This window comes from Tenrec ecaudatus, chromosome 1 (genome assembly GCF_050624435.1).
Source record: "Tenrec ecaudatus isolate mTenEca1 chromosome 1, mTenEca1.hap1, whole genome shotgun sequence".
Lineage (NCBI taxonomy): Eukaryota > Metazoa > Chordata > Mammalia > Afrosoricida > Tenrecidae > Tenrec > Tenrec ecaudatus.
This window is the reverse complement of record NC_134530.1, coordinates 163814450-164037929: the sequence shown is the minus strand read 5'-3', so window position 1 is coordinate 164037929 and position 223480 is coordinate 163814450. Positions and strand designations below refer to the sequence as shown.

At 48.6% G+C, this 223480-nt stretch overlaps 8 protein-coding genes and 2 pseudogenes across 21 annotated transcripts; 7 read left to right on the top strand and 3 right to left on the bottom strand.

The window, feature by feature from the left end:
- Window positions 1–13729: 13729 nt before the first annotated feature.
- On the top strand, window positions 13730–37018 carry TPM3 (tropomyosin 3). Of its 4 annotated transcripts, none has more exons than XM_075562479.1 (8): window positions 13730–13959; window positions 20998–21131; window positions 22747–22864; window positions 23174–23244; window positions 24522–24597; window positions 25485–25547; window positions 25717–25786; window positions 26814–26911. In XM_075562479.1, exons 1-8 carry the CDS (start codon window positions 13828–13830, stop codon window positions 26894–26896), a joined length of 747 nt encoding a protein of 248 aa, XP_075418594.1. In that variant the 5' UTR covers window positions 13730–13827; the 3' UTR covers window positions 26897–26911. The 4 variants fall into 4 exon arrangements, with proteins under 4 accessions (XP_075418594.1, XP_075418592.1, XP_075418593.1 ...); XM_075562477.1 differs by lacking the exon at window positions 24522–24597 and adding an exon at window positions 23871–23946 and having other exon boundaries at window positions 13732–13959; XM_075562478.1 differs by lacking the exon at window positions 26814–26911 and adding an exon at window positions 35586–37018 and having other exon boundaries at window positions 13733–13959.
- Window positions 37019–38212: 1194 nt separating this feature from the next.
- On the top strand, window positions 38213–149359 carry NUP210L (nucleoporin 210 like). The gene is made up of 40 exons (XM_075540749.1): window positions 38213–38412; window positions 40375–40511; window positions 44518–44649; window positions 45564–45657; window positions 48023–48173; window positions 56032–56164; window positions 57168–57326; window positions 61354–61422; window positions 63435–63541; window positions 64228–64368; window positions 81162–81299; window positions 81794–81949; window positions 89560–89758; window positions 95521–95666; window positions 97188–97409; window positions 98602–98775; window positions 104213–104405; window positions 108084–108172; window positions 108377–108481; window positions 109445–109546; window positions 111085–111213; window positions 112306–112433; window positions 113228–113360; window positions 114274–114336; window positions 114821–115000; window positions 115380–115460; window positions 115551–115682; window positions 122499–122657; window positions 123565–123656; window positions 124679–124853; window positions 126253–126428; window positions 127080–127297; window positions 130463–130599; window positions 136242–136368; window positions 140169–140318; window positions 143420–143670; window positions 144642–144846; window positions 148442–148546; window positions 148977–149048; window positions 149138–149359. The coding sequence occupies exons 1-40, from the start codon at window positions 38213–38215 to the stop codon at window positions 149236–149238; spliced, it is 5661 nt and encodes a 1886-aa protein (XP_075396864.1). The 3' UTR covers window positions 149239–149359.
- LOC142438112 (U4 spliceosomal RNA) lies at window positions 73492–73624 on the bottom strand (annotated as a pseudogene).
- On the top strand, window positions 79347–80176 carry LOC142437091 (large ribosomal subunit protein eL6 pseudogene; annotated as a pseudogene).
- A 559-nt stretch (window positions 149360–149918) lies between the features above and the next one.
- Window positions 149919–151594, bottom strand: RPS27 (ribosomal protein S27). Its single transcript, XM_075562474.1, has 4 exons — window positions 151445–151594; window positions 151040–151148; window positions 150190–150300; window positions 149919–150027 (listed from the first exon to the last, which is right to left on the bottom strand). Exons 1-4 carry the CDS (start codon window positions 151448–151450, stop codon window positions 149999–150001), a joined length of 255 nt encoding a protein of 84 aa, XP_075418589.1. The 5' UTR covers window positions 151451–151594; the 3' UTR covers window positions 149919–149998.
- An 8361-nt stretch (window positions 151595–159955) lies between these two features.
- On the top strand, window positions 159956–164034 carry RAB13 (RAB13, member RAS oncogene family). The gene is made up of 8 exons (XM_075562473.1): window positions 159956–160208; window positions 161676–161736; window positions 162493–162553; window positions 162769–162846; window positions 162963–163052; window positions 163180–163245; window positions 163340–163393; window positions 163540–164034. The coding sequence occupies exons 1-8, from the start codon at window positions 160085–160087 to the stop codon at window positions 163615–163617; spliced, it is 612 nt and encodes a 203-aa protein (XP_075418588.1). The 5' UTR covers window positions 159956–160084; the 3' UTR covers window positions 163618–164034.
- A 7389-nt stretch (window positions 164035–171423) lies between these two features.
- JTB (jumping translocation breakpoint) lies at window positions 171424–173367 on the top strand. The gene is made up of 5 exons (XM_075562463.1): window positions 171424–171700; window positions 171841–171878; window positions 172006–172088; window positions 172569–172648; window positions 173024–173367. Exons 1-5 carry the CDS (start codon window positions 171618–171620, stop codon window positions 173178–173180), a joined length of 441 nt encoding a protein of 146 aa, XP_075418578.1. The 5' UTR covers window positions 171424–171617; the 3' UTR covers window positions 173181–173367.
- Window positions 173368–173507: 140 nt separating this feature from the next.
- On the bottom strand, window positions 173508–179962 carry CREB3L4 (cAMP responsive element binding protein 3 like 4). The gene is made up of 10 exons (XM_075562475.1): window positions 179408–179962; window positions 179068–179249; window positions 178406–178652; window positions 178189–178310; window positions 174995–175087; window positions 174747–174853; window positions 174565–174633; window positions 174359–174443; window positions 174085–174181; window positions 173508–173950 (listed from the first exon to the last, which is right to left on the bottom strand). The coding sequence occupies exons 2-10, from the start codon at window positions 179239–179241 to the stop codon at window positions 173757–173759; spliced, it is 1188 nt and encodes a 395-aa protein (XP_075418590.1). The 5' UTR covers window positions 179242–179249; window positions 179408–179962; the 3' UTR covers window positions 173508–173756.
- A 9801-nt stretch (window positions 179963–189763) lies between these two features.
- LOC142460180 (zinc transporter ZIP1) lies at window positions 189764–205855 on the top strand. 9 transcript variants are annotated; one of them, XM_075562447.1, is made up of 16 exons: window positions 189764–190194; window positions 191205–191423; window positions 191593–191723; window positions 199366–199467; window positions 199550–199668; window positions 200230–200289; window positions 200949–201017; window positions 201119–201222; window positions 201322–201351; window positions 201497–201576; window positions 201687–201739; window positions 201867–202111; window positions 202477–202883; window positions 204141–204410; window positions 204899–205085; window positions 205200–205855. In XM_075562447.1, exons 2-16 carry the CDS (start codon window positions 191237–191239, stop codon window positions 205418–205420), a joined length of 2265 nt encoding a protein of 754 aa, XP_075418562.1. In that variant the 5' UTR covers window positions 189764–190194; window positions 191205–191236; the 3' UTR covers window positions 205421–205855. The 9 variants fall into 9 exon arrangements, with proteins under 9 accessions (XP_075418562.1, XP_075418565.1, XP_075418561.1 ...); XM_075562450.1 differs by lacking the exon at window positions 189764–190194 and adding an exon at window positions 190291–190440 and having other exon boundaries at window positions 201512–201576; XM_075562446.1 differs by lacking the exon at window positions 189764–190194 and adding an exon at window positions 190291–190440.
- A 1175-nt stretch (window positions 205856–207030) lies between these two features.
- On the top strand, window positions 207031–223219 carry DENND4B (DENN domain containing 4B). 3 transcript variants are annotated; one of them, XM_075562445.1, is made up of 28 exons: window positions 207031–207343; window positions 209150–209489; window positions 210158–210410; window positions 210644–210713; window positions 210849–211018; window positions 211091–211335; window positions 211736–211802; window positions 211894–211952; window positions 212110–212254; window positions 212502–212677; window positions 212794–212894; window positions 213184–213399; window positions 213895–214040; window positions 214317–214456; window positions 214568–214694; window positions 215200–215406; window positions 215693–215821; window positions 216523–216688; window positions 216939–217106; window positions 217279–217667; window positions 217828–217950; window positions 218118–218287; window positions 218373–218514; window positions 218705–218941; window positions 219449–219566; window positions 219653–219818; window positions 219910–219974; window positions 220070–223218. In XM_075562445.1, exons 2-28 carry the CDS (start codon window positions 209173–209175, stop codon window positions 220213–220215), a joined length of 4458 nt encoding a protein of 1485 aa, XP_075418560.1. In that variant the 5' UTR covers window positions 207031–207343; window positions 209150–209172; the 3' UTR covers window positions 220216–223218. The 3 variants fall into 3 exon arrangements, with proteins under 3 accessions (XP_075418560.1, XP_075418554.1, XP_075418558.1); XM_075562443.1 differs by lacking the exon at window positions 207031–207343 and adding an exon at window positions 207425–208420; XM_075562439.1 differs by lacking the exon at window positions 207031–207343 and adding an exon at window positions 207419–208420 and having other exon boundaries at window positions 210644–211018; window positions 220070–223219.
- The last annotated feature ends 261 nt before the right edge of the window (window positions 223220–223480 follow it).

Here is a 223480-nt window from a genome sequence, read left to right as displayed (position 1 = left end):
CTAAGAACAGACGGGGGGGGGGGGGGGGGGGGGAGCCACAGTACACTTCTGAAAAATCATGGTGTAGTGATTACACGTTGCTACCCACAGGGGAAGGCAGTTTGAAACCACCAGCAACTCCAAGTGAAAAAGACTGGGCTTTATATTCCCATAAAGAATTACAGTCTCAGACAGCACTGAGTTCACGGCAGTGTTTGGTGGGTTTATAAACCTTATAAACAGCAGCAGAACATTGCCTGATAGAGTGATGGCAGATGAGCCCCTCCAGTGGGAAGGCGCTCAAAATACACCTGTAGAAAAGTTGACTCAGGTCACTTTAATGCCACGCACAGAGCACAGCTTATGGGACTCTCATTAGAAGAGTTGCAAACGCCCATTCAGAACCACAGTGTGTGACATATGAAGTACAGATCTAAGAAAATCAGAAGTCATCAAGAATGAGAAGGAATGCATGGAGATTGATAGCCTCGCTTTTTCACAATGGCTTTGCCACCAGAACACAGGTCAAGTGCTTACAAAATTTTTTTATATCTTAGGCGTTCTCACTCAATGACACTGAGTAGGTGCCAATTCAGAGTTACCCTATAGGACAGGGTAGGACTGCCCTTGTGGGTTTCCTAGGACTTTACATCTTTACAGGAGTAGACAGCCTCCTCTTTCTCTTGTGGAGCAGCTGGTGGGTTCAAACTGCTGACCTTGTGGTTAGCAGCTCAACTGGTAACTCACTACAATGTCAGAGCTACTATCCCCAGCAGTGGCATTAGCGAACTCAAATGAACTGCCCTTGCCATTTAAAATAGAGTAACCGTGGCTTACAACATCGGGAATGATAAGTCCAAGAGGAAAGGCACCACATTCACCATCACAAAGAACATTTCAAAATCTGTCTTGAAGTACAATGCTCCAAATGATAGGGTAATATCTATATGCACCTACAATGAAGACCACTTAATGGAAATATCATATTTTAAAAAATCATTTTATTGGGGGCTTGTACAACTCATCACAATCCACACATCCATCCATCGTGTCAAGCACATTTGTACAATTGTTGCCATCATCATTCTCAAAACATTTGCTTTCTATTTGAGCCCTTGATATTAGCTCCTCATTTCCCCCCCCCTCCGGAAATATCAAATTTACAAGCTTTCCAGTAAAGTCAATGATGAAGAAACTGAAGAATTGTAACTACTAACTTCTTCAGTCTAAAAATGATCAAACATACAAACAAGATGATTGGATTAAAAAGTTGGAAACAGGATCATTAGATGGGAAATAGGTGGTGACAGGAATGTAGCTGAAGATCACATGACAATTTTCAAAAACTTTTTATTGTGAATTAGGTGGGGTTCACATTTCAGATCATTTTTGCATCCAACAACTTACACACAGCTGATCAAACCTCCCAATGGCTAGCTTATTTCCCTCCTCCTTTTGCCCCGTCTCCCTCTTGTATGATATTATCTTCTTTTCCTCCATGGTTTAAATACACTCTATTTTACTTTGTCTCAAAAGAGTTTAACCTTGATGCTACAGACTTATTTCAAAAAACAAATTCTTGCACCAAGGAGAGACAGTGGGAAAAATGTATACATATGAAAGATTTATTTTTTCCCTCCAAAGGCCATTACATACTATCTTATCCTTCAGTCTCTGACCTTTAACTTCCTCTTCCCTTCCTGTTTGTTAGCAACCAAAGACTGTTTCTTTTGGTATGACAACTTTTTCTTGACTTTCTTAAAAATAAGTGACCTCAACTGGACATCCCCTTACAGAAGGGTCATGGGGAGGAGATGAGCCAGTCAGGGTGAAGGGTATCAATGATGAAACATACAACTTTCCTCTAATTCTTAAATGCTTCCTCCCCCCATTATCATGATCCCAATTCTACCTTACAAATCTGGCTAGGCCAGAGTATGTGCATTGGTTCAGATAGGAATAGGAAACGCAGGGAATCCAGGACAGGTGATCCCTTCAGGACCAGTGGTGGGAGTAGAGGTACCTGGAGGGAGGGTGGAGAGAAGGTGGGGTAGAAAGGGGGAATGGATTATAAGGATCTACATTACAATGATCTACATATAACCTCCTCCCTGGAGGATGGACAACAGAAAAGTGGGTGAAGGGAGACATTGGACAGTGTAAGATATGACAAAATAATAATTTATAAATTATCAAGGGTTCATGACGGAGGGGGGAGGGGGAAGCAGGGAGGGAGGGGGAAAATGAGGAGCTGATGCCAAAGGCTTAAATGGAGAACAAATGTTTTGAGAATGATGAGGGCAACGAATGTACAAATGTGCTTGACACAATGGATGTATGTATGGATTATAATAAGAATTGTACAAGCCCCCAATAAAATGATTTTTTTAAAAATAAGTGGCCTCACATCATATGTGTCCTTTCATGATTGTGTATAATGCCCTCCAAATCTGTCTATGCCAAGAAGTGATTCACAAGGTCATTGATGATCTTTGATGACGCAGAGTATGTCCCCGTGTGTTTGTGTATTCATTCTCCCCTTGTGGACAGTAGGCTGTTTCCATCTTCTTGCTGTCGTGAGCAGTGCTGTGATGGACAGGGGTGCAGGTACCCGTGCATGCTATATGCTCCTTATTGCCATCGGGGATATACCAAGTAATGATCACTACTGGTCACGTGGTATTTCTATTCCACTATGTCACTGCCAAAGCATTTTCTCAATCTGAGGGTTTTCACTTAGTTGGTGGAATTTTTTGGATGCATATATGGCATTTTTAGGAGCTCTGTCTTCTTCTGTGTATGTGCTTTCCATTATATTTGGTCTATTCCACGTATAAGCGCTCCCCAGTTTGTCCCATTTTCCCATTTCATCATTGTAGTGCTATGGTTTACATTTAGGTCTCTAATCCACCTTGAATTCATTTGTTTATTTTTTATTAAAAGATAATTTATGGGGGCTCTTCCAACTCTTACAACAATCCATACATCAATTTTATTAAACACATTTGTATATATGTTGCCATCATGATTTCCTAGACATTTATTTTCTATTGAGCCCTTGCTATCAGCTCCTCTTTTTTCCCTCCTTCTTCTTAAGTTGATTTTCGTATGTGGAGTAAAATATGGGCCCCGTTTCACTCTTACAGAATTTTTAAACTTCTTATTGGGAATTGGATAAAGGCTTACAGAGTAGATCATATATTTACATTCAACAATTCATGCACATTTTGATTCAACCTCATCTCTTGCAATCTCCTTAATGTGCCATCACTTATCTTCCTTCCTCCCTGTTTCCTGTTTCCATCCTTCTTTTCTACCCCTCTGAACTTCGGCCTTGGGTAAATGCTGCTCTTTTGATCTTAAATGGTTAATTATTCTAAGCAGAGGTAAGTTCAGTTCTTGGGTAGGGGCTTCAACAGTCTGTCTGTCCAGTCAGCCTGGTCACTTTTAAGATGTCTAGTTCTGTTCCACATTTCTCTCCCATTCTATGCAGGACTTCCTAATGTGATCCTTCGCAGAGCAGTGGGCAGGGACAGCATGCTCCATCTATCTAGTCCTGTGGCCTACGTGGTAGGGTTCTGCAAGACCAACATCTCCGCTGCAAATACCTTTGTAACAGCAGGAGTGATGATGTCTCCGGTTAGGATCGGTTTCCTGGAGAAACAAAAGCAGGGACACACACATATATGTACACAGAAGAAGAGGTTCATATATCAAGAAAGATGGCTCACATTGTTATAGCAGCAGTTAAGTCCAATGTGGTTCAAGTCCATGTTTTAGGTGTAAAGCTAGAGGCTTTTCCAGACTCTCATGGCTGCTAGAGCTGAGAAACCAGGAAGTCAGAAGACAATCACCAGGTCAGGTGTCCTGGCAGGCCACTCATAGCTCCCAGGTCTGACAGGTAACACCATGAGCCACATGCCAAAGTCCCAAAACCCATAGGGCAGGATCCAAGCCAGCAGAGAGGAGGAAGTGTTCTTTACAACGTTTCTTTCCAGCCATCAAATAGGCCACACCCCCAAGCAGACGTCAGCAGCCTTGGAGTGAGAAGTTGCACTCCACCCATATCTTCTTATAGGTGTAGCTAAGTGGACACAAAACCTGTCAGTATGTTGAGCAGATAATCCAAGAAGCTGGACTATATAATGAACAACTCTGCATGAAGACCGCAGAAGAGTTAATAACAAGTTTTGATACACAAATGATACAACCTTGTTTGGCAAGAGGATACAATCTTGCAAGCCAAGAGGATTTGAAGCACTTACTGATAGAGACCAAAGACTTCACCAGAGCCTTCAGTACAGATTACAGCTCAAGGAAAAGAGAACAAAAACCTTCTAATTGGACCAATAGACAACATCACGATAAAGGAAGAAACGATTGAAGTTGTCAAGGATTTCTTTTACTTGGATCTACAATCAATGTTTATGGAAGTAGTAGTCAAGAAACCGACCAATAAAAACAAAAGAAAAAGAAATCTAATAATATATTCCACTGGACACAACTTCAAGACCTGTTTAAAATGTTACAGAGTAAAGATGTCACTTTAAGAATGAAGGTGCGCCTGACCCAAGTCGGGGCATTTCCAATCTCCTCATATGCATGTGATAGCTGAACAGTGATTAAGGAAGATAAAAAAAATACATTTAAATTATAGTGGTAAATTACACACACACACACACACACACACACACACACACACGGAATACTGAAAGTACTATGGGCTGTCAGAAAAGGAACAAATGTATCTTGGAGGAAGTATAGCCAGAATGCTTTTTAGAATCAAGGATGGCCAGACTTTTGTCTCACATACTTTGGACCTATTAACAGCAAAGACCACTCCCTCACCATCAGACCAAAGGACATCGAGCTTGGTAAAGCTGGTCAGTGAAGAAGAGGGAGACGCTCAACGAGATGGATAGGCACAGTGGTTACAACAGTGCTCAGCAAAACAACGATAGGGCCGGGCAGTGTTTGTCCTGTTGTCCACAGCATTTCTATGAACTGGAGCAGACTGTGCTCTCTGCCGTCGGTAACCTCGCTGCTTGATCATCCTGTGTCCTGCTTGAAACCCGCCTCTTCCCAAAGTTCTCAGTCTCCTGCCGAAGCTCCCACTTTCATCTCCTAACCGGCAGACCTTCTCGCCCCTCCTCCTTCACCCTCCATGGAGTCAGGAGCAGGGAAGAGGCAGGAGGGTCAAAATTGCAGTCAGGTTTGGGTTCAATTTCTGATTTCACCTCTTAATTGTTGTTTCACCGTGTGCAAGTTATTTAATCCCCCCCCCCATTTGAAAATGGGGCTAATACCTATTTCATAAGACTACGAGGATTCAGCCGATCATGTGTGTTAGGGAAAATGCGCCATGCTTGATACACAGGAGGTGGCTTCCTCCCTCCCTGTGAGGCTTGCCTCTCCTTTTCCAACTCGAATGTCGTTCTCCATCCCATCTTCCTCTCTCTTTCCTCTGTATAGCCATTCATCCTCCATGCTCTCTTCTGGTCCATAGCCACTCAGGGTTCCACAGGCTGCAGGGAGGGGCAAAGGGGAGGGGGGAGCATCGAACAAATGAGAAGCATGATGTGAGATGGACATGGCCTGAATTTGATCCCAACCACGAGACAGAACTCTCACTCCTGCCGTTTCCCTGCAGGTTCAGCTTGCCTTCAGATCTTTCCTCTTTCTTCCGATCCTTCTCCTGGTTCATTTTCTGCTGCGGGTGAATGGGCAGTAGTCAGAGAAAAGGCTTTAACACTGGGCAGATCTGGGTTAGTAGAATTCTAGCGGGGTCACATCCTGGCTGTGTGGCCTGGTGGAAGCTATTTTTCGGGGTCATGGTTTCTTAGATGTTATATAGAGCTACTTCTTGTCTCATTGGATTGCCCAGAGAATTAAACGATAAAACATGCAGCCCAGAGGTGGCACAGCAGGTACCGTACATGGTAACCAATGGCGAGGTTTCCCTGCCTGTGATGGTTTTTCCCTCTCCATTACTTGATGAGCCACCTCCTCCCTCCCTTACTCACTCCTACTGTGCCTCTATTCTCTTGGACCCACAGAACGCCCTAACCACTCAGCCTTGATCCCTGACCTTGGCCTGTCTCCCCAGGGCTTGTCAGTGCCAGGCTGGCTCTAGTATTGGCAGGTTGCCCCCCTACAGAGCCCATCTCCAATAATCTTGTCTACCCTGTCTGCTCTCATCACATCAGCTGACCAGTTCGCCATCCATACCATCCAGTCCTTCTTCCCCGTCAGCAGTGTCTTCTCAGCCAGCGCCTCGGCCTCAGGACTCGAGACTGCAGAGAGCAAAAGGGCTTTCAAACCCACCTGGCATTTCTTCCTACTTGTGCCATTCAGTCAAAGTCTCCTCTCTCTGAGAAGCACTTCTCCCCTACCTCGATGTGCCCAGGCTCTGTTCCCCGAAGTCCTCCCAACATTGAAGTCTCTGCAACACCTGCTCGTCTCTTTCCCAGACTCTCTTCCTCTGGTCTCTGGCTCTACGTGTGGTCAAGGTTTTCCGAGAAGAACATGGAAATGTGGGGGATGGGGTGAAGGGGAGGAAAGGAGGGCAAGAATGCAAAAAATCACACACACCCCTTCCATGGGGAGTCATAGAGAGGCAAGGGCTTCACACGACAGGTGCCTGGCTTGGGGCCTGTAGACCCAAGTTAATATTCCCATGCAAGGTTAAGAGCCACACGACAGATGGACTGGGGCGTGGGACAAGTGATTGATCTAGTTCAAGGACAGAGTAGAAGTGGGGGATGGAGGGTGTTCAGACTACTGGGAGCAAGGACACAGGGAACAGGCCTGGGGGCTGAAGCGTCTCCTCCCTGAACCCCGTGCTTTCACCCAAGACCCCCGCCCCCCTAGTGCAGCTATAACCCAAGTTCCTTTCTGCCACAGTGGAGAGAAGCGGCAGCTGCCTGCCACTGACAGCAGCAGACCCGAATCTCTTCAGAAGAAAAGTCCCTCCGAAGAGAAGGAAGCTGGGTCCCTGGGAGGTAAGACGCCTGGAGAAGGCAGCCCAAGCACTAGTGTTCTTGGCGTTCAAAGCTCTAGGAGAGTCCTCAGGACTACAGCTTGCTCTCTGGCAGAGGAGTTTTCCACCCTCATCGTTAATCAACTAAAGTCTTGGCTTCAGCTCTACCAGGCAAGGGAGACCTTAAGTCTTCTCCACCAGGGATCAGGCTGAATGAAGCCTGGGAGACTGGGAGAGGACAGGATACACTCAGGCCTGGCTGGTGGAAATGGTCACTCTTCTGCGCAGGACCCCCAAGGGTGACGTTGAGGAGGCTGCCTGGAGGACATGAGAAGGTGAGAAGGAATAAGATGGTGGAAAGAAGCCAAGCGTCTGGAAGTTTCTCGGGGCTACTTGTCCGGAGAGCTCAGAGCAGAGCGGTGTCCACTGAGAGGGCCTCCGAAGTCCTGTGAGGGAAGAGATGTACAGGCGAGGGGTTCAAATGGCAAGAGGAAGCAGGGTGGGCAAGCCACTCTCTACCACCGCACCAAAGAAGGGCAGCCTCGGCAGTTAGAGTGGAGTCTGAAGCAGGTGGCAGGGCTGATGAGAAGCTGCTGACACTGCTGATCCTCCAGGCACTGAGGCTGTGACACCAGGGAAGCAGCTCTGTATGGGCGTGTTTGAGGATAGATGCCCGGATATGGACCCCTGCCAGGTATTCCTCCTGGTGCAGGCCAACGTGATCTAGCAAAGGCCGACGCACTGGTGGGAGAGGAGCTGAGGCAGGAACAGCACGGCATGCAGATGACAAGAGCCTGCTAATCTTGGGAACTGAAGAGCTGGGGCAAATGATCTTCCCTCAAGAGATAGATTTTCATCTAGCCATGACTGGTGCCTGGGTTCTCTGCTGTGCCTCTTCTTTGCAGCGGAAGAAAGATAAATGACCACAAAAGCCCTTAGCCTGCTTCTGTATGATATGTTTGATATTGGGTTGTTTAATTAGGAGTCAACTAAATGTCAAACATATTCTTACAGCGGTCAGCCATTCAGCATCACGCCCTTTCCTACCACAACTTCTGGAGCATCTACCTTTTCTACTGAGAGAGATTGAATCTCTTCTCTCCAAGGCCCCCTCTGGAAGACCAGTGACCATAACCCTTGAAGATTTCAGCCTTAAACTGTGGGCTGTGGTGGGAGCAGGGCGAGAGCTGGAATTTAGGAATTGAAGCCTATAACCTGCCCCCTTATGAAAAGAAATGTATTCTGTCACTCTTGTCTCTCTCTTTTTTAAACCTTTTTATTGGGGGCTCATACACTTCTCACAATCCATACATACATTCATTGTTTCCAGCACATTTGTTGCCATCATCATTCTCAAAACACTTGCTTTCTATCTTTTCTATATATTTTCCTTCTCCTTATTCAGGTCCCCATGCCTTCTTCTCACCCACTATTTCTCCTACCCCCAGGCCCGGGGGAGCTCTTGCTTTCTGCTCCCTTTCCCTGGCTGGTTTCTGCAGCGGGGGCCTAGGTCTCTCAAATTCCCTTCAAGACTCAACTGATGGTTTAGCTGCCTATCTACCTCTAGTGACTGATAGGTCTCAGTTTTCAGGAGTGGACTCCCCCGTTGTCCTCTGCCTCAGCGGCCGTCTCCGTTCCTTCATGGCTGGGGCTTAGCCTTAACACGGCCTGTAGCTCGTTTAGAGTAATGATTAATCCGAGCTGTGCATATTCTCCCGAGAGCTCTGGTCACCTTGAACAGTGCCTCCCCTCGCTTTTGGCATATTCCCAGGTTTTATGTGGGCTCAACTGCCACCTGTCCGCAATGAGGATCCGAGGGGAAGAGCGGGCATGGCTGGGAACTTGGCCAGGAGGAGAGAGTCGCCGAGGAGGATTTTGATGAATGGTAGGGAGGAAGAGGAGAGGGCAGGGGGTGAAGGAGAGAAGAGTGGAGAGCAGCACTGGCATTGGTCTGTCTGTGTGGGGACAACAGTTCTATGTAAAGATAACAACAGTTCTATGTAAAGACAACAGTTCTATGTAAAGATAACTCCGGGAAAGCAAAGATGCCCTGGTGACTGGCACCATGGCTTAGGCACTGGGCTGCCACCCACAAGGCTGGCACCGTTCAAGCCCAGCAGCTACTCCTCTGGAGAAAGAGGAAGCTGTCTGCACCTGGCAAGATGGGCAGTCTCCCAACCCCTATGGAGGAGTGGTTTTATATATATAGTGGTGGTGGTGGTGGTGGTGGTATGGGAAAGCAAAGCATGGTCCTGTGTGGCTCCTTCTCACCCTAGCCTACTCTCTCTCTCCATCCCACTCTAAGCTCTGCGATGGCCTTCCAGAGTCCAGTGACCTTCTTATGGTCATCGCTATGGTTCTTAGCAGAGAGGCATGATGTCCCTCTGTTCATTAGGGGCTCCTAAAATAGTAAAGCCATTTGATCTAGGGGAATTGTTAAGGATTCTGAGTGCCGTCCCTGCCTCACTGTAACCCAAGCTCCCTGGAGACTGGGAATCAAGCTGACAGGCAGCTAAGACCCTTGGGTGAACACCCATGCGGCTCTGTTTACCCAAGTACCCTTCTCTAAATCAACCATATCGCTTTCCCTCCCCCTGCTCACGTGAGACACCAATAGAGCCCCCTAGATTCAGTGGAAAGTTTTAAGGACAGGGAGCGTTTCCCCTCCCCCACTTTCCATTGTCTAAAACCAGCCTCAGCTGTTCCCAAATGTTTCTTCCCCGGTGATGTCAGTTCATTAAATTGTCTGACCCCACGTTCCCTCAGGAGAATAATGATGGGGGTGGAGGGAGCTAGAAGAGCCATATTAGGAAGAAAAGGTGGAGCCATGAACTGAGATAAAGGGTCAAGTTTGGGAAACTTGCAGTCTGTTGAGGCAGCAGCCAGCCCTTCCCTGCTTGGCCGTCTCCAGTTTGCCGGTGCTCACAGGTGAGCCCCACAATCGTTGCTCATGATGGAGGCTATCAAGAAAAAGATGCAGATGCTGAAGCTGGACAAGGAGAACGCTTTGGATCGTGCCGAACAAGCTGAAGCTGAGCAGAAACAGGCAGAGGAGAGAAGTAAACAGGTGGGCGCTGGCGTTGAGCCGTTACCTGCTGGTGGGTAAGACTGGGAAATGGGAGGGTTTGTGTGGGAAAAGCAGTGCCCAATGGTGCTAGCTCCTGCTTTGGGCAGGAAGGACACTTCTTCCCGTCACTGGAGGGGCAGAAGACATGTGGGGTCTCTGCCCCAGACACCTGCGTGACTGTGAGAGTCAGTGACCCTTACAGGCACATGGTCTGCTGGATTATAGTGGGAATGGACCATCTTTTGGAGGAGCCCAGGCACCGGTGGGAGCTTGGCCTATGCCATGTCTTTGCCCTTCAACAGAGCCACAGGTATCTAACCCCTTCAATACTGGAGGCCAGGGCCCTGAAATGAAAGCCCGGCACACCTTGGGCATTTTTAAGTCACACACACAGGGTCATGGGCCAAGACTAAAGCATAAGTTCAGGGAGTGAAGTTGGAAATGGCTGGGGAAAAGTGTGTCTCTTTTGCCACGTGCGATGCCACGTGTCGAGCAGGGCTCAGGAGCCAAGGGTCCCAAGCTGCATTTCTGTGTCTGTGTCTGACTTTTTGGGGCTCCCACAGCTGGAGGATGAGCTGGCAGCCATGCAGAAGAAGCTGAAAGGGACTGAGGATGAGCTGGACAAATATTCTGAGGCTTTGAAGGATGCCCAGGAGAAGCTGGAGCTGGCTGAGAAGAAGGCAGCTGATGTGAGTATTAGAGAAATGGGGGTGGGTTTAATTTCCACCTATAGATCTTGATGTGAATGTATCGCTGACCTCCCAACACACTTTGACAAATTGTGGGGGTCACAGACAGACCTTCACACACACTCTAACTACATGCCGGCACACTCTTGTAATGGCATATATTTTCTTGCTTAGAGACAGTAGATAGCTTACCTTTTTGTCCCGCCCAGGAATTAAACTATCTTTCCCAAGAACTGGAGGAAAAAAGTGGGACTCCAGATCCAGATGCCTATCACTTATCCCAGGGCCCCCTCCCCCATGACACATTCTTAGCCTTTGTGTCCAAGGCTTGGTATGTAGCTCTGTGTATTAATAGGGAATCTCTCATCCCCCAGCTACCCAACAAAGCCAGCTTGGATTTCACAATGGGACCAAGGAGGTCACCCTGACCCTGGCGCTGGCCCTGTATGGGTTTATTTATCTTGGCCCATTTGGGCATCTGATCTCAAGCCATAGAGATGCCATAGGAAGCAGTGTGGGTCTATAATAGGAATGACAATGACAAAGGACTCTTAGATGGTAAAAGCATCTCTACTGGACCCTACTCTATAACCTTGAGTCAATTACTCAGCTTCTCTAGGGCTGAAATTTTCACATTTGAAATCCTCTTTTTCTACTTCATATTATCCCCTAGTCACCAAATCTCTTCCCTTTAAACTTGGAGAAGATAACTGGGAGGCCAGCTAGCAAAGGGGCAGTCGTCAGCAGTGCTGTACCTGTATCTTTGGGAGAGGGTGCTTTATGTAATACAAAGGACGCTCACAGCTCAGCTTTTGTCCTTGAGATCAATAAGTCAGTCAACAGAGCATATTACTTTAATGTAGCTGTATGGGCTGGGAAAGGAGGAAGGGGTTAGTAACTGGAGTTAGTAACGGAAGTTATATGGGAAGCCTTTCTGGGAAAGTGTAGGATTTGCTAGAAACGTTAGAAGAAAGAGCCAAGGGTATGATAAGATTAGACCAAATTTTGGTGGTGTTTTTATTTTTAAACTCCTCAAGTGTAAGGTATTTTAAATCTGAGATGAAATCAGCGACTTTTAGTAAGGAAAACAATGGTTAGGGAATGAAGTCATGGCACCTGTAGGAAAGGGTGAAGGAAGGGTGAGGGATGGGAGAGCACAGACAAGGAGAAATAAAGGTGCTGATGAATTGTTGGTATCGTAGGTAGTAGGACAACAAAAGAACTGGGCTCCTTGATGCCCATCTATCTTACTGTTTCGAAAAGCTTTCAGAAATCAGCCTACCTGTTCCTCTAGACCAGCAGTTCTCAACCTGTGGGTCGCAACCCATTTAGGGGTCGAACGACCCTTTCACAGTGGTTGCCTGATTGATAACAGTAGCAAAATTACAATTATGAAATAGCAACGAAAATAATTTTATGGTTGGGGGTCACCACAACGTGAGGAACTGTATTAAAGGGTCATGGCATTAGGAAGGTTGCGAACCACTGCTCTAGATGAAGAAGAATTTATTCATTCAAATTCACCAGCCCCAGTAATGCAACCACATACTTTCAACTCTTGGTTTATCTAGGACGAGGTCTTCCACTGCTTCTTCAATAAGGCGCAGGGAAGTGCAATAGCGCCCCCTTGCTGGTAACCAAGGCTCACTTTGGCGACTATGATCCCTCCAATCAGACTTCTGAACAAGTTAGAATCATTCTTAAGCCATCGTGGAGAGCTTACTGAGGTCAGAACCGGGCTCTTTCTCTCCACTTCAGGGGGGCAAGGGATACCCAGGTATGCAGTTCACTGAGCAAATTCCTTGCTGTCTACCAGAGACGTTTCCTTTGACTAGTCTTATTAATATTTCCAAAAGGAGATAGAAGACAGAAGCTCGGAAGGCAGTCTCCTCAGAGCGAGGCATTGAGGCCACAACATATTTCAGGGGTTAGGAGTCTCATCTCTAAGTGCAGATCCTCATCCTCCGACTCTAGGGAAAAGAGCTGCACAGAGGAGGGAGTCATCACTGGTTACTGGTAAAGTGGGAGAAATAAAATCAAAGCAGCGGGAAGGTAGTGTAACCCTCCAGTCTCTTTACTATTGGTTTCCTGAAGTCCTGCATCAAGTGCTTGCCGGGGAATTTCTAACTCACAAAGAGCTGCTTGTGAGACAAGAAATCAAAGCGACAGTGAAACTGATGCAAAGGTTCAAAGGAATTGGAGGCTCACTTGCCAGGCTCTTACACCAAAGGCCTCCTCGCTCTTGCATGAAGGATCTGGTCATTGTGAGCCACAATCGAGGATTCCTTCTGGATGAAATGAAGGTCTACGATGCTTCCTCCTCTCCGAAAGATGGCTGATGAATTCGAAAGACCCCAATCCTTTTAGGTTTGGAAGGGCTGGTAGGTCCGTTAATCACCGGTGCATACTGACTCTCAAGAGTAACAGGCAAAAAAATCCCAGAATTCAAAAAGGACTATTTAGTAACTGACAGAATGAGAACTTGACCGACTTGCCCATCTCATCTCTTTCGATCGTTGCCTTCACTGACTTTCAGGCAGGAGAGAGAACCTACCTGAGCCAACTATAAAGGGAGGCTCTTTGGAAGATGAGGCCCAGGAAGTCTCTTAGGCTCTTCTTAGAACCTGGTTTCGAAGCTTGTGGTGGAGTCGGCGGAAGCGGAGGCTTGTAGGAGGTCTACCTTGGGGAGAGGGCACAGGGACCCCCGTGCAGGTAAGTGGGGCCGGCCAGATCAACGGAGGGTGTAAGGACAGGACAGGCCAGCCTGCCGGGTCCGGGAGGCTCACTCTACCACGCGCCTTGCCGGTTGCCATAGTAATCCTCCCTCTTCCCAACCCCGCCCCCCTTTAACAGCGCCGGGGATAAGGGCCGGAGTGGTCGCCTAGGGCGATTGCGGAGCCCCGCCCCTTACTCCAGCCTCGAGCGTCCGTCCAGTGCACTGCCTTCCCGCCCGCTGGGTGGCGAGGGGGCGCGGCGGCCATGACGTCACATCCGGGCGGTGGGTGAGTTCCGGTATTTCAGGGCGGAGCAGGCGGAAGTAGGAGTGAGAAGCCGCTGCTACGCCGAGCGGGGGAGGCAGGAGCCGGAGCGGGAGCAAAAGCTGGGTGGGCACCATGGCCGGGATCACCACCATCGAGGCGGTGAAGCGCAAGATCCAGGTTCTGCAGCAGCAGGCCGACGATGCTGAGGAGCGGGCCGAGCGCCTCCAGCGGGAAGTGGAAGGGGAAAGGCGGGCCCGGGAACAGGTACGGAGAGGGCGAGGCGCCAGGAGGGAAGGGCAGGCGCGGACACCGGGATCTGGAATTAGGTCTCTTGCAGTCGAGCCTGGTTCTCAGGGAGTCCGCAGTGTCGGAGATGAAGTTGGAGCCCTCAGGTTGGGTGGGCTTAGCTGCAGTAGGGGAGCAAATGGGCGAGGGGAGAACTGGGGTGATCGGGGGAGCAGGCTTGACCTTTGAAGGAATCGATCCACTTTGGAGCCTGGGGAGTGGTTTTCCTGCTCCTCCTCCCCGCTCATTCATTCAGTCCCTCGGAGCCGGGCGCGGCCAGGGGAGGGGCTCAGTGGCTTCTTCCTCCCCATTTCCAGATGAAGGGGGAGACTTGCGCTTGAGGTTTCCGGCCCAACGAGTAGGAGTGGGTGGGGTGCTTCTCTGGTCTAGGAGGGGGAGAACTGGGTAGCGGGTGGGAACCGCCGGAAAGCCCCCAACTTGGCCTGCTGGCAGCTTTTCCGCTCCCTCCTTCTGTTCAGGAAATGAGGCAGCAGTCGCTGAGAGGAAGCGCGGTGCCCTGCCTGGAGGAGGTTGAGGCCACAGTACCGCCTCCCATCCTCTGGCCTGGGGCCCTTTCCTCTATGGGGGGGTTGCGGGGGGGGGCAGCGGGAGAGCCCTTGCAACTGTTAGACGCTTTGTATCCCGGCGGCGTGAAGCCAGAGAAGAGGTGGTACTTTACTCCCTCCTAGTGCAAATGTAGGCGCCACCCGAACTTGTCTGGCCCTACCCACGATGACTTGGAAGGCAGGAACTTCTGCCAGATTCAGGCCTTTATTGCTGAAGTGTGATCAGTGCAAGCCGAACCAGTTAAGAACACTTCCTCCAAGCCAAACTGATAAGCGAGTGTATGTGGCAGAGAATCAGATGAAGTATCATTGTCTGCCAAGGTTTCTGGTTGACCTGGCGATGTGGTGGATGGAGACAGAGAAGCAAGGTCCAGTGTACTGTAGTGATGCTACTTACCCAAATACTCAGCAGGGTCTTTAAAAGTAAAAAAAACAAACCCCAAAACAAAAGAACCTCTCAAAGTTGAAACAAAGTTGAAACATAGAATGTTGACGGAATGGATAGATTCTTGGGATTGGTTGGGACCACCTTCTCTTTAGAAGGGGTGGCAAGTTTCAGTAACTCATCAGATTTTGTAAGGGTGAGAATGTGTCTGTGTTGAGGGTCTGGTTTTGGGCAATCTTGGAGAGGGGGGAAGTAACTTGCTAAAGTTTGAGAACCTCATGAAAAAACTCTTGTGGTTTATTAGTGTTCTTGCCCTTGCTAAGTTTTTTTCTTTGTAGTTTCAGAATGTGTGTGTGTGAGAGAGAGAGAGTGAGTGTGTGTGTGTGTGTGTGTGTTGGAGGGTAGTAAGGTTGAGAAAAAGTGAGGGAAACGGGAAAAGCTGTTTACCAAGGACCCAGGATAATGCTCAGTTATTTTTATAACTGGACAAGCACATATTGGAAGAAATGTGTTGTCTTTCCCGGTTAGTTTTTTTGTAGACATTTTTTTCCTCTGCTCAGTATGCCCAGGCAACTTGTAATTATCAATTCAAGTGCAATGGGCTGGCAGGGTGACTCTTTAAGACTAGGGACACTTCTTTCTCATCCCCTTTGTTCTGAAAACCAGATACCCTTAAAGGAAAAGACACAGGATGACCAAAGGAACTAGCGTTTTGAATCGGCTCAGCATTTAAATACGGACACCCAAGGAGCAGTTGTAGAGATTCTAGTAGTGTGGCTACTACTGCGCTCCCATACTCTCCCTTAGGATTTGGTACTTTCTAGGAACATTTGGCTCCTTTATTTTCCACCCTTGTAACTTGGGGGGAGCTGCAACAGTGCATGCAGCCTCGGATGTTTCTTAAGCTCCAACCTCACTGCCAAATTGGCTAATTGAACTGAGGCCCAGTGAGGAAGTACTCAGAATGGGGAAGTAGAATGATAGTTAAATATTGCTGAAACCAGTGTCTATGCTCCCAGTCTGAGGAATCCTAATCTTGCCTCTCTGCTCTAGTGGACTTTGATCGAAACCCTTCTGAGGGAGAGAAACCTTTGGGAAAGGAGCCTGTGCTTGGGCGGTGCTCGGGCTGCCTCTCAGGGCATCCTGGAATGTGGGGTTTCACACGCTCCTCCCTCCCTCCCTCCTTTGGAGCCCAGAGCACCGCACACTCATTCCCCAATGGTATCTCAAGCCTCAGTGAGATTTTCACCCTTTTCTTTTTCTAGCTGCTTTGTGCTCTCTTGTTGGGGAACTAGAGGAGAGCAGTATCTTTCTCTTCTGCTTTTGGCCTGGAGATTGACCTTTTTATAAACATCTGAAATCCACTTTCGATTTTGTTTCCTTTGCACTTTTTGCTAGACTTAAACGGAAGGTGTAACAGTTGGATGGGCATTTTTCTTTATCTGCCCCCTGCAAGTTGTCTTTATTTTGTTATTGAGACTATACAAAACACACAAATCCAACATGTTTCTACTTGTACGACGCAGTGACATTGATTACACTCTTGAGTAGTGCAACCACTCACCCTACATTTCTGAATTGTTCCCCATTAACATGAACTCACTGCCCTCCAACTGTCCTAGCTAATCTCTTACGTTGCTGTTTTAGATTTGATTCCATGTAAATAGGGAATTTCTTCAAAGAATATAATGTTCAAGACAGGCTTTTTTAAAATTGGTTGAACTAAGCTATTGAGTTTTAATATTTTGGGTTTAGCCTTCAGAGTATTGGAAGGCAGCCATTTGATGGGTTCACTTACCGATCATGGCTCCAGAAAGTATAGAATTTATGAGGTTTTGAGGTTCTGTTCACCATTTCCCCCCTTTTATCAAGATTCTTATGGAATCTTTGGACCAGATGTTCAGCGACAGTCGCCAGGCACCAGCCAGTCCTGGTCTCATGGCAAAGGGGAGGCAGTTGTTCTTGGAGGAAACTAGCCGCAGATTCCACATGCATTTCCTGTGCCTTGCTTCTTCCCGCCTTCTGTTGCTCCGGTGAATAGAGATCCATTTGGGGTGGTTGCCTGCAAGCATTCAGAACCAGTCACCGTGCAAACAACTAGGAGATAGACAGAAACACTAAGCATATGTTATCAGGCCAATTCCTGTGTTGCCCCACGAGTTTGTGCCACTAAACTTCCAAACCAAAGAACCCAATTTCATGAAGTGTTTGGTTGTAACCTTAGCATCTGGTCTTTGTATAGATGAATAAAAATATATGCATCACACGGTTTTGGCCAATATAATCGTACAGGTATACAGTTTATTGACAGCAATGACTAATCACCGAGCGGCCTTACCAAATCAATGACTTTCCCATCATGGCTTAACTCTCCATTTTCTCCCTCCCACCACGAATAAACTTTGGTCTCTAAATATTTGTCTTGTCTTTTTATATAAATGAGGACATACCATGTGGGTCCTTTTGTGATTGACTAGTTTAGCTTAATCTAATGTCCAGCCCCATCCACACACTGTAGCATGTCTGAAAACGTCATTTGACGGACTGACTAGATTGGTATGTCCTGCATCGCTCATCTGTCAGTGCACTTTTAGGTCCTGGCCACCTTCTGGCCATTGTGCCTCGGGCTGCCCTGACCATTGCTGTCCTTACCTGTGTTACTGCCCCTTTCCTAATCTCCCTCCTTACGTTTTTTCTTCTGAACTAAAAATTTTCGCAGAACTCTCAGAAGAGCATTTTTATTCTGGCTTTAATCCCAGATACTTAGCCTCTGGGGTGGGAGGTGGGGATTAGAATGGCTGGTGATTTGGGGGGTTCAGTGGACTAAGCAACCGCCTATGTCACCTACCTTTGCTTTAGATTTGCTCTCCTGCTGATTCCCCACCCCCACTGGCACACACATTCAAGAGCACACACTCATGGGAGAGGCAAATAACCCTTTGCTCCAGTGCTTCCACCTTTGTTTACTCTGCGCCTGATAGCTCTGTTCCCTTCCTTCCAACCCACCGCTCCCCCTGGGTGAAATTTAAAGTCCCCAAGGACGCAGTATCCCTAGTGCGCAGTCCTTGGGACGGTGCACACAAGGAGCTGTTACTCACAGGGCTCGAGCCGAACTTTGCTATGAGTTTCTTTTGAACCTCATCTGTGGCTTTTGTCTGGACAGAAACCCTCCTGGAGGATCTGAATGTCAGAATTTGGCTAATCCCCTCCTGCCCATGGCTTGATCCGTCCTCAGAGCACCTGCACTCCGTTGGGTCCGTCAGGTGTGGCGTGGTGCTCTTGGGGCAGGTAGCGAGCGGGTAGACAGAATCTCTTTCGAATGAAAAACAGTAACATTGAAACAAAACTCATTCTGTCATTTCATGACCATAGCTGTTCTCAGCCATCTTCTATTATAACAAAATTTGTCACTGCATTCCCACATTGTTGTCCTCTCCTTCTGCCCCACCGTGGGATCTTTGCCCCCTGGTCAGTGCAGAATCCTAATCCTATTATTCCCTGAAGGGAAGGACCTTAGGGTGTATCCTCCAGGCCTGAAAGGTCACAACCATGAGGGCATGCAGAACCTGGTGGAATTGGAAAAGCTCAACAGCTGAATGTTTCCCCAGGGCCATGGTGGTCTGCTCTGCCCCCACCTGGTGCCCATGGAGCTGAGGGGATGGCAGTTGGGTTTTGAGTTAGGCCCTGGAGGAAGTCAGGTGTCTTCCCTCGGTCCTTTAAACAGTGTTGGGGCTGGAGTCTGCAGGCCCTCATCCTAAAGAGAAATGCTCCCCTAGAAAGAGGAAAAAACAACAGCGAACAGCAGTTCCGCCCTCCCAGCGGGGCTCCCCATCCGGGTTCTGCTTTCTGTACAGGCGGGAGCACATGCTCCACTGAGGGCGCTGCCATGTGGTTTCTCCTCCGCCCTTTTGATTTCAGCCTTGCGAAGAATGCTATTGTCAATGCTGATTTGTGGGAGAAGCTGCCTGCGCCAGCTTGTTGTCATGGAAACCGTACACCCTGCCCCCATAGCCTGTTACCTTTACTCCAGTTTGGTAACTGCTGGTGAGCTGGATGGGGGCTTGCGTCTCCTAAGCTTCCTCCAAATGGGCATTGTCTGGGAGGTTTGTGTTTGTTGGTCTGGTTTGCTCCTGTGTAGTCTCGACTGGTCAGCCTTGCTTGGGCTGGTGAGATGAAAGGTGTTGTCCTATGACACCTCTTTTCCTGGAAGCAACCGGACTCCGGCACACTTGCCTTTTTGTGGTGTGTGGAGCAGTCGTGTTAGCGACAATGGGCCCTTATTCACTGCGGTGTTTCAGTGTGTGTGAGCTTCCTGGCGTCCCTTTTTTGGTAGGCTGGTGGTTAGTTAGATCACACTCCTCCTCCCCCTTAGTCCCTTGACCCTCTCCTGTTTGTATATGAAAGTTTTGTGCCAAATAACCTGATTCCTAACGGGAGTCTTTTGGGCTATGTCTCTCCCCATAGGGGCTGGTGGCCCAGATTATTTCTACAGCTGCTCCCACCCCTGACTGCCAGGAGGAAATCAGGGCAATAGAATTCAGGCACGGTCTGGGCTGTGGAGGCGAGATCATGTTCAGCAGGCACCTGGATAAGCATCTGAACTGGTGGTATGCAGGGCAGATTAAGTTCCTGTGAGGTTGTGGCTGACCTGCCACCAGTAAAGGTGAGGGAAGAGGCGCCAGGTCTCAGAGGTGGCTTTAGGACTTCCCCATATATGGGCCAGCACCTCCTTTCCCCATCCCTTATTTCCGGGCCAGGGAAGAGCATGGGATTCCTTGGGCTTTAGCCGGCGCTTTCTTCCCGGCAGAGACTGGTAGAGGGTGAAGCTACGGCCGAGTAGGGGACTAAACTAAAAAGCCAATCCTCTGCCATTGAGTCAATTCGACCCTTGGGCTTTCAGAGATCGTCAGTCTTTACGAGGTCACACCTTCCTTAGAGCAGCTCGGCAGCCAAATGCTTCTCCCACAGTGCCACCAGGGCTCCGGGACAGGAGGACTCTCACTACTGCCACTGAGTCCATTCTGACTCATAGTGACCCTCGAGGGCAGGGTGAAACTGCCCTGGGGGGTTCCGAGACTGTAACACTCTACGGGAATAGAAAGCCTCATCTTTATCCAGTGGACTGGCTGGTGGTTTTGAACTGCTGGCCTTTCAATTAGCAGCCCACCACACAGACACTCCGCCGCCACCAGGGCTCTTGTTGAAAGTACTAGAAGAGTGCCAAACCCTAAGGAGTGGACCAACAGGGAGCGGCGGTTAGAGGTGTAGAAAGGAGACAGCGCACAAGCTTGGAGGAATGGCCGTGGGCATGAAGGGAACAGTCTCTGGTAACCTCATCAAATAGCTAATTCTATAGCCAAATGAAGCGCCTCAGTGCCAGCTTTTTTAAAAAATATATTTTTTATTTTTTTTCAAATGCAATCTGAAGAGATGGGGAGTAGATCCCCCAACTCTATTCTTTGCTTTCCAGGATGGAAGGCTTATTTTTGGAAGAGCTGTGGAAAGCTGGTGGGGAAATTCCACTGTCTATTAATTTCCTTTTACACAAACTTTTCAAAGCCCCCTCTTCTGCCCTTGTCCAGTTCTGGTCTATTAGATTTTCAGAGGGCTAACAGCTAGGTTAAACAGCATGTAAAATAGATCATGCAAGAGCCTCTCCTTAAGGATCCTTCCACTTAATGAGCTATTTACAAGAAAGCTGCAGAAGAGTAAGACACACCTCCAAACCAGAGCTCAGACAGAATGACTGACTCATCCCTAGCTAGCTACCTTTCCTGACGCTGGGTGTTCAGGAATTTGCACAGGATCCGGAAAAGGGGTGGTGCTCTCTCTGGGCTGGCCAGGGGCACTGAGTTTTAAAAGCCTCTTCCTGTGGAACATGTGGGAATTGGTTGATGGGAAAAGGTGAGAAATGATATAACTGTGTGTACTAAAGCGCCTCTGAGTGAAGTTCCCTCCCACCACGGCTCTGTGGCCAAGTCCTGGTGGCCGACCTTAACCTCCCTGTCTGTTCTGCATTTCACCATGCCTTCTGCTTCCCCTTCTCCATTCTTCATTCAAATCTAGGCTGAGGCTGAGGTGGCCTCCTTGAACCGTCGGATCCAGCTGGTTGAAGAGGAGCTGGACCGTGCTCAGGAGCGCCTGGCCACTGCCCTGCAGAAGCTGGAAGAGGCAGAGAAAGCAGCTGATGAGAGTGAGAGGTATGTGGAGGGCCTTGATGGAGTGTGGATAAAAACAACTCAGAATGGCTCTGTCCAAGAGTTCTCTGTAGACCTATAGTAACTAACCGCCTATAGGCTCTTATTTCCTTCCCCTTGAAGACCGACAGAAAGGGGAGACCTAGACCTTGTGACCCCTTGGTAATGGAAAGTTCCTCTAAATTGACATCACAATCCTTCAGTGGGGTCATTAAGACCGATGTGACTCTAATGGGTCGCATCCTTTTTCTGAGATTCTGACTGCTAGAGACCCTACAGGACCGGGTAGGACTGCCCTGGTGGGTTTTAACACTGTAACTCTTTATGGGCGTAATAAGCCTATTTCTCTCCACCAGCAAGGCTGGTGGTTTTGAACTGCTGATCTCGCAGTTAGCAACCTGCCATATAACCACTTCGCCGCCGCCACTGCCGCCGCCACCTGGGCGCACCTTTTGGAGAGGAAGTTCTCAAAGTGAGGTCCTAGACCAGCAGCATCCGCAACACCTGGGAACTGGATAGAAACAAAGTAACCCACAGGCCTGGGCTTCTGTGTCAGATTTTGGAATTGGGACCCAGCCAACAGTTTTTGCCAGCCCTTGCAATTCTGGCCCTCGACTTGGGATAACTTTTGTGGTGGGCAGTTTTCAAAATATCTGGTTCCCCATGTCAGTTCAAAGAAATTAGAATTTTAAAAAGTTAGAATCCATTCTGATAGGTTCCTGGGCATCGAGGTCTTTAAAGCTGCTTTGTTAATTTTCATGTGTGGCCAGGATTGAGAACCATGTCCTTTAAGCAAATCACATCTCATGTTTGTGGAAATAAGCAGTGGACTCCTTGCCACACGCGAGTTAAACTAGGACATAGGTCTGTAGCTACCGGCACGGAATTGAGAAGTGCCCGTTGGGACCTCATCACCCTGTGTTTCTTTGTATTTCACAGATAGGGAACTTTTTACACCTGTGTCTCTGTCACACTGTAATAATTCTGTAATATTCAAACGTTTCCCCACTGCTAGTGCACACTGAGTAGACGATAACAATGTGGACGTAACTGCATGTACTCCCAGAAGTACATACATCCGTGGTTCTTGCTGTATGGCCGTGTTTGATGCACGACAGCGGTCTGATACAAAACTATAGAAAACGAGGGGGAAGGGTTGTAGAAGGTTATGAGGGGTGAGGGCCTAGGGGATTTTGCATCTGCCCACATAAAACCTTTCTGGGAGGAACAGGAAGAGGTTTGCCTGTCATGAGTAGTGTTTGCAGCAGGGAGGCTTGCCCTTAGGTCAGAGGCACGGGTACTTGCTTCTGTGGCAGCATGCTTTCTGTTTTTATGTACTCAGTCGGAATTGATAGACCTGTTGGAGCCTCTGTCGGACAGAATCTTCTTGCTCTCTGTTCCGCACCGGAAGGGTTACCCTGTCACCCTTTTATCATTGGTGTTCTCTAGAAATTGAGCAACTGAAAGAAGGAAAGGGATTTTGGACAAAGTAAGGCAAGGCCGTGGGGCTGCCTCTGCGTGGCAGGCGGAGGGAATCGGGCTTTGACAGCCCAGCCCTGGGTTTCCTTGGAATGGCGCTGGCGCCAGCCTCCTGAGGTGGTCCTTCTGTTTCTGACAGAGGCATGAAGGTGATTGAGAACCGGGCCTTAAAAGATGAAGAGAAGATGGAGCTGCAGGAAATCCAGCTCAAGGAAGCGAAGCACATCGCAGAAGAGGCCGACCGGAAGTATGAGGAGGTGAGTCCCATCTGCTTGTGACGCTCTCTTCAGTGATGACGAGGCTTCTGCAAGGAGCCCTCGAAAAGGGGGACTCACACCTTGCCCCAGTAGCTTTGGGGTTACTTGTTTGGCTGCTGAACACAGGTCAGCAGTTCAAACCCAGCAACCCCTCCGAGGGGGACAGTTGAAGCTGTATGAGCCTGTAAAGGCTTACAGAGCCTTGGACGCCCCGATTTGGGTTCCTCTGAGCTGTCATCCCATCCTGGCAGTGGGTTTGGGTTTTTTGGGTTTCACTCCCTGCCCTGCAGCCTGGGTCTTTGTCGATAGGTGGCTCGTAAGTTGGTCATTATCGAAGGGGACTTGGAGCGCACAGAGGAGAGAGCTGAGCTGGCGGAATCGTGAGTATCCTGCTTCCCAACTCTCTCATGCCATTTTGTCCCCTTTCCCCTTGGCCTGGGCACTACTGTGACGGAAGCATCATTCCTTCAACCTTGTTAAATAAGGCCCGGAGGCTGGGAGGTGCGGGGGCTTTCTAAGACCCTGCACGTAGCTGAGCTCTGGCTTGCCTGTCCTCTTCACATGTGACTAACGGCAAAGAAAGCTTCCGGATTCTTTTTTTGCAGGGAGGGCTCGCAAACTGAGGGGAAATAGGGACTGATCGGGGGTTCACCAAGAGACCATTATTGGGGCCTTCTGGAGGCGTTGATGTAGCTCTGACTTAAGATCTGCTCTCTGTCCCCCTTGGCCGACCCCCTGGGACACGTCTGTGAACTGCCCCCTGCTGCCACCTCTGGGCCTTGCGTAACAAAGTCAGCGCTGCTGCGCGGGCGGCTGTGCGTCCCTTTCACCCTCGCCCCGACATGACACTTCATCCCCATCGTGGTGTTGGCTTTCCTTTGTTTTTGTTTTGTTTGGGGGGGAAAGCGCTTTTCCATTTGCTGCTTGTTTTCTTGCTGTGTCCCTTTTTGACCTCTCTCCCTCCCCACCACCTGGCTTGTGTCCTCCCCGTGACTATCACTAACAGCCGTTGCCGAGAGATGGACGAGCAGATCAGACTGATGGACCAGAATCTGAAGTGTCTGAATGCTGCTGAGGAAAAGGTACTAACCCTTTAGAGCCACAGGGAGGGTCTGTGTGGTGTGATTCTGTCTGTGTTCTTGCTTCTGTTTTGCAGCCGCCTCCCCTCCACTGGTCGATTTGTTGAGCGCTTTCTCACCTCCTCACGGAATGCTCCATTCTCTTCCACTTCCTTGACATGCTCCATCTTTTTTTCCCCAGTTGCTTCAGCTGCCTCTCCAGGGGCTCGCCTTCCCTCGGGTGCTGGTGGGGCACTGTTTGGGGGCTGGGCGTCCACTCCCACCTCCACTCCACTCCACTCCGGGCTGCAGGTCTACCTGGCAGTAGGGACTTGCTTTCAGATGTTCTTCCTTGGTATCCAGCCGTCCTGAGTCCGAGTCCAGGAGGGTCCAGTTCCTAACGTGCTCTGTAAGGAGGGAGGAGGGTGGGTGCTTGCTCATACCACCTGGGAACTTCTCTTCCCCCAGGATGTCTTTCAACCCTTCTGCATATAGGTTCAATTCACGTCTGTGTGTGTCTCTCTCTCTCTCTCTCTCTCTCTCTCTCTATTCTCTGCCTTTCTCCCTTTCCTCTCCTGTGACACTTAAAACATTCACAGTAAGTGCTCTGAGCTGGAGGAGGAGCTGAAGAATGTCACCAACAACCTCAAGTCTCTTGAGGCTCAGGCGGAGAAGGTAGGGGCTAGTTTGTGACAGTGACAGGCCCGCTGGGGTCTGGGCGCAGGCCTGCCCTTGAGGAAAGGCTGGAGGTGCCCCCCCTCCCTTATGTAATCCAGAGAGTGCTCTCTACCCACGCCACAAGCCTGCCTTCTAACCAGCTTCTGGGCGTGGTGTTCAACGCTGTGACCTTTGATTGCCTCGTTAAAATAACGGCCAGGTCTCAGCTGGCGGGAGCTGTATTCTCCCCAGACTGGCACTGCTAGACTGCAGGCAGCAGTCCTGGGTCCTGCCAGGCTGTCCAGCAGATAGGCGGGAGCAGCAGCTAGAACCAGGGCTTCTGAGACCCGTTTACGCAGCACTCCAGGCGGTTGACTCTTGTTGGCCGTGATGCAACTGTCGCCGCCACGTGGCTTTGAGACATCACTACTGTTCATTAAGCAAGAGACAGAAAAACACCTCCCTTTGTAGTTCTGTCTTAGATCAACATTTAGGGCCATTTAAAAACTAAACACAAAGGATTCTGGTCCGAGATTACTATGGCCCGAGGCACATAGATGAGTGGGTTTTGAAGACCTCTGGTGCTCCTCGGAGTAAGTATTGAGCTGGAATCACAAGGGAGCTTCTTCAAAACTGCCACCTAGTTCTTCTGACAGAGAAAGGGGAGGCTGTCTGCTCCCATGCAGGCCTGCGGTCTTGGGGACCCTGTATAGTACGGCCACTGGCAGGCAGATACAACTTGGTGACTGGGTTTGGGGCTTGTGCAGAAACGGGCCTTGCTCTAGTGGCTCATTCAGTACCTTAAACCAGAGGGTATTTGATGTGACTGAACGTGAGTGTGTGCTGGGGGGAGGTGTCGTCAGTGTGATTTTTACGCTAAGGTTTTTATTCTGGTCCCTTTGCAGTACTCTCAGAAAGAAGACAAATACGAGGAAGAGATAAAGATTCTTACCGATAAACTGAAGGAGGTGAGCTGAGGGGTTACGGGGAAGGAAGGGCTCATGCATTGCCAGCTGGAGACACGGCATTAAGGTGCACTGAGAGCTGGCTGGCGGTGGCTCTGAAAGGGCAAGGCTGAGGGACTTGAGGTCCACCTGTTGTCTTCCTCTGCTTTTGACTGGCTCTGTGTTCCCCCAGGCAGAGACCCGTGCCGAGTTCGCTGAGAGATCCGTAGCCAAGCTGGAAAAGACCATTGATGATTTGGAAGGTACGGAAGCTAGGACATGGATTAAACTAGAGACGTCTGAAAGAAGGCCTTGCCCAGTAACCGTTCCTGTAGCTCATTTCCTGGACACCAAGGGCAGTTGATAGTGGCTGGGCGTCTGTCCTGTACCCTGCCTGCCCTCTATCACAGCGAGGTGACATGGTCACCTAGATTTTGACTTTTTTTCCACTTAATCTAGACTTCACCTCATATCCTAAACATTGCCCCTCTCCCTTTAAGGAGCTTGGTGACCACTCCAATTGGATAGTCTTAAATCTTCCAGCTTGTGGGTTAAATTGGAGGACATGTTTTAAAAGGCAGCAGGGGTGTCTGTCACACCATGACTACTTCCTATCAATCTCGCTCACTGCTAAAGTTGTGGGGACCCCTCCCCAAGACAGGAAGCTGTGCCCTGACTGTCCCAGAGCTGACCAGCACCAGCAGCTGCCTAAGTCCCTCCCGTCCCCACAGCTGGACAACGGCGTGCACCCTGACGAGGGAAAGTCGACTTTGCCTCGGGGGCACTCTTGAGCAAAAACTTGTTCCTTTGGTCACGCTGGGTAGCAGGATAGTCCTACTTCGGAAAATTTTGGAGAAGCGCCTCTCCACAGGCTGGGGAGGCAACCTGTGGAATAGCGGCCAGGGAAAATGGTCGCCCTCTGTAGGCAGAGAAGGTGTGTCTGAATCTTGGTGCGGGCCTTTCTCCCTTCTCTATTTGCACGGAAGTGAGCATGACCACTGCCAAGAAGTGAATTAGCTGAGTGGCCTGGCACCCTCCCGAGTGCATCTGGCAGTGGGACCTGCTGTAGTCGTGACTGTTCCCAGGGTCTCAGCCCTTGCTGTATTCACTTAGCCGTCTGGGCACAGCGGATCTGGAAGTGGCCAGTCTGGCTGCCAGTCTAGACGTCTAACTGGTACAGAGTCACGGTCACTTACTTTCCTTATTTTCTAATGATTCCCTCTCTCCATCTGCTTCTGACACCTTTCACTCTGCCCCTGGTCCCTCCCTGTGGTTCCTGTGCCTGTCCAGATGAACTCTATGCCCAGAAACTGAAGTACAAGGCCATTAGTGAGGAGCTGGACCACGCCCTCAATGACATGACCTCTATGTAACTATCTGACAGCAGAGTGGGGCTGGGCTTTTGGCTTGTGGGTGGAGGGGGGCAGGCTGGGCACTGTGTGCTTTGGTTTCCGTCCTCTGGGAACTGGAATCTCTGTCTTGACCTTCAGGACCTTGGTGCTGGTTACTTGTGTGGCAAACACTGGGGAGCCGTCTTCATGTTGGCTCAGTGGCAGAATCCTGCTCTCCGTATAAATGCTTTCTCCTCAAAGTCCCTTCACCACACCACGCCTTCTCGGTTCATTTCTCACAAGGGACAAAGTCAGTAGTTCCCGGAGAGCCAGGGAATTGGGCTGGCTGAGTGGACCAAACAGGCAGACCTCCTGGGTGTTCTGTGCCCTGATACTAAAGTTTGGGGGCCAACCCCCAAGGTAGGAGAGTCCAAATTGGCCTACGAATCCAGCTGAGTCCCAGAAGGAAGCCCGGGAGTAAGCAGCACCCAAGAGAGTAATTGAGGGTCTTTACCTGTTTGCTGTGGCCCCCTGATCCTGGACGCTAACCTGCCTCTCTCCGTCTCTCCCACTAACCCTGAAAAGAAGCCAAACGTCCCAGGCTGTGGTGTCTGGCTCTTTTTCATCACTCCCGCTGCCGCCTCTTCCTTCCTCCCAGATGTGCTGCCTCCGTGGTGCTAGTCATTTTTACCCAGCATCTCCTCCTTACTCTTTCACACAGATAACCTATCACCGTTCTGCCCTCTTCTGGATCTCTGCCCCCTTTCCTCGGGGGGCCCAACGCCCCACTCTCACTCTGGAGTCCATTTGGGTCAGCCCGGCTGGTCCCCCAAGGCGTTAAAACAGGCTGTAGGGGCGCACAGAGCAACTCACGTGTTTTTCCACCCCTGCCCAAGATTAAAATGTTAAGCTGCCGGACGCCTCGTGCTGCCGCACTGCATTTGTGTCATTGCCAGAGCTGCCAGTATCCCCAAGCAGGACCCCTGGGGTGTGGGGGACCAGCTACCCCCACATTCACCTGTCTTAATGTCATCAAAGCCATTTTTGCGTGTGTCTTGTTATTTCTGGGCATTGAAACCCGGCTGACATGAATCTGCCAAAACGGGCATCAGCGGCCGCCCCTGGGTTGGGGCCCCAGGTGGGAAGGGCCCGCCTGGGCGCTTTACTGGCAGGTCCCTAAGTCGTCCCACTCACGTTTCTGCCGCTTCTTCAGATTTCTCTCTCAACACTTGACTATGCTTTCCCAGTGGTTATTGAGGTGGGTGTCCGCGGGGACTCAGAGATGTCTGCCTAATCAAATGCATTGCTGAACCACACCGCCCCAGTGGAGGGGGCGGGGCGGGGGAGAAGCAGTGGGAATCCATAGAATGACACTTCAGTGTTTTCCTCTCAAGCCTTTCTCACACATTCAGGGCCTGGTACCATTGGTCTGTTGTGTTGGGAAAACAACCAACCAGCCGCGAATGTTTCAAATTATGTGCCCACGGGAAATGCTGCACTGGTATGTACCAGTCAAATTGCTGCTTCACACGGTGGGCTCATGCGGCCGCATTTCAGGAGCCCTCGTTCCCGTGGATGCACCCAGTTGCCCTTACCTAAGCCCCACGCACCACCACGTTCTTAAGCCTCTCAGGAAAGTGTATTTAAAATGTGTTTTTATGCTGATACAGCCCGGCAGAGAAGTTCTTTAGATTTCATATCAAATTCCACCTCCTTCAGTCCATACCCTCTTTCAGCCGCCAGTTGTGGACACCCCACAGGCGCATGGTCTTAAGGCAGTCATTTGGGCATCGTGTCCCATGGCTTTCACCAAGTTCAGGATCCCTGGTGGTATCGTGGGCTATGTGTTGGGCTGCTAAGCACACAGCTAGCAGTCAAACCGCCCCGTGGCTCTGAGGCAGAAGATGAGGCTTTGAACTCCTGGGAAGATCTACAGCCTTAGAAATAGTGTTGGTTCTGGCTGTGAGCCGGCACCAACCCCAGGGCAGTGAGCGGGCTGCTGCTGCTGTTTTCGTTCACCACATTCGTATGCTGCCCAGGTTATTTGTCCTTCAAATGGATGCATTTTAAAATTTGTTTTATTTAGTCGTACTCTTTATTTTTTATTTTTTTTTTAGTCGTACTCTTAAATTATCTCTTGAAATGAGTTTGACAGGGCAGTATTATTTTTTTATTAAAAAAAATAATTTTATTGAGGGCTCGTACAACTCTTAGCACAACCCAGACACATCTATCCATTGTGTGAAGCACATATGTACATTTGTTGCCCTCATCATTCTCAAAACATTTGCTTTCTACTTGAGCCCTTGGTATCAGCTCCTCATTTTCCCCCTCCCTCCCCGCCCCACTTCCCTCATGAACCCTTGATAATTTATAAATTATTCTTATTTTGTCATGTCTTACACTGTCCAACGTCTCCCTTCACCCACTTTTCTGTTGTCCGTCCCCCAGGGAGGAAGTTATATGTAGATTTTTGTGATTGGTTCTCCCTTTCTACCCCACCTTCCCTCCTATTTTTTTTCTTGCACACCAAATTAGTTATGAAACATTTCTTTCCTTCCTGAAGTTGACAGGGTTTATATGTAGACCACCTGAATACTCACAGCCCTGAGTGTGCCACACTGGAGGGCGGGCGGGGATGCTCAGTGAGGGAGTGGTGCTGAGAAGATGACACTCAAGACAGGGTTTCATAGGGCTTGGCAGTAGACACAAGGAGGAAAGTCCAGGTTTCCTGGTTCTTAAGCCGAGGGCTTTGGTGACGTTAGAGACGTAGGGGCTTGAGTGGTTCTGGGCTGGGAAGGGGGAGAGAAGCAATGTAAATCTAGAAGGCCAGCAGAACAAAATACAACTAGCAGGAGTCCAGACTAAAGGGGCGGGAGAGGCAGGCAGCGGGAGCAGCAAGTTGGAAATCTGTGTAGATTTGGTGGGAGAGAGAGAAGAATGAGTCACTTGGTGTTTGTAAGCTAAAGGCGGGATGATTTCTAATGGTTCTCAAAAACAATAGGCGAGCGCAGCAGGAAGATAAGACGGGATGTTCATTGACACTTTAGTTGTTTGAGGGGGTGCACTTTGAGCATGAAAGTGAAGGTGGGGAGATAGGCTTCAGTGGGCGGCAGGAAGAGTTGACGGCAAGAAAATAAGGGCAAGGAGTACAGCCTTCCAGAGAAATGCTGCTGTCCAGTAGACGTTTTGGTGCAACGGCGGGCTGTCTATAGCCAGGCTGTCTAGCATTGGAAGCCAGGAGCCACAGAGCGGGCAAAAAGTACCCAGTCTGGCTCCTAGCTTCATTTAATGATAATTTAAATACCCACATGTAGCTGGCAGCTGCTGTATTGGACAGTGGAGTTCTGGGTAGTTAATATTTAGGTGGAAGGAGTCATCTGTGGTAGAGAAAGGCTTCCTAAGGAGGAAAGACACGGGGGGAAGATGGGAAGAGATTGGGAGGAAGGTAAAGCAGCTGTGTTTCCCCAGGGGCATGATTTGTATGGACAAAGGTAGGGATGAGCAAGCCAGGGAGCCGTGAGATGCTGTGTGTCATGTCTTCAGTCTTTGTAGAAGGTTGTGTGTTACGTGCCAACGAGCTATGGGTATAAGGCCAAGCCTCCGTAATACTCAGGGGAAAGCATGTGACTTCCTAGGGCAAGGCTCACGGGTTGGTTTCTGTTCCTGCCCTTGTTGCTATTACCCTGTAGGAGTGAGGAACACAGAGGTTCGACTCTGCTACCTGATGGTAGGACTGTCCTGATAGATTGAATAGAGTTAGATTAGCCCCAGCCTGATCTTCCTGGGAACGATTGGTTTCACACCCCCAACCTTGATTGGGGGAGTAAAAGAGCCAAACCCAAATCAGTTCATCTTTTCTTCCTTCATTTCGTTGACGTTGAGGCTTCAGAGCTGGCTGGGTTCAATGCTCGCCCTTCCTTGTCCAGAGGCAGAATGAACTGGTCCTGATTCAGACCACTGACGCATTGAGGATCTAACACTCATGGGATTGATTGGTACCCTAACTGGGCAAGACTGAAAAAGAACAGCAGACCAAATGAGTTCTCTGTCTCACCCTCGTGTTTGCTGTGACCTGGGAACCAGACCTTTAGCGAATGGACTGATCCCTGGTCCTGAATTCTCAGTCACTAGGGAATTGGATTGGTGGCAGTGAGTTTGCTTTGGGGTTTAAGGAATGCGTGAGAGGAAAACAACAGCAGAACCACATCTTCCTGACCTGGGACCGATCTCAGAGAACTCTGTCTCTGAGATTTAGTCAGGTCAGGAAATGACCCTGTTTCTTCTCCGTGTCTGTATCTCGTCCCTCAGTGGAAACAAGGCCCTTGTTGGCTGGCCTGCTTCAAGGGTCAGGGCCTTCCTAGTCAGGGTAGGACTGGGAGTCACACAGGCAGCTGGATGTGGACTTGGCGGAAAGCAGGGCTCGAGCAGGGGTCTGGATGAGGCAATACCAGAGGGCCTGAGAAACGAGGGCTTCTGCACAGATTGCACGCCCGTGATGGGCTCAAACATAGTGACAGGTGTGAGGACCTGCGGGACCAGGTGGTCCTGTGTTCTGTCCGGAGGGCCGCTGTGGTCAGAACCCACTCGGGGCAGCACCTGACAGCAGCAGCTTTCTGTTAGGGGAGCATCCATGACTGAGACGGGCCCCCATCCCTGCAGGCCTCCCGGAGCTTGGAGACTGGTTTAGTGCTTCTCAGTTGTGGAGTGTCGTCCTTCGGGGTGGGATGGTCCTTGATTGCACAGAACTGTCCTACAGGCAGCCCCCTGCCCATCAAGTGTCTCTAGACCCTCTGGTCATCGTGATAGGGAAGCCTTGCCCTTAAACTTGGAGGGGCCATACTGCTCTTAACGAGAACCGCCGGCAAGTACAGTTTTTTAGAATCGCCTTAATTCTCCTCCTTACAACTATTATTTTTTAGCTAACACCCTCATCCCCAAGCTATTTCTTTGCCCTGATAAAAAGCTTTCTTTTCCCGTAGTGTGATAGTGTAAATAAGGTGGAAGTATTAGGGGGAACCAACCTGGCCCCGGTTTCTGGGTAGAACCGGAAAAACTCAAGCTAGCAGGCCAGGTGTGAGCAATGGCCACAGTCCGCCCACAGCTGTCAGTTTTTAAGACAGGCACGGACCTTCTCAGGCCTCCCCTTTGACATATTGTGGTCTGGAGAGACCATGCTGAACCAGCCTGTAAAACACAGAGAAGCTGATGTAATCCCGGGATCTCAGAGGCTGGTCCCGGGAGTAGATTAGGAGTCCATCTTCATGTGCCCTGCGCTCGTCGTGTCAGGGTGGGCTCACCACACCTCGATGGGGTGGGCTGCTGTAGACGGGCAGCTAAAGCGGTGGGCCGAAACACTTGCGGACTTGTCTCCAGGAGCACGATTGGCGTAAGAAGCGGCCGAGCAGTAGCTTCAGTGCTGGTGGGGCTTATTTACCTCCCGTAAGAAAGAGTATGCCTGCGGCGCAGTCCTGGCTGAGGAAGTGACACCAGAGGGAACTGAAGTGGTGGCAGGAAGAACGACAGGTCATGCCGTTGCTGTTCGGTGCCCCTGAGTGGGTTCCGACCCATAGCAACCCTGTGCACGGTCCTGCTCCGCTCTCACAGCGGCTCCTCTGGCCGAGCCCGGGGTTGCAGTCCTGATGTCAGTTCCTCTTGGTCGCTGCCCCTCCACTTTACCAAGCATGCTGTCTTTTGGGGATTGGCCCCTCCTAACAACATGCCATTCAAAGGACAGGAAAGAGATCTCTCCTGTGGGTCAAAGTGGCCGTCAGATGAGACTGAAACTTGCAGTTAGTCGGAGAGTTGCTAACGCAAGTGGAGGAAAGGCCGGAGTCCAGGAGAGGGATAGAAAACGCCAGGGCAGCTCGAGAAGTCAGAATCAAATACTACAGTGGATCGTGCAAGGACCTAGGGTAGAAAGCTCAGAAGAACACGCTGGACGTATCAGCCAGGAAGGGCCGAGGGAAAATGCAAGCACAATTGAAAGATTCTATGCAGAATATCACAGGCCATACATAACCCTGCTAAGCACGCACCCCGCTCTCGGGGCAGCACACGTTTGGCGTAGCTATCGCCTGTTCCTGTGCCGCCACATTTCCCTAATAACCCATCTGAACCAGGCTCTTAGACGGGCTCTCATTTTACGCCCCTTCCAAGTCTTCTAGTCTAGGTCTAGTCTGCTGTTCCATAATTTCCTCTGTTCCCATTATAGCGCCAGTTCACCCAAATTTTTAGAAAATCTCTTTACTGGTGTTATTTTTGACTAAACCCCAATCTTTTCTGGTTTACTTGTGGGCCATGACGGAACTGGTTCAAACTAGACAACTGTCTCCTGACAGACAGATTCTGCAATTCCAGTCATCACGTTTGTTACAGACATGCAGGAAAGCAAAACTTTCCCCAGTAACCACCCATTGATTAGGCTTTATATCTCACTGGCTACAGCTTGGTCATATGAAGGCGGCCCCCCTCCCCACTGCAGAAGATGGTAGAAGAACAAAGAACGAGATAGTCTTGATTGACGTAGGCTAGACATTTCCCACCCCCAACCCGATGGCTGAGCATATTGTTGACAACAGGTTGAAAGTTCTCCCAGGGTTCTATTAGCAAAGAAGGTGGAATTGGCTATTTATCGGAACAGTCTCCCACAGCACCTAGAAGGTTTAGGCTGGAGCGGGGGTGGAATATTTATCTCCCCCGCCTTTAATGACACCACATTGAACATTTTTACAGAATATTCACTGTCCACGTGGATTTTCTCCTAAACCCTGAGAATTATAGACAGATTTCGTCTAAGCCCATCTGATTCCTCCTTTTGCTCGTTTTCATTCATCTCAGCTTCGCAGCGCAGGAAATAAACACACCGGGAAGGAGGTGTTTTTCCTCCTTCACAATCTTGCCCTACCCGCTTATCAGTCTGATGATCCGCCCCACCCCGCCCCCTTTTGTTCCTCCGTTGGTGGGGACATCTTTCCACCAGCTGACTGAGGGACCCTTCCTGCCCTCTGTGCAAGGCCTCTCCGCATCTCTCCTGCCTTATAGATGCATGCTCACTGTACCAGCTAGGTAAGAGCCTCGGAACTCTGCTTCAGGTGCCCCACTAACGCCCTTTCTCTCTCTCTCCTCCATTTTCCCTCTCCTCCTTGTTTCCCTTCCTCTCTATTGCTGCCGCAGAGCGTCTCTACAGCCAACTTGAGCGAAACCGGCTGCTTTCTAATGAGCTGAAGCTAACGCTGCATGATCTGTGTGACTGATGGGCAGGGCTCCTTGCTGATGTCCATTAAATCGAGCTCACTGCTCACGCCACTGATCCGGACCCCCAGCACAAAGCCGATTGCCTTTTTAAAAAGATGATTTTGCCCTCAGCAAACCACCGCACTAGGCGCTTGTTAATCGGGGCAGCTAGGCTCTAGTGTGCTTTAAAAACACGTGTGTTTCCTGAAGCATTGTCAATGCGTGTGTTCCTGTCTCTTTTCAAGAAATGATGGGCGATGAAGGGCGGGTCCTGAGAGCGTGGTGGTGGGAGTGTGATCTGTGGCCCCTTCAGTGGCTCTTTCACGGGCACGCTGACTGTAGGATGTGTTCCCCCGCGTAGGTGCTTTCTAACAATAAAAGGACTGACTTGACAAGGTGTTGGAGCTGCTTTATCTGCAGGCCCTCCTGAGCGCACGGAGGGAAGGGGGGAGCGCAGGGAAGGGAAAGACGAGGGGGTGGTATGAACTTGGGTCTGTGTTGCCACTGCCTTCTCCAGGTGGAAGAGCTGTGTTCAAGCCTGTTGGGCAGAGCGGGTTTGGGATTTTCTTGCTGTCCGGCCGATGGTTTCCTGCTGGACATGCCCCAGCCCCCTTTGGTTTCTTCTGCCTGGTTTGTGCTCAGTGACCAGTAACTGTCACAGGCTTGTGGGAGATTAATTTCTGAGGTAATGGTATTTCCCTAGGGTCTTTTGGAAGCCTTTCTAGTTCTGACAGTGAAAGAAAAACCTTACAGTTGCCGTTGATCGCCTGGGTCAGGGCCACCCCATATTAGAACTCCAGAGTCTCCAGGAGCAGCTCACCCTGCTTCCCTGCTAAGGCGTTCCTGGGTGAACTCAAACCACTGCCCTTTTTGGGGGGAGCAGCTAAGTACTTATTGCACTGGGGCACTTAACAGAGACTCATTAACAGCTCTGCAGAAATCACAAAGTTTCACTTGCCAGTTTGTTCAGGGAGTGCACCTGGCTTTGTTTTGTTTTGAAAGACTTTGACTTAGCTGTGAGGGTTATTTTCGTTTCCCCAAAGAATTAGTCCTTGCACCTCCACTTTTGGGAGGATCTGCAGGAGCCTCCTCCTGTACCCGTTTCCAATGCGACGCAGGTGTTTTACCGGTCCTTGTTCTACCCCCAGCGGGCCATTTCCACTAGACACTTACTTCTGGGAGACGCCTAAAAGCTTCAGGCCTACCCTCCTTTTGGTCCCTGAAAACTGGAATGGAAGCCCAGGTTGGGTGTGGGTGGGAGGGAGGGGAAATGATGGGAAGGCCCCAACCCCCTTCCTCAGGAAGTTTTGCCAACATCCACAATCAGAGCCCCCAAGTGTGCAGTTAACAGCTTGCTTCTGTGGCCGAGACAGCTGCTGCTCTGTTAGTCGGCTGCTTCTCCGAGCTGGGACCAGTTCTTAGAGCGGGCAGAACCTGAAGCTTGCTTTTTGTTTTTGTAACGTCTCTCCTTTACACCCCACCCCACCCAAATTAGATAAACTGAAATGCACCAAAGAGGAGCACCTCTGTACACAAAGGATGCTGGACCAGACTCTGCTGGACCTGAACGAGATGTAGAACGCCCAGCCCCGGCCTGCCGCTGCTCCTCCCTGACCCCGACTCCGCCGCAGGCCAGCCTGCCTGAAGCTGACCTTTAAACTGAGGGCTGATCTTTAAGTGGAAGGCTGCTTTCTCCTTGCGCCGGCCACCTTTCCCCATCCCTCAACACCCCCATCCCCCCTCCTCCCAAAAAGGAAAGAAATCACATCTTTCCCCCCCTTCCCTCCCACCCGCCAAAATGTCTCTGCCTCTCCTCAGAGGTTCCGACTGAGCCAGGGGCTGAGCACCTTTGGGAACAATATTTTAAGGGAACATGAGCACAGTGCAGATGTCTTTAAAAAGCATGTTGTGATGTACACATTTGTAATTACCCTTTTTTTAATTGTTATAGCAACCATACATAAAACATTCCAAATAATGCCATAGCTCTGAAGCAGCAACCCAAACCTTTCTTCTTCTTCTTCTATATGTATTTTTGAAGATCACTTTTCACCTTAATGCAGAATGCCCTCTCCGTAGAGGAGGGGAAGAAGTGTGGGCCTGACTTACTGAGAGCCGAACACAGCCAAGGGAAAGACTCTACTGTGGGCACCCTCAGAGCATCAGCCAAGCCAGAAAGGTGCCTCCCGGAGAAGTCCAAAAACAAAACCTTTCTTTTAATCACTTTGTGCTGTTTTGTTTTAAGTGCTGTCCAGGTTCTCAGCTTTAACGGTATATTGGAGTAAGGTGGGATTTGTTGGTGCCATCAGAAGTGACCAGCCTATTAGCATGCTGAACCCTCTGGGATCATGACTCAGTCCTACCCTTCCCCCACTCCCTTCCCAGCGACTCTCAGAATGGATCATGTGCCCTGACATTGGGGTGACCATTTTCTCTCCTGCCTTCTTCTTAAAAAGACAAAGGAAAATTAACATGTTCACTGATAGAGCCACATGAAACTCGTCACCCTCTTCGGAGCCTGAAGCTGCTGTCTCTCAAAGTGCCATCTCCACGTGCTTTGTATCAGTCAGTGCTGGAGAAATCCTGAACACCTATGTGCAAAAACCTCCTTGACATTTTATATTATTCTGAAACATTGCTTCTTTGGGGTTGGGGGGGCACAGGCCACCCCATCTGGCTGTGAGTTCTCTCTCCGGTCTGTAGGCTTGCAGTGTGCTGATCTTTTAAAACTCCTCTCCCCACCCAGTTCCCCCTTCTGGTGAGGTTTCGGTGAGGTATGGTAGGTATGCATCCTGCAGCTTATTAGCTAAAAATGTACTCCTTTGGGGGCCGATGTAAACCAATAAGGAGAGAGAAACCAATAGTCCAACTGTTTTGATACTGAAAATTGACATATGTCTTTTTGAAATAAAGAACCAGTCCCTCCAACCTTTTGGCTGGCTTCTCGTATTTACTGACTCAAACGTGCTTTCTCCACAGGAGCTCTAAGGTTTGGGTGAAAAACTAGGTTTTTGTGGGTGATCCCAATGCAGTGTAGAGCTGCTCCTTGGGAGAATGGTGAGACTCCATTCCCACTGAGATGTACAGCCTCGGAAACCCGAGGTAGCACTGCTGTAAGATGGAATCCACTGGAAGCCCTAGAGCAGCGGTTCTCAACCTGTGGGTCTCCTTCCCTTTGGGGGTCAAATGACCCTCTCACAGGGGTCACCCAATTTGTAACAGTAGCAAAATTGCAGTTATGAAGTAGCAACAAATAATTTTATGGTTGGGGGGGGTCACCACAACATGAACTGTATCAAAGGGTATCAACATTAGGAAGGTTGAGAACACTGATCTAGAGTTTGGGTTTGTGTGCGTTGTGTGTGGGTTCAGTCAACTCCCCTGCCACAGCCTTTGGAATTCCTGTTCTGGATATTGGGGGAGGATAAGGTAATCTAACAAGACCTGCTCCTGCAGTATTTACTTAGAAACCGGCTGTGTGTTGAGAGGGTAAGTTTGAAAGCTTCCTTTGAGACGCCAGGGCCTGGCATTTCCTGCACCCTGGCCCTGAGGCCGGACGTGAGTCGGACTTCCTAGTAGAGTTAGTTTATGTCGGTACTAAGGGACACAGGTTCGTTGATAGAATCCAGCTGTTTATACAAAGGACTGGAACATAGGTACATTAAGGACCAATGTCACTGGAAATTATCGCTGTGAAATAGTTTGTAGGAGCCAAGCACAAAGTTAAAAAGAAATAGGGAAATTGTCATTTTTACCTCTGCTTGTAGTCAGTTAAGAAAGGTCTACAATATTTAGGACAGGAAGCCTTTCAGCAGGTAGTGTGTCTCCTATCATTTGCTGTTTTACACGTCACCTTTGGCCTTCCTATACTAACAATCTAGCTATGCCACCGTGTTTCTTTAAAAACCCGCGCTAAAACATTTTTCTTTTAAACAAGAAACTCGAGCTCACAGGTTATTCCTAAAGTTTTCTTCATGTCAAGTCAATGTTTAACACATTTCCCACAATGCCAGCTGCGACGCCGGCGTCTGACGTGTCTGACGTTGCATGTTGCGGATTGGCTGATGCCGGCTGGGGGCGTGGCCAGGGCTCGGCCGAGAGTCAGGCTCGGTCGTCGTCGCCATGACTGGCCGCTGGACCGCCAGGCCCCGGGGCTTGCGGCTGCCTTTATCCGTCGTCCGTGTGCTTTATCCGGTGCTGCTGGTGGGTTTGCTCGGGACCCTGGCCAACAAACTCAACGTGCCGCAGGTGTTGCTCCCGTTCGGCCGCGAGCCAGGCCGGGTGCCCTTCCGGCTGGAAGCGCAGCGGGGCTGCTATACTTGGTGAGGGACCGCGGGGTCCGGGCCACGGCCCCCCTACGCCATCCAATGCAGGGGGCGGGGGTTTCGCCCTGAAAGACCTCCGCGGGGTGTCGTGAGGTCACTTGAAGCCAGTCTTGTTGTGGGGGAGGGACCAGGCCCACAGGAGGGTTATGCCATTTTCATTCTGTGGCCCATCCTCGGGTTGGGTGGACGTGGGAGAGGAATCCTCAGGACAGACCAACCTGTCCGTCGTCCTGTATTGAGAGAGGTAGTCGCAGGCGGCCCAGCGACCAGGACTCAGCGAAACCTCTTGGTGGGAGGCAGTGGGTATGGATGGCTACCCAGTGCCAAGGATTCCCATGTAAACTTCGGATGAGAGGGCATTCCAAAGTATGAGGACATGTTTATAATAGAGGAAGCCTTAGAGTATGATATCGCCATGACATCAATAGCTAATGTTGGCACGCTTTTTAGCTCACCCAATGTATAGTTTTATGAAGTGTTACTTACACTTGACATATAAGGGAACAAGCCACAGAAACCATGAAGCATAAGCTTGAAATAGGACAAATTCATCTTGAAGATGAACTCTACCCAGAATGTAAGGATTTCCCTCTTTATGTCACTTGAAGTGAGAGCCCAAGGGGAACTCAACTTGGGGTGATGACATTCTGACGAGTGTCACAGTAAACCAGCCGCTGACAACCGAGGCCTGCAGGCGCAAGTGTTCCGTTATAATGTGTAAAGGTCATAGTAATGTCATAGACAAGAGGAGAGAGGAAAACCGAGGAGTCAGACACATTTTACGGTAGCATGCTCACCTGGATGATCGTGATCTCAGCAGCCAGGCCCGCACAGTCTTTACTGTCTTGGGATATTTATAGGTAGCCATAAGACATGCATATTCAGTAGTTACATACGTCACAAGGTGAGTGTTAACCACCGTAAAGTCCCTGAGCTCACAGGTGAGGAAACTTAATGCCTGCACTGGGGGAAGGCATGAGGGCGGATGGGTGCCATGACTGGCCGCTGGACCGCCAGGGAGGACATGACGAAAGAATGCCTGCTCCTTCAGGGAGATAGAATCACCCATGTGCTCACTTGAAGGCAGCATAGCTGTTAGGGGAGGATCTGTGGGAAGGATATCTGAAGCAGCATAGTGTACTGGGGCTTTATCTCTAACTTACCAAAGTGGTGGCTTTCCTACCATGGAATAATACTAGCTTTCCTGATTGCCCTCAGTGTTAGTTCCCCACAACTAAAGCTGGAAAGAGAAAACTTTCTGGCGAGAGAGAACCCAAAGACAGGTGGTGAGCTCACCGAGGGTGCGAGGGAGTGAAGTAAATGAGCAGCAGGATATGGGAGGGTTCGCTCCACCAGCTGCCATAGAGCAGGCTTAGACTCGGGGGCACGCCACAGGGACCAGAGTTCTGAAGGCTAAATTTCCCAATAACACCATCAGTCCTTTCTTCTGTAGAACCTTTGAGGGGAGTCAAACCGCCAATGTTTTGCTAGTTGTGGAGTGCATTGTTTCACGCAGGGATGCCAAGTGCACTGTTAGAGAAGCCATGGTGTGTATTCACAGCATACAAAGTTTCCCTCCCATTACTGAGGGAGGATAAAGGACTCAGGCCTGTATGGTGGGCTTCCTGACTGAGCACGAAGCCCTTCCTTCCAACCAGCTAAAAAAAAAGAACACTTTTTTTTAAAAGTTGGACACACTTTTCATTATTTAGGTGACTCTTCCAACTGAGATACCAGATTCCTAACTTCTATGATGAGAAATTCCAGGCTCATTGAAAATATGGTATTTATCCTATTCTGAGATCCTGAAGGAAGAATATAGCATTCATCTTATTTTAAATATTGAAGCAAAGTATGTTATACTTCGGTGAGGATGCCAAGGTCCCTGAGGAGTATAGGCTTTGAGCTCTCTGATGTGATTAAACCATGTTCCTACTCTGAAGTATTTTGTTCCGACAGGCATTCCACCCACCATGATGTAGTTACTGTTGAACCTTTATATGAAAATGGCACCTTATGTTCCCAAAAAGCTCTCCTTATTGCCGAATCCACCCAACCGATACGCCTCAGCAGTATTATCCTGGCTCGAGAGAGAGGTACGTTGAGAGAAAATGCTGAGGTAGAATAATCTGATATTTTATGTCATTGGAGTATAGAGCTTAAATTCTGAGCACCCTGGTTTGCAGAAGGGTAGGGACAGCAGTGGCAGCTCCAAATCCATTCATGTGCCCCCACAGAGAGTGAGCCCCCATTGAATGCTTTCCGATCTCTAATCAAGGATGTAGATCAGTGGTTCTCAACCTTCCTAATGCCACGTGACCCCCCAAACCATAAAATTATTTTTGTTGCTACTTCATAACTGTAATTTTGCTACTGTTATGAATCAGGTGACCCCTGTGAAAAGGTCATTTAACCCCCAAAGGGGTCGCGACCCCACAGGTTGAGAACTGCTGATGTAGATGACCTTACCTTCACGGAGAATGCTTTGGGAAGTGGATTGCCTCCACCCTTCTCTGGCCACCCCAGGGAGGGCCAGTCTCTCTCAGGGGCTTGCCTGGGTGTGTCCTTGATGGAGGTCACCGTACAGAGGACTGGGGTTGCCCTGTCATCATGAATTGCACCCTGTTAGTTTGGCCCTGGCAGCCTGGGTCAGAAGGTCCCGAACCCGTCTTCTCACCCCTTCTATCTAATCACCGCCCCACTACTGCGTCCGTAGACCCACCTCTTACTGTGATGTGTTGACCTGCCACCAGTCATGTTTTTGTGACTGTTTCCTCCCCACCCCCACCCCATTGATCTCTAGTCTCAATTGTGAGCCCTCAGACAGACGCCACTTCACCCTCGGGTGGGTGCACTCCTTCAGCCGGTTGAGGAATTAATCACCCGAAACTAGATCAGGTGTTCATGTCTGAGATGGATTTTAATTGAGGCAAAAGTCAGTCTCAATGCTGCCAGGTGCCATCGACTTGATTCCAGCTCATGGCAGTCCATGGGGGCCCAGTGAAGCTGTGCTCACAGCGTCTGCAGCGGCTGACCTTCTGAAGTCGGGCCCTCTCCAGGATTTGTTTTCGAGGCCCCTCTAGGAGGACTCACACCTGCTCGCCGCAGCTGAGCTTGTTAATTATGTGCACCACCTTGCAGCTCAGTGTTACAAGTGGCGATTCTCAGGCCTCACCCCAGACCTGCTGTGTCTGAATATGTGGGTTGGACTCAGGGATCTTTATCTGGGCACATCTTACGCAGACTCAAGTCGTCCAGAGCAGCTCTGGAAATTCGGTGTGTATCCAGATAAGGTAAAGACCCTGCATTCCTGGGTGTGCAAAGAGCCCTTCCCATAGGTGCCGGAGCTGTAGCCTGGAGACGTATGAACAGCTTTACGTCTTTTGGTAAGTGATAGCATTGTAATAGGCTGTGAATGACAAGGTCAGGGTGCTTTAAAACAACAACAGCAACAACCAAACATTAGTTTGGAGATGATTCCAACTAATAGAGACTCGAGATTTCCAAGACCGTAGATCTTTATTGAAGCTGACTGCCACATCTCTCGGCCTGGAGTGGAAGAAGCTGCTGGTTCAGCCATTTGGCTGCCAGGTACGTCCTCTTGCATCCCTAGGGATCGTCCTCAGGGTACTCCTCTAAGAAGAGAAACAACGCCCCGCCATCCAATCGGTCCTGACTCACGGTGCGCATACATCTTTGTGGGTGCAGGCCGTCGCCGCTTCCTCCCACAGAGCAGCTGAGGGGTCTGAACCACTGCCATTCTGCCTAGCGCCCCCAGAGCTGGTTTGTGGTTCATGGTTTAGTATAGCATCTTTCAGTTCTAGTTCCTAGAATTGGAGCTTCCATCTGTGTATTGTATGCAGATGTGTCCACAGAACAGCATTGCCTCTGGCAAGATGTGAAATTGCAAACATCTGACCCCCAGGTTCTAGGTAATGGATCATAGTATTAACTCAGAAAGAACGCGAAGCTCACGAGTCTGTTCCTCAACACATCACGGCACTACATGGAAGTGACTTTCACGGATGAAAATGGGTCTGTGTTGTGTGCTGAAAGTCATTTTGCATTTCTACACTCAGCAGAGCAAGATCACACTCTCGGGCTTGACACGTGACCCATTGCCACCGGAGAGACGCGGAAGCTTAGTAAGCCGGTGGGACAGAGTAGGAATGTCCCACAGTTTCCATGAGCTTTTTCTGAAGCCGATTGAGGCAACACACTGCTGTGCTTGAACCGCTGACCTTAAACCAAGCTGCGAGACCAACAGCCTAACCACTGTGCCACTAGCACTCCTGCCTCAGCCCACAGAGGCTCTCAAACACAAAGGGGTTCCTTTTAAGTTGCTCCACAATCTCCACACTGGCCCTGGAACTGGCAGTGATTACTCGGGACTGCTCCTTGGCACCCAGGACACATGCCATGCCAGCCATACCTCAGCTGTGCCTCTGGGTGTACAGCACGCTGAACAAGAAACTCAGCCAGATGTACTTTGCCTGTGTGTTCACTTGGAATTTTTAAAACTACTAACGACTCTCAGACCTCATTAGCCTAATCAAAAGGAAAGTAAAATGCATTGGTTAAGATGTTCTCAAAGCTGCCTTCCCATCTGACTTCTCTGAATCCCCTTTGACCAGGCTTCCTCCACGCTTGTATCCCCACAGCATCATGTTCTGTGCCAGCAAGAGTATCAGTGTCCCCGCAGTTCTTAGAACAATCCGTTTTCGAAAACCACGCAACAGTTACGGGGATTAGACTCTGACATCTGCTTTGCGCTTATATATATCTGATGTGGGCATTTTTTCGTTTGTTTTTGTCTCCAGCTTTAGAAAGATACTTAACACATCTGAGTCACTGCCTTTCCTACCTCCTCCCCTTAACGATGTGGTGCCGAGGGGATTAAAGAATGTTATTATGTATGGAAACCAATGTTACTATCCACTGGCTTTTCTTCCAACCACTAATAGCACCCTAGTGTATATATTGTTTCAGGATGATTAATTCTATTTTAACAGACTCGTGTGTGTGTGTGTGTGTGTGTGTGTGTGTGTGTGTGTGAGAGAGAGAGAGAGAGAGAGAGAGAGAGAGAGAGAGAGAGAGAGAGAGAGAAAAGGAAGTATACCCTTTCCTGAAAAAACAACAACAACCATATTTGACGCACCTTTGGTTAAGTGCATTTACCTATGCTATCTGATGAACATTCTCCTTTGATTTTAAAATTCCATGAAACTAGACCCATGGCTAGGGACAGAGTTTGCCCTTAATGCCACATTAGCAATGTTGGTGTTGTAGCAGCAATAACTTTGCTTTTTGTTACTCATGCATAAAGTAAACCTGAAAGGGGACCCATCTGTAAGCTGTGGCAAATATGGCTGGAGGGAGTGTTTAAAAAGAGCAGTACAAAATAATTTTCATTTCCTCTTGTACTGTTTTAATTAGAGTTTCTGGATTGTGTTATGGGTGTATTAACTAGTACTCTGCTCTCACGTGAGAGGGCTTCAAAAAGTTCGTGAGGCAATCCCATTATTTTGTAGTTAACGTTTTTCTATAAATCCTTTTGAAGCAAAAAAAAAAAATCCTTTTGAAGCCCCTCATACTGGGGTTCCCAGGCTTTTAAAACTTGTGATTCAAGCAAAAGTTGAAAATGAGAGAGAAGGTGATTGCCACTTTCTAACTTTCCTAGAGAAATTTACATCTACTAACATTATGATTTCATAATAGAAAAATATTTGAACATGTGATAGTAGGCCATAGTAGAATAATAAAGTTTAGTCTTCTAAAGTGGCTGTGTATAATTTTATTACTACTTCTGTAATTCCTGGGGCCAGGTGTGTCTTCTGGCAGTTCTGTTGCTCAGGCTATCTGCACATTTTCCATGATAAATGAAAACATCATTACAGGTCCCTGTTTGGGAATCACTGGTCTAGAGTTTCTTAACAGAAAACCCTCTGCTTCGTGCTGTTTTCTCTCACAGGTAAAAACAGTGGTCGCAAGGTTTGCATTCTTTTGCTGCTTAAAATTTAGAATCTGCTTCTAAATATTTGAGGTGTTTAATACCTTCATGATCTATTGATTTAAGTTCTCCGTTTTTTGGGTTCATCCTAGTGACTGACCATGAACTGCGCTGTGATGTTAAGGTTGATGTGATAACCAGCATTGAAATTGTGTCTCGCACCCGGGAACTCTACGTAGATGATTCGCCACTAGAGCTGATGGTGAGGGCATTGGATGCAGAAGGTAATAAATACCTTTAAAGGAATTGCAACAAAGTCACCTAAAATAAAAGCATGCAATACTTCCTTTGTGTATAACACTTGAAAATAGGAATTTAAGTGAGAGAAAAATCGATTGGAAATAATGTTTCTTTTCTCAGATGGAGCTCACACAGATGAGGAATTAGTAATTCTGAGAGTAGTTCAATATGTGGCTATACACACTTTCATAAAATATTTCCTGGGGAAAAAATTCCTGGAATAGCTCTGAGAGGTATCAGAGCTTTTCCTAAATACCCATATTCTGCCACTGAGCTTCTGCTGAGCATTTCTTCTTTAATGTATTGCTTGCTCATCAATTCTCTCAAATTCAATGTACCCCTGTGGAAAAGTGTTAATAATTTTAAGTGACTGCTTCCTGAGACTGCTTTATCACACTATTCTAATGATGCAGCATGCTACTACAATATTTCAACTTATTGCCTCTTTCTGTGTAGGATGTTCAGTACAGAGTTATTTTTTTAATCTGAAAAGTGATTCTATTAGACTATGCAGGAATTCAGTGTTTAAAATGACTTATGTCAGAGGGCCAGGATTAACGCTGCCCATCAGCCATAAAGTGGACTCTAAGGAACAGATGGTGTGGTAGAATTTGTGCCAATCAGAAATTAATTGGCTTTATATAAATTCCAAAATGAAACATATTTAAAGAAAGAAAATATTTAATGGACTGGAGTCTTTTTTCTCCCCAGAATGTTTGTGCATCAGCAGCACTTACATTCTCTACACAGGGACGGCCCTGAAGTACGTGCTCATTTACTAATAGTGCTTTTACTTGCTGTTAATTTTCTGTTAGTTAGGTTTTCCTTTCTTATTAAAGATAGCTGAATATTCTAAAATATATCATCCTGCCTTGTCTGCTTTTGCCTTGCTGTGTAGGAAACACATTTAGCAGTCTGGCAGGGATGACGTTTGAGTGGAACGTTGCCAAGGATAACGAGTCAGCAAGAGGAGAGCTCTCTAGCAAAATTAGGTAACCTTGTGACCAAACATAAACTCTGGTTTTGAGGTGCTGCCTGCCATTGGAGGGGGGGGGGTCTGCTGGACTTTTTTTCCCTAGATCAATAAACCAGGGGAAGCATCTGTGACAGAATGACCATGGCATGGGTGTGAGATTCTTTGTGATGACTTGGGCTATGTGGAGGAGTTCATGAGCCCAGGACTACGCAGTTTACACCAGCTGTATCTTCCGGCAGCTTGGTTGCTGGTGCTATCCATGCACAGAGAAACAGAGTGAGAATGATACTTGTATGCAATTTTGCCTTTAGTATCAAAAACTAGCTGTCTCACAACAAATTTAAACTCTAGAGGCACATTCCTTTTCCTATAGGTCTTTTGGAAAAGAATTTTAAAAACAGCTCTCATTCTGTGGGCACTGAGCAGACTGTGTTTAAAATCTCTTGGGACACAGATGAAAGCAGGGACCCCACACGGGTACCTTTATACCAGTGTGTATCACAGCATTTCTCAGAATAGCTCAAAGGCGTAAACAACTCAAGTGTCCATCAGTGGAGGAATGGGTACACAGAAGATGTTTATCCATAGATACATACAATGCATTGTTGTTTCACCCTGCAGACAAATGAAATTCTGATACATACTATGACATGGATGAGCCTGGAAACATTGTGCTGAGTAAAATAAGATATAAAAAGACAGTAAGCCTACTTACATGAACTATCTAGAATAGACCAAGGCAAATGGAGCAGAGGGGGAAATTGCTGATTAATTGATTAAGAGTTGATGAAAAAAATTTGAAATGCATAGTCGTAATAGATAGGCAATGTTCACGTAATTAATGTCATTGAATTTTATATATATAAATGACTGAAATGGCAAATGTTTTGTTATATACGAGGGGGCTTCAAAAAGTTCATGGAAAATGGAAATTAAAATGGAGTTAAAAGATACATAAAACTGCCAAACTCCTCATGACATGGATGAATTTTGAAGATATTATGCTCAGTCAAGTTAGTTACTCTCCTGAGGCAGATACTGCATGACACCACTGTTATGAAAGAAAAGGACTGGGAAAATGGTTTTCACATGGAGCAGACGCTAAGGCTACAGCCAAGCAGGGGTAGAGGGTAGCCGAAGTGGCGAAGGACAGGGCGGGTGGGCGAGGGAGGGGGAAAGATGAGGTCACCCAGGGAGTGGGGCTGGGGAGCACTTCCTGGGACACGGACACTGGCACTGCTCTGACCAGTTGGGCTGTGCCCCTGTGTTTGCATGCTTTTTCCCTGTGTGTTACACTCCACAGTAGTAAAAAATACATGGTAAAATTTCCAACAAATTCTGATCCCCCTTGTAGATGAGGGGGAAGTCAAAAAGTATTGCTGCAGATTACAGACACTAAACAAAAACGTCAGCACATGAAGCCGTTGTTTCTCAACATTCCCGCCATCTAGGTCTGTGCCCATCTTTGTAGCCCTCCATGCAGAATCTGCCCTCTTCGGTGTTCACCGCATCCAGCGTGGTGCTCCTTGAGGGACTCCGGTCGCGCTCCTTCCAATGCTCTTGGATTTTGGAAACCGAGAGGCGTGAGGGGAGGAGCACAGCTATAGGGTGGGAGTCAGGCTTCCCAGTGAGAGTCCTGTAGCGCCACCGTTGAGCATGAGCAGGTGCATTGCCGTGATGGAGAAGACATTCCTTGGCACAACTTGCCTGGTCTTTTTCTCACCAACACAGTCCTCAATTTTCTTTAAATTTCTTCATAATAAACCTCTATGATTTTCATGTGTCTTTTGAGGAAATTCTATGAAGATCACTAGTTTGAAATTCAAAGGAAACAGTCACTGTAACCTTTGAACTAACCCTCTGTCTTGAACTTCACTGGCCCGGCAGCTCCAGCTTGGACTGCAGGCCCCCTAAGGAGAATAAGACAGGCATGCCACTGAGAAAACGTGTCTGCAGCCAGCCTCCGATTGGAGAGAGGTGTTTCAATATGTTCAGTTTGGAGTAAACCCATGCATACATGGGCTGGGACCCTAGTGCCAATGCTTTCTGACATACCCTTCTATTTATTTATTTATTTAACAATTTATTACGGCTCATACAATTCTTATCACAGTTCATACATATGCATACATCAATTGTATAAAGCACATCCATACATTCCCTGCCCCAATCATTCTCAAGGCATTTGCTCTCCACTTAAGCCCCTTGCATCAGGTCCTCTTTTTTTTTCCCCTCCCTCCCCTGACGTACCCTTTTATTTACTTATTTTGTACCCTTTCATTTTATCATTGTTTTTAAAAAAGCCTTTAAGGGTCTTTTTGAAGAAGACTATTTGTTTGATTATGCCAGAAAAAGAAGCAAACTTTATTTTATTTCTTTAGGGTTCTGAAATACTCTGAAGCAGAATATTCTCCCCCAGGGTACATTGCTGAGATGGAAAGAGAAGACAAACGAGGGGATAGGATTTTGGTGTCTGGTATTAGAACTGGCGCTGCTGTTGTGAAAGTTCGAATTTATGAGTCATTCTATAAGGTAAAAAGTTTGTGTTATAAACGTATCCGATAATCTCGTCTGTGTATACATATGACTTGGCTAAGCATATTGAAAGTGTTGTGGACTGCCGGTAGAACAAGCACACGTGCCTTGTCCGAAGCACAGGCAGAATACTCCTTCGAAGCACAGTGACGATTTCGTCTCACCGAGTCTGGACATGTAATTAATAGTGACATCAAGTGTGGTCAAGGAGAAGGTCCGTGAAAAAGAGAAAGACTTTGAAGGAGATGGACTGACATTGTGGCTGCAACAAAAGGCTCACCGTAACGACAATTGTGAGCATGGCATGGGCGTGGGCAGTGTTGGCTCTGTCGTATGTAAGGTCACTGTGACTTGGAGCCAAGTTGATGGCACCTAAGGCCAACAGCAACATGTATCTGTAGAAGAAATCCTCTCACTTGACATAATTTGGGCCAGTCCTTAGTCATTTCATTCAAAGAGTCATTTGAAATGGATTGAATTGTGTTCCTCCCAGAATATCTCGGCTTGGCTTGGCTAGGATTCTCAGTGGGCTCATAGCTATATAATGATGTGATCATTCCCCATGATGGGATCAGCCAATTTGTTGTAAAGGTGAGTTTCCCTGAGGTGTGGTCTGTATCACTTTCACATTTTATCTTCCAAGAGATAAGAGGAGGGAGAAATTAATACAGATGGAGTCACCTGAGTGTCTGCAAAAAAGAAGAGCTGGGAACAGAGTGTATTCTTTGGGCCTTGGGTCCCTGTGCTGAGAAACTCCTAGACTGGAGCAGATTGCTGCCAAGACACATGTTGATCTCCCTGGAATACTGGGTCCAAAGATGTTGCAAGGAGGCAAGAACATCCACCCAGAACTGATAAAAAGCCCTCCCCTAGAGTTTGAGCTTCTAGCCTCCTAAACTGTTGAGATCATACACTTTCTGTTTATTAAAGCCACCACTCATGGTATATCTAGAACGGGAACACTCGATAACTAAGGCAACATTTTGTGCCGAGTGGTGCGTCCTTTTGGAATTAAGTACCGAGTAGAGTTTGAAGGTACCTAATAGGAAAAGCTTAAGTTGCCTGGAAGAGACGGTTGGAATTATGAACGTCAAAGGCAATTCTAGTGAGTGCTCAGAAGGAATTCTGAGAGTCGTACCAGAGACAGTACAGAGGAGTGGTAGCAGAATCAGGAGAGAGGGGCATGACATCATGGGAGCTGACCCTCAGAGCAAGAGAGCTGCGTGCTCTGAGAGGCGTCCTAGCAGAGTAAGGTGCCTCCATCACTTGATAACACTTGCCCAAGCAGGCCCGAGGCCAGCCAGTCCAAAAGGGCCAAGGGGCCAGAGGCCAAGGAACCAGGAGGCAGAAGTGCCAGTGAGGTAGGGTGATCACTCACTTTAGGACAACAGAGCCCCCAAAGTCAGAGAGCAGAGACTGCCCGGTGGGCCAGAAAGACAGATCTGAAGCCAGGGGCCCAGGGCCTCCACCCGCAATGCAGGGAAAAGGTTTAACACCATCCGCAGGGTAGGGCCAATCTTCCATGGTCTCCGAGAGCAGAGGACTCTCTTCAAGGCTTGAGAGGGAGTGTACGTTCTGTTGTGCGTGACTCCTTCTCTTGAGAGGGAGTGTAAGTTCTGTAGTTGTGTGGCTTGCTTTCCTCAGATTGGTCCCATCAACACAGGAAGCACTACCTTAGCCTGTTGTACCATTGTCCTTTGGAAGCAGATTCTAGATTGTGCATTGTGTTTTAGATGCACAGACGAAGAGAAATCTGTTCATTTTTGCCCCAGGATGGAATATGGACTTGTAATTGGAATTTATTTTAAGACTTTTAGGATGATATAAGGACATGAATGTTGGGGAACCAAAGGGTGGATATGATGGATTGAATTGTGTTCCAAAAAATACACATCAACTTGGATAGACCATGAGTCTTAGTGGCTTGGCAGTTACATGTTGTCAAGTAGGCTTCAACTTATGAGGGGGCACCCCCCCCAAAACCTATGTATTAAAATTTTTTTTACAAAACAACCTTATCACCTTCAAAGTACTCTCCATTACACTTAATAGATTTATCAAATCTGCGATTCCATTCTGGGAAACATTTTTCTAACTCATCTGTTTGGATGGCGGATAGCACCTCTCTTGTTTTTTCTTCACCTTTCCTACAGCATCGAATCGCTGCCCTTTCATGCCCCTCTTCATTCACAAAACCAAAAAGAAGTCACACAAAGCGAGTCAGGTGTGTAGGGCAAGAGAGGCATGCTGGTTTTTGCCCCAAACCAGCGCACTGAGATGGCTGCGTGAGCAGGTGCATTGTTGTGGCAAAACCAGTAACCTGTCTGCCACAAATTAGGCCTTAAAAAAAATCGGGCCTTTTTGGTTGCGCACTGTTATGCGCAATCTTCAGAACCTCTAAATAGAAAGCTTGATTAAGTCTGACCTGGTTGAACGAACTCTAAATGCTGGTTTGGGGAATGTTGGGGAACCAAAGGGTGGGGCTGTTCTTTCAAAACGCAGTGTGTTTCCACTCACAGCTCTTTTCCCGGCCAGTCAAAGCCAAGGCACCAATTTTACAGCACCCCCCCCGCCGCCTTCCCAAATCCTCCATTAAAATCCCCTAAACCGACTTCAAGACAGTCCAAATAACTTTCCCGTCTCTTCAGTGGTCTGTCTTCCCTCTTCAAGCACAAGTTTTGTTCACAGTTTTGTCTGTACGGGAAGTTGAGGGATGTCAGAACGAGGTTTGTCATCAGTCGACATTTCACCTTTTTTGAAAGGAGAAAAACACTCAGACACTTGAGTTTTTCCCCGTAGCGCTGTCCTTGTCAACTGTGTTCAATATCACAACAGTTTCTGCAGCATTTTTTTTCTAAGCCGAAAACAAAATTTCACATCTGCATGCTTCTCTTAAATTGGCCATCACAATAAACAGGGTTCGAGTGAAACTGCTTTCATGACAAAATTCACTGTGACCAGAGAGAACCTTCCCAGGTGATGCCACTGGGTGTACTAACTCAGAGCGAGTTGCTCAGTGCTCACCTAGTGGGGAAAATGCATACCAACAAAGCTCTGTTCTCTGCAGCAGCACAGTTCCCGTTTTTATGTGTCCCCCCTCAAATAGCAACTCTGTACCCCAGAAAGAAACACCACCACAATTGTTGCTACGTGTGAGCCTGTTGTTGCAGCTACTGTCTGTACATCTCACTGAGAACTTGTTACTTTTGTGGTGGCCTTCTGCTTTTTAAAGCATGATGCCCTGGTACCATTCCGACTCTTCTTCCAAGATAGATTTCTCTTTTTTTCCTGGCAGTCTATGGTCTATTCAATAGTCTTTATCAACAACATAATTCAAATGTATCAATTATTCTTCAGTCTTCTCTGTTCATTGTATGGCTTTTGCATACATAGGAGGCAAATGAAAATACGATGGCTTGGGTCAGATGGACCTTAGTCTTCAAAATGACATCTTGCTCTTCAACATTTTAAGAGAGCTTTTGCAGAAGATTTGTTCCATGCAATATGTCATTTGATTTTTTGATTGCTATTTCCATGGGTGTTACTTCTGGATTCAAGCAAAATTAATTTCTTGACCACTTTTTTGCCACTTATCATGATGTTGCTTATTGGTCCAGTTTTGAGGACTTTGGTTTTCTTTGTATTGAGATGAATCTACATTGAAGGCTGTAGTCTCTGATCTTCCTCAGCCAACAGTTCAAGTCCTCTTTCCATTCTGCAAGCAAGGCTGTGTAAAGCACATCTAGAAGGTTGTTAATGAGCCTTCCTCCAACTGGATACCACGTTCGTCTTCCTGTAGTCCAGCACCGTGGGTATTTACTCAGTATACAGCTGGAATAAACATGATGAACGAATACAGACTGGATGGACACCTTTCCTGGTTTTAAACCAGGCAATACTCTCTTGTCCTGTTGGAACAACTGCCTCTTGATTTTATGATCCACACAAGTGCCAGCTATGTAATGATGTAATCTGGTATTCATTGTAATGATGTAATTATCCTCAGGATGGGATTACTGTGAGCATCCTGTCCTTTGTCGGAGGATTAAGGCGAGATGCAGTACACTTGCTTAGGTCATAAACTTACTCATGATGCAGCAAAACACTAGTTTTCTGTAAACATTTTATTGCCTACTAACAATTATAAATATACCTAGTTTTATTTCTTAAAATATGTGACTGTGTTTTATTTACAAATCCTTTGTTGTATGCCAAAGGGCGTTGACTCTAAGCTCCCTGATAGAAATACTCTTTCTTGTATAAACTACAGTTTCTAGTTTCGCTGAAAGTTTGGACAAGTGTGAAGCAGTCTTGAGTGCAGAATTCTGGGCTTTTTAAAGGGGTCCCCTCTCCAAATCTCCAGTTTATTTATTTATTACATTCTTTACCTCTGCCTAATTTGAGGGCACATTTTAGCAGTTTACCTTTTACTTCTTTCCACAACATTCAACATTCTGTAGAAGCCACGGCTATCTTTCCTTTCATCATGGGAATGAATGTTTCCATGTAATTATAATCACCCATCTGAATTACAGAAATAGGTTTGAAGAAAGCATATGTCTTTTGTTAAGCGTTTCATTCGGTGCGGGGAGCAGCGTACGTGTCCATCCTAGAGGGGAGCTTACTCACTGCCTGGAGTTCCACAGGAGCGGGGAGCAGCTGCATTGGGCAACATCCAGCGGCTCACTGGAAGATGGCTGCAAGGAGATCTGTGGCATACTGCCACGCTTTACCTTGTCTTGGTCCAGCGTATTTGCCTTAGAGTCTTAGAAAGTTCATATATTAAAGTTCATGATCACTATTTTTAATCATTTTATTGGGAGCTCTTACAGCAATTACAACAATCCATAATTCAATTAGATCAAGCATAATTGTAGAATTACTGCCACCATCATTTTCAAAACATTTTCTTTCTTCTTGAATTGTTTGATATCATCTCCTCTTTATCCCCTCCCTCCCCCACCCTACCCCCCAGGAACCCTTATGCCTATATGATAGTTATTATTTTTGCTGTCTTACACCATACATTGTATCTGCTCCCCCACAATTCTGTTATTCGAGTCCCTTGAGTGGGGTTATGCAGCCATCTTTGCTGTCCGTTCCCCTTCCCACTTTCCCCCACCCTCTTCCCATGTCCTCAGGGAATTGTTGCTCCCCTTGCTATTCCCGACGGGCTTATGTATCTAGGATTTCATGCATTGAACGATCTTCAATATACAGATGAATATTCACAGGTCTAACAAGCTTGAACTGGGGTAAAATGAGGTAAACCGGGACCATAATTCTAAGGTGAGGAAATATTAAAGAACTAGAGGGTAGTTATGTGTTTCATCAGTGCTATATTGTAGCCTGCATATATCTTCCCTCCTGTATGGCCTTTCTGTGAGGGACTGTCCAATTATCTTACAGGTGGATTTTGGGTCTTCACTTTGTCTATGCTTCTTCACGTCAATTTGATTGCTTGTTTTTGAACTTCTGACATCTGAATTCCCATCGACACCTCATGATCACACAGGCTGGTGTACTTCTTTCTTGTGGGTTTTGTTGCTTCTGAGCTAGATGGCCGCTTGTTTATCTTCAAGCCTTTAAGATTCCAGATGCTATATATTTTGATAGCTGGGCAGCATCAGCTTAAAATTTTTTTTATTTTAATAAATAATTTTATTAGGGCTCTTATTAGCTCTTATAACAATCCATACATCAATTGTGTCAAGCACATTTGTACATCATCATTTTCAAAACATTTTCTTTTTACTTGAGCCTTGGTATCAGCTCTTTTTTTAAAAATCATTTTATTGGGGCCTCGTACAACTCATATCACAACCCATCCACCAAACACATTTGCACATTTGTTGCATCATCATTGTCAAAACATTTGCTTTCTACTTGCAGCTCCTCTTTTTTCCCTCCCTCCCCAAGCCTTCTACCCTCATGAACCCTTGATAATGTATAAATTATTATTTCGTATTTTACACTGTTCATGGTCTCCCTTCACCCACGTTTCTGTTGTTTGTTGCCCTGGGGGGGGTGTGTTGTACGCTGATCATTGCAATCGGTTCCCCCTATCTTCCCACTCTCCCCCTACCCTCATGGTATTGCTACTCTCAGTATTGGTCCTGAGGAGTTTATCTGACCTGGATTCTATGTGTTGAGAGCTATTTATCTGCACCAGTGTACATGCTCTGGTTAGCCAGATTTGTAAGATAGAACTGGGATCATGATAGTGGGGGCGGGGCATTAAAAAACTAGAGGAATGTTGTGTGGTTTGTTGGTGCTATGCTGCACCCTGGCTGGCTTGTTCCTTCCTTGTGACCCTTCTGTGAGATGTTTAATTGTCTACAGATGGGCTTTGGTCTTCACTCCGACCCTCATTCACATTGATAAGGTTGTTTGTTTGGGGCCTGATACCTGACCCCAATCGACACTTTGTGATCACACCGGTTGGTGTGCTTTTTCCATGTGGCCTTTGTTGCTTCCCTACTAGATGGCCGCTCATTTAACTTCAAGCCTTTAAGACCCCAGACACTATATCTTGTACTAGCCGGGTTCCATCAGCTTTCTTCACCACATTAGCTTATGCACCCATTTTGTCTTCAGTGATCATGTCAGGAAGGTGAGCATACATGCAATACCACATTATTAGAACAAACCTTTCTTGTACTGAGGTAAGATTTAAGTAGCGGCCCAAAGTCTGTCTGCATCCTTATTGTTTTTAAGACTAATACACCTATCTTTATATATTTACATATATACATATGTATACTTATACCTATATATATAATTATTACTTTCTAGTTCTTTCCTTTTTTCTTTCCTCCTGCCCCACTCTTACATTTACCTATCATTCACCTCTCAGTTATTCCTCTCAAGTACATTTCAATTGATCAAATATGATCTAGAATGCTCCACCCTTCTCCCTATCGATTTTATGTCCCCTGCTATTCCCTGTATCTGCCTTTATTGGCTCCTTGCTCCCCTCCCCATACCTCCTCCTCTCCCATGTATCCTCTCCCCGAAACTTTCAGTCCCATCGCTGTCTCCTTGGGATTGCCTATCCTGCCTACCTTACATAGACACCAAAAGAGAAAATCAAAAGAGAGAGAGAGAGCATACAAGTAGTTTGAGGTCTAGCTGTTGTGCTGACCCAGAGTCGATGAGTATCCTCTGTTAAATAGCCAGCAGACCCTGTTATAATCCATCGATCCAATCCACTTTTCTTTCAGGAGTCCCTTTCCCACGACCCGTTTACCTAACATCCCTTACGCCCTTTAGTCCCCAGCGTTCATGCCCAAGGGGTGCACCTTCAACAAGACCCACTGCTCTTCGTGGAGCAAGGATGGAGTGGTCTAGTGCCCTCCCCTCCCCCATTATACTTTTAGACTTTGTATGTGGCCTTCTTGTGAATCTCCTCCAACCAGTTCAGATGAGGTGCCAAGCACTGCCCCTTAGTCAGAAGTCTACAGTCCAGCTTCCTCGGACTTCATGGCTTTGTTCCCTGTGCTGGTCTGTTGCACTCCCTTTTCCGTTTGCCCCCGTGTGGGCGGGTCAGGCCGGCTGCACTCCTGAGCGGTGTCTCCAGTGCTGTCCTCTGTCATGCTGTCCTCTAGGGAGGGGACGTCATAGTTGGAGTTGAGGCCGGCCCTGCAGTCCTCTCCTCAAGGCATGGCGCTCATGATCATTTTTTTAAGGGTAACTGAAATGATGACCTATGGTTGGAAAAACATTTTTTAAATCTTTCTAAAGTGTTTTAAAAGAAGCTAAAAAAAAAAAAAAAGAATGTTTTTACCAGCAAGATGACCTTAAAGATTAGGACTATGGAAATATTTCTCTTTTTTTCTTCCCCTTTTTATTTTAGAAAGTGGCAGCAGCGTTGATCCGTCTGCTTGTTTTGGAGAATATATTTCTTATACCTTCTCATGATGTCTATCTCTTAGTAGGAGCATATATTAAATACCGAGTTGCAAAAATGGTTCAGGGAAGAATGACAGGTAAAGTATTTTATCTTTTTTAGGCCTCACATTTTCCAAATAAATAAAACTGTGTAAATAAAACCCAGTCACATGTTTTAAGAATAAGGCCAGTTATATTTGTAATGATAATTTTCCAAGTTCTTTTTGCTGAGAAGAACAAGAGGAGCAGCGTCACATCACGCACACAAAATAGTTCTTTGTGTTCTTAGGTTTTTGTGATAAGATATTCCTAATTTGTTATACTTGAACTAATGCTAACAGAATCCCTGTAACTTGAGCAGGAAGATGACATAGTTAGGTCCCTAGGCTTCGGTTCTTTGGGGCATCTGAATTCCCTACTAAAATAGCCAAAAGGGCGCCATGTTTTATGGGGAAAGTAGAGGTACTACTTACTGTGAGGAAAGGACTTGAATGATCATTTTTAAGTCTTTGCAAAAGTTGTTTCTTAAGATATCCAACCTATCAACTGAAAACGGAATTTTCTTATTGATCCCAGTGTGTTTATAAAATGTGCATCAGCCGCACTAGCGTGAGCTCTTTCCTGACATACCTCATGGCAGTTTCCCAGTTAGTCTCAGATCAGTATGCTTTTAGGAATGCAAGTGTATATCAGCAATTAGCTCATCTAGCATTCCCCACACGCTGTCTGCTGGTGGAAAGTCGTCATAGCCCATAACCAAACCCATTGCTATCAGGTCAAATTCTAACTCACAGAACCCCTTTAGGACAGAGAAGGCCTGCCCCATGAGGTCTCTGAGGCTGACTCTCATTACCAGAGCACATCTTTCACTCTAAGCGCTGGCAGGCTCAAACCACTGACCTTTCCGTTAACAGGCAAATGCTTAACCATTGTCTCACCAGGGACCCTAGCAATGTTTCACGGTGCCCAGACATTAGAACCCGATCGTGCTGTTATTTTAGGCTGTTTTCCCGATTTTTCTCTTATACATTAACTGCACATCAATGTCTACTTGTTTGAGTGGCTGTGTTCTTCCATTTATGTCTCTCTCATGTCTTACAGAGGTGGAATTTCCCCTGGAACATTATACGTTGGAAATGCAAGATCATAGAGTTGCCTATAACCGCTCTCTTTCTGAGAAAGTGGCTTTACTGGATGAGAAAACGGCCCTGGTGACCGCACTCCAACTGGGCCACACTCGTCTTGTCTTTGTCCATAAAAGTATCCTTTTGGTGATGTGTTATCTGCTGCCGCGCAGAAGAAGGCAGGCGAGACTGAGACAGCGGAGCCCGTGAGAGCCAGGGCCTGACGGGCTGCCTCTTGTTTACACAGCTTTGGCATGGTGTCTTTGGCAGGGTGTAGCCTCACGACTTCTCTCTCGCTCTCCCTTAGCAGAAATTCTTTGAACTTTCCTTTTTTTTTAAAAAAAAATCATTTTATTGGGAGCTCGTACAACTCTTGTCACAATCCAGCCATCCATCCATTGTGTCCAGCACATTTGTGCATTTGCTGCCATCATCATTCTCAAAACACCTGCTCTCTACTGCAGCCTTGGCATCGACTTGAACTTTTCTTCTTAGATAGGCTTCTGCCCCTCCCAGGTTCTGAGTTTTGCTGGTTTTACTGCGTTGGTTTGTCTCTAGGCTTCCTTTTTAATGATAAATTGTTATTGCCATAACTTCTAACAAAGGCGAGGTAGAGGAAAGGAGAGTAGTTGACCTTAGGCTCTGGTGCCTTTCAGTGCTGATTTGCAGCCTTATTAGGAGACCGGAGCAGGAATGAAGTTTAGTGAAACATGTGAGTTTTATTTAATCCATTCTTTCCTATTTTCACATGAAAAACTGAGAAATGATACTGTCTGCCCAGATGCTCACTCATTAGCTGCTCCATTGAGGTCAAATGCACTGAAATAATTGAACAGAGAAAGAGAGGCAGAACACAGGGCTCCATCACAGACACTGAAAACTGAGCAATGAAGACTTGAATTCCTGTGCAGCGCAAACATGACTTGGAATCCATTTTCAGTGTTTAATTTGGAAATCTTTCCTGTTTTTTGAACATTAGTATTCAACAAACACATACAATTTTCCGTTTGCATATTCAACATTGTTCAAAGCACTTGGGGTACAGACTGCTGTTTCATTCAGGGTGGCCAGGGATGTTCTCTATGATAAGGCTCCCCCAGCCATGAGCCAGGCCGCGTGCTCGCTCTGTGGGTGAAAGGGCTCCAGGAAGGGGGCACAGCAAGGTGGTTCTGCTGCAGGAGCAGCAGGGAGACGTGGAGGCTGCGGTGCAGTGAATCAGGCATGTAGTCGGAGCTGAATGGAGTGAGTCATATGATCATACAGGGCCTGGACAGCTTACTCTGATAAGATTCCATTGGACTTGAAAGGACTTTTTTTTTTTAAACATTTTATTAGGGGCTCATACAACTCTTATCACAATCCATGCATATACATACATCAATTGTGTAAAGCACATCCGTACATTCTTTGCCCTAATCACTCTCAAAGCATTTGCTCTCCACTTAAACCCTTTGCATCAGGTCCTCTTTTTTTCCCCCTCCCTCCCTGCTCCCCCCGAAAGGACTTTTTTTTTTTTAATGAAAGGAGTTTCTTGTGGAATAATATTGTTAGATGCCTTTGAGTCAACTCAGTCAGTTTTGAAGACTCTGTCTCCCGAGTCCATGCTCAGAGTGTAGAACTGCCCCAGGGCTTCTGGAAGTGCTGGATGGGTCTGAACTGCCAGCCGTACAGTTAGCAGCTGAGCATTGAGCAGCCAGCTAGCGGTTATGTTGTTTGTCAAAGGCAATGAGTAGGGTCATTCTGTTCAAAGTGCTTTAGTCATTTTAAGGTGCCTAAAGACATTTGCCAACAAAAACAACCCTGCAGCAGATCCCAAGAAACCTGTCAGAGAGGGAAGAGGAAAGTATTTCTCATTAACGGTGGTAAAGTATTAAAACTGTAACCTGTCAAAGGCAGAAAGCCTACAAGGGTTTGTAGCCCCACCAGGTTCCAGCTCTTACAGGTTCACTGTACCAGCAAAATAAATCAGTAGTCATTTAATCACAGCGACATCTCACCTGCACCTCTGAATGCTCCAGGCAGACTTAGATTATTTTGTTCCCATCGTCTCAGGTCCTACTATTAGTTCTTCCAAGCTCGCAAATACTAAAACACATGATAATGGTCTTGATGACATGAATGACGATTATCCAGTTTGGCCCTGCATCTGGCATAGGGGGGCGAGAGGTCGTGTTCCCAGAGGTGGGCAATACAGGAGAAGGGACAGGCTTCAGGGAAAAGACGATGAGTGTGGTTTTTCACAGGTTAACTGGCAGTACCTGTAGGATAGACATCCAAGCAGAATTTTTCACTATGCACTTGAAGGAAAAAGAGTCCGGAAGATACTGATATTTGAGAGTTACCAGCTTATGGGTAGGTGATAGTGGTCGACAGAAGTCAACGAGGAAGAGTAGATGGAGCGAGTGAAGAGGGCCCCAAGCAGCTGTGTAAGGCCAGCTGCAGGTGGAAGAAGGAAAATTCGAAAGGAGCCAGAATGGAACGTTTTAAGAAACAGAAACCAGAAGAGGGGTTTGATGAGGGGCAGATTACCCCCGGAGCAAAGCAAGCATGGGCCTGCTGATGTGTGCTGACTGAAACCCCTGCTCACGCGCTGTTGGGCCCTGCACCGCTGACCTTGGCAACAACGTGAGGTGTGTCTGAGCACCGTCAGTGAGCACCGTCAGGCAGAGTTTTCCAAGAAGACCGAAAGGGCTTTTGGGCTATAATACCCAGGAGGTCTTGGGTCACTTTTTTTTCTTCTATATAAACAACTTGGCTATGAAAAGAAGGAAAAAGCGCATGGTAGAAGTTTTCCAAAATGCAGGAGGAGGACATTTTTAAGGTCGGTGAAACGTAAGCATGCCTATAAGTTAAACAGAGAGCCAGGACGCGTGAGAAAAAGAGAGTTAGTTAGTAGATGGGCAGGTTTTCTGAGAGGCAGGAGGAAATGAGCGTCAGAACCCAAGTGACAAGACTACGCCAGTGGGGAGAGGTCTCACTCTGATAGGGGAGGAGTGAATGAGACACCTGCCCCAGACCTGTTTCCTTGCCTGTAGGAAGAAGAGGTGGTGGTGCTCTGAATGTCCACCCAGCTCTGAGGTGTTATGAGTCCGTATTAGAACCAAGCCTGGATTGACACCAAGCTGCCTGTACAGTCTCTAGAAGACGTAATTCAGTGGCCAGAGAGAAGTCCTCTCTACTGAGCACACCGGTCTGTGCACCTTGAGAGCGCACTGTGTGCTGAGGAGGCTCTGTAGATGTGATGCTCTAAGTGAATCGAACAGTACTGTGTTCACTGTGACTCAGATGAGGCAGCGGCAAACTTTAACCCAGCCCACGACGGAATTAATACAACCTTTGAGTTGGTTATTTTTAATTGGTGAGTGTTTAGATCTTGGATGCAGTGTATTGTTATTTTTTACAAGGGAAATAGATTTCTAACTGAGGAACCCTGGTGGCACAAGGGTTAAGCACTTGACTGCCGCTAACAGAAAGGGTGTCCTTTGGGATTCAACCAGCGGCTCTGAGGGGAAAGGCCTGGGGCTCTCTTCCATGAGGATGGCCGCCAGGAAAACGCTGGTGGCAATTTTCCTCTGCCGCGTGAGACTGCTGTCAGTTGGAACCCACGCACTGACACCCAACAACAGCACCCCCTCCCCTTAGATTTGTGTAGACTGGTCACTGAAGACATTTGTGTTTCTGCTAGAATTTAGCAGAAGCGGGTCATAGGAGGTGTAAGTGACCGAGAAGTATCCATGGTGGCCAAGATGAACCAGGTTGACTGCAGGTAACAGAACACCCGCGGCTGTTTTCTACACTGCAGGCTCCAGGCGTGTGGCCACTGCTCTTCCTTCAGCCGGGGCGCCTTTACCTCAGGGGGCCGCCAGTTTGTTCTGCGTCTGATAGTGGGCACTCATGTGAGATTTCCCTTGGGTGGAAAAGTATCTGCAGCCAAACGAGTATTAAAAACACCGACTCTGGTCGCCACCCCCACTCCACCTTTCCCATCGTTCTGAAATGTGAATTCAGGAATATTTTTGTGACTCCTGTGATGAGAAGAGTCTCTCACACACGTCTCGGGACTGTACCCAGTTAAGTTCTCGCTTTCCAACGTTACTTCTTTTTGAGTAGTTCGTTTTTGTCTTTTCAGCCAACTCTCATAATTTCCTTAAGCAGAAATTAAGATGTCCATATGAAATCTGTGTCTGGACTTCCAAATTGCACCATATATGTTGTGGAGCCTGGATTCTTAGGTATTTTATTTCATTTATTTTTGGCATTTCATCTTTTAGGGATTTTAAAATCATGGTTTTTCACAAAGCTGCATGGTTTAGTGGTTCCCTGAGATGAGCATCGAACACTCCAGTGCTTCCTCGCCCTCATCCGGAGGCTCAGGCACTTGAGCGCGTCTGCAGTCCTGCTTGCCCAGGACTCTAGATCACTGCTCCCTATGGTCCCATGCGATCTGTCAGCATCTTAGAGTAAAGAGAGGACCCATCGATTGTGAAAGACATTTTTGGCAGTGAAATATCATACCAGGGCCTAATCTCGAAAATGTATAGAAAACTTCAACGCCTCCACAGCAAAAGACAAATAATCCATTTTCCAAATGGGCGGAGGACATGAGCAGACGTTTTTTACTCAAAGAAGACAGTCAACTCTGTGCAGAAGCACTCAGGCTCATTAACTGCTCGAGAGATGCCAATCAAAGTGACCCAGGGTGCAGGTCAAAACAACGAGCTAGCGTTGAGCCCCGGCATTCACGGGACCGTTTTAGAGATGGAAAACAGCCAATACTGATGCAGCTGTAGTGAGTCTGGCGCCCTCCCGCACCACTGGAGGGCCTGTGAGTGAAATGGTGCATCCTCTGTGTGGAAAACAGTATGACCCTTCCTGTCGGAGTTGGAAAGAGAAATGCCACATGACCCAGCAGTCCCTCTGCTTGGTAGATAGCCTAGAAAAAATGAGTTGTGATGTGAATAAGTATATGTAAAACATTGTTCACAACAGAACAAAGGTGGAAACAACCGAAATGCCCATCAATGGCAGAGCGGATAAACAAACTAGGGTCCATTTCCACAGTAGGATACTGGGAAGCTCATGTTCAGACGAATCTGTGAGACACCTCATAAAATAGATGAGTCCGTTTCCTGGAGGGAACCTGTCAATCACAAAAGGACAAATACCTTGTGAGATCACGATTATAAAAACTCAAGGAAAGGTTTTCACACTGAAACATTCTGTGATGGTTACTGGGAGTCGGGGAGTAGGTTGCTGGCTAGAGGGTAGACAGGTATTAGTTTAGAGTAAAGGGGAAGGATATATATTCAGGCAATATTTAATAATGATATAAAAAGGTTATAAACCCTATTTTTAATTTTTTTAAAAGAGTGAAACATCTTGAAACAGATCATGAAAATGATGAAGACCCGTGTCATACAGAGAGACTTTACAAATGCCAGTCACAAAGAACCCTCATGTCCCATAGACCACATGAAGTGGTCTGCCACCAAGAAGCTGATGCATTGCCTGGCACCTCAGGAGTGAGCCAGAACCGTCATTTACTCTTTGTTTAAAGATATGAGTGGAAGTGGCTCTTTATGCCTGAGATGAGCTAGACCAGGAATTATAATTACCATACGATCAAGAGAATGAAAAGGACCTTCTTTGAAAGTCATTTCCATCGTTCAATGAGTTTGAGTCCTTGAATGTTCTTGTTGAGTCTGTTTTGACTCTCAGTGATAGTGACCCTGTGGTCACTAGGAAGGAACTCCCTGGTGGGTTTCGGGGCTTGCACAGCTTTGCAGGGGCAGATAGCCTCATCTTTCTCCCCAAGAGCAGCTGGTGGCCTTGAACCACTAACGTGGTTAGCGGCACAATGTATGATCCACTAAAATACCAGAGGTTGCCCATTTTGAAGGCTAGAAGTACAAATTTGGGGCACCAGATTTAGAAAACTGGAGGGAAATCCTTGTCTCAATTTCTCTAGCCAGCATCCTTGGAAATCTTGGATCTGTATATTGGTCACCTTTAGTCCAGAAAATGTTCATCTTGCCCCTGCATTTCCTTCTACGCTGGTTCTGCTCTTCATAGCTCAAAAATGATGGATTTAAAACATCCTACCTTTAAATGGCTTCATCAATATCAGTAAAACACGAATCCCAAGTGGGATTACAGCTAAAGGTACAAGAGTGAGGATCATTAATTTGTGAGACAGGATTCAATTCATAATAGCTAATGTTTGTGTTTCCTGATTTGTATGTAGGTTTCACTGTCTTACCTGGAGACCGATGGAGCCTGGAGGTGGGACAGATCTACATCATTACTATTGACGTCTTTGATAAAAGCAGCACCAAGGCCTACATTTCAGATGTGAGTCCCTCTTTCGTCGCAACTCTTGCACCTTCAGGGATCACCCCTTAAGGGAGCTGTCTCTGTAGCTAGGAAGTCTTGTTTCCGGGTTTTTTCGTGGGAAATGCAAATTACTTGTTTTTAAAAATTATGATCATCAAGTAGTTCTATCCTTGAGGAATGCCCAAGCAGCAATTAAAAAACATAGTTCAGGCAGAAGTTTAATGAGTTGTTGGTGTGAGCCCTTGGGACCCCACTTTGGAGGGGACCTGACACTCCTTCTAAACCTCATGCTTGAGGGATTCCCCCCAGGCTGGTGGTGGTGCTGGAGGGGATGATACACCTGCCGGATGAGAGGTGCCACGCTCATTCTCCAAGGTCTCCCTCCCACCCTACCCCCGCCCCCAAAATGGTCAACTTGCAAAATGGCACAAGTTACACGAAAATCTATATAAAATTTGACTCTGTCTACTCCTGATTGCTTGCCATTAATTGCTTTTTATAAATCTAGGGCCATTTTAAAATGGCATCTTCCCAATTTAGTATTTCAATGAAAGAGAGCAAAGATTTTGTTTTATTTGTCTCACCCCCTAAATGCAGAGCCAACTTGTTTGTTTTTCTCCCCTGTCTTTCTCCAATATATTCTGTATATAGCTTTGGTGAAGAAACATTTCATTGGGTTGTGTTACTCTTGGGTTTATTTTCAGAATCTCAGGATTACACATGAGTTTCCAAAGAAGTACTTTGAAGAGCAACTAACCACAGTTAATGGATCTTACCATGTCGTCAAAGCCCTGAAAGAAGGTGTTGTAGTAATAAATGCATCATTGGCTTCTGTCATCTACCAGGTAGGAATTATAAGGCTCTTTGCATCTTAAAAACACTGATAAGCCCTTGGTATCAGCTCCTCATTTTTTCCTCTCCCCACTCCGCTCCCTCATAAACCCTTGATAACTTATAAATTGTTATTATTTTGTCATATCTTACACTGTCTGACAACTCCCTTCACCCACTTTTCTGAAAAATGTGGAGCTGATATCAAGGGCTCAAGTAGAAAGCAAATGCTTTGAGAATGATGAGGGCCACAAATGTACAAATGTGCTTGTTAGACAACGGATGGACGGATGGCTTGTGAGAAGAGGTGTAGAAGCCCCCAATAAAATGATTAAAACACAACGACACCGAGAAGGCTTGCCTGGCTTATTGAATTGCAAACATGGACTCATGCTGTTGTGGTGGCAGTTAGGTACCATCAAGTCAGCTCTAACTCATAGCAACCCTATCTGTACACAGCAGAACAAAACACTGCCCGGCCCTGCGCTAGCTGCCGTCTGAGCCCATTGTTGCAGCCACTGTGTCAGTGCATCTCAAGGAAGGTTCTTCTGGGTTTTTTGCTGCCCCTCCACTTTACCAAGAATGATGTCTTTCTCCAGGGACCGGTCTCTCCTGATGACATGTCCACAGTACACAAGATGAAGTCTCGCCTCGCTCTGCTTGCCTCCAAGAAGCACCCTAGCTGTACTTCCTCTATGACAGACCTGCTGGTCCTGGCTGTCCACATGATTTTAAGCACTCTGACAGAACCTTGATGCAGATGCACTTCAGTCTTCCTTGTCAGTGTCCGGCTTTCACATGCATGTGAGGTCATTGAAAATGCCATGTCTTGGGTCAGGTGCACTTTTATCTGCAAAGTGATATCTTTCCCCTTCAGTGCTTTAAAGAGGTCTTGTACACAGATTTGCCCAATGTAACCTAGCATTTGATTGCCTGCGGCTTCCATGCGCATTAAATGTGAATCCAAACAAACTGAAATCCTTGACAACTTTATCTTTTCCCCATTTATCATGGTGATGTCTATTGGTCCAATGATGAGGATTCGGGTTTTCATTACATTGAATTACAATCTGTATCGAAGCCTGCAGTCCTTGATCTTCATCAGCGAGTACTTCAAATCCTCCTCTCTTACAGCTAGCAAGGTTGTGTCATCTGCACAACTGTAAAACTTTTCTTCATCTAGTCCAGCTTTTCAGATTGTCTGCTTGATAGACAGCTTGAGTAAATGGGGTGAGAGGATACAATGCCGACACACACCTTTCCTGATTTTAAACCACTGAACATTCCCTTGTTCTGTTCAAATGCTGCTGCTTGGTTTCATGTCCAGGTTATGCTTGAGCACAGTGGAGTGTTCTGGAATTCCCGTTCTTCTCAAGGCTATCCATAGTTTGTTATGATCCACACAGTTGAACACCTTTGCACAGCCAAAAAAAAGACCAGCAAACATCTTTCTGGTATGTTTGGCTTTCAGCTAAGATCCACCTGACGTCAGCGATGATAGCCTTCATTCTATATCCTCTTCTGGATCCAGCTTGAGTTTCTGGAAGCTCTGTCATGTACTGCTGTGACGATTGTCGATTGATCTTCAGTAAAACTTGTGTGTGATATTAATAATTTTGTTTGATAATGTCCACATTCTGCTGGGTCACTTCTTTGGAATGGTTACAAAGATGCAATTTTTCCAGTCGGTTAGGCAGGTAGCCATCTTCCAGATTTCTTGGCATAGGGAGTGAGTGTTCCCAGTGCTTCCTCAGCCTGTTGGAACATTCCCATCAGTATTCCACCCGCCCCCAGAGCTTTGTTTTCCCCAATGCCTCCATGCAGCTTGAACTTCTCCCGTCAGTAGCATTTGCTCTTGGTCCTGTGCTTCCTTTGGAAGGAGCTGAATGGCGAATGGCGTTCTTTGGTACCGCGGCTCCGTTTATCACTTCCACCTCTTCTCGTGCTTCCTGTATTGCTCCGTATTTTGCCCATAAATCTGTCAGTATTGCACCTCAAGCCTTGAATTTTCTTTCTCTCTTTTTTTAATCCAAAGTGGGTTTATCAGAATGACTTCCCACTCATCTCGACTTGGCCTTTTATTGCCGCTGCCGTCTGAAGGAGCATCCTTCTGTGAGCCTTGCATTTCCCCCTGTAGGCTGACAGAGGACAGGAGAGCAGCCAACACAAAAAACTTTGTGCATGGCTGAAGACATCCATGAAGTAAGAATTGGGGCTCTGCACCAGGCGCTTTTTCTTGTGTTTTCTCTTCTCCTCTTCGGGAGACGGGTGAAGGAGAAGGAGCGCCGGTGGCACGCCTGCCGCTTATATCCGGCTCTCCGCTGGAAGTGACCTTGGATTTTCTCTTCAGGTCTTTCTGCTTGAGGCACGCTGTGTTCTTCCTTTTTGGTTTTCTAGTTCCAGGTCTTTGCATATTTCTACAATAACGTAGCGTTGGCTTCTTGAGCTGCTCTTTGAAATGTTCAGCTCTTTGGCTTCATCCTTCCATTTGCTTTAGCTGCGCTATGATCAAGAGCAAGTTTGAGTCTCTTCTGACACCCACGTTAGTCTTTTCTTACTTTCCAGTCTTTTCAGTGACCTTTTGCTTTCTTCATGTATGCTGTTCCTGATGTCCTCCCACAGCTCAACAAGTCTCTGTCATCAGTGTGCAGTGAGGCAAATCCTATTCTTTTTAAAAATCATTTTATTGGGGGCTCGTACAATTCTTACCACAATCCATACATACATCCATTGTGTCAAGCGCATATGTACATTTGTTGCCATCATCATTCTCAAGACATTTGCCTTCTACTTGAGCCCTTGATATCAGCTACTCGTTTGCCCCCTCCCTCCCCCCTCCCCTACCTCATGAACCCTTCATAATTCATAAATTGCTATTATTTTGTCATACGTTACACTGTACGACATCTCCCCCACCCTCTTCTCTGCTGTCCATCCCCCAGGGAGGAGACTATACGCGGATTCTTGTAATCAGTTCCCCCTTTCTACCCCACATTTCCTCCACCCTCCAGGCATCGCCATTCTCACCACTGGTCCTGGAGGGATCATCTGTCCTGGATTCCCTGTGTTTCCAGTTCCTATCTGTACCAATGTGCATCCTCTGGTCTAGCCAGACTTGCAAGGTAGAATTGGGATCATGATAGTGGGGGGAGGAGCAAATTCTATTCTTGAGGTGTTCTTGAAATTCAAGTGGTGCTCCCAGTGCTTCGTCAGCTCGGTGAAACGTTCCATTAGTATTCCGTCCGTCCATCCGTGCAGCTGTTTTCCCTCCTGCCTGCAGTGCAGCTTGAACTTCTTCCTTCAGGACCATCAGTTCCTGAGCCGATTCTTACTCTTGAAATGGTTGACTATGGACCAGTTCTTTGTCACTCTGTATACAGTGACTCTGTATATTAGCTCAAGGTAACTCAAGGTCATATTTTGGGTTTTGTGGATTGTTTTACGTTTCTTCAGCTTCATCCTGAACTCACATATGAACAATTGATGCCCCTTTCCACAGCCAGCCTCTGGCCACATTTTAGTTGCTGATCTTGAGCTTCTCCATCATTTCTTCCCAGAGATGTAGTCAGTTTGATTCTTGTATATTCTATCTAGTGAGGTCCATGTGTGTAGATGCTGTTTATGTTGTTGAGAGAACAAGTATTTGTAATAAAGAAGTTAGTCTTGCAGTATCCTATCATGTGATCTCCAGCTTCACTTTTATCACCAAGGACATCTTTTATGACTGCTGTTCCTTGAAATGGACTGGTATTGGCCATTTTGAATCAGGCACTCATGTGGTTACTATGCTGGAATGACAGTTGAGGAGCAATAGAGTCTTAGTCATTATTAAAAAAAGTCAAGATCTCTCTGTAAGCACAGTGCTGTCTGTGATGGGATAATGTCTATGCACACACAGGGAAATCCAGTTAATACAACTAGTCTTCAAATTCACAAGACAACAACAAAATCCAGTGATGAAAATAAATGAAGAATCCTTTTTTAAATCATTTTATTAGGGGCTCATACAACTCTTATCACAATCCAGACATACATCAGTTGTGCAAAGCACATTTGTACATTCATTGCACTCATCATTCTCAAAAACATTTGCTCTCCACCCAAGCCCCTGGCATCAGCTCATTTTTCCCCTCCTTCAAAATTGAAGAATTCTATCAACAACTTCAGTCTGAAATTGATCAAGTATGCAGTCATGCATTGATCATTATTGATGATTGGAATACAAAAGTTGGCAACAGATACTTGTGCATGGCATATATCTTTATCTTTCACAAAATAAAGAAACTGAGGAATAGGTGGATAAATAGTCCACTCCATAGTTTATACCTCTTCAAATTCTATGCTACATTAGGATTCTCATCTCTATAATTCTAATCTACATTTAATATAATTGGGTCCATTTTGTACAACTCATTTGAGGTTCTAGAACAGTTATTTCTTATGTACTATTCGATGTGCATCAGATCCACATAGATTACTTTTTATTCTAAATAGCCAAAAGGTTAGGATGCCAGTTTACTTAACCATGCCCCAATACCAAATGTTTGCGTTTCCTCCTAGATTTTACTTGTTAAAAAACAAACATTTTATTGGGGGCTCTTAAACAGCTCTTATCACAATCCATACATCCATCCATGTGTCAAGCACATTTGTACATATGTTGCCTGTGGGATATAAAAGACTGCTCCCCAGCTTGTCATCCCCCCCCCCAATATGTTTCAGAACTAGGACACACTACTTGCAACATATGGTAAATGATTGTCAAGTTATCTCCCTGAAGGCATTCAGCCATCCAGAGCATCAGACTGCTGTCTGGTCCGCTGTAGGTGGGGCTCACACCCTATTGATAGGATAGAGATGGTTTCCCTGGGGAGCTTAGAACAGGTCAAACCTGCTCAGTGACATCCAAAGTTAGACTGCTGGCCTGAATCTAGGATCCGCCCATCTTGTCACATGCGTGCCCCCAATCCCTCCCCTTTCTATTGCTTATATATCCCTAGATTGCCCCCTCTCCCATTACTGTATTACCATAGTACAACCCCTTCTTGTGACATATGTCTTTACCTATAATCTGGGAACTTGCACTCCCCCAAAGATATATATAAGCCTTGGCTTCAACAAATGTAAAAATGTGCTTGACACAATGGATGTATGGATGGATGGTGATAAGAGTTGTACGAGCCCCCAATAAAATGATTTATTTTTTAAAAAGCCTTGGCTAAATATAAATCACTCACTGTCTCCTGCCTGCTCCTCCTCCCACATCCCCACGTGGACCACCAAGCAGGGCTGAGGTGAGCATGCTACCATGAGATGTATCTGACTCCTTTATCTTACTCTCTCTTCTGTCTCTCTTACTCTCTATGACTTTACTGAAATCTTTATATATTATAGCTGTACATTTGTGCCTGTCAGACATGTGATGATTTGTTAGGGGTTGGCTACCCTGACAATTGCCATCATCATTTTCAAAACGTTTTCTTTCTAATTGAGCTCCTGGTACCAGCTCATTTCCCCCACTCTCACACCTTCCCTCCCTCCCTCATGAACCCTTGATAATTTATAATTTTTTTTCATGTCTTACACTGACCATTGTCTCCTTTACCCACTTTTCTGTTGTCCATCCCCCTGAAAGGGGGTTATATGTCAATCATTGTGATCATTTCCCCCACCCTCCCCCCACCTCCTGGTATCATTACTTTAATTATTGGTACTGAGGGGTTTATCTGCCCTGGATTCTCTGTGTTGCAAGCTTTTAGCTGTACCAGTGTACTTGCTCTGATATAGCCAGATTTGTAAAATTGGGGTCATGATAGTAGGATGGGAGGAAGCATTAAAGAATTACAGAACTAGAGGAAAGTTGTGTGTTTCATTCTCCCCCGCATTCACATGATTTTTTGTTTTGGGTCTTTGATGCCTGATACCTGATCCCATTGACACCTCATGATCGCACAGGCTGCTGTGTTTTGTCCATGTGGGCTTTGTTGCACCTCATCTAGATGACTGCTTGTTTATCTTCAAGCCTTTAAGACCCCAGATGCTAAATCTTTTGATAGCTGGGCATCCTCAGCTTTCTTCACCACATTTGCTTATGCACCTAATTGTCGCCTCCTAGTTCTTTCCTCTGTTTCATTTTACTATCCTCTTGTCCCACTATCATGTTTGACCTTCATTCGGGCTTCAGTAATTCCTCTCGGCTACATTGCACTTGATCAAGTCCCACCAGGCATCCTATGCCCTCCTCACCATCGATTTTAGATCACTTGTTGTTCCCTTGTCCCTGGGTTTGTTAGAACCCCCTCCTTTCTTCCTACCCCCCCTCCTGTGTCCCCCTGAACCATTGGTCCTGTTGCTTTCTCCTCCAGATTGTTTATCCTGCCTATCTTATTTAGACAGACATGCAAAAACAACAATAAGCACAAAACAAAACAAAAAAGTCAACCAAAAAAAAGAAAAACCAATAATAGTTCCAGGTCTTTTTGTTGACCTTTGTGAGTGTTTTCCAGGCCAGCCTGATGGGGTGCCCTGCCCTGTCCCCAAAGTCTATTTTTAGTATTTCCTGGGGCCTTCTTTGCTTTGCTCCCCTTGCAGCTCTGTTGCAACCCGTAGTGTTTCACCCCAGTGTGATGGGGTCAGATCAGGCACAATTCCCACACTGTCTGCAGTGTTGTCCCCTGTAGTGCTATGGGTCAATGAGGGATGTCCTGTCTCATGGTGAGGCTGGCCGTATGGTTGTCTCTGTGCATTGGCTGCTCTGAGCAGGAATATCGTCCTTGGGGCTTGGTGGGCCAGGATGTGTTCCACTCTCTCTCCTTCCCTCTTCATTTGCTCCCGTGTGCTCTGATCAGACGTGCCACCCCTCTCACTGAGCTGTACCTTCATTGCTGTCCTCTGAAGTATATTCTTCTGCAGGGGGAGGGGGGCGGGGGGGAAGTGTCCACGTAGCTGGGATTGGGACCAGTTGCACCTGTTTTAATGTCACATCCAGGAATCCATTTTTTTTTTAAAAAAAGCAAAACCATCTTGAAGCTCTACCTTTATGTTGTTTTCTAAGAATTTTATGACTTTATTTTTTTATATTTAGTTTATCCATTTTTAGTTCATTTTCTCATACAGTGTGAGATGTGGTTCTAGCTTCATTCTTTTGCAGAAAGGAATCCAGTTTTCCCAGCACCACTTATTAAGGATACTATTATTACCTTGCTGAATGGATTTAGCACCCTTGTTGAAAGTCGTCCACCATAAGTGTATGGGTTTATTTCTGTACTCTCAGTTCAGTGGTCTATATGAGGGGGTACCCTCCCCTCAAAATGGATTTTTCTCCAAAAGCTATGTATTTAATTTTTTAAAAAAACCTTATCAGCTTCAAAATATTCTCCATTACACTTAATACATTTGTCAAGTCTGCTATTCACCTCCTTTGTTTTTTTTCTTCACCTCTTCTACATTGTCAAATTGCTGTACTTTCATGTCCCTCTTCATTTGTGGAAACAAAAAATTGCAGGGAGTGAGGTCAGGTGATTAAAGTGCATGGGCAAGAGACGTATGCTGGTTTTTGCCAAAAACTGGTGCACTGACACGGCTGCGTGAGCAGCTGCATCGTCATGGTGGCAGAACCAGTGTCCCGTCTGCCACAATCAGGCCTTTTTGTCACACACTGTTATGGAATCTTTTCATACCTCTTAATAGAGAGCTTGATCAACAGTCTGACCTTGTGGAACGAACTCCATATGCACTATGAGTCGACATTTTAGTCCATTTGAGAATTTGGCAGATGTCCAGAATGAGGAGTGTCATCAATCTACATTTCTCCTTTTATGAAAGGAGAAAACCACTCGTACACTTGACTTTTTCCCATAGCGCTGTCCTTGTAAGCTCTGTTCAACATCACAACAGTTTCTGTGGCATTTTTGTGGCATCTTTCCAGATCAGGAAACAAAATTTCACAGCCACATACTGTTCTCTTAAATCAGACATCACAAAAAATGAGGTTTGAGTGAAACTGCTTTTACAAAAAAAACTGTGACCAGAGAACCTTCCCAGGCGACACCAGTAGGTGCACTAACTCAGAGTGAGTTGCTTGATGCTTGCCTAGCAGGAACAATGTGTACTACAAAAACTCCACCCAGTGAACCTTTAGTCTGTTGTTTTTTTTGGTGGGGTGGGATACTCCTTCAGATGTTTATTGAAAGTGATATATTGAAGTCTCTACCTATGTAGGATGCTGTCTCTTCATTCAGTTCTGTCAGTGTTTGCTTCATATTTTAGAACTCTGCTATTTTATAAAGCATAATTTTGTATGTGTTATACATATATACATATTTATATATTTATCTGTATCCATATTTAGATCTAGATTTATATAGCGATCTAGATCTGGACCTACACTAGACATTATGCTGGTACTAGACTAATTTTATTACTGCTTATTATTTTCTTTTTATTACTGTTTACTAGAAACAGATAATTCTACAAAAGCTTGTCTTAAAATGAACAACCATCTTAAGTGAGATGACAGTTAAGTCCACACGGAAGAAGCACATCAGCCTTTGTGATCCAAGGATTGTAAATAATAAACTCCAGGACCACTGGAGGGGATGGTATCAGAGGTTACATTCAGAGTACCCAGTTTGCAGAAGGCCATGGATGAAAATCTTTGCAGGGTCCATGTAGATGAAGCCTCCAGTAAATCCCTCTGATCATTGACCAGGGATGTGAAGGCTTGCTTTCAGACAGAGCACTTTGGAAGGTGGACTAGTGTTGATGTAGTTAGGTTAAAATTCACGACCTTATCATTTGTTCTCCCTTTGGACCTATTTTAAATTTGTTCTAGTTTTTATTTTTGTCTGTTATTTTTTCAACTGAGGTTTTTCTCCGATTTGTTATTGTTGTTGAGCTTTTTGGTTTTTGGCCTTTTGTTTTGTTTTGTGTATTTCTCTTTATATGACACCAGGATAGGTAAATCTGTAGGGACAGTAAGTGGATTAAGAGTTTCTTGAGGCTGTCGTAGGGCAGCTTGGGAGATAGGGAGCTAGTAACAATGAGTATAAGAAAGAAGAAAATGTTCTAAAATTTATTGTGGTAATGATTACATAACTAATATATTTAAGCTATTATTGTATGATATATGAATTATATACCAAGAACTATTAAAAATTTTAAAAATAATTACCAAGCCCTTTATTTTATTTTTTTTATTTATTTTTCAATTAGCAATAATTGCGCCTCGGGTAAACTTCACTGGCTACGCTATTGCCACTGCGCAAAGCTGCCCTTTATTTTTCATTTTCATCAGGTGTGAGGTGAGAGCTTGTAAGTACCACCACCTTCCTGTCATCATGAGTTCATTGGATCTAAAAACTGAAGTTTTTATTCTACTGCCATCCTTTGATTATCGCTTTATTCTATGTGTGCTGCATAGTTAAGTTAATGTATTTGGACAGTGCAAAGAATAGACTATTCCTATAGCTTCTGAACAGCAGAGGAGAAAAAAGAATAAAAATTTGCTTCTAGTTTCAATTTGCTTTTTATTTTTAAAACTAAATCTACCAGCCCAACAGAAGGCAGAGAATACTGAGAGAATAAGGAAAGAAAAAGGAGATTATTTTTAAAATGTGCTAGAAATATATCTAAACATATCCTTAATCACAGTAAATACAATTGTCCAGCTTCTTCTGTTATATCGGAAATCTGAGATACACTTAAAATAAAATTTCACAAAATGATTGACGGTAAAGGAAGAGACAAAAATTAAGCCATGTTACATAGAAGAAAATTGATATATTTATATTCAATAAAATAGCATTTAAGATCAAAAGAATTAATAAAGATAAAGTGAAACACTACATAAACAAAACAATTTGCCAGTACATGTTAACATTTCAAATGAATGTTTTTGGAAAAGCCTAACAGAGATACAAGGAGACATCCAATTTGTGCTTATCATGAGAGACTTTAACATATCTTTACTTGTAATTGAAAGATAGCAGCCATCAGCTAGTAAGGATATACACAGTTAAACAAAATCAGTAAAACTAATGTCATAAAAGTATACAAAACCCCACACCAAACAAATACAAAGCTATTCTATATTTCATTTGTACCATTCATAAAAATTGACCACTTGTAAGTCACAAGCCTTGTTCCATGATCACAATGTAATTAAAATAAGCTGTAAATAATGTACTTTCAAAAACTCATATATTAAAGGAGAAAATTTTAATAGGATGCCAGTGGAAATACTATGTATGAAAAGTAGTATAAAGTAAAGCGGTATAAAGAACAACCAGTTATCCAGATTTGGGATCGCTGGTTCTGTTTTAGGTTGTATCCTTATCTTTACAATCTGAGAGTTTCCTTGATCGTTTACTATTTTAAGCAGTTCGTTTTCTATCAGGCGGATTGTGCATTTTATTCTAGTATTGCACTTTGAAACACTTACTGCATTTGCAAATTTTATTATATTCTTATTTCACTTGAACACTTTCAAGAAGGAATTATTTTTTGCTTTGAATTTTGTGTTAAAACCATGTGTTTGCAAGAATGGAAGTCATTTTGAATAAAATATTAGAAAGATTTAAAATTGATACAGATTTTCTTTTTTACAAATCATTTTATTGGGGGCCCTCACGGCGCTTAGAACAATCCATCCATCCATTGTGTCGAGCACATCAAGCACATAATGTTGCCATCATCATTTTCAAAACATTTTCTTTCTACTTGAGCCCTTGGTATCAGCTCCTCATTTTTCCCCCTCCCTCTCCCACCCTCCCACCTTTGAACCCTTGATAAATTTTTTTTTAACCTTACACCAGCGCTGTCTTCCTTTCCCAATGGTTTCTATCATTTGCCCCCTCCAGGGGGCAGTTGGTTACACATGGATCCTTGTGATCAGTGCTACCTTTCTCCCTCCACTTTCCCCTTCCCCTCCTGATCCTGGGACTCCCATTATTGTTCCTGAGGGTTGATCTGTCCTGGATTCCGTGTGCTGAGAGCTCTTATTTGTACCAAAGTACTACTCCCGTCTAGCACGATTTGTAAAGTAGAACTGGGGTCATGATAGTGCGGGGGGAGGGGGGATGGCACGGTTGGGGAAGCATTAAAGAGCTAGAGGAATGTTGTGTGTTTCCTTGGTGCTATACTGCACCCTGGCTGGCTCATCCCTCCTTGTGACCCTTCTGTCAGGGGATATACAATTGTCTACAGATGGGCTTTGGGTCCTCATTCTGACTCCCTTCTTTCGCATCAAATTGGTTATTTGTTTTGGGGCTTCTGATGCCTAATACCTGATCCCAGTGACATCTCGTGATCACACAGGTTGGTGCGCTTCTGCCATATGGGCTTTGTTGCTTCCCTGCTAGATGGCTGTTTGTTTAACTTCAAGCTTTTAAGGCCCCAGACATTATATCTTCTTAAAGCTGGGCACCATCAGCTTTCTTCACCACATTCTGCACACATTTTGTCTTCAGTGATCATGTTGGGTAGGTGAGCTTCACAGAATGACAAGTTATTAGAACAAAGTGTTCTTGTATTGAGGGAGGACTCAAGTAGAGGCCCAATGTCCATCTGCTACCTTACTACTTAATATATAAATATATGTACATAGACCTATATCCCTATCATTATATATTCATCTATTTACATATGTACATGCCTATATTTGTACCTCTATTCATATATTTGCATATGTACATGCCTATGTTTATACCTCTATAAATGTCTTTTGCCTCCTAGTTCTTCTCTATTTCCTTTTACTTTCCTCCTGTCCCACTGTCATGCTCGACCTTCATTTGGCTCTCAGTAATTCCTCTCGGTTACACTGCACCTGATCAAACCCCATTTGATCTACACCTTCCTCGCCATTGACTTTAGATCTCTTGTTGTTCCCTAATCCTTGGGTTTGTTGGTTACCCCCTCCCTTTCCCGCTCTCCCTCTTGCCTGCCCACCCCAGCCCCAACCATTGGTCCTGTTGTTTTCTCCTCAGGATTGTTTATCTTGCCTATCTTATATAAACAGACATAAAAAAGAAGAAGAAGAAAGGGGGAGACTATAAATAGTTCCAGGTCTGTCTGCTGACGCTTTTTTAAAAAAATGTATTATTAGGAGCTCATACAACTGTTATTACAATCCATACATACATCAATTGTGTAAAGCACATCTGTATATTCACTGCCCTCATCATTTTCAAAGCATTTGCTCTCCACTTAAGCCCTTTGCATCAGGTCCTCTTTTTATTCCCCTCCCTCCCCACTCTCCACTCCCTCATGAGACCTTGATAATTTATAAAGTATGATTTTGTCATATCTTGTCCTGTCCGATGTCTCCCTTCCTCTTTTCTGTTGTCCGTCCCCCAGGGCTGCTGACCCTTATGAATGTTTTCTAATCAGGTCTGGTGAGGTGCCAAGACTTGCCCTCTGAGTCTGAAGTCTATTTCTGGGGTTCCTCAGGGACTTCGTTGCTTTGGTCCCCTTACTGCTCTGTTGCACTCTCTTAATTTTTCGCCCAGTTGGGGTGGGGATAGGGGGTGGGAGGGGAGTGTCAGATCAGGCACAGTTCCCACACTGTGTCTCCAGTGCTGTCTCCTGCAGCACTGTGGGTCAGTGAGGGGATGATCCAGATTTTTATACAATTATTGGGATGCACTTGTCCCATTGGATTTCTAGAGCTGGGAGTGGTGGGGGTGAAGCTCATTTCTTCTGATTCACACAGGCCCTGGCCAGTTGGCAGCACGCACTAAACGTAGGATAGCTTCCTACCAAACCGCAGAGGTGGGAAATGCAAGCAGGCCCTATTTATCCTATGGGTCACAAATGGTTAAATGTCATTCAGCCTGCAACTGCATTTCTACTTTTATCAGTTTGTTTTCTTATCGCCGTTTATCTTTTCTTTCACGTCTGTTTTCCTGTGTGTCGAGGCAGGCACTGTTGAAATGTATGCCTGCTTCCTGCTATGTGTCAAGGGTAGGTTCCTCTGCCTTTGGAGCACTACTTTCTCCCTTTTTGTCCTACGTGTGACAACATGTCTTCCTAGCTATTTCTTTCCATCTGTCATTTCTGTCGCTCTCAGTGTATTAGATTTTGTTGTCAGATTCCCCCCATGGTTTCAATATGATTGCTTCAGCTTCAAATGTCCCATATTGTACTGTCATCAAATGTCCCACTGTGGACTATTCCCTTTTTATGGAATTATAAAGAGTTTGAGCCAGAGCTAGCATATGTTCCTTTTCGCTCTGTGCTAGTCCGGGTAGACTAGAGAAACAAATTCAGACACTCATCTGTGTATAAGAAAGAGCTTTATATAAAAGAGTACTTGTATATTGAGAAAACATCCCAGCCCAGTCCAGATCAAGTTCATAAATCCAATATTAGCCCATATGTCCTATACTAGTTTGTAAAATCCTCTTTGAACTCACGTGTCACATGCAATGATGCTGAGTGCAGGAAGATCACAGGCCAATGGGTAGAAAGGCTTGTGGATCCAGTGATAGTGGAAACATCTCCACGCTGGTGTAGGTCTCCACGTGGCTCCTCTAGCTCCAAACTTGGCTGCCATCAGCATAGCTCTATGTGTCTTGTCAACAGAATGGCTTGCAGGGAGAGAGCGTGTATCTGGTCCCCAGTGAGCTATTTATTTCCATGGTGCCTCCAAAAGAGGTCCTCAAGCTGCAACCTGATTGACAGGTTAGACTCTGTCCCTTTGCAAATTGACAGGAGATTATGTAACTGCCACACTCTCTCTTCCCCAGTAAAAGTCTCCTTATTTCTCTTACTGTTCACTTAAATACCATTAGAATGATGCTCTTTCAAACTGGAAGACTTATTTTCAGTGTATGATCCAGGTGCTTGAAGAAAGTAAAGAGAAAATCAAGGTCATCTTTAGAGCTATGAGACCTTTGGTGAATATTTCAGGTTTCCTTAAAATAATTTTATTTTGCCTTGAAAGAAAACAATGCCAGTGCAGTTGACTCCCATTTTACTTGTTGTGTTAGTCTGAGTTGCTTAGAGAAGCAAATCCATGGACACGTGGATAAGAAAGAGATTTATGTACAAGAGCAATTGAACATTGAGAAAACATCCCAGCCTAGTCCAGATCAAGTCCATAAGTCCCATATTAGCCCACATGTCCAATACCAATCTATAAAGTCCTCTTCAGACTCACGAAATACATGCAATGACATTGGATGTAGAAGATCACAGACCAGTGGATAGAAAGTCTTTGGATCCAGTGCCATTGGAAACGTCTCAGTGGCATTGGAAGCCATCTGCGTGGCTTCTCCAGCTTCAGAGGTCTGGTTGCATCAGGGTAGGTCCATGTCCCTTCTCCAACTTAAGAGCACCAGAGTAGTTCCGTGCACGTGTCTTGTCAGCTGCAGTGTCTCCCAGGGAGTGGCAGAGAGAAGTGTCTCCCGCCTCCAAGGAAGAAGTTCCGGATTTCCCAGAGTTCTCAGGAGAAGGGCATGCCCACACAGAAGCCTCATTGGCTATGATCTGATTGACAAGCTAGACTCCACCCCTTTTCTCTTAATCCTCAAATGACAAATGATTATATCTACCACATTTTATAGATTTTCTCTCAAACTTACACTCATTTTTAACTGTGAGAAGAAAATATTACGGCATCTTTTAATGTTTTCTCTTTTTTCTCCACTTATTTTAATATCTCTTTGCCTTTAACACATACAAACTTAACTGATGGTGTCCAAAGTTCTTTCTGAACTAGTGATTTCTCTACTTATATGGATAAAACCAAAAGCCAAAGCAGTTGCCATCAGGTCAATGTAGACTCAGTGACAAACTCTTTTATTTTGAGAAATTTTTATTTACTATTTTCACTGATGAAGGAACCCTGGTGGCTTAGTGTGTTGGGCTGCAGGTAAGCACTTTAATATCACCAGTCCTTCCTCAGGAAAAAGACAGGGCTTTCTCCTCCAGTAAAGAAGTAGAGGCCTTAGACCAGAAGCTGCGGCCTTACTTCTCTTTCCCATCTTGCAAGATGGCGGGTTAGAAGGCTGAGAAGAAACCAGACAACAAGGAGCAGAAGCCCGAGGTCCAGAAAGCAGACGACAGAGGCCAAGTTAAGTCTCAGGGGCCAAAGCCCAAGAAGGGGAAGGCCCACTGCAGCGGAAACCCAGTCCTAATCAGAGGAATGGGCCGGTATTCCCGCTCCGCCATGTATTCCCGCAAGGCCATGTGCAAGAGGAAGCACTCGGTGGCCAAGTCCAGGATTGAGAAGAAGGAGGAGAAGGTGCTGCCTACTGTCACAGAGCCAGTCGGTGGGGACAGGAATGGCGGGACCCGAGTGGTGAAGCTGTGCAAAATGCCTAGGTATCACCCTGCGGAGGACGTGCTGCTGAGCCACGGCCAGAAGCCCTGAGCCAGCATGTCAGGAGAGGGCGCGCCAGCACCACCCCAGGGCCCATGCTGATCGTCCTCACAGGGGCCACCGAGGCAAGGGAGTGGTCTTCCTGAAGCAGCTGGGCAGCGGCTTGCTGCTTGTGACTGGACCTCTCTCTCAATCGAGTTCCTCTGCGCAGAACACACCAGGAATTTGTCATCGCCACCTCCACCACAGTTGATATCAGTGGTGTGAAAATCCCCAAGCATCTCACAGACACCTACTTCAAGAAGAAGCAGCTACGGGAGAACTTTGACACCGAGAAAGAGAAATACGAGCTAACAGATCAAGGATCAGCGCGAGGCTGAGCAGAAAGCCGTAGACTCCCAAGTTTGGGGGAAAATCAACGCTGTTCCCCAGCTCCAAGGCTACTTGTGTGGTACCTTCACACTCACAAATGGATTTATCCTCTCAAATTGGTGTTCTAGATTCTTGCAATAAACCTAATTAAATAACTCAAAAGTTTTTTAAAAATTGTTGTCTCAGAAATTCGCAGTGACAGTTCTTCCTTGCCCTATAATGTTGTTATGAGTCAGCATTGACTCGATGGCTTGTTTTTTATTTTCCCTGATTACGGTACCTATTTTAGGTCTAGGAATCCTGGTGGCAAATGATTAAAAGCCCAACGTGTAGTGGTTACATGTTGGGCTGCTATACCTAAGATCAGCAGTTTGAAACCACCAGCCACTCTGAGGGAGAAAGATGAGGCTTTCTACTCCTGTAAAGAGTTACAGTCTTGGAAACCCACAGGGGCAGCTCTACCCTGACATCTAGGGTCACTATGAGTCAAATTTACTTGATAGCTGTGAGATACAAACTTAGCAGTGACAATACAAAATTCCTTGTATTGTTTAGTCATGTGTGTGACTCTCTAATGAATAGGAATATTGTTTCTTTATTTATCTTATAGAAATTGTTTCAGTAATTCATTAACATAGTCATTTTGCTGATGCTTTGAGTATGAATTTGCTTCATAAGAACCAAAAAAAACCCTCACTGCGATCAAGTATATTCTGACTCAGTGATCCTATTGGGAACCTCTGTGGGTTTCTAAGACTCAAAATCTTTACGGGAATAGCAAACTTCATCTTTCTTTTTTGGAGTAGTAGATGGTGGTTTCAAACTACTGACCTTATGGTTAGTAGCCCAACTTTTGACCTACTATGCCATCAAGGGACATTGGAGAAACTCACTCAGCTCACTGCCATAGAGTCACTGCTTGACCCCCTGTGAATTTCCAAGCCTTCTAGCTGTTTATGGGAGCAGAAAGCCCCATCTTTCTCCCACGGAGCTACTGATGGTTTTGAACTTCTGACCATATAGGTCACAGCCCAATGCTAACTGCTACACCATCATAAAAGGAGTCCCTATAAAATCTAATTTGCTCCTTTTTCTCCCCCTCTGATTTTATAGACTAAAAGTAGTCAACCCACAGGATTTCCAATCAAACACCAGCAAGAAGTGAAGATCTATTTTCCCATCAAGCTCACACCCCACTTTCTGGCATTTCCTCATCATCCTATGGGAATGGTATATCATTACCAAGTACAGGTATGGCAGCTTACAATATGAGAACTCACAAAGAGTTTCCCTGATAGCCCAATTTATTATCATTTGTTTTGTGCTCAATTTTATTTCTTCTGAATCTTAATAAGAAAGCTCAAAAAAAGAAAGCTCTGGTTTAAATAAAACAAAATGATGGTCTTAAAAATTGTTATCCTTAACATGACTTGATTTACCTTGTCTCTCTCTCATATCTTTTCCTTGTGAGTTCTGAAAACTTTTCTTAAATTTCCTTTTATTTTTGTTGACTGATATTTTAACATTATAAGACACCTGCATTGCCTCACCTTCCCTTAGTATTGTCGCTGCCATTTTAGTTAGTGTACTTCATGTACTGCATAGCTTCCTAATGTGTCCAGAGAGATTTCTTAGTTGGATTATCTCCTAAACTTCATTTTACCAGCCACATCTTCCTTTTCCACTTAAATTTTAATTTTTCTGCCTGTAATAAGTAAATGTAAAGCTGTGTGTTTTTTGCACAGGTAGAGGGTGGTAGCGGCAACTTCACCTGGACATCTTCTAATGAAAGCGTGGCCATGGTAACCACTAAAGGAGTCGTAACTGCTGGTCGCGTCAGGGGCAGCAGCACTGTCTTCGCCAGGGATGTACAAAATCCCTTTCGATATGGAGAAATTAAGGTAACTGACTCTCCCACAAACTTCTCTTCACCTCTGAAACTCTGCCATCTATATATAAGAACAGTGTTATCGTTTAAAAGAATTTTTTACCCAAACCAGCTAGTTAAAAATGATGCTCAAATTCGATCTGGAAGTACCTTTTCCCTAATTATTCCTGGAGCTGGGCTGCCTACTGCTTCCCTCAATAGAGCACTAGTTATCTGAAATTGACGGGCGGCGACTGCACAACTCCTTTGAACAGACTGAAACTGCACAAAGTGTATGTGAATAAAATAGGTCCAAAAAAGTTGATGATCCGAACTGTAAACTCGCACCTAATTTACAATTTAAATTTTCTATTAAAAAATTCAGTTATTTAACTTCTGTGTTTGTTTCTTCATCTCTCAGACAGGGGTTATTAGCTTTAAACAATATCATCAGTCAGAAACCCCAAACAAAAGAAAGTGTATTGCTGAGAACAAAGGTGGTCGGAGCAGAAACCCCAAACCCATCTGCAGGCAGTAGGACATCCCCTCACAGAAGGGTCACAGGAAGGGATGCATGCGCCAACCAGGGCGCAGCATAGCACCGATGAAACACACTGCTCTTTGAGTTTCCTCACCCCCACCATCATGACCCGCCCTGCCTTTCAGTTCAGGCTAGACCGGAGCATGTGCACTGGTACACGGAATCCAGGCCAGGTAAACGCCTCCGGAAGCAGGAAGAAGCGGCACTGGCACTGTAGAGCTGGCTGCCAGCCTCGCACCTGGAGATGGACCACCTGCCGAGATGAGTGAAGTGAAGTCCAATCTTTGCTGCTGTCGGGGCAGGTGCAGAGCCCTGGGCGAGAGCCGTAGTTTGTCCCTGGACAGCCCTCCTGAAGCCTCCCCGCAGGGCTCCGTGACCACGGAGCCACTGGAGAAAGAGCGGCCCGTGGACCCCAAGAAGCAGCTGTGCCCCGACGCCACCGTGGACAAGAGCCGCCACGGGGACTCGAGCGGCCGCAGGTGCTGCACCCATGGTCGCTGCCAGCGCCCACAGCACGTGAGATGACGTGGAAGCCCAAGAGAAGGACTTGGAGTACTCCTTCGAGTCCCGCGCAGCAAGAACCAAGGACGTGGTGTGTGGTGTCTGCCTGGAGGTGGGCTATGAGAAGCCAACCCCTGTCAAGTGCAGCACACCTGCTGTCTCAAGTGCATCCCACGTGGAGGAGCGCCAAGCAGTCGGAGAGCAAGATCCTAAGGGGAGGCTCCTCGGGGACGTGTCCTCTCCGCAGATGGACTGCGTTGTGAGAGAGTGTGTTTTCTCCTGACCAGGGCCCCCTGGGTGTCTCAGCGGGCTCCCAGGTCAGTTGGTCTGCCCACTGTGATGTGCAGGAGGAGACGCTGTGTGCCCGTTAGTGGACCCCTGAGGCTCTGAGGAGCCTGTGGTCCAGCATTAGCCAGCCAGGCCCAGGGAGCAGACCCCATGCTCTGAACCTGTGTTTCCTGGTGTTTTCCATTTCCCTCGTTTCCTCCTCTGTCCATTAAAGCTAGCCAAACAACCCACCCCCACCACCTTAAGATTGTTTTCCTAACTGAACAAAATGGCATCCTCTAAACTGAGCAAAGTTGCAAAAAATAAATCTATTAAAATGAAAGAAAAAGGAAAAAAAAAAAACCCTGAGGAACAGAAATGAGAGTAGCAGTAACAGGAGGGGAGGGGGAAGGTGGGGAGAAGAGAGGAGGAAGGGGAAACCAATCGCAACGATTGACACATAACCCCCACCCCCACCCCCAGGAGGATGAACAAGAGAAACGTGGGTGAAGGGAGACAGTGGTCGGTGTAAGATATGAAAACAATAACACAATTTATCAAGGGGTCACGAGGGGGAGGGGAAAGAGGAGCTGATATCAAGGGCTAAAATAGAAAGTACATTTTGAAAATGATGGCAACATGTACAAATATGCTTGATACAATTGATATATGGAATGTTGTAAGAGCCCCCAATAAAATGATTTTTTAAAATATCATCAGCCAGTTGATATTTACCCCACTTGTGGCATATATTCAATACTCAATATTTTAAGACTTTATAGTAACTTAATTTCTCGTATCATGGTTTTGCTTGCCAACTGTTTTTAAAAGACCAAGAACACTTTTTTCCTGTATTCTATAACCATTCTCTGATTTTTCTCCCACTTTCAGAATATATTAATATGAGAAGGATTCCAAAAGTTCATGGAAAATGGAATGTAAGGATCCTGGAATTTTTCCACAAAGTTTTGAAGCCCCTCATATGTGTTACTGCAGGCCTTAGTCTTTTGTCACCATCCAGTGGGCATTTCCTAGGTAATTCCTAGGTACTTAACATGCTTGGTGCCTATCACAGGAGAGTCATCGCAACCTAGCACATCGTTCCGACCTCTAAACCTCTAAAGTTTAATTAGGAGGATGTATTCACCTGGAAAGTTAGATAATGTTTCAAGGAAAGGGCATGTTACGTGTTGTAAAGTAGTAGAAGGCTGAGAGCTTGTTGGACTGTCGTGGTAATGGTGGCTTTTAAAAGAAGCATCCTGAGGGCAAATAGAGAGTATGATGAAAGAGAAATGAGCTTGAACAAGGCTTTGGAGAAAGGAGGCACGGCAGGCTGTGGGTCAAGTCTTGCTCCCTTTCTTGAAAATTCAGTTGTATTAGGTATGTATTATCCACGTCTGCTCTCGGATCCCGAGTAGCTGTGATAGAGTAGCTGTGATAGAGGACGCGTGGCCTGCAAACGATAGAAGATTTACTCTCTGTCCCTCGACAAAAAAACGTTTGTCAGCCCTTCCTGTTAGACAGTAGGGAGCCAGCCTGGGCTTTTAAGCAGGTCAGTCACATGGTAAAATCGGTGTTATGCCAAGGTCAAAGTATTTTTACTGTGGGTTCGTTCCTTGGAGTCAGGATTGACTAAAGGCAATGGGTTTTTTAAAATGGGTTTCCGTTTTTAAATTATTTTTACAATCAGATAGGAACAGATCTAACAATAATAATAGTCAGAGATTGAAAGACAGCTGTGCTGGTAAAGACCACTAGGCTAGCGTGGATGGAAGGTGGCAAGTGAAAGTCAAACCAGCAAAGTGGGGACAGTGAAAGAGTCTTAAGCACAGAATGAAGGGGGCCACGTGGGACTTGTTGTAGACTTGTTTAATCAGATTTGACGCCCAGTGGAGCATTCAAGTGAAAATGTTCAAGTCACCGGTTATTTGGAGCTTGCTAACTTTGGCAGCTGGGTGGATAGAGAACCCCAGGAAGAGACCGATGAGTTCAGTTTGGGATGTATTTAGTATTGATTACCTGTGGATAATCCAAATGGACATGTAACAGGAAACAGCGGTCTGCAGCTCACCTAAAAAGCTAAGGTTGGAGATAAAAAATGTGAAGTTTTAGCCTATGATTGGCTAGTGAAGCTTTAACATTCCAGGATCACATTTCCCTGGAAGAGCAAGATAAACTCTGTGCATTATGTGTCATTTTAAGAGATCTAGACCGAGGAAGCAGAACCAGCAGAAAATATATATATTTTATATATATAAAGTGACAAAAGAGACAAAATAGAAGGCATGGAGGAAGAGGAGTCGTCTCTCTTGTCAGAGGTCAGCAAAAAAAATTCCCCAAATAGTGCAGGGCCGGATAGTAGGTAAGTTAGAAAAAGCTGTTCAAATTCTTTGTCGTCATTGATTTTGCAACTCTTTAGAAACGGTTCTCGGCTAACTATAAAAATAGTTGCAGTGGGCTGTAGTTTGCCATGTTGTTGTTAAGTACCATCCAGCCCCACAGTTTGTCACCTTGGCACGACAGAAGGCAAACCACGGCACCGTGCTGCATCCCCACTCTTGTCCTGTGCCTGAGCCCATTGAAGCAGCCACTGCGTCAACCATTTCCTCGAGCACCTTCCTCTTTGTCACCTCCCCTACTGCACTTTCCTAAACACGATGTCCTTCTCCAGGGACTGGTCTCTTCTGAAAATATATCCAAAATATGTAGGACAAAGTCTTGCCATCCTTGCCTCTACGGAGCGCTCTGGTCTTACTTCTTCCGATACAGATGTTTGTCCGTTTAGCAGTCCATTTTCAATATTCTTCTCCAGCACCACAATTCAAATGCATCTATTCTCCTGCGGTCTTCTTTATTCAACATCCAACTTTCACATGCATACCAGGCAATGGAGAACACCCTGGCTTGGGTCAGGCACACCTTAGTCCGCAAAGTAACATCCTTGCCCTTCAACACTCTAAAGAGGTCTTGTGCAGCAGATTTACCAAACACAATAGATCTTTTGAGCTCTCGACTGCTGCTTCCATGAGCATTGCTTGTGGATCCACATACGACAAAATCCTTGACAATTTCAACCTTTTCTCCATTTATCATGGTCCAGTTGTGAGGATTTTTGACTTTTCATTGAGTTGTAATCCAGACTGAAGGCTACAATCCTTGATCTTCATCAGCAAGTGCTTCAAGTCCTCCTCACTTTCAGTTAACAGGTTGTTAACAAGCCTTCCTCCAGTCCGGATGCCGCACTCTTCTTCATATAATCCAGCTTCTCTGATGATTTTCTCAGCATATAGATGAGACCAGATAAGGTGATGAGATGATATGAGCCCGGCACACACCTTCCCTGATTTTTAAACCATGCAGGATTCCCTTGATCTGTTTGCACAACTGCCTCTTGATCCCTGTACAGGTTCCACATGAGCACAACGAAGTGTCCTGGGATTCCCATTCTTCTCAAGGTTCTCCACAGTTTATTATGGTCCACACAGTCTAATGCCTTTTCACAGTTAGTGAAACACAAGTAAACATCTTTCAGGTATTCTCTGCTTTGAGCCAAGATCCATATGACATACTTGTTCTACGTCCTCTTCTGAATCCAGCCTGAACTTCTGGCAGTTTCTTGTCAATGTGCTGTTACAGCTGTTATTGGATGATCATAAGTAACCTTTTACTTGTGAGCGGTATCAATGACATCATTTTATAGTCTGAGCATTTTGTTGGGTCACCTTTTTGTGGAGTGGGTACAAATATGGATCTCTCCCAGTCAGTTGACCAGGTATCTGCCTTCCAAATTTCCTGACGGGTGAGTGCTTCCAGTGTTTCTTCAGCTTTCGGAGACACTTCAGTGGGTATTCTGTCGATTCCTGGAGCCTTATTTCTGGCTAATGCATTCAGGACAGCTTAAACTTCTTTCTTCAGCACCAGTGTTCTTGCTGGTATGCTACCTCTTGAAATGATGGACTGTCGACTAGTTCTTTGTGGTCCAGTGACTCTGTTTTCTTTCCATCTTCATCGTTTGACATTTTGCCCAATGCATCTTTAAATATTGCGATTCAAAGCTTGAATTTTTTCTTGAGTTCTTTCGGTTTCAGATGTGCTCAGTGTGTTCTTCCCTTTGGTTTTCTAACTCTAGGTGCTCGCACGTTTCATGATAATACTTGGCTGTGTCTTCTCGAGCTGCTCTTTGAAATGTTCTAGTCAGCTCCTTGACGTCATCCTTTCTTCCAGTTGCTTTAGCTACTCTACCGTTAATAGAAAGCTTCAGAGTCTCTTCTGGTATCCGCTGTGATCATTTCCTTCTTTCCTGTCTTCTTAATGATTGTCTGCTTTCTTCATGAATGATGGTCTTGATGTCCTTCCAACCCCCATCACACTGCTATCAGTGTTCAATGTGTCAAATCTGATCTTGAGATGACCTTAAAATTCAGGTGGAATTAAACTCAAGGTCATATTTTGGCTCCTGTGGACTTGTTTTAGTTTTTTTCAGCTTTATCCTGAACTTACATATGAGAAATTGATTATCTGTTCCACAGTCTGCCCTTGGTCAGGGTTTAGCTGCTGATCTTGAACTTCTCCATCGTGTCTTCCCACAGGTGTAGTCAGCTTAATTTCTATGTAGTCTATCTGGGGAAGTCCATATCTATAGTCAACTTTTGTGTTGTTGACAAAGTATTTTCTATGAACAAGTCGTTGCAAGATTCTATCATTTGATCTCCAGCTTCACTTCTGTCACCAAGTCCATAATTTCAACTACTGCTCCTTCCTCTTTGTTTCCAACTTTTGCATTCCAATTACCATTAACTATAAATGCATCTTGATCGCGTGTTTGATCCCTTTCAGACTGAAGTCCTTGGTAGAATTCTTCAGTTTCTTTGTCACTAGCCTTTGTGGTTGGTGCATTAATTTGAATAATAGTTGTATTGTGCTTTTCTTGAAGGCTGGTAGGTGTAATCTGGTCACCGATAGCATTGTACTTCATGAAGGATTAACAAGATCCTTTCTGACAATGAATGCCTGGCCATTCCTGTTATTGTGTTATTTCAGACATAGTAGATCATGTGATTTTCGATTCAAAATGGCTGACACCAATCCATTTCAGCTCACTAATACCTAGGATATCGATTTTCATGTGTTCCATTTCATTTTGACTATTTTCAATTGTGTTAATCTGGGTGGACTCGAGAAACAAATTCATAGACACTCATATATGTATAAGAAAGAGGTTTATATATAAAAGTAATAGAATATTTAGAAAACAGCCCAGTCCAGATCAAGTCCATATGTCTGATATTAGCCCACATGTCTGATACCAATCTATAAGTTCCTCTTCAGACTCATGAAGCACATGCAATGATGCCGAATGCAGGAAGATCACAGACCAGTGGGTGGAAAGTCTTGTGGATCCAGTGGCGGTGGAAGCATCTCAGCACTGGCAGGGCTCTCTACGTGGCTTCTCCAGCTCCAGAGGTCTGGCTCCATGTGTCTTCTCCACAGGGATGTATCACAGGGAGTAAGCAGGTGTCCCACCTCCAGCAAACTATTTATCTCCTTAACGCCTCCCAGATGAGGTCATCAGGCTACTACCTCAATTGACAGGCTAGACTCCACCCCTTCACTCGTAATCCTCTCAACTTGACAAACCATTATATAACACCACACCAATTTTCCTAAATTCAGACTTTGCACATTCCAAGTTCCAATCATTAGAAGATTTTTTCAGCTGTTTCTCTTGACCTTGACCTGGGCCCCATCAGCAAATGAAGATCCTGAAGGCTCCTCTCCTACAGGTTTTACGGGACTCACGTCACAACTCCCCTCCAAGAAGTCATCTCCTCTTCAGTCACATTTTGAGTGCCCTCGGACCTAAGAGATCCGTCTGCTAGTAGTATCTGCAACAATGCCGTTCCTTTGTTTAGGCTTTCAGTGTTTGAAAATACTTCAAAGCTAAGTATAAGGTTTTCAGCAGCTTCTTTCTTCGGAGCGGGCAGCTGAGTCCTTCTTCATTGTCTGTGCTTAGTCTGGAAGCTCCGCTGAACCCGGTTCACTCTGGTGACCTTGCTGGCATGTGAAAGACCAGTGACGTGGCTTCCAGCACCACTGCAACACACAAGCCACCAGAGTGTGACACACTGACAGAAACGTGGTGGGTAGTTTGCCATGCCCCTGCTGTATGGTTGTAGGCGCTTGAGAGATTAAGAAATAAATTGATTTAGGAATAGAGAGAGATTCAGCACCTAGCACAGAGTCTTGTAATTTTTAACTAAGGAATCATTTTTCTTTTAAGGTTTTTTTTTAAAAAATATAACTTTCTTAAAAGATTAATTCCTTTTTTCCTCCAGATATATGTCCAGAAACTGAACAAAATGGAGTTGTTGCCGTTTCACGCTGATGTGGCAATTGGCCAGATTATAGAAATCCCCATCGCAATGTATCATGTAAACAAGGAGACCAAAGAGACCCTTGCATTCACAGACTGTTCTCACTTGCCCTTGACTTTGAACATGGATAAGCAAGGAGTCTTTTCTGTTCTCAAAGAAGGTGAGCGTGGGCTTGTTATGTTTGCCCTTCCTCTGTTTTTGAGTTGAGACAAATCACCGGTTCAGGAACTACAGAGAATAGTTTGAATTCCCTATTATGTACCTTATCTTTATTCTGTGAACGCCTTGTAGTAAACGTTAGACTCCTCATCGTACAGAGGTACAAACTCAGTCACATGGATTTCCATGTGACTACACGATAGCAGTTTTTGGTGCCTGTGAAAGTCTTCAGTTTCCAGCCTCTTCCACTTTCATCCTTCCACGCGATAGGTCATACCTCTAGTGTCATCAGGAAAAAGATGAGGCTTCCTGCTCTGTAAAGGTTTACAGTCTTTATATCTATGTTAAGAATTAAGGTAACAGATGGACATCAGATCTCTACTCAAGTACTCCCTCAACACAAGAACATTTTGTTCTAATAATCCGGCATTCCGTGATGCTCACCTTCCGGACACGATCTCTGAAAACAAACGTGTGCATAAGCAAATGTGGTGAAGAAAGCTGATGGTGCCCAGCTATCAAAAGATACAGTATCTGGGGTTTTAAAGACTTGAAGATAAACAAGCAGCCATCTAGCTGAGAAGCAACAAAGCCTACATGGAAGAAGCACACCAGCCTGTGTGATCATGAGGTGTCAATGGGATCAGGTATCAGGCATCTAAGACCCAGAACAAAACATCACTGTGAATGTGCGGAGAGGGGTGCAGGTGGAGTGGAGACCCAAAGCCCATCTGTAGACAATTGGACATCCCCTCACAGAAAGGTCACAAGGAAGAGATGAACCAGTCAGGGTGCAGTAAAGCACCGATAAAACATACAACTTTCCTCTAGTTCTTTAATGCGTCTTCCCCCTTACTATCATAACCTCAATTCTACCTTACAAACCGGACTAGATCAGAACATGCACACTGCTACAGATAAGAGCCCTACAACACAGGGAATCCGGGATAGATAAATCCCTCAGGACTAACAATGAGAATAGATACCAGGAGGAAGGGAAAAGGTGGAGGGGAGGAAGGGGGAATCTATCACAAGGATTGACACACAACTCCTTCCCAGGGGTACGAACAACAGAAAAGGGGGTGAAGGGTGACAGGATGATGTAAGATGTGAAAATAATAAGCAAAGAAAAGAAAATAAGCTGTAATTTATCAAGGGTTCAAGAGGGAGGGAGGGTAGAGGAAGGAGGGGGGAAAATAACAAGCTGATACCAAGGACTCAAGTAGAAAGAAAATGCTTTGAAAAGTATGATGGCAACGTATGTACAAATGTGCTTGACAATGGATGAATGTATGGATTGGGATAAGAGATGTAAGCGCCCCCAATAAAAGCATTTAATAATAAAAGATTTACAGCCTCGCACCCCACAAGGACAGTCCTCTTCTGTCCTGTAGGTTCCCGCGAGCTGGAATCCACTCAGAGACGGGGAGTTTGTATTGTTTAAAGAGTGTCATTTACTATGCATATATAAACATTTTATTTTAAAAAGATAAAATATGTTTCCCATGACAAAGAGAATATGAATAAGCTGTCCATAAAGGTCAACATTGCTTCTTGAAATTCAGCTTCGTATTTGAGCCTCGTCTATTGTTTTCCATCAATAATGCTGCAGCAATAGCATTAAGCATATACCTAATGTTTACTATTTTCCAGGCAACATTCTGAATACTTTGTATTTTATTGGGAGCTATTACAGCTCTTATAACAATCCATACATCAGTTATATCAAGTGCATTTGTACATATGTTGTCATCATTATTTTCTAAACATTTATTTTCTATTGAGCCCTTGGTGTCAGCTCCTCTCCCCCTGCCCAAACTCTCATGGCCCCTTGGTAAATTATTATTATTTTCATATCTTACACCGACTACTGTTTCCCTTCCCCCATGGTTTCTGTTTTTTGGACCCCTTTGGTGGGGGAGGTAAGGTTAAGTGTCGACCATCGAGATAGGTTCCCCTCCCTCCCTTTTCCCACCTTCCCCTGCCCTCCTGTTATCACTGCTCCCATTCCTGTTCCTGGATTCCATGTGCGCTGAGCTCTTACCTGTACCTGTGCACGTGCTTTGGTCTAGCCCACAATGAGAGGCAGGGCTGGGCACATGACAGCGGGCGGGGCTGTGAGGAGGCCTCAAGTAGTAAGAGCAGCACTGTGTGTTTCACGGGTGCTTTACCGCACCCTCATTGACTCATCCCTCCCTGGGACCCTCTGTGAGGGGATGTCCCATTGTCTACACATGGGCTTTGGGTCTCTCCTCCGACCCCACTCATTCTCCACAATATGGTTTTGTTTGTTTGTTTGTGGTCTTCTGATGCCGGTTACCTGGTCTGGTGACACCTCGTGATCACACAGGCTGGTGTGCTTCTTCCATGTGGGCTTGTTGCTTCTCTGCTAGATGGCTGCTGGTCTGAATACTTTTTATATATTAACTCTTGCAATTCTCACAATACATCTATCTACAGAGTTGAGTACATCTGTCTCAAGAGGTAGCATCAACTTGGTCTTCTTCCTGCTCTTGCTGCTGTAGTACTTCTTACCTCCCTCTTTCCCTCCTCTGTTCGCATGACATTGCTCCTGACTTTTAGACCCTCATTACCACTCAGGTCATTAGAATGCCTTTCTAAATAGCCCAGCCCAACAACCCCATTTCTTGTGCCTGCTCAATTGCAGTGGACTGGCCGCATCAGCTCTGGTTCCTTAAATATGGTCGAATTGATGCAGTTTCAGCGCACTCTTTAAAAAATCTCGGCAGAATCAGGGTATCATAATAAGCTTCCTTGTTTGAATGGGAAATGCATGTATTTAAATGTCCCACTTTTTTGGTGTATAATGACCCTTGTTTCACAAGTACTCACCTGCTCCCTTTCCTTCAGTGCCCACTGCTCTGCACTCAGAGCATGGCCCCGGCCCCTTCTGTAAACTACCAGCGCGCGCAGACGCAAGTCTGCGTGTCTGACCCTGCACAGGTTAAAGAAAGTGATGGCAGCGATTTCCACACGACTTCACATCCGGGATGTCTTGACCAGAATTAACTGAACCATCTGATCAGGGACTTAAATCTTTCCAAGGATTCTTCTGAATTGCTTGCCTCCAGACTAAAAGAAATGAATGTACTTCAGCCTGGAACCAAAATTACATTTTAGCAAAGGAGAGAAAAGAATTCGCTGCCATTCCTTACCAAAGACAACAACTTAGTATTCTGCAGTGATGTTGAAAGCCTTCTGGGAAAAAAAAATTGTGTTTCAGAGTATACCCCCAAGTGAGTGGTGTCTTCTCATCAACAGTTCAAAACATAATTAGAAATGTGTTCCTTTTGTAAAAAGAAAAAAACAAAAAAATAAAAGAAAAAATTAAAAATGAAAAAAAAGAAATGTGTTCTTTTAAATAAGGACAACAAACAGTGGTTCTATTCCAATTGGTCACTCCGTCACAGTGAGAGAAGACCACCAGGCCGTCTCTCTAGTCTTGGAAAAGATAAATCGCCAAGAACACCAGAGAGCAGTTGTGTAGACATGAGGATGGTTGATTTTCTTCTTGGTCAACAAAGTGGCTACACAGAGAATCCTTGTTTCTGTGCCTTCAGGTTAGTAGAGGGAAACACAAACTTTGGGCAAGAAAAGATTAGCCTCCGAGGGAATAGATGGTGGTTGGAGGACAAAATGTAATCGGTGAACCTCTGGTAGCACGAGACAGAATCATACTGCCACCACTGCATAGCCTGATGAAGCAATTTGTAAAAGCTTTGAATAAAAACGGTTAGTGCATTGGATACATAGCACGTAAGTTACCTGGACTGACCGTGGAAAAACTCAAGGCAGGGATTTTCAATGGTCCACAGATCAGACAACTTATAAATGATGCACATTTCATAGCATCAATGAATGAAATAGAATCATGTGCTTGGTCTTCATTTGTTCTTAAAAAAAAAAAACTGTCAGCACAGTCAGTGGAGGGTGTGCTCTCATTTCAGTGGGCTTGGCTGTCACTCAAGTGTTAAAGTCCACTATCTGCACGCTCACGTAGATCGCTTTCCAGAGCACCTTGGTGACGTAAGTGAACAACAAAGTAGAAGACTCCACCAAGACAAAAGACAGTGGAGGCCAGAGCCCAGGGAAGATGAGATGCACACCTGGTGGCAGACCATGCTGGAATCTTCGTGGGATGTTCCTGGCAGAGAGCCACTCTCGGCTGTCTTACCAAAGGAGCTTCTTGTGTGTCAAATGACTGAGGAGTTGCATCAGAAATAGGTGCTTTGGGTATGAAATAGTAGATTTTTCTTTTAATTTTTAATATGTTTACTAAAAAGTATCTCCTGATTTTTTTAATGGGCAGGCGTAGTGAAGAGTGATACAGGGCAACCTGACCTCTGCTTTGTATCTCAAAAACTAGAACTGAGAGGGGGAAACTAGAGCCATTTTTTGAATCAGCAGGTCAAATATACCCAGAAACAAATCTAACATTGACAGTGTCAACATGTGTGTTAGCCAGTATTTTTTTCCTGCCTCTGGTAATCACAGTGCCAAATGGATCTTCCTTCACAAAGCTCAGCTTTAATGTTACTTCTCCTGCTCAAAATTTTTGAGAGATTCCCCGTTGCCCAAGAAAGAACTAAAATTCTTAGGTTACCCTTCAAGACCTCTACAATATGACCCAGCCTACTTTTTTGAATTCATATTTTAATTTCATATATGCCTTTAGCCAAACCAAACTACTTTGGTTACATTTGCCCATGCATCTCCCTCTTATACTCATTTATAGCTCCATATCTTTGTTCATCCTCTCCTGAGTTTCTAATGTTCCCGTAACCTCTTCAGTCAGGAGTTATCTTTCTGTTTGGTGAATTTCTCTGATAATCATCACTTTCTACTAGTATTATGAGTAATTTATGTACATGATCAATCTTCCTTTATAAACTCTAAGGACTTTGGGGTCAGTATTTTGCTTTATAGTTGCATCTTCATTGTACACAGAATTGTGTCTCACATGAAATATTTCTGTTAATAGAAAGAATAGCTGCTTCATCTTATTTTGCTTGTGGTAAATATGGAGAACATGTCCCATTTCAGCATTGTTGCAGGTGCAATTCGATTATATTACTTGTGTGCCACCATCACCACTGTCTCTTCATATTTTTCACCACCTTTAGCAGAAACTCGGTGCCCTCGTGTGCAGTGATTCCCCTTTCCCATCTCCCTCTCATCCCTAGTGACCACACGCCTATTCTAGATATTTCATGTAGGTGGGATCAGACAGTGTTTGTCCTTTTGTGACCGACTTACTTCACTCCGAAAAAACGTTTTCAAGATAAATCCATGTTGTGACATATGCAAGAACTTCATTTCCCTTTATGGCTATGTAATATTCTATTATATCTATGCATCACAATCTGTCCATCCATTTATCTGTTGATGGACAGAGGAATTGGTTCTCTTGTCAACGTGATACAAAAAATTGGAGTATAGAGGTTAGTACAACGAATGCTGGCAGTAATGTTGATTAGGCGCCGGGCTGCTAGCCACAAGGTGAGCAGCTCAGATTCACCAAAGAGAAAGGCGAGGCGGTCTGCTCCCATAAAGAATCGCATCTCAAACACCCGATGTGGGGCCACTATGAGTTGGAAGAGACTCAGTGGCAGTGTGTTGGGGAGCAGCTAGTATGAGATCAAGATGATGCTTCCAATGCATTAACACCCTTGATCCTGCAGCCTCGTCTCTTTGAAAACGGCCTGCGTTTTACCCCGCTGAGGCCATGTGGTTGATTTGCAGGGACTCAGAAACCTGGGGCGACGCACTGCTCCAGTGCACATATAGTGGCCAGATCGCTCGGCCACACGCTGGTGACCGTGAGTGCGAGGGATTGTGAAGAGCGCCTGGAGAGCAGTGCCACGTTTGCGGCTTATGAACCCTTAAAGGTGAGTGGCTGTGTGCTCGCTTCGGCAGCACGTGCACCACACCTGCAACGCTGCAGAGGGGATCAGCATGGCCCCAGTGCATGACGCGTTCTGTATATTTCAAAGAAGAAGGAAGGTGAGCACTTTGCTGCTGCACCTCACTGCGCACAGCCCCAGCAGTGGTCCATCGAGTCTTGAACAGACCCACAATAGAGACCCCCGAGATGGGAAAGGTGAAGGAGTTACCCATCGGGCTCACTGTAAGCGGGTCACTAAAGAAAGGCAAAAGCAATGTAATATCTCATCCAGCGGATTGAACGAGAAAAGGAATCGTTGGCTCTTGTGAAGAAAATTCAAACACGCAAAGGTCTTCTGGATAAAACCCGGAGGTGACGGTGAAGAGCGCAGCAGTGAACTCCGCGGCTGCTTACAAGTCCCAGAGTGGTCGGAAATGTGGGTGTGGTATGGACGAGCCTTGCCGTCCTGCTGGGACCAGAACTCTGTTGCTTCCTTTCCTAAGTATCAGATTTAGTGATGTTCTCCCCAAAGGTCATTTTCTCCTTTTGCATCCTTCGGCCTTGTAGGTTATTTGAGTTGCGATTTATATAAATTATATATCACACAAAAGTAAGGAACATTTTGGGAAAGCATCATGCCCCAAGAAAAAGTTAACTTATCTGTCAATGGGAGGGATGCGTCCCCTCTGGATCCATGGGTGAATGTCCCTGGTCTTGTCCGTCTCTAAGGTGAAGGGGCTTTGAGAAATGCAAGGAAGCGTGCCACTCAAAGAACCTCTCCAGCATCAAGTCCATTCCAACTCATATTAGTATGATCTCCTCTCCCTTGGATACTTTAGGAAAATATGTGTGTGAAATCAGTAAAGAGATTTTTCCTTTAAATTAGACACCGAGGCAGGTTAGTTATATGTCATGGGAGTTTGCATAACTAGAGCACATAACACATCTTACATGGTGTATGCACAGGAAGTATGTGAAGCATTACAACAGCATGAGGGACGGAGGGGCCTACAGATGGCCGTTGTAACAACCGAGAGGGTGGGCGGTGGTGAGGGCCTGGAGTGACGGACAAAATGACTAGGTTGGAATGACAGGCAGGAGATGATTTAATAAAGGTTAAGAAACCTTTCAAGGAGTAGGCATGGCACACATGTCGCTGTCATTGGGGATTAAGTCTAGTATCGTTTTCAGTAATTTCAGATCATTGGGGTTTTTAATACTTTCATTGGGGACTCTTACAGCTCTTATCTCAATCCATACATACCTCCAGTGTGTCAGGCACATTTGCACATATGCCGCCATCATCATTTTCAAAGCATTCTCTTCCCACTTGAGCCCCTGATGTCTGCACCCTATTTCCCCCTCCCGCCCTCCCCCACCCACCCTCCTTCACGAACTCTTGATAAGTTATAGATTATTTTTTCCATCAGATCATTGTTGCTTTAAGTATTATTATTGTTATTTCAGAAACGTCTCTGGTGAATGCCCTGACCAATTAGAATTGTTTCTGTGTTTGACGTCACAGGCCGTGAGCCCCGTGGCGGTAGCACTGGTGACGTGGAAGTCTGTGAAGGAGATGCTGTTTGAAGGGGGTCCTCTTCCATGGGTCCTGGAGCCCTCGCGGTTCTTCTTGGAGTTGAGCACAGAGAAGACCGAAAAGATTCAAATAACACAAGTCCGACTGCCAACCAAGAGGAAACAGAACCAGTACATCTTCCGGGTCCTGTGCCTGGACTTAGGGGAACACGTAGGAAAACTGTTTTGGCCTTTTTTCTGAAACCTTTCTTTTAACATTAATGATCTAAATTGTTTGAACTTGAACCCATTCCTTTTCAGATTGCAGGGGATTTAGTTAATAGACTAAGTAGGAAAACTCCAATTACTGATCAGAGAACCTATTTATAGCCTTACCATCTTGATGGCACGTGGCAGCAATCCTCTAAATGTACCCAGGGTCTCCCTCTGTCCACGCGAGGATCCTGACTGTGTCCTCACTGAGCAGATCACGGTCTCCCTCTGTCCACGTGAGGATCCTGACTGTGTCCTCACTGAGCAGATCACGGTCTCCCTCTGTTCACGCGAGGATCCTGACTGTGTCCTCACTGAGCAGATCACGGTCTCCCTCTGTCCACGTGAGGATCCTGACAGCACACACTGAGCAGATCACGGTCTTCCGGGGAGTAGTGAGTCCTCCCCTTCGACCCAATCACTGATTACCTCCTTGCTAATAGACTAGAGGCTCTTTGGTTCCCACTCCCGAGATTGTGAAACAGAGAGATCGGCAATTTTGGGGAACGAGTTAGAGTATGCTGAGAGGAATCAGTTGAAGTGTCTTTAGTAATAGAGTCGGGTGGGTGTTGTTTCCACCTACCCACAGCTGGGCTCTGCTTGCAGCTTGACTAGGGTTGGGAATGACTGAGACACAGCCTGACTCCTCGGACAGCAGGGAGTCCCCGTAAGATTGGAACTCAGTAAGTACTGTGCTCTTACTTATGGGGATCTGCTCAGGTTTCTAATATCTGTAGTGAATGGGACTGTCCATATGGCTAGCCATGGGTCATCTAAGGCCAAACTGCCCCTTTGAAGCCCCCTGACTTGTGTTCCTACAGTCTGCTTCATCACCAGAGAAGAGTTAAAAAGCAAATTAGCTTTTCTACTTTTTATGAAATGGCTACAAAATATTTGGTGGAGAAGATTTAAGTAATTAGCCATAGTTAGATTGCTTTATGTTCCCTTGGCTTTCAAATTTCATGACAACCTCAATTCCTAATAGCCCACATAATCAAGACTTCTAATACCATCAAGGAATTTATCTAGTTATCATGTCCAAATGGGACTCTTTTAGATAAGATTTTGAATAACTCTAATATTCTTCAATTGGCTTGACTGACGTTAGGTTTCTACCCACAACTCTCTCGTGTTCTGGTATTCCCTCAAAGGTTCTGACATTTCGAATTGGAAATCGCCCAGGTGTCCTGAACCCCAGTCCCGCTGTCGAAGCTGTGCAGGTGCGTTTCCTTTGCGCCTACCCTGCCAGCATGTCGGTAACTCCAGTGTACGAGGGGCCAGCTGGCGCCCATCCGTGTCCTCTGCCACAGCACAACAAGCAACTGGTAAGCATAGCGTGTTTCCAACTAACTTAGCCCTTTGGTCTTCTCTGCTTCGTTTTGTCTGCAAAATAGCTGTTGTCTTATTAAGGAGAACTATGTTGTTTGTTATTCACTGTTCTCTGACCGTGCCTGGGAAGAAGTGATCAAGCCGAGTTAGAATGGGCTACACCTGGTGACATGACTTCATACACGCTCCGTTTGTTATTAGGGCAATAGACAATTTTAATACTCCCTGCCAAATCTTCCATTAACATTACAAATAAGTAATGAAATTCACCTCTATCCAAATCCACCATGAAAACTAGCAATAAGAGATAACATAGCTAGTAGGCAACAAAGAATGAGGAAATAATGAGGCATGGGTTCTGTGGAATGCAACAATTAATAATTCACATTTTACAGACATGGCTCTTAAAGGTTGAGTAATTCCCCCCAAGTAATAGAGCTAGAAAGTAGTAGGATTTGTCTGCTTCCAAAGCCCGGACTACTCACTCATATGCTACTCTACCTTTTACTGCAAGAGAACAGCAATAGGAAGGCAACGGATTGGGATATTCTCCCTCTCCCCCTAGAATCAAATTTCACATTAAAATTTTTATCTGAAGTTGAAGAATGATTCATTTTTAAAAAACAATCAAAATGGGACAGAATAAAAGTTATCCCTATAATGTTATTTTCAGTCAATGTCTTTTTTTCCATTAAAAGGATTCATATTTACAGAAAAAATTGCAAGTAAAAATGACTGGATTGATGGTTTCGTGGGGCTGTGACAGGGGAGGTTGGGGGAAATGGAGAGCTAACAACAGTGGGAACAAGAAGAAGAAAATGTCCTAACGTTGGTTGTGGTGATGATTGTACACCTCTCTGTAATGCGACTGAACTATTGAATCATACAGCATGTGAATATCTATTCATACCCTGCTCTTTAAAAAAGCTTCAGCCAAATAATAAACAAGGCTGTAAAGTGAACAATAGCACACTCTGCTTTAGATGGCCTGCCAAAGAGCTACATTTGCACAGCGGTGAACTCAGCAGGCAGGAAGGACAATGGAAACAGCAATCACAGGGAGGAGCTAGGAAGCCTGCTGTTACAACGTGGAGATTGCAACTAGTGTCACAAATCAAAATGCAGATGAACTTTGGAATGGAAGCCCAATTGACTCAGTAAACTCTTACCTAAATCACAAGAAAAGAAGTGGGGGATGAGGAGCTGATGCCAGGGGCTTACGTGGAGAGCAAATGTTTTGAGAATGATGAGGGTAACAAGTGTACAAGTGTGCTTTACGTAATTGATGTATGTATGGATTTTGATGAATTGTATGAGCCCCCAATAAAATGATAAAGAATATAAAAATTCTTAATAGAAAAAAGGGGGGATGCTCCAACTCATAGCAACCTATGTAGAACAGTAAATATGATATTGCTACAAAAATCATAGAAACCTTTATTAAACAAAACCCCTCAAATGACACTACTATTTGGACCTATTTTTAGAAGGTGTCCTAGTGAGATTAAGTCAAATGCATTACTGAGAAAATGTAGCTGCAGTCATCCACCTATGACCAACACATACTGAAACATGGTCTGTTTGCAACGTACCCATGCACATACGAAGTAGAACGCTAATGGGGATCCTTTTTGACTTGCCCTCCTTAACAGAGCACAGTGCTGCTCAGTCCTGCGCCATCCTCACGCTGGTTGATACGATTGAGCCTATTGCTGCAGTCACTGTGGGTCAGTCCATCTCATTGAAGGTCTTCCTCTTTGTCACAATCCTGAGACTGCTTGCTCCTGATACCATGTTCAGCCTCATTTCCAAGGAGCTGTCTGGATGTGTCTCTTCCAACATAGATCCTTTGTTCTTCGGGTAGTCTGTAGTATCTATCGTCAGTCCTCTTCACCAAAGCCAGAATTCACATGCATTCGTTATTTGGTCTCCCGTATTGATGGTCCAACTATGGAATCCAGATTAGACCGTGGAAGAGATCATCGCTTGAGTGAGGCGCACCTTAAAACCCATTTCCGTCGAGTTGACTTCCTCTCCCATGGCAGCCGCAGAGCACAGGGGAGCACGGCCCGAGAAGGGGAAGCAGCCCACGGCTCTCTCCCGCGGCGCAGCTGGGTAGAACCAGTGATTTTTAGATTAGCAGCCCTGTGCCAACCTTTGCTGCACCCAGCCTCTCACAAGCAACCTCGCTGCCACCCAGCAGACTGAAGCATGGTGACCCTAGAGGACAGTGCAGGACTGCCCCCGAGGCAGCTCTTTACCAGAGTAGAAAGCTTCCTTTTCGCCGGTGGAGCAGCTGTTCACTTTGAACTGCTGACCTTGTGGTTAGCAGCCCCAGATGGAACCACGACACCACCAGGATTCCTTTCTGAGTCAGGGTTGTGGTTCGGTGCCATCGAGTTGGTTCGTACTCACAGCAACCAGACCACAACACTCCCTGGTGCATGGCCGTCCTCAGTCGGCTTTCTGTTGGCGCTCACTGTGGCAGCCAAGGTGTCCATCCGTCTTGTCCAGAGCGTGCTTTCTTGGTTTTGGTTTTACTTCCTCTTTTTTTATGCCCCTCCACTTTACCAAATACGACATCCTTCTCCAGGCAACATGGCTCCAGATGGTCTCTCCTGACAACATGTCCAAAGCACATAAAACGCTTTACATAAAACTCTCTTACACGTGCATTTCTGTGGATTTGTTTCTCTAAAGTACCCAGACTGACCCAGGAGGGAAAGGGGGAGGGATGGAGGAGGAGGGAAAGCCTCCTTCCGCGGACACCACGGAAGCTGTGAGACTGAGGGTCTGAAGGCTGGGGCAGGACGGGAGGAAGGCTCTCGTGCGCATGTCTTCCTCGTTCTTCCTTCTCCCCTTCCTGCTCTCCTTCTTCCTCCTTGGGGCGGGGGGGTTGCCCCTGGTGGCTGGCCCTGGTGGCTGGTTGGGGTCACTGCAGTCCACTACGCCCATCATTCCCCTCCGTGCTCCATTGAGCCCTTCTTGGCTTCCAGGAGCCCTTGCGAGAAGGCTCCGAAGCCCTCTTCACATGGCCCTCTGAGGCTGGGTGCTTCTTTGCTGTCAGGCAGCAATGGTACATTTTTCACCCCAGATCTAGAGCCAGTCACTACTACAAGAGCCCTTGGGTAGTTTGTTCTTTTTCAAAAATGTTTTCTTCAGCAATTTGCTTGATGTCCCCTTTTCCTGGCTCGGTCGTTCTTTCTATTTCCCGTATATACTCATGTATAAACCAAGTTTTTAGCACAAAAAATGTGCTGAAAAACGGGTTCGACTTATACACGGGCCAGTGGCACCTCAGTGAGTTGTAACATCTCGCTGCGCCCCCCCCCCCCCAGGTAACAGGATGAGCGCCCGTTATCTCACAGTGATTGCCATTTCTCCGCTGTTCATTCAAAGCCCCGCTGATACTGCAGGGCTTTGAATGGTTGTTTACTCACATCTAACCAATCAGAGCCGTCCTATGACGTGTTAATTCACATCCTGCATTCCCCCTTCTAACCCCCAAGGACTCCGCCCCACTCCTGGCTAACACGTGGGGTGGGGGGTATTACCATGAAAGTTCATTTTCAAAGTCTTGGTTTTTTATCCTATTAGAAATGGATACTCTTGAACCAAAACAAAAACACCGGTCATATGAGGCTGGTTTCAAAATGAAGGTTGTGTCAAGAGCAGAAGAGAGCAATAACAGTATTGCAAGTGAGGGAATTCAGTGTTGACGAAAAGTGAGGGAGTGGCGGAAAATGAAGGTTGACTTGGAACAGATTCCAAAAGCTAAAAGAGCTCATCGTGGTTTAACATCTTTTTATGGGGCTCTAGAGAGTAAATTGCATAAATGGGTTATGGAGTGTCGTCAAAGTGGTCACTGCGTAACACGCATGGGAATCTGCATACACGCTCTACAAATGGCTAAGGATGACAAATATAAAGCACCAGGCATTGAAAAATTTGCTGCGTCAGCAGGATGGTGTACCCGCTTCATGAATAGGTTTGGCCTACTATGTTTGAGACAAAGAACAAAGATTTCCCAGAAATTTCCACACGACCTTGAAGAAAAAATTATGTCATTCCAGTCATTTATTATAAAACAAAGAAGGATTTATAATTATGACCTGGCAGATATTGGGAATATGGATGAAACTGCCATGACTTTTGATCTTCCAAGCAACAGAACTGTGGCAAGTTTAGGAGAAAAAACCAATTTTCTCAAAACCTCAGGAAATGGAAAAAAAAACCACTTTACAGTTGTTCTATTATGTTTGGCTAATGGAACTAAGCTGTGTCCTGTCATTATTTTTAAAAGAAAGACCTTGCCTTAAAAGATCAATTTTCCACCAAGAATTACTGTGCGTGCACATGTTAAAGGCTGGATGGATGAAGACGGAACAAAACAATGGCTGGAAGAAATTTGGAACTAACAACCAGGAGCAGCCTTAAAGAAAAAGCCATCGTTACTTGTTTGGGATATGTTCAGAACCCACCTATCAGATGACATTAAAAAATTGGCAAAATCTAGTAAAGTTACTTTAGCTGTTATTCCAGGTGGGCTTACATCTGTACTGCAGCCTCTAGATGTATCTTTGAATAAGCCTTTTAAAAACCATGTACGAAGGATGTGGCATGAATGGATGTCATCTGGTCAAGCCCGACTAACAAAAGAAGGAAATCTCATGAAGCCTGACATAGAGTTAATAGCAAAGTGGGTTCGAGATGCATGGGAAGACATTCCAGAAGACATGGTGCGACGTGCCTTCAAGAAATGTAGTATTAGTAATGCTATGGATGGCAGTGAAGACTGCGCTTTGTATGAAAATGACAGCAGTGATGGTGATGACGGTGATCTCAGTGAGGACAGTGTCTATGGTGACCTCACACCAGCTGAAGCTCTGCATTGGGATACGGATGATGATGAGGAATCTAGTTTTGAAGGATTTTAACTCCTTACATTTTAGCTTGGTTGCTGATTGAGCTCAGGGAATAGTACTCTTAAGGTATCATTGTTGATACCTTATTGTTTTTGTTGAACCTATTTTCCACTTACTGTGCTGGTTTTTGAATGTTAAATGCTTATTGTCCTTTTATTTATATTTTTATTTAAAATAAATATTTAAATACATTACCCCACTGATGTCTCACTTTTTAGTAATTTTATTTTCATGTGTTTTGACTATTGAAACTCACCAATAGCTTCTGCATTTCCCACCCTAGGCTTATACTCGAGTCAATCAGTTTTTCTGGTTTCCCAGGTAATAATGAGGTACCTGGGCTTATGCTTGGGTCGGCTTATATTCGAGTGTATGCGGTAATTGTGATAAATATATATGTAACAAAACATTTGCCATTTTGTACAAGTACTACTCAGTGATCCATATTGGTATCCATATCATCATGCTGTCCAACCATTATCTCTTTTCAACTCTTCTTGTGTCACAGATTCCTGTATCGAGCCTCAGGGACACCGTCCTGGAGCTGGCCGTGTTTGACCAACACAGGAGACAGTTTGATAACTTCAGCTCACTGATGCTCGAATGGAGATCTTCCAATGAAACATTAGCCCGGTTCAGAGATCACAAGTCAATGGAAATGGTGGCAAAGGATGATGGCAGTGGGCAGAGCCGGCTCCATGGTACTGTGACATTTTACAAGTCCTTCCACTTGCTTGTAAAATCACCTTTGCACCAAGTATTTTTATTTTATTACGTACTGCCTTTGAGCTTTGTATTTTTTCAGGAAAGATATGGTGGAATAAGCCTTGTTCACAAACCTGAGGTCTAGGATCCAACATTTCTCACCAGAATGTAAAATTAAATTCATTTCAGAATATGGATGGATTGCCTCTTATTTGCCTAATATTGTGGAAGAGTCAATATTTATTGAGTGGCTACTACATGTAAGATTCTCTGCTGGGTACTAGAGGTGTCAGGTTGAATGGTACAGACAAGACCTCTGTTCTTATAGATTTACAACCTAGTCAGAGAAGCCAGACTTTTTTTGTTGTTTTTTGGGGGGGGGCGGGGAGCTTTTTGGTGTGTTGTGTTTTGTTTTGTTTTTGAGAATGCAGACTTTTAAGCATTACAGCCGTGTCAGATGCTCTGAATGGGAAATAAGAGGTGCTTTGAGAACAGAGGGACATAACCTTGGCAATCCTGAGAAAGTAACCTTTAAATTGTAACCTGCAGAGGAGGGTAGAAAAAGGAAAGAACAAGAATGAGTGAGCGTGGCTTACAGAGGGACACGAGGCGGTAGGCGGGGTTGTAAGAGGGCAATGAGCCCGCGTGTGCCAGCGTTTATCAAGCAGCTGCTTGTATCACGTTTGCGGATATCTCAGTTACAAAGCCAGTGCCCGGGCCAGAACCAGAGTCCAGGTGGGCGGCGGCTATGCCAAGGGCATGGATACAACAGGCATGCCCTCCCGCAGGCAGGTTGAGGGAGGAGTAGAAGAAAGTCGTAGCAAGGATCAAGGTCAGGCCTGGGTGGTGGGTCCATGTGTTGGAACGGGGCACTAGAGAAGGAGAAATGGAAGAGATTACAACCACAGGCTCCCCCAAGGAATTTACAACCAGAGTCAGTTTAAATGCTTGCCTCGAGCAGCAAGACAATATGGGGCGAAGACCAATTGTTTGTCGGTGTGAAAAATAGTAAACACTAAAGAAATAGCCCCTATGCCATCTACCGGTTGTCACCAGCTGCCATCGTGTCATCTTCTAAGTGCCCCTTAGTGTTCTTCTCTCTTTGAATCACTGTTGCCCACCTGACCTCTAGCCTGGATGACCACAACAGCCGTCTAGCTGATCTCCTTTGTCCAGAGGGACCTTTCAAAAATACAAATCTCGATCTTTCTCTTCTATCCTATTGTTGGGACGCCATGTTGACCTCCCGCTAATGACCTTCCTCATCCGATGATGGGTCTGTCTTTGTGTTGTCTTTGACCTAAAACAAGTGGGACCCAAAGTAGTCTTTCCTGGTGGTATCTCTGGAAGGTCTAGGAAACTTGGCGCTTAAAAAAGTCCTTTCCTTCACATTTCCATGGACCCCCAGAGACTCCGCAGGGAGTTGGAATTACAAGCCCGTGTTTGGGGGCTTCTAGGAACTTTATAAAGTCTTCGTAAGTCTCCTTGCTGTGAATTGCTGGCTTGTTCTCTCTGTCCTGTTTGCCTTCTCCCTCCCATGCCCTTTTTAAAACTTTGTCTCACTATCATCCCCATACTGTAAATTTACCCAAACGTGTGGTGCTCGCACTATGTTCAAAGTGCAGTGGTCGACTTTGAGATTAGAAGTATACAATGATAAAGCAGCAAGCCTGCTGCCAAAGCCTCCTGACTCTACAATCGCTTTGTTGTCTCCGGATAAAGCTTATACAGCGGAATTCAGCAGGCCAGTCCCTGCCTAATTCTTGGGCTTCACTTGATCTTCTCCACACATACCCTACTTCTGCCCACACTCAGTAACTTTCGATCTTCACCCGCACCTTAGCATACCTCCTTTATTAGTTGTCTGTAAACAGAGCTTCTGGCGCAGCCTCTCTCCCTTTGCAGACTCCGTATGTTCTCTAGCCTGAGAACGCCATCTTCCGCGTCTTCATCGGGCTGATGTCTTCCTCTGGAAGCCCAGTTGTCTGTCCCTGGGCCCACAGTCAGTCTGTGCTAGGGGCCTGATGGGTTATGCATTGGGAGTCCTGGGCCCACAGTCAGTCTGTGCTAGGGGCCTGGTGGGTTATGCATTGGGTGTCCTGGGCCAACAGTCAGTCTGTGCTCGGGGCCTGGTGGGTTATGCATTGGGTGTCCTTGGCCCACAGTCAGCAGGTGCTGGGGCCTGGTGGGTTATGCATTGGGTGTCCTGGGCCAACAGTCAGTCGGTGCTGGGGCCTGGTGGGTTATGCATTGGGTGTCCTGGGCCAACAGTCAGTCGGTGCTGGGGCCTGGTGGGTTATGCATTGGGTGTCCTGGGCCAACAGTCAGTCGGTGCTGGGGCCTGGTGGGTTATGCATTGGGTGTCCTGGGCCAACAGTCAGTCGGTGCTGGGGCCTGGTGGGTTATGCATTGGGTGTTCTGGACCCACAGTCAGCAGGTACTGGGGCCTGGTGGGTTATGCATTGGGATGCTAACCACAAGAGCAGCTGTTCTGGGCTCCGAGGGGAAAAGAGGAGGCTTTCTGCTTCCAGAAAGAGTTACATCTCCAGAACCCACAGGGACAGTTGTACTCTGTCCTACGGGGTTGCTGTACGTCAGATTTGACCTTTGGGTTTACACTTCTAGTTTTGTGCATTATTTTATTCCTTCTTGTGCGTCTATAGTGCTCCTTGCACACTTGCACACCTCTGTAGTCGCACGATTGCATGGCTGCTTAGCCTCCCCTCACCAAACCGTGTGTTTCTTTGAAGGCGAGGGGGTGTTTTCTTCACATGACAAAGTGCCTAGCACATGGCAAACCCCCAGTAAGAAGCTGCTGAATGAGTAGATGCAGCAGCAGGAGACAGTGCATCACAAGTCTGGACATGATCATCATGTGTAGGATAAAATAAGATCTGACCTTCGTAAAGCACCATTTTCTGGTTGATTAAATCTAAGAAGGAAAACAAATGAGTAAAGCAGATCAGATTAAGGCATACTTTCGATAGAGCTTTAAGGAGTGTGGACTTGATCCAATAAGAAATCGTTAACCAATAAATCCATTACCATGGCGTGGCTTCCAGCCCACGCTGAGCCAACAGAGCAGAGGAGAACTACCTCTCTTACAGAAGCAGACTGCCACATCTGTCCCCAGTGGGGTGGCTGTGGGGTTGGAACCCCCTTTTCCATTAGCACCAAGTCCTTCACCCCTGCACGCCCAGGTCTCCTGAAGGAAAATTAGACCCTCCTGCACCTCCAGGGCTCCCTGGCAGCCCTTTAAAATCAGTGTGACAGGATATTTACATACAGAGATCAGAGGAAAACCATGAAAGGTCACAGAGGACTATCCTTTGATTTCTCTCTCCTACTGAGAATCCAAACAAAAATCTCTCGTGCACTAATGGCCTGTCTATTTGTGGACTCACAAACCATCAGATCAGTCAAGAGTTTTAGATTTCATAAAGAAGCGGAGAGGTGATGTGGTTATCCAGGATCACATAGGAATATAATGGCAGATCTAGAACAAAAGCCCAATAATTTCTATTTCTTGTTTCCCCCCTATTTCTTAGGCACTCGTGATCCCCTCACCCCCAGCCCTTGTAATACACATTCTGGGGAAATGTAGGGCAGCGTGCGGGTTTCTGGAGATACGCTTGTACTCTTTCTCACGGGGTTTTCCTGTTCTGTGTCTCTAGGCCATCAGATCCTGAAAGTGCATCGACTGCAAGGGACTGTCCTCGTGGGGGTCAGTTCTGTGGGCTACTCTGAGAAGAACAGTCCGAAGGTGAGTGCTGGCTGCTGTTTAAGCAGGATTGAAGCCACAGGCCTGTCCTTGTAGAGCCGGCTCACTCCCAGCCAGGGGCAGTGCGGAAACCACCACCGCTGTGGCTCGGTGCTCGTGGGCACTGGAGAGAAAATTGGACTGTGCCCTCACTGGGCTGCGGGTGACAAATGGATACTCACCCTGGGGTTCTGACTACATTTCTAGGAACTCTTGAACTTGCCCCCATCGGCAACTGTGGAGCTGCTCCTGGTGGATGATGTAACTGTCCAGCCCGAGAATGCCACCATCTACGACCACCCCGACGTCAAGGTAGCTGGCACGGCGCGTGTTCTGGTTCACTGTAATTTTATGAAAGAGAGAGTACTGGAGGATGAACCTTAACTGCATCTTTTTGAAATGCTTGCATAGGGATTGGAAAATCACACAAATGATGCGTATACAATATTCAGATGTAATAACCTCAGAAGTTTTAGTACTTCAGTAGTCATATTTTGTCTTTCTTCCACTGACTTTAATCCAGATCTTTGAACCTATTTGAATTGGGCTCAGTCATAGCAGATGAAGCAACATTAGAACAGATCCAAATCTAAATTTTAATTTTATTTATTTATTTATTTAAATGTGGGTGATCTAGAACTCTAAAACAGGAAAAATTACAGGTCAGAGTTTCCGGAGGCTCAGGAGCGAGGTAGTGAGCCTTCTGAGAAGTCTGATGTGAGGGTTGGGATTCTTGCCAGGACACTGGCATTCAAAGCAGCATGGTTGGCCTCCATCTGTGAGCCAAGTGCCTTTATTTGCGACCAATCAGTCAAAAGATTTCGTTGCTATGCAACTCGCCCTGTGCCCTGGCTTTTGCAGTGGGCTTAGCGTGTCGTCTGTCCTGTTGGCATAACATTCCAGTTCACTCACATTTCAAAGCTGGGGGCCCATTCGAGCGCTGCTTCCTCAGCCACCACATGCTGAACCAGACCGAACTGGGTTGAAATCCTGATCTAATTCTTCTTTCTTAAACCAAAGACCAAACTCCCTGCCGTTGAGTTGATGCTGGCTCGGAGCAACCCTCTAGGACAGGTGGAACTGCCCTGAGTTCCCCAGATAGCCAGGTCTTTCTGCCGCAGAGTGGCTGATTTCAACTGCACCCCGGCCGTTAGCAGTTCAACAGGCATCCACGGCACGCAGCTCCTCCTTCTTAAGGAGCTGGGAAATACTCGGGATTAATTGTTCATAGGCAGAGAGGGTCTGATATTGTTTGTCTCTTTTCTTTTTCCATAGGAAATATTCAGCCTTGTGGAGGGGTCTGGCTATTTTTTAGTCAACAGCAGTGAACAGCACGTTGCTGCTGTCACTTACCTGCAATCAGAAAGTTATGTCCAAGTGAGTTTCCTGATTGATGATTTTAAGCCAAAATTCATTCTTAGAGGAATGACTGGAAAATTCCATTGAGGGTCAGAGACTTATTACAACAGTAACCCCTTCCCCCAGCATTTTCTTTAACTTCTATAAATGCTTCATCCAAAAGTGAGATGTTTTGTTTTTGTATTTGATCAGTATTTGTTCCTAGTTAAAAAGAGACTATATGAACCTGATTTTGGTAGCAATTGCGCAATACTACTTGATGTGGTTGAACCATGAAATGGTATGATGTCTGGATTAGCTCCCAATAAAATGGTTTGGGAGAAGGGGGACAAAGAGACTGTATAGGAGACATTTTATTATGAATTTTTCATTAAAGGAAGCTCATTTCCAGAAATGCCCTAATGCATAACTTTGTAGATATTTAAATGTGCTATTGACGTTACAACTTGAGTATTGGGTGTTTTTGTAAGTTACCAAGGGTTCTTGAGGGGGAGGCTGGGGGAGGAGGGAAAGAATGAGGATACGAAGGCCTTACATAGAAAGAAAAGATCTTTTTTAACTTTATTGGTGTCAAATTCAGTATTTTTCTTTTTTTGTAAATCATTTTATTGGGAGCTCGCACAATTCTTATCACTATCCATACATCCATCCATTATGTCAAGCACATCTGTACATTTGTTGCCCTCATCATTCTCAAAACTAAAGAATATATCTTGAATAAGATGGTAACAAATGTACAAATGTGCTTGATAAAATAGATGGATGGATGGATGGATTGTGATAAGAGTTGTATGAGCCCCAATAAAATGATTTTAAAAGAAAATGTTTTGAAAATGATGAGGGCAACAAATGTGCTTGGCACAATGGATGGATGGATGGATTGGGATAAGAGCTGTACAAGCCCCCAATAAAATGTTTTCAATTAAAAAAATTTTAAGCAGAAACTAAAAATTAATTACCATATATACTTGAGTATAAGCCGACCCAAATGGTAGCTGAGGCACCTAATTTTACCACAAAAACTGCATTAAAAATGTGCTGAAAAACCCAGCTTATACATGAGTGTATTGGGTAACTGGTTCAGAGCGGAAACGGAGGCCCATGTGCAGATGAAGGATGTAGACACACATGGGACCTAGAGTTGTTGTTGTTGTTGCTAGGCGCCCTTGAGTTGATTCCAACCACAGTGACCCTGTGCACAAGAAGTCGCATTAAAGTATCTCAACACTCATTCCTTCTCACTCCCCGCTGATGATTACGACATAAACAGACTCGATTTTCTTCATGAAATCCATTTCCCGCTCATAATTGAAAGTCAACATATATGTTTAATTATAGTGGAATTCAACCAACTTGAACGCTGTTCTTTGTCAGTTACCTAGTTTGCCCTGAACGGAAATGCCCCGTATGAAGGGTGCTCCCTGTGCTGTGTCTGCAGTATGTTCCGTGACAAAGGAAGGCAGACGTGACACGCGCCTCTTTGCATGAAAATGGTTGCGATGATTATGTTTGAGCATATTTGCTTCTGAACTCAGCAATCTTCTTCTTCCTTCCAGTTGGTTCCAACACACCCTGGATTTCTCACCTTGGAGGTCTATGACCTGTGCTTGGCTTTCTTGGGTCCAGCAGTGGCCCACCTCAGGGTGTCGACCATACAAGAGTTGGAGCTTGATCTGATTGATAAGGTGAGAGTTGTTTTGCTTTTTAATGAAGCAGGCTTAATGCTCACATCCCTAGTATCATTTATTATACTATGTTTTTGTTGTCTTTTTACTCATAATTACGGGGGTTGGTTATTAGAGAAGTTAACAGATTAGAATGAATAATCAAGTCAGAATCAAGAAACAGTAAGAATGAAGTTATTGGTCCATAGTGACACATCTTCTCAGTCAGCAACCAAGTAAGTCCCCATTAGCCACATGGGTCCTTTGGCGTCTGCCCCACAGCCCCTAGTCTCTGAGAGGCTCTTCCTGCCCCGCCCGGGCTCCTTGCCACAGCCTGGGCCTCTGCCACTTCAGGCAGGGATCTGGAATTGCTCCCCCATGGCCCGCGGTGTTCTCTCCTCTGCTGCTTCAAAGATGGCGCGTCCGGTCTGTATAGCTGGGGGTGGTGATGGTAATGAATCCTGGCCAGTCCCCTCCATAGAGTCGCACACATCCTATGTGCATAATCCCATGCAATCATTTCATGGAAGTTGCAGGACTTGGATAGAAAGGCTTTATTAAGATTTCCACTCCACCACAGAAATTCATGAGTAAGTCTAAGTCATAAGTATATATATTTCTCCACAAACGTGCGACATCCTCTGAGTTCACTGGTTATCACTTGTGTCAGTTGATTCAGGAATTGTTGAATCCTTGGCATGGATTCCATCTGCTCTGATCGTGGACTATGCCTCTCACGTATAACAGCATCGCGCCCATGGTAAACCAAGATGCAAGGGAGATGTGCAGCTTGTTTTAAAAACCGGACGACGTGTGTTATTTGTGTAAAAGTATGATAACCTCATTCAGCTACTGTGTGTACGTACCAAGACTCTCTTCTTGGTGTTAATAGAAATGCCTTCTCTGAGAAACCAATATTCCAACATTAAATATAATCCAGATAAGCAGAGTCTTAAAGAACAATTTAAATTCGTACACATTAATTAGGCTTATTTGAGCAAAGGCTGGCTAGACCCTTGTAGCGGGAAGCATACCACTTGTCCCCTAAGAGTTAGACTGCCCTTGGGGAAGGAGACACCCATACTAAAATCCACCTTTATTTTCAATTACTAGGTCGAGATAGGTAGAAGTGTGTCGGTGACGGTGAGGGTTCTCGGCCCTTCCAAACGCCCATTCCAGAATAAGTACTTTAGGAACATGGAGCTCAAACTGCAGTTGGCTTCTGCCATTGTGACCCTGACGTGAGTACTGTTTCGCTCCTTCCCCTTTGCGCTGACATCCCCGAGAAGAACCCTCCAAGCAGCCCGGCCCTTCTCTCCAGGTTGTCTCCTTCTGGATCCTGGCACCACTCAGCCCCCGCTTCTTCCCCACATCCAGCTCTCGACAAAATATCCCAGCCAGCTCTTCAGACACCTTCTTTTAGGGCTGCAGCCAGATATCCCATTAAGACTTCCCTTTTCAAAAATCCCTCTTATGGGAACTAAAGCGAGCCAAGTCTTCTCTCCAAGTTAAGCCCACTTCCTTTTCTATTCCAATTGCAAGTGCATTATCCTCTCCGGAAAGTAAAGCGATGCATTTAACTCCATATCCTTTTGGGGATGCTCAAGGCTGGGAGCCTTCAAAATGTGTTCATAAGCGGAGGTACTGGTATTCCCCACCGCCAAAAAAGGCAAATGAAGGAATGCCACAGTAATTTAGTATCGTCATGCTGCCATCTTTGTTTTCCATTGCTCTCCTTCCTTTGGAATCAGAACAAAGGGCACTTTAAATAGAGCAGAATCTTTTCCTTGTGAGCAGTCCCAGTGGGCAGCATCAGCACAAAGGTCTGAGGAAGATGCCCACGGGAGAAATCCTGGGCTTCCAGGGGCTCTCTGCCCTTGCCATGAGCTCTGTCTGCACCCTGGAAACGCATTCCGGCAGCTCCCGATAAGCCAAGCGCACAGGGGCAGGCAGTGTTAGCATGCTGGGAAGATGCATGAATTGTCCACTCTCAAAGCCCCAACGTTCGTGCCTGTAAACAAGCGGGTCTTTACAGGTTAGCGGAGGAGCAGGACAAATATTCTGAAAGTTACATCCTTCGAGCCAGCACCATCGGACAGACCACCCTTGTGGCCACTGCCAGGGACAAACTGGGGAGAAAATTCACTTCAGCCCCTCGGCAAATTGAAGTAAGGAAATGATCCCATCCAAACACCTTACTTTGGCTTAATTAGCATCTTAAAATCTTCTTCTGCCTACTTTGCTCATGTTGAAAATCATTTGACTGGAAAAGAAATAATTGTCTAAGTCTCGCTACAAGATGTAGTCTATTTTTGGTGTTTGTTTCTTGTATAAACGTTAAACGTGTTTCTTGTGGAATTTTTGGACACTGAGCTGTAGACTGAACCTCACCCGTAACTCCACAACGTAGAGACAAACTATTGTTGAGCTTTAGGGATATTTCCGTCACTGTTTTTATCTGCTTAGCTTATCATGGATGAACCGTCCTGCCTTTTAAAAAGCTTTATTAGCGCTTTATCCACATGTCACACTACTCATCCTGCCCTTTTCACCCTAATCTTCTACCCAAATCATTCATTATGTCGTTAAAAGCTAACTTGATATCAAAGCCTCAATAGAAAGTAAGAGTCTAGAAAATAACGATGGCGACATAGATACAAATGTGCTTGATGCAGTGCACGGATGGATGGCTATGAGAGTAGTGAGAGCCCCCAATTACACGATCTTTAAATATTAAAAAAATTTTAACTTTGACCAGTTGGTAACTGTCAAAGTTAAAACCCTGAGGAATAGGTAGATACCTGAGAGACCAGATAGCTACTTTTTTTATGTTCGAAACAAGGAAACACCATTTTAAAGGCCACTTCTAGCCCAGTGACTGGATATATAGTAGCTTGTTTAAGCAGTCTCACATAAGCCACAGTAAATGTTTTGCTATTCAAAATTAAAACTTCCCCTCCAGATCAAATAAAATAGGTATCTTGGTGTATAACTTTTGGGGACACACAGCATTTTTCCTTAGGATAAACTCAATGCTCATTTAGTTATAAAATTGTTGTCCTTTTGCATCCCTCCTTCCAGGTGTTTCCTCCGTTCAGACTTGTTCCTGAGAAGATGACACTGATTCCACTGAACATGCTGCAGGTGATCTCAAAGGCCGAACCATGTGTTCTCCTTCCTAACCCCCGGCCCAGGAGCCCTGCTGGCATGTGGGTATGTGTTGGGCTATGATGTGCGAGGTCAGCAGTTGGAAACCAGCAGCCACCCCGCAGGAGAAAGACGAGGTTTTCTACTCCCATAAAAAGTTACAATCACAGACATTCACGGGGGGCAGTTCTACCCTGTCCCATGGAGTCACTGTGATGGCAGTGAGTTTGGCTTTGGGGACACACTCCCCCCACCCCACCCCCAGCCTTCTTCTCTCGTCCGCTCACAGCAACTACCACATCTACTTAGGGGGAAGCAAGAGGGATGTATTTCCTCTGATTCCTCTGTACACGGTCACCCGTCTGTCTTTCGTGGGCATCTGTCTTTCGTGGGCTAGGGAAAGTAGGGGAGTTGGGAAAAGAGGGGTGTGCCTTCTCCTCCTGCTTCAGGCCCTCACCTCACCAGGACCTTCACACTCCAGGTCATGTCTGAAGGGGGCCCCCAGCCCCAGTCGATCATTCACTTCTCCATCAGCAATCGGACCGTGGCTGTAGTTAACCGCAGAGGACAAGTGACAGGGAAGGTGGTTGGCACAGCTGTGCTCCGTGGCACCATCCAGACAGTAAATGAAGACACCGGCAAAGTCATTGTGTTTTCCCAGGTATGAGTTCTTTGCCCAGCTGTGCTTCTGCTCATCCTTCTGGAAGCCGTCTTGGGAGGTGCGGGTTGATTAACTGTGTGTTTGCGGCCCACGACCACCCTGCTAGTCCCCCTCCTCCAGTATTCTAACCAGGCATGGAAATGATGCAGCCTTTCGTGGAAAACCCACAGAGTACTTGGCGTTTGTTGTAGGACTTAATTCCTGTCGTTAAAGAAGGCTGTAAAGAACACAAACAAGAACAACATATGTATGGTTGAAGGGGTTTTGCTGTTGTTGTTGTTGAATGCAAAAACAACCCCAAACTGGTTATTATGAGCAGCTCTGTCCACCCCAGAGACACTCCCTCCTGGGCTCAGCTTGCTCTCCACCCTGTGAACAGGATGAAGTACAGGTTGAAGTTGTTCAGCTAAGGGCCATCAGGATCCTTGCAGCTGCGACCCGCCTCATCACAGCCACCACGGTCAGTGTGCGCTGGGCGGTCTTCTGGGATCATTGTTCTGAGAGGACCAGCTGGGTGGGGTCTGCAGCCAGTACCCCTTTTTCTTTTTAGATGCCAGTTTATGTCATGGGAGTGACCAGTACGCAGACCCCGTTCTCCTTCGGCAATGCCCAGCCTGGGCTCATGTTCCACTGGTCCATGAGCAAACGAGACGTACTGGATCTAGTCCCCAGGCACTCAGAGGTTTGTATTGATCTTTTTTATTGCATTACCTTAGGGATCTTGCCATTAGATTTAGTTTAGTTCATCATGTAAGTGTTAGACTGACAAACTTTCTAGACTACACATAACTGCGTATCTCATTTCCCTATTGTTTTGTGAATTGTGGAAACCTACAAAGCATATGAAGAACCCGAATTTGAGTGTGTGGGTAATGCCACTGGATGGTGAGTATGCTTCGCTGGAAAGAACTCTGTCAAGGAAACAAGGCTTCCTTTAATATGCTTGCTTTTGTCAGTCCTTGAGCTTCCTTTCATATGCTTGCTTTTGTCAGTCCACGTTTTAAAAATAATATCAGCCTGGTGCTTACATATGGAAGATCATCCTTGAACATGCTCAGACTCACTCAATGATAGTAAAAAGCATGCGTGTGCTGTATGATGGGTGGTTGACATGAACAATAAAGACTGGGTGCTGCTGACACACCTGCCCTCGTTCTCAGCTTGACGGACCCACACACGGTCACCTGGGGAGAGTGGCAACCTTGGGTTTGGACTTGACCCTAAAAACAAGGCCCTCTTGAGTCAGGGACCCAGTAAGTCACAGGAGAATGCCCAGAGCAGAGGAGTTCAGGAGTGAGCAGCTTTCTGGGCTCCGTTACAAAGATCTGTTTGAAAGCCTTCTAAACACAGCCCTGGGTCTTGAGATCCGAGTGGTTGGATCTTCCCAAGCCCGGTTGTGTTTGGACTCGAGCAGAGATAGGAATGTGCTTAATTTGGGACCGTTCAGCTGAGGGCTTGTTTGGTTTTCGGTGGAATAGCATAGCAAACAAGGGATGGCCTAGGTCCTAGCTTCTGTCCTCCTTCCTTCACCCTCCTTAACTACAACATAACACTCTCCTCTAGCAGAATAAATGGTTGAGAGCCATCCAAAGATTTTCTTTTTCTGCCTACGCCGCAGCCTTGATGAATTGGGTGACAAAATGGGCAAAAGAAAGTCTGTTAGGCCTCACCAAGTGGATTACCAGCACCGGTGGAAATGCCACCACCCGCACGTCCACTAAGGAGCCCTGGTTGGCCAGTCGTTAAGCTGCGGATCGAACAGTTGTTTGCCCCCACCAGGGGCCCTGTGGCACACTGCTTCCATAAGGTAACAACTGTGGAGACCCAGTTGTCCTCTGTCCTTTTGGGTCACGGTGAGTCAGAATCAACTTGATGACAGCAGGTTTGCACTAGAGGCTCACAATTTATAAACGACTCCTTTATTTAGCACGAGCACTTTTCCGCATAATTGATTGGTATCTGCCCAAAGAGAGTGGGAGTTTTTATATAAGGGAGGGAGAAAATATATTTTGGAACTTGGCATTCTAAGTGACTGAAGTGACTGAGAGCTCTGGAGAACAAAAACTACAGGGGAGAGGCTACGTGACATGAGCGTCAGAAAGGTAGGCGTTTTGCTCGGCTGTTGACCCTACCTTCCATCTTACCAGAAGCCTGTCCATTCCTCACCTTATCGAGCCTGCACTGGATGGTGAGGAGGGCAAGTGGGGAGGTGGCCAATCGCTTTATCAGGACCCTAAAACACGAGCCTCCCTTTCCTGGTCTCCTTCTCACTGCCCCCCAAAATCTAAGAGTATAATACCTCACTTCTTTCACATTTTAAACTCCACTGTCTGGACCCACTATACAAATCCCTCCCTTCACTGTCCTTCTTCCCCTATCGGTCGATTGCATCCAGTAAGAATCCCTGGGAAGTGTGCCAGAATTAATCGAGCCCTGCAAACAGAGGCTCCCAACTTGGAGGCAACGATGCTGTCAGGTTAGCATTCAAAGTCCTGTGGACTGCCCGAAGAACAAACACATCTCTCTCCGAAGAAGGATGGCCAAATAACAAGACTTCATCTCACACACTTTGAACCTCTTATCAAGAGAGACCAGTCCCTGGAAAAGGACAGCATGCTTGGTAAAAGAGAAGGGCCTTCGATGAGATGTATTGACACCAACCTCCTGGTATGGCTACTCTCTACTTATCTGTCCTGGATTTTCTGTCTTTCTAGCTCTTGTCTGTACATTCTCTGGTTCAGCCAGATTTCTAAGGTAGATTTGGGGTCATGATGGGGGGTGGGGGATATGGGTGGGAGGAAGAATTCAAGAACTAGAGGAAAGTTGTATTTTTCATTGGTGCTATACTGAAACCTGACTGGCTCACCTCTTCCTTGTGATCCTTCATAAGGGGATGTCCAATTGCCTACAGATGGGCTTTGGGTCTCCACTCTGCACTCCCCCTCATTCACAGTGATAAGATGTTTTGTTCTGGATCTTTGATGCCTGATACCTGATCCTGTTGACACCTCGTGATCGCACAGGCTGGTGTGCTTCTTCATTGTGGACTTTGTTGCTTCTCAGCTAGATGGCTGCTTGGTCTATCTTCAAGCCTTTAAGACCCCAGATGCTATATCTTTTGATAGCCAGGTACCATCAGCTTTCTTTTTTTTTAAATCTTTTTATTGGGGCTCATAAGGCTCTTTTTTTTTCATAAGGCTCTTATCACAATCTGAACATACATCAATTGAGCAAAGCACCCTTATACATTCGTTGCACTCGTCATTCTCGTAATTCACCTTCCATTTGGGTTCCTGGAATCAGCTCGGTTTCCCTTTTTTTCCCCGTCCCCTTCCCTCCCCGATCCCACCCCTGGTCCCTTGATAGTTTATAAATAATTATTATATCTTATCTTACACTCCCCGGCGTCTCTCCTCACCCACCTCCCCATTGCCCATATCCCAGAGAAGAGGTTACACATAGATCTCCGAGATCGGTTCTCCCTTTCTACACCCCCTTCCCTCCTGGTGTTGCCACTCCCACCACTGGTGGTTTGTCTGTCCTAGATTCCCTGTGCCTCCAGATCCCCACTGCACTGCTGTACATCCTCTGGTATAACCAGGTCCACAAAGCAAGGTAGAATTGGGGTCATGATAATTGGGAGGGGAGGAAGCGTTCAGGAACTAGAGGAAGGTTTTTAGTTTCATTGTTGCTACACTGAACCCTGAGTGACTCATCTCCTCCCCACTACCCCTCTGGAAGGGGTGTCCAGCTGTCTACAGATGGGCATTGGGTCCCCATCACACACTCCCCCTCTTTCACGGTGATGTGATTCTCACCACCACCCCACCTTTGTTGTTTGAGACCTGGTCTCCTCTGCCCTTCACGATCACCTATGTTGGTGTGCTGCTTCCGTGTGGGCTTGGTTGCTTCTGGACTAGATGGCCGCTTGTTTGCTTTCAATCCTTTAAGTCCCCAGATGCTATATCTCTCAGTAGCCGGGCACCATCAGCCTTCTTCACCACACTTGCTTATGCACACTTTCGTCTTCAGCGATTATGTGAGGAAGGTGATGACACAATGATTGTTTTTGTTCCTTGGTGTCTGCTACATGGTCCATTCAACACCTTGTATTAGCTTAGGCCATGTGCTTCTTCTCTGTGGGCTTTGTTGCTTCTGAGCTAGATGGCCGCTTATTTGCCTTCAAGCCTTTAAGACCCCAGACGCTATATCTTTTTGATAGCCGGGCACCATCAGCTTTCTTCACCACGTTTGCTTACACACACGTCTGTCTTCAGTGATCATGTCGGGAAGGTGGTTATCCTGCAATGACTGTTTAGCAGGGCAAGGTGCTATTGTATTGGGAGATTATGCATGAGGAGGCCCAATGTCCATCTGCTACCCTACTACTGAGCCTATAAATATATGCACATAAGTCTATTGCCCCATAATCATAAATATATTTACATATGTACATGTATGTATTTAGGCTTCTCTGTATGCACTTTGCCTCCTACTCCTTTCCTCTATTTCCTTTCGCTTTCCTCCCGTCCCATTACCTTCATTCTGGTTTCAGTAATTCCTCTCAGTTACCTTGCTCTTGGTCACTCCCTACCAGTCCTCCCCTCCCCTCCCCTCCCCCCTCTGGTTTTGAACCACTCGCTGTTCCTTTGACCATCAGCTTTCTTTACCACATTTGCTATGCACCCATTTTGTCTTCAGCGATCATGTCTGGAAGGTGAGCATCATGGAATGCCAGGTGATTAGAACCAAGTGTTCTTGTGTTGAGGGAGTACTTGAATAGAGGCCCAATGACCGTCTGCTATCTTGATACTTAACATATAAATATATATACATAGATCTATTTCCCTATAATTATTTATAAACATTTGCATGCCTATATTTAGACTTCTATAAATTCTCTTTGCATCCTCATTCTTCCTCTGTTTCCTTTTACTTTTCTCTTATCCTACTATCATGTTTGGCCTTCATTTGGGTTTCATTAATGTTCCTCTCAGTTACATTGGTCTTGATCAAGCCCTACGAGGCCTCCTATGCCCTCGTCACCATTGATTTTAGATCACTTGTTGTTCCCTTGTCCCTGGGCTTGTTAACGCCACTTCCTTTACCCCCCTCCTGTGTCCCCCTGGAACTGTTTTCTCCTCCAGATTGTTTTTCTAGACAGACATGCAGAGAGAATAATAAGCATAAAAACAAGACAGAGCAAAAGAAAACAACAACAGCAACAAAAAACCCAACAACAAAAAAAGAATAGCCTATAAATAGTTCCAGGTCTGTTTGTTGACCTTTAGGAGTGTTTTCAGGTTGAGTCTGATGGGGTGCCACACCTTGGCCCCAAAGTCTATTTTGGTACTCTCCAAGAACTTCATTGCTTTGCTCCCCTTGCTGCTCTGTTGCACACCCTTAGTGTTTCTCCCTGGTGTGGTGGGGTCAGATCGGGCACAATTCCCACACTGTGCCTCCAGTGTTGTCCCTCACAGTGATATGAGTCCGTGAGGGCCATCTTGTCTCGTGGTGGGGCCGGCCCCATGGCCCTCTCTGTGCGTTGGCTGCTCTGAGAAGGGATATCATCCTCGGGGCTTGGTGGGCCAGCATGTGTTCCTCTCTTTCCTTCCCTCTTCATTTGCTTCTATGTGCTCTGATGAGATGCACCCCTCTCTCTGAGCTGTAGCTTCAGTGCTGTCCTCTGAAGTGCATTCTTCCAAGGGAAGGGGGATACCCACGTAGTTGGGATTGGGGGCTTGCCCCACAGACCTCTCTATTGATTCCCTGCTTCATGCCAGTTTGTTGCAGTCATGTCTTGGGCACCGGGTTAAAGTCTGGTCCCTCTCTCCCTCTCCTGTGGAGATATAAACAACACCCTTCCCTTGGGTGGGTTAGTGCTCTGTGCCCCCACTACCCATGTGTTTTTACTTTCTTTCTTTTCCCCTCCTTTTTATTTGGCTACCTTTTGTATCCCTGGATTGGTGCTGGCCTCTGCCATTGTACCTGGACCTCACCCCATGAATATATGTATATAGTAGCTTTTCCCCTATACCCCTTTTGCATTTTTAAGCTTACCTCAGCAGACTCATGTTGTACTTGTCCTTTTGTGCTTGGCTTACTTCACTTAGCATAATTTCCTCCCCTTCTTCCCATGTGACAACATGTTCATGTGCTTCATGTGTTCATCACTGCTTTTTAGGGATGCGTAGTACCCCATTATATGTATGTACCACAGTTTTTAATCCATTTATCCGTTGATGGAAATTTGGGTTGTTTCAACTCCTTGCAATTGTGAACTGTGCTGCAATGAACATTGGAGCACAGATGTCTGGCCATGGTTTGTTTCTTGCATCTTCTGGGTATATGCCCAGCAGGGAGATTGCTGGGTCGTTTGGTAGCTCAATTTCCATCTGTTTTAGATATTGCCAAATCGATTTCCATAGTGGCTATATATACCTACAGGTCCACCAGCAGTGGATGAGAGTTCCTATCTCCCCACAGTCCCTCCCATACTTGTTGCTTTCTGAGTTTTTGAGTTGGGCTGTCTTTGAGGGTATTAGGTGGTATGTCATAGTTGTTTTCATTTGCATTTCTCTTTTGGCTAAGGATCGGGAAGATTTTCTCATATGTTTATTGGCCATTCGGATTTCTGGCCTGGGCCAGATGAGATCTAACACAGTGTAATCACGTTCATAATGATCTCCGCTATGAGCAGCGGCTAGCTGAAAGGAAGTTTCCTCAGGGGTGCTACTTCCAATGTAAAGGGAGCTTGTGGAAAAGTGAGCTTGGGTTTTTGCTGGGTCTAAATCCTGCATCTGACTCATCAACCTCTGGTTCTTTAGACTTGAGCCAGTGGCCTGCTGTAACTACCCGTCAATCCTGGGAGCAGACCAGCGGCCTGCACATTATTGTGGATTCATCCACCTCTGCAGCTACAAGGCTGTCCTCCTCCTGCCAACCTTGGCTCTCATCAGCCCTGCAGCTAAGAGAGTCAGGAGAAACCTCCACCCTGACACTAACATCCTACCCATAGGCTGGGAACTTCTACCACTGCGTGATCCATTTTCATGATAGCGATTTATATACATAGAGAGGAACTCTGGTGGTGCTGCTCGGTAAGCATTGGACTGCTGACCACAAGGTAGGCAGTTCAAACCCACCAGCCTCTCCCTGGGAGAAAGATGAGACTAAAGATTTACAGGTATTGAAATACCAAGTAGGATTAGAATGGACTGGATTGGTGTGTGTGTGTTTGATGCACATGTGCAAACGTCACCAGGTTTGCTTCTCCAGAGAACCCAGCCTAAGATGGTCACTGTGAGCTGGTGCCAACTCAGTGGCACCTAACATCACCAATGCCAGCAGCAGCGGTGTTGAAAAGAAATCACTATGGAAATGTTCTCTGGGACGCTCATGCTGCTCAGTGGCTTTGTCCACCCTGCGTTTTCCTCCGCGTCACAACAAAGAGGGCGGGCACAGTACTCAGTGTTTCTTCACCCACCCTGTTGTCCAGGTGTTTCTCCAGCTTCCAGTGGAGAACAACTTTGCGATGGTTGTCCACACCAAAGCAGCTGGTCGGACCAGTATCAAAGTCACAGTCGGTTGCATGAACAGCTCCGTTGGGCAGCTTGAGGGGAACTTGTTGGAACTCTCTGATGAAGTTCAGATTCTGGTAAGCCAGTTCCCAAACCAAAATCTTATTTTTCCATATCAAACAAAGGGAGCCCTGTTCTTTCATTGTCCACATAGAGCTTTGGGTAGAGATAGAGAATTGCTGGAAGAATCCCCAGAACACAGCTATTGTCCCTAAATCTTGGTCACTCTTGCTAACTGTTTCTATACAGCATGGCCCTCATTCATGACTCCCCTTAGCTCCCATGAGCACCAGCATAGGATCCAGGAAGATCAACTTCTGAGTGCATCTGCCCAACACAGATATTGTGATAGGCCCATTTAGATATTTTCCCAGGTAGGATGAAATGCAATTCTATTTCTGGAAAAGTATAATAATATGACTAGTTTTTTTCCCAGTAGTTCTCAAGCTAAAAGCTAAATTTTCCTGTTGCTCTTAGAATTCAAAATAAAAGTTATTGTTTTGTGAGACACATAAGGTCCATTTTATCTGTTTTGACTTTGGTGCTCTGATTCCGTGTGGGAAGAGCACTCCGTGAGGAGATCAAGGAACAGGTACAGGAACTGTATGAACTTGATATCAGAGATTTTGTAAGGGGTCCCCAAATCTCTTTTTAGGTTTCCAGAATTAAAATGAGAATTTTCAAAATTATGTTGGTTCTAAGTAATACAGAGGATGCGGTCATGTGAACTTTGCCACATGCCTGGTCCCTGGTGGTCAGGGGTGGGGCTAATGCAAGGCCTCTGATCCATAGCACTTACATGTGCTCTCAGGCCTTGTTCGATTGAGAACGGTTAGGTTAATTAGAAGTTCAGCAGACTATTGATTTGTAGCTGTCACTTGCCAATATGGTATACATGTGGGGCTATTTCCCAAGTCTATATGTGAACAAAGACCGTTATTTGTCTCCTCCAGAAATGAGGGAAATGTCATTTTCTTATTGTAGGTGTTTGAAAAACTCCAGCTTTACCATCCAGGGTGTCAAGCTGAGCAAATCCTAATGCCCATGAATTCTCAGCTCAAACTTCATACCAACAGGTAAGGGACAGAGCAGGAGAAGAAGGGCCAAGTCCAGACTTTTCAGTACTTGCAGCCACAGAAATAAAAACAAACAAACTTCGCTTTCTAGGTGATTTTTCTAACCTCCAAATACTGTTTTAATTATTATTGAGGTGAAATTCAAAGTATATAATTCAATAGCATCTATACGTACAATCTTCTAACTCCAGAACATTTGCATCACCCCCAAAGAAAACTCCATACCTCGTAAGTGTTCCCTTCCTAGCTTCCCCTCTCCTCAGCCCTTGATAAGCACTAATCTACTTCCTAGCTATGTGAATTTGTCTGCTGTGGACATCTTATATAAGTGGAATTATGCAATGTGTCCTTTTGTGTCTGGCCACTAGCATCACGGTTTCGGGGTTCATCCATGCTTGTAGCATGTCTCAGTCTTTCTGATGGGTGGATAATATTTCAACATGTGGACAGACTAGGGAGCTCTGATGGCCTAGTGGGTCACTCACTGAGCTTCTAGCTACCACGTCAGGGCAGCTGTCCCATGTCACCAGCTGCTTCAAGAGAGAACAATGGGCTTTCTACTCCCATAAAGATTCATCATCTCAGAAATCCAGCAGGGCAGTTCTACTCTGTCCTATAGGGTTGCTCTGAGTCAGAATCAACTCGATCATAGTGAGTTTTAAGTTGGCTGGATGTCCTGAAGTGTCCGTGCCTCTGTCGATGGACCATTCGGGCTGTTTCCCTCTTTGGACTATTGTGAAGGGTGCTGCTCTGACCATTCGTGCACATGTACTTGTTTGAATACTGCTTTTCATTTCTGTGGCCACATAATTTTTAAATGATAAATGTCCTGATTTTAATAAAGCAATACGCATGATTGAAAGGCAGACTTTTACCTGAGGAATAACTAAGCACACAATCTCGTTTCCTCAAATTACAGCTCCCACCAGCGAGCCTGATGCCTGACACTGACAAACTCCCCCTCTATCGCTCTAATCAAACAAAGCCCCCCAGAGCCACCACTTGCTCCATTTCTTTCTTAGGGAAGGAGCCGCTGTTGTGAGTTCCCGGGTTCTCCGGTGCTTCCCTAATTCATCGGTCATTGAGGAGGATGGCGAGGGGCTCCTGAAAGCCGGTTCTATTGCAGGGACTGCCGTGTTGGAAGTCACGTCTATAGAGCCTTTTGGAGTCAACCAAACAACTATAACTGGGGTTCAGGTGAGTTCAGGCACTTACGCAAGGGCCTCAAAGGAAGACATACCATGGTCTTAAGGGACAGACTTCTTTCATAAGAAATAGAAGCTTCTCTGAAAATTAAAAAGTGAGCCTGTAAGATAAGAGGTGAATCTTTGCATGGTCATAAACCATCCAATGGAAATGGACCTTGTTGTTATCTTGCTCTGACCCATCATGACTGTATAATGAAATGAAATGTGGCCCAGCCCCCATCATCCTGACGATGACAGCATGTGGATCCTGCAGGAGGCTGTTGTGCCAAACCATCTCCGTGAGGGTCTCCCTTCTAGCCCTCTGTTTCAGTCAACAGGTCTCTTCCGGCCATCAATCCCTCCTGCTGATGAGTTCTTAAAACGAGAGCCGATCAACGTTCACTTATCATTCATCTGATTTTCTTTTGCTAAGTTTCAGAAGTAGATCAGACCAGGCCTTTCTTCCAAGTCTGTTTTGGTCTGGAAGCGCGGATGAAACTGGCCACTCTGGGTGACCCTGCTGGTACTGGAAATACCAGTGGCATGGCTTGCAGCATCCTAGAAATGCCCAACAGACTGGCAATTGGGTGATAGAAGTGGACATCAGAGTCCATGTAATAAAAGATATTAACTTCAAATTGGTAAATTGGCTTCTGAGCAATTTTGATCAAAGGATTGGGGTGGAAGGAGTATAGAACTGTTGGTATAAACAGAATTTTTTTAAATTTAGAATTGGAGATGACCTCAGAGGAAAATTACTCTGAACACAATTTTTTAAAAGATATTAAGCATCTACCCCATTCCAGTCAAGGAGCCCTGGTGGTAGAGCAGTTAGACTTGACTGCTAATCAGAAGTCAGTGGCTGGAAGTCACAGGTGCTCCGCAGGAAGGAGATGCGTCTGCCTGTTTCCATAAAGATGACGATCAAAGGCGCAGTCCTGGAAATCCCGTAAGACAGTGCTTCTCTGTGAGTTGGAGTCAGCTCCAGGATAATGCTGGTTCTTTTACACAGAGTACCTCTTTGACCGCCTCAAAAAACCCAGTAGGGAGTATCATGCCCCTTTAACTGACCAGACATCTGTGACCCGGGACAGTTAAAGGAAGCTATGCAGTGAAGCCAGGGCCAAAGCTGGACCTGTCTCCTACATGTGGACGCCCCCTCGACAGTGCTCCTGGCCAACGGCCATTTTAATCAGCACCACAAGGTGAGCACTGCACCGAGCCGGTGAGTCCGACTCCTTTTCTTAGGAAGCCCAGCTTCTCTTCCCGTGCTTTCGTAATTCAGAAGCCATTCCCGGGTTCCTGTGCTTCTCTTGCCCTGTGATTCCGTCATCTCTCACTAAGAGCTAGTCATGTCCCCCCGAGGAACACCGCCTCCCCTCTGTACTGGTTGCTTTGGTCTCCCTCAGGTTGCACCGGTGACGTACCTGCGACTGAGCAGCCAGCCCAAGCTGTACGTGGCCCCAGGAAGGACCCTGTCAGCGTTTCCCCTGGGCATGTCTCTCACCTTCGTTGTTCAGTTTTACAGTAGCATCGGGGAGAAGTTCCACACACACAATACCCACCTTCATCTGGCGCTAAACAGGTACGGAGGTCAAGGGACTGGTGTGAACTCCTAACTCAGCGGTTAAGATCCCACAGATTCACTCACAGGCACTGAGTCGATGCTGACTCACAGGGTTACTATAGGGCCGAGCAGCATGCCCCTGTGGGTCCTCAGACTAACTCCCCGTGGGACAGGAAATCTCATCTTTTCTCCGAGGAGTGGCTGGTGGTTTCGAGCTGCTAACCTTGTGCTGAGCGGCTCACATGTAACCCGCTAGGCCCCCAGGGCCCGTTTTCCTTTCAGATCAGCCTGGTATTATATTGCTGCGCCAGTAAGTTCTCCCACCCTCTGACTTTGGAATCTGACTCCCATTTCTCTTATTAAGACCAGATTCAGTTATAAAGCATGGAAGAAAAAAGTTCGGGGTGTTTCCAATCTGCCAAGTCCCAGTTCACAGAAAGATTCATAGGGAGTTAGCTGGAGTGGTACCCGCCGAAAGCCTGACGGGCTCGATGCTAACAAGCACAGGTTTGCCACGGGCCCTGGGCCCTAGCTGCCTGCTCTCCACTGTGGGAACCCGCTGAGCTTCTGCGCTGTGGTCTGTAAACTGTTGGGACAGGGTCTGCCCCAGACCTGTCTCCTGACTGTTGACTGTGGTCGGAGGCCCTTACCTTTGCTGTCTGCTTGCAGAGACGACCTGCTGCTTATTGGACCAGGGAGCAGAAACTACACTTACACGGCCCAGGCTGTGAACAGGGGGACAACACTTGTGGGGCTCTGGGACCAGCGACACCCAGGCATGGCAGACTATATCCCTGTCACTGTAGAGCATGCCATTGAGCCAGACACCAAGCTCATCTTCGTTGGGGATGTCATCTGCTTCAGTGCCGACCTCGTCAACCAGCACGGTCAGTGCGCCCTCCCCTTCTCAACCCCCCTCACAGCTCTGCGGGTCTCTCCCAGGAAGAAGATACTTTTCCATGTTTTGTCATTTGCCCTGTTACCAGAGAATTCGCTGTTTTAACACTTCTCTCAATAGCCGACCGATTCAAATTCCCCGGTGATGTGTCTCAAGTGCCCGCCGCCAGCCCAGCTTTAGCGTGTGTTGTGTAGGCATTGCTGGCGACTGTGCCTTCAGCCTAGTGCCCTGCCTCAGAAGGAGGGTAACTCGGGAATTGAAGAGCGTCGGGGATGAGGTGAAAGGAAGGAGGAAGACACCAGAACGATGGGAAAACTCAGAACTGGAGACTGGGGATGGCTGAGCCGCATGAGGAGCATATTTCATGTCACGGAAATGTCCAGTGGACGTTGCTGAGGTGACAAATGTTTTGGTACCTAGATCCAAAAGCATCAACCCTGCCAGTGAGCAGGTTTGGACTAATGAGGACCCTAGATAGCATTGCTGAGGCTGTCAGGCTTTCTCCCACAGAGCAGCTGGTGGGTTTGAACCACTGACCTTGCGATTAGCAGTCCAGGGCTTCCTGCTAGTGCCCCAGAGCGCCTTTGTTATCAATCTATTTACCACAATTTTTAAGTGTATTTCTTTTTTTTTTTTTAAGTGTATTTCTAAAAAAGGAAGAAAGCATTAAGATTTTAGGGAGTTTGGTTTGGGTTTAGGCTTAGATTCTATGTGTTCATTTTATTTGCTTATTATGGTAATAATATTTATTTAAATTGTACTTGATTAGTTTTTAATTAAATCAATTTATTTGGGGCTTGTACAACTCTTATCACAATCCACACATACATCCATTGTGTCAAGCACATTTGTACATTTATTTTCCCTCATCGTTCTCAAAATATTTGCTTTCTACTTGAGCCCCTGGTATTCCCTCCTCATTTTTCCCCTCCCTCCCCTCCCATGAACCTTTGATAATTTATAAATTATTGTTATTTTGTCATATCTTACACCATCCAATGTCTCCCTTCACCCACTTCTCTGATGTCCGTCCCCCAGGGAGGAGGTTATATGTAGATCCTTAATGTTCTCCCTTTCTCCCTCACCTTCGCTCAACACCCCCACCCCCGTAATTATACTTTAAGTGAGGTTTACATTTCCGATCATCAACTTGATACTCAACAGTTGAAACTATTCATCAAATCCCACCCCCCAATAGTTTACCAAGACTCTAGTTTACCAAGACTCTGTGCACAGTTTGGTAAGACATGTTGGAAGGCCCGGCTACTAATCTCATCACTATAATAAGGGACCAGCGAAGCCCTTCCGCGCTAGGAAGTGCTGTGGAGTTAAAGAGTATCACAGAAGTCTGTCCTGGGCTAGGAAGTGACCGCTTGGCTCCGTGTGCACTGCCTGGCCACATACATCAGAATAAGCCATCCGGGTGAGACTGCCTGGGATGCGGTGTGGCTTGGTGAACTCCGACTGAGTGTTTGGGTAAAGTGAGGTAATGTTGGCCCTCTTGGCTTGGATACAGAGGACGCTCTATTCAGCGTGGGGCAAATCCTCCAGACCTGTAAGAACCGGCCTGCAGGCCGCCACTGTTAACATAGAATCCAGGGTGGGTGAGCTGAATCTACTGTCAGGTTGCCAATCAGAGTTACAGGTCTGTGATTTCACACCCATTATTAGTTAAGGAAGACTCTTCTCTCTGCATTGTCCCTCAGCCTTCCAGGATGATGTCATCTCACCTAATCTCTGGCATTCCTTCTGTGCCTTAAATCTTGAGCCAAAGTAAGCACACACCTACTCTCCTGCCAGTTAGCTGTCACTTTCTCTCCAGCAGTCTTCCTGCTGGGCTCAGCCAGGTGGCTCCCTGTGACTCATCCTCAACCGGCCTTGAACAAAGCCAACTTGAAGAATTCTTCCTCTATTGATAAAAGGTTTTTGTTTTGTTTTCTTCCCTCGGAAGCACAGGTACATTCTCCAGTTACATAGCTTCACCTATGATATTGGAAGTCAATATGTATTTTTGGTTTATTATTGTTGTTTATGGTAACCTGCATATGACTTAAAATGCATCCATGTCGTGTACATTTCATGGCGTTACTTAGCTTCACAATGTTCTGTGATCGTCACCATGTCACTTCAAGCAAGAACTCTGTAGCCATTAAACGCATTTCCCAAGTGGCCCATCCCTGCAGCCCTGCCCATCCACTCTCCAGCCCTGTGACTGGCTGGAACAGCAGAATGTGGCTTTCTGTGCCTGGCTCACTGCGCTCAGCCTGTTCCAGAGTCCCCCACGTGGCAGCCTGGTGTCAGAGTGCCGTTCCCCTTTTCTGGCTGCTTAATGTTCCACTGTATAGATACAGCACATTTTGCTGTGATTTATCTATTGATGGATACTTGCGTTGTCTCCTCCTCTGGCTATTGTGAATAATGCTACTGTAAACATTGGTGTACACGTGTCTCATTTGTGCCCCTGCTTTCGATTCTCTGGGGTAGAATTCACTTAGAGGTGGAATTGCTAAATCATATAGTAAGTTTATGTTTAACTTTGTGAGGAACTATCAAAGTTTTCTTTTTTAAAAAAAATCATTTTATTGGGGGCTCTTATACCTCTTAACACAATCCACACATCCATCCATTGTGTCAGGCACAGTTGTATATAGGTTGCCATCATCATTTTCAAAAAATTTTCTTTCTACTTGAGCCCTTGGCCAAACTGTTTCCTAATTTATATTTCTACCAGTGATTCACAAGGGGTCCAGTTTCTCCACCTCCTGGCTAACACCTTCATATATATATAATACTAGGCATCCTTGCAGTTGTGAAGTGTTACTATATACACATATAGTATATATTATATATATATATATTTTTTAACTAGGTACCCTTGCAATGGTAACGCGCTATCTCACTGTGGTTTGGGTCAGCATTCCCCCAATGACTAGTGCTGTAGCAGTCTGTCTGTCCTTTGTTGCTGGCATGATATATTCTGGGAGCCTGGTGTTCAGAAAACAAATGTATCCTTATAGCTGGACACTGTTCTCCTAGAAAGAGATCTCCATACGCCTGAATGGTCTGCAAATTTGCAGTGATCTGTTGTGTAAGGTCAGAATGACCAACAAGCTATACCGAAGATTACAGCACATTTTCTCCTGTGCCTCCCTAGGAGAACCTGGATCGTGGATGATTTCTACCGACAGTGTCCTCCAGACAGACATTGTCACCGGGGCAGGAGTGGCCAGGAGCCCAGGAACAGCGACAATCTTTTATGACATTCCAGGAGTAGTGAAAACATACCGAGAGGTAAATCTGTCCATACCAGGGTGGAAGAGATTGAGGTAACTAGTTTCATCTACCTTAATTAAAAACACATTCTAGGAAATACACTCACATAATATCAATAATGCCAGCCAACAAACTTAATGGAAATTAAATCTATATAGTTATTAGGCTTCTTAGCCATTTGTACAGAATGAGCAGAGCTTTCTACTCCGGCTATTTGGCACTTGTTAGCATTGCCTTTGTTATAATCTCTTTAGCAATATAGTCCCAGGAATGCTAGCCCCTGCTTGGTCACACAGACTGCAGATGGGAAGCATATTGACCAGATAATGGATTAGACCCTCAAGAAGCAAAGCATCTGTCCCTGATTTGTCATTGATGAGGCCTGTAGTCAAATAAGACTCTACTGTGCGCCACACACTTGTTTGTCTGCCTCCAATGACGCCTAACCTTCACCTCTTGTCTAATAACGTTTCTTCCATAGTCACAACCACAAATGCCACTTTCTGTGTCCTTCATTCTCCCACCTAGTGTGTATGGAGCTGTTTTCTGCACTAGAGACAATGTGTAAGCAAGAGAAACAAAATCCTTGCTTTTACCAGAAGAAGTAGATGGTACCCAGCTGCCACTACTAATTACTCTGAAAGGGATCCCAAAAGAGTCCTGGGTAGAGTGGGAGAACAAAGTGGAACAAATCCCAAAATCATAAAATAGACCAGGCTTACTGGCATGATGGAGTCTGGTGGAATCCCCAGACTCTGGCCCTGAGCGACTCTTCACTCCTGGGACTGAACTCCCTCCTCGGCCTGTGCACTCAGCCAAACAAGAGACAAGCAGAGAGGGGAAGAACTACATCCGAGCTGTATACACTCCTTAGAACATTCAACTGCACAAAACCAAAAGGGCAACATTTGCCTATGGATAAAAAATGTATCATTGTAAATGCGGGTGAGTACAGAGTGGAGACTCAAAGCCCATCGGTAGGCAACTAGACACCCCCTTACTGAAGGGTTGTGGAAAGGAGATGAGCCAGCCAGGGTACAGGGTAGCAACTGAAGCATATAACTTTCCTCTAGTTCTTAAATGCTTCCTCCCCCCCCACCCACCCACTATCATGATCCCAATTCTACCTTACAAATCTGGCTAGACCAGAGGATGTACACTGGTACAGATAGGAACTGGAAACACAGGGAATCCAAGACAGATGACTCCTCCAGGACTAGTGGTGAGTGGCAATGCCTGGAGGGTGGAGGGATTGTGGGGTAGAAAGGGGGAACCAACTACAAGAATCTACATATAGCCTCCTCCCTGGGGGATGGGCAACAAAGAAGAGGGTGGGGGGGAACGTCAGACAACGTAACATATGACAAAATAATAATTTATTAATTATGAAGGGTTCATGAGGGAAGGAGGAGGGGGGAGGGAAGGGGAAAATGAGCAGCCAATATTAAGAGCTCAAGTCGAAGGCAAATGTTTTGAGAATGATGATGGCAACAAATGTACAAATGTGCTTGACACAATGGATGGATGTATGGATTGTGATACGAATTGCATGAGCCCCCAATAAAATTATTAAAGTTATTTTTTTAAAAAACAAAAACTTGAAAGCAGGAAGGGACAGGAATGATCAGCCACAGGGAGGGCTGAAGTGGGAAGAAGGCTGGTATATCCGGGGACTGCCATCAACGTGTGAAGTGTTGAATGGAAAACCAGTTCACTTTAAAATTTTAAATCATAATAAAAAGTAAAAAAAATTTTAAATCTTTGCTTTTGTAAAACGTTCTTTCCAAAGGGAAATGAATGATAAAAATAGGTAAAGTGCAGTGTGTTGAAGCTGACAAGTGCTGCGGAGAAGAAATGGAAGGGTAGTAGGATGCAGAGGATCGAGCGAGGGTGGAGTTTGGACGGTGACAGTTTTAAATAGAATTGTCGCAGTATAGCCTTGGTTGAAATGACATTTTAGCAAAGTCTTAAATGTGGTTAACTGAGGGACGGGATGAGAATGTAACGCAGCCAGATCATCCATGCTCATGACTACGGACTGGAACGTCGACTCTGTTGGGGATACTCTCATGGTGACGAGATATACATACATCTTAATATGTATTCTCATGACTGGACACAGCCCCCCCAATCCCCCCACCCCATAAAGGAGCTACCACGTAAGATGAATTATTTCTGTGTCTGGCTGCTTCACCATGCCTAAAGGTCATCTGTAGATAAAAGCAATCAGCTTCTGTACCCAATCCACCGCAAAATGTAGCAGACTCTGTTTTGACATCTCTCGATACCGATCTGAGATTACTCCCTCTGGGGAAGGCTCAGGGGAGCTTGAGGTCAACTAGCATTAGGTCAAGGCTTTATGCTATTACCTATTGATTATGTCTAATGTTAACTGTACGAGGTGCATGCCTTATGAAAGATCCGTAAGCCCCTTTACATATACCCGTTAGAAAATACACACTCTCTCTCAGTCCTGACATGGACAAGGAGCCCCTGTGCCCAGTTGTCTGTCTGTCTGTGTTTAATATTTTCGCAAAGTCACTCCTGAGGACCCAATCGAGTGTCGGGGACCCCCTCACCCTGATACTTAAAGACAATGAAGAAACATGCCATGCAGATAAGTGGGGGAGAGTTTTAATGTGTTCCCGTAAGAGGAAGCTGCCAGTGCAGAGACCCAGAGGTGGAAGTGGGCCTGGTTTATCAAGGAAAGGCATGGAAGCAGTGTGGTTGGAGGAGAGTGAGTGAGGGGGAGCCTCTTAGGAAGTGTAAGGGAGCGCGTAGTCGTGCAGGGTCTTGTCAGGCTTTGTAAAGACTTGAGCAGTGATTCCCAGGCGAGTGAAGGAGTCTTTGGAGATTTCAAGCAGCAAGGCAACTAGTCTGCTTTACGCGGTAAGACACCACTGCGGCTCCAAGTTGATAGGAGCCGTCCGGACAAGGGTAGAGGCCGAGAGACTGGCTGAAAGGCGATTTCAGTAACTCAGGTAAGATATGTTGGTGGATCGGTGTGATAACAGAGCCAGGTAATTAGCTGATCAGAAGCTAGGTATCATTTTGCCAGTGGAACGCATAGGATTTCCTGATCGCTTATATGTGGAATGGGAGATAACCAAGAAAGACTAGGATTTTGACTGAGCAACTAAAAGAATCAAGTTAGCATTCAGTGAAACAGGACGATTGGGAGGCCGAGACTGAAGCAGGCAGTATCTCCTTCTGCTGTGCGCACGGTGGCTGTGGTCGGGACTGACTCCAGGACACCTCACAGCGAACAACCACAGCACAGGTGGGACGGTTGTGGAGGGAACATGGGTCGATTTTGAGCATGGAAATTGGATGTCTACTAGAGGTTGCTAGGTTGAGGGTGTTTAGATATAAAAGGCTCGGAGTCAGTAGCATCTAGCTGGTCGTTCAGTCTGCTCGATCACCAAGAGAATGGAGGTCTATCGAGAAACTACCCAGGACTAAACTCTGGGCCAATATTCAGAGACCCAAGTGAAGACGGGGCCCTAAGGGCCCTCATGAGAAACAGCCAGCGAAATGGGAGAGAAGCACAGAGATTGACGTCCCATCAGTCAGGTGAAGAAATGGTTCCAACAGGGAAGGGGTGGTCCCTCGCGTCAAAAGTACTTGATCAGCCAAATAGAGGCTGAAAGCCGAGACGTGACTGATAGTTTTGCAATCAGGAGGTCATTGGCGACGTTGATGAGTACCCGCAATGAAGCCGCAAGAGGGGATCCCGGCTGGGACACTGGAGAAGAGGACGTGGCGTCGGTGCACACAGACAGCTCTTTGCAGGAGTTTCCCCGGGAGACTGCAGACACGGGACTGTAGCTGGAGGACAGAAGTGGAGTCAGAAGTCTCTGCCCCTGACGGTGGGAGAACCAGCAGCGTGGGGTTACCCAGTGAATGGAAGTTTGCATGTAGAGGGAGAGGATTACTGCGCTGAGGTTCTGGAGCAGGGACAGGGGTTGCTTTAATAAACTCTCTTCCCTGTTGCTTATGCGAAACTTCTTCTTTCTCTGGATCCAAAGCACTTGGTCGTCGTTACTGTTTCCATCCCTCAAAGGCCATCGTGGTCGTGTTTGGTCTACTGTAGGCTTGGCACGGGCTATTCGCATTTTCCTTTTCTATTCAGGATCCTGTCAGCTGCAGTCATCAAAGTAGCCGTCATCACAGTCCCACGGATAACGGACTGCCCAATGTGCACACGCCCACCTGAGAGCAGGTGCCTTCTTTTAAGGAGCTCATTCGAGTGATGTCATACGTGCATACATACATATATACGACAAACATTGACAACATAACTGATCGCTTCTGTGCTGGTGCTAGGTCACAAATGCTCACAGCCACTGATTCTGCCTGGGTGGGACTAAGGCTAGATTTTCCAGAGAGGTATTTAAACCACCTTCAGCAATAGAAATTTGCCTGGCAGAGAAAACGGGAGAAGTTATTTCAGAAAAAGGAAGTGAAAATGCAAAGGCAAATAACAGTTCACAGTGTGTTGAAGATCCAAGACTAAATCAGGGTGGCTTCAGCACTAATTAATGAGGGCAAAGAGGGGGGATTTGGATGACTTTCAACCAGAACATGCGTCATGAAACTGGAAGTGGGTCAAGGACACGGGTGGCAGGAGACGAGAGAGAGGTTGGGGGGGTGGGGGAGCAGGTGCTCCAAGAGCAAGGAGGAAGGCTGTCACAGACGGCGGGAGAGGGCCTGGGCCGGGGTGGGAGTGAGGAGCCAGAGGACACTTGCTTCTATCTTCTGATCTGTGCACTTTGTAAAGTTTCCACTTTTCTTTCACTAGCAGGTGTTCACTGAGGTCTGTTATATGCCAGGCTTTGTACTGGGCTGTGGAAATAGAAAAATGGAAGAAGAAGAAAAAAGATTAAACTCCTGCCCTCTTAAGGTCTAATGTAACCAATGGTCAGTATTCAGGACCTTGAATGTTAAAAAAAAAAAGCAAGCTATTATGCTAGTACTGAACTTCTTGGACAGTATACTGAATTTAAATAGAAAAATATTCTCAGGGAAAGGGGTCATAGTTATTATCAATTCTCATTGTAATAAAAAGTACTTGCTTTATCTACACGGCCCAGTACAGGATGCATACAGATAAAATTGGGTCTGTTTTATGCCCATGAAGAATTTGAAGGAATTTTAACCGGGGTAAGAGAACTACAATGCAAGGCAGAAGGTTACAATGACATTAAGAGAAACAAGGTACACTAAGTTCCCGAGGGAGCTGAGATAGCTACTGGAGCAAGAGAGAAAAGCTGTTAATGTTGCCCTGCCTCCAGAGGCATTTTCACAGGGAGTCATCCACGTACGGCAGGAGGAACAATGGCAAAGATCTCCTTCTAGAAAAAAAATTATTTTCCCCAGAGAAGCAAACAGCCTTTGTTGCTCTCAACTACGTGGCCCCTAGAAAGACAGTGTTTACTTGTGTGAAACAGATGCGTTGGGCTAAATAAATCCTGAGAGGTGAATAGATTGTAGGAATTTAATAAATGGTTTTGATGCCGTAGGTGAATAAATAAAAGAAAAACATGATAAGGGGCGATATCTTGGTTATCTGTAAGTGAGGGGGGCATCATCATGCCAACAGGTGGAGAAGGAAGAATCTAAAGTCTCTGAGATCTTCAGCACAGATTTTCCTTTGACAGGTAGTGGTCAACGCCTCATCAAGATTAACTCTCAGTTATGACAGCAAGACTTACCTCACCAACACCCCCAATTCAGCGGGGTTCCAGCTCTTCCTCTCCTCTGGCAGAGATGGCGCCCATCTGAAAGGTCAGGCATGAGGTGCCCATCGTTGAGCACAGTGTGTTTGTCGTTAGGTGGTGTCGGGTTCCAGCTCACAGCACCCCTGTGGACAACAGAACAACCAGTGCCTAGTCCTACCCCGTCTCACGACCTTTTCTGCGTTTGAGCCCTTGTTGCAGCCCCTGGGTCAGTCCATCTCACTGAAAGTCTCCTTCTTCCACTGATACGATACTTGACAAGCACAGCATCCCCTCTAGGGATTTCTCCCTCCTGAGCTCATGTCCAAGGGAAGTGAGACAGATTCACACCTTCTGGATCCCAAGACAGATTTGTTTGTTCTTCAGGCATCCATGACACCGTGGACATTCTTTGCAAGACCACAATTCAAAGCTGTCGCCTCTTCAATCATTGGCTAGTTTGCACATGCACACGAGGCAGTTGAAAATACCAAGGTTTGGGTCAGGCCAACCCTAGTCTTCAAAGCGACATCTTGGCTCTTTAGCATTTAAGAAGGGTTTTTTTTTTGTAGATTTGCATCGTTTCTAACTTGCCTCAATTCATTTCTTTCTTTGAACTAGTCAGTTTTCCTTTCATTTAGAAATTGACCCTATCTCAGCAAATAAATCATAAAAGGTTATGAGACCTCATAAATTATGGCTGAATTGAAGTTTACACATGGGCTTACTGTAGCCACGATTGTCTTTTCTAGTTCTAAACAGCCTGGCCTGAGAGCAGGAAGCAGCCACGACCGGGACTTCCCACCACGCTTGGTTGCCAAGGTTACCAAACTGCAGATTCATAACATCCACCCCGTGTTTATTAAATCACAATCAGGACATGACCCGAAATCAATTATTCTGCTCTCTGAATTTTGGAATAATTGGATTAGATTACAACTGAAATGTTTTCTGATTAGAAAATGACCTTCCTGTGGGATTTTGTTTCGTTCCTCTTCCACCTTTGGCAGAAGGAGGGGAGGAAGAAAGGGAGAAGAGAAGCCTAAAGTATAAAGGACTCTAACAGGTTCCAAATGCCATGCTGGGAATTGGTATGTAGTTTATCATTTAACGAGCTTATCAGTAGGAGTTAGAAATGACCGGACAGAAAGAGCTTCATCACGTACTGATTATCCTCATTTCAAAGGTGAGATTACCAAAGCTAACAACAAGTAATTTGGACAAATAGAAGCAAAAGTGGTAATGTAGATCCTATTCCAAAGTCCATGTTCTTTCATTCCTTTAAGAAAGAGCAAATTCAAAAAAAAAAAAAAAAAGAACAAATTCCAGATATTTTCATTTGTCAGACAAAGGGTTAAAACCACGCAGAGAAGTCCACAACATCGTGGCTGTAATTAAGTGCCATGGAGTCACTTTTACCACAGCGCCATCCCACCGACAACACCCGAAACACTGCCCAGTCTGTAGCCTGCCTGATGTCCATACAACTCAGACAGGCTGAACTGTCCTTCAGCTTTAAAGTCGGCAGCAACTCAATGGCAGTGAGGTTTTTTTTTAATTAGGGCTTATACACCTCTTATCACAATCCATACTTACATCAATTGTGTAAAGCACATTTGTACATTCATTACCCTCATCATTCTCAAAACATTTGCTCTCCATTTAAGCCCCTGGCATCAGTCCTCATTTTTCCCCCTCCCTCCCTGCAGCCCCCTTCCTAATGAACCCTTGATAATTTATAACCTATTATTTTGTCATGTCTTGCCCTGTCCGACGTCTCCCTTCACCCACTTTTCTGTTGTCCGTCCCCCAGGGACAAAGTCACATGTAGATCCTTGTAATGGGTTCCCCTTTCCAACCCACTCACCCTCTACCCTCCCAGTATCGCCACTCTCACCACTGGTCCTGAAGGGATTATCTGCCCTGGATTCCCTGTTTCCAGTTCCTATCTGTACCAGTGTACATCCTCTGGTCTAGCCAGACTTGCAAGATAGAATTGGGATCATGGTAGTGGGGTGGGGAGAAAACATTTAGGAACTAGAGGAAAGCTATATTTTTATCGTTGCTACATCGCACTCTGACTGACTCATCTCCTCCCCAAGACCCTTCTGTGAGGGGGTCTCCAGTGGCCTACAAATGGGCTTTGGGTCTCCACTCTGCACTTCCCCCCTCATTCACTATGGTAAGATTTTTTGTTCTGATGAAGCCTGAGGTCTGATCCCTTTGGTACCTTATGATCGCACAGGCTGGTGTGCTTCTTCCTCATTGGCTTTGATGCTTCTGAGTTAGATGGCCGCTTGTTTACCTTCAAGCCTTTAAGACCCCAGACGCTATATCTTTTGATAGCCAGACACCGTCAGCTTTCTTCGCCACATTTGCTTATGCACCCATTTGTCTTCAGCAGTTGTGTTGGGAAGGTGAGCATCTTAGAATGTCAATTTAATAGAAGAAAGTATCCTTGCATTGAGGGAGTGCTTGAGTGGAGGCCCAATGTCCTTCTGCTACCTTAATACTAAACCAATAAATATATGCATATAGATCTATTTCCCCATCCTCATATATACATATATTTACATATGTACATGTCTTTATCTAGACCTCTATAAATGCCCTTTGCCTCCCAGCTCTTTCCTCTATTTCCCTTGACCTTCCTCCTGTCCCACTATCATGCTCCATCCCCACCAGAGTTTCAGCAATTCCTCTTGGTTACATTACCCTTGATCACGCCCTACCAGGCCTCCCTCACCCTCCTCACCATCAATTTGGATCACTTGCTGTTCCCTTGTCCCTGGGTATATTAACAGGACTACCTTTCCCCACACCTCTCCCTCTCCCATGTCCTCCCAGAACCATTGGTCCCATTGTTTTCTCCTCCAATTGTTCATCCAGCCTATCTTATTTAGACAGATCTGCAGAGATAATAACATGCAGAAAAACAAGATAGAGCAAACCTAAGCAACAATATATAACAAACCAATGACAATCAAAACAAAACACAAGAAAGAAAAGCTTGTAGTTAGTTCAAGGATCATTTGTTGGCCTTTAGGAGTGTTTTCCAGTCCAGTCTGCTGGGGCACCACGCCCTGGCCCCAAAGTCCACCTTCAGCATTCCCTGGGAACCTTGACGCTCCATTCCCTTGCTGTTCTGTTGCAGCCCCTTAGTGTTTTGCCTCGGTGTGGGCAATGAGTTTTTTTAAACGTCCTTTAACATTTGTAGATACGGAATCTAGAAATTTAAGTGTGGATAAATAAAGACTGCTTTATCTTTTTTAAATGTGCAGGCTCTCTCAGAGAGGAAGAGCTAAATTTTGCTTGGTAGCATAGTCACCCAGTCCTTTAAAAGAGACAAAGATCCCTTTTTCTAAAACCAGCTTATCTTGTCAAGAAACCTTAGGCAGAGTCCCTTTGATCTTGCTGACAGTGCCTCTCCAGAAGAGGAGGGTGGTCACTGAACTACAGCTGACAGGAGAGTCCGCAGACTGAGACTCCTGAGAACCTGTCCAGGGCACCCGCTGGCTCTTGTTAGCAGGACGCCACTTCCTTCGCATCCTCAAAGAATGGCCCCACCATGGTGGGATGGCGAGACTTTGTCTCACATACTTGGGAGGGGCGAGTCCCTGGAGAAGGACGTCACACCGGGTAAAGCAGAGGGGCAGCGAAAGCAAAAGAGAGATGGATGGACGCCGTGGCTACAACAGTGGGTTCTGTCATTGACTGCAGCTGGAGCCAGCGGGCTGGGTCAGCCAAGCACCCTTGACCTTCTTCATTGCTTGTGTTTTTATGATCAGAAACTGCATTCACATCCTCCTTGTCTCCCCTTCCCATATGCTGGTCAGTGACCTCGTTATTTACTCCATTCCTGCTTCCTAGGCTCCTGCACGCCAAGTCAGGTCTCGGCCATCGCGACGGTGCTTCTCCCAGAGACCCTCCTGCTGTGCCGCATCCAATTCAGTAACACCCTGCTGGACATCCCAGCAGGTCACGTGTTTCACGTCCAGTCAGGCTTCAGCACAGAGGAAGGTGGGTGCCACCAGACGCATCTAGTTTCCCCTGCACTTCTTTCGTGCACTGCACTTATGCGCCCAATATCCTGAGATGTATCTGCAGCACATGTCCCGATCAGCCTTTCCATGCAGTCCTTTCAGCGAGCATGTACCCAGGCCCCCGGTCGTACTCTGGGTTTTTCTGTCATAGTGCTTACCGGACTGTCAGACCGACCCTGTTCTTTTTAGTCTCCATCCCTCTGTGGGTTCCGACTGTGTCCCAGGACTCCCAACACGGGTTGGATGTCTCCTGTTGAACTGATTGATGGGCATTCCAAGCAGGAAAGGGAGGCATGGCACTGCCACAGGTATAAAGTCACTGACGGAACATGAGAGGATCCGGGCTGCAGGCAATTGGAATCGGACCAGCACTGACCAACCACTGAAGGAAGGCTCCCTAGCAAAGTGCTGGCCACCAAATAGACACCGGCACCAGGCCCAGCACTGCAGGAGCAAAGAATAAGAACGTATGGGGAACGAAATTGCTTCTACCCATTTATATGCCTAAAACTCACCAAGTGATTGGGTGGGCCCATGCAAATACGGTGTGAGAAACACTAATGGAAGGGGTTGGTCAGTTTTGCCTTTTCACTGTGTGTCTAAAATGGAGCCATCTCAGGATCAGGGAGAGACACTTCCTGGGATCATCAAGACAGAAGCGCCATCAGCAGAGCATGATCGAGACCCTGCCCAACCAGACGTGGCGGAGCAGCAAAGGCCATGCCGTGCCGAGACCAGAGGGCCCACAACACTGACACCTAAGGCCACCATGAGTCAGGGAGGTGGAACAGCCCGTGGGTTTCCTGTCCACACTGGCAGAGATCAAGGGACCCTGTGACTGAGGCCCAGAGAGTGGCTTGGCAGCCAGCTGAGAAGTGGTGTTGCGGTGGACTACATGTTTGATGGCCCTGACTGTGGTCCGCTGTTAACTTCCCTAATAAGCCCCCATGACTGTGAGGATGGTCAGTGTGTCCTGAGGGGTCACTGCCACTGCGATGGACCATTGATCCCAGCAGAGAAGTAGAGTGTGGGGGCGGGGCGGGCGGCGTCAGAATGGGGCAAAGCAAGGTGAAGGGGGAAGGCAGGTCTGACCTCTGCCTTGCGATGGTCGGCGTTGGACGTGTGTGGGGTTGGACTCTCCTCCCTACGAAGGCAGAGGGGTCAGACGTGTCTCCCCCCACCCCATAGCCTCACAAAGCTTCCCACCCTCTCACTGTTACTGCACAGGGTGACCGGCTTAGGACGGAGACCTGCATGGGATATTAGGATGACAGGAAGAAAGAACTATGCGCCACACTCAGGCTAAGCAAGGTGTTACAAAGGACATGACCTCTAGGAAGGTCACATGAGCGAGCTAGATGTGAGGAGAACAGGTCATGCCAGGCACTTTTTCATCTGATGAAAGCAATGTCAAGAAGAGTTCTGTCTCCGGGGCGCACAAAAGGGAGAGGCCAGGAGTGCTGTGAAGGCGCCGCCGCGACAATCCGCGCATGCATGACGAGGGTCTAGACCACAGTCCTAAGTACGAGTGACGGAGGCAGTGCCAGACATTCCAAAGGCTGAGTGTGTGAGGCCGGGGGACTTGAGGAACAAATCCAGTGACACTCACATGTGCAAGAAAGATCCCCATGCAATGCAAGTCCCCGAGTCTGAGACTAGTCCCCAAGTCCCTCTTCAGACTCACGCAGCCACATGCAATGACGCAGGAGGATCATGTGGATCCAAAGTCGGGTGGCAAAACATCGCAGGGCTCCGACCCGCAGCTCCCAGGGCGGCCGGGAAACAGGAAGATGAAGGCACAGAGAGAGAAAGCTATAAATCTCTGTCACACCTCCAGGTGAGGTCATCAGGCTACAATCTGATTGGCAGGCCAAACTCCACCCCCTCAAAGTTGACGTGAAATTATGTAACAGTGACGACTGGCTGGATAAAGGGGCGAAGGGAAAGGATTCCCGAGACAGCCTATGACTGAGCGTGGATTACTAGAACGATGCTGCCATCAATGTTTCCTTCACAATCCATTCCCGATCTTCGCCACCACCTGCACAAGATGTAGGCCATCAAGTTGCCACTGTCTGGAGGGCACTGTGGCCGAGATGGTCAGGAAGAAGGTCGCTCCCAGGGGAGGATGCAGTGAGTGGGTCAGAGAACGTTCAGTGTCCGAGCATTAGAGAGCCGCTTGGAGACTGACGTGGCCATCTGTGTGAGCTGCTCCAGGATGCCCGGGCTGAGAAGAGATCGCGCAGGAGATGAGCACACTGCCGTGGGAGATGACCAAGCAGTCCAGTGTACTGCAGTGCGTCGCCACCCCCCACATGAAGGCCCCGGAAAAGCTGCAAAGCATCCGTGCCAAGTGAGAGGAGACCTTGGACAGGTTTGAGGCAGCCTGAAAGCGAGCCGAGACCAAGCAGGCATTTGAATGGACCAAGACGGTACACTAACTGCTTCAGTGCGTTGATGAGATTTATAAGGCCGGGGCCCGAAACAGCAGTACCAGGCAATCCTGAGCCCTGAGAACCCTACACAGACGGTACCAACTATAGCAGCATAGCTCCTGGCAGGCACTTCCGACCCAGAGACAATTTGGAGGGTTAGAGGGGGGCGGCGCAGGGAGGGGAGACACAGCAGCTCTGCCTCTGCTCATTGCCAGCAGCCCCGGCTACAAGCCAGCCCCTTCTCCGTGCTGGCTGGCACTGTGGCTGCCCCAGATCACACCAATAAGGGCAAGGCAAGGCAGCAGATTACATCAACAACAGTCGGCTGGCAACTTTGTCTAAAAAGGAGTTCTGCCCCAGGGCCAAGAGCCTCAGTGGAGTCAACCCCTTACAAGGGGACTGTGTGATCAGCAAGGTCCTGACCTTCAACCTCACCCAGCACCCAGATGCCAACCCAACCCCAGTGAGCAACAGCCATAGTTCTGCCCTCTTGCCCTGGGGGGAGCCCTCATCAAAAAAGTAAAAACTGAGTACATATTTTCTATTTGGCCAAGTTTGTGTGTTACCCTTTCTCCTTCCCACCACATTCGGCTGACTCTGGAAGACCTCGGCGCTCTCCTGACGGCGTGCCTCTGTTCTGCAGGGCTCTATGTCTGCCACATCCAGGTGCGGCCCCAGGCGGAGGAGCTGCGCCAGGCCCTCAGCATGGCAGACACCTCGGTCTACGGGTGGGCCACGCTGGTCAGCGAACAGGGCAAGAACGGAATGCAAAGAATCCGCATTCCATTCCTCCCAGCCTTTTACATCAACCAGTCCGAACTGGTTCTCAGCCCCTCCAGAGCCATCGGGGAGATCCGCGTGCTGGGGGTGGAGCAAGTGCTGGAGAAACTGGAGGTATGTGAAGGGCTAAGGAACCAATGAAGAGCAGGAGTTGGGGGCGGGGATGCAAATTGGATTTTTTTTTTTTTTTTTTTTTGTCCTTTTGGGCCCTGTGGTAAAGAAAATCATTAAGTGAACTGATGAGGCTCACTATTAACTCACTGCTCTGGAATCAGTTCATAGTTCCGAGACTACAGTCTACAGGAGCAGAAAGCTTGCCTTTCTCCGGCAGTCACTGGTGGTTTCAAACTGCTGACTCCGAGGTTAGCAACACAATGTGCAGCCAGTTCCCCACCAGGACTCTTAAAGATGACTACAAAAAAGCAAAGCAAACTCCAGTCGATGCCGACTTACAAACTTATGTGACCTTATAGACCAGGATAGGACTGCCCCTGTCCTGCCCCTGAGTTTCTGAGACTTAACTCTTTATGGGAGTAGAGAGCCTTGTCTTTCTCCCAAGAAGGAGCTGGTGGTTTCACACTGCAGTCCTTGCTAACATGTACAAAGCTGTACACTACACCACCAGGGCTCCTGTTTAATGATCTATTAGGAATTATATATATATATGAAGGAGAACATGTATTAAGTTTCAAAAGGACAAAGATAAAGGAGGCCATTATCATGAGGTCAAAATGGCATCTCTACAGGAAACTCTTAAATTGAATGTTGAAAAGCTGTCCCCCTTCACTGTGCCCGAGAGCCTCAACAGGCCAAAATGTAGGTCATTAGCTTTGTCATTCTGGAAGACTAGTGACGATCTTTAAAAATCTAATTTAATACTTTTTGAAGCCGCTTTTATTCGCCCCTTACCCTTCAACACATCCACGGGAGTGCGAGCACCTGGCTTATTGAGTGGCCAACAGCTAAACTCCACCCCTACAATGGCATTAGAAATTCTAATCTCTTGACAGTTCTTGAAATGTTAAGATTGGAACAAAGTAGTACAATTCTTCCTTCAAACAGAGTCATTTTCTCTCTTCTCCGAGGTCTTCCCCAGTTCTCCTGTCCTGGTGCTGTCTGTGGACACACACTCTGCCCTCACGCCTGGCCTGGCCATCTTCCCCGTCAGAGTGGTCAACTTCACCTCCCTCCAGCAGACGGCCTCACCCGTTTTCATCAACATCTCCTGTGTGCTCACTGGACAAAAAGAGGCTGTGCGGGTGAGAGCGCTGAAGGATAAGTCCAGTACAGGTGAGCACTGGGTCAGTATTTCATCCGAAGGGGGAGGAAAACCAGATGTATTGTAAAAATGGCCTGGGTCGGCACCTGACCTCCTCGAACTTCTCAAGGGAGGAAGAGGAGAAACAAACTCATCATTGGCCGCAGGCCAATTCCTAGGACATAGAGGTCACATGTGTTTCCACTCTCCAATCTTCGTCTCCCATTCTGACACCCACCGTCTCTCCTCGGGCACTTTCTTCTTCGCTGCGGGGGGTCAGTAATGCATCGCACTGGCCATGCAGAACTCAGACCACACTCACGACTATGAGGTCCAGTGGAAGAGCGGATTTCAATTCAGGGTCAGGAACACTCAGGATGTGGGTCTTCAGTTAGGACAGCCTGCTCTCAGCCCTACACAAAGGCCCAGCCAGGCCCTCCGCCCCATAGCTTGTTTGGGCAAGTGTTAGCTCTCTGCCTCACAGGCCTCTGGAACCTTGACCTCTGCCCTACTTGGGCAAGTGTAGTCTGCCCACTGAGCACCCACTCAAGCTGTTCAGCTCTAGCTGCAGGCTGACCAACTCAGCTTGCCCACCTCCACCCCCATGAAGTACCTGGAAGGAACCCATTTGGAAGGCAGGTGGCTTTCTCCCCGACGGCCCGGAAGCCCTGTGCCACCTCCTGCACTTACACTTCTGTCACCTCTGGAGTCACAGCTCTGGCACCTGGATTGAGGCTGAGGTTCGTCGCAGGAACCTCAGGGCCCGAGGGGCACACTGCACCCTGTGCTCTGCATTGTTGATGGTAGTTAGAGGCCCTGTTCAACTTCATTGTAAACCTAGCTGGATGGCAGAATTGCCCAACCCCCTCCTGAGGGTTCCATACACCTCATTTGCATGGCCCCACCCCCAAAGTGCTATGTACCCTATTTCCAGTATTAGTCTGGGAAATGCACAGGGGCTGGTCTCTTCTCCTATAGGTTGGCTATGAATAACAGTGGGGGGGGGGAGTGACCCAGTCACATAGGGAGCCCTGGGGTTGCTATTGGGCAGGCCTGGGACTGCTAACTTCAAACCAACCAGATGGTCCACAGAGCAGTCTTGTGCTCCCGTAGATGGGCAGCCTCAGAAATTCTTTTTCAGGGTGGCTACGAGTTAGCATCGACTGGATGGCAGTGAGTTTGGTCTTGAACCAGTCATTTGGTGAAAGCTGCAGTGACCATCTCAAAAAACCTTATGTGGTATCACTGTACACAAATGGTCACTAATTAACAAGATGCAGTCAACTAGCTCCAGTGGGAATTGTCCACTTTTCCAAAATTGAACCATTTCAATTATCAGTTATACTGACATACGTAGGAAGTTATATCGGTTTGGCCTGGTTTTGTGGTGGAAATAGATTACTTACCATAGTTTTTTTTTGTTCTTTAGACTACTTACCATAGTTTAAAAGCTCTTGATACATGTTTCAGGTTCAAGTCCTCGGCAGAAGTCGTTTTGCAGTAGACCATAGGCAGGTGCTGGAACCTTATTAGACTTGACTTCCAAAATCTTGATTCCAGGCATTGCCATTCGAAAAACAATGCCACGTTTTGGGTAGTTTGGGAACACAAATGGGAATGCCAGAGAACCGTCCTCTGCATATTGTATTTGTTTCCACAAGGGAAATAGTTCCTTTTAATTTGGGGGAGGAAATTTTTAACTCTAGAACATGTAGTAATTTTGTTCAGCAGCTCTATGTACTGGTCAATATCCTAACCAAATTTATATGCGTTTTTAATTCTCACACTTCCTGGGAAAGTGCCATCTTGCCTTCTATCTTCAATTGCCCTCAAATGAATGTTGTTTCCACTGATTGTATGTAGGCCACAGACCAGTGTGTTCATGGCCCTGTCACCCATGACTCACGCATGCACGGCCACATCAAGGCCAACTGGGCAACCTTAAAGTTTCCAAGCAGACAGCCTCATGTTCCTCCCAGCAAGCTGCTGGGTGGTTGAAACCAGAGTTGGCACCTGACCCGGAGCGCCACCAAGGCTCCTTTGTCATCCTCAGAATTCAGATGTCACACTCAAAACTTTCTCATTATTGCAAATTACAGTAGCTATCAAACTGGGTATTTATTGTATCAGAAATTGGCCCTAATATTGTGATAACTGCCACAAGGCAGGTTTTTAATGTTTTCCTGAGGTTTTAAATATTTATAGCTGGATAAAATTGTTTACATTTTGAATGCCTACAAAATTTTTATGTATTAATTTTCTCTCCTGAGATAGGAACCACTGGCTTTAGATTGCCTAATTTGCCTACACACACACACACACACACCAGAATATTGGGGACTACACAGGGGTAAGAAGTGTTTCCAACATTAGATATATTCAAGCAAGCTCATTTACATCAGGACGCAAGTACGTATTGGTATAGGTCCCATGTAGAGCCCCTGCTTGCAGAGCCAGGGACTGGTTCCCGGTACTCAAGGTTGGCACCCTGGCAGGATAGTGATTACCCAGTACCCAGAGAAGAACAGTGTCAAACCCCCAGCTGCTCGTGAGAGGATGAGGGCTGTGCTGCTCTGACAGGGGACACTGCACGTTAATAGATCCTGTACAATGCATGTGGACTCTCATCAGGACACTGGCTACTCAAAAAGCTTTAGCTCAGTGGCTCTCAACCTCCCTCATGTGGTGGTGACCCCCAACCATAAAATTATTTTTGTTGCTACTTCATAACTAATTTTGCTGTTATGAATACTATATGTAGGATGTATTTTCTTTCTTGGTAGGATGTATTTTCATTGTTACAAATTGAACATAATGCAGTGATAAATCACAAAGCAATATATAATTATATATTGTGAAATACTTGTTTTCCGATGGTCTTAAGGACCCCTGTGAAAGGGTCCTTCAACCCCCAAAGGGGTCCTCCGCTGCTTTAGATAACTGAACCTGGCCAGGAATTACCATAAAGAATCTCATTAGGGTCTACTTTGTCAGTGTATACCTCAAGCATTTTGTAAACAATGTTGTAAGTCACATCATAGTGAGAAGTCGGCAACTAAGTGTGAAGACCTGGGAACCTGTACTTAAAAAAGAGGCAAGATGAGATACATTGTGAGTCAGAATGAACCAAATGCAGCAGTCAGAATACGCCTTTTCCAAGTTTCCCAGTTACTGGAAACAGCTAGATACAAACTAGAAAGCCCTACAAGAAGGCAACCTGGTGAGTTCTTTACAACAGGTGCCAGGGTTGGCAGAGCGCTGCCCTCCACAGAAGCAGACCACCTGGCCTTTCTTCCATAGTAGGGAGATTCAAACCATCAACCTTTTCATCATCCAGGCACCCTCCTCCTGAGGGAAAAGGGGCCTGGGAGTGAAGTTCCACAGAGATGCAACTGTCAATGGATTGTCAGGATTGGTGAAGGGCAGTGGTTTCCACTGGAGAACCCAGCAGGCATTTCAGGGTGCTACCTTTGAAAAAGTATAGGCCCCTTTTCTCTGTCAAGAAGCAAAATGTTCATTCGGTGCCAGGTTGTGAGTGCTTGTTAGAAACTCTTCTTAAATGTAGCCCCTGCCCCGTGAGTTGGGTTCTGCTAAGTAATGGACATCCTGTCGTTTGGCCAGCACCAGCCCAGGGTGAAGACTCGGGGGCGCTGCAGCAGCTGGTCGGTTCTCACCAGGTCCTCTTCTTCACTCTCTTTGCGGTGCTGGCGTCAACGGCTTTCATCTTGCTGGGTGAGGAATCCCTCTAGTCTACTGCAAACTCCAGCAGTGGAAATGGACGCAGCGCACTCAGAAGGGAGAGCGCCCTGGAGTTGCTAGTGTTGCTCCCATCCATTGCCTGAGGATGCGAGCAACACAGCACAGCACAGCACCACGCTCCCCCAGACCTGCCCTTCCCATCTTCCAGCTACACGTTGAAATACTCTCAATCATGTAGTACTGTACTTTTAACTTGAAGCTTGACTATTGAATGTTAAATGACATATTGCAAATAGGCTACTCAAATCCTGTATTTCACTCATGACCCCCAAGCCTCACTTCAGATCAACACCCACCCCCTGAACTCATTTCACAAGTTGGCTTTGCCCCCTAGAGCCTTCATCTTCCCCTACAACCAAAACTCAGGCCGGCTTTTGGTGACTTCAACCTGTGTTCTTTCTAGCGTACAATGCCTTCCTAAACAAGATACAGACGGTTCCGGTGGTTTATGTACCAACTCTGGGGCCACAACCAGGTAAAAAGCTGATTACCCTCTTCTCTAGAAAGCTCACCCACACAGGTTAATCAACTAGCACCTTAATCTCCCATCTCCATTGACTCTAGGTTCTTATAGCTCTCCATATCCAGCCCGCCCCTACCTGAGTTCACAGCCCCCAGTGGGTCACAGTCGGCTCCAACACTGGCTATGGAGTATAAGACACTAATCCACCTTGGATGTGGGTCACGACCTCGAGCCCCAGGCAAGGAAACCTGCAGCAGAGCCTCCTGTCAAACCAGGCTGAAGACCTGTAAAGAAGACTGTAAGCTGTTTGCTGTCTAATTAAAATGGTACGCTCTCGTTCTTGTTTGAAAAACGACCAGTTCGTTAGTGTTTACCAGCTGAGTATATCCCGTACTTTGGACACATCAGGGGATACCAGTCCCCTGAGAAGGACATCATGCTTGGTACAGAGACAGCATAACGAGTAACCAACACAGTGGCTGTCATCAATGGGCTCAAACAGGACAATTGTGAGGATGGCACTATGTTGCATTCTGCTTGCACGGTCAGTCAACAAGGGAATACACAGTGAGACCTGAGCAAGAAACCCCAAGGCCCGGCACAACCTCTCTCACAGTTCCCACCTTTGCTAAGGTACAGCCTTTACCCTCTCCTATCATGCATGTTAGCGGAAATACTTGCATTTCCCTGCTGACAACTTCCCACCGTTGGTGGGTTTTACTAGATGTGGTGCCCCACTGTAGTCTTATGCCGTTTTAAAGTTGTACATGACAAATCCAGGTGGATAAATATGCCCAAGATCGGGCTCTTAAGTATTAGACCACTTACTTGACCCAAAGGACTCTTGTTTGCAGCTCAGGGCTGTCCCTGAATACTTGAAGCAGTGAAAGAAGACAATAAACAGGATGTATCCAAAATGGGTTTATTAGAATGGCTTCCCACTCATCTCGACTCCGGGCCTTTTAGTGCTGCTTCCGTCTGAAGGAGCATCCTAGAAGAGAAAGGGCCAGATTCAGTGTTGACTGCCACCAGGGCCCACCTTGTCTGTCACCCCAGCAAGCCGCCAGCTACCAGACACAAATGATGTTCACAGGAAGCCGCCTTTACCAGCCAGCCTTCTTGTTTTCTGACGAACATGCCTTGAACCACTTACCTTCTGTGAGCCTTGCTTTTCCTCCTGTAGGCTGACAGAGGACAGTAGAGCAGCCAACACACAAAACTACTGTTTGTGCGTGGCTGAAGACCGTGGTGATTTTATAGCAGCCTTTAAAAAAAAAAGACATAACACACTTACCAAATTTTCTCCAATAATATCCCTACATCTCCCTCCATTTAAAAGGTATGCTCTGGTGAACTGTTTAGATGTGGCATGTTATTAAAATAGGATTTACTATCCTGTTCTAAACTTAAGAGTTACCTGGCTCTAGAGCAGTGGTTCTCAACCTTCCTAATGTGTGAGCCTTTAATACAGTTCCTCATGTTGTGGTGAACCCCCAACCATAAAATTATTTTCGTTGCTACTTCATAGCTAATTTTGCTACTGTCATGAATTGGGTCGTTAGACACCGCCCCCCAAGGGGTCACATAAAGCCATCACACTGGCCTACCTGACCCCACCCTACAGATATGTAAACAGTCCCAGAGCCTGAAAGGGTAAGAGGGAGGTACCAATTATTCAAAGATTTTTTTAAAAATCCTTCAGAGGGGGCGGTGAGTGTACCTACACCGTCACCTCCTGGTACAGAAGCCAACTTCCCCGGCCTTAGCAAAGACGTGATTGTGATGGGTGACGGGAAGTCACTCAGAAACAAACGGAGCGCCCAGGAACTGCAGATCTTAATCCTCTCCCCACTGGTTCTCAAAGCTAGCAAGGGCAATCTTATCAAGGTTTGCAGGCAAAGAATGCAAGTGCTTCACTGCTTCAAGGGAGAGGGACGCTCACACAACTCTTCCCAACGGCTGGGCTCCAGCCCTCTCCCGCGCTCTCCACGCCATCTCCTCACCTGGGCATTTGACATCCATGAAGTAGGAATTGGGGCTCTGCACCAGGCGCTTCTTCTTGTGTTTTCTCTTCTCCTCTTCGGGAGAGGGGTGAAGGAGATCCTTTGCGAGCTAAGACGGGCACAAACGCAAAGATTTAGAAGCCAGCAGCGGAAACGGGAGGATCGAGAGCAGGCCCTCTGCCACACGCGGGCGAAGAGCTGCCCTGCGCCGCCCCAGATGTCTGCGCAGCTGGGCCGCCATCTTACGTCCCGGCTGCTCCCGCCCCCGCCGGGCCCACGGCGCCCCCGCGGTCCCCGCGCTTCACGCGCGCACGCGCGGGGGGGCCCACGGGTGCCCCGACACCCGTCCGAGGGGCGGCGGGCGCAGGAGGGCTAGATCTCCGCCGAAGCCGGCCCGCAACTCACAGGCATGATCGCCGAGCGGTCGTCAGCGCCGGAAAGGAGCGCCGGCTGCACGCCTGCCGCTTATATCCGGCTCCCCGCCGGAAGTGACGACAGCACGCTGCGCCGCCGCGCGGTGAAGGTCTCCCGGCCGGCCGACGGAAGGTCACCAGGCGGACTCGGGACCTCCGTCCGTCGCCTCCTCGAGTGGGCTTGCTCGGCAATGAGACCCGCCTGGCTTGATCTCTGCCATCAGGGAATTAAGCGGCACTCTTTAGATTTCGTGCTGCTTCTTGACCACCTGAGTCTGATAAATAGGAACTTCGTAAATTTCTTTTAGGTCTGATTTACATTCATTGTCAACAGTTCAGACGTGTACATTTTTTTCTTTAATGGGAATCTTCCCTGTACCTCCCTGATTCCAACCTACTCTTGGGATAAAGCATTGCTAAAATGCCTCCTTCCAATAATTTTCATCTGAATAATTCTCTTCTGTCATTGCTTATTATGTGCATTGATAGATATATTGACTGGTCTCTATAACTGAGGTTGATATTCTTATTAGCCACCTTTCACAGACTAGGAAACTGATGCCCACAGATGTTAAATAAGTTGTCTGATTTTAATACAATATAGTTCTGTGCACCTATGCACATATTTACGTAGATAATACAAGGAAATACATATATGTGTATATAAATAATGCATAAAATCTGCTGCCATGGGGCAACATAGATATGCCACATATATGTTGGGGCTTCAAAAAGGTTGTAGAAAAATTCCTACACACACGCATACATCACACTAATCAATTATCTCACATTTTCCATTTAAATAATAGTTTTTTAAAAGTCGGACTTTTTGCTCATTAATGATCAACATTAGGCAATCAGGCACTTAGGAGCAAGGCAAGGATTAATGTAGGCTGTGATGGTTAAGGGTATGTGTCAACTTAGTTGGGCCATGATTTCTGGTGGTTTGGCAGTTATGTTATGTCATCTTCTATTTTGTGATCCAATGTGGTCCATCATACCTCCATGTCATAATTCCAATTTTTACCTAATTGGAACCTCATCATGTTGGTAGGTGAGGAGTGGGAACAGATAGATCTAGGTATATATAGGTAACATGCCTATATAGGTATGTATATATGTAAAGAGGTAATATAAACATACAGGTGGCTTCAAGACTTTCATGGGAAATTTCATTATCTTTTAATTCCATTTTCTATGAACTACTGCAAGCCTCATATATGCACTTGTTTGCATTTGGGATTACATCTGTAGGTAAATTATTAAAAATGGAATTGAGGGATCAGAGGGTACATACATTGAGAAGGATGACTAAATTACTTTCAAAAGAGACTTGTGCCAATTTACCTTCCCATTTCTTTCTCCCCTCCCCTATTTTCCCACCAACACACTGACTTTGCGAGCCTTCTAATCTTCACAGTGCTGAGTCCCTTGACAGACAGTGAGAAGGGAGGAAAAATGAAAACTGCAGCATCAACAATCACCGAAGTTTCTGAAAGTCTATTTGTTATAAGGGAGGCTACCGTTGGAGACCTGGCCAATTCCCAAGGCAAGGGATGGGTCAAAGCATATGAACTTCCTGGACCACAAAGACCAAGAGGTGGAGACTCAGAGAGGCATGGCTGTAGGCTGAGAAGAGGTATGACTATCCTTACTGTTTGCTGAGCCTGTTAACGTTCCTAATAAACTCCCATGGTTGTGGCATCACTGAGAAGGAAAAGCCAGATAAAGCTAAAATTTAAAAATATATATAAATCAAATTAAGATGGAAAGAACTGATCGATGTTGACCAGAATGAATTGAAGAGCAATTTAAAGGATAGGTGAGAGAGAATGCTGGTCAGTGAGGGAAAATTGGGAAGATTCAAGGTTTCTGATCTGAAGCTATAAAGGGACATGCAGGAGAGGGCAGAGCTGCCCCGTGGGTTTATAGATTTCAACTCTTTGTGGGAATAGACAGCCTCGGGGTTCTTCCCATGTAGTTTCAAACGGCTGACCTTGCAGTTAATAGCCCAATGTGTAACCTCTACCCCACCCATTAGTTTAGAAAGCAGATAATTTGAGTAATTTCTTTCCAGAAGCAAAAATATATGTGTTCCCTGGTAGGTGGCAACTTAAGACTATCCTATACGCCCTTGCCCCAGAAGAATGCACTTCATAGGGCAGCACTGAAGCTACAGCTCAGGGAGAGGGGCACATCTGCTCAGAGCACACAGGAGCAAATGAAGGGGGAGGGAGAGAGAGTGGAGCATATTCTGGCCCACCAAGCCCTGAGGACGATATCCCTGCTCAGAGCAGTCAATGCACATAGAGAACCATAGAACTGGCCCCACTATGAGATACAGCATCCCTCACTGACCCACAGCCCTACAGGGGACAACACTGGAGACACAGTGTGGGAATTGCACCCAATCTGACCCCTTCATACCAGGGCTAAACACTAAGGGTGTGTAACAGAACAGCAAGGGGAGCAAAACAATGAAGTCCCTGGGAAATACCAAAAATAGACTTTGGGGCCAGGGCGTGGCACCCCATCAGAGAACACTCCTAAAGGTCAACAAACAGACCTTGAACTGTTCATATGCTTTTTTTTTGTCATTGTTGCTTTGTTTTGCTCACTTTTGTTTTTGTATTTATTATTGTTTCTGCATGTCTATCTAGATAAGATAGGCGGGATAAACAATCTGGAGGAGAAAACAATGGGATTGACAGTGGATGCTAAGAAGGAAGTGGGTGTTAACAAACCCAAGGACAAGGGAATAACAAGTGTTCTAAAATCAGTGTCCATGTCCGAGGGTATAGGGTGCCTGCTGGGGCTTGATCAAAGGCAATGTAACCAAGAGGAATTACTGAAACCCAACTGAAGGTTGAACATGATAGTGGGACAATAAGTAAAATAAAAAAATAGAGGAAAGAAGTAGGAGGCAAAGAGCATTTATAGAGATCTAAATACAGGCATGTACATAAGTAAATATGTTTATATAAGACAATAGGGATATAGATCTATGTATATATATTTATAAGTTTTGTATTAAGATAGCAGATGAACATTGGGCCTCTACTCAAGTACTCCCTCAATGCAAGAACACTTTGTTCTAATAACCTGGCATTCCATGATGCTCACCTTCCCAACACGATCCCAGAGACAAAGCGGGTGCATAAGTAAATGTGATGAAGAAAACTGATGGTGCCCAGCTATCAAAAGATATAACATCTGGGATCTTAAAGACTTGAAAGTAAACAAGTGGCCATCTAGCTGAGAAGCAACAAAGTTCACATGGAAGAAGCACACCAGCCTGTGTGATCATGAGGTGTTGATAGGATCAGGTATCAGACATCAAAAAATCATATCATTGTGAATGAGGGGAACAAAAAATCATATCATTGTGAATGAGGGGAAGTGCGGAGTGGAGACCCAAAGCCCATCGTAGACAATTGGACATTCCCTTACAGAAGGGTCACAAGGAAGAGATTAACCAGTCAGGGTGCAGTGTCGCACGATGAAACAACTTTCCTGTAGTTCTTGAATGCTTCTTCCCTCCTCCCACTATCATGACCCCAATTCTACCTTACAAATCCAGCTAAACCAAAGCATGTACACAGGTACAGATCAGAGCTGGAAACACAGGGAATCCAGGACAGATAAACCCCCTCAAGACCAATATTGAGAGTAGCCATACGAGGAGGGTAAGGGGCAGGTGGGAGAGAAAGGGGAAACCGATCACAATGATCTATATATAACCCCCTCCCTGGGTGACAGACAACAGAAAAATGGGTAAAGGGAGACATTGGTGAGTGTAAGATATGGAAAAATAATAATTTGTAAATTATCAAGGGTTCATGAGGGAGGGAGGGGGAAAAACATGAGGAGCTGATACCAAGGGATAGACTAGAAGGAAAATGTTTTGAAAATCATGATGGCAACATATGTACAAATGTGCTTGACGCAATGGATGTATGTATGGATTGTGGTAAGAGTTGTATGAGCCTCCAATAAAATGATTTAAAATAAAATGATTTTTTAAAAGATATTAAAAAAATAAACACCTGTTCTTTTCATCATTTGCTTTTTTATGGCATGTCTTAGTCTTGCAGACATGTTTGCCTTAGTAAAAACGTTATCAAATTTTTACCTTGTGTCTCCCCACTATTTTCTTAAATAGTGTTCAATTATTTAAGTTTTTAACTCGTGTAAGTGAACATCCATGTATTTTAGTATAAAAGACGTCTCCATACCAGGAGCCTAGGTGGCATAGTTGTTATACATGGGCCTGTTCACTGCAGTTGGGACTCGGCAAATGGATCCTGGGTTCTCAGGGTCATCCACAGCCTCTGCAAACCAGGAGCTCAGAGTTCAAGCTTGAATGCAGTTCCTTCTTCTGCTCTTGGATTTTATTATTTACCATCTTTGGACCACACAACAGCACAGGTGTGCTCCTGTGTGGCCTTAGCAAACCCCGCACTTAGACGGCTGCTGTCTTAAGACAAGACTTTAAGACCCTAGACACTATATTTTTCTGATAGCCGGGCACCATCTGCTTTCTTCCCCACACTTTGCTACAGCACCCACGTCATCAGTGGTCACTTCATGAGGGTAGTATTAAGTAGGGCAACACTGTAAGAACAAATTGTTCTTGATTAGAGTTTATGATTAAATGTGAGCTCAAAATCCCTCTAACTAAAGTTTATATATATCCCTGATGCAGTGTAGAGGAAACTTTATCGGCTTTTTGGGAAATGATTGCGGTGACCTCCATAAAACACCTGGTCATTGTAATAATAGTACCATTAGTCAATGGTATAGAGTTTAAAGTACTACTGAGACAACCCCGCCCCCAGGGGGGATGGGCAACAGAAATGTGGGTGAAGAGAGAGAGCAGTTTATATAAGACATGAAAATACTAATTTATAACTTATCAAAGAGTCACAAGGGGGGAGGGGAGGAAAAAACGAGGAGCTGATACCAAGGGTTCAAATGGAAATACTATTAATGCTTTGAAAATGATGATGGCAACATGTACAAATACTATGCTTCATACAATTGATGTGTGGAATGTTTTAAGAACTGTGAGAGCCCACAATAAAATGATTATTTTTAAATAAAGTACTATTGAGAAAAGAAAATTATATATCTTCAACACTCACTGCCATCAAGTCAATGCGGACTCATAGTGACCCTATAGGAGGGGGTAGAACTGCCCTCTGGGTTTCTGAGACTGTAACTCTTTATAGGAATGGAAAGCCCCATCTTTCCCCTGAGGAACTGCTGGTGATTTTGAACTGCTGACCTTGCAGCAAGCATCCTAACATGCAATCAGTATGCAACCAGGGCTCCTGCACAGAGGGTTAGGTTAAAATTTAATTTATTAGCATTTGTTTTCCTTTTTGACCTATTTTCAATTTGTTATCGTTCATATTATTTTCTTTGTCTTGAATGGAGGTTTTGTTATCATTGGAGTTTTTTTATGTTGCATTTATTTTTTTCATTTGAAAGCAGTTACTGTTTTGTTTTGAATTAAAGGATCTTTTTATTGGGGGCTCTTACAGCTCTGCTAAAAATCCATTCATCAATTGTATCCAGCACATTTGTACATATGTTGCCATCATCCTTTTCTAGACATTTGCTTTCTATTGAGCCCTTGTATCAGCTCCTCTTTCCCACCCCCTCCACCCCCGCAGTTACTGTTTTATTAACTGACCGGATACAAAGAGAATCATGGCAGATACTTTAGTTTATCCTTCCGAATAAACCTGTTGACCTTGTCCTCCCTGTTGCCAGCACCTCCACCTTCTACGCAATGGGTGGTTTTTTTCATTGTGCCACCTGGTGGAGAAGGTCATTTGAGAGGCCACAGGAAGTTATTTGGTTTTCGGGGGCATTTCCCAAAAGTATAGATCTCATGAATCAGATCCTCCCCGAAGATGATGCTCTGGTTACCAAGTGAATGTGCGTTCAAAGTGCTACCTTTCAGGACTATGTGCTTCTTAATGGTTTTGGCAGAATCACACTTGTAGATTGGTTCATTCCCTGACTGGAGGCTTGGGCACCCCCGTGCAAGGTAGGGTTCCACGATCCTCTGCATGTTCGTCCATGCGAAGCCTTGTTCAGCTTAACAAAGGTGCCAATCGAACAGCCGGCAAGAACCTGCAACACTTTCCCGACCTTTAGGTCACACCATTGATACCTCTGATCCTTGTGGGAAACTTTGGACTGGGAAGGGTGTGTAGGAGGACAGACTCTCTACGTGCATAATTAAGAAGCCTGGGAGGCCAGGATTCTGGTGGAGGGAGGCCTTCACATTTGTGATTTAGAGATGAGTCCCAGTGACATTCTCCTGTCTAAAAATCATCCCCACAATGTTCTTCATCGATAGTGCTACCTTCGTGAGACCTCTTAGAAGCACATGGCTGATTACTCGGGAGTCTGTAGCCCTTAGCTATAGGAACAGACATGTTTGGATTGTTCTCCCCAGTACCTGCCCCCAGCACTGGTATTGTGTTACTCCCCCAGTGAGCCTAAGGTTATGACCCTGCCCACCTTGTGACATCTGTGATTGACTGTGATTGATGGGCCTTGCTAACCCCAAGATTATATATACCTGTTGGAGAATACTTGCTTGCTCTCGCACTCACTCTCTCTCTCATTCCTGACTTCAAGGAAGAGGTGAGCACCCTGAACTTGCTCTCTGTCTCTTCATTCTTTCCCTTCAATTGCACGATCGCTCCATACACCCTCTCCGTGGAGAGCTGGCCCCACAAATCCTGGTAGCAAGCACCAGCTTGGGCTCTCCAGGCCCAGAGAAGCTGCCAGCTTTTCTTGCCATGGGGCCATTCAGATTCAGTCCTGTCCATCCGCCTCTGTTCCTTGTGATGGTGCTCAGTTTTCTCATGGATAAGCTTCATCATCCTTGCCCTTTGAAGCATCTTTTAGGCAAACTTCTTTCTCAAGCGCTTAATCTTTTTAGTTCTGTGAAGTTCCTTTGCTTTATCTTAAGGGTCTCTGGAACAGCAGGACCTTCTTTTTCTTCTCTGCGACACCCTCATGGTCCCAGCCGACTTAACAACAAAACACCTGTGTTGTTTTCCTCATATGAAATCCAGGATTGGTGAATGTGTAGAGAAAGTGTCTAGATCAATCGTTTCTAAGGGTGATTATGGCAGGGAGGTGGGGGATTATAGCGGAAACTATTAATGGCTACAAGAATGAAGCAAGTGTTCTAAAACCGATTATGGTAATGATTGTACAACTCTCTTTAATACATTTAAATCATTGAATGTATGGTGTGTAAATTACATGTCAATAACATTGGGGGGGAGAGAGGAATAAGAGAGGAGCTGATACCAAGGGCTCTAATAGAAAGTAAATGTCTAGAAAATAATGATACAATATGCCTGATACAATTGATGTATGGATTGTTATTAGAGCTGTAAGAGCCCCTAATAAAATGATCTTTTAACTAAAACAAAACCAAAAATAAATCTTTTAAAGGAAAGTGTTTCCTGAGAGCCATGCTCTGGATACTTCAGCTTCTTGGCAGCCCAGGCTACACTATAGACACAGCCCACTTGTGGGGGTTTTAGAAGCGCTGTTCCCATATTCGTTACATGCTGGGTTGCTGACTACGTGGTCAGCAGTTCAAAACCACCAAGTGCTTCGCGGTAGAAAGATGAAGCTGTCTATTCCTGTAAGGAGGCATAGTCTGGGAACCCCCGAGGGTAAGTCCTACCCTGTCCTGTAGGGTCTCTATGAGTCAGATCGACCCGGTGGCACTGAATTCCCAAACTGGACTGTGTTAAAACGTCTATGAGACCCAGCCTTTTTTGGTTCCAATCCCCATCTTCCTGTGCTAGCTGCTCAGAGATATCACCCAAAGAGTCCCAGGAGGAAAACGCTCCAAAGGAAGTTCCAGGATGTGTTCAGGTGTGTCCTTTTGGTGTGCGGCGGGTCTGTTTGTGCAGGGCAGTCGCGGAAAGATCTGTGCTGACAACAAAACCAGCAAACTAATCGCCTGGGTCGGTCCGGGCCCTGGGTCATCCATTATTCGTTTCAATTCCACCAGAGGGCAGGCGGCCTCCACACATACCCTCCTCATGCCGGGCATCCCAGTTCTTTCACGAGGCGCCGGGCGCCGGAGAACGCGGTGAGCGGACCGCGCGTCCCGGATCCTAGGATGCGCTCTGCTGCTGCTCGGCCCGGGAAGGCTGCCTGCCCTCCGCCTCCTGCACCCCCGCTTGGGTGAGGAGCCCGCAGCGCCGTCCTCGGCTGCTCCTTTCCCGGCTCCGTGGCAATCCTTGGAGCATTCCTCTTCCCCGACTGCCTCGGTGGAAACCCTGCTCTTCTCGCCAGCCGCCGAGGTCCGGGAAGCGCCGGACGTGCCGGCGGTCTGCGCCGCGGGGCTGCAGGAACCGGACCCGGACACGGGGCTGGGCCGGGAAAGCCTGGGATTGGGGGGCGGGGCCCGGGGGCGGGGCCCGGAGAGTGCCGCCCCTCTCTTTTCCCGGAGCCTAGGCGGAGAAGCAGGAAAACTTCCTGGCCTGGCCTCGGGGGCCCATCTGCTTGCCAACCCTCCAGTCCCGCCTACCGGTGCCCGGCGCGTCCCCACCCCGCCCCCGCTGCTCCCCCAGTGTCCGCCATGGCCAAAGCCTACGACCACCTCTTCAAGTTGCTGCTGATCGGGGACTCGGGGGTGGGCAAGACTTGTCTGATCATTCGCTTTGCAGAGGACAACTTCAACAACACTTATATCTCCACAATCGGTGAGCCCACGGGCCATGCCCCAGACCTCCCCCCCACCCTACCCCACCCCCACGTCGTCCCTCGTGCCCCTCTCCCCGCAGCGTCCCGAACGGACGAACCACTTGTGGCCCGGGAATGAAAGTGCCGCGGCTCCGGTCTCAATCTGTGCCGCCGGCCCATCCCCCTCACCAGGGCTCTGAAATGGTACCCAGGTCGCTAACTTCGCGGAGACCCTCCGCGGCTCACCCTCCTGGCGGCCAGCCTCGACGTTTCCTTGACACTATCTCCTTCCTTAGCCTCCCCAAATCTACGTCTCTCTCTCTCAGCTCCTGTTACCCCACTTACAACTCCCTTCATCCACTCTCCACACTTCCTGTGCCCCTTCCTCCCCGCACATCTGCTTCCCAAGGCCTTATGGAGTACGCGGTCTCACTCACAGAGTTTCCCATCTTAACATGCACGTCCCGGGCTCCCCATCCCTCCGTGGAAGTTTGGGGAGGGCGTGCCCTAGGTTATGACCTTGAATGCGCAGTCAGCATGGTGAGGAGGGTGGCCAGCGAAGGGAGTTTTGGGGTCTCTGAGTCAGCTGGGTGACTCAGTCCCTCCCTGGGGCCATAACAGGCCCAGGGGAGAGGACCCAAGTTTCCAACAAGAACAAAACTGCCTGCTGCCCTCCCCCTCATCCTTCCTCGGCTCCTCTGGCCTGGGAAACAGAGAGAAGACTAGGAGGAGTCTCTGGGCAATTCTGGTGAGAAAGGGGAAAGAAAACACCCCTCTTTCCTAATTCATTCCCCGGAGCAATCGGACTTAACCTCAGACTGGCTTGGTTCCCAGCTGACCTCTAGTTAGTTCATAGCCTGGTACTTGCTATACCTTACAAGGTTTTCCTCCCTCTACCCTAGGGCCAAGAGGGTGGGGGGTGGTCAGAGTTAAAGGTTCTAAGAAAAAAAGGGGACACCAAAAAAAGGGAAAGGGAAAACACTGCCATCGAGTCAATGCTGACTCATAGTGGCTCCATCGGACAGGCTAGAACTGCCCCTGTGGGTTTCCCAGACTGTAGCTCTTTACAGGAGCAGAAGCCTCATCTTTCTCCCCGGAGCGGTTTTTCAACTGTTGACCGTGCAGTTAGCAGCCTGACACGTAACTGCTACAAAGGGAAAAGGAATCTGTAATATTTTGGAGGAAACAGTCTGAATTGAAAAGGGTTGTCAGACGGCTGAGGAGCCTTGTGCCTCTCTGCATCATCTCACCTCCATACTCCTAAAACCGAAATAAAAACAGCATGTGTGCACCCTATACAAGTACAGCCTCAACGAAATTCTCCTCATTCACGCTTCCAACAAGATTGCCCCCAAGTGTCTCCGGTGCAGGGGCAGAATTTCTGGCATTCCCTCTTCCTGGATTCCTATCCCTGCTACCACACACTTTCACATTCACGCACATGCCAGTCCCAACTCCCATGCAGTGACACCCTCTCCCATCTGCAGGAATTGACTTCAAGATCCGCACTGTGGACATAGAGGGGAAGAAGATCAAACTGCAAGTCTGGTGAGTGAACCCCCACCCCAGGACCCCTAAGGAGACTTCCCACGGCCCTCCTCTAACCCTGCCCCTCATCAGCTGCCTCTCACCTTCTCCCTCACCAGGTCTCTACCCTGCTTTCCCAACTACGTTCAGCTTGTTTCTCCCTTGCCTCCCCCAGCTCCAAAGCCTTCTCCGAATTTGACAACAGTTGTCCACTGAGCAATAATGTAGGGATGGCATCTGACCCATTGAGTGGCAATTAGTAGGATTAAGACTTGACTCCAAGCCCAGTGCTCTCCCTAAATCTTAGAGCGCCCAGAAAACCCGAACCCTCTGAGCTGTCATAAGGAAGCTGGAGACCTGGAAGGTACTTCAGTGGTGCAGGCTTCCTGGGGGAATCCTGGTAAACAGGAGTAGATGGAGCTTCAAGTCCTGGTTCCGTTCCTTACCTGCCAGGTGGCTTTCATGAGCCACTCAGCCTCTCCAAATCTGCTCCCTTATTTGTTAAATGGAGACAGAAAACCATGTCTCTGAAGGCTGGAGTGATGTTTAAATAAAAGGATACACACCCACTGCTTGGCAGAGAATAACCACTCCAGGAATAAGCAAGAGAGGTCTTGTTTCTTGGGCTCCTACCATGCCTCAGCCTCAGCCCAACTGTCTTCCCTCGTCCCTCTCCCTTTTCATGTTGCAAAAGCTCAATTCTTGGGAGGGGGGTGGATTATCTCCTTGGAGAGCCCTTCTCTCAATCCTAATCCTCGAAATCTTCCACTTCTTCAGGGACACGGCTGGCCAAGAGCGATTCAAGACAATAACTACCGCCTATTACCGTGGAGCCATGGTAGGGAGCGTGATGGGGCCTGGGTGAGGGAGGAGGTCCGGGCGCGGAGCAAGAGTGTGGGAGTGAGAAGTGTACAAGCGTGGGTTGCAGAGGGCCCCACAAGGCCTGCCCTTTAGACTGGTGGACGGGACTTCCGGGGCACTTAGAGCGCAGCGACAGGAGGGGCAGGAAGAAGGGTGTGGCCCAAGACCCCACGGCAAACCTCCATCCTGCAGGGCATTATTCTCGTATATGACATCACAGATGAGAAATCCTTCGAGAATATTCAGAACTGGATGAAGAGCATCAAAGAGGTGAGCGCCTGCCCACAGAGATGGGGGCTGTGGGAAGGGAACCGGGAGAACCCTGGAAGTGGACTGTTAGGAGGAACAGGACCCAGCTGTGACTTCATTTACCCATTCGCCCCCAGAATGCATCGGCAGGGGTGGAGCGCCTCTTGCTGGGGAACAAGTGTGACATGGAGGCCAAGAGGAAGGTGCAGAAGGAGCAGGCCAACAAGGTGAGGGGTGGGGACCATGCTCTTGAACTGGGCTGGGCGGGCAAGATGCTATGGGCTTATAGCAGCCTGGCCGCGGTCCTTTACCCAGCTATCTTCTCCCTCCTCGCCCCCACCTTCCTTCCCACAGCTCGCTCGGGAACATGGAATCAGGTTTTTTGAGACAAGTGCCAAGTCCAGTATGAATGTGGATGAGGTGAGACACCCCCCCAACAGGAATGGGGTATTGTTAAATAGATGTCTCCTGCCCTCCGATCTGTGCTGACCAATCCCCTTTTTCCCCCTTTTAGGCTTTCAGCTCCCTGGCCCGGGACATCTTGCTCAAGTCTGGAAACCGGAGATCGGTGAGTGAGTTCAGGGTGAGTGGGTAAGTGAGTGAGTGTGTGTGTGTAGGAGCAATAACCTGAGGGTGTGTCCCGGTTAAACAGCTTCTAGCCTCAGACCTCAGCCAGCCATTTTCACCATGACCCCCATGCCTCTCTCCCTCCAGGGAAACAGCAACAAGTCTCCCAGCACCGACCTGAAAACCTGTGACAGGAAGAACACCAACAAATGCTCCCTGGCCTGAGCCCCCCCCCCCCACCTCCCCACCTGCCTGCCTCCAGACAGACTCTGAGCCCAGAAGCTAGACCTGAGGGAGGTGGGGCTGAGGGCCTGGGAGGAGCAGCTTGGAGGAGTAAGTTGGCAGAAGGGGAGAGAATGGAGAGACTGTGGAGAAGAAGCCGTAGGCTGCAGAGGGCAGGAGGAGCAGGGGGAAGGAGGGAAGACCTGAGGAAGTGAAAGGAGGTGAGCAGGAGGGAGGAGGCAGCATAGAGATGGCCCCACCCAGTCTCCAGGGCAAACCGACATGTAAATATATCGATGGATTCTGTTACCCCATCAGGCTTTGGGGTCTTGTGAGTGGCTGGCTGGCTCTGAAGGTTTGGCTCTATCCTGTTACTCTACGCTGTCTCTTTGCAGTATTAAAGGCCACTGTTTGCACGAATGACCCTGGTTTAGAGAACTTGCATGATTGAACCAATGGCTCTCCACTGGTATCTCCACTTCCTGTCTGCCCCAGATGGCCAGTCCTATGACTGGCCTACTCCTACAACTCACCCTGCCCCAGCTGTCTAACTGGTGGAGAAAACACAAAGGAGCAGGAGGGAGAGGGGCCCGAAGGCCTGCACATCCTCTTGCTCTGAGCCCAGGAATTCCCAAGAAAAGAGGGGGAATCTTTGGCGGGCCTCTCCAGGCCAGTAACAGCCCTCCCTCAACTCACAAACTCACTGCCATCAAGTGAGTACTGACTCAAATGGACCCTATAGGACAGGGTACAACTGCTACTCCTGTGGGCTTCCAAGCCTGTAACTGTTTACGGGAGTAGGAAGCCCCATCTGTCTCCCGCGGAGCGGCTGGTGGTTTTGAACCACAGACCTTGTGCATTGCAGCCCGATGCATCACCACTATGCCAGTCTAGTACCAGTTCTCAAACCAAACTCCCGGCCATGCAGTCGATGCCGACTCTAAGCAGCCCTACAGGGCAGGGTAGAACCGCCCATGAGTTTCCGAGACAGCAACTGTTTGCAGGAGTAGAAAGCCACGTCCTCCTCCCAAGGAACGGCTGGTGATTTTGAACTGCTGGCCTTGCTGATTGCAGCCCCACGAATAACCACTATGCCACCAGGGCTCCTAGAAGGAAGTCCCAGTATCCATTTCCAAGATGCCTGCAGTGCCTTTGGTCCTGCCAGCCTGGTGTCTGCTAGGCATTATTATCGGCCTTAATTGGTGAGAAACATCAGACACAGAAGAGGTACATTTGCTATTAAATATTGATTGACAGTTACTATGTGCCATGCACAGTGATTGGTGAGCATCATTCTGGCTAGCAGAAGGACAAGCAAATTGATCACAACAGCCTCTAATTGCCAGATAACAAGAAAACAATTGCCTACAAAAGAACCACCCTCCCAGCCCTCCAGCTGATTCTGACTCATAGGCACGCTGTAGGACTGGGCAGATCTCCCCCTGTGGGTGTCCGGGGCTGTCAATCTTTAGGGGACCAGAAAACCTCATCTTGCTCCCTGGGAGCAGCTGGTGGGTTTGAACTTCAACTCTTGCAGTCAGCAGTCCAACATGTAACCCACTGCCCTTGAACTGACTCCAACTCACAGGCACTAGGGTATCTGAAGCTGTAAATCTTGACAGGGACAAATAGCTTCCTCTTTCTCCCACAGAGCAGCTAGTGGGTCTAAGCCACTTTCTTTGTGGTTAGCAAAACAAAAAACACACTGCCATCAAGTCATCCATGGTGACCCATTGCAGCCCTCTAGGACAGGGTGGAACTGTCCCTGTGAGCTTCTGAGACTGGAACTTTGTACAGAGTAGAAAGGCTCATCTTTCTCCTGAGGAGGGGCTAGTGGTTCCAAACGGCTGACCTTGCAGTTAGCAGCCCAACTCCTAAGCATTATGTCACCATGGCTTGGTTCCATGTTTACCCCACTCTAACTCCAGGGCACCTTGTGTACATTAAGTACACATCAACCTTTTTCACTTTTACCCAGTGTTTTATTTCAGTGTGGTAAGTATCTCTCTGTAACCAGTTGCTTGCCTTCGCAGCATCCCTCACAGTGACATCGTATTGTTCTGTCATCACCATTATCCACTTCCAAACCCTCCCAGCACCTTTGACGGAAGCTTGGTGTTCCCCAAGCAGAGTGTCCCCTCCCTTCCCCCTCTGGTAACTACGTCAACCAGGAACTGAAGCTCACTGTCACCAAGTGAATTCTGACTCCTGGTGACCCTCAGATGGCAGAGTAGAACCATCCCCGTGGGTTTCTAAGACTGTAAATCTTTTCAGGAGTAGAAAGCCTCATCTTTGTCCCATAGAGTGGCTGGTGGTTTTGAACTGCTGACTTTGTTGTTAGCAGCCCAACTTATAAGCCACTAGGACTCCTGGTAATGCCATGGTATTTTTTTAAAACAACAATATTATTTCAGATTTATCTTTTATCAGGATATTTTGTTTGTTTTTTTTAAATCATTTTATTAGGGGCTCATACAATTCATCACAATTCATACATATATCAATTGTGTAAAGCATATTTGTACATTCATTGCCCTCATAATTTTCAAAGCATTTGCTCTCCACTTAAGCCCCTGGCATCAGTTCCTCATTTTTTCCCTTCCCTTCTGGCTTCCCCCTCCTTCGTGAGACCTTGATAATTTATAATTATTTTGCCATATCTTGCACTGTCTGATGTCTCCCCTTGCCCACTTTTCTGTTGTCCATCCCTCAGGGAGGAGGTTATATGTAGATCCTTGTAATCAGTTCCCCCTTACCAACCCACCCTCCCGGTATCTCCACTCACCACTGGTCCTGAAGGGATTATCCATCCACCCTGGATTCCCTGTGTTTCCAGTTCCTATCTGTACCCATGTACATCCTCTGGTCTAGCCAGATTTGTAAGGTAGAATTCGGATCATGTTAGTGGGGAGGGAGGGGGAGGAAGCATTTAGGAACTAGAGGAAAGTTGTATGTTTCATCGTTGCTACATCACACCCTGACTGGCTTGTCTCCTCCCAAGACCCTTCTGTAAAGCAATGTCCAGTGGCCTACAGGTGGGCTTTGGGCCTCCACTCCGCACTTTCCCTCATTCACAATGATATGATTTTTTGTTCTGATGCTACCTTTATCAGGATATTTTACTCTTTTGTCCGCATGATGAAAATAACACAGTGAGTTTAAACAAAACGCAACATTAAAAAACAAACAAACCAGTAAACTGAAGCTATTACTGTTGAATCGATTCTGACTCAGTGACTATAATACAGAACAAGAGTAGAACCGTTCTATAGGGCGTTGTGGGGAATGTCCTGCTTGTGGCCATGCGCCAAAACCAAACCAAGCTCACTCCCATCGAGTTGGTTTTGACTCAGTGACTCTATAGCACAGGGCAGACTGCCGCTGTGGGCTTTCCAAGACTGTGATTCTCTAAGAGTAGAAAGCCTCATCTCTCCCTCGGGGCGGCTCGGAGCTGGCTTCTAACTGCTGACTGGTTAGCTGCCCAACACGGAACCCACTATCCCACCAGGGGCCACCAGCCACATCAGGCCCTGGTGGCGTCACAGCATTTTTTCAAACAGCAGTATTACGTCCCAGAATCATCCCTGCCAGCTCACATCACACAGTTCACCAGAGAGCCAGTTCCAGCCAACACATTCAGGGTGGGTTAATTCAATGTCTGACCAAATATAGCAAGCTAATTTTTAAGTTGACAGTTTGGTATGGCCCGTGAAGGATGTTATAAATAGCCAAAAGAGCCTTGGCAGGAAACAGGTTCCGCAACCCCAGCTGTAAGGGTTCTAAGGCTGTCAGCCTTGAGCAGCAGAGCGCCACGTCTTTCTCCCGTGTAACAGCAGATAGACTCAAGCTGCCACGGTTTGGGTTACCAGCCAAGCACTTCAACCCGGCGCCACTGGGCTCTTCAAATGCTCCATAAGAAGTTTTATTTCTGGACATAATATTCAAGGCATTTAAGAACCCTCCAGCCCAAACTCGGGAGTCAGCAGTAAGGTCTTTCTTGTGCTGCTGTTTCTGCTGGCAAAAGAGCATCCAGAAAAAAAGTCGACTTCTCTCCGGGGAGAAGGCTGTGCGTATATTTTGATAAATACGTTAGGTGTTCACTTGGTTTGATGTCCTCGAGGAATGATGAACACGGTGTGTTTCGTGATCTCAGGAAGCAAGTGGGCTGCCATTTTCATTTTCCCCAGAGCAGCTACTTGAACCTCCAGCTGCCGGGAAGTGACCGCCTCCCCTACCCAGCTGCTTTCTTAAGCTGTTGGAAGTGCGCTCTTACAAGAAGGCATGCTTGTCATGAGTCCAGGGAGGCTCCGAGCGGTCAGGGGTAACCGAACACAGCGTATGAGTTGGGGTGCTAACCAGACTGCTCAGTAGTTTGGACGTACCAGCCTTTCCTCGGAGAGGAGGCTTTCTACTCCTGTAAAGATTGACAGCCTCCGAAACCAAAAAGGGTAGCTCTACTCTGTCTTAAATCTCTAGCATCAATCTCTAGCCTGGGAGTTGAAATTCTGGGCCCAAGCCTAAACTCTCCCACTTACCAGCTGGTGACCTTGGTCAGTATCAGCTGGAATCTACTCAGTTGGCACTGAGTGGGCTGTACTGAACAGAGTACTGGAGTTTCTGGATGGTACATTTAAATGCCCATCTGAAGGCTGGTACGTGCCCCTACTTCCAAAAGGTCACAGCCTTGAAATGTAGGGAGCATTGGTACTCTGTGCACATGGGGTAGCCATGAGATGGAATCAGGTCAATGGCACCTGGCTGTTGAATAAAATCATGGTGGGTTTCTGCCAAAACTTTTTTTTGTGATCCAAATGGGTTTTTATTAAGGAGAGAAGGTGATACAGAAGAGAAGAGAGAGAGAAGAGAGAAGAGAAGAGGAAGAGGGGAGGGAGGGGGAAGGGGGAAAAAGAGAGAGAGGGAGAGAGAGAGAGAGAGAGAGAGAAAGAGGGAGAGAGAGAGAGAGAGAGAAGGAGGGAGGGAGGGAGGGGGAGAGAGAGAGAGAGAGAGAGAGAGAGAGAGAGAGAGAGAGAGAGAGCGCGAGCTGAATTAAGGCTGAATTAAGCCCACCTGGCCTGGTTTGCACCCACCTAGGCGCACTGCCTCCCTGCCTCAAGTGCCTGAATTTGGAGCCTGCCCAGTAGACACCCTGGTCCCAGCTCTAGCTACCTAACATAAAACTACACCATAACACTACTCCCTCCTAAACGGCACAGCTAAAAATATGAGTTGAGTGGAGAAATTGGTTCTTAAAAGAATGCCTTCGCGGGCGGAGCCAAGTCGTCAAGATGGCGCCGCCCGCGGTCCTGCGCCCTTTCTCCTGGCTGCTGACCCCAGCCCGGCTCCCAAGCGGTCTCTGCCAAAACTTTTATTGTAGCTAAAAAATAAAAAATACTCACTGCCAACAAGTCAATGCCAACAGTGACCCTAGAAGATGGGGTAGAACTGCCTGCCCCTGTGAGTTTCTGAGATTGTACCACTTCACAGGAGTAGAAAGCCCCATCTTTCTCCTGGGAGCAGCTCGTGGTTTCAAACCGCTGACCTTGAAATTTGCAGCCCAATATGTAACCAGCACATCATGACGTGGCTCATCATTGTGGCTATAGAGTCCTGGAAAAAACCCACAACCTACTTTCTGTGACATTGAAATATTGGCTCTCACAGATTTTTTTAAAAGGAGTAAGTAAATAGCTAAAAGTAAAATTGAACTCAGCTCTCACCAGGGTTTTGTTTACTTTTGCTCCCAGCTCCCCCAGTGGTCTTTCCCTAGTCTGATAGTTCCTGCTATTGAGAAGCCAGCTTAGGCTCACAGGAAGACAGGACATAGCACCAGATACACTGTTAATCCCCAAATTAAGTGTTCTAGCCCCTCAGCCTACAAGGGGGCAGGGGCGGGAATAACGGTCATCTTCAGCCTAGAAACGGAAAGCCAGCTGCTGTCAGGTTGATTGGAGACTCCTAGTGTCCCCATGGGCGACAAAAGATAACTCAGCTCCATAAAGTTCTCTAAGGCTTAATCTTCAGACATAGATCACCCACCGCCTTTCTTCCCAAGCCTCCTCTGGGTTGACCCAAACTTCCAACCTTTCAGTTAACAGCTGAGCATGTCAGCCATGTATACTACTTCCAGGAAAGGAGACTGCAGCAGGAATCCGAAGAGAGAAAGAGTATGAGGACTTGGGAAACGAATTAGTTCTGTCAAGCTTACCCAAACCACACACATACACGGTAGGTTTAACTTTTCAAACTAAAAATGTCAAAAAGTAAAAATATGATAAGCCCTTTGACCTTGAGAGATGGGGTACAGATAATGTTATCAGTGTCCATATTTAGATGAAGTATCTCCTGGCGGTTTGCTGTCAGTTGCTAACCCAAAGGTTGGAGGTTCCAACCCAGAGGGAACTCAGTGGAAGAAAGGGGCTGGGGGACTGCTTCTGTACCAAGCACAGTGAAGACAACCCTGGGGCGGCTCTCCTCCAACACACGGCTGTTGCCATACACCGGGATTGACTCCATAGCAACAGGTTTGTTTGTTTTTGTTTTGTGTTACCCCGTCTACTGAACATCCTAAAACAACTAAACTCGCACTGTCCAGTTGTCAGGGAGCACGCACATGCGCGCGCGCGCGCTCACTCCCATGTGCACGCACACACATTAAACTGAGAGGACAATTATAGAGGGTTGGGATAGTGACAAATACATTACCAGAGAGTAAACCAGGATGCACGTGGGGTGAGTAGCTATCAAGGTTTAACTTTGTGGGGATGGAAAGCAAGTATCAATCTCTACCCTGGGGACTGAAAGTCGGCTCAGGCCTAAATTCCCCCACTTACCAGGTGGTGGTTTTGGACAGGTCACAACCGTCTGAGTTTACCCATAATTACCAACTCTGCCCCAGGATTATCAAATTCACTCCATTGAGTCTGAGCTGACTCATAGCAACCCGGGGGTTCCCGTCACTGTTGACGGGCGTGGAAAGACCAAGCTTTCTCCGGAGAAGCTGCTGGTGGTTTCGAACTGCATACTATCTGGGTCGCAGCCCAACGTGGTATAATCACTATGCCACCAGGGTGCCTCCCAGGATTATTAGGATCAAATAAAGTTAAATGCTAAGTTCAAAAAGTACGATCGAACTGCGAGGTCGTATTTGGGGGTTGGAATAACGAATGTCCACCTTTCAACCTTGGGGGCTGAATGTGTATGAACATTTCAATCTTCACAGAACACTGAGATCCACACAGTGTGTTAAGGGCCCATATTGAGCACCTGACCTCAGTATTTCTAGGGTCTTCAAAGCTCATTGCATTGATGAGTATGCAACATTACGACGTAGCAGCAAGGAAGGGCGGACAGCTAGCGGAGGTGATCGGCGGCAGCTCGGCGGGCGGCCCAGCTCGGCGGGGCGCTTAGCCGTTAGCAGGAGCCGAGGTAACGTGGCTCAGGTGTCGGGGTGGAGGGAACTCGGGCTCAGGCTGAAGGCCCTGCCAGCGTGTCAGGTCCTCCCGCTCCTCTGGGCACGAGGACGGTGGCCCCTGTGCCCGCAGTCAGCGCCGGTCCTCTGCGCTCGACCACGGAGGCGGATGGCAAGGGCGTCGGATTTTCCAGCGGCGGCGGCAGCAGCAGAATCCCAGGAGGCAGACGTCTGGGGTCCCTGCTCCTCTAGCCCGGGGCCGGCGGACGCAGCGCGCGGGGCCCACACAGGCCGCGGTCACCGCAGCGCGGGGCGGGAGGGCGACGGGCCGGCGCCCAGAATGCCGCGCGGGAAAGATGGCGGGAGCGGAAGTGACGGCGCGGCGGCCCCGGCTCGCGGCCCCGCCCCCCGGCGCCTCGCCTGCGCAGGCCCCGGGGCCCCGAGACCGGAGCGCTCGTCTTGCCGTGCTCTTGGGGGCGTCCCCGCCGGACCCTCCGGGCGGGCCGCGGGGTGTCGCCTTTGCGACCCCGAGGCGGCTCGAGAGGCGGCGTCACGCCGGCCCCCCGGTCCGGACCGGTGCCGCCCGGACCGCCTCATGCCCGCGGGCGCGGGGAGACGGGGCCTCCCCCCGGGCCGCCGCTTCTGCTGGCTGCTCTGCGCGCTCACCGTCACCTTCTGGTGAGGAGCTGCCGCCGGGGGAGGTAGGGGGCCCGCAGAGGGACGCGGTCGCCCCCCCCCCCGGGATTGGGCGAGCTGTGTCCCCGGGCCGTGGGCGCGGGGTTTCTGACGTCTGCCCCCTCCCTGCCCCTCTCCTGCAGCCGCGCGGAGGCCCCAGCGCAGGAGGAGAAGCAGCCAGGTCAGTGTGGCTGGGCTCCCGCGTGCGCGGGGCCGCTCGGCGGGGAAGGGGGGCCGGGGGGCCACGCCGCCGGCGAGAAGCCGTTCGCGCTGCGTGGGCCGCGGCTGCCATCCCTCTCTCCTTCCAGGGAGCGCCTCCAGCTTGCCGTGCTGGCTGGTGGAAGAGTTTGTGGTGTCCGAAGAATGTGCCCCCTGTTCTAATTTCCAGGCTGTGAGTACCTGTTTTGCCCCCCTTTCTTTCTCACAACTAACCCGACCCCATCTCCTGGAGCGTGCCCTCCCATTGCCTCGTCTGTTCTCTCCCGCGTCTGACAACCACATGCTGTGCATTTGTAACCCAGCAGGGCCTGTAGTCTGTTCGTCCTGAACTACTAAGTAACCTCTAGTAAATACCTCGGCGGGAGGGCTGCAGCCACGGCTCCTGTCAGCGTTGGGAAGATGGCGCGGCACTGGGCAGTCAGTGTTTGCTCCATTGTACCTGGGCCCCGCTGGAGCCAGACTGACCCCAAGGCACCTAAGGATCACAACAATCGGGCCACCACTTCCAGCACCCTCCCCATCAGAACCTGCCATTGTTTCTCCTGTCTGCCAGCTGGGGAGCCCTAGCCCCTGGGTACCTGCCCGGGACTGGCAGCTGCTGTCCCTTGCTAACATGTCTTTGGTCCCCGCCCCACCCCCTGCCTCCCCGCAGAAAACAATTGCTGAGTGTAGCTCCACAGGCTATCTGGAGAAAATCACATGCAGCCCTTCCAAGAAGAATGAATTCAAAAGGCAAGTACTGCTCCTTTCCCTCAAAACAGCTGTGCTCACTTCCTTGCCCCATCACTTCAGGCGCTTGGCCCCTTCTCTTCTGGTGCAGCGGTCTCCAGGTAGCTTATGGGAAAAGGAGAGATTTGGAGGCAGGTGACTTAAACCCAAGTCCTCGTCCTTGGCACTGTGTTCACAGCCGTATTTTCTCCTTAGTAAAACGAGGTAATGCCTGCCTCACTAGGGAACAAATGAAATACAGAATTTGAGAGGGATTTGTGTACTCTGACCTTCTCTCGCCCTTTTTGGTTTATGGGTTCGACTAAAGTGGAAGGGCTGTTCGCGAGGGGAGCTGGCCTTTCTTAGTCTCTGGAAATAACTCTTGCTTCTTGCCCTCAGCTGCCGCTCAGCAGTGAGGGAGCAACACTTGTTCTGGAAGTTCGAAGGGGCTGTCGTGGGCTTAGCCTTGGTTTTCGCTTGCCTGGTCATCCTTCGTCAGAGACTGTTGGACCGAAAGGCTCTGGAAAAGGTCCGGAAGCAAATCGAATCCATATAGCCACATCCCACCCCGGTCTCCTAGGACCCCCGGCCTCCTAGGACTCAGGACCCCGCCTCAGACAGAGAAAAGGGAACGGAGTGACTGGGCCCCCGGTTCTTCAGAGCCCTGGGGTAGTGCCCTCTTCATCATCATCTTCTTCTTCTTCCAGGTGATCATTGAGCAGAATAAAAAGAGTAAAGCAGTTTGTTTGCTTCCTGCTATAGTTTGGTTTGAGGCAGCAGGGCGTGGGACACAGAGAGGGTAAGGGGTGGCAACTTTAAAGCAAGTTCACCAAGCCCCTATAGTCCCTCCTCTTTTACTACTTACAACTTCCTGGATACCATTTCAAATAGAACATTTAATGCTCGGCCAAACAACATTTCTGTGTTCTCTCAACCCTCTCCCCCAAGAAGAAATAAAGGCGAAGACCCGTGGAGTATCCGAGGTGCCCACCCTCAGGCAGTGCCACGTGACTCGGAGCCCTGAGAGCAAAGACTGAGTGGATATCCAGGTGTTGGCAAGCCATGGGAGAGCCCTGGCTCCCTCATCGTGCTTGGGGTGTAGGCCAGAAAGGAGGGTGGCCGCTGCCCCAGCTCACATCTCATCTGCATGCAGCACCGTTCGGAGGAGTCGGCTGGGCCTCGGCTTTTCTCCCCTCTTCTCAAATGGAGTCCTGCTGGAGTCATTTGCCTCCTGGGTCCCAGGTGGCCCCCCTGGGCCGGACTCCCCCAATAAGGCCTCAGGATTCCCTGGCATGCCCGTGTGGGTGAGGATGTTTCTGGAAGTCACTGGTGGAGTGACGACAAAAGAGGGCAGTAGTCGAATGCTCTGCTCGGACCCAGGGCCTCCCTCCCGCTGCTTGACCTGTGGAGAAGACAACACCCCACTCGTTCATCTGGTCCTCCCGGCTTTGGCCGCTTACCTCCGCGAGGCTGGTAATCCTTGGGCCCGGCTTCTGGTGGACTCCGAAAGGGACTAAAGCTGGGCAGGATGATGAGAGTCAGCGAGAAAAGAAGGATCTGGAAGGAAGGGAGGACACGAGAGGACCTTTGGGCTGTGGGGAGCGTAAAGGAAGGAAGCAGAGGGCAGAGTGGACGCCGCGGTTGGGGTCACGGGGACGAGAAGGCAGCTGGGGGCAGGGAGGTGTATCAGGATGGGCGTGCGGGGCAGATGGGAAGTGGATAGACTTAGGCTACCAGAACACAAGTGCTGGTCTGGGCGGCTTTGTTGGAGGTTTGTGCGATGAGTGTCTGCAGCTGGCGGAGCTGAGTCACCAGGGAGCTGGGAAAGGCGGAGTGAGGGGTCAGTCTCCCAGGAGCTAGCACCCGGGAAGGAGACCCCAGGGTGCGACACCCCTTCCCGCGCAGATGCGCACAGCTCAGGCACACCAAAAGGCACTCACATGTTGTGTCTCTCCAGCTCCTGCACTTTTTTCTGCAGCTCCTGGTTCTGTGCGGAACAGGTAGCCACCCTGTGAATGTGAAAACATGGGACAAAACCAGGCATCCTGTGAGCCCTGCCCTTGTCTGTCAGAGTGGGGCCTAGACTTGGCCCTGGAAAGGCAGAGCGGTAGGCCCAGCGTACCTGCCCTCCAGTCCATCGATGTACTCTTTCTTCCTCCGCCTGCTCTCCTGCGCCGACTGCTTGTTGCGGATTTTCCTTCTGACCTTCTTGAGGACTCTCTCCTCAGCCTGAGGGGCCGCCCATGCCCGCTGTGTGTCAGTCCTGGGGCCGTGACCTCCCCAGGCCCCCACCCATGCTCTGGGATCCTGGCTCCTAGGCAACCATGGGGGGGCCTTGACTTGGGCTCTATGTGCCAGGGAACACTTTACCTTGGTGAGGGGCAGGTGAGAGGGCAGGGAGACCCCTTCCTGGCCCAGCAGATATTTCTCTTCATCGGTCAGAAACAGTGTTTGACATGGGAGCTGGTGGGGGCACAGGAAAAAATGAGAACAGGGAGAAGATCATTTCATATTGAGCACTCGGCTTGCTTTCCCCGCCCTCGTTCTGGGTAGTGTGTCTCATGAGGTGAGGGCAGGGACAGAAACCTTAATTCAGACCTCGAGTTCCTACCACACGGAGTCCTCTAAGCCACCTCAAGCCCGAGGCTGAGAAGGGAGAGCCCAGGAGCTTTGGGCATATCCTTTGCTCCTAGATCCTGGCCCTTGGCATGCTGAGCAAGCTAAAGGTCTGAGCCTGCTCCATCCAGTCTGTCCCTGAGGAGGACCTGGAGGAACTCACAGTGATGGAGTTGCTTGGTCGACAGCAGCAGATGACACACTGGCAGCCACTAGCTTCTTTTGACCAGCTCATGATCCAGTTCCCTGCCAACCACAGGGCTCTGCCCATTCTACCAAAAGGTTTGAGCCTGACTTGAAGGACTGAGGCTCAGCCTGCTTTCAGACAAGGAACCTCAAGGGGAGCCAGACTGCAACTCCTTGCAAAGTATTTGCCATCTGTGCTGGACTTGAGCCAATCAACTGAGTAACTTGACTTTCAAATAATCATGTTTGTCAGATTATGCTTCCCAGAAGAATTTGCTTTTAGAGTTACAGGCTGTGGGGGAGGTCAGACACAGACATCCTCCCTGAGGGCAGTTAGTCACCAGACTACAGGGTAGGCCTAGCTCCCTGCTGCCGGGGACAATAAACTAGTTCTCCCTGAGGCCTGCAAACAAGCTTTCACACCCTACCAATAATGGTCTCTATCAGTTGAGCCAGGGAACAGGCCAAACTGGCTCTGTGACATCCAAAGTTAAGTTGCCATCCCAAACCTAGGACCTGCCCATCTTGCCATACGTATAAACAAATCCGTCCTCTTCCTATTGCGTGGATACCCCTAGATCACCCCTCCCCTTACTGTATTACCTGTAGCACAGCCCCTTCCTGTGAGGGGCTTGCATGTCTCCAGAGAACATTAAAAGCCTGGGCTAGCATTAAATATCGCTCTCTCCCTCCACGTGGACCATCGAGTGGGGCTGAGGTGAGCATGCTACCATGAATTGTGTCTGACTCCATTTACTTCAATACTTCTCTTCTGTCTCTCATGCTCTCTATAACTTTGCTATGATCTTCACTTATTATCGCTGTACAATTGCGCCTACCAGACCCGTAATGATGTGTTAGGGGCTGGCTTCCCCTGGCAACAGGCCACAGAGGGGATCACTGTTAGACGGTCCTGCAATGACAGTGGCTTACGAGTGGATGCCTGAGCAGACATGGAGGTTGAAGGGGTGTAGGAGGGAGTGTGGGACTGTACCCGAGAAGATATATGGTGGATAGAGGCTCTTAGTACTCGTGTGCTGATCGGTGGTGTGTACCTATCCGTGAATGTGATGGAGCGTGCTGTTGTTAGGTGACATCCTTTGCTTCCAAGTCACACCAACCCAATGCACAATCAAAGGAAGCACTGCCTGGTCCTGTGCCCTCCTGTGTGGCGGGGTTTACAGGGGACAAGGTTATGGAAACTCCCTAGACATAACCAGAGGCCTGAGGGCTTAGGGCCAACATCATCTGGCATTCCCATAATAAAGATGGGATCTCAGAAGCTAGTGAGTGGCCATCCAAGGTCCCCATCTGGATGAAAAAGAGTACAAAGGAAAAAATAGTTTTTTTAAAAGGGTAAAAAAGGAAACCAAAAATGCATGGAAACAATTGGTTCAGTAGGCTAATGAGACACATAAACATCATCAACCTCCCCAGTCCTGAGATGTGGAGATCTAGATGGTGACCGCCTACCACGACCAACTGCTCCATAATGGATCACATTAGAAGGTCCTGCATAAAGAATGGGAGAGAAACATGGAACAAAACTCAAAGTCCTAAAAGAGACCAGGTGTACTGGTCAGACAGACACTGGTGGGACCCTTGCCATTCTGAACTCAGCCCTTCGGTTCACTTTGTAGCCAATAGAGCTCTATCAGGGTAACCGTAACATTAGGGAGGTAGGAGTTCCATCAAATAAACCCTTTGGGATCAAAAGGGCCACGTTTTCTCAAAGATAAAAGTTCAGGAGGAGGATGGCCACAGGAACGGAGGAAGTGGGGTCAGGGATGTTACATTGTAGGGATTGTCCCCGATGACATGAGACAAAATGTGTATGAATCAAGAACTGATTTGCTCTGTAAACCTCCTAATTCAAAATAAAACTTTGTTTTTCAAAAATAAACAGAAAAGGTATTTGGCTTTTGGATCCTGATAGTTTTTGAGTTGGCCAAACCTTTTCTTCTATTTCTTCCAGTTCCCGTGTCTGATTGGTGGCACTATTAAAAAGGTGTTCTTTCCAATCCACCTAATTAAAATTTCAAAGTCTCAGAACAAGGGTTAGGTTTTACTTGAAACAAAAATAAATAAACTCTTTAGGTGCTTCTGATATATGCCCGAGCTTAGAAACAGCAAACTTAATAGGTCCTTCATTCGGGATTCTAAGATACATAGCTGCTTGTCCCAGATTTTCAGGAAGGCTAAAACATGAGCCCTGCCTTTCTGGACACAAGGTAAAGGGAGGGACTGAGCTGAGCACAGCCCTGCACAGCCAACTGTGGGAGCGTGCCTGAGGTGGTTAGCTGATGCACCGTCACTTGGCTCCCCTGCAGCTCTGGCTAGTGGGTGCCTGCGAGGGCAGCTGTTCCAGTGGAGACAATGTGGCTGTTGCTTCTCCTTCACCCTGTGCCCAACAACCAGTTGGAGTCCCAGGGCGCCTGTCCCATTTCTGTGTTCTGACCTAAGGCTGAGATAATAGCTCTGGCCAGGCAGACAGTGCACACAAGGTCTGGGCTTGCTTCTGAGGAATGTGCCCAGATTCACTCTCTTCACTGACACACCTCACTCGACCCACAAGGACTCAACTCCTTTGTCCTTTCTTGATTCTAATGTTTACTGCGTCTCCCTAGTCTTCGGGTCTTGTGCCACAAAAATCGGGACGAATGTAGGGCTCATCATCTATTATTCCCTCCACCATCCCCCTCTCCCTCGTCTGTGTAAATCAGTGTATCGGGGACGCTGGTCCAGCTGATCCCGAGACTCACCAGGGTGGTAGGAGGCACTGGGTCTATGGTGCCTGCTCTGGGCAGGATGCAGGCATGGGCATCCAATGGCAGCTCACTGGCCGTGCAGGCCTCAGGGATCATAAATGGTGGGCTCCACTGGTCTGAGGGAGACAGAGGTAGCCAAGGAAAAGAGTTGGAGGATGGGCCAGGGCAGGATCTGAAAGACCTTTGTCCCTTTCCCACAGAGAACACTGACCTAGACGGATGGAAATGAGCCCTACAGCTGGCCCAGCTTCCCCCTGCGTGTTCTCCAGGGCTCCTGCCTCATAGACAACCTCATAGAGGGCAGGGGAACTGGAGGCCTTGGGGGCAGGGGGACTGTCTGGACAGCCCGGGTCCTCAGAGACGCCACTGTCACTGCCAGGAGACGCATCTGAGCAGTACACTTCATTGGGGTCGATGAACAGCTTCAGGGAGTCTTCAGGCTCACTCTCTTGAAGACCCTGCAGTAAGAGAGAGAGAGTGTGTGTGCACGGGAAGAACTGGAAGTTCTACCTGGGGACGGGACGCAGTGGTCAAGAGCTCAGCTGCCATCTGAAAGGTTAGGGCTTTGGACCCATCAACCGCTCTACATGTGACGTCACTCTGCTTCCCTCAAGAGTTATAGGCTTGGAAACTCTGGGGCCAGTTCTACTCTCTCCTACAGGCTGGCTATGAATTAGAATTGCCTGAAAAGCAACAGAAAACTTGACATCACACCTAGATCCCTCACCCTTCAGTTTCCATCTCTTCTCTCTTTGGGCATGAGGAGAGTTACAACTCTCTCCCACCTCTGTTCAAGGAGATGCCAAAACCTCTTGGGGCTTCCAGTCACAGAGCTGTCAGAACCCTACCAGCACCCCAGTCCATCCCACTCACGCAGCCATGGCCTCCAGCGGCCTCCCAGCCTTGCAGGCCCTGTTCAGGGAGCCTAATCCCTGGGAGCTCTGGAGGCTGACAATGAGGTCCCAACTCCAGGCAGGATCCTGTCGAGAAGCCATCTTCTGGGGGATCTAGCCACACGTCTAGCAAGTCAGAGTTTCCAAAGTTCATCCTCCTGCCTGGAGGATTGGGAGGGGGAGGGGGGAGGAGAGAGGGAGTGGGGGTTGGAAAAAGAAATTACAGCATCACCATTCCCCACCCCACCTCAGCTTGGAGGTACCCCAAGCTCCCTCCTCCATTACCTCCCTTCCTTCCATCCCTCCACCCTCACTGTCACCTGCAGATCGCACCTCCGGCCTTATTATCTGGTTCAACCGAGCAGGCCCCTTGGGTATTACTTGTTTAGAAGAAAGCCCAGCCCTGCCAAGGCAGCCTAGCTTGCCCAAACACTCCACCTATTCTTTCCTCCAGGATCCTGCATCCTGGACCAGCCCTGCCAAGCCCCGCCCCCAGGCTTACACCGCGAAAGTGGGTGTACCTGGGCCGAGGCTAGGCAGGGACAGTGTATCAGGAAGGGAGCAGGGGATTCAGAGGGTACAAGTGTACAAGCCGGAGATAAATAACTCATAGGTAGCCAGGCCCTTCCGCCTCAGTTTCTCCTAGTGACAGTCAGTCTGCTTCTTGAGGATTTGGTGGCTCCCCCGGGAAGGGTGGGCGTGGCTGCAGTGTGGTGCGCGGGACCCTTAAGAGCCTGTTCCCTGGGCTTCGCCTTAGTAAGGGGAGCCCTCGGCAGAGCTGAAAACGGATGGGCAGTTGGGGACTTGTCCAGCATGTATAAAGGAGGCTTCCTTTCGGTCGCCCTTCAGGGTCGAGGACATGGCCTTGAGCTAGTGGAAGGACCGTCCAGAGCAGGCGGAGCGGCGGCCGCGCGGGCTCGGGGCGGGGGCGGGACTCCTGGTTCGTCCGGCGGGGATTGGGTCCTGCGGAACCAAGGGTGGGGTTAGCACTGAAACTAAGGAAGTTGCGGGGAAGTTCCGAGAACCAATGTCAGCGAGGTGTCGTTTTGCTTAGCACGTGACTTCCGAAACCCAGGTTATCTAGGCGGGAAGTCAATCTGGGTTGACCCAAATGAACTGGGGCGGGGGTAGTGGGCGGTGCGCAGGGCCGGGCTGCAGGGCGTAGGGGTGCAACCTATAAGAAACAAACAAACATACCGCCTTACTTACCCAGGCATACTTTCCTTTTACTGCCCTTCGAAGATAGTGTGTTTTGTTTTTGTTTTTGACTGATTGAAGGCTGTGGCCGCCCGGCTTGGAGCCCTTAGCCCTGTATAAAAGCTCCTGCCCCGGAGCCCGGGAGCCAAATTCGCCAACTCCCAGTAAGACCGGAAGAAAAAAAATTGCATTAGAAGGTGGCACCACCGGGCTAAACGAAGCCTCACTTGGGATCAGAATAAAAACCACACCAAGCTGACTGCCGGCAAGTCGTGCCGACTCCTGACCCTGTAGGACAGGGTAGAACTGCCGCTGCGAGTGCCGAAATGGTAACTCTCTCAGGAGTAGAAAGCCCCGCCTTCCCCAGCATCAGAATGCTTACTACCACTCCGGACTTTAGGGGATGCTCACGCCACACCGGAGTCACGTGCTGCTCCAGGTGCTTTGCCTGACTGGGGAGCTCTGGTGGTTGGTTAGTGGGCCTCTCACCCAAAGATCAGCAGCGGGTCATCTGCTAGTGGATGAGGGACATAGGGGAGCAGCGGAGGGGTGGGAGGGGTGGGAGGTGAGGTTATGGATCCCTGTACAAGTAAAGCCTCCCTCTGAAGCCCTAGATAACAGTGCTACGCAGCCCTGTGGGGCACGCAGTGACAGTGGCTTTGGTTGGTTGGTTGGTTTCGGTTCCATTATGTAAGTCACAAGATAATCACCAGATATGCATACAGACAATCAGTGAAACAATGAGAGTAGCATCTGTGATGCACAAGCCATCTTCTTTCCTGGCTGAACAGCCCCCAGGCAGAGCAGTCCAGCCGGCCTGCACGCCATGTGTCTGTCCTGGAGCAATACAGACAGCTATAAAAACAATTCCACAGGTATAAAATGATCCTTAAAACTCCACAGGTAGAAGAAGCAAGGGAAACAGGGTGTGAATGAGGCTCACTACAAAGTTGAGGTTTATCCTCTTTACAGGTAACACAAGTCTGTCAGCATCTTTTTTTTTTCTTTTGCCAACATCAGGCGCTCACTTTGTGTCTGTCTCTGGGTCACATTTTGATCAGTCTCATGATATTTCAAATTTTCCATAGTGCTATTGTACACAGAATACCAAGTGAAATGTTTCAACAAACTGGGACAATGCTGGAAGCGCTCACAACATCCAGGCCAAGAAATTTGGAAGAAGACAGTTACCTGGCCATATACTGGGAGAAACTCCTACCTGTGCCCATCTCGAAGAAAGGGACCCAACAGAACTGGAGAATTATCGAGTAATATCATTCCTGTCATATGCAAGCCAGATATTGCTGAAGATAATTTACATATGGTGGCGACCGTAGACCCACAAGGAGCTGCCAGCAGAGGACCTGGAACCAGGGATACCAATCTCGGGCTGAAAGCTGAGAATACCAGAAAGATGTTCACTTAAAAATATCATATCATTGTATGCTCACCTCCTGATATGATCGCTGAAGACAAATGGGTGCATAAGCAAATGTGGTGAAGAAAGCTGATGGTGCCCGGCTATCAAACGATATAGCATCTGGAGTCTTAAAGGCTTGAAGGTAAACAAGCGGCCATCTAGGTCAGAAGCAACAAAGCCCACATGGAAGAAGCACACCAGCCTGTGTGATCACAAGGTGTCGAAGGGATCAGGTCTCAGACATCAAAGAACAGAAAATCCTATCATTGTGGAAGAGGGGGAGGGTAGAGTGGAGACCCAAAGCCCATTTGTAGGCAATTGAACATCGTCTTACAGAAGGCTCTTGGGGAGGAGACAAGCCAGTCAGGGTGCAGTGTAGCAACAATGAAACATACAACTTTCCTCTAGTTCCAAAATGCTTCACCACCACCACCATCATGATCCCAATTCTACCTTACAAGTCTGGCTAGACTAGAGGATGTACACTGGTACAGATAGGAACTGGAAACACAGGGAATCCAGGATGGATTATTCCTTCAGCATCAGTTCTGAGAGTGGTGATACTGGAAGGGTGGGGTGGAAAGGGGGAACAGATTACAAGGATTTACATATATCCTCCCCCCTGGGGATGGACAACAGAAAAGTGGGTGAAGGGAGACATCAGACAGTGTAAGATATGTCAAAATAATAATTTATATATTATCAAGAGCTCATGAGAAGGGGGAGAGGGGAGCGGAGAGGGAGGGAAAAATGAAGAGCTCATGCCAAGGGCTTAAGTGGAGAGCAAATGTTTTGAGAATGATGAGGGCAACAAATGTACAAATGTGCTTTACACAATTGATGTATATATGGATTGTGATGAGTTGTATGTGTCCCCAATAAAAATGATTTAAAAAAAAGAAAAGTAAGATGTTCACTTGTGCTTTCTTGATCATACGAAGACATGAGCGTGTGGATCATAGCAAACTGTGAATAACCTTGAGAAGATGGGAATTCCAGAACACTCCATTGTGCTCCTATGGACTCTCTGCTTCCTCTCCCTGAGAGACATTCCTGTTGACAAGACACCTGGAGCTACACTGATGGAGCCAGAGCCCCGGAGCTGGAGGAGCCACGTGGAGAGCCACGCCACGCCGGCACTGAGATGCTTCCACAAGGCTTTCCACCCGCTGGCCTGTGGGCTCCCTGCTTTCGGTAGCGTTGCATGTGCTGTGTGAGTGTGGAAATGCTCATGGACTGGTATCCAGACAGATGGGCTAATATTGGACTCAGGACTTGATCTGGACTGGGCAGGGGTGTTTGTTTTCTCAAGATACAATTACCCTTTGCTATAAAGCTCTTTCTTGTACAAAAAAAAATTGTGCTCATATGGCTCCGTACCCAGACCAAGGGGCAATCATTCAAACAGAACAGGGGTGCTGAGTTGTTTAAAATCAAGAAGTGTGTGCACCAGGGTTGTGTCTTCTCACTACTTTTTCAATCTGTACACCGAGCTACAATACAAGAAGTTGAACTATATGAAAAATAGGGCGTCAGGATAGAAGGAAAGCTTATTGATAACCTTCAATATGCAGATGGCACAACTCGGCTTGCTGAAATGGAGGAGGACCTGAAGCACTTTGCCAATGAGGAGCAAAGGCTATGTAGCCTTCAGTCTGGATTGCAACACAATGTCAAGAACATCACATTCTTCAAGACCAATAGACATCATCATGGTAAATGGAGAAGAGATGGAACTTCTCAAGGTTTTTACTTGGATCCACAACCAACACGCATGAAAGCCACAGTCAAGAAATCAAAGGAAATATTGCACTGGGCAAATCTGCTGCAAAAGACCTCTGTAAAGTGTCGAAGAGCAAGGATATCAATTTGAGAGCTATGGCTCTTCTGACCCAAACCATGGCATTTCCTTTCTTAAAAAAAAAAAAAGAATGTGAGCCCAAAGCTATATGGGTCCAGGTGTATACAAGGTACACTGACAGGTTCAGCAATCTATTGGCTTCAATTATGTATCTCAGGTGAGCTAAACTGGGTGGAATTAACCCCCCAAAAGTCAAGGAATACTATAGAGACAGTATGCTAATTCACCTTTGCCATTTTAGGGAAGAGGAAGAGGAAGAGGCATTATAGGAGCAAATACCTAAGCCCAGCATCAAGCTATCTCTGTACATTTTCCTCTGGGTCCTGTTGACCAGATCACTACAGAAATCAATCAGTTAGAGGTGCACTTTCAAAATATCTGGGAAGTGTAGCTGAGGAGCAGACAGACAACGTGTAATGTCCACATTTCCTCTATTGTATCTCCTCCTCCCCCTCCACACCCCCACTCCCCTCAAGTAACACCTCATAGGCATGTGAAAGCTGGGCCTCAGAGGGATTATTGCATTGGGATGTGCTGTTAGGTAAGACTCCTGAAAGTACAACGAATGTCTAGAAGAACCAAGACGTTGTCCTGGAGGAAGCACCAGAATGCTCCTTGGACGTGCAGGTGGTGAGACTTGACTTCGTGTCGTCTGGACTTGGTTTCGTGCTTGGTACAGTGGAGGCAGGAAAGCAATAAAGGAAAACCGTCAAGGAGATGGGCTGATCTAGCAGCTGCAGCACTGGGCAGCACGGGCAGTGGTTTGCGCTGTTGTCAGTAGGGTTGGCTAGGCCTTGAAGCCCACTCCAGGGTACGTCACAACAACACTGGAGCGACATACACTTCACTGCCTGCGGGACAAGGTAAACAGGTTGTTGTTGCTGTTGTTGTGCGGTGCCCTCGAGGCGGTTCCAACTCACAGCGAGTCTACGTGCTGTAGTGCTGTAGAGAGAGACCCGCCCTCTGGTCACGATGGAGCTCCTTGTTGCAGCCACGTGCCAATCCATCTTGTGGAGGAGCTTCCTCTTTTTCCGCTGCATTGGAAAACAGAACCAAAATGATGTGCCTTGTCAGGAAGAGAAATACCAAGTGATCCGGCAGTCTGTTTCCTTGGTGCCTACCCTAAAGAAGTAAGAGCCATAGCATGAACAGATATGTACACCCTAATGTACTTCATGGGACTGTTCACAATAGCACGAAGATGAAACAACCTAAATGCCCAGCAGTGGACGACTGGATCAACAAACTATGGCACATACCCGCTGTGGTAGTTACATAACTTCATGCCAACATGATAATAGAATGTAGGGCTTGAGTCTAGCCTGTCAATCAGGTCACAAGGTAACATCCACCAGGAGATTTCTGGGAACCTCCTTTCTTTTCTCCTGGGAGGAGGACCACACACTCTCTCTGCTTCACATTTCTGATGATGACAAGCCACATGGAGCCATGCTGATGGCAGCCAGAGCCCTGAAGATGCTCCCAGCACCATGCATCCACAAGGTTGTTACCCACAGGCCTGCGATCTTCCTGCATTCGGCATCATTGCATGTGTTGTGTGAGTCTGAAGCGGAATTTATAGACTAGTATTGGATATATGGGCTAGTATCAGACGTATGGACTTGATCTGGAATGGAATATTTTCTTAATATACAATTGCTCTTTGATAGACAACTCTGTCTTGCACACATATGAGTGTCTCTGGATTTGTTCCTCCGGTGCACCCGGACCAACACTCCCACAATGAAATGCTGTTATGCATCACTGAAGAATAATCACTCAAGAATGAAGATCAAAACCCCGACGAGACACCTCGTTACAGGGATGGATTTGGAAGGCACTGTGCTGAATAAAACAAAGTAGTCAATCACAGAAGGACAAACATCGTATGAGATTCTTGTTCGAAAAGAAATCAAGATGAAGGTAGCTTAGGTGAAGGGAAAGCAATATTCCCCAAGAGAGAGAAGAACAAGAGAAAAAAGTGGACGGGAGACAGAGGAAGTTATCGGGAGGTTTAATATATTGTTTAAATGTTGGGGCTTTTAAAAAACACTTTATTGGGAGCTCTTACAGCTCTTGTCACTATCCATACACAATTGTATCCAGCACATTTGTACATCTGTTGCATCCTTATTTTTTAGACATTTACTTCCTATCCAGCCCTTGGCTCTTAAGTTCTCCCTCCCTCCCCCTATTTAAATGTTGAGTACAAAAATAACTATCCAAGATGTACCTGCCCCCAATTCACTATATATATATATATATGCACATACACACATATATATACACACACATATATATATATTTAATTGTGTGACTTACCTTATTGAAATATTGGCTTGACTGAAGTCGTCTAGAACCAAACCCATAGTATTTCTAAAGTATGCCTGTGAACACTCACTGACTGCTAACAGTAGAACAAAAAAACAAACGAAATGACCAACTCCATTGGCATCGAGTTGGTTCCCAAGCCTGTCTCCATTACAGAAGCCAGCTGCCTCACCTTTCTCCCACAGAGAGAGCCACTGGGCCTTCAGACTGCAGTACTTTCCCGCAGCAGGAGCAGGATTCCTCAACAGAGGGAGGAGGTTCTAGGAAACTACAAAAGGGGAAAAACAAAGGTTCCCTTATGACTGGCTCCTGATTCCTAACGCTATGGGTCCCACATCTGTATAGTTGACAAAATAGTTCATAAACATTATCCCCTTAATTAAACTACAAGAACTCTAAAGCAGTTAACTCTCACTGCCGACTCAGGGTGATCCTAGAGGACAGGGTAGAACTGCCCCTGTGGGTTTCCGAGACGGGAACTCTGTGTGGGAGGAGAACGTCCCGTCTTTCTCTCGTGGAGTGGCTGGTGGTTTCAAATTGCTGACTTGCGGATGGATCTCAGACCAGGGCACAATCACTACCCCACCTGAGAGAGAAAGAGTTGGTAATAGTTTACCCACTTTATTGAGGAGGAGACAGAGTTCAGAGAAAGTCACTTTGGGATTAAATTATGCCTGCCCCCACTCCAAAAAAAAAAAAGGGCCTTGTAAATCCTAACCCCTAGACCTGTGTTCATAATGCCATTGGGGAATGATCTTTCTTTGTTATGCTAATGAGACAGCGTTAGTAAAAGGTGGGCCTTTACATCAATCTTTTGTGAGCTATGAAAGGGATGCTACAATGAAAGGGATGCTACAAGTGAGCAAGTAGTACTGGGAGAAGAAAGATGCCAAGCCACATGGAGACTGCACAGAAGACACCAAGAAGGCTCATCCAGAGCCAGCAGAAGGAGAAAGTCTTTTCCACAGCTGGCACCATGGATTCCCGCTGTTAACGTAGGAGGGCAGTGGGGACGAGGAAGACTCTCTCCACTAGCTGGAGGGACTCCAGCAGCAGCAGTGGCCTCACACCTAAGAGCAGGCGCAGCACCAGGCAGTGGTTCCTTCTGTTGTGCACAGGGCCGCCCTGAGTTGGAACCGGCTCGACGGCCCCTAAAAACACCACCAACAGAAAATCGATCTTTTTGCTAAAGCCATTGAATTGCGGTATTTCAGTTATAGCAGCTAAGGCCAGTAGTCACAGCAAAACCCAGAGGGTTTGGCCTCATTCTAGTTCTGGTGTCCGATGGGCCAGGAATGTCCTTCAAACAAAATGATGCAGCGACAGTGATATGGGTATGACTTTCACCTGCCAGTCTCCCCAGGAGCACCCCCAGATAAAGGATAGCTAGGTGGGGAAAGCAGAAAGATTTGGGGTGCCAATCAAGAAGTTAAACATATAAATTCCTTTGAAGATTTGAATGGAACGAGAGTAAAGACAGGACGAGGAATTGCCATTCATTGAGTAATAATTATATGTCAGGTATATTGGAGTTACTCCCATCATCGCCATAGCAACTCAGAGCTGCCAGAGAGAAGTTAATTTGCTCAGAGTTACTCTCTGCAAGTAACAACCAAGATTTGGGTGCCCAGACGCATGTTTTTCACATCATATCAAGCCATCTTTTGAGGACTTTCTTAAATTTTCCAAGTTTTTCTTCTGCTCATCTTCTGAGTCCCGTCCAAACAACAAAAGAGCAAAGCAAGTGTCCTAGATTGATGCGGAGCTCTGAACAGAGCAAGCTCTTCTTCCGCGGAAGGAACTCTCCTCCAGTGAGAAGGCGGTTCAATGTTTGAGCCGTGCAGCGATAATTAAATGGAAAACCAGTGGACTTCTGTGAGTGCTCGAGCTAGAAAGAACCTCTGCTATCACCTGCTTCTCTTCCCTGCTGTCTCTGATTGAGCAAGCATCCAGGTGGGGAAATGGCCTATCAAAGCTGAACTATCAAATGGAAAGTACAGGGTCCTCCTTTGCAGGCTTGAGGGTGTAAACTATAATCATAACAAACTGTGGATGGCCTTGAGAAGAATGGGAATTCCAGAACACTTCATTGTGCTCCTGCACAACCTCCTCCAGGACCAAGAGGCAGTTGTGTGACCAGAACAAGGGGATACGGGATAGTTTAAAATCAGGAAAGGTGTGTGTCAGGGCCGTATCCTTTTATACGATAACGCAGAGATTTACACTATTGCAGATAATAATGGCTGGTTGGCTCAGCATATTCTGGTTAGGACTCATCATCATTTGACTTTGGTACCTCAGTCTTCATCGAGGCTAGCCCAAGCAGAAAGTCAGTCTCTGCAACGCAATAGGGAGTGGCTGCAAACACACTGGGAGGGAGGGCAGAGGGGGGGGGGTCAGGTCACCAGCCAGGTCAATGTCAGAATGTATGTAGATGGTCAACAGGGATTTATGGTTCCCACAGTAAGTCATAGCCTTTTTTAAAAAAACATTTTATTAGGGGCTCATACAACTCTTAATCACAATCCATACATATACATACATCAATTAATATAAAGCACATCTGTACATTCTTTGCCCTCATCATTTTCAAAGCATTTGCTCTCCCCTTAAGCCCTTTGCATCAGGTCCTCTTTTTCCCCCTCCCTCCCCGCTCCCCGCTCCCTCATGAGCCCTTGATAATTTATAGATTGTTATTTTGTCATATCTTTCCCTATCCGGCGTCTCCCTTCACCCCCTTCTCTGTTGTCTGTCCCTCAGGGAGGAGGTCACATGTAGATCCTTGTAATCAGTTCCTCTTTTCCAAACCACTCACCCTTTACTCTCCCAGTATCGCCCCTCACACCCCTGGTCCTGAAGGTATCATCCACCCTGGATTCCCTGTGCCTCCAGCTCCTATATGCACCAGTGTACAACCTCTGCCCTATCCAGCCCTGCAAGGGAGAATTCGGATCATGGTAGTTGGGTGGGGGGGGGGGCTTTCGACTTCTGTGATCACGTGGCCTGTCTCTTCCCTTCAGGGTGCGCTTGCTCGCTTAATCCACTCTTTTGTATCTCAAGATATTGCTTCAAAACAAACTGTACGTGTATCTTTAACACAACAAAGAAAATCCATTCCCAATGGATAACCACAAGTCTGAAAGCCCAAACAAACCTAGTGCCCTGGTGTCCACTCCTAGTCTCAGTGACCGCAGACAGCAGAAGAAAGCCCTTCCACGGGATCCCCAACGTTAAAACTCTTTAAGGAAGCTGTGACAGCTTTCGCCTGTCCCGTGGTGGCAGCTGTTTGTTGGGTTAGAACTATCAACCTGTGGTTTAGCAGCCTAGCAGCCAAGAGTTTTAACTGCTTTGCACCAGGGTTACTTTATCACAGGTATAATAAAGCTTAGACTTAACAACATACAATGTCTGGAGCCATAAATGAGTTGATCCACAACTGGTAATAAGGCTGTTTCTCCTTGTGACAACAATGATAATACGCTGAGCTACTTCATTTCCTTATTTTTACCCTACGCTACCCCCCAATAAGGCTAGAAGAGGGGTCTGATAGCACAGGGTTGTGGGAAAAGAGGGTCTACGCTGAGGAGGGTCCTGAGGTGGTAACATCTTGGTGCATTCAAGGACACCTGAGAGAGACTTTGAGCTGAGATCCGAAAGGCGGATGCCTTGGGCATGGGTTGTGGCTCGGCCTGACAGAGGTGGCTGGGTTCATGGGGACCCTCCGTACAGCGGACGGACACACGGCCCTGCGCCATCGTCAGTGATGTCCGTACTTGAACCCTTGTTGCCGGAACTATGTCAGACCAAGTCTTCCAGGGTGCGCCTCCTTTTTGAGACCAGGCTGCGCAAACTCCGGGTAACATGCCTGCGCTGCAGGGGCTACGGGAATGAGCTCAAGCTGTCGGTCTTCAAGGAAGGGATGATTTTCAAGGAACGATGCGCTTTCTGCTTTTTCCCCCTTTCCCAATTCTCCCTGTTTTTCCTTTCTTGCGCGTGACTGTGGGGAGGAGTCCGTTTAAGACGGAAATGCCTTCCCAGTGGCGACTGAAAGGGACTTCAAGTCCGCTACGAAGATAAGATGCGATTGGTACAGGCCAGGCAAAAGTCCTCCGTGTGGACGTGGAGTGAGAGATTTGCGAGGGCGGGGGTCGGGGAGGCGAAGTTCGGGCAAGCGAGGGGCCCCGGTGCCGCCCGCTGAGCTTCGACGTCTGCTCCGTTCTACAAAAGCCCCCCAACGACCCAGGCCCGATGGACCGCCAGCTCGGGCCCACCGGACCTCCCAGCCGCGGCCCCGCCAGGTTCGCTGCCCCCTGCCCTCCCCTCCCCCTCCCCTCCCCCGCCGGGCTCCGGCCGCCGCTCTCTGATTGCTCCAAGTGTCCGTCACTCAGCCACGGCCCCGCCCTTCCGGCGCTGCCATTGGCAGCCTCGGGCGGGTACGCAGCGGCCGGAGGGGCGGGGAGGAGGGGGCCGGGATGGGGAGGGGGCGGGAATTCCCGACTACGGGCCGGAACCAGGCGGGGACCATGTAGAGAGACCCTGGAGAGGTGAGTGCGGGCTCGGGGGAGCGGGCTCGGGCCGGCCGCCCGGCGTCCGGAGGCCTGGGAGGCGAGTTCCACTTCGCTCGGCATTCTTCTGTTGCCCGGGACCCCGGCGGGCTCCGCCCCCGCCTCCCCACGTCTGGACTTCCAGACACCGTCCTCAAGGTGGACTTAGCCTGCCCCGGGACCCCAGACGCCTCGGCTGCCTCTTGGGTCATTTTGCTGATGTTCCAGCCTGTAGCCTGAAGTGGTCGTTCTCGGTTTTCGGGGAGCTGGCTCGGGGAAAATGGGGGGGAGGGCGGAGAGTGAACCAGTACCCGAATTCTTCCTGCCCAGCTGGCCCACCAAGCCTCTCCGGGACCCCCTCCAGCGCCCTGAGCTCCCTGGCTTCATCCACGCTTTCCCAGGGTTGGAGGCCTGGTTTCCACCGTCCTTAGAGGACCCTAGCTCTGCGTTCAGTTTGGAAGCAGCCCTTAGTTTGCTGGAAGCTTCAGGGAAAAGGGTAATAAGATCTCAGGATCCTTTTCTGGCCTCCTGGGCCTCCTTGGCTGGTGCCTGAAAAAGTCACTTGAGAGGCATAAAATCTGAGGAGGGGGTCGCCGAGGGGTGCCCCCTGGGTTGGAGAGGATGACGCACCCTGGGTTGGGCAAGGTCCGAAAGCGGCTAGGGGATGGGAGGAAGCAGCAGCCCCTGCTGACCAGCCTTCCCCTTTCCTTGGCCCCATCTCCCGCTGCAAGTCTTTCCACCACCCACTCTTGGCTTTTGTCTAGGTCCCAGAGCCCTCGGAGCTACCACCGCTACCATGGGACCCTGGGGAGAGCCCGAGCTCCTGGTGTGGCGCCCCGAGGCGGTGGCCTCGCAGCCGCCAGCGCCTGTGGGGCTGGAGGTGAAGTTGGGGGCTCTGGTGCTCCTGCTGGTGCTCACCCTGATCTGCAGTCTGGTGCCCATCTGCGTCTTGCGTCGGTCAGGAGCGAACCACCAACTCTCCAGTAAGCCTCTTGCTGCTCTGCAAGTTCTGTGCCTTGGGGTAGGGAAGGTTTTGGGGGCTCTGGGCGGCCACCTAAGGCCCGGAAGCATAAGATGTTCTTTCGGGGTGAGGGAGTGGGGGTTGGCGGAGGTCCGCTGGCTCATTCCTCTCCCTGCTCCACTCTTGCCCAGCCTCCCGCCAGAAAGCCCTGAGCCTTGTAAGCTGCTTCGCAGGCGGTGTCTTTCTGGCCACCTGTCTCCTGGATCTGCTGCCTGATTACTTGGCTGCCATTGATGAGGCCCTGGGGGCCCTACATGTGACGGTGAGCGCTGGCCCAGCTTGCATCGGACCCTGTGTTGAGAGTGCCCAGTCTGGGAGAGGGGGTTTGTATGCCTCTGTTCATGTGTCAGGGGACTGTGTGGCAGGTTCTTGCCATGTGAACTTAGGAGTTGTGATTTAGGGGACGGAGCACAAGTGTTTCTGCTACCCAGCCCAGTCCCATTTGAGACAATGAGGAACCTCACTGCGCCAGCCACCAGGAAGGTCACCCTTAGGATAAGTCTCTAGTCTTAGGAAATGAGTCCAGCTGGTGCAGGGGGTTAATCATTAGGCTGCTAACCACAAGGACAGCGGTACCAGCCCACCAGCAGTTCCTCGAGAGGAAGAGGAGGCTGTCTGCTCCTGTAAAGATTTAGTCTCCGGAACCCAAAGGATCACTTCAACTCTGCCCTGTGGGTTCGCTCTCAGTGGGACACTGTTAGCTCGATGACAGTGAGTGGGTGACCCTTGGCTGGGTTGGAGGCAAGTTTCAGGGGGCTAGTGTTACTGACCAAAAAGTCTATAGCCTAAGGAAGTGGGATGTGGGGAAAGGTCTAAGCTAAGACATCATTATAGGAAAAGATGAGACTGCCTGGGATGGGGGTGGTGGGGGACGCAGGAAGCCATCCTAGTTCATTTCTTCTTTCCCAAAGACTGAGGAAGTAATGCTGGATGGAACCCTCTCTGTGGTCACAGAGTGACCGTGGGTTTCCAGGTGACTGTGTGAGCTAGCCTGAAGGTCTCTGTGACAGTATGTGACTGCATGTTTGAGAAGCCAGGCCATTGTGCGACCGTGTGTGTGTGTGTGTGTGTGTGTGTGTGTACACAGGTAACATTTTGTTTATGTCTGTATCTGTGGCTTTCACCTGGGGTTGGTTTTGTCCTCCAGTGAACATGATTTGGTCATGTCTGGGGACATTTTTGGTGATAATCGGAGAAGCAGGGGTTGCTGCTGGCATCCAGTCGAGAGAGGTCGGGACTGCAGCTAAGCATCCTGGAGTGCACACCACAGGCCACCGCAGGGACGAGTTACCTGCTCCAACACGTCAATAGCAAAACAGAAATCCTCTGGAACACTCCTCCGAAACACTTGTGGTTGCCACGAGTCATTCTGCCCTTGGGAAAATAACCATAAACTTAGAAAGACTATGCCAAAAACCATTAAAAAAGAAAAGTAAAGATCAGTAGTACCCAACCCCCCCACTATCATGATCCTAATTCTACCTTACAAATCTGGCTAGACCAGAGGATGTACACTGGTACAGATAGGAACTAGAAACACAGGGAACCCAGGACGGATGAACCCCTCATGACCAATGGTGAGAGTATTGATACCGTGAGGATGGGGTAGAAAGGGGGAACCGATTACAGGGATCTACATATAATCTCATCTCTGGGGGACGGATAACAGAAAAATGTGTGAAGGGAGATGTCGGACAGTGTAAGAGATACAAAATAATAATTTATAAATTATCAAGGGTTTGTGAGGGAGAGGGAAAATGAGCTGATGTCAGGGGCTTAAGTGGAAAGCAGATGTTTTGAGAATGATGAGGGCAATGAATGTACAAAATTGATGTATGTGTGGATTGTGATAAGAGTTGTATGAGTCCCCAATAAAATGATTTAAAAAAATAGTACCAAAGGTGGGAAACCCTCTTCTACATCTAACCTGACCCATGACATAGAGCTGCTTCTGGGTGACTCAGAATAATTCAGTGATTGTAGTCACACTGGTCATCCAGTCATTATATGTAAAAATCTCTGGCAGTGCAATGGTTAAGCAGTGGGCTACTAACAAGGGTCCGTGGTTCAGACTCACCAGCCGCTTGGGAGAAAGACCTGCCCTATAGAGTTCTGCCCTACACAATCACTGGTGAGTTTGAACTGCTGACCTTGTGGATAGCAGTTAAGTGTTTGACCATTGTGCCACCGGGGTTCCTCGTATATAACAACAAATAAGAATCCGCCCTGCGATTGAGTAAATTCCAACTCACAGTGACCTATAGGACAGAGTAGAACTGCCCACCCCCCATCCCCACCCCCGGTGAGTAGAAAGTTGTCTTGCTCCCATGAAGTGGCTGGTGGTTCTGAACTGCTGACCTTGTGGTTAGCCGCCTTCTCGTAACTACTACACTACCAGGGTTCCTATTTATCACATGGTGATCAGATAATCTGTATGATTATGTATTACTTTGTTTTTTTGCCATCAAGTCTCTTTGAATGACTAAGAGGGGTTCTGTGTGTGAGACCCCAAAACAGACTCCCACCAGATAGCATCTGATTCCTCCTATACTTTTTCCACCTGTCTTGTGAGTTTACTGCTGCTTCCTCTTCCCACAGCTCCAGTTTCCCCTGCAGGAGTTTATCCTAGCCATGGGTTTCTTTCTGGTCTTGGTCATGGAGCAAATCACATTGGCTTACAAGGAGCAGTCTGGGCCGCTGCCTCGGGAGGAGACAAGAGCTCTGCTGGGAACAGCCAGTGGGGGGCTGCAGCACTGGCATGACGGGCCAGGCGTCCCACAGGCAAGTGGAGCAGCAGCAGCAGCAGCAGCAGCAGCAGCACCTTCGGCCCTCCGTGCCTGCGTCCTGGTCTTCTCCTTGGCCCTGCACTCAGTGTTTGAGGGGCTGGCAGTGGGGCTACAGCGAGACCGAGCTCGGGCCATGGAGCTTGGCTTGGCTCTGCTGCTCCACAAGGGTATCCTGGCGGTCAGCCTGTCCTTGCGGCTTTTACAGAGCCACCTGCGGGCCCAGGTGGTGGCTGGCTGTGGCATCCTCTTCTCATGTATGACACCTCTGGGCATCGGGCTGGGTGCTGCTCTGGCAGAATCAGCTGGGCCCCTGCACCAACTGGCCCAGTCTGTGCTAGAGGGCATGGCAGCTGGCACCTTTCTCTACATCACTTTCCTGGAGATCCTACCCCAGGAGCTGGCCACTTCTGACCAGAGGATCCTCAAGGTCATTCTGCTCCTAGCAGGTTTTGCCCTTCTAACTGGCCTGCTCTTCATCCAAGTCTAGGAGGGAGGCGCCAGTAAAGGGCAGGGGAGGTTGGGTAGCAGGGACCCCTGCCCTGTCCTCCACCCCAGTGTATGTGGAAGAGGCCAGGGAGGCAGTGAGGACCAAGGAGTTCCCCAGAACTAGGGGTGACGCCTTTGGTCAGATGGCAGCCTGGCCCCAGACCAGGGGACAAGGGTGGCCATAATCAAGAGACATTAGGATTAAGGGTCAGACACTACACGCAAAGGCAAACTGACATTATTTAGGCTGGGGGTGGGCCACCCACCTGCTGTGGAGTAGAGGTATGGAGAGGCACCAGTTGGTTCTAGCCCATTTCAGCACCCTGCCATTTGGAGTGTCCCCCCTCTTTTCTTATCTCTGGTGACTCCTCCCTCTTCCCCTTTCCCAGGGGGGCTAGTGCCAAATGGCCTCTTCCTGCCAGTTTTGGTATCTTTGGCTCTTCTGGCCCTACTCACTTCTCAGTTTTCAAAGTGCCAAATAAATCTCCCCCTTTTTTCTCAAAGCACAGTGATGCCACTGAGTCCTGCCCAGCACCTCAGTGAAGGGGACTCCCCTGCTTGTTCTTGATTTTAGACCCAGGTCCTGGGGTGGAGGAGAAATAATTGTTGGACTGAGGTGGGGGTGGGATTGGCAGAACCCCCCAACTGCCGCTGCACCGTAGGGATACAGGACATGGTCCCTGTGTCCAGATTACAAACACTGAGCTGCCAAAATGTTTTTTATATCAGAGGAGCCGAAGGGGGAGGAGGAGCTCACCCCTGAGGTTATTTTTGGGGCGGGAAGGCTGTGCATAAGGGCCATATTCTCTAGAATCTATTTTACTAACTGACCTGTTTTGGAACATGTTATCCAAATAAAAGATGTTTCTATAAACCTGTACAGTATCTGATATATTTTTTGTTTTATTTTCTTTTTTTGGTATGATTTTATTATTTTTAATCATTTTATTGGGGGGGTCATACAACTCTTATCACAGTCCATACATCCATCCATTGTGTCAAGCACATTTGTACATTTGTTGCTATTATTTTAAAAATATTTTCTTTCTACTTGAGCCCTTGGTATCAGCTTCTCATTTTTTACTCCTCCCTCCCTCATGAACCCTTGATAATGTACGAATTAGTTTTTCACTGACCAATGTCTCCCTTTACCCACTTTTCTGTTGTCCTTTCCCCTGGGAGGGGGTTATAGACTTATCTGATGTATATTTTGGGGAAAAGGTGTGCATGACTGAGAGGACCCGAATCCCAGATGCTTACAGCTGAAAACCTCTGGTCTGTTTTTATTAATGTCCATCTGTTTTTATTAAAACCTCTGGTCTGTTTTTTATTAATGTTCTCTTCCCTGAAAATTACCCACATTTTGCTCCCTCATTCCTTGCTTGTTCCCTCTCTTGTCTCAGTCTATTTCCTTAATTACTGTCCCTTGCCATTTGTAGTCTTCGGACCAATTTGGGACTATAATTCCCAGGTCGCCCCGCGCCAGGAGTAACCGAGAGGGAGGCGCAGAGAGCCCAGTTCCCGGAGTTAGCGGGGGCTTCTGGGAAATGGTGTCCATTTCCTCTCCGTGCTGCGTGACTTGCGAGGTGAAGGCATCACGTAAACAAACTACAGTTCCCGGCGGCCTCCGAGCACAACAGGTCAGGGCTAGGCTGGGGCCAGGTTCGTGGTGCTAGCTGAGGCGGCGGTGGCGGCGGCTTCGGCTGGTAGAGCCGGGCCGGAGCCGGCGGCGGAGGCCGTGGCTTGTACTGGAAGGGTGGCGGGGAGGGACAGGGGAGGAAGATGGCGACGCCGGGAGCGAACGGGCCCGCCTCGGCTACGGCCTCGGCTTCCAATCCGCGTAAGTTTAGTGAGAAGATCGCGCTGCAGAAGCAGCGTCAGGCCGAGGAGACGGCGGCCTTCGAGGAGGTGATGATGGACATCGGCTCCACCCGGGTGAGGGGCCGCGCCGGGGAGCGGGAGCAGAGCGGAGCACTGACGGCGTGGGGAGCGGAGCGGCGAGGCGGGGCGGGAGCAGCGGAGAAGGAGGCGGAACGGGCTAGGGCAGCGGGAGCCGCCGTCTGGGAGGTCCGGGCGGAGGAAGACTGATTTTGCGGGGGCCGGGGGATTGCCGAAACACCGGCGGGGCTCGGGATGTGGGAGCGACAAGGGGCCGAGTGGGTGAGGCGGGGGTGTGCGAGGTCAGAGAGGACGGCCCCCTGAGGCCGGGAGGGGGTAGGAGGTGGGTGGCCCAAGTGCATCCCTGGCTGAGTTCTCGGAGATCTACGGAAGCATCCCGAAGCTGGGCTGTAGGGTGGGGTAGGTGATGATCGCCTTGTCCCTAGCCTGTCGCCTCCGAGTTGGTGATCTCCAAATTGGTCCCCCTGCGGTATGTAAACCGGGGGCGTCAGCTCCCACCTCCCAGGGCTGTTGCCTGGAGACCTTGTGTAGGAGGTTGGCAGCGCGCGGGGAGAAGACCCCTCGAGTGTGGTTTGAAGCGTATAGTGGGGCAGGAAGTCCCCTCCTGCGTCCCGTCCCTTGGCTTCCTTTTTCAAATATTTTTTGTGGTTTCCTGACGTGAATGAAGGTGAGGACCATGGCTCACAGACTGGTGCTTGGTAATTTGCCCTGGGCGGTCTCGGAGGAGAAGTCAGTAGGCTTTGAGTCCAGTTGGCAATAGGTTATGCGGTTTGCTGAGCTTTCTAGGGAGCTGGCTCGGTGAATCCGTTTGTTTGGTACGCTGGAGCTCTTGTGTAGGAAATGTTCACTCCTAGGACGTTCCAGAGAGAAGGGAACCTGGCAGAGCTGCTGGTGAAGTCCTTTGGGTCCGGGTTTCTTGCTTTCAGGGGCTGGATGTCAGAGGGAACTGGGGTGGGAGTTAGCCCTGGATCAGACTCAGGCACACATTCCTTTCCCAATGGCAGGTTAGGGTTTTACAGTGACTTCTCTTGTCAAGGAGCTAGAATGGATTTAAGGGGAAATGACGGCACATAAATACATTTCCAGGTTCTTTCTGCTGGTCTAAGATTGCATCTGTCTGTGACTGTGACTCTGGCTCTGACTGTGTATCTCTCTTGACTTTGTTAGTGTGTGTGTGTTTCCCCTTTGAGTCTCTAGGGACAATGTGTCCTAGTTAGTAGCTACTCAGGACAGAAAGTGATGGGGGGAGGCAAATCTGGTGTGTGTGTGTGTACCGCTCCAAGCATGATCATGATTTAATTTTTGACTGCTCCCCGCTAGGAGTTTGGGATCCTGGTGGGGCCAGAGGCAAGAGCTTAGGGAAAAAGTCAGTCTCCAGGTGACAGCTAGAGGCCCCATCCTCTGGATTGTGACTCTAGCAGAGGTATGGTGGGGTCTTAGGGTTTATAATTGCAAATAAGGACAGACTGTAAGAAACTCAAATCAGGGGGCTTTAATCTTTGTCATGCCTGCTGTCAAAAGGCACTCAACATTCCACTGACCTAGGCTCTGCTGCTGCTGCTGCCCAGAAAGTCTAATGGGCACACATGGCCCAGCTGGGAGACCAATGAGTTCAGAACAAGAGCTAAGAGACCAGGGGCACTTAGCCTGCTAGCTAGCTCTTAGGAAGACTCATCTGCAGCACTTAAAGGGATGGGGGTCTATCCAGCTGAGAACCTGGAGTTCTCATATATATGAGTCTTGAGGTGGGCTAGTGCCCACTGAACTCAAAAGGCTGACCTGTGACAGAAAGTCAGTTCTAGTGCTGGCCTACGTACAGCAGTGTGGCCCTGGAAACTCTTGGAATTTACTCCTCCTCAGCCACTCTGCTCCCCGTGGCCTTGCCTGGGTCTGTTTATTTGCCTAATGGCGGTGGCTGAGCCTTCGAAGTAGATGCTCACCTCTCCCAGAGGGATGTGAGCTCTGTAGATAGGCCCATACCTGGCCAGGCTGCGGAGCTGTAGTGCCTTATCCCTGCTCCAGGCATACCTCCCCGGGATGGAGGTGAGGCCAGGGAGATCGTGCGGACCCCAGTGGCATGGGTGAGCTGCTATTCCTTCATCCACCCCCTGTCTCCAGGGCCTTAGGATGTGGTGGAAGAACACCGTTTGGTTTTAACACTGTTTTTCCAGTGAGGCCAGCGATCATTCCAGGGGTGCTGGAGCTCTGTGGCCTTCCTGAGGCCTGGCCTGGAAGCCTGTGCCCCACTCTACAGAGTGGGGAGATCAGAGACTGACAGTAATGGCTCTGTAGCATCCACCTGTGGCCTTCTCATCTTCCAATTAGTCATGGACACATCTGGAAAGGAAAGCAGAGTCACCTAATGGGCACTCCTCCCCAGGAGTTAAGTCATGTGATGAGCCTGGGGGCTCCTAGAAACCCCTCAGGGATTCGAGGTACACTGCTGCCAACTGGGACATCAGAGCGCCAGCAGAGCGGCAGGCCCAGTGCCAGCCCAGCCCATAGGGTAGTGCAGGGTCGCGGTGGTTCCATTGATGAGGGCAGGATATGTGAGGCCTAGCACCGATTGTTCATATCCACTCTTGGTGGACCTTTTCCCCAGCACTGACTTAAAAGTACTTTTTCCTCCTATAAGTAGCAGAAGCAGCCTGACCAGTTGACGGGAATGGTAAGGCAGCTGCGGAGAACAGTCCTCAGGACCCTGCCTAACATTCCCATCCTTCTCCTTCTCAGTTACAGGCCCAGAAACTGCGGCTGGCCTATACAAGGGGCTCCCATTATGGCGGTTCTCTGCCCAACGTGAACCAGATTGGCTGTGGCCTGGCCGAGTTCCAGGTGAGTGGCCACCCGGCAGGGAGGAGCCAAAGCTCTCTGGCAGCTTCCCCCGCTGACTTGATGCACCTGTCCCTTTTGGCAGAGCCCTCTCCACTCACCTCTGGATTCATCTCGGAGCACTCGGCACCATGGGCTGGTGGAGCGGGTGCAGCGAGATCCCCGCAGAATGGCATCCCCACTCCGCCGCTACCCCCGCCACATATCCTTCAGCAAGGCTTAGGGGCTCTGAAGGGTGGCGGGATAGAGTTCCGTAGGGGCTTGTGGGAGGAAGGACTTCAGGTGCTGTTCTTCCTTCAGTTCTGCCCTTCTCCAGGAGCCTCCTTGAAAAATGACCACTTGGCTCTCGTGTCAGCACTCCTGTGACGGGGACTTGCTGTCCCTGGGGCCGTGCCCTCCATCTCTGCCCAACACTGGTGGCCTCACTTCAGCTTGCTCTCTGCGGTCTGAGACAAATGGGACTCCCTGTTTAGTTTCCTGCTTAAAGGGATCTGGTTCCTCTTCTTGTCCTTGCTCCTGTCACTCCTCTTTGCTTTCAGTCTGTTTTTCCCAAGTCCAGCCCGGATACCCTCCTTTAGTTTCCCCGTTCCATGGGGTCCGAGCCCCTTCTTCTCATCCATTCTCTGACCCTGCTGTTGCCCCTTGTAGAGGAAAAGGAAGGTCTATATTTCTTGAGAAACTCCTCAGGGGGCTCCCCGATTCTCTCATCTAGTCTCTCTTCTCATTCCCCTTCCCATGCTTTTCCTTAACGAGAGCTGTTCACATCGACAGTTCTCCCTACAGTCCTGCCTACTTGTCTCCTCCTCCGGAGTCCGGCTGGCGACGGTCGGTAACTGTCCCTGACAGCCAAATCCGCGTGCCCGCTCCCTGACAGCCTCTGGGGGAATCTGGAATTGGAGCTAGGCTTGCTGGGCCAGGGTTTCAATAGTACTTCCTCCCCTAAAGGTGGCCAGGGAGGGGTGGGGGGCAGGTGGAGTAGGTGGGTCAGAGTCCAGCCTTGGCCATATTGACATGAGTAGCCTAGCCTCCCAGTCCAACCAGGACCGGACCAATGGGAACTGTGGCCGGGCTGGGGTGTGTGCGCACGGGGGAGGAGAGTGGCAGGGAGGCAGGTGAAAACAGCTGCCTTCTGTCAAGAGTGGGTGCTTGAGGGGTTCTCTGGCATGCTGAGGTTTCTAAGCCCTTGCTCTGTCCATCTGGCTCCCAGTACTCAGGCCCAGCAGAACTGCTGGTTCTAAGATTCCCATTGGGATTGTCCAGGGAGGGAAATGGAGAGGTTTCCAGAACTCTTACATGCATTGGAAGAGAGGAGCTTCATGGGTCACAGACATCAGAGGGACCAGAAAAAAGGAAGGGTGATCCTGGGTACCCAGCCTTGGCACTTCCCCCTTGCCTCCATCCTGGCAGCCTCCCCATTGCCCAGTCTCCATGCCCACCTTCTTGTCTGGTGCTAGCCTTCCTCCCCATGCCTGTTTTCCATCTAGGACGATGCCCTGGGGCAATTTCCCTGCTGAGAAGGGGCAGCTGTTTAGACTGCCAACTGCACTTAACAGGTAATGGCCCTTCTCCCCTTTAAGCTACAGACTTCCTAGTCTCCCTGCTCGCAGCCCAGCTAGTGTCACTGGTGCCAGCTCATCTTGGCTCCCCCTTACAGGACAAGCTCTGACAGTGCCCTTCACACAAGTGTGATGAACCCCAGCCCCCAGGACACCTATTCGGTCCCTGCACCCCCCAGCATCCCTCCTAGCCGTCGTGGGGGTAAGTGGCCCTGCCCCAGGCTAGAGAGTAGCCGTGGAGCAATCGTTTGAAGCAAGTAAGCTTCGAGCGCTACAGCCTGTTATGCCACTTCCCTTGCAGGGTTCCTGGATGGCGAGATGGACTCCAGAGGTATGTGCTCCTCATCACTTGTGGGCACTGGGTTCTGGGCTTACGTCAGAGGCTGTGTGCAGGGCTAGGGAGAGGGCCACCTTCCCACCTGCCTTTGCCTCTTGTCCCACCTTACTGGTTCCTTCTCCAACCTTCCCATCACCAGTCTTTCTCTTTCAAGTTCCTGCTATCGAGGAGAACCTGCTAGGTGACAAGCACTTGCTGAAGCCATGGGATGCGAAGAAGGTAGGTGTGGACTGCAGGGTGACACCCACTGCCTTTCTCCTTCCCCTGGGGCAGGCCTCCTTGGTCCTCACCAAGCTCTGTCCTCGGTTTCCATTTTCTTGTCTCCTCAGCTGTCCTCCTCTTCCTCTTCCCGACCTCGCTCCTGTGAAGTTCCTGGAATTAAGTAAGTACCTCTGAGGTGGGCCAAGGGAAGCATGGAAGAGGAAAGTGTACAGGAATATAAAAGACTGGCCTTCATTCTTCCCTGACCACTGTGCCCATTGATATCTCTTTGCCTCTCCTTTCCCCAGCATCTTTCTATCCCCTGACCAGCCTGCCAGTGTGCCTGCTCTCCCACCTGCCATGAACACGGGGGGTTCCCTACCTGACCTCACCAACCTGCACTTTCCCTCACCACTGTCTACCCCTCTGGACCCTGAGGAGACAGCCTACCCGAGCCTGAGTGGGGGCAATAGTACCTCCAATTTGACCCACACCATGACCCACCTGGGCATCAGCGGGGGCCTGGGTCTAGGCCCAGGCTATGACATACCAGGTGAGTAGCTGTCCTGGCCATGTGCCCACATGGTGCTGCCTGCCTGGAGGGACAAGGGGAGGGAGACTTGAGCACCTGGATCTGCCTGTGAGTTGCCATGCTAGCCCATCGCCTCTCTCCCCCAGGATTCCCTCATTGCAATCTTTAGCCAGTAGAAACTGGTAGGCGTGGCTTTTCTTAGAAAGAACATGGAGAGAAGTCCCCAGGTAGGCAGTGCCAACCTCAGTGTCAGAGAAAGAGTAGGGAGGACATCGTGTTGCCATGTCCATGGTCAGAGTCTGGTTACTGCTACCCATTCCAGGTGCAAAGGGACCCAGTGCCCATCAATAATGTTGGCATCTCTGGTTTTTTGTCTGTGCCTGCAGGACTTCATTCACCTCTCAGCCACCCATCCCTGCAGTCCTCCCTAAGCAATCCCAACCTCCAGGCTTCCCTGAGCCATCCTCAGCCCCAGCTCCAGGGCTCCCACAGTCACCCCTCACTGCCTGCCTCCTCCTTGGCCCACACTGCACTGCCCACCACCTCCCTGGGCCAGTCCTCATTCAGTGCCCCAGCCCTCTCCTCCCCCTCCTCCTCCTCCTCCACTTCATCTCCTGTGCTGGGTGCCCCCCCTTACCCAGCTTCTACCCCTGGGGCCTCCCCCCGCCACCGCCGTGTGCCCCTCAGCCCCCTGAGTTTACCCGTGGGCCCAGCCGACGCCAGAAGGTCCCAACAGCAGCTGCCCAAACAGTTTTCGCCAACAGTGTCACCCACCTTGTCTTCCATCACTCAGGTATGCGTGGCTGCCTTCCCTACATGTCTGTCTCCCGTCCCCCTTCTCTCCCACAAAGCCCTCTCCTCTCCAGTGCCTTCTCCTGACTCCCCATTGTCCTGTCCATCCCCCTTCACCCCTCTCTTCTCCACTTGCCCCATCTTTCACCTACCCCAACTCCTCCTGGTTGAAGTGAGCCAGCTTTATTGGTTAAGCATTTTGGCTTCAGGTCCCGGCTCCATCTCTTACTAGAGGTCTGCTTGGACACGTTATTTACCTCCTGGAAACCTCAGTGTCCTCATCTATGAAACCAGGTGACACTGTGGGGACCACATTAATCTTCATGACATGCTGGGCACTGACTGTGCTTAGCCCCGGGACAGGCTTAGAAATGGTAGTTTCTCTCTTCCCTCTCTCCTGGCCTTTCATGTTTGCTTGCATGTTGTGTTTTTGTGTTTTTCTTTCCCCGATCCTCTCCACTCCTCCTTTCCGAGGTTACACAGAGTCAGAAACTCACATCCCAGGGCCCAGGGCCTTCATTTGTCACCCCCATGAGGAAACAAGTGGGGGGGGGGAGAGGACGCGGGCGAAGGAAAATACTTACCCAGCAAGTGAGGAGGAAGGGCATTCAAGCCTCTCACATGGGGGCCTTTTTCCTCCATATGCTTAAATTTCCAGCAGTCCCCTGCCGCACCCTTTCCTTCTTTGCTCTCGCTGCTCCCCTTTCCCTCTCACCTTCGCTCCCTCTGTTCCTCTGTCCTCTGCCCCACTTTCGTCCTCCCCCTCCACTGCCCTTCCTGGAATGTGTGTTCTGTGTTCCATTTGACCCAGGCCCCCTCTGGCAGGAAGACTCCACTCGAGGGTGGGCCAGCAAGGGCTCAGCTCTCTCGGAGTCTGGAGTGAGCCTAGCCTCCCTTCTCCCCCCCCCCCACTCCTGCCTCTTCAAGGCTTTAGAACAGAAGTCCTCCACTTCACAGTTGTGTTGTTGATCATTTGTGTGTCACAAGTCCTTGATCTCTCACAATAGTTAAAGGTTCCAAAGTTTAGGAATGATTTACTTCTGGAGTGGGCTCCAAATTATTCTTGTGTTAGTCACTGTCATCCTGATGGGCATTTTTGAGTAACTATACCCAATCCCAGGGACACTTCGGGGAGCTTTGTCATGTTTGTGTTGAGAATGGTTGTAGCCTAAGTGGGGGGAGAGAGGGTGTCAAGTTGAGTGCTGCTTTTGGGCGATACACTGAGAGGTAAGCTGCCCCCCTTTTTCCTTCTCTTCAGGGCGTTCCCCTGGACACCAGTAAACTGCCCACTGACCAGCGTCTGCCCCCATACCCTTACAGCCCCCCCAATTTGGTTCTGCCCACCCAGCTCCCCACTCTAAAATCTCTACAGCAGCCAGGGCTGCCCTCTCAGGCCTGCTCAGTGCAGCCTTCATGCGGGCAGCCCCCGGGAAGGCAGCCACACTATGGGACCCTGTGCCCACCTGGCTCTTGTGGGCACGGGCAACAGTCTTACCACCGGCCAATGAGTGACTTCAGCTTGGGAAACGTGAGTACCTAGGCCTCTGACTCAGGATCAAGGGTGGGGCTGGTGGCTGCTCAGTGGGGTACTGAGTGCTGGTCTCGGGTGTGTTTTGAATTGGGAAATCTAGGCCACCAGATCGCCTTAAATAACACCACTTCCAGCTAGAAGCTCCTCACTTCGTGCATTAGCCTCTACTGCCCTTGGCCCTGGCCTGGCCCCCGGCCCTGGCCCCAAGCCCTCTGCTCAGCTTGCTCTTTGATGGCCAACACTTAGACCCATTCTTCTGCAAGCACGCACATGCTCTTTCCCACCAGGTACGACCCCCACACTCACCTCAGGCTCCAGCTCTCACTGTGCTGCTCTGCTTGCTGCCTCCTCCCTCTATCTCTGTCTGGCCCTGGGGGGCATGAAGATTGTTGGGCAAAGGGCATGTGTTAGCATGATGGGGCAAGACAGGCAGGAACACACTGTTCTGAAGTCCACTTCTTCAAGATCTGTCTGTGTGTCCGTAGCTGGAGCAGTTCAGCATGGAGAGCCCATCAGCCAGCCTGGGGCTGGAGCCCCCTGACTATTCCGAAGGGCCTGGATTTTTAGGGGGTGAGGGGCCAGTGGGCAGCCCTCAAGACCCCCATGCTCTCAACCACCAGAACTTGACTCATTGTTCCCACCATGGCTCAGGGCCTAACATCATCCTCACAGGTGAGGGGTGGGTGGGCGGTGGTAAGGTGGAAGGGGGAGTGATTCGGTAGAAGACCTGGGTCTTGAAGAGTTTGTAGGTCACAGGGTCCTCATACGTTTCCTTGGCACCCACAGGAGACTCCTCCCCTGGCTTCTCTAAGGAGATTGCGGCAGCCCTGGCTGGAGTACCTGGCTTTGAGGTGTCCACAGCTGGGCTGGAACTGGGGCTGGGGCTGGAAGATGAGCTGCACATGGAGCCACTGGGCCTTGAAGGGCTCAACATGCTGAGTGATCCCTGTGCCCTGCTACCCGATCCTGCTGTGGAGGATTCGTTCCGCAGTGACCGGCTGCAGTGAGGGCACCTCCTCACTATCCCTCTTCGTGGCCCCATCCCCTATCACTGTCCCTTCCTCCCTTCCCCCCTGGCCAGTAGGGACTCAACCATTTGCCCCCAGGTCCTCTTTCTAACATGAATGAAGGATCCCATGAATGAAAGAAAGCAAGGGACTTGTCCAGGTGACCCCTGAATTCTGCACTTCGGGTGGGCCTGGGGGAGCCCAAGGGAGGGCCTAAAGCACTTGTAACTTTGAACCGTTTATCTGGAGGTCAGAGCCTGTTGGAAAGCAGGGGGTAGAGGGGAGCCCCGGATGCAGGGCTTGTCCGGATGCCTGGGGGTGGGCAGTGCCAGCCCCTCCGTACCACTCTTCCCCTTGCAATGGAGGAGAGAGCCAGAGTGGATATTATTTTTTATTAAATATATTATATGTTAATAAAAAAATCTTATCAAACCTTTACTGTGTTTGCCTGCTGTTTGAGGTGGGGCTAGGAAGCTATGGGGTTCTTGGTGCACAGGCCTTTCATCTCGTGGTGGTTTTGCATGTTCTCAGCACCTTTGTGCGCTTTGTCCAGCCTCAGGATTTGTACTTGGCATTGGATACAGGAACCCAGGCTGTATATAGGCCCCTGGCAAGAGGAAGTCGCCACCTCTTTGTACAGGGCTCTTGTGCATCATCAGGGGTCTGGGACTCTGGCCAGACAAGTTCCTGCTCTCCTTCAACCCCAAGGCCTAGCAGTGACGGGATGAACCCACAGGTTTGATGTTTCTGGTAAAATGACCCTGGCTCTCCTGGGAGCAACCTAGATGGCCTGAGTGCCAAGGCTACAAAGGAGAAGGGATTTGGTGACTTGACTACGGATTCCAGGCTAGGTGCTGAGCTGGTTCCCTCTTCTTGATGGCCTGTTAAGCTTAGAGGGCTAACAGGCAAGGGGTACCTGGCCAACCTTTGGCCTTAGGATCCTTGGTCTAAGAATCCTTCCACCTCTCTTCACAGTTCATCACTTCACTTTGCCCTCCTGACTTGTCTACTCATTCATTTGTATTTCAATTCAATAGATGCTTGAATGCCAATCATAGTGGGCAGGCTTCTGTTTTCTGGTTCGGGTGCCAGCCCCCTAGCCCTCTGTGCCTCTGCCTGCCCCTTCCTCACCCAAGGATGCAGGAGAATGGTAAGCACCCTCGTCAGTTACCCTCATCTCCACTATATTCCACACCATATGGCGGGCCTCTCTTCCTCTTTCCAAAGCGCTCTACGTTTTCAGAAAAGAGAACTGAGAGCTGGCTCCAAGGGAATGAAGGGGGGGGAGCCACCTGGGTCCCACTAAGCCTAAACCTTCAGCACCTCCACCCTTTCTCAGGCGTGCACACAAGACAGGCTTTGGTTGCCCGACTCAGGGCTAGAGAGGCGCTCCGCCCGGACTTCTGGGACTCCCTGGGGTTAGTCCTGCGGCCTCGGCTGGGTGGTGGGAAGCTGCCTGGGTGCAGGGGGCCCTCCCAGCCGCCAGGGGTCGCGCTGCAGGCGGCCGGGGAGCTAGGTCGGCGCAGGCAGGGTCACGGCCGCCGGCCGGGGAGGAGGGGTAGGGGGGAGCGGCGGCGCCCGCGGCTCCAGAAGGAGGGGGGGCGGTAAGGGGAGCGGAGAAAGCGGGGCTCACTGAGGAGCGCAGGGTCCTCAGTGCCGCGGGAGCGAGCGGCGCGGCAGCACCCTCCGCGTGGCGCAGCGCGGCGGGGACCCTGGGACCGCCCGGACCTCCCTCCACGGCGCCCCGCGCCCGGGCGCCCTCGGTCTCCTCTTCTGCCTTCCCTTGCCGCCCAGGCGGGAGCGGCGCCCAAGTCGGGTGCGCCATGTCCGGGGCCGGGTAGCCCCGCCGCCAGCCGGCCCGCCAGCCCGCCCTCCGCGCCACCCGCCCGCGGGCCGGCCGGCCGGGAGTCGCGGGGCCGGCAGGTAGGGGCTGCGGCAGACGGGGAAGGAGGGGCGGGAGCGCCGGCCCGGCGGGGACTCTCCCCCAGATGTTCCCCGAGCTGCACATCTGGTTCCGGTTCCTCTCTCCGGGGGAAGTGAAAGTGGAGGGGAGGGCACTGGCCGGAGTTAGCCGTGCCCCAGCATCCTGTCCCCTTTTTCTCCCCCGAGGGTGTCGAAGCTGGAGCTCCCCTCCCTCCCGCTCAGGGTCACGCGGCCGGCTCCTTTTCTGCCCCCAGCGCGCCCCGCTCCCCGCCGCCCCCCTGTTCCTTCCCCAGCCTCCTCTTCCTTGGCGTGTCCTTTGCCCTAGCCTCAACTTCGAGACGCGCTCGCTCGGCTTGCGTGCCTGGGGTCGGGACCCCCGACTGGCGCTCCTGCCACCCCCTGTGGGACTTTTCCCTGGCTCTGTTTGGGAGGCCCCTGCAGGCGGGCCCTAGGTAGGATGGGAGCCATCTCACCTCTCACCTTGCCCCAGGCCCATGACCCTTGCCGACTCTCTTGGGCATAGGACTCCCATTCTCCTACTGTGGCTAAGGCACAGGGCTGTGCCCCAGAGCTAAATCAGGACTCTGACGCTGACTCTGGGCTCACCTCATATTCGGGGGAGGCTAAATTTAGCTGGGGTTGGGGTGTTTGTGGAGGGCAGCAGAGGCCAGGTTAGGGAGAGAGCCAGCCTGTCCTCTGGAGATTCTCTTGCGCCCTATTTCCGGAAGAAGGGTCTGGAGTCAGAGAAGACTTCCCATGCTGGAGTGCTGATCCTCCTCTGCCAGGCTCCTTTAGTCAGATTCCTTCTTGTGGGCATAATGCTGTGCTGTCATCATTCACAGTACCCAACCGCCACCACCATACACACACACACACCCTTGCCCATAGACTGACTTCCGCAGGGCTGTAGCTTCCCCTCCGCTGTTACAGGAAGTCACCTCCCTTCCCCTCTGATTCGGCCCCCACTCCCATGCCTCCCGGCCCCCTGCTGCAAGCCACCCACCAAATTCTTTCCCAGCTTCTGCGTCTCAGGGACCCTAGGAGTACCTGCTCCCTGGGGCTGGGCCATGGAGGCAGGTGAGAACACGGGAGTTGAGGGTCATGGTGGGTCTGTTTTCAGGAAGTGTCTGGGTTCTGTGGAGGAAGGCATGGGGACTGCCGGAACACACTCATGGCGATTTTGGACTTCACCAGGGGTCCTGGAGGTGAAAGGGCACTGGCTTTTTGGTCAGCTTGGTGGCGCTGGGTTAGAAAAAAGAACCTTGAGTCTGAAGAAAAGACGCTAAAGCTTGGGTTTGGTGGACTTTACTAGAAACCTGTAGGATCCTCTTGCAAACCTGGGGGTGGGCCCTTTACAAACATTAGCTGGTTCACAAGGTTCTTAAGATGCCCAACCTAAGTAGGAAGGTCAGAAACCCTGAACAAAACTGTGATGTCATGACCCGAAGGGATGGTGTCATTGTAGGCCATTTCAGAAAGACTGGTCTCTGTCCTGTGTTGAGTATAGAGAGTAGAGGGTTGTGACCTCTAGAGGGGCGACAGGGACAATATGGTGAGCTGGGTGGTAAAGTGAGTTTTTTGGGGAGTGCACTAGTAGCATGCAGCCTGAAGGCCCTGTTCTCTTTAAGGAGCTGTGGTGAGCTGTGAGGGTCTGGTGATGTCACAGGCGGGAGAGTTCAGGATTGGCTGACCATTTGTCCCGATTTACTTTGGGTAGTCTAGGAAGAGGAGGAGCAAGAGGACACCTGGGTTGCCATGGAAACACCTGGCTTCCTTGCTTCATCTCTGCCCCCTCCATTGTTTCAGATGCAGTGAGTGAGGGGGGGGCCATGGCAGAGGAGCGGCCCCCCCGGCTGGTGGATTACTTCGTGGTAGCTGGGCTTGCAGGGAACGAAGCACCCCTCCCCGAAGAAACGTGGGTTCCTGAACCCAGTGGACCTCTGCGTCCTCCCCGGCCAGCTGAGCCCATTACCGATGTGGCGGTCATCGCTAGGGCGCTGGGCGAGGAGGTGCCCCAGGGCTACACGTGCATTCAGGCTTCCACTGGAGGCCACCTCTTAGAACTCAGCGCTGGGCTCCTGGGTGGAACGCAACCCGTCATCTGCTACCGCAGGGGCCGTGACAAGCCCCCCCTCGTTGAACTGGGGTGTGTGCCTCTGCCCATGCTGGCCTCAGAGGAGGTTGGGAGGGGGCTGGGAGAGGTCGTGAGCGGTAGGGATGTGGGAGGGGCATGGAGGCCAAGGTTTGCATCCCCTAGTCATCAGATCCGCATGGTGTACAAACTGGGCTGTCTGCTTGCTGTGTGGCCTAGGCAGGTTGGTGAGCCTCACTGGGTATGTTTCCTCCCTAGCGAATGGAGATAGTAGTGCTTCCTCACAGGTACCAGGCCTGGGAAGATGAAATGAGACAATCTATGTAGAGCTGTGCTTCTCCACCTGCGGGTTGTGATCCCTTTGGGGGTCGAACGACTCTTGCACAGGAATGGCCCAATACATAACAGTAGCAAAATTCCAGTGGTTGAAGTAGCACCAAAAATAATTTTATGGTTGGGGGTGGTCACCACACCATGAGGAACTGGATGAAAGGGTCCCAGCATTAGGAAGGTTGAGAACCACTGATGTAGAGGATTCTTCTTAGTATTTTGGGAGGGCTGCTACAGTAGGCACAGGAATCTGGAGGACAGGGTTCACAAAGACGAGGGGAGCCCTGGTGTTGGGATTTGACAAGGCAGTTGTGGGGGGGGGGAATAGATTTGACTGGGGTCTTTCTCCGCTGTCTTTTGAACTCGACGTTTTTTCTGCTCTCTGTGCCAAGGGTGTTGTATGAGGGGAAGGAACGTCCCAAGCCCGGCTTTCAAGTACTAGACACGACACCCTACAGCCATTCAGCTAACCTGGCCCCTCCAGGCCCAGGGCACCCCCGCACCTACCTCACTTACCGGCGGGCCGCGGAAGGGGCAGGGTTGCATGCCCTGGGCATCACTGACCTCTGCCTGGTCCTGCCCAGCAAGGGTGAGGGCACTCCTCATACCTACTGCCGGCTGCCCCGTAACCTCAACCCTGGCATGGTGAGTTGAGCCCCGGGATCATATTGGTATGAGGGGTTCCCACACTGGCCATAGAGGGGAATCTTAGGACCAAGGTCTCACTGCAGGGGCAGGCCTGGAGGGGGTGGCTTGGCCTTGGCGAAGGAACAGGGATTAAAGCGCTCTTAAGACAGGCCAGGCAGGGGAGATAGAAAATGGACCCTTGAGCCCTTTGATAGCTGTGTTATCTATTGTCTCTTGCATCTCCGGGGCAGTGGGGCCCAGCAGTGTATCTGTGTTACAAGGTGGGCCTGGCCAAGGCCAACACACTGGTGTATGAAGCAGGTGAGTGGCCCCTTTGTCCCTGGCCTGATGGCTGGGCCCAGTACCCACTTCGCCACTTGGCCCTTTTCGGGTACCCCCTGGTTTCGTCCTCTGACACACCCTTCTCCTTTGGGGTACCCTCTCCTTGGGGTGCAGAGCTGCTGGGCCGCTACCCTGAGGAGGACAATGAAGCATTCCCGCTGCCCGAGTCAGTGCCCGTCTTCTGCCTGCCCATGGGGACCACGATCGAGTGCTGGCCTGCCCAGACCAAGTACCCCGTGCCCGTCTTCTCCACCTTTGTGCTCACAGGGGCAGACGGTGATAAGGTGGGTGTCTGGAGTATAGCTGGGGCCCAGGCAACCCAGGACCCACCTGATCGCCCTTCTGCCCCCCTGTAGGTGTACGGGGCTGCTCTGCAGTTCTATGAGGCCTTCTCTCGGACTCGGCTGTCGGAGCGGCAGGCGCGAGTGTTGGGCCTGCTGAGCGCCGTGGAGAGGGGCCGGTCGCTGGAGGGCAGGGCCGTGCGCAGCCGGCGTGCCATTGCGGTGTTGTCCCGCTGGCCCGCCTTCCCGGCCTTCCGCGCCTTCCTCACCTTCCTTTACCGCTACTCTGTCTCCGGACCCCACCGGCTGCCCTTGGAAGCGTGAGCAGGGCACCCCAGGGACACTGGAAGGGGCTTTGAGGGCATGTGAGGCCAAGAGAGATGACAGAAATTAGGGTGGAGCTGGAGGAGTGAGCGTGGATAGAGGGGCGAGGGACTGTCCAGTCCAGTTTACCCACTGCCCAACCGGCTCTGGCCAAGGCAGGGAGTGCTCCGATTTCAGAGACACTTTCTAGCCAAGTCCTGGCAAGGGACTATCTATGGCCAGAGGGGCACTCGTGTGCTGTGCACAGGTTCTGTATATAATGGGGGTTCTTGGTGGGGTGAAGGTGCGGGACTCAGGGAGAAATAAAGCCCTTGGGGAAAGTGTCGGGAGGTGGAAGTGTGGGAGCAGTTGGTCAGACAGGGCGTGGGCCTCTGACGCACCTCCTTCCCTCCCCAGGCACATCTCCCACTTCATTCACAACGTTCCCTTCCCTTCCCCACAGAGACCCCGCATCCTAGTACAGGTGAGAACATGGTCTGAGCTTGGGTGCGGATGACGGGAGGGGAATTGGCCGTGACCTGTCTGATTGATGGGTGGCTCTTCTACTCTCCTAGATGTCTCCCTATGACAACCTGCTCCTCTGCCAGCCTGTGTCCTCCCCCCTGCCCCTCAGGTATGTGCAGGGCTTGGAGGAGGGCGGAGTGGTTGATAGCCAAGGACAGGAGAGAAGCCAGACTGGTGGCTCCAGCTGTCTGTGCTCAAGGACTGGGGAAGAGGTTTCCTGTGGTTTCCTAGTGACCCTAGCCCACCTTGGCACCGCCCGCCCGCAGTGGTGCCAGCTTCCTGCAGCTGCTGCAGAGCCTGGGCCCTGAGCTGGCGGTCACGCTCCTGCTCGCTGTGCTCACGGAGCACAAACTGCTCGTCCACTCACTGCGGCCAGACCTGCTCACCAGCGTCTGTGAGGCCCTGGTCTCTGTGAGTACCACCCAGCCCAGCCTCCCTTCCCTGAATCATCGTTCTTTCTGAGGTGTCCCCCTCATCCTTTCGCGGGCCCTGCCCCTTTCCATTTGTGGGAAGGCTTCCCCGACCTCCCTACTGGGACATACAGTTTCCACGCAGGGGTCCTCTTTGGGGGCTCATCCCCACAGCTTCTCTAAGCAGGCCTCCCCGGCCCCTCCCAGAGCCCTGCTTACGGCTGGCTCCTCCCTCCCTGGGGCTGCAGATGATCTTCCCGCTGCACTGGCAGTGCCCCTACATTCCGCTGTGCCCGCTGGTGCTGGCAGACGTGCTGAGCGCCCCGGTGCCTTTCATCGTGGGGATCCACTCCAGCTACTTCGATCTGCATGACCCGCCTGCTGATGTCATCTGTGTCGATCTCGACACCAACACGCTCTTCCAGTGAGAGGGACAGCGGGCGGAGGCGCCGTCAGGCAGAAAGCAGGGGAGGCCGGTGAGGAGGGGAGGGGGGCGGACTGGCAGCTTCATCACCCTTCCTCCCTATGCCCTTTTCCCAGGACGGAGGAGAAGAAGCCCCTCCCTGCTCGCACCCTGCCCCGCAGGCCCTACAAGGTCTTGCTGGCTACCCTGACAAACCTGCATCAGCAGCTGGACCAGAGTGAGACACCAGGGCCTGGGGTGGTGGTAGAGATAGCGGGGTGGCTGGGGCTGTTAATGGGCAAACCTGTGGGGAGCTAGCTATAATTTGGGAAGATCAGGAGAGCTGGGATTCAGGTTGCAATTTGAAAGCTCGAAACTGTTTTGGATGTCATTTGTTAGCTGCTATTAATTGGGGGGGGGGCGCATCTGGTAAGGCTGATGATGGTGGGGCAGCGGCGTGGAGGGACATCTGTGTGAGGTAAGCACTAGGGTGGCAGTGCTGACTCTCAGGTCACACTGGTCCCCAGCATATACTGGGCCCGAGGAGGAGGCATCCCTGGAATTCCTGCTGACAGACTACGAGGCTGTGTGCGGCCGCCGGGCCCGGTTGGAGCGCGAAGTCCAGGGCGCCTTCCTCCGCTTCATGGCCTGTCTGCTCAAAGGCTACCGGGATTTCCTGCGCCCACTCACCCAGGCCCCCTCTGAGGGGTCTCGAGATGTGGACAACCTCTTCTTCCTGCAGGGTAAAGAGGGCCCATCTGTCTCTGCTTGGGGAGGGGTTGGCCAGGGCAGACGCGTTCCTGTGGGTCCTTACTTGGAGTCAGGCACCGTGCTGGGCTGGGAGCACATAAGGGCACAAGATGAGCCCACTGGGCCCTGCCCTCTGGGAGCCCGGGCCTTTGTGGTGGACATAGACAATGACACCTGTCAGCAGCTCCCATGCCAAAGCTCATCTCCCAGGAAGCTGCCCTCGGAGACAGACCCTCCAGTTGGAGGTGGCGGGTGCAGACGGAGAAAAGGGAGGGCTATCCCAGGGACCCTGGCGAGAGGAAGCTGAGCTGGTCAGCGTGGTGTTGGGGGTAGGTAGGTTAGAGGGCCCCAAGATGAGAACTTTGAGGGCCTTGTGCCCCATCAGGATCCTGAGTGGGCAGGGAGCCAAGAAGGTCTCAGGAAGGGTGTGTCTGTGGCCGGTGACACTGGGAACATCCCTCCTCTACCCCCTTGTCATACCCACTCAGGCTTCTTGAAATCCCGGGAGCGCTCCAGCCACAAGCTGTACTCTCAGCTGCTCCACACACAGATGTTCTCACAGTTCATTGAGGAATGTTCTTTTGGCTCTGCTCGGCATGCTGCCCTTGAATTCTTCGACTCTTGCGTTGACAAGGTATTGGACCTTGCCCCTTCTCCGTGTACCCATTGGCCTTTGCCCTCTCTCCAACTGTCTCTTGCCCCAGGGCCACTGCGCAGCACAAACTCAGATCTATGCAGCACAGCTTGGCCTGCATGATGAGGCGGGCTTCATGTGGCTACAGAGCCCCCTGCATTCCGCCCTCCCAGCCCGTCTCCAGGGCCTTGATGCAGTTGTGGCCTGCTGGCCCCTGCTAGTGGACATGCTGGGCGCTGATGTGATTGATGCCCACTCTCTTGCCACCTTGCCCAGGTCCACCCCGAGCAGGAGAAGCCTGAGCCGACACCCTTGGTGGAGCTGGAGGAGCTGTCAGGCAGTGAGCTCACTGTCTTTATCACCCCGCCTGAGGAGCCTGCAGTGCCTGAGGGCAGTGAGTCCTCACCACTGTACTGGTGAGGGCCTCGGATCGGTGCCCTTGTTTGCCCCAGGCCTCAGTGGCTAGCCCAGCCCATCCTGTTTGGTTCTGTGCAGCCCACCCTGATGTGCCCCCTCCACCCTTCTAGCTATGATGGATTCCCAGAGCTACGGCCTGAGCTGTTCGAGTCTCCTCAAGAGCAGCCTGGGGTCCTGCCTGTGCCGGGCCCATCCCGCAGCGCCCCCAGCAGCCCTGCTCCGCGCCGCACCAAACAGGTAATTAGCAGGCAGGTGCACCCAAGGGACCTGGCTCAGTGGGTGGGCTGCCACTTCCATTTCTTGTCTGTAAAATGGGGATCCTGCGTGTTGTCGTGCCTGCCCCATAAGGATGTTCTCCCACCCCACGTGCACCATAGTTGAACAGTGTGTGCCCATAGGGTTGGGTTCCCAGTGGTTGACTTTGCAGAAGTCTAGCACCAGGCCTCTGGGTGGCCTTGAACTGCCACCCTTCTGGTTAGTGTGAACCATTTGCATCTCCCAGAGGTGAAGGTTTGAATGTGCCCGGCACATAGAAGCACGCTTGGTATAGACATGCTGCTTGTGGCCTCCCCTCCTCCTGCCAGCTCTCTGGGAAGCCAGGGCTTGGCTGCCTCCTTCAGGACACCTGCCCATACTCAGGGGTGCTCAGGGCTCCCTCTGGGTGTGGATTTCTCCACACCCCGTTTGCAGGCCTGCGTCCTGGCATTGCGCTCACCCTGGTGTGTCCCCTGCCCGCCCCCAGGAGATGAAGGTTGCACAGCGGATGGCACAGAAGTCGGCAGGCCAGCCTGAGCTGTGGGCCCAGTGCCTGCTGGGGCACTGCTATGGGCTGTGGTTCCTGTGTCTGCCAGCCTACGTGCGGGCAGCACCCTCCCGGGTGCGCGCACTGCACACAGCCTACCACGTCCTGCGCCAGATGGAGAGCCGTAAGGTGGTGCTGCCCGACGAGGTAGGCCGCCCACTCCCTACCCTGTGAGGCTGGTGCCGTCCTCGGGGAGCGGGCCAGGGCCGCCTGGTGGGCACTTTGGAAAGCTGTAGGGCTGAGGCAGAGGGGGCGCAGCGCTGGGCCATTCCCTCAGAGCCTGAGCCTGCTCAGGACACAGCAGTGGAACCCACAGACAGAATGGGGGGTTCTTCCAGGAGCCTGTTGAGTGTGAGCACTGGGGAGGCTGGCAGGCAGGGGTGTGTGCCGAGCTGAGGTTCTGGTTGGGGTGACCTGTGTCTCTCCTGGCCAGGTGTGTTACCGAGTGCTAATGCAGCTTTGCTCCCACTACGGGCAGCCCGTGCTGTCCGTGCGGGTGATGCTGGAGATGCGGCGGGCGGGCATCGTGCCCAATACCATCACCTACGGCTACTATAACAAGGTACCATATTTGGGGCTGCCAGGTGTGTGCATGGGGGCGGGGGGCGTGCTGTGCCTTAGCAGGCGTGGCTCTCCTGGCTCCTTGGAAACCGGGCCTGTGCCATTCAAGTAGGTGCTGTGACCATTGTCATTGTGGTGCTCAAGCACAATTCCAAAGACATCCCGTTTCTTCCTTACAGAACAAGGTGGGGGAGTGGGGGTGGGGAGGGCGATGGCCCTCAGGTGGAGATGGGGAGATGAAGTCCCAGTGAGTTAGGGAGTTAGGCTCTGCGGGGCCTTCAAAAGCTCATAGAAGTAGTCACTGAACTAAAAGACAATTGAATTTTCCTCTCTGAAGCCCCCTCAGAGAAGTGTAAGCATCATCATGTCTCCTGAATCCACGCTCTCAACCATGATACTAAATTGGTTCCTACTTTTTAGAGGAGGAGGCTGATGAGCAACACATTAACAGGTTTCTTTAATCGGTATAGTTAATAAGTAGCAGGGTCTGGATACAAATGTTCCTCTGCTCCTGGTTTTCTCTGGGCCCCTCCAGAGGCATCTGCTGCCGCCTGCCTTTGTTCCCAGCGGGGTCACTGGTGGGACCCTCACAGGCTGGCTGGCTTCGGGCAAGGTGGTCCCTGGGGCCCTGGACAGACTGCAGGCATCATGCTGGGACTGAGGTGTGGAATAGGCCATCTTGATGGGTACTGTGTTTGGCAGGCAGTGCTGGAAAGCAAGTGGCCATCTGGCACGCCGGGTGGGCGCCTGCGTTGGGCCAAGCTCCGGAATGTCGTCCTGGGGGCCGCTCAGTTCCGCCAGCCCTTGAGAGACCGGCAGCGGCAGCAGCAGGCAACAGCACATCAAGAGGCAGGCTGCCCCCAGCCAGGTGGGTAGGGAGGGACAGATGAGGTAGGCTGAGGACAGTGGCCAGGCTCTGCAGACAGGCAGGAGGAGCTGGGACTGGCCTAGGCTTTGCCATTGGGGGTTTCTTCGGGATGGCGTTACGCTGGGGAGGGGGACGCCTGTACACTCAGGTCCATCCAAGGAGTTTTGTGTTAGAGTAGGGGTCTGGATCCCTAGCTGACCATCTCTAACTGCCCCTCCCCACACCACCCCTCGCCCCCTGGCTTTCACAGATCCCCACCTGGAACGTCCCTCCCCCACCCGCCCTCTTCAGCGCCAGACTACCTGGGCTGGGCGCAGCCTTCGGGACCCAGCCTCCCCGACAGGGCGCCTAGTGAAGAGCAGCAGCCTGAGCAGTGCCCATGGGGCACAGCCCACTGTGGAGGCTGGCGTGGCCCACAGTGAGTGCCCCTGGCTGACGCCCTCGTCAGGAGAGGGAAGCCCAGAGCCGGGGTGGAGGAGGGCCGGTGTGGCGGACCCAGGCCTGCAAGTTGTTGGGGGTGGTAGTGTAGCAGGAAAAGGGCTGCCCAAGCACAGCTAGGCTCTCTTCCTGAATCCTTTTCTGCCCTGCAGTGATCCAGGCTTTGGGGGTCCTGGAGCCCCGGGGGTCACCTGTGCCCTGGAATGATGGCAGCCTCTCTGATCTGAGCCTGACAGGGGAGGAGCAGGCACCTGGAGGCAGCCCAGGAGCCGTGGGTCCCGCCCCGACTTCCCAGCCCCCTGAGGTCCTGGAAGGGCTCAGTGAGCATGTGACCAAGGCTGGAGGACGTCAGGATGAAGCTGGCACCCCTCGGCGAGGACTGGGTGCCCGCCTCCAGCAGCTGCTCACTCCTTCCCGCCGCTCCCCAGCCTCCCATGTTCCCCTACCTGAGCTGCCCCCCGACCTGCCTCCCCCTGCCCGCCGCAGCCCTATGGACAGCCTTCTGCGGCCCAGGGAGCGTCCTGGGTCTACGGCCTCAGAGGTAGCCAGTCAGCGCCAGGAGGCCTTGGGAGGGGCTGTGACAGAACTGGGAGAATGCCTCTGAGCTGGACCCTGAGGGTGGTGGTGGTGGGGGGGGCCGGGGGTGGAACCTGCCTCCTGTGGGCTGGCTGACCATGCTTTCTCCTATTCCGTCCTGGCAGAGCTCAGCCTCTCTGGGCAGTGAGTGGGACCTCTCAGAATCTTCCCTTAGCAGCCTGAGCCTTCGCCATTCCTCAGAGCGCCTCAGCGATACCCCCGGGTCCTTCCAGCCACCGTCACTGGAAGTGAGGATGAGCTCCCCCCAACATACACAGATGTACACGTACACCCCACAGACACACACATTACCCCGTTAAAGGCAGAGGAGGAGGAGGAGGTGGCAGGGCCTGGGCTCCTGGGTGCTGGGGGCCAAGCAGGGTCTACCTATTGCTTGGGGTCTTGTTGCCCACAGATCCTCCTGTCTAGCTGCTCCCTGTGCCGTGCCTGCAACTCGCTGGTGTACGATGAGGAGATCATGGCTGGCTGGGCACCTGATGATTCCAATCTCAACACAACCTGCCCTTTCTGCACCTGCCCCTTTGTGCCCCTTCTCAGTGTCCAGACCCTGGATTCCCGACCCAGGTGGCCAAGGCAGGGCGAGTGCTGTGGGTGGGGCAGGACGATGGATGTCCAATGACTGACAACTCCTCCTATCCCGGCCCTGCAGTGTTGCCAGCCCCAAGCCTGTCCCTGCTGGTGCCAGTGGCAGCAAAGATGCCCCTGCTCCTGGGGGCCCTGGCCCTGTGCTCAGTGACCGCAGGTTCTGCCTGGCTCTGGACGAGCCCCAGCTCTGCAATGGGCACATGGGGGTAAGGGCTGTGCCAAAGACCATGGGCACATGGCACCCTGTGAGAGACCAGGGTGGGTGGGCAGAGGTGGGCGTTGAGGCTCAGGGGCATTGAGCTGCCTGGCATGATGATGGCCCAGTGGGAAGCATGGTTCTGGGGATGGGGCCATGAGGCATGCCCTCCATGGTCCTCTCCCTCTTATGCTTGGCAGGGTGCTTCTCGGCGGGTGGAGAGTGGGTCATGGGCGTACCTGAGCCCTCTGGTGCTGCGTAAGGAGCTGGAGTCGCTGGTGGAGAACGAGGGCAGTGAGGTGCTGGCATTAGCTGAGCTGCCAGCTGCCCACCCCATCATCTTCTGGAACCTCTTGTGGTATTTCCAACGGCTGCGCCTGCCCAGTATTCTAACAGGCCTGTTGCTGGCCTCCTGTGATGCGCCGCCACCCCCCCAGGTCTGTGCCTTCCTGGGGCCCTGCTCCCTGACTACGCCCCTCCTCATAGTGCTGTGTGCAGCAGGCTTTGCTGCACTTAGAACCTTCGCCTTCTCACATCATCCCAGCTGCGCTCTATCGGTCGGTTTTCTCATCTGTAAAATGGGGGCATGAGCACCCGCCTCACAAGGCTGCTGTCTAGACACCTGTTGTAGTGTCTGGTACCAAGACAAATGTCCACAAGTGTTCCTGGACTCACTCATGCCGTCAGTGCTTCTTGAGCACCTTCTAGGTTCCAGGTTTAGTTTGGAGACACTAGATAGTGATGGGCCAGATTACAAAACAGAGCCCTTGTTCTCAAAGAGCTTCTGCTCGAATAAGGAGGCGGGACTGACAGTTCCTTCCCTTCTCCTCCTCTCTGGCTGTTTCCTGTCATACTCCTGTCTCTTTGCACATCGCCTGCCCCATTCCTATTCTCTGCCTACCATTCCACGAGTCTAACTGTCTGCTCGCTTTTGACTCCCCCAGGCTGCATCTCCTTGGATAACCCCTGATCCGGCCTCTGTGCAGGTGCGGCTACTGTGGGACATCCTGACCCCTGACCCCAGTAGCTGCCCACCTCTCTACGTGCTCTGGAGGGTACACAGTGAGTGTGGGCTTTGGCCTAGGGAAGGAAGGGTGGGCCCCGCACCTGGGGGCTCAGCAATCCTGGCCTTCTTCCCTTTCACTCAGGCCAGATCCCTCAGCGGGTTGTGTGGCCAGGCCCGGTCCCTGCATCCCTTAGCCTGGCATTGATGGAGTCGGTACTGCGCTACGTTGGACTCAATGAGGTGCACAAGGCTGTGGGGCTCCTGCTGGACACACTAGGGGCCCCGCTGACAGGCCTGCACCTGCAGAGGTATGCTGCTCTCACCTGGTGGTCCCTGGCCCGTCCCAGGAGCTGCACCCTCTTCCTTTCCCTCCCACCCTTCTTTCTGTGTCCCCTCCAGGGGCATCTATCGCGAGATCCTGTTCCTGACAATGGCTGCTCTGGGCAAGGACCACGTGGACATAGGTGAGGAAGCAGGCAGGTGCTGAGGCATTTGGGGGACCTGAGGCCAGAATGGGTAATGGAGGTCCTAACGAGTTGGCCTTCACTCTCTTCTCTAGTGGCCTTCGACAAGAAGTACAAGTCTGCCTTTAACAAGCTGGCCAGCAGCATGGGCAAGGAGGAACTGAGGCAACGGCGGGCACAGATGCCCACCCTAAAGGCCATTGACTGCCGAAAATGTTTTGGAGCACCTCTGGAATGCTAGGAACTCTTCGCTCCCCACTCTTGCCTTGGGGTGGAACAGCCTGCTTCCCCGTTGCCCTGATAGAGGAGTTGGGAACTCGGGCTGGCAACCATGCCCAGCCAGAGGCTCCAAGTGGGGATGGCAGCAAGAGGAACCCACTGTTACCGAAAGTCACAGTTCTCTTACCTGCAGCCTGCCCGATGTGCTCGTGCTGATGCTGGGGAAGGGCTGGAGGGACTCGGCCCAGTTCTGTTCCTCCTCTGTCTTATACAGAGGACCCCGCCCCCCCAGGGTACCCACAGATCTGCATTGCCCTGGTCATTTTAGAAGTTTTTGTTTTAAAAAAACAACTGGACAGATACAGAGCTACTGAGCCTTTGCCCTGAAAGGGAGGGAGGGAGTCCCCAGCCACAAGGCCGCCTACTGTGGCGTTGCTGAAGGAGCTCCCCACGCCGTCCCACCTTAGTGTTGGTATTTCATTTTTATTTTAAGTTATTTATTCTGGAGCTACAGCCTCCTTGTTTACGAGGTTTTTGTGGAGGATGAGAAAGAAGGGAAACGGGGCACCAAGGGCTGGCGGTTTGGAGCGCCTTGACAGTCAGGTGGTGGGACTAGAGGAGTCCCAGCCTCTGCTTGATGAAGAAATGGTGCCCCCACCAGTCCTAACCCTGGACCAGTCCTCCTTGGGGATGCCCCTCCCACCCAGGGCCCTGACCTGTGCAATAAGGATCGTTGAAGTTGGATGTAAATATAGTAAAAGCTGCTTCTGTCTTTTTCCTACTGCCTCCTGTTTTGTGGGTCTGGGAGGATGGCAGGGTCACCTCTTCCCCCCCCCCTCCACCCCCGGGCTGCACATTCCCGCTTCCATCCCCTGCAGCTTTCAGCCACATCTGCTTTTCTTGAGCAGGTCTGGAGCTGGCCCTGGGGGCACAGGGAGTCCTCGGAGTCGGAGAGGGGTGAATCCGCGCTGGCTATGGTGGTGCAAGTCTGTGTGGCACTTCCGGCCCTCCCATACAATCACCCCCTTGTCCCTCATCTGTACCCACACAAAGGCTCCATTCTCTGGGGGCCTTGAGCTCATCTCTGCCTTCTTCCCCCTGGCCTCCCCAGCCAGCCTCTTTAGTACCTCCACAGGGATGACACCCCTCTCCCCAAGAGTTGCTGTTGGTAGACCTGGTGCATCCCCAGGGCCCTGGCAGCCACCCCCTGCCTCATTTCCATTTTAACCACTCTGACCAGGGTTTTAGCCTGAGGGCAGCACCAGGGAAATGGGGGCAAGGATCCAGGGGCTTGCTACAGCTGGACATTGGGAGGTGGACGGGCATAATTTTCCTACTCCCTTTGACCCACTCGAATTTCTCCTTCCTCTTTCCTGTATAATGAAATAAACACAGGAAACAGTTCCTAACAGAGCTGCAAAACCAATTGCCAAAGGGAATTAGCCAACAAAACAGAGGTGCCTTGGGGAAGGAGGGCGGGAGTGTCAATAGAGGAAATAGTTTATGTGGGCCTGAAGTGCAAAATCCTTCCAGTGGAAGAGGGAGGGATTACTTCTGAACATCCACCATGACCTTCAAGCCAGGAGGCCCTATCCCCGTCTGGTCTTGAGCATGGCAGGATTCTTGTCGTCTAGTGTCCTCAGGGAGCTGCAGAGGAGAGTAGCAGAGGCTTAGGAAAAACCACCTGCCTTGCTGTGACTAGGAGACGCCTTCCTCAGAGGGGAACTCTCCTGTCACTCAGGTTCAAATGCTCAGCCTCAAGCCCCAGAATCAACCTCTCCCTACCTCATCCCCCAGGCTCTTTGGAAAGGGAGCACCTGCCCTCCTAACAGCAAGTTTCTTCTGCATTCTCTTGGTACCCTTCTCACTTTGGGCTTTCCTCTTGGATCCCCGCCACGAGGTGGCTGGAGCTACAGGACCACCAGGACAAACCCCGAAAAAGCTGGTGCTGACCCAGACTGCCTATCTGACAGAGTGCCACTGGTTTCCAAGGCGATGGTCTTTAAGGGGAGCAGATTACACATCTTTTCCCATGGAAGAGCTGGCAGGTTCAAACCCTCAACCTTCCGCTTAGCAGCAAAGCGCTTTACCCCTGGTACCTCCAGGGCTCCTTAGACATGATTCCAACCAAAAACCAAACCCCGTGCCCAGGAGTTGATTCTGACTTACAGCGACCCTATAGGACAGAGTAGATTGCTTCACAGGGGTTCCTGCGCTGCACATCTTTACAGAAGTGGACTGCCACATCTTTTCCCCATGGGGTGTCTGGTGGGCTCGGACTGCTGATCTAGCAGTGAGCAGCCCACTACTCAACCCACTGTGTTACTAGGGCTTCCCTTAACCATGATCTCACTGCTGTCAGGTTGATTTTGACTCATAGTGACCCTGTATAAGGTTTCTAGGACTGCAGATCTTTACGGGAGCAGAGACCCTCAGCTTTCTCCTGCAGAGCTGCTGGCAGGTCTCAACATTGGGTAAACAGCCCAGTGCCTAAGCTGCAGTGCCACCAGAGCCCCTTGATGGCATCTGGAAATTCTAAGAGCTGAGTATAGGCATCTCTCTGTTCAGTGGTCCAGGGAGGATATACCTAAATGGCTGGGCTCATTTTTCCTTCCCAGACTTTAGAGGGTATTTGGCTTGAGCCCGGCAATTTTGAGTCAAATCTTGTCTCTGCAACTTACTAGTTTTATGATGTCAGCCAAATTACTTAACTGCTGTGCTTCAATGTTTTCCTCATCTGCAACTGAGGGCTCATTGAAAAGTTAAATTATATGATCCATCCCCCCACTATCATGATCCCAATTCTACCTTGCAAATCTGGCTAGACCAGAGGATGTACATTGGTACAGATAGCAACTGGGAACACAGGGAATCCAGGACAGATGACTCCTCCAGGACCAGGGATGAGAGTGGTGATGCCTGGAGGGTGGAGAGAATGTAGGGTAGAAAGGGGGAACTGATTACAAGAATCTATGCATAGCCTCCTCCCTGGGGGAGGGACAGCAGAGAAGAGGGTGGGGGGAGACCTCAGACAGTGTAATATATGACAAAATAATAATATGAATGATGAAGGGTTCATGAGGTAGGGGGGAGTGGGGAGGGAGGGGGAAAATGAGCAGCAGATATTAAGGGCTCAAGTAGAAGGCAAATGTTTTGAGACTGATGATGGCAAAAATGTACATATGTTCTTGACACATGTATGTATGTATGGATTGTGATAAGAATTATACGAGCCCCCAATAAAATGATTTTAAAAAATTATATGATCCACATGAAGTGAAAACACA

Bases quoted from the DNA above. Each gene is read 5' to 3' on its own strand.
- TPM3 (XM_075562478.1), top strand. From the start codon at position 13,828: ATGGCCGGGATCACCACCATCGAGGCGGTGAAGCGCAAGATCCAGGTT. The intron at 22,865-23,173 runs GTGAGTCCCATC...CTTTGTCGATAG, and splicing joins CCGACCGGAAGTATGAGGAG to GTGGCTCGTAAGTTGGTCAT. The intron at 25,787-35,585 runs GTACGGAAGCTA...CACCCAAATTAG, and splicing joins GACCATTGATGATTTGGAAG to ATAAACTGAAATGCACCAAA.
- NUP210L (XM_075540749.1), top strand. From the start codon at position 38,213: ATGACTGGCCGCTGGACCGCCAGGCCCCGGGGCTTGCGGCTGCCTTTA. The intron at 81,950-89,559 runs GTAACTGACTCT...TTTTTCCTCCAG, and splicing joins TTCGATATGGAGAAATTAAG to ATATATGTCCAGAAACTGAA. The intron at 104,406-108,083 runs GTACTGTGACAT...CTGTGTCTCTAG, and splicing joins TGGGCAGAGCCGGCTCCATG to GCCATCAGATCCTGAAAGTG.
- RPS27 (XM_075562474.1), bottom strand. The intron at 150,301-151,039 runs GTGAGGAGATGG...TTTTTTTTAAAG, and splicing joins CATGGATGTCAAATGCCCAG to GCTGCTATAAAATCACCACG. The intron at 150,028-150,189 runs GTAAGTGGTTCA...TTTCTCTTCTAG, and splicing joins AAAAGCAAGGCTCACAGAAG to GATGCTCCTTCAGACGGAAG.
- RAB13 (XM_075562473.1), top strand. From the start codon at position 160,085: ATGGCCAAAGCCTACGACCACCTCTTCAAGTTGCTGCTGATCGGGGAC. The intron at 161,737-162,492 runs GTGAGTGAACCC...CCACTTCTTCAG, and splicing joins AAGATCAAACTGCAAGTCTG to GGACACGGCTGGCCAAGAGC. The intron at 163,053-163,179 runs GTGAGGGGTGGG...TCCTTCCCACAG, and splicing joins AGAAGGAGCAGGCCAACAAG to CTCGCTCGGGAACATGGAAT.
- JTB (XM_075562463.1), top strand. From the start codon at position 171,618: ATGCCCGCGGGCGCGGGGAGACGGGGCCTCCCCCCGGGCCGCCGCTTC. The intron at 172,089-172,568 runs GTGAGTACCTGT...GCCTCCCCGCAG, and splicing joins CCTGTTCTAATTTCCAGGCT to AAAACAATTGCTGAGTGTAG. The intron at 172,649-173,023 runs GCAAGTACTGCT...TCTTGCCCTCAG, and splicing joins AAGAAGAATGAATTCAAAAG to CTGCCGCTCAGCAGTGAGGG.
- CREB3L4 (XM_075562475.1), bottom strand. From the start codon at position 179,241: ATGAACTTTGGAAACTCTGACTTGCTAGACGTGTGGCTAGATCCCCCA. The intron at 174,634-174,746 runs GTACGCTGGGCC...TCACATTCACAG, and splicing joins ATCGATGGACTGGAGGGCAG to GGTGGCTACCTGTTCCGCAC. The intron at 173,951-174,084 runs GTAAGCGGCCAA...TCACTCCACCAG, and splicing joins GGATTACCAGCCTCGCGGAG to TGACTTCCAGAAACATCCTC.
- LOC142460180 (XM_075562447.1), top strand. From the start codon at position 191,237: ATGGGACCCTGGGGAGAGCCCGAGCTCCTGGTGTGGCGCCCCGAGGCG. The intron at 199,669-200,229 runs ATCCTTCAGCAA...AGCTGTTCACAT, and splicing joins CGCCGCTACCCCCGCCACAT to CGACAGTTCTCCCTACAGTC. The intron at 200,290-200,948 runs GTCGGTAACTGT...TTTTCCATCTAG, and splicing joins CCGGAGTCCGGCTGGCGACG to GACGATGCCCTGGGGCAATT.
- DENND4B (XM_075562439.1), top strand. The intron at 215,407-215,692 runs GTAGGCCGCCCA...TCTCCTGGCCAG, and splicing joins AGGTGGTGCTGCCCGACGAG to GTGTGTTACCGAGTGCTAAT. The intron at 219,819-219,909 runs GTATGCTGCTCT...TGTCCCCTCCAG, and splicing joins ACAGGCCTGCACCTGCAGAG to GGGCATCTATCGCGAGATCC.